The sequence below is a fragment of the Pinus tabuliformis genome, chromosome 7 (genome assembly GCF_031772625.1).
Source record: "Pinus tabuliformis cultivar Carrire ecotype Pingquan chromosome 7, CPIR1, whole genome shotgun sequence".
NCBI lineage: Eukaryota > Viridiplantae > Streptophyta > Pinopsida > Pinales > Pinaceae > Pinus > Pinus tabuliformis.
Genome location: NC_142293.1, coordinates 952,545,500 through 952,833,857, shown reverse-complemented (window position 1 = coordinate 952,833,857; position 288,358 = coordinate 952,545,500).

Below are 288,358 nucleotides of genomic sequence, written 5' to 3'. Positions count from 1 at the left end.
TTAAAGCTAATCCACTTTCTGACTGTTTGTTTCTGCTTCTCGACCTTCTGGTTTCCCTGCCTCTGTCCGTCTGAATCCCTCTATTCTACATAATCATCACTGTATAACGTCTCACAGGGAGGTGGCCACCTATTTCGTAATGAACTGAGTGTTAGTTCTCTTGGATGTTTTCAAAACGACCATTTATTCCATTAACTCCAAGAATGCCCGCGAAACACAACCTTTTGCCAACGCATCGTCCACCTCGAACTTCAAATATTATACAACTCTTCCTATTTACCTCGTCAAATCTGGGCACCCATCAGAACGCATCTCTACCGTTGATTTGGAGCCTTCGGATCTAATGGTCATCGTCCATATCGAGCAGATAAGTAACATGACGTTTACCCATCTGATGTGAGCGGTTTTCTCTCTCTTCTGCCGGACGCGTGGCACGCATTGTGTGGCATCGGGTGGGACACATTTGAAACCGCTTACTTCTTGAAGCCCTTCCAATATTCTGCTGATTTTTGTGGGACCCTGCGTCTTACAGAATCGGCGCGATATTCGTTGCATTTTATAACTTTTCGGGTCCGTGTGCTTGGGGCTTTTCCTTCTTTGAGGGGGTCGCTAATCACATATCATAAAACACCCCCATTTCTCGGAAAGGCCTCCCGTTTTGCTAATTCGTGATAGCACGTGTTACCATGGACCGACGGTCTACGCGCTTGACCAAGGGTCCTCTTTGCTCCGTGCTGATCACAAATTGCAACTGTTATGAGGATATCTATGATAAGCTTGATCTTCATAAGACTTTGAAACTTTGGAATAATTTTAAGAGTTCATGAAAACTTAGAGAGTGTTCTAGTATCTAATTTGGATCACAGCCTTCCCACTAAAAAAATATTTTGGACCACCAAAAGTTGGTTTTTAAACATCGATCAAGTGAGGGTATAAATTCCTCGCTTGCCCAATTTCTATCCATCTTGCATTGCTTCGTTTTGAACCTTTGAGCCCAATACTGAGGTACTCAACATCTCCTTTGTGCGTAGTTCTCATCTTTCTATCTAGAACTGTATCTTCCTGCAATTCATTGAAATATTCAGGAAACAGATCATCAATAGAAGGAAATTGACTCTGCTCTTCGGGATCTTCAATCAATGAAGGTCCAAATGGTCTCAAGGTTTCTGCATTAATAACTGAATAGATGTGCATGTAAGCTGGCAAATCAAGGTGAAAATCATTCTCACTAATTTTCTCAAGTATCTTGAAAGGTCCATACCTTATTGGCTTCAGCTTCTTACCTTCACCTTGCATTCAGTATTTGTTGATATACATCCAGACGTGATCACCAACTTGGAAACTATGCTCAATCTGATGCTTATCATGCCTTGCCTTGTACTTGGCTTGGCACTTTTCCAGTTGTTCCGGTACTACCTGGTGAATCTCTTGGATTTGTTCAATGAACTTGGTTGCCTTGTCCACATCACTATGTCCATCAACTGCTATGTCGTTACCAAAGACAAAATCCAAAATAGGTCTCAAAAGGAGATCTCTGTGTAGAAGAATGTTTAGTTCGGTTGTAAGCATGCTTCACATAACATAGATGTTCATCCCAAAGTTTGGGATGCTTGCTACAATAGCCTCTGAGCAACTGGATCACTGTCCTGTTGACCACTTCTGTTTGGCCATCTGTTTGTGGATGAAAAGTTGTGCTCTTCTTTAGTCTGGTGTTCATCAATTCCCATAGACACGACCAAAATTTCCCAACAAATTGGGAGTCTCGATCAGATATAATGGAAGTGGGTAGTCAAAAATGAATCCATACATGCTAAAAGAATAATTTTGTAGTTTGTTCAGCTGTAATATGTTTGTTACAAGGTATTAAAATACACATTTTGTTGAACCTATCCACAATAACATATAAATAGTCATGACCTTTTCTAGATTTAGGCAGTCCCCCAACAAAATCCATGGAAACACTTTCCCAAGGGTGAGAAGGAACTGGTAATGGAGTCTACAAGCCTAGTTTTCTATTGCTGGGCTTGCTTTTCGCACACATGGTACACCCTCTTACATATATACAAACTGTTTCATGCTTTTTTGGCCAATAACAAAGTCTTTGCAGTTGTGCAACTATTTTACCTACACCAAAGTGACCTGATATTAGAGAAGTGTGTGATTCTTGAATTATCTTTACTCTTTCAATTTGTGGAATGCATAACTTTCCAAAATGATACAAGTGTTGGTCCTTAACATGATAATCTAATTCTTCTACTTGTTTGCCATGGCTTAAAGTTGCATATACATCTTTAAAATATATATCTTGAGCATATTGTTCAATGTAGCTTTCATGTAATACTGAATTATGCTTAAGCATAGTAGATGCATTTAGGATTGGTCTGGACAACATATCTGCACCTTTATTGTGTATGCCCGTTTTATATCCGATGAAAAGATGAAATTGTTGTAGAAAACCCATCCACCTATAGTGTCTTAATTGCTGCAACTTAGTTTGTGAGTGAAAATATTGAAGTGGTTGATGATCAGTACGTATAATTGTCTCTTTGCCCAGTAGGTAATGTTTCCACTTCTTCACACTCTGTACTAATGCATACAATTCTTTATCATATGTGGGATAATTAACTACTACAGAATTAAATGTCTCAGAATGATAACATATGGGTTTACCATGCTGCATAAACACTGCTCCCATAGCATAGTCAATGGCATCCATTTCAATCTCAAACGGTCTTTGAAGATCGGGCAGTGCTAGTATTGGTGTTGTACTAATATTTTCTTTCAAGGTGTCGAAGGCTTTCTGATGTTTTCCTCCCCACTGAAAAAACTTGTTCAATCCTATTAAAGCATGTAAGGGAGCTGCAATCAAGGAAAAGTTAGAAATAAACTTTCTCCAATACCGTGTTGTTCCTAGGAAGCTTCTAACTTCAGTAGCAGTTTTTGGTTTAGGCTAGTTTACAGTGACTGCAACCTTAGAGGGATCTATCTTCAATTCACCACCCCCTACAATATGACCCAAATAATTCAAAAATGTCTTGCCAAATTCACATTTTGAGAGCTTAACATAAAGATTTTCTCTTTTCAAAACATCTAGAATCTACTTTACATGCTTCAAGTGTTCTTCCCATGTTTTACTAAATATAAAAATTTCATCTAAGTATACAATGACGAAATCATCAATAAAAGGTCTGAGTACATCATTCATTACTCATGAAAGTAGCAGGAGCATTAGTTAAGACAAAAGGCATAACCAACCACTCATACAATCCTTCCTTTGTTTTGAAAGAAGTCTTCCATGCATCTTGCTCTACAACTCTGACCTGATGGTAGCCACTATGCAAGTCCAGCTTGGAAAAATAAACAACTTCTTTCAATTGATCTAGTAGATCATCTATGTGAGGAAGGGGATAATGATTTTTTATTGTTATCTTATTCAGTGCTTGGTAATCAATGCACATTCTCCATGAGCCATCTTTCTTTCTCACCAATACAATTGGAGACCCACATGGCGATGTGCTAGGTCTTATGAACCCTTTCTCAAGCAACTCCTGTACCTGCTTCTTGATTTTTGCATTCTCTAAAGCGGACAACCTGTACATTCTGATGTTAGGCAATGGAGCATCTTGCTGCAAATTAATATCATGTACTATTTCCTTCCTGGGTGGAAGACCTTTAGGTTCTTGAAATAGTATATCATATTCAGAAACAAATTTTTCTAAAACAGCTTGCTGTTTATCATTACAGCCCTCAAATACATTGTTTTTATCAGGTTTCTTTTCCTTTACAACCATTAGTAAAAATTGTTTGCGTGAATTTACAATTCTTTTCATCTGCCCTAAGTTTATGAGAGTATAATTATCCTTGAGCTGATAAGCTCTTACATTATATTCAGTTCCATCTTTAATGAGTTGATACTTGTTTTTTGCCCTATAGAAAATAGCTTTTCTATCATACAAGTAAGGACTTCCTAAAACATTTCCACATATATCCAAAGGAACAATATCTAACTCAACCTGATCTACAAATGCTGACTCAAAAGAAAACCTAAGTTGACATTTTCTAGTCACATGTATCTTTGCTTTATCACATAACCAACCTAATCGATATGGCTTCTTGTGAGGTGTGGTTAGTAATCCCAAATTCTTTACAATTGCTTCAGAAATTAAATTTACTTGTGAGCCACTATCAAACAAAGTATCAATCTTTTGATGCTTGGAAATAACTCTAATATGAAAAAGCTCATGTCTTTTCCTCTCATTTTCTTCATTATTAGTAGATTGTGTGGAATTAATAGTAGATGCTTAAATTTTTTTACCTTTTATACCTATGGCTACGATTGTTGTTTCATCCCTCGAGTCTGACCCCAAATCTTTTTGAATAGCTGCAACAATTTTCTTCTTTTTGCCATCGTACTTCTTGGGCCTTAGCTCTGGATGTAGAATCCAACAGTGTTCATCGTCATGCCCATCCTTCTTGCAGTGAGTGCATGAAGATTTGGTCTTTTGTACAATATTTGTCTTCCTCTCTTTCCATTTCTGTCTTCTCTTTTCCTTATTCTTGCTTGCAGTGGGTTTTGATGATCCCCAAACTTCTGGCTTCACATTCTTGCCTCTAGCCTCTAGATGTGTAGCCTGAAAAAATACCTCATCTATGCTAGTGGGATTAAACATGAGAATGGTGTGCTTTAAATAGCTATGTAGACTACCTATATACTTCAGTAGAGTTTCAGGTGAGTCTAAAGAAATTCTATAATCAAAGATCTTTTCCTAAATTCTTGGGTGTAGCCTTGTACACTTTTCCCCTTTAATTGTCGAAGAGCTTGCCAACTCATCATGGCTTGTTGCATATAAGCTAGTGGATAGAACTTTTTTTTAATTGCAGAAACAAATACACTCCAGATAGAAAGAATTTTACCATGCTTCTTCATGTCAGCTTGTGTCCTGCCTTCACACCATACCACGGAAGTGCCTCCAACGCGTAGGCTGGCCAGCTGAATCTTAATCTTGTCTGATTCAATGCTCTGCACCCTACAATATACATCAATCTGTCTAATACAATTATCTAGCTTCTTTGCATTCAACTCTCCATCATATATCGACAAATCAAATTTAACATCTAATTTAATCAAAGATGCTTTCTTCTTATTTTCAGGGCTCTTAGGAGGTGTGGGAAGTTTTTCTTCTTATGGTCATGGAGGAGAGATTCTTCTACTCCTTTATCTTGTTTGGAGTTTGATGAATCTTCATCTCTATCTTTCTTAAATTCTCTATACATTTCCTCTACCATGGCTCTCATGGTCGTGAAACTATCCATGAACTGGGAGTCTTATTCCAAGGGAATTTCTTCTGACATTTTCCTCTTAGGGTAGACTCTTCCAATTTCTGGGTTAGCTTCAACCAACTCTCCTTCTCCTAATTTAAGCTTTGATCTAGTTATCATTCAAAAAAAAAAATTCCAGCACGAGCTTGTCTAACTTTAGTAACCTAGAGCTCTAATACCACTTGATCTGATATTGATCTAAGACAAACAATTAAGGTATTACAGACTCATGTGCATGGATGTGCCTATGTTACTTTATGCAACAGATAGATAAGATTGCCAAATACATAGACACTGAAGCAATTAGGGAAAAAATAATAGGCAAACATGTCAGCACAACAAGTTTAATAAGGAGTTTGCCCAATAATCCTCGGCTACATCTCCCGATCTAGCCTTCAGTGGTGGCCTGTCTATTATGTTTTCAAAAGTAGATTTTTTTTTTTTTACAACAGTGAGCTCAATTTGAGTCTCACACGGTAGATATAAATTAACAAGACTATACTTGGATGCCCCAAGTCTCTGGAGTACACAGACTCTACCTACTGAAACTCGACCTCTATTGGTCATAGTAGTATGAGCCCAATCTAAGACTCATACATGACAGGCATATACAGTGGAGTTCGCTTGAACCTCTCAAGCATTTTCTAGAGTACACAGACTCTCTGACCCTCTCTGGCTCTATCTTTAACTCTGGCTCGACGCTGCCTTTACTTCTGTAGGTCAGCTCAACTTCTTCCCTCTGCTTTTAGCTTTCTGCGTCTAACTTACTTGCTTCTCTCTCTGTCAGTTCGTGGCTTTAAAGCCAATATGCTTTCTGATTGTTCATTTCCGCTTCCCGTCTTTCTGGTTTCCCTGCCTCTGTCCATCTGAATCCCTCTGTTCTGCGTAATCATCACTGTATAATGCCTCACAGGGAGGTGGCCACCCATTTCGTATTGAATTGAGTGTCAGTTCTCTTGGACGTTTTCAAAACGATTGTTTATTCCTTTAACTCCAGGAATGCCTGCGAGAGACGACCTTCTGCCAATGCATCGTCCACCTCAGACTTCAAATCTTATACAACTCTCCTGTTTACCTCGTCAAATTCGGTAACCATCAGAACACATCTTTTCCATTGATATGGAGCCTCCAGATCCAATGGTCATCGTCCATATCGGGCGGATAAGTAACATGACATTTACCAATCCGATGTGAGTGGTTTTCTCTCTCTTCCGTCAGACATGTGACACCCATTGTTTGGCATCGGGCGGGACTCAGTTGAAACTGCTTACCGCTTGAAGCCCTTCTAATATTCTGCTGGTTTTTGTGGAACCCCGCTTCTGACGGAATTGGCGCAATATCCATTGCATTTTATGACTTTTCGGGTCTGGGCACTCGAGGCTTTTCCTTCTTTGAGGGGTTTTCCTGGCGATATGTGATTAGCGACTTGTAACTAATCGCATATCAGAAACCACCCTCATTTCTCAAAAAGGCCTCCCGTTATTCACGACAACGCGCGTTACCATGGACCAATGGTGTGCGTGATTGATCGAGGGTCCTCGTTGCTCCACACTAATCACAAATTGCAACTTTTACGAGGATATCTCTGATAAGCTTGATATTCATAAGACTTTGAAACTTTGGCATAATTTTAAGAGTTCATGAAAACTTAGAGAGTGTTCTAGGATCTAATTCGGATCATATACATACATATAAATGCAATATATTGTATCTTTGTTTATGACAATTTGTACTATCTCAGAATAGAAAATCAAAAGAAAGTTTACAAATGTAAATAAAAAGAAAGTATTATTCGGGACAACAAGTTTGAGCCAGGAATTAGAGAGAAATTAGCAATTAGAACCTTCTCTGTAACTATCCATATGAAGGATACTTGGCCACCATGATGCAGTAAGTAGAATCAACACAGTAGATAGGGAAGTAGTGTAGAAGCAATTGGGTTGAATATTATAGCATAGTTACAATTACTGTGAAATTGCGAAGAAATTATTTATTGTTGGACTTTTGGATTGGACATATTCACTGTTTTTTCGGCAGTGAGCCCTAATATATTGTGTATTGGTTGAAAAATTCACATTTCTGTGGGAATTTCTATACTCATGCATTCATTACCTACTGTTGTATAAATGTGCATTGTTGTTATAAATTGTCTTTTTTCATGATTGTTTCAAAAAAACCTAGAAAAAGGAAAAACCCTAAGGGAAAAATTACCGTGGGACATTACACACCACTAATGTACATTAAGTCTATCAATATGCCTCAATGGAGTTTTGTGCCTATTGAATGGATCCTCCATCATAGGCATGCATAGCATTTCAGCACATAGGGTTACACTCTATAAATTGGCATAATGATTTGAGGATAGTTTGTTTTTGAAAAGTGGAACTGCATTATTTTTCCTGATGATGTTATATTGCCTTATAACAATTTCAGTGCTCTAAAACTAGTTGTAGAAATTTTTACATCAGCCTTGTAACCATAGTTTCTAATCAGTTGCACAATTGGTATTCTGAATTTTGCAGTTCTTTCTGTGGTATCAAGGGTTATTGTTAAAATTTGGAATCTACATGAGAGTAAGTAAAAAATTGCTTTAATCCACTCATACATCGAGCATCATTAGAATTCTTCCGATTATGTATTTGGCATTAACCTTGTATATTCACTGCTTTTGTTGATTTGCTATTTTTTCCAATATATAATTTCCATTATATTGTCAAGGTATTCCTTACTGTTCTGGATTGTTTCTGACTTGTTATACCAGAACCTTAGAAATATCATTTTATTATTATTATTGAAAGAAGAAGAGGACGATGTGGGATCCGAAAGTGTTCCAAGAAATTTCTCTTACTATATATATATAATTTCCTCAAGAAGATAGGATGTAGAGGGTTGGATGTTCCTTGGAGGCATAGTCCTTTGCATCATATGTGCGTATCCATATCTCGCTTGACCTTCAAAGTGTGCTTGTGGTCTTTTGACTCTTGTGTGATTTTGAATGTTGAGGTCAAGCGGGATGAAAATAGATCGAAATTTAGCTGATTTATATTGGTTTTCCAATGTGCTTTTTGTAGGTTCCAACTTTTGATGCTATGTTTGCTGATTTGGGACATTTCTCCCATTGTAAATTAATGTAAGTAAATATTCTTGTCTCAATAACTTCATATATCAACATTTAATATTCTAATACATTTATTTTTTAGTATGTTACCGCAGATAGCTTTCACAGCACTGGTATATCCTACTTGATTCTTGCATATATAGGTGAGGCTGCTTTTCTCTCCAAACATATGGGACCTTAAAAGAAATTTCGATAAGGTCATCCCAGGTAAGTCTTAAATGTTGATTTCTGTAATCTTTGTATGGGAGTAGAAATCCATGTTTTAACAACTTCAATATGTATTTTGAGTGGATAATTCAACAAATGCAAAAAAATATCAAATAAACTAAATAAAGAACCATGAATTAAACCATATTTGCAATGTTGAAAAACCTAGAGCTAAATACACTCAAAATTTGAGACCAGTGTTGTGAACATCTTGATAACATCCCAATTTTATCTCGAATTCACGATTTTTTATTCGATCTTTGCCAATTTTTAAAGATATGTTTATGGTATCTTAATTTTGCTGACGTTTGCCGATTTGTTACCGATATTTTCCTGATTGTTACGATTATTTTCTCTTCCAGACCCTTGCTGATTTTATCCTGATGCCGAAGTTTGCAACATTGTTCGAGACAAACTTCTAGCATAATCTCTTGTTTCAAAAATGCATATACAAAATAAAAAATAGATCGATCCCATTAAATATGATTTTCCAGAAAATACCTCCCTATAAAATTATCTTGTAAATACAACTAGATATTACTATCCCTGAATGGCATTCTCATTGTTTCACTCGATTTGCAAAGTAAAAACATTTTCCAAACAAATTGTTGATTTTCCATAGGATCTTTTAAAACTGATAATTACTTCTTATGATTTCTTTATTTAGTCTTTTCTTGCATTCATATTCATCATAAACCAATTACACAGAAGATCTCAACAGTAGAAACTAAATGCTAGTAGGATCATAAAGAGACAGCTAAACAAGAACACAAACATTTACCTTTGGAAAACCCTCATGGGGAAGACCCAACAACCTTAGAGAAATTCTTCAATTTAACAAGAGACACACCTAGATCTTTTAGTCAATCACAAGGTAAAATTAACCAGCAAAGTATACTTGGTCAAACCTGGTCCAATTACCTCCTAGTCAAATTAAACAGCTTCCCAAGAACCTCTGCCTGATCTAGTCTTCTAGGGAAGCAATTTGGCTCACTTCTGCACCTAAGAATCTAGGTCACGTTGCCCTAGTATACAAAGAGATAAACCCTTTTCCACAAGGATGGTGCACTACTTGAGGTGGATACACACACTTTATTTGAAACTCAACCTTATCTATTCGATTGTGGTTCCAGTTTAACTCAAGATTTACTTAGAGTTCACATGCATGGCTATTCTTGGCTGATGAAGTCACAACCACTTAGAATAATAACTATATATTTATTTAGTTTTTAGAGAAGGATAAAGTGGTTGAATCATGGGGCTTCACTCCCCCATGTTTTGTAATTTGTTCTTGGGCTTTTATGTCAATAAAATGAGTAGTTTTGCCCTATTTTTTGTTTCTCCTGACATGTTGATTTATCTTGTTGCTGGAATAATTTTCCTGTTTGGTTAAGTTTCTCTTTTTTATATGCTATGTGGAAATGATAATGGCCTCTGGAAGAGATTCAATTTTAATGCACATCCCAAAGCTCCTGCAAAGAATCTCTCCACCTCCACCCCAACCAATAGCCCTGCAGAGTATCCTCAGAGAGCACCATCTCCATTCAAGGATTCATATTATAGGAAATTAGAGGAGATCAAAGAGAACAATGGCATTCATAACATCCAACCTCATAAATCTGCAATCTTGACATTGCCCACACCCGAAGGCATGAAAAGCTTCATGGCCCCAACGTTTTCAACTTCTTCCAAGGTTTCTGAACCCACAAAGGGGATTTTGATGGAGAAAAATGAGACTATTGGAGATACTTCTTCTTCAATGCAATCAATGGCCAAACTCCTGGTGAAATCGCCCTCTGTGCCGAAGCCCCAAAACTCGGCCCTGTATGAGCCTATGGTGGAATATAGCCCCCATGTTAAAGAAGAGTGTGAAGAAGTGTCACTGGATTGTATGGAGGTGGACGAGGTTCAATCCACTCTGCAGCCTAAAAGAAAAGCATGTATGGTTCTTTCTGAAGCTGGGGTTGTTTCCAGTACTAATGAGGAAGAGGAACGTAACCTTGAATTAAGTGAGGAAGGTGAGCCATTAGCCTTTTTGGCTCAGTTTCTTGATCCTGGCGACAAGCCCACAATCCTTCCACTCTATAATCATAAGACTAATTATCTGTCTCCCTGACCTCAATTTCTTTGTTATCGTACAGAACGATACCTAGAGTTGAAAGTTAGGGGACTAGCTTGTGGGGAGCATGGAGTTTTGAAATCTGAACAGGAAAGTGGACTTATCGAATTCACAGAGTTTAAGGAAATACAGTAACTAGGAGACCAAATGGCTTCTGTAGGTTTATCCACTGATTGTAGAGAAATCCATGAGGTTGAAGAAAAATAAATAGCATCAATTGATAATTATGAAGAAAAGCCCTGCAACACGAGTGGTTCCGCCTTTAGACCCAGGTTGAACATTTTTGAAAAAGAGCAAGCAATATATGGTGACGAAGATGAAGAGGAGGAGGAGAAGCCCTCTGGATGGTTGAAAATGTCATGGTTATTTGTGTTTTTTTTGTTGTCTGCTTCAGTTTCATTCTTGGGATCGAGAAGCCCCTGTCTTCTACTACCATCTCTGCAGAACAATGCATTGGCTACTGATGAGGTTTATGCCTCGATAGTGAATGTTGTTAAAGATGTAGAAGTGTTTTGGAGACAGGATTCTGTCAAAGATATGAATCATTCTATTTTACAGTATTCAAGGACAAAATTTGATGTTATTGTAGAGAATGTTAAGTTTTGGGTTGATTCATCCTTGACCAAGGTAAATGCGCTAACAAATTCTGTGATGGAAAGAATCATGGAGAACTCCTTTGAGAAAACCCATAGCAGTGGCATTGAAGGAATGAGAAATCATCTTGGATTGTAAACTATTGTAGAAAGGGACATCAAGGACCATAGCCTTTCTTCTGATGAGACCTTACTGAAGAGGCGAGGTAGCATAGAGGCCAATCTGAAGGAATTTGATTCGTTTGTTGCCTCTTCAGGTCATAATGCACTATCCACCAAAATAGCTAGTGAAAGGGAGGGAGAACATGTTCCAGAGGGGAATAATAAGCTTGAAGTTTATCTTCACAGTGCGTCTAAGAACCCATCATCCTCTGTAATGCAAGTAAAAGAGAATAAAGTTGGAGCACATGAACATGGAGACTTCATACCGTTATATTTTATCCTCCTACTCTAACATAGATGATGAAAACAATAGAAATGGTAGAGAAAAGGGTTTTGAGGAATCTATGTTCTCATTTTCTTCATATAGAATAGACATATATGTTGCTTCTAAGGAATCTCTTCCTATGGTTCATTCTTAAGAAGTAGATAATATCAATGAACATGCTTCTGAAGTAGTAGACATTGATGAGATTCCTTAAACTACCGTCCTTCCTAACCATGACTAGAAGTTTGTATTAGTTGTCAGTGAAGATTCATAAGTCAGTGAACCTTGTGTTCCTTTGGTTTGACAGAGAAACTCAGAAGTAAAGCAATAATCTGAGGCATTAGACATGGACAACAAAACACTTGAGAATGTGACTATTGAAGATGAAGGTTTTCATGCTTCTCCTTCAAATGTAGATGGTGAGTACCTTGTGAATGAATTTCAATTCATAGAGAGGACTAAAAAGAGGTGAAGTTCTACAAAGAGATTCGATGTGTTACAATAGGTGAATTTTTTTGGGCCGTTGGAGGAAGAGGCAATTCGGAAAGCTTATCACATGTGTAGATTTGGCCATTCCCACATGGGGTTGATTCCAATATTATTATTATAAGTCACTATAATTTCTAGGTAAACCACACTACCCCAAAATGGAGCTGAAGTAAAATATAAGAATTTGAATCTGCAGTCATAATACTTCATTATAGTAGTAGCCAATTTAGCTCCTCAAAGGCTCTAGGTCAATGGAACCATTTAGTTTCTCAAAGGCCCTTTGTAGAACAAATATGTTGCATTATCTACATACTTCATATCTACTGCAACCCAAATCCTCATGAGTTGTGCTCATTGTCATCATATAATATTGCCAGGCTCTACACAGTGTCTTTATGAATAAATATCTAGACCTTTTGTTAGGAATAACCAGAGGAATACACTGTTCAAATGCAGTAAAAGAAATAGGTGACCAAGACAATATTTTGTTTTGAAGATTTTGTATCATTTTTTTCATAAAATAAAAAACTTGAAGAACACAGTGTACTTCAAGTGAAGAAGAATGTAGTTATTGTTAGATTTCCTCTAAAAATACATACATGAATACTTCCTATTAGCAAAAAGGAATCCAATAGTTGTCTGTGTCTGTATCTTCTCCCCAAGAAATGAAAGAAATATCATCCCAGGAAGGTGCGCTCCTTCAATGATTCTCCCTAAAAGGTTCAAGATAGATTCCCATTTGTGTTAAGGGTTAAATACAAGCTCAATGATAAAATAATTTTAACCAAATTACTACTGAGATTGAAAGTCCTTAAAATTATGCATGATGTCTCATTGAATGTTCTCCTTTATTTCATCAATCCTCTCAATTCTCCCATTGTTAAAAACTCTCAAAATCCCTGGTTCACTCTTACGGTTAAAAAATTTCAAAATCCCTAGTTCAGATTCATTTTGTATGATCTGGGTTGGGTCAATGGATTTAGCCTCACAATATCCCCATTGAATTTTGTGTTATTTAGAAAAGTAGTTGTTTTTCCATTGCTTCTCTCAATTCTCCCAATGAAACACAATGAATCCTTTTGTATAAATTCACCTACTGTAATACATCAAATCTTTTTGTAGAAATTCACCTTGTGAAGATTCTTTTGCCATTTTTATAGCTACTTGTAGCCTACTCTCAGCAGTTCTAGTACTAGCTTCTGATTGTGTAGCTTCTTCATTTGCTTTGTGCATATCCTCTCTAGCTGCTTCAGCTTCAATCTTAGCATTATTTGCCTCAATAGTTTCTTGCTATAAAGCTCTTGAAAGCTCTGTCATAGCTTACTTGGATTTCCTCTCTCCATATTACCGTGATTTAATTTCCTATCTTGTTTGATTCAATTCAAACTCCAGAGAAGAAACTACTGCATAATACTTTTCTACCCTTTCCCGTGTTTCTTGTAGCATTGTACTTTCCCTCACCAACTCTTCTCTGAGTGGCTCAATGGAACTTGCTAAATAAGTTACGTCATGTGTGGCTTTGTTTAGATTTTCTCTCATCTTATCTATTTCTACTAGAGTTATATATTCGACTTTAGTTTTTTAACCTCTTGACTCTTTGCAAGATCCAAGTCATCCACTTCTTTAGAGAGGGTATTTTCAACTGCATGCATCTCTGCTCCTAGTTTAAGTTCTGACTCTTTAACAACTACTAATTCTAGTTTCAAGCTTTGCAATAAAGAGGATGAGGCATCGATATTTAACATCGGATCCTTAACAATAACTACTTCATGATTCAGCCTAATCAGTTCTTGGTTGACATGCTCTATTTATTTCCCCTTCTCCTCAAACTCTTAGTCTTTGGCCATAGCTACAACATGTTTCTTTTATTTTATTTCCATATATAAGCTCTAAACTATATCCAAGAAATTCTTTGTGGTCATAAATTCTATGGTTAGTGCATCTTCCTGTTACTGCACCTCTTCAGAAGTTGCCAATGCATCGATTGCATTTTAAAGAGAAATGTCCCTCAATTTAACTGAACATAGGTATTCTGAAATATCATGCTCAAGCTCCTGTTTGACAACTTATAGTTCTAAGATTACTGATGCATTTATTTCCTTTTCAACCTCTAGCTATGTCTTCATAATGATATTTTCTTCATCCAAATCAGCATTCTCCTTCTCCACAACTCCTGGCCTTGCAAATTTAGAGTCAACTGTTACTTGCCTTTCTAAAGTGTTAGCACTCTCCAAATTTAATGTTAATTCCTTTATGAGACACATCATTTTTTCCATCTCCAATATAGCCTGTGATTTTTCATATTCTGTTGCAATCAGAAGTCTTTTCAATTTTTTAAGCTCTTCCTTTGTCTTTTTAAGCTCGACTATAACATACTGGCGTCTCTATACAGATAATTTTTGTGTTATTTTGTACCACCTAATATAAAGACTAGAATCCCATCTTGTAAGTCATAATTAGAATAGTTGCAAGAAATAATGTTGAATAAAACAAATCTTTCTTGAAGTTCTTCTTTAGAGTCATAAATGTATTCACTCATAACTACCGTATTACAGGTTACATGAATAGTATGAAGTGATTCCTTATCTATAAGATACAAGCTCTATTCCAGTCAAAGTATTAGTAGCAGTGATACAAACCATGATAAATAGTGTCACCTTATATCGGCTTAATAGAAAGGCTTATACTAATAGATAGTGTCATTGCCTAATATAGCTTATCCATATTGTCAAGGTTACAGCTATGTTAACTATGTACAAACTTGTGAATACGGGTTGTGGGTTGTGAAGATCATTGATTATGGAAACTAGTGTACTCAATGCTTATAGTGGTAAAGCAATAGGGCATGATTGAGCTAAGTGTATTGAGCTTGAACTATACTATCATTCATAAGGGTACTAATCCCATGACTATGACTACTCTAATATGCTACCATAATTGTGTCACAACCTTACTATGATTGACCGATGATAGATACCCATATAGAATAAGGGAAAGCATAGGATGGCTTGTACACAATGTAATAAGTATTAGTACTATTCAACAAGGTCATGATTATTCCATAAGATTAAGTGCATAGATTGGTATCATTACAACTGTTAACACATAGTCTAATATGCATAAGCCACCAGCTTGATCATATACAAGATATCCTATAGGTATTGATGATCAAAGTGTATTCTATTCTGCTTATATTTTCATATGCCTTCTTGTCACATGCATTCTTATATTCATGGCAGGGCAGTGGAGAAATTGGTATCAGAGTAGTATAGAAAAATGAAAAAAATGTAAAATTCAGAAGTACCCCCTATCCTCAATGGTTGATAGAGGGTGTTGGGTATGTTATAGATGCAATTTTAAGAAGCAACAATGAAGCATACATTTCTCTTGATTGTTAGCCCCTTGCCAACAACAGGTTTGAAAGAAATAAAATGATTTTCATTCAAGAATGGGATGTCCCCTGCTTCACACATACGTGGGGATCCTTGACACCATCAAAAGATCCCCATGCCATATACAAATCTATTTCTGGAATTTTTAGAGTTCTAGGAAGCTTTATGTTAATGGGTTTCTAGATTCCTCCATAGGAAAATCTAACTTGATGACACACTTGGATTGGAAGAATTTCATTGCTTTGAAAGGCCATTTCATTAGACTTCTCCCTAGGTTGATGGTATCAATGGGAATATATATTTTTCAATCTATGTATGTCTTATTTGTTCTTTACTACTAGTTATTTTCACTAGTGGTAGCTGTTGATAATTCTTTTGGTTAACATAATCTTTTATTGGTATGCCAAGCATGGAATTTAAAGTAGCAATTCATTCCATATAAGATGGTTGTATGCGTGATCAACATGGGGAAGGTAACTGTTTTTGAATTTTTAAATATGGGTTGCTAGGATAGAACTCAAGACTACTTGCAATGAGACAATCCACAAGATGAAATCTTTGGAGAAAATGAGTCTGGGTTCCGGAAATATTATTATAGACATGTAGTGTGAAGGAGAAAAACTACAAGAGAACAAGAGGATGTGGTTGTTTACTACCTATTCTTTTGTTTGTCTATGTTCTGAATGCTTCACGAACATGGTAGGAAGGGTAGATAATCAATATGTTTTGGCAATTCCTTTGTTATTAATTTAGATTTTAATAATATCGTTTCAACATATCAATTGAAATACATCTCAACCTATAGTTATTTGTCTTGCAGGTGATTCCTCCTATAATCAGAAGTGCTGTCAGGTGTGACAAGTGGGTGTATGTATTATGTAAGAAGCTTAAGGATTGCTGGTACCAAGTAGTTTATAACAATAGGAAATGATCATTTTAGTTCAACGACATAGTTATAGAATCTGTTATTCCATGTTGAATGCAATCAAATTTTTAAATATGTTGTGTCAACCAAAAGAGTATAATGTACCTATTTCTCCTAAAACTTCTGTAGGTATTTTCCTGAGCCACACAATCTTTTTGAAACTTGCACTTCCTGCTTACCTCCTTGCTCTCAGAAGATTTTTTAATAATGCACTTCTCACTTCCACTCCCTGCTCCTAAAAACCTTGAGCTAGATCGTCTAAGGTATAGAGTTGAAACATGAGCAAGATCATGGAAAGTAAAACTACCAATGGGTGTGAAAATACACTCAAGGAATGGTAAGAACTACATGGGAGAGCTAGGGAACTCCATTCAAACAAGATAAGGGAGTTGAGCAATTCAACATATTCAGAGACAAAAATGTGTTTCCTTGGGGATCTAGTTGTTATCTCATGTGAAACCTTGAGGATGAACTTATGAGGTGCCTTGAGTTGAACTGTTGTGCTCGTCGCTATTAGATAGAGGAATTTTAGTTTCTAGCTCCTCCAAAAGATGGATTAAAAGGTCTGAAATCAGGCCTAGAATTCATCATTAAGGGAACCTTAGGCCTTATGATAGTGTTGGCAGGCTAGTCAGGGCTAGCTCAGGGCAGTGAGTGTCGTGGGACATAAAGGACGAGGGAGATGGCTTGAATAAATGCATTCACTAATAAACTCAACCCAAGCAGAGATCTGTTATCTTTGTTGTTAGAACTATTCATTATCAAGTGTCTTAAAAATAGTTGTAACAAAGCATTAACATCTCAGGTTACATATGGCATGCCAAAAATGGCTTCAACCACAAGGTTGAGAAATCCCAGGTAAATCTTTCAAGAGATTGTGGACGTGAGTCTTGGTGCCATTTTAGCCAAATCACATGCATACAATTGTCTTCTATTCAAAAGTACACCTTCGGGAAGAAACACTAGCTTTTGGCTTATGTCTGTGTGATGTGGATTTTAATCCACAAATTTCACCCATAGAAGAAGCAGTCCAATGAATGAAAAAAACTTTGCAAAACCTTTAACTATAAGAAGAGAAGTCTGTTGCTTTAGTTGACGCTTCTATTTATTTACAAAAAGAGCCATGAATGACCTTGTTGAAGCATCCATTCAAAATTCCTAACAATGTGACATACTGCAAGCCTTCTTTTACATTAACATTTCTTCTTGGAAATATTTCAATTCGAAATTAGTTCCATTATATGATACAAGGTACATGCAATCTCTTTACTTCACACTATGGTTTTAATTCTGCATAAATATAAATTAGTTCCATTATATGATTCAATGTGCATGAAATCTCTTTGCTTCTCATTGTGGTTTTAATTCTGCATAAATATTCTACGATGTTCTAGTATGGCTAGTCCAAGAATTTGTCTTTTTCCACTAGAAAGAGCTCCTAAAAGTTGACCACTTTTACTATGTACTAAACATACATTTATATATAGACCATTTAGTGGCTAGAATGAGTGATGAATGCGAGTTTAAATGTAACTTGCAATCTCCACCTTATTATTTGAGTATTAGATATTCTTTGGAAAAAATATCAAAGTATTTTACCTCTAATACAGGTGTTGGAGAATTGACATTCAACCATGGAAACTTCACTTGTAAAATATTTTCATTATTTCTCTTATATAAGTTATTCATATGATATCAAATTTCAGGATATGTATTGTAATATACCCAAATTTCCACTTTGCAGATGCCTTGGATTTAACACATTCGTTGATTCAATAGTTTATTGAGGGTACTAATTTTTTCTCTGACACTTTTGCAAAAGGAGCAAGAGTAGTTGTTAGAGAGGAAAAACAAGGTTTCGTTTTGGCCAAGATGAATCCCCTACTTGGCTAAATCATAAATGAAAGCTTATGAATCTCATGGAGACTATTTCTTATTTGGGTAGGTCCTTTGATAAATAGTTTTTCAGCTGTTGATTATTGGAGATGGATAATAGCAAAGTTTTAAAAAAGAAAAATTCAAGCTTGGAGTAATATTGACCTACTGCCTTCCAAGAAGATTGCAATTGCTTCCAAGAAGATTGCAATTGTTGATAAATTTCTAGCAGTGGGTCACATTGGTTTCTGTCTTTTTTTCTTCTCAAGTAGCCTATAAAATGTTGGAACAGGTACTCCAAAAAATTTATTGGGCAAGCAAGGTGGGGTAAAAAAGATTGATACAATGTCTCTGAGTTTTTTTTCATTGCACATTACCAAGTGATCAAGGGGGATTGGACATCCCCAACATTAGTAAACACATGATTTCCATTGTCCTTTTGATTTGTGTAACATCTCTACAAAATTTCCATTATTTTGGGATTCTATCAGACGTTGATATACTTTGTGCCTATAAATATTTCCAATGTTCTGGGACATTTATGTTAGTGTAACTTTCTTCTTAAATTTAACCTCCTTGCTACATGCTTTAGAAGATATATAGAAACTCAAATTTCAATTGTATTTCACTTTCCATATTTTTCACTTTCTCATTGGCTTCCACACTCCCACTTCTATCGGCATTCCTTTGCACCTCTCAGTGCAATTGCTAGTTTTAAAATCAATGCCTATATATGCAATTTCAAGGACTACCATAACTCTCACATAATTCTTTAAAGGGTGCTAGCTCAATGGAAGGGAGCCTTCTTTGTAAGTAGGAGGTTGGTGGTTTGATTCCACTGTGTCCTAATATGAATTAATCAATGATATTGTAGTTTATTTTTAATTAAATACTTTTAATATTGGTTTATTTCAATGGTGAGATATTTTCTAGATTCATTATTTTATTGTCTCTAATGAGACAAAAGTGATGTTGTATTATCTTTGAATGTAATTTTTTATTGTTTCTAGAGAGACAATAGTTAGGATCAAAGATATTGTCTCTTTAAATACAATATGTCTTTAATCCCAACTATTGTCTCTAGAGAGACAAAAATGAAATTGTCTCTGGAGAGACAAAAATGCTTGTGTTATATATTATATTTATAAAAAGAATATTTTAAGACAATTTAATTTGAGACACCCGCTTAAATACAATATTTAAAACAATACACAAGTTTTCTTTTGTCTCAAGTTAAGACAATTTACCCAAAAATTGTCTTAAATATTGTCTTAAAACCTCCCCTTCTGTTGCAATGTATGGAACAAGATTAACAATATTTAAGACAATGCACAAGTTTTCTTTTGTCTCAAGTTAAGACAAATTACTCAAAAAGTGTCTTAAATATTGTCTTAAAAACCTCCCTTGAGTTGTAGTGTATGGAACAAGATTAGCAATATTTAAATTTAAATGGATAATATTATTAGAGTGAATTGTAATCTTTGTTATTACTTCCTAAATAAATAGACTTAATCCACTTGCATTTAAAATATAGATTAAATATTTGTGATTATTAAGAAATGTAAGATTTTTTTTTAGATTCATCAAAAATAATAATAATCCAAAATATTCTAATAAATCTAGCTTTCATCAAGGCACTTTGGTTATTACAAGATCCACTTTATATGCTTATACAAATATTTACAATTACTACTTAGCTCTTCAATATAGAATTCTATTTTTTATTCTCATCATTTACCCGATTTATCTTTGGCGCAACTACTACCCTCTACCATAAGTACAATCTAGATTTTCTTAATTTCAAGTCAATACAAATAAATCACACCAGTGTTACAATTTAAGATATGCAATAAGAACCATCACAATACCATAGTTTGTAATCAATACCAATCAACCACCACACTTTAGAGGGAAAACCCAACCACCTGAGGTATTAAACCAAATCCCAAGTCAAGGCCAATAATCTGATAGAATAAAAATTTACAAATAAATAGTAATTATAGGAAAAATGCTGATTATAATTGAGATTAAAATGACAAGAAATTTTAAGTAATAGAAAAAATCACATTTTCCATAACATTTAATATTTCATCAAAATATAATACATAACTATTACAAGCATATAAGACAACCTCAATCTATACCTTTTAATTAAATCAAATTAAAACATAATAATAATAAAATTCATGTTCTTCATTTCTTTATTTGGTAAATACAATTTCTATTTCACCTATTTTACTCCACTCCTGCTTATTTCGTTCTTATAAATATTTCCTTAATAGTATGTACAACTACTTCTTTTACTGCGCTTCTTTGATATTGCACTTGTGTCTTCTTTCTTGATTTATTATTTTGGAGATTTTTTTGACTTATTATTTTGGAGAATAACTAGTTAAGAAAGAAAATTACGTTTATAAACAATTTGCAATTTCTTTAGTGAGATTGGAAATTAAGTAAATAAAATAAATACATGGATTTTAAATATGTGCACATCCGCTTGACAACCAAATCCATCCATCACATAAATTCATATTTATCCCATTGTTTCTTTTAATACTTTAATCTTAACATGAGTTTAAATTTTATAAATAATCCCAAATTTTATAAATAGTTCCCAAATCCATCCATCAAATAAATTCATATTTATCCCATTGTTTCTTTTAATACTTCAATCTTAACATGAGTTTAAATTTTATAAATAGTCCCAAATTTTATAAATAGTTCCCAGTAATACTGTCATTGGGCTAGACTCAAAACTTATTTCGATCAAGGTCGAACAAAATCTGGAATCACAAAGAAGATATTGTGAACGTAATTGTCACCTTATTCATTAAATATGATGACTGGAGTCTTCGGAATCCATAGATGAAAAACCTATATTTGGAATGCCCCTTGGTGGACTGCAATTATGAGCAATTTCTTCCCTTTCACACGAAAGGGGATGAAAGGCTCAACCAATTTCTTAGCTTTCTTGTAAAAAGGGATGAAAGGGCCAACCAACCCTCTGTGTAGCATTTAGTGGCGGTTTGTGGTTGCCACACAATATTATCTTTCATAAATAAAATATAAATATTAAGAATTTTTTAAATCAATATTTGAATTTATTATTTTGAGAGAAATATTTTACATTTAACACGAGGGTCATGTGTGATTTTCCATCTTGCTGACTGTGGATTTGATATATGCGTTTGATAAAAGAGTTATAATGAGAAAACAATTTTCTAGACCAAGTAATAAATGAATATACAAGTATGCAAATATAATTAATCTTCACGCAAATAATCATTGTACTCACTCACATTATTAGAACTAGGTTCACTGAATTTGTTTAAAAAATTAGCTGTTTTTGAAAATTGGAAATTAGTTAGATTCATTTAATTATTTATAATGTGGAATTTTTTTTTACCAAAATAAAATTAATTATTATTTTTATTGAATGGATCAAAGTATCAAGTTTAATCAAAATTAATTTATTAGTCTTTATTCTCAATACATTTACAACCAATCAATTATAATTATTATAAAAATTTTCTTTTTATTTTGAGATATGAATCCTATAGAACTATTTTATTCAATTTATAAAACTAAACATAACAAAAACTATAACATAATGAAGTTTTTGTGAGATCTATATCTTTTGTATATTTCCATAATTATTGACAATAAGATTGTAACCAATTTGTAATATTGATTATTTTTAGGTATAGAATTGCATGTGCTAATCTTAAGGGGATGTATAATGTTCGTTTCGAAGACGAGATTTTCATTTTAATGGAAAGAAACTTGAATTGACATTATTTATTTCCATAGATTTGATATTCTTTTTTATTTTTCCTTCACGTCATTATCTACAACACATATGTATAACCTTGTTGGGAAATTACACAATAGTAACCATTATTGGTATACTATAGAAAAATACACATTTTTCAATTAGAATACTTTATATTTAGAAAGTACAATTGTTTGCAACTCTCCATTTGGGGAGTTTGAATTCATATGAAACAATGGAGGAAGCACTGTGGAATGAGGGTGAAATGTCCAATATTGAAGAAGGACATTTCACACTCATTCTACATTTCTTCAAAAAAACAACAACACTCAATAATAAATGCAATTATTTTTTCTATCAAATATTTAAGATTTAATGTTATTGGGATAGGTCTTTCTCATTAATCACATAACCACTTTAATGAACCACGTTAGATGTTTCAAAAATTAGACAGAAAAAATGTTGATGTGACTAATCCTAAAGAACGATCTCAGTACAATATGAATCACAAAAGCTTGAACTTACACATTTAATGTTATTACTAAATGAAAAAATGTGACATGTAAATTTAAATTTGGTAATCTCTAAATTGTATGGAACAAGATTAACCATATTTAAATTTAGATGGATGATATTATTAGAGTGAATTCCACTCTTTCTTATTACTCATCCAAGAAATAGAATTAATCGACTTGCATTTAAAATCTAGATTAAATATCTATGATTATTAAGAAATGTAAGATTTTTTATACATTCATCAAGATTAATAATAATCCTAAATATTCTAATAAACCTAGCTTTCATCAATGCACTTTGGTTATTGCAGGAGCGACTTTATATGCTTATACAATTATTTATAATTACTAATTAGCTATTCAATATAGAATTCTAATCTTTATTCTTATCATTACCCAATTTATCTTTGCCACAAGTATTGTCCTCTTGGATAAGAACAAGATAGATTTCCCTAATTTCAAGTCAACACAAATAAGTCACACCATTGCTATAATTTAAGATAAGAAATAAGAACAAAACACATTGCCCTAGTTTTTAATCAACACTAATAAATTATGTCATTGTTATAACCCACCGCCACACTTTTGAGGGAAAACCCAACCACTTAGGCATTAAACCAAATCTCAAGTAAAGACTAATAATCTTATGGATAAAAATCAAAAAATGAATTGTAAGTATATGTAAAATGCTGATTATAGTTGAAGTTGAAATGACAAGAAAATTTAAATAATAAAAGAAATTACTTTTTCCATAACACTTACCATCTCATATAAATAGTCTATTGTAAATAGACAATTTCATGTGTTAATTAAATTAATGTATTTAAAAATACAATTTAAACAATCAAGAATATCAACATACACAACCATATCATTGTTATTGATACAGTCATATAAGCATCAATCAATGCCTTTTAATTAAATCAAATTTAAAATAATAATAATATTTATAAAGTGTTTATTATTTCTTCTAATTAAAATCAAATTTAAAATAATGTTCGTCTAATTAAATCAAATGTCAAATAATGACAATAATATTTATAAAGTGTTTATTATTTTTGTATGTTATTCACCACTTCTTAGTTTACTGCTTTTCATTCTTATTACAGTTCCTTTTTTGACTTATTATTTTGAATAATGATTGGTTAAAGATCCAAGTCGCCTTTATAAACAATTTGCAATTTATTTATGGAAGGTTTACCTTATTAGAAATTGAGTAAATAAAAGAGATACATAAATTCTAAATATGTGCACACCCGCACTGGCAACCAAATCTAGCCATCAAATAAATTCATGTTTATCCCATTGTTCCTTTTAATATTTCAATCTTAACATGACTGAGTTTTATAAATAGGTCAAGTGATAGTGTGAGTGGGCTAGATTCAAAACTGATTTCGATCAAGGTCGAACAAAGTCTAGAATCACAACGAAGATACTATGAGCTTCATTGTCGCTTTCTTCATTAAATATATTATTATTATTTATGACACCATGATAACTAGAGTCCTCTGTCTCACGAGATGAAAAACCTAAATTTGGAAGGCTTTTTCATGGACTGCGACTATGAGCAACGTTTCACCTTTTATGTTTAATTGATTTTTTTTTATAGTATTTAGTTACATGTTGTGGTATTGGAAGTAGTTTTTTATGTCGTGGGTAGTTGTTATTGTGATTTCCTAATACTTAGTTTAGAATACGAGGATTTATTGAGTTAACCTCTGACATATCACGTGAATTCGTGGTATATTAAACAATACCATTAATTTCACTGCATATTGGAAAATACCTCTAAAAATCAAATTATTTAACCCCCTACCAATAGGAACCCCATACAATTTCTAAGGTGTCAATTGTAAGGACAACGCAATTTTGATGGAGTGGCAAGCAATGTCGCAGAGAAATCTTTGCCATAACCAGGCGGAAGAGGACAAATAAGTGTATAAGAGTAAAACGAAAGAAGCCAATTCGTAATGAGAAGATTTGAGCAGGTATCAAAATTTTGGTCAGAGAGGTCTACGATGGTAGGTTGGCCAGGGTCAGCCTTAGTAGCCTTGGTTACGACTATCCAGAATATCCCCAAAGTAGGGCGAAAGGTTTTCTCAGTCCAGAGAGATGTTGAAGGTAATAAGAGAAGGCATCAGTTCAGGCAACAACATCACCCATTCTTCTAGTGGTTGGAGTTAAAACCGCTACCTGAGTGGTTTTAGTGCGATCGCACCGCTTTCATGCCAAAGGTGGTTTCAAAAAATTTGCAGCGATGCTATACAACTCATGACACGTGGATGAGGGCTGGGTCTAAAAACCACCCTCATCGCACACTAAAGTTTGATGGCTTCCGTGTCGTGATAATTGGCTCAGCCATCCGATGGTGCAAGGCATATCAACGTTTAGAATCGAGCGAGCAGTTTGGTGGGGTCTGGGGGTTAGCCTTCATGCATCTTCATGGAGCGATTTATACCTCCGATGTCAAATTAAAAAAGAAGAATGAACGGCAGTGATTGAAAAGCAGGAATGAGTTTGTCAGCACGGTTACATGTGGGGAGGGCTCATATGACCTGAAATTCCCAATGCTTTTTCGTGTTTGTATTCAAAAAGGGTTGGGCGGGTACTTTTTGGGAAACTGAGGGCTTGGCTTCAGAAGGGAATTTTCCTTTATTACCTAAGACCACACAGTTTGATGGAAAAATGTATATATTGTAAATTTTGTTTGAATTAATGATAAGAAGGCACAACTCTTGCTTTAGCAAAAAAAATTATTCACATCTATTTAAAAATATATTAGTAATAAAAAAAAATATTTTAATTTGCGTGATAAAATGTCTGGATGTACATGTGATTAAAATTTGTTAATGTCAATTACATATGATTTTAAAAACATATATGTATATATCATGAAAAAAATAACTTTTTATGGTCAAAACATTTATTTGGTCATATATATATTCTATTTAGCATTCACAAATGCAATTTAAAAAATGAAAAATAGCATATTGTATTTTCCACTCTAAAGAAGTCTTCACTTGAATTTTTTTTATCTCTCAACTCATGTTAAATACTTAGTTAAAATAGATCTATGTTGTTCAAATACATCATCTAAGATAATCCACTGCTCTTAATTCCTCTTGCTAATGGGTTGCATAAGACTAGTCTTTTGGGTATTTGTTGTTCATATATGGTGTAGCACTGGAAAGGATTGTCAAACCTTTTGTTGAATTGAACATGTTTTTGGTCCATGTTCCTTTCAAAGCTGTCATGTTTTTGCATAATATGCTCTTAACTTCACCCTCTCTTAACTTCTTCCTCACTTATTGGTATGTTTGGTATGTTATTGTTTTAGCTATCTAAATGTTATCGAATCCCTAGATAAAACCTTCCCCTTCCTTGAGTTATCCCATTATTGCTGCCATTTTTAAAGTGTTTTCACATTGAAGTTGGTCATAAGGTTTAAATAATGAATTTGACTATTAAGTTTAAACTATGTCACTCTAAGAGTTGAGTTGTCGAATTAAGTGATAGTTTAGAGGACTCAAAATGGAAATTGTTTGAATGGGTTTGTGTTTAGTTAAAGTTGTGAATCATGCGAGATTAGAAGATGGCATATGAGTCCCTAGGTATATGAAAGCTGGAAGAAGATGGCCACTTTTGGTATGTTGCTTCTCATATAACTTTTCATGTTTTGGTTTTGGTTCAATGCATTACAATGGGTGGCTTTAGGAGTTGTAGCTACCAAACTCCCCAAATATTATATTATTGAAGAGCGTAGGGGCTCCCCGCCACCTATATTGGACAACAAAAAGCTTATATTTATGGTAGGTGGATTCCCATGTCCATATTAGATCTTCAAATCATATAATTTAATGTTTAGATAATCAGAGTCCGAAACATTAGAATGTCATATTTTGTGATTCTAATTCTAAAGTCCATACGGTTCTATAAATTACGAGATTACATGTTATGAAACCAGCTCAAGAAAAGATAGAAATGATAGATCAACGCCTTAGAATTCAGCCTCTTCAAGGGGGCAACCTCCTTTACATTACATAAATGAACAATTCTTGGATGATACAAATGACAAAACCTCCTTTCTATATATAGGAGTATAAGGAGTCACAATATAATCTAGCTGACCTAACAATAATAATATAAAGCCACAAAAATAACAATAGAGGGATTCTATGGGGCACAGAAGTAACAATATGGGGGTAATAGGGGCACAACAATATAAATAAGGGGTATAACTACAATAGTAATGGGGTAATCACTAGTATTATAGGGACCCAACATGCCCCTCTCCTTCAAAAAAGTGTTGTCCTCAATGCTTGAGTAGTTTTGGATACTTCTGCATAAAATTCTCATCCTCCCACAGCGGATAAGTTCTTCCACTTGATAAGATACTCTGAAATTGATCAATTTCGTAGCTGTCGAGTTCTTGTTTCTGTGACTGCTTCCGGTTCCAATATAATTTTTCCTTCCTCGTCAAGTTCTGGCAATATTGTTTGAATTGGGAGCTTGTTGCCTATAACCTTCTTTAAACATGAAACATGGAAAACTGGGTGTAATCGAGAAGCTGCAGGAAGCTCCAATTTGTATGCCATAGTACCAATCTTTTGCAACACCTTGTACGGACCATAATACTTTAGTGATAATTTATTATCCTTCTTAGCTTGCTTTAGGGACATTTGCTTATATGGTTGTAGCCGTAGGAATACCCAATCACCTACATCAAAACTTCTTTCACTGTGATGTTGATCTGCCTGTTGTTTCATTCTATTTTGTGTCAACACGAGGTTATCTTTTAAGAGTTGGAGGACTTGTTGTTGATGTTCGATGTGATGTTCCACTGCTTGAACCTTAGAATTTTCTCTTAAATATGATGTGATGGATGGTGGTTGATACCCATAAAGTGCCATAAATGGGGTCATTTTTGTTGCTATATGGAAGGAAGTGTTATACCACCATTCAGCCAGAGGCAACCATTTGACCCATTGTGTTTGTTTATCAGATACAAAGCAACGAAGATATCCTTCCAAACATTTGTTTACTATCTCAGTTTGCCCATCAGATTGAGGATGATAAGATGAGCTATGAGCTAATTGAGTACCAAGACAAGAAAATAATTCTGTCCAAAAATTTCCAGTGAAAATGGAATCTCTGTCACTTACAATAATCTTTGGGTTTCCATGTAGCTTTTGAACTGTTTCCATAAATGCAGTAGAAACTGTACTGGCTTTAAATGGATGTGATAATGCACAAAAGTGTGCATACTTGGTAAGTCTGTCAACTACCACCATGATGACACTCTTTCCCTCAGACTTGGGTAAACCTGTGATAAAATCCATTGAAACCTCCTCCCAACGTTGGCTTGGAATGGATAAAGGTTGTAATAGACCCGGTGTCTTAATTGTTTCAACTTTATTTTGTTGGCAAACCAAACATTCCGCCACAAACTTTTGAATATCTGATTTAAGGCCATCCCAAAAAAATTCCTTCTTAACCCTATGGTAAGTTTTTAAAAATCCTGAGTGCCCTCCTAAGGGGGAAGTGTGCAATTCCATAAGAATCTTTTGTTTTAGCTGGGAATTCTTACAGAGGTATAAGCGATCTTTGTACCATAACAAATCATTTTTCCAGCTAAATGTATCAAACGTACTGGAATCTTGTTGTAGCTTTCGAATAAGTGCCCACACTTCTTCGTCATTCTTCCATTCCTCCCTTGCTTCGTTTATCCAATCTGGTTGGATAATAGAAATGGCACACAACAATGCTTCCACATCCTCATCCTTTCTTGAGAGTGCATCTGCCACCACATTTTGCTTCCCTTTTTTGTAGATGATTTCAAAGTCATAACCCAACATCTTTGTGACCCACTTTTGTTGCTCTTCAGAGGATAATCTTTGTTCTAAAAAGTATTTAAGGCTATCATGATCCGTTTTTACCTTGAAGTGTCTTCCCATTAGGTAGGGTCGCCATTTCTTAAGTGCATGGAGTATTGCCAACATTTCCTTCTCATAAATAGCTTTGCTTAAAAACTTTCCCTTGATTGGACGACTTTCAAAAGAAATGGGTCTTTCATCTTGCATTAGAACAGCACCAATTCCATTTCCTGAAGCATCACATTCCACAATAAAGGTTTTTGTGAAGTTCGGTGTAGCTAAGACTGGTGCTTGGCACATTGCCTCTTTAAGATGTTCAAAGGCCTTTGTTGCTTCCGGAGTCCATGAAAATGCATCTTTCTTCAATAATGTTGTTAGAGGTGTGCCTATTCTCCCATAATTCTTAACAAACTTGCGATAATACCCTGTCAACCCAAGAAATCCTCGCAAATGCTTTATGGATGTGGGGATTTTCCATTCCTTAATGGCTTTATTTTTGCTAGGGTCTACCTTAACTCCTTCATGAGATACAATATGACCCAAATATTCCACCTCCTGGACTCCAAAGAAACATTTGGATCTTTTTGCATATAATTGTTTCTCCTCCAATAGTTGTAGCACCCTGTCAACATGTTCAACATGATCCTTCCAAGACTTGCTGTAGATTAGTATATCATCAAAAAATACTAACACAAATTTTCTAAGGAATGGTTTGAAAATTGAATTCATCAAACCTTGAAATGTTGAAGGTGCATTGGTAAGGCCAAAAGGCATGACCAAAAATTCATAATGACCCTCATGAGTTCTAAATGCTGTTTTCGGAATGTCTTCAATCTTCATTTTGATTTGATGATATCCCGAACGAAGATCCAACTTGGTGAAGTAAATTGATCCATGCAATTCATCCAATAATTCATCAATGACAGGAATGGGGAACTTATCTTTAATAGTGAGCTTGTTGAGCTCCCTATAATCTGGACACATGCGCCATGATCCATCCTTCTTGTGCACCAATACTACTGGAGCAGAGAAAGAACTTTGACTCGGTTGAATTATACCAGCCTCTAGCATTTCTGCAACCATACGTTCAATTTCACTTTTTTGGACATAGGGATATCTGTACGGCCTGATGTTTGGAGGAACACTTCCTGGAATCAGATGAATAGCATGATCATGATCACGCATAGGTGGGAGACCTTTGGGAGTCTCAAATACCTTGGAATGATTGTCCAGGACTTTTTGGAGATCTGGAGAAATAGATGATTCCGATGTGGAAACATCTAGCGAACATAATTGTGCAATTACACCTCTTTTCTCCTTTTTTAGAAGCTTTGTCATACCATTAGAGCTGATTATCTTTCCTGGTTTCCCTGCAATACCCCTTAATTCAACTTCCTTTCCTTCCGTAGAAAATTTGATGAAAAGTTCTTGAAAATTAAAAGCTATTGTACCCAAGGATTGTAGCCATTGGACTCCTAGTACAACATCAACACCTCCCATTGGAATGGAAAGCATTGGGCTAGTCAATACATATTCTCCCATGGATAGCTTGATATTATGGCACTTTCCAGAGCAATTTATTGTTCCTCCATTTGCAATCATCACTTGACACTCTGGTGCTGGATATAGGAAGCAATTCAATTCTTTTGCTACCCTACAATGAATAAAATTGTGGGTGCTTCCTGAATCAATCAACACTATTACCTTTTTCTTCTTGATTTGTCCTTCTATCTTGATGGTTTGAGGAGTGGTAATTCCTGCCAATGCATTACAAGATATGGTCGGATTTATTTGTTCTTCATCTAGGCTTTGTTCCTGGAGTATATCCTCTTCTTTTGACCTTTCTTGCTCCTTTCCTTCTTCCTCTTCACAATCTATGTAGAATAATTTCTTCTCAGCACACTTATGACCTTTAGTGTATTTGCTATCACAACTGTAACAAAGCCCTTTTGCTCTTTTTTCTTCCAATTGTTGTGGTGTCAACCTTATAGGTTGTGGAAGACTAGGGGCAACAACACTTCCGTCTTTATAGTTGTGAGTGGTATGCTTCCTAGTTGCCATAATTTTGCTTTCCATTTTTCTTGCTAACCTGAATGCCTTCTCTAATGAATTAGGTTCCCAAAGGCGAACATCATGTTGGATATTATCCTTTAAAGACCCTATGAACACATCAATCCTATGCTCCTCTAGAATATCTTTTACCCTTATGTTCAATTTTTGGAACTCCTCAATGTGCTCCATTATTGAACCCTTTTGTTTGAGACTTATCAATTGGCTAAAAAAAGTGTTGCTTTTTGTATCCTCATAATGTGCTATCAATTCTTTCATAAAAATTGCCCAAGTGATAAATTGTTTACGAGAGCAAAGCCATTGATACCATACAAACTGATTTGGTTCCAAATATACAGTTGCCATACGTACCTTTTGTGCATTTTGCACATTATTGAGATCAAAGAATTGCTCCATCTGTAATATCCATGTGGCGGGATCCTTGCCATCAAACTTCCTCATATCGATTTTTGGAATATGGTGAGTCTTTGATCCAACATTAGCATCTATGGAATCATGATTAACATTTCTTTTGTTCTCATCATGAGTTTCCTTTACTAGCTTTTCACCATTAGTAAGTATTTCTTGTAGAAAATTTGTCAAATCTGTCTTCAAATCTGCCATGTCTGTCTTCAAATTTGTGTTCAAATCTATCTTCAAATTGTCCATCTTAGCTTCCATGCCATTCATCTTAGCTTCCACACCATTTATCTTAGCTTCTGTTAACTTTTGTAAGCGTGACATTTGTTGCACCTGTTCTTGTAATTTTGATATATCAATGAGCATTTCTTCCTCTTCTTCATGAGTCATGCTAGAGCTTTCAGGTTCCTTTTTTCACTTTGTAGGAGCTTGATATTGCCTCTAATGTATCTCCGTACTTTCCAATCATCTAGTTCTGAAATTGCTACCTGTAGTAGCCCTCTGTGTCCTCTTTCCAATACCACAGGTCTGATGCAAATTGGATTCTCCAAGGAAGAGTTATGCAAAATCTCCCACAGTGACTTTATTATAGACTAGTTCAGTAGAGCGAAATTGTATGACGTGCAACGAGTCCCTGTTTAACCTTTGGATCTAAAAAACACTTATAAGACACTGCAGTCTGTCCTCTTTCTGTACCTTATTACGAAATTTCAATCCGATCCCTAGAGAGAAAGTTATGACGATTTTCCCCAGGTCACCTGTTTGGAATGTAATTCAGGAGTCTGCAAAAAGACCAACTTCCTCAGATCATAACTCTGCAAATATAGCGCAAAACGCTCTGAAATTCAGACCCAAGGTTTAGTGTGATTTCTTCTCAAATGGGTTTTTTTTGTGACTTCTGAAACGTCACAGAAAAAAAGTTATAGTGAAAATTCCACGATGACCTGTTTGGAGCAGCAAAACCCTAGAACCCAAAGCTCTGATACCAAATGTTATGAAACCAGCTCAAGAAAAGATAGAAATGATAGATCAACGCCTTAGAATTCAGACTCTTCGAGGGGGAAACCTCCTTTACATTACATAAATGAACAATTCTTGGACGATACAAATGACAAAACCTCCTTTCTATATATAGGAGTCTAAGGAGTCACAATATAATCTAGCTGACCTAGCAATAATAATATAAAGCCACAAAAATAACAATAGAGGGATTCTATGGGGCACAGAAGTAAAAATATCGGGGTAATAGGGGCACAACAATATAAATAAGGGGTATAACTACAATAGTAATGGGGTAATCACTAGTATTATAGGGACCCAACATTACATGGAGGCAACCGCCATTTTCATTGGTTGGCCTTAGAAAAATGGCTAGAATCTAGATGAAGTGACAAGGTGAGATTTTCTTTTATATGTTTATTTACAGATATTTGTGTAAGAACTTTTACATATGTCTATATAGTTTTGACATATATATTTATTTGGTTTTTACTGCTAACAAAAATTGAAGGGAATAAAACATGGAGCAGAGGGTTGCTCTTCTCAGTATTATGAATGAGTTAAATAAGATTACATTGGAAACATCAGTACTTAAAGAATCGAGTGAAACTCGACTAAAATGAACTAAATGAAACTGAACTATGACACTTGGAGGGACGGTTTTGACACTTAGCAGGTGGTTGGAATTAGATTCTCCAACACCCCTCCTTAATTATAACCACATGAAAAATCAATTAAGACACTTGCTAGTCTATGTTTAAGCTAGACTTACAATTCAAAAAATTGACTTCGACTTCATTTATTTTTCTTCTTCTCTTCTTCCAGAACCTGTAGCCTCTTAATTGTTTTATCTTTTTCTCTTTGTTGTATTCTTCAAACCTCAGTTTCTTCATTTGCTGGTGCAAGTCTTCAATTTTTCCAGGTTGTCCATGTATTTCATCTTCTTATATAAAAGTGGGCTTTTATGTTGATTGTTGCCACATGTCATGTTTTGTTCTATTCTTTTCATCACCAATCTGCTGCAACATAATACCATAATGCAATTTCATCTCTTTAGGACTCCAATACATGAACATTTCATTAATTTGTTCACCATCCAAGTTGTCTTTGATGTTCATTTCTATAGCTTCTATGGAGACTTTATCAAGTCATGGTGTTGCAAGCCATGCTTCAAGGAAAAATAACTCTTCTTCATAATTGTTTTGTGTACTTGCACACTAGAAATAAATGTTAGAATTAAAAATATTTATAGAACCACATTGGTTTTGTTCCTTTTTCTCTACGATGAGAGATTTCTCCTATTGCATTCCCTTTCTGCCTCTTCCTCTGTCTTTGTTTTCTCTTTGAGGGCTTCCTTATTTGTCTCTCCCTCTATCTATGAATCTTTAACTCTTGTACTAACCTGTGTTGCTGCAAACAAGTTGTCTTCCACTTGGTTTTCAGATTCAAGTGGGATTATCTCACCAAATATCATCATGACAATATGATGTTTTTGTAGCATCACGGGCAAGAATTCATCATTAGCCAACAATTTCTACTCAAAACTTACATCAGAAATATTAATTGTTGGATTCACTATAGCATTGATTGCTCTGGATTCACCAAAATTTCATTAGCAAGATCTCTTACTCGATTTACTAAATCTTCATTCACTTGCAGCTCTGCATTGTGGGATTCAACAAATGTTTCATCGCGATGTATATTTACTACTATAGATCCACCTCCATCTTCCACTTCAATGCTCCCCCTTACACAAAAACTCACCTCAAGCATATCTGAGGCCTTCTTGGTTGTCTTAGCATCTAAAATCAGGGGAAGAATGTTGTCATCCACAAATTCTTTTATGCAAGTCAATGAGAAGGCATCTTTTTGCCTCTTCGCTTCCAAATCTAAAAATATGTCAGACATATCTTGTTGTCTCTTTCACCTTCTTAGCCTCTTGGATTTTCCCATTTATTGAGTGTTGGCTCACTACAACTCAACAAGTAAAACAAATTGTAGACGTTGCATCTAACTGCAATAAAAACCACATCTACTTCTTGGCTTCCACAGAAAAATGAGTCTACATATTTTCACAAAAGCAACACTTTCACAAAATTTTTTAGATAATATCAAAATACCCCTTTCTTTTTGATCTCCTTTTAAAAAACCTATATTTTTTTAAAGACTCAAAATAATATATTTTTTTAATAAAATATATATTTTTTATTAAAGTATTTTTCATAACTCCTTAAAATCCATTTAAAAATCTTGAAAAAAATACTTCTTAAAAAAAACATTTTCTTAACATAAAACAAAATTTCCTTTTAAGAAAATACGAATGAGCCTTTGTAAAAGGACTTTGAGATTTTCTTAAAATAAACTTGTCTTTTGAATATCCAAGGAAGGGCTTCAATACGAACTTGACTTTTTGACTTTTCGAGAAAGCTCGACTTTTCCTTCCTCGTGCTCTTTGATTTTGCTAACGCGGAGTGAAGTTTCAAGCCCACGAGTTGCGAATGTGATGTGCAATGGGATGGGTGAGTGCTCACGGTTATGTGTGACGATTTGATGGGTGTGATGAGTTGGTGAGCGGGCATGTTCGTTGCGACGTTTCGTTGCAATGATGGGACGAGTTGGAGGAGAGCGACGAGCTAGGGCAGTCAGTTAAAGGCGCCCGGGGCACGAGCGCGATGAGCCAACGGAGGTGTCAGAAAACCAAGAATTGGAAATTTGGCTAAGTATGGCGAACTTCGCGAAGGCCACCTTATACCATGCGAGTTTGGCATGCGGACTTGACAGGGCGACGGTGTGGGCGAGCCAATGTATTGTTGTGGCGAGTTGGCCGAATGGGCAGGTCAGCCTGGACAGACCGACCCACGAGTCATCCATGGTTGGGCGTATATATTGGCGGTCGAAGTTGGTGGTGAAGTCAAAAATAAATTCAAGAAAGTCTTACAAGTCTAAAAAGCGAGCCAAGGTTGAAGGGCGCGCTGAACAGGTTGGGCACATAAGGCGAAGGGAAAGGTGCAGGAAGGTACCTTGACCAAAGCACTGAGGAGGGTCAAACGAGCCGGAGAAGTGTTGAACATACGAGTCACAGGCAGGTTGGGCGGGTGGACGAGCCGTAGGAAGGTTGGGCGGGTGGACGAGCTGCAGGAAGGTCGGGAGGGTAGACAAGCGTAGGCAAGCAGGGAGGCTGACGAGCCACAGACGGATGGGCCGTGGACGAGCCGTAGGCGGATGGGAAGGTGGGAGGGTGAGTCATAGGTGGATGGTCAGCATGACAGATGAACGAGTTGGTAGCGTGGGTGCCACGACGAATCAGGAAGGGAGACCTATGGGTGGGCAGTGCGCCCGCGGCGAGTGTGAGTCGGGTAGTCGACCTGGGTAGGCAGTGAGCCCATGACAGATTTGAACGGGAGTTTGGGTGAGCGATGGAACAAAGCGACGCCGAGTTGGTGGGTGCCGTCGGTAGGTCTGAACGAGCTGACGGTCTCGGGTGAATGAAGATGACAAAGGGAACCGGTTGGCATGACAGTCGATGAGGAGGGTGGCCTAGGTGTGGGCACCTCTACCCAGTGAGTTGGGCGATCTAACCCGATGAAGGGTGGGCGCTCATGAATAACAATTTGGGTAAGGTTTCACGGTGGCAGGCCGAGTTGTGGTTTTTAACTGTTTTTGTGGGAAGGAAGTTGGGGTTCCTCTCCAAGAGCTAATTTTGTATATTTGAATTATTATCATTATTATTATGGGAAGATTCATCTTCAGGGAATTTTCCCTCTCATTATATTTCCGCTGTGCATATGTGTAAAATAATAATGATGATGAAAGATGTGTAAAGGAATGTTCATTGTGTTATAAATGTATATACTTAGGAAGTGAAAAATAAACTAAGTATGGAATGTTAGGCGTAGTCCAGACTTGAAAGTATTGGTGAAAAGAAATTGGGTGGTAATGTCGCAACCCCCTTTGTACAGTTGAAAGACTACCGCCAGGGTAGGGGCATGATAGGTGGTATCAAAGCTCCGTATTCTGCAGGCTTTGGTGATTCAGATTTGCAGGTGATATCAGTTTATGGTCTATACCTGACTACAAAGAAAGCAGATGGCGGAGATGGCAGAAGAACCTCAGGTAGTGACGGGTGAATCTAGTAGGGATGTTGGAGATCTTTTCTTGGATATGGTATTGGATTGAATGAAGGAACTAGCTTCTGACATGGCTTCAATGAAGGTTGAGAGCATTGAGGTTCAGGAAGGTTATGCGAAGGTGAAAGGGGAGCTTGAAGACTTCAAGGTCCGATATGATTATACTGAATGGCAGTTTATACAAACACAAAAGGAAGTAAAAATGATCGGTGAAGAAAGAGATCAAGGTTTGGCAGAAATCTTGAAATTGAAAAAAGATCTTGATGATGCTAGGAATAAGATTGCGGTTTTGAAAAAGGCTGTTGGGAACAACTCAGGTGGAGGGGTGGCTCATGTCAAAGTCAAGGAACCGAATTCTTATGAAGCGATGAGGAGTGCGAAGACTCTTGATAACTTTCTATGGTACATGGAATAGTACTTGGAGCGTTTGGGGATGTCCGATGAGGAAGCCAAAGTCAAGGTAGCTGCTTAGTTCTTGATGAAGGATGCTAAGCTGTGGTGGAAAAGAAGGATGGACCAGATTGTCAATAACAATGTTGCAGAAATCAAACTCATTTTAGTCCACAAGACAAAACATGGAATGAAAGGATGAAGATAAAATACATAAAGAAAACACTGATGCGACAACCTTATCAGCGAGAGTTCTCAAGTGGAGTTTTGGAATTTCTATACATGGTGGAAAGGGACAAGGTGTTCAATTTTATCATATGGTTGAAACCTTAGGCACACAATGAAGCGAAGAGGCAAAAGATAAAAACACTTGAAAAAGCATTTGTTGTTGTGGATCACTTAGTAGAACACTATGATGAAGGAACCAAAGAGAAGAAGAAAAACACTGACAAGCCGAAAGAAATGTCTACAAAGGAGGAATCTTTGAAATCGCATGATAAGACGAAGGTGAAGAAACCGTTGAATGTTGGATATGTGAGGAACCACATATGGTGAAGAATTGTCCTTCAAGACCAAAAATGGCTACCATAGCACAGTCCAATGCGAAAGAGAAAGAAGAGACTTTTGTGGGGTTCATGCAGATTCTAGGAGTTGCAGTGGCTATGGAAGTGGTCTCACGAAGAGATCCAGAAAGAAACAAGTTAGAGTATGTCAAGATGAAAGTTGGGGGTGGTGTTGTACTCACTATGGTGGATAGTGGGGAAACTCACAAATTTATGAGCGAGGATACTGTGATAAGGATTGGACAGAAGTTTGTACCGATGCAATCACAAATGAAGGCAGTAAATTCTCCTCCAAATTATGTGATCGGTGTAGCTGAGAAAGTAGATGTGACACTTGGTGAATGGACAAGGAAGGTCAATTTCACTGTACTGCGGATAAACGACTATGAGGCTATACTAGGCATGGAGTTTATGAAGAAATTTGAAGCTATGGTTGTTCCCCATATCAAGAAACTGTACATTTACAATGGATGAGAGGATGTACCTATCGATGTTCCGATTGTGGGAGTTAGAAAGGCCGAATGTAAACTAACATCGATGAATATGGAGAATGAGAAGCGAGATGAAGAGGTCTATAAGTGATTGTCTATTGTAGAAGAAAATCTTATGGTGCAGTCATAGATTGTTAGGACATTGTCTAATAGTATCTTGGATCTATCAAGAAGGCTAGAGGCAGTGGATGATGATGATGACAATGAGGATGTTAGACTGAATGTTCACATGAAGGATCGGGAAACATAATTGTAGAGATTAGAAGTGGAGGATCCTGATAAGTGGATTGAGTTGATTAGTGAAGGAGAGCCTTCAGGCTTACTCCCTCCTTATATTCTTAAACTATCATGCAGATGAGGCTCATTGTTAACTGCTCATGGCAGTGAGTCTCCAACATTTTGAACAGGCATCTAGGGGTGAGATGACACAGATTGATAGGAAGTATGAAATGGAAAGTCATGATGATGTAGGGGCATGAGTTCTTATGGAGGCGATGCATGTTTGGATTAACTATCCAACTAGTCACCAACATGAGGGGTACCAACACATGATTCCTTGTAGAGTTTGGCATATCTATGGCGTGAAGCAAGTCGAGAGGTGGACACATCTGGATTACCCATACACATGGTTTGTGTCGCTTGTTGGTCTTGGCGACAGGTGGTTGCTAGGATGGAGAGGTGCCAAGGATGACAACCATTTAGAGTGGGGGAGTATGGCAAGCCCATGAGTTGCAGATGCAATGTGCGATGAGTTGGGTTAGTGCTCTCGGTTATGTACGACGAGCCAGGTGAGCCACAAGTTGATGGGTGCGACGAGTCGGTGAGCGGGCACATTGGTTGCGACGATAAGATGAGTTGGAGGAGAGCGACAAGTTGGGGGTCGGTTAAAGGTGCTCGATGCACGAGCCTGATGAGCCAACGAAGGTGTCGAAAAACTGAGAATTGGAAATTCGGCTAAGTATGGCAAACATCGTGAAGGTCACCTTATACCATAAGAGTTTGGCATGTGGACCCGATGGGGTGACGGTGTGGGCGAGTCAACATGTGAAGTGAGTGAACCGACATGTTCGCTGAATGGGCAAGTCAACCCACGAGTCATCTATGGCTGGGCATATATATTAGCAGTCAAAGTGTGGAAAAGTAAACAATCAATTCAAGAAAGTCTTAAAAGGCTAACAAGCGAGCCAAGGTTGATGGGCGAGCTGAACAGGTTGGGTCCATAAGGCGAAGGGCAAGGTGCAAGCGGGTACCCTGACCGAAGCACTGAGCTAGGTCAAACGAGCCGGAGAAGTGCTGAATGGATGAGTCGTAGGCAGGTTGGGCGGGAGGATGAGCCACAGGCAGACAGGCGGGCAGATGAGCCGCAGAAGTGCTGAATAGACGAGTCACAGGCACGTCGGGCGGGCGGACAAGCCACAGGCAGGCGAGCGGGCGGACGAGCTGCAGGCAGGCAAGCGAGCGGATGAGTCATAGGTAGGCAGGCAGGTGGACGAGTTAGCATCGAATAGGCAGGCGGGTGGGCGAGCCATAGGTGGAAAGGCAGGTGGGCCGTCAACACGACATATAGACGAGTTGGTAACGTGGGCATTGCGATGAGTTGGGCAGGGCAACCTTTGGGTGGGTGGTGTGCCTGCGGCGAGTGCGAGTCGGGTAGGTGACCCGAGTGGGCGGTGAACTCGCCATAGATTTGAACGGGAGTCGGGTGAACAATAGAACGAGGCGAGGCCGAGTCAGTGGGCATTGTGGGTGGTCTGCATGAACTGATGAGCTCAGGTGAACGAACATGACAAGGGGAACCGGTTGGCATGATGGTTGGTGTGGAGGGCAGCTCGGGTGTGGGAAACTTTGCTCGGTGAGTTGGGCGACCCGACTCGGTGAAGGGTGGGCGCTCCTGAACAACAGTTCAGGTAAGGCTGCATGATATGAGGCCGAGTTGTGGTTTTTTTCTGTTTTTGTGAAAAGGAACTTGGGGTTCCTCTCCAAGAGCTGATTTTGTATATTTGAATTATTATCATTATTATTGTGGGCAAACTCATCTTCAGGGAGTTGCCCCTCCCGTTATATTTTCGCTGTGCATATGTGTAAAATAATAATGATGATGAAAGATGTGTAAATGAATATTTCCACTGTGTTATGAATGTTTATACTTAGAAAGTGAAAAATAAACTATGGGATGTTAGGCATAGTCCACACTTGAAAGTATTGGTGAAAAGAAATCGAGTGGTGGTGTTGCACCCCCTTCGTACGGTTGAAAGACTACCACCAAGGTAAAGGCGTGACATGAAAAATAGTGAGGCCGCATGCTAACGCTTTTCTCGATAGTGAAGACCACGTTCGAACACTAATGCAGAGTTACTTTCAAAACTGTGTAACTTTGCGACCTGTAACACAACTATTTGTTGAGCCTTCTTGCTTTATAACACCCTCATAACAATTTGCAAAATACATTATAGGTTTAACCTAGAGAGAAAAAAAGAACTTTGCGTTTTTTTTAAAACTAACTTTCTCTATTACTTCTTTGCAAGGGACTTCTTGAAACTTCCGCTGCTCTCTAAAAGAGCCTTATCCTGGTTCGCCTTTCCTCACGGTCATTATCACAATGCCTAATTGTAACGTCACAATATGGAAAAATAAAGCCAAAGTATTTCCTTCGTGAACAATAACAACAGAAAATGGTATTATTTAATGTTATCCTTAAAGTTAGTATTAATAGTGTTCGCTGTAACCTGAAAAATAACAACATAAAATAGTATGACTTAATGTTATCCTGAGAGTTGGTATTAATAGACATCGCTGTAAGCCGGGTTAATTGTCTAGTCAATTCCCTAGTTTAGTTTAAGCAATGATCCCTTGCCTAGCTAAGAGGCCAAATAAAAACTCTCGAGTGTGTGATTGGTACGATGAAAAACACTATCTAATCGATAGGTTAAAAAAATGGTGTTTTATAAAATGTCAACCATTTATTTATTTATTTATTTTATTTTTTTTATATTAAACCACCAAAATTAACGCTATTACGCATCCCATGTCATCTTCGGTGTAACTAAATGATGAATGCACAAGAGACAGCGAAATTGCCGTGCGCGTGCAACTTTCCAACGGCCTGATGTCGTCTTCGGTGTAATTAAATGATGAATCCACACGAGACAGTGAAATTACCGTGCGCGTTCAACTTTCCAATGGCCTGTACAGGGAGGGAAGGACCACTCAAGCAACACATTTAGTATATCAAGAAAATTCTCACTTCTCATGGCCTCCTCTCTCTTGTATATGCAATCCTCATTTTTAGTTAGTGTGAACAAATATGCAATCCCCATTTTTAGTTAGTGTGAACATTTGATTTTGAATTAAATTTATGAAATTTATTTTGAGTTTAGAATATGTTTTAAAATTATTTTTGTTTTATTAACCATTTGTAATATTTTTTTTGATATAACCCTCTATGAATCAAAACATATAAGTAATTTCAAATGAAATAGTTTTTCTTGAATAATGAGTGTAATTCTAAAAAAGATAACGTATCATTTTATATTCAGTAATAACAATCAATTATAATAAAATTTCTCACTATATTAAAAAACAAATATATAAAATGTTTTCTACATAAATTTCATTTCCCCTTTTAAAAAATTTAAGATTAATTTGTGGCCACATTTAAATAAATATCGATTCAACTAATGAAAGAAGCTTCTAACGCTTTCTATGGGAATCATGATTTTGTTTTTATATATATGAATGATGATTTTGTTTATCAAGAAAAAAATAAACATATTTGATTATACTATTTTATAAGAAAATCATATTATCATTTATTAATGAGTTTTATTTAAATTATTTTTTTGTGGTAAGCTAAACTATTGTTATTATTTTTTCAATGGTCAATAATTTTTTTTTTTTAAATAAGTAAAATAATAGCTCTCAACAAAATATTTTAGTTTTAATTCTTAGTGCTGTGAGTTTAGTATATTTTCTTATTGTCTTTGAATTTTCAAATCAAAAATTTGGAAAGTTTCATCTCATAACAAACCAAAAATATATATCACATAAATCAAAGATTTAATTTCACATATCAATTTTTTTTTTAAGTTCAAAGTTATTTCTCTTTTTCTTATTATTTTATACTACATTTTACACACATATATTTTATATTTTTTATTTCATAACAAACCAAACATATATCACATAAATTTAATGTTTAATTTCACATTTTACTTTTTTATTTTTATTTGACTTTTCATAAACTTCAATTTTTTTCCTGTTTTACTTTTACATTTACACTTTTGGGCCAAATGTGGGATGAAATTTCAAAATTTTACTCTTTTATTGAATTAAAGCTATCAAAATTCATACAAGATTTGTGAATTTGATTTGGAATAAAGAAATTGTTTTTGGAAAATGATGTTGTTGTCCTAATAATCTCTCAATTCTGCATTAAATTAAGTACTTGTCCTTGTAATTTTTTTAAGAGATATGCCTCTGTTTGTGCGCAATAACTTAGTCTAAAATGTATAATTTAATATATTGAATAAAAAATAAAGTTTCAATATGCATACTTTAGTGCTATACACACACACACAAATACAAATTGCAATAAAGTATGCATATTGAAACTTTATTTTTTTATTCAAAAGTATATTTTTTATTATTTCTCATTTTCTCAAACACATGTATTCATGCACTATTTTTTCTACTATTTAAATACATTAAAAAAATCATGAGTACTCTTTTGAAAATGATACAAAAATGTTGCTATTTTTTTTTCGATATATATATGAGCATGATATGCACAAATTGCATTAAAATATGTATATTGAAAATTTGTTTTTTATTCAAAATTATATTTATTTATTGTTTATTATTTTATATTTTTCAAACACATGTACTCATGCATGTAGTTCTTTTTTCTACTATTTAAATAAATTCATAAAATCAAAAGTATCTTTTTGAAGAAGATACAAAAATGATGCAATTTTCTAAATATTTTAGGTTATTGATTTTTCATTCAGTCCTATTGAAAGCATCCAAAAAAGAATTCAAGCATAAGATTTGAAAGAAATTAGATGAAAAGTATCAAATGAATTTGAAAATGTCAAACTCATGTGCCATTGGATAGATGATTCCTTTACGAATCCAATGTAATCAACTTCACCACCTAAAGAAAAATATTGCCTTAAGTTTGTCATGCTACAAGATGGTTTGTAGAGAAAATTGTAGAAGAGGAGCTAAATATCTTTTTTTAGGCGCTTAACAACTCAATTGAGCGCTTAAAAAATTCGATCAAACATTTTAGGTGAGATTTGAAACATTGTGATCGATGGTTTAACAAACCCTCACTCAAGCTTTTGATAAAGTTAAAGAAAATCGCTCAATTCATAAAACTCCTTATTTTCACTAGGAGCGAAGATCTAAATCAAGCTATAGCTAGATTGAGTTATGATAGCTAGATAGAGCTAAAATTCATTTAAACTTTTTTAATTGTTAACCCACACAAACAACCAAATACTAATCTATAATTTAACAATTTAAAATAGATCGATTGAGTCCCTTTTTTTCATAATTTTAATAATTGAAAAGAGCTCGATCAAACCTATAGCTCGATCAAGCTATGTTTTCAAATATATGGCCAAAAAAAACAGGCCGCCCGATCAAGTGCCTAAGTAACCACGAGTTATATAGGAGCTCGATCGAGGCTTTTTTTTTATATATTGATAGAGAAATTTTTAAGCCCTCAAATAGCTCAATTGAGAGCTAAAATATTACTTGATAAAACACTTAGAAGACGCTCAACCGATTTTTTTTCTTTTTCTTTTTCTTTTTTTATTATAGTGCTTTCTAAAATGTGTAAACCAACTTCGTGGGTTCACTCATGTGCATTATAAAATTTTGTTTCTTTCAATTTCATTATTTCCTAATTTTTAAATTACCATGGTCTTATGTTAGTTGACAGATTTTGGATAATATAAAATAATATGATCATAAATTCAATTTGAGTTTAGAACAATTGATTAAATAACATCATGTGCATCCATTAGTTGACATGACAAATAGATCTTGTGAATTTGTGTTTTAATGTGAGGCTATTAAAAGAGCTAAATGATCCAAATAGTCATTTTCTAGCTTAAAATTTGGTCGTTCTAATTTTTTTTAATTTTTAATTTTGTTTTTTATTTGAATGGAACATAAATATCTGGATTCCAAAATAATTGAAATTTTTAATTCTCAATTCTCTCAGCTATCTAAATTCCATACTTGTTCACCTTTCTTAATCCTCCTGGATGCTTAATTTTATTATTTTCCCAAACTCCAAATTTCTTCCGTGTTTTATATTTCACTCGTTGATTTATTTTATTTTATGTTGTTTAGTTTTAATTTACATTTATTATTTATCTGTTATTTTGTTTTATAAAAATCTGAATCTAGATGTTTCATTTTTAGTGACTTTTCAAACTTTCTATATTGATTTAATGACTTTTCAAAATTTCTATATTTCACTATAAGGATATTTCATATTCCACACTGGTTTATCTAAATTGTATCAATTTATTACAAGAAATTATGCCATTTAAATACTAGGATGATGTGTTAAGAACAACGAATCCATTATATTTGGGAGGAAATGTAACAAATCAGGGATAGAAGAACGTGATTTTTGATATATTTCATAAGTAAAAGTTACATCTTCTAGAAGCTACTTTGATTTCATGCATTTTATCTTTTGATGTCATATTCTAATAAGTTTTTAACCATTATCTATAATAATTTTTTTAAGTAAAAATACTATTTTTTTTCTATATGTTCATTACATTTTTTAGAGGGTAGAATCAATTTGCACAAACCCAACTAACTTGTATGTCTATCATGTGTTTTTTGTAATCTATTATTTTATGTTTTATGGGCATAACATTGAAGCAATTACATTTTTTTAGACAGTAGAATCAATTTGCACCAACCCAGCTATCTTGTATGTCTATCATGTGTTTTGTGTAATCTCTTATTTTATGTTTTATCGGCATAACTTTGAAGTAACGACATCAGAGATATGAAATGCATAAAGCATAACAAATTTATTAATTTTTTTCCTTTTTACAATTTCTTGTGTTAACAAAACTTTGGAATATGTTACACAATCATGGACATTCAAAGAGATAATTTTGTGGATGAGAAATATTATTGTTTTTTTATTTTCCTTTCTGTTTTTCTGGTAACATAATCGAATAATGTAAAAGCTAAACTAGAAATGTTTCTTCTACCATTTTTTCATTTTGTAATGATTTCTAAAACAAAGGTCATTTTTTCTATACAACCAAACCAAAATTAATCTATTTTCATTACGCTAATACATGTGAAAAGTGGCTAGCATATTAGTTTTTAATTCATATTAATAATTTAAACTAATATTTTTTTCCTTAATATGTAGGCATTTTTTTTTAATAATAATCGTTTTATTTTTTTTTAATAATAATCGTTTTATTAAGTATTCAAAAAAATATTACCAATTTTATTTATATTTTGTAAAATATATAAAATATATGTTTTCTATTCTATGTTCTTTCCATTTATGCTTTACTTGTTTTCATTTTTTAATTTTTTTCTTTATTTTTATTTTTGATTTTATTTTTATAATTATGTTCTAATTTATAATTATCAAGTTGTAAGTTTGAAAATTTATAAAACTTATTGGAACTTGTGATTTTTTTATTTACCTTCCATTTTCATATATTTTTCACATATTGCCTATTTTCGTACTATAAAAGAGCTTAATGAGTATGTGATTATCAATTTGATGATTTCTCATGTTTCGATGCCTACATAAAGTGGATTTTGCAAATTCCTATTCATTTGAATGACTAAGAACATTTTGTGTCAACTTGTAGAAATCCAGTGCCACTACCTTCTTAGAAATGAAGTAGTGCCTCTACATAAAAATTTTGTAGGATTTTTGGCGCATAGGATTCTGACGAACCCGAGATTTACGGCATAGTGGCCAACAAAGACCCACTTAGCATCAACCCTTTTATAAACACCCACAAAGTGAGTGAAGTCTCACCCAAAATGCCAAATGGGTGACTGTCGAAATCATGTTTTGATAATCTGATAAGACTGTCTTATGGCTTATGATTTACTACTCCATACTGACACATGCTATAATGCTTAATTGTTATTGCATGTTGTGAAAAGTAATAAACTTACCTATACATCCACCATCGCAATTCCAAAAAACTATGCGCGACATATGACCTCAAGCACAAACTCAATTTATTAATGGTAGAGTCAATGGCAGACTCTGACAAGTCCACTATGGACACTTAACATTATTTAACACTTTCACCCATTGTCATTTGTTTGGCCCTTCACGCTCATTCAAGAAGATTAATCACATACAATATTATGGGTCCAAACCAGACTATTTCATCATCATACAAAACAAATCCATAACATATTATTAACATATACATTCTCATTATCAACCAAAGTTATAAACCATCATCTTATCGTAAGAGATGCCATAAACTAACAAAACAAAATTCCTATAAATCTGCAACAAGAGGTTAAAATAACGCCCAATCACTTATTTGCAATCATATTAGCAAAAGAGACATGGTATTCAAGATTACATTTGTTAAGCAATTAGGCTCATAGGCCTTCCACGAAAGAATTACATAGTACCAATGACCCAACTATGAGGAGCAACATCAGACTCGTATACTCGGAGATAAAGTCATTACAAAACATGCTACAAAGTAGTGACAAACTTAATGATATACCTGCATATTACATTTAATAGACACAAACACCATACATATACTTTCTGACTTGGTCTCAAAGGTGCTCGGTCATCGATTAACAATAATTCAACCTTCCCCCATCACTAAGTGTTGTTAATGCTTCTGCCTAACCCTTGCTTTGTCTTCGAAAGGTTGTTTTAAAGCTACTTAGAACCCTTTAAAATCCTCTGAGCTTCCCACTTAAACAATCCAATTGTCTTCAGAAACTATTAAGATATCTCATTTTCCCCCCTAAGCTATCGAATACAAGCTAACGGTTGTCCAAAAGATCTCTTCCACCTTTCAGGTGCACTATGCCCTATATCTTCCTTATTCAAAATATCTCCAACTATCTTCTCGCCTTTATCTCCCTAGTTGGCTCCATCCTTTACAAAATCGTAACCATCAATATTAATTTTCATTCTTCCTCCTTCCTTAGGTTCCATAATCACCCTATTGTGCGACATCAACCTTCATTGCACCCTACCTACTACGCCATCCCTGTGTCATGCTCTACCTACTATGCTAGCCCTATGTTGTGTTCCATATTGTCCTTTCCATGCTCCTCCTCCTTCTATGTGATCCTATGATGTCAAAAATTAAAAAAAAAACAAAAGGGGTTCCAACACTCCCCAAACACAAAAATGTGGTTTCTCCTCAAGCCACTCAATCCTTCTTCTATCCCCATGGATCCATAACCTCCAGTGTCACTGAGGTTTTCTTCTTTCCTTTAGTATGACTACCACAATAAGAAACATATAACTTGGTCACCTTTGATCTCTTAAATAAATTGAAGAGGCATCAACTACATCCCCCTTCCCCATAGTGGTGCTATCAAAAAGAGAAACTTGGTCACGATTATTTCTCGAGGTCTGCATTCTATGTTTGTTCCTGAAATTTATCTCCTTCCTATAGTCACACCCCTGCCTTCCCTCAACGTGAGGGTACAAGACCTTGATTTGATTGTTTTCTTCATGAGACAAGCCTCGGCCTTGTCCTTGTGCTAAGGCATGGGAACTGTCCCTTGTATCCTCATTCTTTGCCATCATGCACTGGGACAAAACTTCATCTTGGTGCTATATTCCTTTTGGTGCGGACAACAACGACACCATCCTGCCATATTGGGTTGCAAGGCATCTTTTCAAATTGTGTCAATATGAACTAATTGGTGCATCTGTATGCTTATGTTGGAACCATCCTTTTGAGAGGTAGGGATACTCCTTCGTTTCGACATCTCGATGAAATTCTTCTACCTCTATGGACCTATACCTCCCATTTTCATTTCTCTTACTCATGCCTCTTTGTCATAATATCCTTTTCCATAGTCACATCCTCTTGTTGGCATTCATATTCAGTGTGGTTCCTTCCACCATTCCCTTAACTCTCTTTTCTCCCCTCTTTCATGATCTCTAGGCGTATCTAAAACCTCTTTTCGTCATGCTACCTTTGCATGATCTCCACCTCTCTACATCCTCACTCCCATTATGTGTCTATCAACCTCAACTCATTCTTGAACACTTGCTTGTTCTCCTTAAGGCCCTTGGGTGGTAACTTATAACATTTCTCTCATGCTCTCCTTTACCATTCCTGTTGGTAGTCTCAACCTAGTCATAATGGATTTTTTATTCATATCACCTCCATGGGCATCAAAAAGTTCCATAGTCATCTCTCATATTAACCCAACATGATGATTCACATGAATGACGTGACTCGCTCTAGTTAGTCCCAATTGTTTCATATCTCCTCACCTTAGTATTAACTCCGCTTCACCATCCTATATCTTTAATGCATGAGTGGATTAACGACTTTTGAGCCTTCTTCGGCTACCAAAAGACATTCAGTTATATGTTCAACCTCCTTCTTCCCTTTCCCTGAGGATTTCCCTAAGTGGATTGGCCCTTTTAGTGTATTTTTTATCACATGACTTCTCCCTTTATTGATGTTTCTGAACTTTCACATGCTGAGATACACTGTCATTAATGCCTAGTCTGCAAACCCATCTTTCTTCACGACCTTTGCACATAATTCTCTATTGACATTGTTGCCCCCAACACAACATTTTGCCTATCTTTGACCAGACTTATGTAACTTCTGGCTTAACCTCTTCCCTTCTATAAAATTGGATGAGTTCACACTTCTTCTACCTAAAATATTTAAGCATCACTATAACCATTAGTCCTACCCATTCTAAATTTATTTACATAAAGTTTACATAGGTACATAGGGGACGACACACCCCTCCCCCCTTCCTAATTTCACTTAATCATTTAACCTGGTTCTTCGAAGGTGGTGTAGCCATGGATCAGACCAATATTTTCATAACACGTAAACATCCTTCTTGCCTCCATATATTTGACCTTAGCTTCATCAGTGTGCCCCATTTCCCAAATATCGCCAAGAGTCTGGTCCAAGTTCAATATGATCACAACCTTCCTGACAATATCCTTATCCTAATAATCTCAAATTGTTTCCATCTTGGGACTCTCCTTAATTATAATATTTACCTTCCTTTTCTTGATTTGCTTCACATACTCCTTGAATTGCGATGGTGGTCCCTCCACTGCGTGCTCACCTTCAACTTTTGGATTTTGAATATTCCTGGGATCCTCATTATCCTATCCCTTTTCTACTATGGTGTAGCATTCCATAAACTTTTATACTCACTACAAGTGTTGGTGTGTAACACACAATATTCCATCCTTAGTCATGTTTGGATCATTAAAAAATATATATATTTTGTGCAACACCTATAGGGCTTCCTCTAGCATTGGCTCTTCTGCTTCAAAGCTAAATGTTGCCCTGAAATTTTGCACCACCTCGTCCCAATCATGTGTTCCTCTGTGCACTTCTAATTCAATATACCAGTTTGCTAGAATGACATCCAAGATGTGTATAAATTGAGGTACACATTCTTGTTGTGGTACCCTTCTTCTTGTCCATGTCGTGATGCACTGTTTTAGGTGGGGATTGGGACATCACATCCCTGAATATTTCTCTCTAAGGACCCCAGACCTGATCCCAAACATGAATTTGAATAGTTCTTTACATTTTCACCACCCAACGACTTTCTCCTTATGCACGACCCACCACTTGGCTAGTGTAGTGTGCAACTCAACATCCAACGCGAGAATCTTCTTACGTTTTAATATCTGCTCTTCATACTCCTGAAAAAAAAATATCTACGTTATCACCAACAAATGATCACCAAGCCATTTCTAATTAGACGGATCGAATTACACCATTTAGGATTAGTTTTACCATAGTAAAACCGCTTTCACTGTGGAAAATAATTTAGTAAACCACTTTAATTAAATTGTTTTCTGATTTAAATAAAAAAGCCCATGCGAATAATTAGATAAATAATTGTTTATTTAATTTTCTATAGGAATAATTATTAAATCATTGTTTAAATAATTATTCCACTACAACAAGAAAGGTCATTGGTGAGGGTCATGCCTATGATAGAGCTTTAACATATGATGACCGTACTTAAAAGGGCATTGTTGTAAGTGCATATAATGATGTTCCTCTAAGGCTTGTCACCAAATCCATTTTCAATGACACTTTTGGTGAGGGTTGTTAAAGGCCCGTCACTAATTCTCTCTTTGGTGACACTTCTAGTGACGATATTTTATTAACCCTCACCAATGCTCTTTTTGGTTACTTTTGATGACGGTGAAAAAATGTTTGTCATCATTGATCATTCCAATGAGTTTTTGATGACGCAATGTGCATGTTACTATATTTTTTGTCAAAAGATAATGATTTAATACCATTGTTTTGGAGTCATTTTCCTTATGTGTCCAATTCCATAGTGGTTAGAGTTATTCAATTTGTTAAGAAGTAATTAGGGTGTATCATTGCCCTTAAGTAATGAGAATATAGTTTTCCTATGAGTCAATACATGATTCATCTTTATTAGGTTTATTATCTAACAAATTCCTTTTAGATAAAGTTCAACTAGTGTGTGTAGGAACTATATTATTTAATACATAATCAAGCTCTGTCAATTTTATTAGTGAGATATACCTAGAACTCCTCAACACTCTTGGCCCACTTTAACATGTTGTGGCACACACTAACATTCCTTGGCACCTCGCGTGTGTTGGAAAATATTTAAACATACAACATATTGCCATGACTAGGACACCCAAGCACATGTTGGAAGGCCCTAGCATAGCACTCTCCTAGTAGGTGTTGGCATGCCCTGTAGTCCCTACCATGCCTTGGAACACTTTGGCATGCATCAACATACATTAGCACTTGGCAACACATTGGCACTTGGCATGTATTGGAACCTATTATTAGTGTTCCTAGCATGCTCCTTTTGAAAAAGATAAATTCACGACTTATTAACCCTCTTATGTGTTCATTTATTTGCATTTTACCTTGGTTCGTCCATTTGTTTCCTTAAAACGCCTTGACACATATTGGCATACCCTGATACCATGCACAGTCTAACATGTCTTGGCATGCCTTGACACTATTTGGCACATGTTAACACACAATGGAACTCCCTAGAACACTCCTGTAGTTCTTGACATGCTCTGATATTCCATAGCATGCCTTACTAGTGCTTAACATAACTTGTCACTCCCTCCTTGGAATGTTAGCTAGCACTTGTTGATACTCCATGACACACCCTCATATTCATTCACTTCCATGAATTTTGACCTAGTGCTCCCTTATGTTTCCCTAGTACTCCCTAATACTCCTCACCATGGATGAGCACTCTCTGGCACACCTTACCACTCTCAGACATGCCCTGCCACTTCATGACATGTGTATCACTCCCTAACACACATTGGTACTTGGCACGTATTGGCGCTTGGCAAGTATTAGCATGTCTGGCATTCATTAAGATGCCTTGGTATACTTTGGCATGGTTTAATATTAAATTTATTTGAGATCAATTATTAGAAAGTAGATGGGAAGTAACAAAGGAAGATTTGGAACTTGGCACGTATTTGCACCTAGTGTTGGTGTGCCTAACATGGCCTTCTTAGAAAAGGTACATTGATGACTTATTAACCCTCTTATGTGTTCATTTCCTTGTAGTTTAATTTGTTTACCATTTTCATTGCCTTGATAGTCCCTCTAATGTATTGTCACACCCTTGCACATCTTGGCATGCCTTAGCACTTGACACATCTTAACATATTTGATATGCCTTTGAACTATTTGACACATGTTAGCATTCCCTCGTACGCCTTGGCAATCATGCCCTCACAACTAGGCTTACATTTTTTCACGACTTGGGAAACCAACCAAATCCTTAGCTACTCCAATACATGTGACATTGGCCCACTTCAGCCACAACAACTTGACCACTAATACCTACTACAAGTAGGTTGTGCCTTGTTCACCTAAGAACTGCCTATAACTCATTTAGGCCACTTATGTCCAAGCTCAACTTGTCCCACTTAAGAAATTACCAAGACGAGGATAACATCTAGCCATGTCCATAAAATAATTAAGCAACATAGCTTATAGAGTCAATATTTCACATGTATGTATAGTTCATATAAACAATAGAGCATTAACTAAGTGTTTGCAAGAACCATAAGATGCGAAAGACACACAAGATATAAGTTAGCACAAGTCGAGTGCCCCAAAACTTATACACAACAATTTGCAATATGAAATTGTCTAAAATAGCTTAAAACATGAGAATTTGGCCAAAGTGTGCCACATTTCATATAAAAATAATAGTAAAGGCAAAACAGTGTTGTGCTGAGCACAAAGTCTCCGTTTTTCTAAAAATTCTTTGTCGAGCCCCTTATCATAACCCTAGGCTTGCCTCTTGCAATCCTATTATGAACTTCTTCTAACACACTTCATCCTTGGAACACTTGAATTCATTGACACTCTCAGGAACACACTCTTATGTGTTCCTTTCCATGCATTTTTACCTAGTTCTCCTTGTGATGCCTCAACACTCCCTAACACTCCTCATCATGAATTGGCATTGTCTAGTGTGTGTTAGCATGCCTTTTCATTCCTTGGCATGCCCTGACCCTCCCTGTCTATCATGCCCTCACAATATCCCTTACTTAGTTTGCAACTTGGGAACCCAACAAAGTCCTCGCTTGACTACAAGAGCTAGACCAAGTTACGGTTACTACAACTAGAATATGTTGTTGAATTGTGTAGCTTGGGAGGTACTACACAAGCCTAGTGAGATGGGTTTGTGATTTTGGTCACAAAAGGATTTGGGGTAAAATAACCCAAGCGGAGCAATTTTGGACCTGTTACACAAAAATATCGTCACCATGATTATTTGCAGTCAGTATGGGTCTATCATCACTTGTACTGTCCTCCTAAGCAAGTCTCAGACTTCAGCTCTTCAAGTCAAGCTTTGAAAATGAGAGAAAGATATTGAAAATCAATAAAACTCTGGTTCCGCACTTTCTCTCACTATTGCTTGCGGTCCCGCACCTTCTGTTTACAAAAACTGCGGACCTGCCCGCTTTGTCCCTAAAGGTGTGGGTGCGGACCCCTGTGAAAGTCAAAAAGGCGCAAGTTTATTCTAAAATACTCACTTTGGGTTAATTCTAGATGAGTCTAGAAGGAATTTTGATGTGGATTGGCTGCTCTTAGGTGGTTCATGCATCCCAAAAGAGAAGGAGCTAATCCCTTGATGAGAGGAGCTATCCCTTTGAAGGAGGGCTTTATCCCTTTGAAGGAGGACCTAGTAAATTCCCTCCATTGCACTATAAATTCAGGCATTGGGCTGGTTGCTAGGGAGGTTAGAAGCTGAACATTTTTGAGGGTAAATGCTGATGAAATTAAGACTTCCTAGTTGAGCTTAAGAGGAGAGATCACATACCTTTTTGGCTTCATTGGGAAGAGAGTGAAACTTGTCAAAGTAGAGGAGACTTCTTGCTGGACCCTAGGAAGAGCTTGTACAGCGTCAAGGCACAGGTTGTAAAGTTCTTCTTGATTTGAATTAATACAATCAAACTCATTTTTCTCAACAAATTGTCTCATGTCATTTGTTTCATGAATTCCTTGACTTTCATGTTAAATATGTTTTATGATATTGGCTTTTCAGGTGCTATTTAATTTGTTTGCTTGTTTGTGTTTGCAGATTCGCAACAAGGGAGCTCATTTGGATCGAAGGAGCGAAGGCTTCCACAAACTTGGGTTGGACCTAAGGCAGGCCTAAAACACTTGTTTGCCTTTGTTTATAAAAGCATATTTAGAGAAAGATAGTGTGTGATTGGTTTGCTTGTCATTAGGTCTTCTTTAGATTTTAGGAAGGTCTATCTTTTCCGCAAGATCGACTTATTCCGTGTGACAAAATGGCGACTCCAGTGGGGAGCTTTATTTTTTCCTTGTTTTTACTTTGACCTGAGAAACTGTGTTTTTGTTTCTGTTTTTGGCTTGTTGTGTGTGAAATTGGGTAGAGTTTATAGATCCAGGGTTATTTTTCATTTTTCATAGCTTTGGGAGAGGACCGCACCCTAGCCTTTTGACACAGTGCATACTTATCCGCACTTTTGCTTTTAGCATAGAGCGGTACCGCACTTGTGTTAACTGTGGGCCTGCGGACCCTGTCAAAATTTTGAAAAACCTAAGATTTCCTCTGTTAGTCAGCTTACTTTTTGTTTAGAAGTTATTATCCACTGCCCAGACCTGCATATAACCTATCAGAAGCTTTCCTTAGGTTGATTTCATTGGTGTCAGGGTTTTAGGTGAAATTCCTAGGAGTTTTGCTTGTTGGGTTTGTTTTTCGTTTTGGTCTTGTAGTAGCTCTGAGCTTAGAAGTTGTAGGGACCTCAGATCACCTTGGTGTCTACCAACCTTCTTATGAGTCTGACCATTAATGAAATCTACCCTTGTTGAGGAATCCGCTTTGTGTTTTCTCTTTACAAAACTCCGAAAAGCTTGTGTTTAAAAGTTTGGATTTTCATTTTTAAAAAGAAAACAAAATTGGTTTTTTTTTACTGATTTGTGATTCTGCATAAATTGGTCCTTAGCTTACATCTAGCTAAGTAAAACATCCTTAAAAATACATCTTGTAGGCTTTGACTTCAAATAGGTTTTTATAGTTTATAGATCTCAAAGTTAGTTGTTTGCATAGTTTTGAGTGTTTTATAAAAAATAAAAAATCTCTTTTGGAAAAAAGTTTGTTTTTTGTAGTGGTTGAGTGCTTTGAAAAGAAAAAGGGAAATTTTTGTGAAATAACTAGTTGTCTCGTTTTGAGTGCATTGGAAAGGACAAAAGATCTTCTTTTAATTTGTTTGTTAAGAAAGATTTGTGTTTACAAAATATTTTGCATTCTCAAACTCTTTCCTAGCTAGAAGTTCATCGAAGAGAAAAGATTGTTTAAATCATCTTAGGTGCATTTTTAGTGATTTTGAGTCGAGTCTTTGTTTAGTCAATTTAGTGTTCCTAAATTGATGTCATTAATTGTCAACCCGGGGCTCGTAAGCTGATGAAGTGAAGGTGTACTATATGTACTTAAGCAACCTCTTAGAGCTTTTTGTCGTTTGGGGTGTTGTTTGTGGTTAATTTATCTTCCTAAGATGGAATGGAGTTTTTGTAAACAGATGAGTGAGTGTGTGTGTAAGGTGATTTCTAACTACTTGCTTGAAAAGGAAAAGCTTGGAAAAATAAATAACTTGAAATGAACTGAAAGCAAAGAACCACTTTCTAATGGCACTAGACACCATTCATGCTGCTGCAAATAAAAGGTAAGAAAATCACTTTAAAAACCAATGATAATGTTTATCTCTTCCTAACTCTCTGCTTCCAACACATAGTACTGTGTAAAACACGATTAGGAAGTAGCTAAAGATGAGTTTAAAAAGTGATCAAAAATGAGAAAAATCTACTTTAAAGACTAGTTATAATGTTCAGCTCTTCCTAACTCTCTGCTTCTAACATATGGTACTATGTAAAGCACGATTAGAAAGTAGTTAAAGATTAGTCTAAAAAGTACTCAAAGCCAGCTGAAATTTATTAGTATTCTGATCTCTAAAAGATGAACAATTTGTGATAAAGAGACCATCAATATGTTAGCAGACAACTTTGAGAAACTAAACTAGAAATCAGCTATGAAAATAAAGTAAAGGCAGCAACTTTGAATCTGTCAACTGAAAATGCCATCAGATATAAAGCAAATACATAAAGACAAAAACAATCCCGGGTAAAAAAACCTGCAGAAAAACAAATCTGATTAGTCAAAATGAATGCTGCAAATGAAATGACAATGAAAGTAAATCAAGCTGTACATGTTTCAAAGAAAAGGAAATGCTGAATGGAAAATAAGGAAATAGCAAGAATATGAACATAAAATACTATACAAGGGCAGTCATGAACAGGGGCCCTCCATTCATACAACCCAAAGAAGACTCAAGGATTTGAAAACGTCAGAACAGCACTGCCTTCTATTACTCCATATGCAGAAAATTACAGTCAAGAGTGCTAGAACAACACTATCAAAACAGAGTCTTGAAATGCACTAAAATTATAACGAGTTCATAAAACACAGCAACTAAAAAGTAACATTAAGCATACACAGACGCAAGTTTTTACAGGCATCTAAACGATTGCCTAATGCGTAAAGCTAGAAACTGAAAATTAACTAATCTGTCATGCGTAATAAAGGTTCAGCAACACATCATAAGCCTCGTGGATGAGCTGGAGGTTCTGGTCGTTGTGGGAATTGAATCCAGAGTTGGATTATGTTTCCCACAACCTGCGTAACACGGACAAATCCCCAGTTGCATTGACGTGACCCAACAGCTTACGCAACACCGTTAAGCTGCCTTTGTTGACCGTGGCTTGACCCTCGTTGACCGGAGGTGTAGATGATGTGGCTGATCGAACCAATAGCACAGCAACCTTGAGCACCTTTATTCTCACGTGCCCATGTGGCTCGTTTTGCAAAATGACACGTGGAACCTTGAGATTAACAAAAAGGCTGCGGAATCACCAGATGGCTGCGGAATCGCTGAATGGCTGCGGAATTGCCAGACAGCTGCGGAATCTCTGTAAATATGTCAAAATCTAAACAAAACAGTCACACATTAACAAAGTTCACTAAATCATGCTTAAAGACATCAAATGTAATGATCTGGGTAGGAAAATAAGGCAAAAGAGAGAGATGAGTGAGGGAAAACTGTAGGTAATGATGGATAATCAAGTGCAAGTTAGAGGCTCTACATACCCCCACTACGAGGGTGTTGCATGTCCTCATGCAACGAAAACATTGTTCAATCCACCCGCTGAGATGCCTCTGCTAAGACATCTAGCCTTTTCTTCTTCCTCTCTGAGGCCAGATTGACTCTTGGTCTTTTCATCAAACATCTAAATTTTAAATTGATCAAGGCTCTGTTTAACTTCCTGCATCTCTTCTTGAGCTTTTTGTTTTCCTTTTGCCAAAGGCCCATATGAAGCATGGTATTATCTTGGACCATCTTGTCCACATTGCTCTGTTCCTTCAGTCTTTCATTTTCTTGTTTGATGTGGCGATTTAGTACCTCCAGCTCAAATACTTCTTGCTTCAGTGATTGAACTTGCTGCTCCAAAGGTTGAACAGTGCTTGGACTAGCAGCTGCTTGTTCTAACGTCTCTAGGTAATTATAAACTTTCTGCTGATCTGGGTCAACCTCTGGTGACCTCTTTGGGCTAGGCTCATGCTCAAATTCAGGTTCATGTTCAAATTCAGGCTCATGCTCAAAAGGACTTTCCTCACGTGGAGGACTGGTCTCAACATACTCAGCGTGTGGAGGGCTTTTCTCAAAGTCAGGTCTTGTAGCAACCTTTTCAGGTGTGCTCAAGTCAATGATGAGTGACTTTTTACCCTTTGTGGCCCCCACTTTGTCTTGTATCCTTCTGCTCCTTCTCACGGTGGTGATGTTCTGCTTTTCTTTTTGTGCTTTTTGCTTTTGTTTTTCCACCTTCTTGGAAAGGGCAATTTCATGGAGTTGGGCCAACCTTTGTGCTAAGGGCTGAGTATCTTCTTCACTAGAATTCTCAGGAGTAAGGTAAGTTTCTTGGGCTGCAGCTTTGCCTTTATCTTTCTTTTGTTTCTTCCTATTCTCTTTTCTCTTTTGAGCAACTTCTTGGGCAAGTTCTGAAGGGGTTTCTGTGATGATTCTTTGGGCTGTTTGATCAATGTCCACAACAGGCTCAGGGTCAATTTCATGTTCAGAATGATGTACATCCGTTTCTTCTTCAATCTGTTCTTGGACAGTTTCCTCTTGGACAACAGTTTCAGGGGTAGCCTCTTCTCTTTTTCTTCTACTCTTTCTAGGCACAGAGGTTTCTCCTGCTTCTTCAAAGTGGTTTCTCACAAGAAATCTCTCCCAGGTATCTCTTTTTGCTTTCAATTGTTCCTCAACTAGCATCTTAACAAGACCATGATGATACAGATGTGGTTCAATGTTTCTTGGGTTCCTTTGGACAATTGAACACATTTTTCTAAGACTTGAGAGTAGAAAATATGGAAGGTTAATATCATCTCCTAAGAAATGCATCATGACTTTGGCATGGTAAACATATAAAACTCCAAACCTTCCCTCACAAGTAAAGAATTTTTGCACTAATAAAAGTAAAGTTGTCCATTCTTCCTTGACATAAGTAACAGGAATCCCTTTTGTAAAAATGCTGGTATCCATACCTAGATTCTTTAAGATTTGCTTCCACTGTTGGTCTTGTACTGATCTGTTTTTAAACCATATTTCTCCAGTTTGTGGGAGTGAAGTGGCCTGTGCTATACTGCTCTCAGTGACTGTAAACTTTAGGTCCCCTATCTCCACTTGATTGTCTTTGTCTCTAAAGGAACGTGCAAAGGCCTTTGTAACCTCTTTGTGGTAACCTCTGAATTTCTGGATGCATTGGAGCCAGTTTGCTTTCTGCAAAGCCTCTTTAACTTGAGGATATCCCTCCAGAAATTTTGAACCCTCTGGTTCTGCTCTTAAGAGTTTACCCATTGGCTCTACGGCTCTGTTCTAAATCTTTTGGAAAAAAGGTTACACGGCTTCAACAGTGGCCTTAACACAGTAAATTTACGGCTCTAATGTAACAGCCGTAACATACTTTCACTGATAATCAGAATTAGCAGAGAGGAAGAAGTAAAATAGAGTATGGCTAAGGTAGCAGCGTAGTGAGCACAGCGGAATAAGGGAACTGTGGAAATGAAACAGCGTGAATGGAATGATACGAGAGTAGGAGGGTTATGAAATGATGGGTAGAAACGGTTAGGTCCTTAGGCTTCGGTCATAGGTTTACACTTGGCTGCGGGATTATGACGTAGAGAGACGTAGTACAGTAGTCTACGTCACTTAGGTACGAAAACCTTAATGGAGGAGCAGCCGCAGTTGAGTTTCAAAATCGTGATGAACAAGACCGATAAGTGTGGGGGATACGTGGATTTTTGGTCGCATGATGGGAAAGACTGGTAATCATTACATTAAATGGAAAGAAACATAACCCGGAAACTTTGCAAAATGAGATAACCATAAGTTTAGGATTCAGATCATACCTCATATCTGCGCTTGGTTTGCCTTTGATCATTTGCCACTAACCCTTCATTGTTTTATTGCTGTTGCATGACTCTTTTCCACTTATTGTTGATGAATTCTGAACTGTAATTTTTTTTTCAAACAGACTGTGTTTCTTTTATGCAGGTGCAGAGAGCTGCGGAATGGTTGAATGGCTGCAGAATTGCCAGACAGCTGCGGAAACTGCAGTGGTACTCTCCGGCTGCACAAAACAACTTTAGCTACCTAAAAAAAAATGACTTTATTGATGGAATGAAATGTAATGAATGGATGGATGGATGGAAAGAAATGAGGTGGAGTGAGTGATTAAATGAATGAGATGGTGAATGAAGTGAATGGAATGGCGAAATGAGATGGAAGAGAGAGAGATTTTTTTTTGGAAAACATGAGGTGTCAGGTGACCCTGATTTTTACCTCAGGTTTTCTGCATAAGACTGCCAATCAGAGATTGGTTTTCAGGCTTATACATTTATTTATTTTTTCTTCTTTTTTTTTCTTTTTCTTCTCTTTTTTTTTCAAAAACCAAAGATTAGGCTGATGGAGGAGAAGAATCCTTCTCCACCAACCTGAATGCAGAATCTTCTTTAAACAACTTTACAAACTCTTCTTTTGAGAATGGCTTTTGGTAGATTTTCAAGCGATGGCCATTCACAATAAGAGGAGTATGAAATTCATCAATAGTTTCACTCGAACTGCTCCATTGCTAAAGACTTCATCAATCTCATATGGCCCAAGCCAATGAGTTTGAAACTTTCCTTTGAAGTCTTTGAACTTTGAATCAAACAATAGAGCCCAATCTCCTTTCTGAAACTTTCTTTCTTTGATATGACGATCATGCCATTTAGATCTTTGGTGCTGAACTAGATCGGTCCTTAGAATTGCATCTTGTCTTATTTCATCTAGCTCATTTAGCTGGTCCATTCTGTGTTTTTGGGCTTCTGAGAGGCTCATTCCCAATTGGACTGCCATCTTGAAGGTCTTGATTTGGAACTCAATGGGAAGCAGGACTTCCTTCCCATAAACAAGTTCATAGGGAGAATGTCCTGTTGTGTTCTTCCATGTAGTTCTATAGGCCCATAAGGCTTCAAGAAGCCTTTCCGCCCAATCTCTTCTATGAAGATGAACAGTCTTGGTGATAATGCCTTCAAGAACTTTATTGGTAGATTCCACTTGGCCATTTGATTGCGGATGGTATGGAGTAGATGTTCTGTGCTTGATCTTATATTCCTCCATCAGCTTCTCCATCAATTTAGATGTAAATTGGCTGCCCTGATCTGTTACAATTTCCCTTGGGACACCAAAACGAGTGAAAATATCCTCAAAAAGAAATTGAACAACTGAATTTTCAGTGGCAGAAGGCAATGCTTTCGCTTCTACCCACTTAGTAACATAATCAGTACAAACCAGTATATACTTCTTTTGCTTTGATGGAGGATTAATTGGTCCAACGAAATCTAGAGCCCATTTCTCAAAGGGTTCGATGCATACCTGAGGCTGTAGTGGCATTTCATTTGAAGGAGTTGGTTTCCCAACTCTTTGGCAGCTGTCACACCTTCTAACATACTGCTTTGCATCTTTAAAGATAGAAGGCCAATAATATCCTAGAGAAAGGATTTTATAGGTTGTCCTCTTGTCAGCAAAGTGCCCGCCGCATGGTTCATCATGACATGCCTTAAGAATGTCAGGCATTTCATCTTCCCGAACACACCTTCTGATTATACAATCTGGCCCTGTTTTGAACAATTCATTAGAAATCCAAGAATAATGTGAACTCTCCTGAATGATTTTCCTTTTCTCATTGGGAAATAAGTGTAGAGGAAGCTTCCCTGTAACTAGATAATTAGCCATATCTGCATACCAAGGAGTCTTGGTAGTCACTGCAAACAAGTATTCATCTGGAAACTTATCTTCTACTGGAGAATCTTCATTAGTGTTTTGGATTCTAGACAAGAAATCAGCTACTGTGTTTTGTTTTCCAGGTCTATCTAACACAGTAATGTTGAATTCTTGTAAGAGTAAAAGCCATCTTGTAACTCTACCATTGGTAACAGGTTTGTTCATTAAATATCTTATGGCAGAGTGATCAGTATGGACAAAGGTTTCATAGCCGGTTATGTAGTGTCTAAACTTATTAATCGCATGTACCACAGCTAAGAACTCTTTTTCTGTAACAGTATAATTTAACTCAGTGGGAGTCAAATTCTTACTTGTGTAATAAATGGCATAAGGGATCAAATCCTTTTGTCCCAAAACAGCTCCTAGAGCTGTATCTGAAGCATCAGTGGAAATATGGAAAGGGAGTTTCCAATTTGGCCCCCTTAAGATGGGTGCTTCAGATATTCTAGTCTTTAAAGCTTCAAAGGCAGATTGACACTCAGGATCCCATTTGAACTCACAGTCCTTGGTAAGCAATTTGAAAAGAGGGGATGCTATCTTAGTGAAGTTTTCAATAAATCTTCTGTAATACCCAGTAAACCCAAGAAAACTTCTAACATCCTTCTGGCAATTTGGAATAGGTAACTTAGAGATGACTTCAACTTTGGATCTATCAACCTTAATCCCATCTCCTGAAATATGATGTCCTAAAACAATCCCTTCAGTAAACATCATAAAACACTTTTCATGACTTAAAGAAAGATTTGTTTCCTTACATCTTACCAGTACTTTTTCCAAATTTTCCAAAGCTTCTTCAAATGTATTACCATAAACTGTGAAATCGTCCATGTATACCTCTACACAATCATGAATCAGATCTGAAAAGATTCCTAGTACAGCCCTTTGAAATGTAGCGGGTGCATTGCACAATCCAAAAGGAAGTACTCGGTAGGCAAAAGTTCCCCAAGGACAAGTGAATGTGGTTTTGTCTTGATCTTCAGGTGCTACCTGAATTTGATTATACCCACTAAAACCATCCAAGAATGAGAAATACTTTTTACCTGCTAAAGTGTCTAGTACCTGATCAATAAAAGGTAGAGGGAAATGATCCTTTAAGGTTGCCTTGTTCAATTCTCGATAATCAATGCAAACTCTCCATTTACCATTCTTTTTGGGCACTATAACCAAGGGAGAAACCCATTGGCTATCTGAAATGGGGTAAATGAAGTTTACCTTGAGCAATTTCTGGAGTTCTTCTTTCACGATTTCCCTAAGGTTTGGATTCATCCTTCTTTGTGGTTGCCTAATAGGTCTGCTATTTTCTTCAATATAAATGTGATGAATACAAGTCTTAGGATCGATTCCTTTCATGTCAGTGTATTCCCATGCAAAGGCAGTGGAATGTTTTTGCAACAGTTTAGTTAATTCTTCTTGTTGTGGTCTTTCCAAGTTTTTGTTAATGTTCAATGTTTTTCCTGGAAGGATTTCAACTGTAGAACTACCAAACTCTTCCATTGAGAAGAGAGACATCTGTCTAGAGGAGAGATATTCAATGTCTGCATCTAACTGAAACTGTGTAGGTCATATTCTAAAGGTATTTCAAAATTTTCTAATGTATTTAGAATTTGACTATCCTCACTGATTTCAGAGATGGTTAGAACAGGTTGAATAGTATCCTCATCATCAACCCACTCATCTTCTCCTATTTCTGTTATTGCCTTTGCTGGAGGATACAAGTTGAATTTCTTGGTGGAATTACCATCTGATATATACATGTCCCCAGACCTACAACTTATGAAAGCATCAGCTGTCGCCAGCCAAGGTCTTCCTAAAATAAGAGGATGTCCTCCTAGATTGTTCTTGGGAGTTAAAATCATAAAATCAACTGGATATTCCCAAGAATCTAGAGAGACTGGAATGTCTTCCAATACACCATCAGGTTTAATGATTGATCTATCTGCAAGCTGCAGTAAAGTAGGTGTAAAGAGAAGGTTAGGAAGCTTTAACTGATCCATGGTCTGTCTACTCATGATGTTGATCGCGGCTCCTAAGTCAATCAAAGTATTTGGGATTTCAACCCCATTAATATGAGTTTTGACAATAGGGCTACCGGGATCCACATATTTTTGCATGGTAATCTTACCCATCATAATGTCTGCAATTTTTCCAACTAGATGTATCCTTTTAGTATCTCTGGTTCTCTTTCCTGTTTTCTTCAAACTCAACTCCTTTATTGTCTTCGCTAGAATGGGAATTTCTTTAATGGCTTGTAACAAGGGGATCTTGATACAGACATTCTTCAATTCATCTAGAAAACTATAGTCAGGCACCCATATTTGCTTTTCCACTCCTTTGTCAATTTGTAATCTTTCAGGAAAAGGAGGTGTAGCTAAAGGTGTAGGTTGCTCAACTATGGGAGTTGTGGAGGTTGATTCTTTTTCTTTTTCTTTTTGGATATTTTGGTTTTGAAGTGATACTTCAGAACCTTTATTGACTTTGAGAGATTCTTCCTCAGAAATGCTTGGTTGTTGAACACTTGTAGAAGGTTGATCTAAGATTCTACCTGATCTGAGTTGTACTTCATTGAGAGGAACAACCATATAGGTAGGGAATGGTTGACCTTCCATCATGTAAGCATTTTGAGGGTTCCTATTATTTGGATTTGGTAATGGCTGAGAGGGAAGTTGATTTGATTTCTGCTGGGATTGAAGCGATAATTGAGAATTTTGATTTTGTGGAGGAGGTTGTTGTTGTTGAGGATATGGCAATGATAGTTGTTGACCTTGATTTGGAAGTTGTGGAGCCTGTTGATTCTGAAATGATGGAGGATATTGATAGAATTGAGCAAATCTCCCATAAGGATTTTGCATGCTTTGCATCCATGCTTGAAAAGCATTTTGAGGTTGAGGCCAAGGTTGTTGCCAAGGATTCCAATTTGGTTGGGATTGAGAATTCATAGAGTTGTTAAACCCTTGATTCTGTTGTCCTTGCCAAGGTCTCCTTGCAATAAAACAGAGAGATTCAAGTGTATCTGGATCCTCTTGAAAGACTGCTTTGAGGCCAGGAATTGAAGGACAATCCTTGGTCTCATGAGTTTCTGAGCAAATTACACATGTTTCTACAACGTGTGCATCTAAGGGACATTCCCTTAAAGCATGTTTCTTTTTACATTTCGGGCAAAAGATAGCCAAAGCCTCAGCTTCTGCTTTTTGTTTATTGTGAATCTTAAGGGTATCAAGTTGTTCACTAAGACTCCCTAAGATGTCAGTTTTAAATTCATCAAGCATATTGCCGATTTCAGCCCTACTTACTGATCCTGTTGCAGATTTATTTGCCCTAAGGAGAGAAGGATCTCTAGGCCCTTTTTGAGTTTTTGATTTGCCCCTTGAGAGATGGATACAGAGTTCTGCTATATCATTGAGTGAAAGTTGAGAAATATCCCCTTTCCCCATCATGTTTAAGATATCTATCCATTCATCCCTAATGGCTTTTAATAAGAGGGCTTTTAAGGTCTCTTCATCCAAGGTACTCATTTTTGCTCTTTTCAAGTTATATTGAAATCTTTCAAGTAAATCTTCTAAGCTCTCATCTTCTCTTTGTATCATTTTAAAAACCTCGTCCTTGTGATTAGTAGGCATACAATAGTCCAAATACCTATCCAAAAATGTCTGTTTCATTTCATCCCAAGACCTAATGGATTGAGTGAGTAACCCCATGAACCATTTCAAGGCTTGATCCTTCAGTGTTGAAGGGAACAATTTGAGTTTCTGAGAGTCATCCAGGTAGTCATAAGTTCGACACACCACTTCAAACTCAAATAAGAATGTTTCAGGGTCCTCAGTCCTTAACCCATGGAAATTTGGGAGGACAGATGGTGATATGTTTTTCATAGTGGCTCGGGAATCCTCATTAACAATGGGAAACCCAAATGAATTATCCCCATCTCTATTTCCTCCTCCAAGGGGACCTCTACCTCCATTATTGTTGTTGTTGTTTCCTCCTCCTCCTCTACCTCTACCTCTACCCCTACCACCTCCTTCTTCTTCTGCCATGATGATTCTCCTAGGGATTTCAAAATCTTCTGGTTCCTCTACAAAAGGTGAATGAGAAGAGATTTCTCCTTCTTCTTTAGATGATTCCACTTCCTCAATTACAATTGGTCTTTCTGTAGGAGAAAGAGAAGAGTCTCTTCCTGGTTCAAATTCAATAGAAGGTGTAGGAGAGTCAACTCTTGGCTCTTGAATTCCAGGAATTCTAGGACTAGGAGTGTTGGTTGGAGATAAGGGGGGTGTCTCTTGTCTATCCCTTGAAGCAGATGGACTTGTAAAAATTGAACTTCGAGCTCTAGCTAAAAACCTTCCCCTAGAATCTCTAGCTCTATGCATGTCATTTTTTATTATTTTCTTCAAGTCAAGTTAATAGTTCTTTTTCTGATCTTCCAGTTCACTCTAGGTGCAAGAAGAGAGCATACTCAAGAAACTACCAAATCAATAACTTTCTCTTTTCTGATCCTCCAGATCACCTTGAAGTGCAAGAGGAGAGCATACTTTGATAGGTTATCAACTTCTTTCCTTGAAATTTTTATGTTTTTTTTTTTCTAAGAATATGGCTACTTAATTTCACTTCCCCGGCAACGGCGCCAAAATGTTTAGTCAATTTAGTGTTCCTAAATTGATGTCATTAATTGTCAACCCGGGGCTCGTAAGCTGATGAAGTGAAGGTGTACTATATGTACTTAAGCAACCTCTTAGAGCTTTTTGTCGTTTGGGGTGTTGTTTGTGGTTAATTTATCTTCCTAAGATGGAATGGAGTTTTTATAAACAGATGAGTGAGTGTGTGTGTAAGGTGATTTCTAACTACTTGCTGAAAAGGAAAAGCTTGAAAAAAATAAATAACTTGAAATGAACTGAAAGCAAAGAACCACTTTCTAATGGCACTAGACACCATTCATGCTGCTGCAAATAAAAGGTAAGAAAATCACTTTAAAAACCAATGATAATGTTTATCTCTTCCTAACTCTCTGCTTCCAACACATAGTACTGTGTAAAACACGATTAGGAAGTAGCTAAAGATGAGTTTAAAAAGTGATCAAAAATGAGAAAAATCTACTTTAAAGACTAGTTATAATGTTCAGCTCTTCCTAACTCTCTGCTTCTAACATATGGTACTATGTAAAGCACGATTAGAAAGTAGTTAAAGATTAGTCTAAAAAATACTCAAAGCCAGCTGAAATTTATTAGTATTCTGATCTCTAAAAGATGAACAATTTGTGATAAAGAGACCATCAATATGTTAGCAGACAACTTTGAGAAACTAAACTAGAAATCAGCTATGAAAATAAAGTAAAGGCAGCAACTTTGAATCTGTCAACTGAAAATGCCATCAGATATAAAGCAAATACATAAAGACAAAAACAATCCCGGGTAAAAAAACCTGCAGAAAAACAAATCTGATCAGTCAAAATGAATGCTGCAAATGAAATGACAATGAAAGTAAATCAAGCTGTACATGTTTCAAAGAAAAGGAAATGCTGAATGGAAAATAAGGAAATAGCAAGAATATGAAAATAAAATACTATACAAGGGCAGTCATGAACAGGGGCCCTCCATTCATACAACCCAAAGAAGACTCAAGGATTTGAAAACGTCAGAACAACACTGCCTTCTATTACTCCATATGCAGAAAATTACAGTCAAGAGTGCTAGAACAGCACTATCAAAACAGAGTCTTGAAATGCACTAAAATTATAACGAGTTCATAAAACACAGCAACTAAAAAGTAACATTAAGCGTACACAGACGCAAGTTTTTATAGGCATCTAAACGATTGCCTAATGCGTAAAGCTAGAAACTGAAAATTAACTAATCTGTCATGCGTAATAAAGGTTCAGCAACACGTCATAAGCCTCGTGGATGAGCCGGAGGTTCTGGTCGTTATGGGAATTGAATCTAGAGTTGGATTATATTTCCCACAACCTGCATAACATGGACAAATCACCAGTTGCATTGACGTGACCCAACAGCTTACGCAACACCGTTAAGCTGCCTTTGTTGACCGTGGCTTGACCCTCGTTGACCGGAGGTGTAGATGATGTGGCTGATCGAACCAATAGCACAGGAACCTTGAGCACCTTTATTCTCACGTGCCCATGTGGCTCGTTTTGCAAAATGACACGTGGAACCTTGAGATTAACAAAAAGGCTGCGGAATCACCAGATGGCTGCGGAATCGCTGAATGGCTGCGGAATTGCCAGACAGCTGCGGAATCTCTGTAAATATGTCAAAATCTAAACAAAACAGTCACACATTAGCAAAGTTCACTAAATCATGCTTAAAGACATCAAATGTAATGATCTGGGTAGGAAAATAAGGCAAAAGAGAGAGATGAGTGAGGGAAAACTGTAGGTAATGATGGATAATCAAGTGCAAGTTAGAGGCTCTACATACCCCCACTACGAGGGTGTTGCATGTCCTCATGCAACGAAAACATTGTTCAATCCACCCACTGAGATGCCTCTGCTAAGACATCTAGCCTTTTCTTCTTCCTCTGTGTGGCCACATTGACTCTTGGTCTTTTCATCAAACATCTGAATTTTAAATTGATCAAGGCTCTGTTTAACTTCCTGCATCTCTTCTTGAGCTTTTTGTTTTCCTTTTGCCAAAGGCCCATATGAAGCATGGTATTATCTTGGACCATCTTGTCCACATTGCTCTGTTCCTTCAGTCTTTCATTTTCTTGTTTGATGTGGCGATTTAGTACCTCCAGCTCAAATACTTCTTGCTTCAGTGATTGAACTTGCTGCTCCAAAGGTTGAACAGTGCTTGGACTAGCAGCCGCTTGTTCTAACGTCTCTAGGTAATTATAAACTTTCTGCTGATCTGGGTCAACCTCTGGTGACCTCTTTGGGCTAGGCTCATGCTCAAATTCAGGTTCATGTTCAAATTCAGGCTCATGCTCAAAAGGACTTTCCTCACGTGGAGGACTGGTCTCAACATACTCAACGTGTGGAGGGCTTTTCTCAAAGTCAGGTCTTGTAGCAACCTTTTCAGGTGTGCTCAAGTCAATGATGAGTGACTTTTTACCCTTTGTGGCCCCCACTTTGTCTTGTATCCTTCTGCTCCTTCTCACGGTGGTGATGTTCTGCTTTTCTTTTTGTGCTTTTTGCTTTTGTTTTTCCACCTTCTTGGAAAGGGCAGTTTCATGGAGTTGGGCCAACCTTTGTGCTAAGGGCTGAGTATCTTCTTCACTAGAATTCTCAGGAGTAAGGTAAGTTTCTTGGGCTGCAGCTTTGCCTTTATCTTTCTTTTGTTTCTTCCTATTCTCTTTTCTCTTTTGAGCAACTTCTTGGGCAAGTTCTGAAAGGGTTTCTGTGATGATTCTTTGGGCTGTTTGATCAATGTCCACAACAGGCTCAGGGTCAATTTCATGTTCAGAATGATGTACATCCGTTTCTTCTTCAATCTGTTCTTGGACAGTTTCCTCTTGGACAAGAGTTTCAGGGGTAGCCTCTTCTCTTTTTCTTCTACTCTTTCTAGGCACAGAGGTTTCTCCTGCTTCTTCAAAGTGGTTTCTCACAAGAAATCTCTCTCAGGTATCTCTTTTTGCTTTCAATTGTTCCTCAACTAGCATCTTAACAAGACCATGATGATACAGATGTGGTTCAATGTTTCTTGGGTTCCTTTGGACAATTGAACACATTTTTCTAAGACTTGAGAGTAGAAAATATGGAAGGTTAATATCATCTCCTAAGAAATGCATCATGACTTTGGCATGGTAAACATATAAAACTCCAAACCTTCCCTCACAAGTAAAGAATTTTTGCACTAATAAAAGTAAAGTTGTCCTTTCTTCCTTGACATACGTAACAGGAATCCCTTTTGTAAAAATGCTGGTATCCATACCTGGATTCTTTAAGATTTGCTTCCACTATTGGTCTTGTACTGATCTGTTTTTAAACCATATTTCTCCAGTTTGTGGGAGTGAAGTGGCCTGTGCTATACTGCTCTCAGTGACTGTAAACTTTAGGTCCCCTATCTCCACTTGATTGTCTTTGTCTCTAAAGGAACGTGCAAAGGCCTTCGTAACCTCTTTGTGGTAACCTCTGAATTTCTGGATGCATTGGAGCCAGTTTGCTTTCTGCAAAGCCTCTTTAACTTGAGGATATCCCTCCAGAAATTTTGAACCCTCTGGTTCTGCTCTTAAGAGTTTACCCATTGGCTCTACGGCTCTTTTCTAAAACTTTTGGAAAAAAGGTTACACAGCTTCAACAGTGGCCTTAACACAGTAAATTTACGGCTCTAATGTAACAGCCGTAACATACTTTCACTGATAATCAGAATTAGCAGAGAGGAAGAAGTAAAATAGAGTATGGCTAAGGTAGCAGCGTAGTGAGCACAGCGGAATAAGGGAACTGTGGAAATGAAACAGCATGAATGGAATGATACGAGAGTAGGAGGGTTATGAAATGATGGGTAGAAACGGTTAGGTCCTTAGGCTTCGGTCATAGGTTTACACTTGGCTGCGGGATTATGACGTAGAGAGACGTAGTACAGTAGTCTACGTCACTTAGGTACGAAAACCTTAATGGAGGAGCAGCCGCAGTTGAGTTTCAAAATCGTGATGAACAAGACCGATAAGTGTGGGGGATACGTGGATTTTTGGTCGCATGATGGGAAAGACTGGTAATCATTACATTAAATGGCAAGAAACATAACCCGGAAACTTTGCAAAATGAGATAACCGTAAGTTTAGGATTCAGATCATACCTCATATCCGCGCTTGGTTTGCCTTTGATCATTTGCCACTAACCCTTCATTGTTTTATTGCTGTTGCATGACTCTTTTCCACTTATTGTTGATGACTTCTGAACTGTAAAATTTTTTTCAAACAGACTGTGTTTCTTTTATGCAGGTGCAGAGAGCTGCGGAATGGCTGAATGGCTGCAGAATTGCCAGACAGCTGCGGAAACTGCAGTGGTACTCTCCGGCTGCACAAAACAACTTTGCTACCTAAAAAAAAATGACTTTACTGATGGAATGAAATGTAATGAATGGATGGATGGATGGAAAGAAATGAGGTGGAGTGAGTGATTAAATGAATGAGATGGTGAATGAAGTGAATGGAATGGCGAAATGAGATGGAAGAGAGAGAGATTTTTTTTTGGAAAACATGAGGTGTCAGGTGACCCTGATTTTCACCTCAGGTTTTCTGCATAAGACTGCCAATCAGAGATTGGTTTTCAGGCTTATACATTTATTTCTTTTTTCTTTTTTTCTTTTTTCTTCTTTTTTTTTCTTTTTTTTCTCTTTTTTTTTCAAAAACCAAAGATTAGGCTGATGGAGGAGAAGAATCCTTCTCCACCAACCTGAATGCAGAATCTTCTTTAAACAACTTTACAAACTCTTCTTTTGAGAATGGCTTTTGGTAGATTTTCAAGCGATGGCCATTCACAATAAGAGGAGTATGAAATTCATCAATAGTTTTCACTCGAACTGCTCCATTGCTAAAGACTTCATCAATCTCATATGGCCCAAGCCAATGAGTTTGAAACTTTCCTTTGAAGTCTTTGAACTTTGAATCAAACAATAGAGCCCAATCTCCTTTCTGAAACTTTCTTTCTTTGATATGACGATCATGCCATTTAGATCTTTGGTGCTGAACTAGATCGGTCCTTAGAATTGCATCTTGTCTTATTTCATCTAGCTCATTTAGCTGGTCCATTCTGTGTTTTTGGGCTTCTGAGAGGCTCATTCCCAATTGGACTGCCATCTTGAAGGTCTTGATTTGGAACTCAATGGGAAGCAGGACTTCCTTCCCATAAACAAGTTCATAGGGAGAATGTCCTGTTGTGTTCTTCCATGTAGTTCTATAGGCCCATAAGGCTTCAAGAAGCCTTTCCGCCCAATCTCTTCTATGAAGATGAACAGTCTTGGTGATAATGCCTTCAAGAACTTTATTGGTAGATTCCACTTGGCCATTTGATTGCGGATGGTATGGAGTAGATGTTCTGTGCTTGATCTTATATTCCTCCATCAGCTTCTCCATCAATTTAGATGTAAATTGGCTGCCCTGATCTGTTACAATTTCCCTTGGGACACCAAAACGAGTGAAAATATCCTCAAAAAGAAATTGAACAACTGAATTTTCAGTGGCAGAAGGCAATGCTTTCGCTTCTACCCACTTAGTAACATAATCAGTACAAACCAGTATATACTTCTTTTGCTTTGATGGAGGATTAATTGGTCCAACGAAATCTAGAGCCCATTTCTCAAAGGGTTCGATGCATACCTGAGGCTGTAGTGGCATTTCATTTGAAGGAGTTGGTTTCCCAACTCTTTGGCAGCTGTCACACCTTCTAACATACTGCTTTGCATCTTTAAAGAGAGAAGGCCAATAATATCCTAGAGAAAGGATTTTATAGGTTGTCCTCTTGTCAGCAAAGTGCCCGCCGCATGGTTCATCATGACATGCCTTAAGGATGTCAGGCATTTCATCTTCCCGAACACACCTTCTGATTATACAATCTGGCCCTGTTTTGAACAATTCATTAGAAATCCAAGAATAATGTGAACTCTCCTGAATGATTTTCCTTTTCTCATTAGGAAATAAGTGTAGAGGAAGCTTCCCTGTAACTAGATAATTAGCCATATCTGCATACCAAGGAGTCTTGGTAGTCACTGCAAACAAGTATTCATCTGGAAACTTATCTTCTACTGGAGAATCTTCATTAGTGTTTTGGATTCTAGACAAGAAATCAGCTACTGTGTTTTGTTTTCCAGGTCTATCTAACACAGTAATGTTGAATTCTTGTAAGAGTAAAAGCCATCTTGTAACTCTACCATTGGTAACAGGTTTGTTCATTAAATATCTTATGGCAGAGTGATCAGTATGGACAAAGGTTTCATAGCCGGTTATGTAGTGTCTAAACTTATTAATCGCATGTACCACAGCTAAGAACTCTTTTTCTGTAACAGTATAATTTAACTCAGTGGGAGTCAAATTCTTACTTGTGTAATAAATGGCATAAGGGATCAAATCCTTTTGTCCCAAAACAGCTCCTAGAGCTGTATCTGAAGCATCAGTGGAAATATGGAAAGGGAGTTTCCAATTTGGCCCCCTTAAGATGGGTGCTTCAGATATTCTAGTCTTTAAAGCTTCAAAGGCAGATTGACACTCAGGATCCCATTTGAACTCACAGTCCTTGGTAAGCAATTTGAGAAGAGGGGATGCTATCTTAGTGAAGTTTTCAATAAATCTTCTGTAATACCCAGTAAACCCAAGAAAACTTCTAACATCCTTCTGGCAATTTGGAATAGGTAACTTAGAGATGACTTCAACTTTGGATCTATCAACCTTAATCCCATCTCTTGAAATATGATGTCCTAAAACAATCCCTTCAGTAAACATCATAAAACACTTTTCATGACTTAAAGAAAGATTTGTTTCCTTACATCTTACCAGTACTTTTTCCAAATTTTCCAAAGCTTCTTCAAATGTATTACCATAAACTGTGAAATCGTCCATGTATACCTCTACACAATCATGAATCAGATCTGAAAAGATTCCTAGTACAGCCCTTTGAAATGTAGCGGGTGCATTGCACAATCCAAAAGGAAGTACTCGGTAGGCAAAATTTCCCCAAGGACAAGTGAATGTGGTTTTGTCTTGATCTTCAGGTGCTACCTGAATTTGATTATACCCACTAAAACCATCCAAGAATGAGAAATACTTTTTACCTGCTAAAGTGTCTAGTACCTGATCAATAAAAGGTAGAGGGAAATGATCCTTTAAAGTTGCCTTGTTCAATTCTCGATAATCAATGCAAACTCTCCATTTACCATTCTTTTTGGGCACTATAACCAAGGGAGAAACCCATTGGCTATCTGAAATGGGGTAAATGAAGTTTACCTTGAGCAATTTCTGGAGTTCTTCTTTCACGATTTCCCTAAGGTTTGGATTCATCCTTCTTTGTGGTTGCCTAATAGGTCTGCTATTTTCTTCAATATAAATGTGATGAATACAAGTCTTAGGATCGATTCCTTTCATGTCAGTGTATTCCCATGCAAAGGCAGTGGAATGTTTTTGCAACAGTTTAGTTAATTCTTCTTGTTGTGGTCTTTCCAAGTTTTTGTTAATGTTCAATGTTTTTCCTGGAAGGATTTCAACTGTAGAACTACCAAACTCTTCCATTGAGAAGAGAGACATCTGTCTAGAGGAGAGATATTCAATGTCTGCATCTAACTGAAACTGTGTAGGGTCATATTCTAAAGGTATTTCAAAATTTTCTAATGTATTTAGAATTTGACTATCCTCACTGATTTCAGAGATGGTTAGAACAGGTTGAATAGTATCCTCATCATCAACCCACTCATCTTCTCCTATTTCTGTTATTGCCTTTGCTGGAGGATACAAGTTGAATTTCTTGGTGGAATTACCATCTGATATATACATGTCCCCAGATCTACAACTTATGAAAGCATCAGCTGTGGCCAGCCAAGGTCTTCCTAAAATAAGAGGATGTCCTCCTAGATTGTTCTTGGGAGTTAAAATCATAAAATCAACTGGATATTCCCAAGAATCTAGAGAGACTGGAATGTCTTCCAATACACCATCAGGTTTAATGATTGATCTATCTGCAAGCTGCAGTAAAGTAGGTGTAAAGAGAAGGTTAGGAAGCTTTAACTGATCCATGGTCTGTCTACTCATGATGTTGATCGCGGCTCCTAAGTCAATCAAATTATTTGGGATTTCAACCCCATTAATATGAGTTTTGACAATAGGGCTACCGGGGTCCACATATTTTTGCATGGTAATCTTACCCATCATAATGTCTGCAATTTTTCCAACTAGATGTATCCTTTTAGTATCTCTGGTTCTCTTTCCTGTTTTCTTCAAACTCAACTCCTTTATTGTCTTCGCTAGAATGGGAATTTCTTTAATGGCTTGTAACAAGGGGATCTTGATACAGACATTCTTCAATTCATCTAGAAAACTATAGTCAGGCACCCATATTTGCTTTTCCACTCCTTTGTCAATTTGTAATCTTTCAGGAAAAGGAGGTGTAGCTAAAGGTGTAGGTTGCTCAACTATGGGAGTTGTGGAGGTTGATTCTTTTTCTTTTTCTTTTTGGATATTTTGGTTTTGAAGTGATACTTCAGAACCTTTATTGACTTTTAGAGATTCTTCCTCAGAAATGCTTGGTTGTTGAACACTTGTAGAAGGTTGATCTAAGATTCTACCTGATCTGAGTTGTACTTCATTGAGAGGAACAACCATATAGGTAGGGAATGGTTGACCTTCCATCATGTAAGCATTTTGAGGGTTCCTATTATTTGGATTTGGTAATGGCTGAGAGGGAAGTTGATTTGATTTCTGCTGGGATTGAAGCGATAATTGAGAATTTTGATTTTGTGGAGGAGGTTGTTGTTGTTGAGGATATGGCAATGATAGTTGTTGACCTTGATTTGGAAGTTGTGGAGCCTGCTGATTCTGAAATGATGGAGGATATTGATAGAATTGAGCAAATCTCCCATAAGGATTTTGCATGCTTGAAAAGCATTTTGAGGTTGAGGCCAAGGTTGTTGCCAAGGATTCCAATTTGGTTGGGATTGAGAATTCATAGAGTTGTTAAACCCTTGATTCTGTTGTCCTTGCCAAGGTCTCCTTGCAATAAAACAGAGAGATTCAAGTGTATCTGGATCCTCTTGAAAGACTGCTTTGAGGCCAGGAATTGAAGGACAATCCTTGGTCTCATGAGTTTCTGAGCAAATTACACATGTTTCTACAACGTGTGCATCTAAGGGACATTCCCTTAAAGCATGTTTCTTTCTACATTTCGGGCAAAAGATAGCCAAAGCCTCAGCTTCTGCTTTTTGTTTATTGTGAATCTTAAGGGTATCAAGTTGTTCACTAAGACTCCCTAAGATGTCAGTTTTAAATTCATCAAGCATATTGCTGATTTCAGCCCTACTTACTGATCCTGTTGCAGATTTATTTGCCCTAAGGAGAGAAGGATCTCTAGGCCCTTTTTGAGTTTTTGATTTGCCCCTTGAGAGATGGATACAGAGTTCTGCTATATCATTGAGTGAAAGTTGAGAAATATCCCCTTTCCCCATCATGTTTAAGATATCTATCCATTCATCCCTAATGGCTTTTAATAAGAGGGCTTTTAAGGTCTCTTCATCCAAGGTACTCATTTTTGCTCTTTTCAAGTTATATTGAAATCTTTCAAGTAAATCTTCTAAGCTCTCATCTTCTCTTTGCATCATTTTAAAAACCTCGTCCTTGTGATTAGTAGGCATACAATAGTCCAAATACCTATCCAAAAATGTCTGTTTCATTTCATCCCAAGACCTAATGGATTGAGTGAGTAACCCCATGAACCATTTCAAGGCTTGATCCTTCAGTGTTGAAGGGAACAATTTGAGTCTCTGAGAGTCATCCAGGTAGTCATAAGTTCGACACACCACTTCAAACTCAAATAAGAATGTTTTAGGGTCCTCAGTCCTTAACCCATGGAAATTTGGGAGGACAGATGGTGATATGTTTTTCATAGTGGCTCGGGAATCCTCATTAACAATGGGAAACCCAAATGAATTATCCCCATCTCTATTTCCTCATCCAAGGGGACCTCTACCTCCATTATTGTTGTTGTTGTTTCCTCTTCCTCCTCTACCTCTACCTCTACCCCTACCACCTCCTTCTTCTTCTGCCATGATGATTCTCCTAGGGATTTCAAAATCTTCTGGTTCCTCTACAAAAGGTGAACGAGAAGAGATTTCTCCTTCTTCTTCAGATGATTCCACTTCCTCAATTACAATTGGTCTTTCTGTAGGAGAAAGAGAAGAGTCTCTTCCTGGTTCAAATTCAATAGAAGGTGTAGGAGAGTCAACTCTTGGCTCTTGAATTCCAGGAATTCTAGGACTAGGAGTGTCGGTTGGAGATAAGGGGGGTGTCTCTTGTCTATCCCTTGAAGCAAATGGACTTGTAAAAATTGAACTTCGAGCTCTAGCTAAAAACCTTCCCCTAGAATCTCTAGCTCTATGCATATCATTTTTTATTATTTTCTTCAAGTCAAGTTAATAGTTCTTTTTCTGATCTTCCAGTTCACTCTAGGTGCAAGAAGAGAGCATACTCAAGAAACTACCAAATCAATAACTTTCTCTTTTCTGATCCTCCAGATCACCTTGAAGTGCAAGAGGAGAGCATACTTTGATAGGTTATCGACTTCTTTCCTTGAAATTTTTATGTTTTTTTTTTCTAAGAATATGGCTACTTAATTTCACTTCCCCGGCAACGGCGCCAAAATGTTTAGTCAATTTAGTGTTCCTAAATTGATGTCATTAATTGTCAACCCGGGGCTCGTAAGCTGATGAAGTGAAGGTGTACTATATGTACTTAAGCAACCTCTTAGAGCTTTTTGTCGTTTGGGGTGTTGTTTGTGGTTAATTTATCTTCCTAAGATGGAATGGAGTTTTTGTAAACAGATGAGTGAGTGTGTGTGTAAGGTGATTTCTAACTACTTGCTTGAAAAGGAAAAGCTTGGAAAAAATAAATAACTTGAAATGAACTGAAAGCAAAGAACCACTTTCTAATGGCACTAGACACCATTCATGCTGCTGCAAATAAAAGGTAAGAAAATCACTTTAAAAACCAATGATAATGTTTATCTCTTCCTAACTCTCTGCTTCCAACACATAGTACTGTGTAAAACACGATTAGGAAGTAGCTAAAGATGAGTTTAAAAAGTGATCAAAAATGAGAAAAATCTACTTTAAAGACTAGTTATAATGTTCAGCTCTTCCTAACTCTCTGCTTCTAACATATGGTACTATGTAAAGCACGATTAGAAAGTAGTTAAAGATTAGTCTAAAAAGTACTCAAAGCCAGCTGAAATTTATTAGTATTCTGATCTCTAAAAGATGAACAATTTGTGATAAAGAGACCATCAATATGTTAGCAGACAACTTTGAGAAACTAAACTAGAAATCAGCTATGAAAATAAAGTAAAGGCAGCAACTTTGAATCTGTCAACTGAAAATGCCATCAGATATAAAGAAAATACATAAAGACAAAAACAATCTCGGGTAAAAAAACCTGCAGAAAAACAAATCTGATCAGTCAAAATGAATGCTGCAAATGAAATGACAATGAAAGTAAATCAAGCTGTACATGTTTCAAAGAAAAGGAAATGCTGAATGGAAAATAAGGAAATAGCAAGAATATGAACATAAAATACTATACAAGGGCAGTCATGAACAGGGGCCCTCCATTCATACAACCCAAAGAAGACTCAAGGATTTGAAAACGTCAGAACAGCACTGCCTTCTATTACTCCATATGCAGAAAATTACAGTCAAGAGTGCTAGAATAGCACTATCAAAACAGAGTCTTGAAATGCACTAAAATTATAACGAGTTCATAAAACACAGCAACTAAAAAGTAACATTAAGCATACACAGACGCAAGTTTTTATAGGCATCTAAACGATTGCCTAATGCGTAAAGCTAGAAACTGAAAATTAACTAATCTGTCATGCGTAATAAAGGTTCAGCAACACGTCATAAGCCTCGTGGATGAGCTGGAGGTTCTGGTCGTTATGGGAATTGAATCTAGAGTTGGATTATGTTTCCCACAACCTGCGTAACACGGACAAATCACCAGTTGCATTGACGTGACCCAACAGCTTACGCAACACTGTTAAGCTGCCTTTGTTGACCGTGGCTTGACCCTCGTTGACCGGAGGTGTAGATGATGTGGCTGATCGAACCAATAGCACAGGAACCTTGAGCACCTTTATTCTCACGTGCCCATGTGGCTCGTTTTGCAAAATGACACGTGGAACCTTGAGATTAACAAAAAGGCTGCGGAATCACCAGATGGCTGCGGAATCGCTGAATGGTTGCGGAATTGCCAGACAGCTGCGGAATCTCTGTAAATATGTCAAAATCTAAACAAAACAGTCACACATTAGCAAAGTTCACTAAATCATGCTTAAAGACATCAAATGTAATGATCTGGGTAGGAAAATAAGGCAAAAGAGAGAGATGAGTGAGGGAAAACTGTAGGTAATGATGGATAATCAAGTGCAAGTTAGAGGCTCTACATACCCCCACTACGAGGGTGTTGCATGTCCTCATGCAACGAAAACATTGTTCAATCCACCCGCTGAGATGCCTCTGCTAAGACATCTAGCCTTTTCTTCTTCCTCTGTGTGGCCACATTGACTCTTGGTCTTTTCATCAAACATCTGAATTTTAAATTGATCAAGGCTCCGTTTAACTTCCTGCATCTCTTCTTGAGCTTTTTGTTTTCCTTTTGCCAAAGGCCCATATGAAGCATGGTATTATCTTGGACCATCTTGTCCACATTGCTCTGTTCCTTCAGTCTTTCATTTTCTTGTTTGATGTGGCGATTTAGTACCTCCAGCTCAAATACTTCTTACTTCAGTGATTGAACTTGCTGCTCCAAAGGTTGAACAGTGCTTGGACCAGCAGCTGCTTGTTCTAACGTCTCTAGGTAATTATAAACTTTCTGCTGATCTGGGTCAACCTCTGGTGACCTCTTTGGGCTAGGCTCATGCTCAAATTCAGGTTCATGTTCAAATTCAGGCTCATGCTCAAAAGGACTTTCCTCACGTGGAGGACTGGTCTCAACATACTCAGCGTGTGGAGGGCTTTTCTCAAAGTCAGGTCTTGTAGCAACCTTTTCAGGTGTGCTCAAGTCAATGATGAGTGACTTTTTACCCTTTGTGGCCCCCACTTTGTCTTGTATCCTTCTGCTCCTTCTCACGGTGGTGATGTTCTGCTTTTCTTTTTGTGCTTTTTGCTTTTGTTTTTCCACCTTCTTGGAAAGGGCAGTTTCATGGAGTTGGGCCAACCTTTGTGCTAAGGGTTGAGTATCTTCTTCACTAGAATTCTCAGGAGTAAGGTAATTTTCTTGGGCTGCAGCTTTGCCTTTATCTTTCTTTTGTTTCTTCCTATTCTCTTTTCTCTTTTGAGCAACTTCTTGGGCAAGTTCTGAAAGGGTTTCTGTGATGATTCTTTGGGCTGTTTGATCAATGTCCACAGCAGGCTCAGGGTCAATTTCATGTTCAGAATGATGTACATCCGTTTCTTCTTCAATCTGTTCTTGGACAGTTTCCTCTTGGACAACAGTTTCAGGGGTAGCCTCTTCTCTTTTTCTTCTACTCTTTCTAGGCACAGAGGTTTCTCCTGCTTCTTCAAAGTGGTTTCTCACAAGAAATCTCTCCCAGGTATCTCCTTTTGCTTTCAATTGTTCCTCAACTAGCATCTTAACAAGACCATGATGATACAGATGTGGTTCAATGTTTCTTGGGTTCCTTTGGACAATTGAACACATTTTTCTAAGACTTGAGAGTAGAAAATATGGAAGGTTAATATCATCTCCTAAGAAATGCATCATGACTTTGGCATGGTAAACATATAAAACTCCAAACCTTCCCTCACAAGTAAAGAATTTTTGCACTAATAAAAGTAAAGTTGTCCATTCTTCCTTGACATAAGTAACAAGAATCCCTTTTGTAAAAATGCTGGTATCTATACCTGGATTCTTTAAGATTTGATTCCACTGTTGGTCTTGTACTGATCTGTTTTTAAACCATCTTTCTCCAGTTTGTGGGAGTGAAGTGGCCTGTGCTATACTGCTCTCAGTGACTGTAAACTTTAGGTCCCCTATCTCCACTTGATTGTCTTTGTCTCTAAAGGAACGTGCAAAGGCCTTCGTAACCTCTTTGTGGTAACCTCTGAATTTCTGGATGCATTGGAGCCAGTTTGCTTTCTGCAAAGCCTCTTTAACTTGAGGATATCCCTCCAGAAATTTTGAACCCTCTGGTTCTGCTCTTAAGAGTTTACCCATTGGCTCTACGGCTCTGTTCTAAAACTTTTGGAAAAAAGGTTACACGGCTTCAACAGTGGCCAGTAAATTTACGGCTCTAATGTAACAGCCGTAACATACTTTCACTGATAATCAGAATTAGCAGAGAGGAAGAAGTAAAACAGAGTATGGCTAAGGTAGCAGCGTAGTGAGCACAGCGGAATAAGGGAACTGTGGAAATGAAACAGCGTGAATGGAATGATACGAGAGTAGGAGGGTTATGAAATGATGGGTAGAAACGGTTAGGTCCTTAGGCTTCGGTCATAGGTTTACACTTGGCTGCGGGATTATGACGTAGAGAGACATAGTACAGTAGTCTACGTCACTTAGGTACGAAAACCTTAATGGAGGAGCAGCCGCAGTTGAGTTTCAAAATCGTGATGAACAAGACCGATAAGTGTGGGGGATACGTGGATTTTTGGTCGCATGATGGGAAAGACTGGTAATCATTACATTAAATGGCAAGAAACATAACCCGGAAACTTTGCAAAATGAGATAACCGTAAGTTTAGGATTCAGATCATACCTCATATCCGCGCTTGGATTGCCTTTGATCATTTGCCACTAACCCTTCATTGTTTTATTGCTGTTGCATGACTCTTTTCCACTTATTGTTGATGACTTCTGAACTGTAAATTTTTTTTCAAACAGACTGTGTTTCTTTTATGCAGGTGCAGAGAGCTGCGGAATGGCTGAATGGCTGCAGAATTGCCAGATAGCTGCGGAAACTGCAGTGGTACTCTCCGGCTGCACAAAACAACTTTAGCTACCTAAAAAAAATGACTTTATTGATGGAATGAAATGTAATGAATGGATGGATGGATGGAAAGAAATGAGGTGGAGTGAGAGTGATTAAATGAATGAGATGGTGAATGAAGTGAATAGAATGGCGAAATGAGATGGAAGAGAGACAGATTTTTTTTTGGAAAACATGAGGTGTCAGGTGACCCTGATTTTCACCTCAGGTTTTCTGCATAAGACTGCCAATCAGAGATTGGTTTTCAGGCTTATACATTTATTTTTTTTTCTTTTTTTTTTTTCTTCTTTTTTTTTTTTTTCTTCTCTTTTTTTTTCAAAAACCAAAGATTAGGCTGATGGAGGAGAAGAATCCTTCTCCACCAACCTGAATGCAGAATCTTCTTTAAACAACTTTACAAACTCTTCTTTTGAGAATGGCTTTTGGTAGATTTTCAAGCGATGGCCATTCACAATAAGAGGAGTATGAAATTCATCAATAGTTTTCAATCGAACTGCTCCATTGCTAAAGACTTCATCAATCTCATATGGCCCAAGCCAATGAGTTTGAAACTTTCCTTTGAAGTCTATGAACTTTGAATCAAACAATAGAGCCCAATCTCCTTTCTGAAACTTTCTTTCTTTGATATGACGATCATGCCATTTAGATCTTTGGTGCTGAACTAGATCGGTCCTTAGAATTGCATCTTGTCTTATTTCATCTAGCTCATTTAGCTGGTCCATTCTGTGTTTTTGGGCTTCTGAGAGGCTCATTCCCAATTGGACTGCCATCTTGAAGGTCTTGATTTGGAACTCAATGGGAAGCAGGACTTCCTTCCCATAAACAAGTTCATAGGGAGAATGTCCTGTTGTGTTCTTCCATGTAGTGAGGGAAAACTGTAGGTAATGATGGATAATCAAGTGCAAGTTAGAGGCTCTACAATCTTCATACCACGAGTTTCATATCCGCACCATTTGACTTAAACAAAAACCAATAAAAATAACGCTTAAAGTAAAATTCATCTAGTAACACTTTATTTCTAGGGCTCTGATACACCAACATAGCTTAGGCTAGTGTCTTGGAGTAGGAGAGTAATTAACTCTCCAAGACAATAAAAACAAACAAGAAGCTGTATCTTGTGGTAGGGAAGAAATCTAATTGTTTCATTTATGCTCTGGGAAAGCTCCTCTTAAAGGAGAAGCATGAGATCGTGTCCGAACCAGTGTGGGAATCAATCCTTCCTCATTGGGAATGATGCCAGATATTCACGTATTAAAAACGGTAAACCTTGGATTAATCATTGTCGAGGAACCTGGGGTCACTTGTTGGTAAACCTTGGATTATGTCAAGGAGCCTTCAAGGGGATTGAGCTTGCTACTCTGCCCTTGTGTGCGTATCGGATCGTAGACTGTTCCCCTAGGTATATTTGTTTCAGTTGGTAACCTTAGTGGCCATATTCTTTAGGATTCTTCCTAAGGTGACAGTGGTGGGAAGATCCCACTGTACCTGGAGCAGACGTCGGCTAGACTCACTTGGATTTTCTGGGGGGTTCTCTTCACTCGAGATGGTTAAGTGGAGGAACTTGTGCCAGTCTATTCATTAAGCAGGTTGCCGGGGTAACTGTTCCAACCGCCATTTCTGTATTGAACTCTGCGACGTTGGATTTTATCACCAACTAGTGTTTTCAGTATGGAAAGTTACTGTTTGTGTGTGTTAGATCTCCTAGATTCTTTAGGCGTGTGATTCAAATTTCTTTGGTTCTGTAGAGGCTTTAAGTGGTTTTCATTGAGATTTTACTTTATTTTCGTGTGAAGTAGTTAAAAGTTTTTAACCATGGCTGAATTACCGAGGAAGTCCCGTAGACTTCGGTGCCAACCTCCTGAGTTTTCACCGAGCCAGCTTGAAGGTTTGAAAGTCCTCGTAACTCCTAGAGACAGTAGAGTTGGGTCACCTGAAGAAGGAGAGTCTTCTTTGGTGGTACATCCTGATTTTCAAGCTTTAGTAGCAGATTATAATCCACAGTCAGTGTCTGTTTCTGAAGTTACTGGTAGCTTTTCATCTACTAGTGATATAGGTGAGGAACCTAAAATATCTAAACCTGAAAGTGAATTTGCTGCTACTCCGACATCGGGGTTTGCTTCTCTAGCTTCTAGTGGTCTTGGTTCGCCTAGGGTAGAAAAAATAATCACCCAAGATCTTCCTTCTGGACTCATAGCTATTGAAGAACTTGCTACTCTGGAAGAAGAAGTAGGCATCCCTATCCCTGAAAATCAACCTGTTATTGAGCTAAGGGAGCATGAATCAATTTTTTACAGTCCACCAAGGAGCAGTACTTGGTATCTTTCTTTGACTAATTTCTTAGAAAACCCAGGGTTAAGTTTTTCACCACCTCGTGTTCCTTATCACCCAACACCTAGAGGTTACTATCCTCCATTAAATATGTCAAGACAGTCGTCCATGTTTACTCAATCACCTGAATCCTTTTTGTACGGCGGTCCTTCTGTTCCCTCTGGGTATCAGTCACTTTCTGGTACTTTTTTGGGAGCAACTCCTCAACCCATTGAACAAGGGTTATTAACTGGAAGCAATGGTACTAAGCCATTGAGCATAGACGATATTCTCATGATGTCAGGTTCTATTCCCAATCCTCAACCTCAAGGTGGCCAGTTACTGCCTGGGGGGCAGCCTCAATTATTGCCTAGGGGGCAACCTCAAGGTACCCAATTTGCGTCTGGGGGGCAACCTCAAGGACAATACATACTTGCAGGGCAGTACGTTCCTCAAGGTCAACCCCAGACTCAATATGTACCCCAAGGTCAACCCCAGTATCAATTTATACCTCAAGGTCAACCCCAGTATCAGTACGTGCCTCAAGGGTATCAACCCCAAGGTCAGTACTTGAACCAAGGTTTCCAACCACCCTCCAGTCAATCATATGTTTAGGGAATGGGAAATGTACCTTTGAATTGTCAATCCTACCCTCAACCCGGTTATGGTCCTCAATATTCTCAACCTGTTATGGGTCAGTACCCCAGAATGAATTTAGTGTGGAATCCATCGCAAACTCAATAGGTGTTGCAGCCAAATGTACAGTTGTCATCTCAAAATGGACAACCCTTAGTTTCTGGTACACCCCAGCAACCTGTCTAGTCTAATATTCAAACTTCTGTACCTTCGGTAGTTTCTCAGCCTGGGCCGAGTATGCCTCATACTCCACCTCAAACAATTGCTGCAACTGCCGCAACATCTGTTCAATCTACCCCACCTACTTCCAGAGTATCGACAACTCCGGTTTCTACTGTTCTTGTATCTACTCCTCAGACCTCTTTACCACCGTCTGGATCCACGATTCAAACTTCAGTTTAGATGCTTGTAGGACAACCTGGTTCAAGTATGGTTGTCACAAGTCAACCACAATTTACTTATCAACCGTACCAGGGACAGTACCAATTCGGTCCTGCTGTGCAGCAGCTAGTCTATCAGTATCAACCATACCCTGGGTACACATATCAACAACCTCAGCAACCCCAGTACGGTCAGGTTAATCCTGGTTTTCCGGGAGGATACAATATCCCAAATGCAATTCCTATTTCTAGTTATCCCGGATATCCTCCTCCTGGGGCTGGTCTCATGACCCAGAGTTTTAGGGACCCTAATCATCAATTACCGTTTATTGCAACTTTGGACTTGCCTGACTTGTCGTGCCTAACGAACGATCCCATTAATTATCTTCCGTTTTGGCCGCCAATGCTGAATAAGTTGCCTAGTGATATTCCTAAGTTCGAAGGCAAATCAGGAGAGGACCTGTCGAACCATGTGATGACTTATCACCTCTGGTGTGCGTCTAACTCCATTTCAGATGATTCAATCTGTTTAAGACTTTTCCAGCGTACTCTAATTGGTCTCGCGTCCAAGTGGTACATTGAGCTACCGCGAGGCACTTTTTATAATTTTAGTCAGTTAGATACCTTGTTTTTAACTCATTTTCAGTTGCCAGTCTGATATGGCAATGGCACAGAATTGTTAACTTTGTTAAAGCAATCGACGTCCACTTACATTTCAGATTATATTCATGAATGGAGACGTCGATGGCGTTTAGTGAAGGTTTTTATTTTGGATCAGATCTTGGCTGAATTGTTTGTAAAGTCTTTGTTGCCAAATATCACTGAAGATGTAGCTAAAGCTGGAGTTTTTACTGAGGAGCAAGTAATTGCTCAAGCACAGTACCTTGACTTCGTCTACACTCAGTCAGGTACATTACACGAGAAAATCCCCCATCTTCCCATGAAAAATCAAATTGCTGCAGCTCCTTCGGGATCTCATGCCACCAATGGTATGATTGGTATGGTTAACACTAAAAGTAAGAAGAAGTCTTCCAAGAATTCTTCTCCTATCATAACCTTGCCTGATTCCCCGACAGGAGATTCTTCTGTGGAGATTTCCACCGATATTCACGTTGTAGAGTCATCTATCGCCAAATCAAAATCCGGTGGGAAGAATAAAGGAAAGAAGAAGAATAAAACAGACAAAAATTCAAAGGAGAAACCTGAAAAATCGGAATCTAATGATGAAAAACGCAAACCGCGTTATCCTTGTCTCATTTGTGACGATGAACATTTTACAAGAGACTGCTCTCATCGTGCAAAGGTTGCAAAGATTGTCAAAGGTTCCCAAACGCCTACTGTTTTGAAGGATCCTTTTCCAGCTCAAGACAGTAAGATGATAGGTTCTTCCTCGAGTGCCAATGAAGAACCCATACTAATGATGTCCCATGTTAGGATTGTGACCTGATCGCATGATTATGGTAGTAAAAGTCCTGTTGATGGTAAAGAAGCAAAATCTTCTCATTCTAATCCATCAACCTCAGCTCCTGGTTCCGATCCACTACAGATCAAGAAACCTAATCTAGACTTGGTAATCAAACCGCCCGCCAAGGGTATACTTCGAAAGTCAGCTTTCAATCCACATGCGAGAGCAGCTCAGAACTATAACATTGTTGAGGATTTAGCTGTTTCACCCTCAGCAATGTCGGCTTTGGAAGTGCTGCAATCATGTCCAACACAGCGTAAATTACTTTTGTCGGCTATAGGAGCTGTTGACGTTCAGGACTCGAACCTAATAATTTTCGATCTAGAAAATAGTACACCGCGCTTACCTCATCAAATGGCTTTCCAGATTCCAGTGATAGTAAAAAACAAGCCTATTCATCGAACTGTGATTGATGAGGGAGCCTCAACGTGTATTATGTCGATACAGTGTTGGAGATCGCTTGGTTCTCCTTCGCTAAATCAATCCCCGACGATTCTAAAGGCCTTTGATGGCTGTGGGTTTCATCCTTTTGGCATTCTACAGGATTTGCCTATAGGGGTTGAAGGAAAAACCGTTAATCTAGATGTGGAGGTGGTTGATGCCCCTTTAGATTACAACCTTCTCTTGGGTCGAAGCTGGTCCTATGCTATGATAGCTGTCGTTTCATTGGTCTTTCGGGTTATAAAGTTTCCTCATAATGGAAAGATCATAACAATAGACTAGCTGGCTTACTTTTCATCCGACCCAGCCTCTTCTGAAAGTATTCAGCATGTCGGTAAAACGACTATCCCGTATAAGGATGTTGGAGTAGGACTAGTTAAAGATGTTGGTTTACTGGGAACTTTTCCTTTTCCTCCGATCAACGCATCGTCTTCATTTGCAACCATTCATATGATTACGTCAGACACCATTGTTTATGATGATCCTTGGATCATTCCTTCTGAATCTGAGATAGACTCATTTGGTGATGTCATGCCTTTGAGTCCATATGAAATTGCGTATGAGGTTGTGCAATCGTTTACCGACCCATCTTCAATCGAAATTGACTTCATGAATGTGGTCCGTGAGGAATCACTTTTCACATCAAGCTCGGATTTAATCACGTTTTCTGAACTTTTTCACTTTGATGAGAAAATTCGTGAAATCCTATGTGTAGATGATTTACCATGGGAAGATCTCCATCACAGATCTTCGTTTTTACCCAAGAATGATCGTTTTGAAAATGATTTTTCATCAATTTTTACGACTGAATATGTCAAGGAACCTCAGAATCCAATGAAACATCCCAATTCATAGTTAAATTTGGGAAACATCTCTCGAACTATCCCTATTGACATTTCGATTAAGCCTGGAATTGTTGAGAAAATTCATATAGGTGCCTCGTGCACAGATGACGAAATTCAAATATATAAGGCCTTATTTCAAGAATTCCACGACGTGTTTGCCTGGTCCTATGAGGAAATGCCAGGAATTGATTCCGCGATTGTTGTTCATGAGATCAAGACTTACCCGGACGCTAAACCCGTCCGACAACGTTTGCGTCAGATTCACCCAAGAAAAGCTGCTACAATTAAAGTAGAAGTTGAAAAATTACTCAAAGCAGGTTTCATTTATCCGATCCCGTTAACGGATTGGGTATCGAATATTGTTCTGGTTAACAAAAAGCAAGGAACAATAAGAATATGCATCGATTATAGGGACATTAATCAAGCCTGTCCAAAGGACAATTACCCAACTCCCTATATCGATCAAATTATTGATGATTGTTTCGGCAGCGAAATATTCTCCTTCATGGATGGCTTTTCCGGATACAATCAAATCAATATTCTACCTGCCGATCAACCAAAAACGGCTTTCATTTGTCCATGGGGGACATTTGCTTATTGCAAGTTACCTTTTGGGCTCAAGAATGCCGGAGCAACTTTTCAAAGGGCCATGTCTTATGCGTTTCATGACATCAAGCACATCGTGCAACCCTATCTTGATGATTTTCCCGCTCATTCATTACATTGAGCTGATCACCTCATCCATTTACGAGCAATCTTTATGAGGTGTAGGCATTATCGGATTTGGTTGAACCCACACAAATGTGTCTTCTGTATAGAGACGGGTCGATTGTTGGGGTTTGTAGTTTCGAAAGCCGGCATTCGCGTCGATCCCTCGAAGGTCGAAGCTATTGCCAAATTGCCTCCTCCTTCGAGTCTTCGCCAACTCCAAAGTTTTCAAGGGAAAGCAAACTTTTTACGAAGATTCATTCCTAAGTACGCTGAGGTTACAAAGGGTTTTACCCGGTTGTTGAAACAGAATACTCTATTCTATTGGGATGAGATAGCTTAGAAATCTTTTGATGCACTCAAACACGCGTTGACCCATGCACCGTTATTGCATCCTCCCAACTACAACCAGGATTACTTCTTGTATCTCGCCGCCTCTCATTCCACCATTGGAATGGTCTTAGTTCAGGAAGATGAATTCGGAACTGAACATGTGATATATTACCTTAGTCGAACTTTAAATCCAACTGAGATAAAATACTCACATGTGGAGAAATTGGCATTGGCAGTTGTTCAACCTGTCCAACGTTTTTGTCACTACATTTTACTACGTAAAACTACAGTAATTTCGAATTGCAACCCTATGATCTACATTTTGACCAAGCAATTTCTAGGGGGCAAGTACTCTAAATGGATTGTTATCTTGTAGGAGTTTGACTTGGAATTTGAGAAATCTAAGTCTAAGAAATATTTAGTTTTTGCAGAGTTAATGTGTGATTTCCCGCGTGCTGACACGGAAACTGTTGCGGAGGAGCCCATTGCAGACAAATCCTTGTTTCTAATCAGTACTTTAGATCCATGGTATGGAGATATCATCGTTTATCTCCAGACCTAATCCTTTCGGCCAGAAATTCCAAGGTCAAAACGTCGGAAAATACGATTCTAGTCCCAACAATTCAGGATTATTGGAGATACTCTTTATCGTTGTGGGGTGGACACTATTTTTCGACGTTGCTTAACTCACAAGCAAGCCGAAATGGTTCTAAATGACTGTCACTCTAGAGCATGTGGCGGTCATATGTCTGGGTATGCCACAGCCCAAAAGATATTGCGCGCTAGCTACTTTTGGCCGTCTTTCTTTAACGATTGTATTACTGCAGTCTGAAAATGCCACAACTGCCAAATTTTTGATCGAAAGATGCGCGCTCCACCTGCACCTCTCCACCCTATAATTGTTGTTGGTCCTTTTTCCAAATGGGGTATTGATTTTATTACATGTAACCCTCACTCGGCTGGGAGGCATGCGTATATCATCTTTGCGGCAGATTATTTTACCAAGTGGGCCGAGGTGATGCCTACATTTGAGGCAGACGGCAAGATAGCTGCAATTTTCGTGTTCAATCATATAATTGCTAGGTTTGGTGTCCCACAAGCGATAATCAATGACCATGGGCGTCATTTTCGAAACGTTATGATGACCGAACTTACAGGCCAGCTTGGTTTGCGTCACGATAGTTCAACCCCTTATTATCCACAAGCTAATGGTCTGGTTGAATCCATCAACAAAGTCTTAGTCATCATGATCCGACAAATCATTGGGATTCATCGGTCGAATTGGCATAACATGCTATTTTCAGCAGTTTGGGCGTACCGAACTTCAGTAAAAACATCAACAGGGTTCACTCCTTTCCAACTAGTTTATGGTCTGGAAGCTGTGTTACCCATTGAATGCGAAATCCCGTCACTGCAAATGGCCATCGAGTTACTTCTAGCCACTTCCAAAGAGGAAAATCATTTGTTATACTTGGCTCAATTATATGAGAATTGACGTTATGCTGCATTGGCAATCGAGACTCACGCAAAACGTGTGAAAGCTCAGTATGATCGAAATGTGACCCCTCAAATTTTTTTGGAAGGAGATCTAGTCTTAGTTTATGATCAAGCTAATGATAAATTAGGCGCTGGAAAATTTGTTCCTATGTGGCATAGTCCCTATGTTGTTAAGAAAAATCTAGCAAAAGGGGCCTATGAATTGGTAGACTTTGACGGGGACTCTTTGGGTAAACCTAGAAATGGTCTTTACCTGAAGAGGTATTATGCTTAAAGAATGGGTATGGAGATTTTTAGTTATGATAGTTTTTCTTTCTAGCTGGTGTGTTTTAGTTTAAACAGTGTGCTTAGATTAGAGAGTGTTTTTTCGTCATTATTCCTGCTTATCTTGGTTTTACTCTTGATATTGCAGATGTCGATGCCTTTCCAAACATACATTGGTTTTGCTGATGGTGCTTGTCATAATACATGGAAGCTTTCTTTCGTAGCTTGGGTTATCTATTCGCCCTCTGACGAGTTAGTATCTATGCATGGGGTAAGCCTCGGTCAAACAACGAACAACATTGCCGAGTATAGTGCAGTGATTGAGTTATTATTTGAATCTATTTCATTTGGGATTCGGAGCTTGATAGTGAGGTTAGATTCTGAACTCATTGTATTACAGCTTAATAGAGTGTATGCCATTAGAAATCTAGTGTTATTAAGATTATTTTTGAGAGTGCATCTCTTGGAATGTGAATTTTATTATATTGAATATCAGCATATTCCAAGATCTTTAAATACATTAGCAGATGCAATTGCTTCTCGAATGTTAAGTAGACATTTTCAATAATCATACATGTAAATTTAAAACCATTCCATAACATGATTTACAAGATAAGCCGGTAATAGTGATATATATATATATATATATATATATATATATATATATATATATATAGGAGTGTGTCAAAAAATACATCGTCCTCGATCATAGGTTGAAAAACACCTTATGATCGGTAAAAATGATAAGTACAAAAAAAAAATGTCATATGTGCCCATAATAGGCGATCATCCTATCACTGGTGATGATCTCGATAAGAAACCACTGCATGGGCCACCTTGCAAAGGAACCTCCTAAAAGGTCCCGGGACCCCAATCACATAGCGCTGAAGTCGACGAGGAATGTAATCTATGGTGGTCTCCAGAATATCTCCTGTCAAGCGCTCGAGATGACCCTCCAACTCAGCCAAAACCTCTGCTGATTCGTCCTGTGGGGTTGGCGCGGCTGCAACTGGTTGTTTCCTCTCGTAAGGCCGAAGAGCGGCTGGTCGCTGTGGACCCACATCTGCATTTGAAACTTTTACTATCAGTTTTTGGCTGATAGAAAAATAATAAAAAAAAATAAAATAGCAAAAATGTTGAAAATGATTTTACCTGAGTCATCCCACTGCTCTCCTGGTGGAAGAGCTATGTCTGGGTCACCACGAAAATCTACCCCAGCGTAAGGGAAGTCTTGAATAGAAAAAACCTGGTTTTCTAACCGTTGGAAATACTTAGGTTTGAATCAAACAACCTTTGTCCCCTCGTCCGGATGGCGGGCCATAACTGCGACCCATCACATCAGTTTGGGCTCTCGAGGAAGCCCAGCTCCAACAGTAAGGTGCTGCGGGATCAACATGGGAACCCTCTCCAGACCAAAGCTCACAACCAAAGCCCCATAACCAAAGGTCTTTAGTTTTCCATTCTTGGCTCTGGTCAGTTGGCCTTTCACATTGGCCAACACAGCATCACACCAGTTGAAGATGGTGCCTCGAAAGCAATCAACTACCATACGCATCTGGGATCTGGTGGCAACATGTAAGGCGGCACTCCCGCAAAGTCTGGTGACAGTAAACACAATCACCATGAGTTCAGGAAGGGATATGGTTTTTATGTCTATCCCTTTGTCTCTAGCCTGGTTGTTGCAGAACTCTAGCCGGAGGCTATCGACAGACTGGCCACTTGGTCTAGCCTCGAACAGAGTCAAGTCTTCGCCTATCTTAGGCAAACCAGTCAAGAAATATATATCTGCCGGCTCGATTTCGAGCTGGTGGCCACCAATGAAGAAGCACTGGTCCTGTATACTCCATTTGTCAACCAGCGACTGTAAGAAATCCACCTGGGCCCTCATGCCAGGAATGGCCCAGAATTTGTACAAGTCGTAGGCCTTCAATGCATCGATTGAAGGTTGGTGATTCAATGCGGAAGCATCCACGTCCTCATGCTCTCGTTCACGCCAATCTAGCATGATGTACTCTCCGCATCAAGTAAAAAGATAAATTAGATTGCTAGAAATTAATTTGTTTGGGTCAATTTTGAGAATTTTTGGGTTAAAAACCCTTGCGGCGGGGAATGCACCCTCTTGGTTAGACACAGTGCATGGGTCCGCACCTTGCCTACATGGAAGGTGCGGACCCCTGACTTTTTCCCCATTGAGAAAAATTCAGGGTCCCCGGGCTGGCAGTGTTATGCCTGTGGGCCCCCGCGCGCGGGTTTCAAGCCTAAAAACCATCCAAAAAATGAAATGAAAGCCTAAAACAAGAAATTAAACGGTTAAAAATGAAGAGTAGGATGATGTGGATTACCTGGAGAAGATGGCGCTCGATTCCGACGGTTGGATTTTCCGCAATCTTCACGGGAAGTTTTCTGAACAAAAGCACTATTTTCTCACCCAAAACTCAAACGGTAAAAGTGAATTGACGAAGGCCCTTTTTATAAGTTTTTTGAGTAAATAAATTGCAAATTTGTTTATGTTTCACTTTGGAAAGGTATTTTTGCGACATTTTTATCCATTTCAAACAAGTATGAGTAATGTTTGCGTTTTTGTTCATGATAATGGATTATTCAGGAGAAATCTATCATTTTCGACGGAAAAACATTTAGAGTCACCTTTAAGCTCTTTTCTGACTCCTGAAACATGAAAATATTGCTGAGTTTTTCTTTTAAACTCGTTAAAACATAACTAAAAGACGGTCCACTTACAGCTCTTTTCTGACCGTAAAAACATGAAAAGATTGCCAAATTTTTGTCGTTTCAAATTCGATACTATAAAATGACGTGTTGTTGATCGTTTTTTTTACTTTTTCGGATCAGGGGCACTAATTACAAAAAGTACTCCTCGGTCGTAAAGATCAAGCGGTTCTCTCAAGTATTATTTTATACTTTTTCGGACTTGGGAGACACAAATTTACGAAAAAGGTCAACCCTGGAGTCTTCTTAATTTTTTTCAGACTCTCTAAAATTGAAAAATGCCGAGTTTCTCCTATACTTGACTCGTTAAAATTTCACAGTAAAGGACCTGTTCAATTACAAACAAGAACGAACCACTCCTTCTTAGGGTTCGAATTTAAACTAAGTTGGACTCATCCGAAGGATGAGCTTATAATCAAGCAAATGTTATCCTCCTCAAGCTTGTCAAAAATAAAGAGGTACTTGCCAGAAATGGTGGGGGAAAAGAGAGAAAAATGAGCCTGTTTGTCATACTTTGTAACCACTCTTGAACATGACACTTTTATTCACCTGGGTTGGGAAATCCTTTGCCTAACAGTTGATCAAACCACATTGAAAGTCTTCAGCCGGTTTCTCGGTATTAACTTTGGGTCAATTGTCACCAAGCCATCTGTCCTGTCATTATGTGTTTAAGAGGTCACTGCCAATAAGCCATTCATTTGCAAAATATCTGTCATCCATCTTGACCATCCCTGAGTCAGTCCTTGCAACTAAATTTCTTCAACTTGATCTATGATTTCGTGTTGTGGGCTTGCCTATGACGGATCGCTTTCTATCGACTTCAGCTCATTATCTAGAAAGATGATCTAGAAATTGTTAGTACCTTGGGATCTACATGCCTCAATGGCAGGTTTCTCGCCTTTGACGACAGGTTGCATCATTGACCTTCGATCAAAGGATTCTGTGACATGTTCGACATCAACACATTTATTCACATCTCATGGATTGTACTGGGTACTTTGAGAGCCATTGACATCACTGGTGGTTTCTCTCACACTTGTTAACAATTTACATCATTGATTGGTAATCAAGTGGTTTCTACCATGTTCAACTCCAACACATTCATTCGCATGGATAGAATCGTACTGTTTCGGGAAGTAGAAATGAAGACCCTGGATCTAGTTTCCACAATCTAGGCTGCGAGGAATTTTGTATTCATTATATAATGGACTATTCATAAACAGATGGTTGCGTCCATATTGTGTCCACATGAGTCTATACTTGTGATGTATTACAAGATAATTCCTGTATCAGAGCAGTGGTTAGTTTTCTAGGTCAGTTTTGATCTGAGTATGGGAATTCCTACCTCAGCAATGATATGATCTCATATATATATCTCGCATTGAATGTTTTTATAGGTTCCAACCGGGCTCTCCACAAGATGATCCTCGAAATGATAAAGTACTTCACTCTTCCTAAATGATAAATGAAATCCTCATCTACTACAGACTTCGCAGTTTAGGGGGCAATCTGTTACACAAAAATATCGTCAGCATGATTATTTGCAGTCAGTATGGGTCTATCATCACTTGTACTGTCCTCCTAAGGAAGTCTCAGACTTCAGCTCTTCAAGTCAAGCTTTGAAAATGAGAGAAAGACATTGAAAATCAATAAAACTCTGGTTCCGCACTTTCTCTCACTATTACCTGCAGTCCCACACCTTCTGTTTACAAAAAATACGGACCTGCCCACTCTGTCCCTAAAGGTGTGTGTGCGGGCCCCTGTGAAAGTCAAAAAGGCGCAAGTTTATTCTAAAAAACTCACTGTGGGTTAATTCTAGATGATTCTAGAAGGAATTTTGACGTGGATTGGCCTCTCTTAGGTGGTTCATGCATCCCAAAAGAGAAGGAGCTAATCCCTTGATGAGAGGAGCTATCCCTTTGAAGGAGGGCTTTATCATTTGAAGGAGGACCTAGTAACTTCCCTCCATTGCACTATAAATTCAGGCATTGGGCTGGTTGCTAGGGAGGTTAGAAGCTGAAAATTTTTGAGAGTAAATGCTGATGAAATTAAAACTTCCTAGTTGAGCTTAAGAGGAGAGATCACATACCTTTTTGGCTTCATTGGGAAGAGAGTGAAACTTGTCAAAGTAGAGGAGACTTCTTGCTGGACCCTGGGAGGAGCTTGTACAGTGTCAAGGCACAGGTTGTAAAGTTCTTCTTGATTTGAATTAATACAATCAAACTCATTTTTCTCAACAAATTGTCTCATGTCATTTGTTTCATGAATTCCTTGACTTTCATGTTAAATATGTTTTATGATATTGGCTTTTCAGGTGCTATTTAATTTGTTTGCTTGTTTGTGTTTGCAGATTCGCGACAAGGGAGATCATTTGGATCGAAGGAGCGAAGGCTTCCACAAACTTGCGTTGGACCTAAGGTAGGCCTAAAACACTTGTTTTCCTTTGTTTATAAAAGCATATTTAGAGAAAGATAGTATGTGATTGGTTTGCTTGTCATTAGGTCTTCTTTAGATTCTAGGAAAGTCTATCTTGTCCACAAGATCGACTTATTCCTTGTGACAGGACCCAAGATGGGGTTTAAAATGTAAAAGAAAATTAAAAAGGAAAATTAATATTTCCTAAGGACTAAGTGGCTAAAACCCGTAAGTTTTAGAGGGTTCCTAAGAGGTCTAGCTAGGAAAAGACATTTAAGGAGGCCTTAGTATGAAGGAAAAAAAATCAAGTGAGAAGGACCTCATTTGATCAAGGAGGCGACGATAGATGTAGTCCTCAAGTAGGTTGAGTTAGAGGGTTTAGTAAGGGTTGCTAAAGGGAGGCCATGATCATCCACCAATAGCAAGATCATCATGTGAGGGTTCACAAGAATGTCATGTACCTTAATGGGTTCAAGCTAGGAAGTAGGATGTCATACTCTTTGTTCTCTTTTGGCAGATCAAGCTCAAGAGAGGTGACTCATGATAATTTGGGCATGTGATTGCAGTGGTGTTTCTGTGTGAAGGCGTCATCAAATTATCAAATAGCATAGAGGGTTGAGACCCTGTCTTGTGGTGGTTAGTAGGCAGCAAGTTTTGTGATAAAATACCAACAGAAGTGGAGGAGGTCCTGCATTAGAATTTAGGGCCATAACATAAGTAGCCACCGATGTAATATTGAATAAGGTAATCGTAGTTGAAGGGCCATAGAGATCTAAATTTCTGGTCAAGGTTCATTCAAAGAAATGCCTAGAATCTATGGATCCATATGAGCTAGGTCGAGTCTCTTATGGAGGCAAGAGTTGTTTTTTTTCTATGGGTGGATAGGGTTTGTTCTAAAGAAATTCGAACAAAAGTATAATGCCTTAGTTATGGTGGCTTCCTAGCATGTTCAATCCACAAGGTATGCCCTTAAGATTGTGATAAATCTGTGTAGAAGAATAGGGGTCATGATCCTTAGAGCGAGGTTTATCTTTGCAATATAGACCATAGATCTGGAAGGTAGTATGCAGAAGTATGTGTGTAGATAACAGACCCAAAGGAGGGTGGAACCTAAGTAGAAGATTAAGTAGAAGAAATGTGCCATATGAGGAATGGATTAACATGAAGAGGAGTTCATTTTTGTGGACTGTCCATATAGTTTTGGACAGAGATCTGGAGCAACCTATAAATATTTAGTCAATGGGCTATTAGTGGATGATTTGTGACCCTAGTTTAATCATCAATGAATTCGACAAAAAAGCAATTTATACACAAGAATAGTGGTTTTGAGAGGACTCAAATCACTATTAGGTGGAATATTTGAAGAGCCCTAGATGAGGGTAGCTTTGGGGCCCTAGACCAGTAAAATAATTGATTGTGGATGGGAAATTGATGGCAGTCCAAGTAAAATTGAAGGTTTTTTAAGTGACTGTCAAAGAGGAGCCCTAAGTCTTGTACTTGTGAAGGATAAAAAGACTGGTGGAAGGGTAGGTGTATTGGGCCTAAGGATGTGTAGACTTTGAAGGACTAAAGTAGGAGTCAAGTTGGCTAGAAAACTAGCCCTAGTTCAGTGTATTGTAGAAGATTGAGATAGTGAGAAGAAGGGCAACCTCCATAGCCCTATACTTGTCATTTTGGAGTAGTAGTATGGAAAAAGTGGGCATACCAAAGACTTATTCACAAATGGAGTTGTGAATAGTTATTCAAATACCCTAAGTGTTTCATACCTTTAAGGAAAAACGAGGTAACTAGAGGGAAAAGTTTGTTGAGCTGAGTTGAGTAACCTAAAGGATTTTAGTTCATTGATAGAGGCATACTGAGGAGTTGCACAATGGGAGGCAAGAGGACCTATCAAATGTGTTCAAGACATGTGGACTGAAAGGGTTGTGTGTGGCTACCATCAACAAGTAGGTCAAGTGTTGTCTTTTTCAAGGTAGATTGGTTGTCAAAGGACTAACACCAAGTCCTAGTTCTATTCCTTGTATGAGTGTGATTGTAAAGAGCCATTATCCCTGGTATGGGAGTTGAAGTTTTCAATTCTAAATGGATAGTAGGATAACCATTTTTGATATTGAATATTGCATTTATAAGAACTAAAATCATCATAAATTTCACCGGGAGTTCCATTATTGTCCATGGTAATCTGCTGAAGCTTCTCATCAATCATGAATGTTATATAACGATGGGCTCTCTTGCTCTTTAACTCAAAAAATGTGCTATTTTTCAATGTTTATAGTTAGGTTGATGTCAGACCCTATAGTACAATAAGTTCCTGATTATTTTGTGTGGTCCCAATGTTTGGCCAAAATATTTGATTGTTCTCCAATCCATATGTTTTTTTAGATGACAATCGTATAAGTAAGTCATAATGGAGGAGCGTATATGAAAAATTTGTTGTAGAGATGCTAGAATTTTTCTACAATGAATAACTAGTGGTTGGTTGTTATAGTGGTGAAAGATGAATTGAAGCAATATTATTTTACGCACAGTGTTAATGGTAGATATTTCTTAGTTGGAATTATGAGTTTTCAACATGGAGGAGATAATGATTTTGTAGACATAATAGATAGTTTTTGGAATTTCATCCAAAAGCATGGTAATGATATTCCTTGAGGTAGCAATGGAGATTGGTTGCAGAAGGTTCATCTTTTATTATATTGAATCAAAACCAAGACCATGTAGAAATATGAATCACATATTATATTTGGAGGAAGTCTAATATGTTTTGTGTAGATTATGTATATTGTTCATTGATGTTTTTAAGCTTGATCTTAGTTATAGTTGTTACCTGGGAGGAGTACTGTAATAACATGCGACATTATAAAAGCTTGTACTTATTTCCTTCATGATATGGAGCATGTAGATAGTATGTAACCATATCTATCTATGTATTATGTAAAGGTTTTATCATTGTATGACTCTTGTAATAAGGCATACCCATTATCCATGTGTCCCTAATGATCGAGATAACTTGTTTAATATAGCACAAAATCTTTGATAAAATATGGGCCATGTGTCAGTTGAATTCTTTATGAGTGCATTATGTTGGTTATAAACACTATGGAGCATGATATGTCTAAAAGCTTGAAGTTTCCTATACATTTAGGCGGATTTAATTGAGATAATGAAAGAACCATGCACTCGAAGGAGTTCTTATAGGGTTAGTAGTTGCAATAGTTAGGTACCCATGTATTTTGGTGAATTTCCACTCTGTTATGTGGATGCACCATTATAGGCACAAATCTCTCATTACAGAATACAAAAACATAGCACACACCTAGCCTCAATGAACTCTCCAAAGCCCTCATTAAGAGTGACAACTAGTCTAACTAACCCTTCTGCATGAGCATTTAATTCCCATTTATAACCTTGATAGGTGGTTAAAAAATATTTTTGAAGAGTCTAGAATGAACAACTACATAATGTGAATGTCATATTTGATTCCATTGGCGTGACCTGGATCCAGGATAGGAATTTGATGTCCCATAGGACATATTTTGTGTTGCGGAACATATTTGATGGTGGGAGAAATCTTTTACATGTTAGTTTTGATGGTCTTTTGCATCTACAACCCGTTATTTTGACATCTGATTTCAATGCTAAACTGTCAAAATCTATTATACCTCTATTTCATAGGAGGCTAGATAGGGGACCGATACATAACACAGTTTGAACTTAAGTTGATTTAAATTTTCATGTTGATTGCCTGCTAGGCTAATACCTATCAGGCTCCAACACCCTCCCTTCCATGTTGCATTGACTGTAATTCTTGAAGAGAGATTACATAAATGTCTCAATATCATATTATATTTTACTACAAATGTAATGAATGTTATAGCTAATATGGTTTAGAAGCCATTGGTTTTGTAATTGTGAGGTCTTGCAAACTGTCTGGGAAGCATTCTATTTTAATTCTGAAGCATTGTATTTATTTACTCCCCAAGAGTATGATTGTACCACACAAGCTTGCATTAATGTGGGATGTAAATAAGATAATAATGAGAATAGGTAGAGGTTGTAAGATATAATGTCTTTTAAATTTATTTTAAAACTATATAAATGGAGAATATATCGAGTTGTTGTTGTATTAGTACAATTCAAGTGCCTGAGAAATATATAAGTTGGTAACGATGAGGTAATAAGGACATTTTGAATCTCTTAAATACTTTTGCTTGAAGGAGAAAAGGTACTCACTCCCTCATATCTCCAAACACACACCTCTAAACTATTTCTATTCATTTATTGTATGATTTATCTGATCAGTAAAGTTAGAAAGAACCTCCTAAGCAGAACGCCTACTTCATATACCAATCCGATATATTTTCATTTTATTCTTCAATTGTTGCCATGGTAGTGAATCTAGTAGAAAAGAAGTTTTGGGGCAATTAAACTTTGTCTGTTTGCAATGTCATGACAACTGACACATCTCCATGGGTTATTTTATAGATTGGAATGAGAAGAAAGTCATAAGCACGATTGTTGGGAGTTAGCTTCTGAGAAACCACAATAAGTAACCAACGCATATTCATAAATAATCATGATATGAGCTTCAAAGTGATCATTGTGATGTCATCACAAGATGAACGTGTATGCACCTTTCCACACGACCCTGCGAGGAACAATGCTTGGCTTCATCTATAGGCTTCATTATGTTTTCAAGAAGTGTTGGGTTCTCTCGTTTCCCATTATCTAGGTTGGTTTCTACTTTCTTGGATGAAATTTAAAATTAATTTTTTTTCATTGCTTCCACTTTTAGAAAATGCGAGGGCTGAGTGAAGTTGAAAATTTGCTAAACCCATTATCCCCACCTAACTATGTCTCACAGCTGATTGCATCTTCAAACTAGTGGCAATCTAGCCTAAAGCTTATTGACGTCCTTCTCTGCACTTTAGTAACAAACAATTTGCAATAATATTCATTTTACAAGTTATACATTGTTGTATATGATAAGAGGTTAAGTATATTTAGAAGTGCAATGTTAATGTAAGTCTTCAATGTTGTCAACAATGGATCTTGTAAGATAAGTGGTAGGGTTAGTGATATTTTCCACCGAGGTTGGACTCCCCTCACACATATTTTACCTTCATAGATTGCATCATTGTGGTAGTGGGTCCTCTTAAGAGTTTGTAGACATAGGTGTAAATCCTTGGTAACTTTGGAAGAAGTGATACCCTCATTCAAGTTTGACTGTTTAGCAGTCACCAATGTTGGTCATGATTTAGTTGTAGAAATAAGAGGCAAAACAATGTTTAATTTGTTAGGTGATGTTGTGTCTACAGTTATGTGTGTTGCACTATCTCCATATGTGCTGTTAGTTTTCTCCATATTTATTTACCACCAATTTCTATTTCAAGCTATTATATTAGAATTTATAAACATATAAACACATAATATGAATTTACAAGGACATTTCGATGGCCAAAGAAAATTCCAGGCTTCTGCAGTATGTTTTCAGCGTGATATTCTTCTCTCTCCCATGGTTCAAATCCCCTAAGGACATATTTCACCCCTTGTGGGATGCCTCGTTGTCTCGTTTGTGGTAGAGGCCATGTCAAGACATTGGGGACACGTGCAAGCCTTGGGTTACTTTGGTAGCGTACATAGCTCCATACATCCCTAAAATTTGGTGGGTACCCTTGATTTACTTAGTCAAAGACATGAATGATTTGTCCACAATTGTTTTAAATGGTGTTCTTATCATGCCACTTATTTGATTCTGTCACATTTCCTTCTTTTCCCCAAGCCATTTTTAAGGATAGAATAATTTCTATGGTATTTAATATTGACTTAATGCTACATTAATGTCATTTATAGGTGATTATTTAGTTTAATATGTTGGTGGTTATTTTTAGTGTTATGAAAATTTCAAGGCCTAGGTGATTAATGTCATTATGATCTCAAGAAAGCGCATATGTTAAATTAGGAAAAAATAAGGCACTCTCACGAAGATATTAATAAAAGTTGAGATGAAAGAGTAATTGAAAGAAAGTTTCCACATTAGAGGAGGCTAAGGAAGGTTGATACCTTCAAATTTAGATAGAACGTATAACGAAGGGCATGAAAAATAAAAAACGTCATCAAATTTTCATTTTTGATGGGCAAAGGGAATTCAACATTCTAGGCATGGTCGAAAGCTCTACACAGATTTTCCCATTGGGTTTGCGACATTCAATTCAATTTTCCCATTCATACAGCTACCAGTTTTTCTCAAGTCATACTAATTGTTGCGTCCTTTGATTTCAAACTCTGGTATCACATTACCCAGGTTTGAATCTTACCATTTTATTTCTATAATGTAATGAATTCCTATATCTCATCTAAGTTACTAGTAAAGGGAGGAAATATTTCCATTGCCATTGTATTCTATAATGCTATGAATACCTATAACGCATCTCACTTAAGCAAGTTCATATGCTTTGTGGTTGTGCAGGCAATTGGTATTGAAGCTAGAGATAGATAATGCAGGGTAGGAGTTAGGGCTTACGTTCTGCACGCCCAATATCAATATATTTAGAGATCGTCGATGGGGTGGAGGTCAAGAAACTCCAGGAGAAGATCCCTTGCTATCTATCAGGTACTATGTTGCCTACGTTAGGGGATTACAGGGCGATCCTCTTTCTTCCTCTTCTAAAACAAATGTCTGCTCTTCTACTCAGTTGAGAGCTTCTACTTGCTACGAGCATTTCACAGCTTACGACATGGATAACTGGGAAGGCCATACTCGCTTCTCCTTCAGTTATCTGGTAAAACTCTATTACCAACTCTTCATTTCCATATTTTCTCTATTTTTTCATGTAAGGAGGTATTGGCATTTTGGGTGAGGATAGATATAGTCTCCGATGGCCTCCAAGCTACAGGGTTTTATGACGATCAGTACAACTAGTGTGCACCGTTGCCCACTTAGGCCAGTCACACTGTGATCAAGCATTATAGTCCTCCACAAGGAGGCATATATCTCTCGCATTGTGGACTACACCTCCATTATTTACATGTCTGCATGTTCAGTTGTATGGAGGACTATATTTATCCTCCTTAAAGTTTTACCAACATAATGGTCTATTTATTATAGTTCTCAAATTTAGTGCATTCACTGGGAAACACCAGCATCGTTCCCTCTAAATTTCACATCTATTAACAACCTAATGAACTTTTTTTTCTGTCCTTGGACCTATAACAATGAAAACCCTTTGTATTATCCTTACCATATGATTAAAATACAAATTTAAAACTATATTTTTTAGCTTTACCTAGTGTTCAAAATCTCCCCAAATACTTGCTTCTCTATATGAAACCAGGTTTAATGGTAAAGTTCCACTATGCATATCTTGGTTTAGACAAATTGCTAAGGTTAGCAACTGAAAGTTGGATTTTAATGAGTTTGTGCTAATTCAAGAGTGCTTTTTAATTTAATGTTTTTGAGTAGGTGAGCAAAGAAGACTTGTTGGATACATATCAACCATCATTCAAGAGATGTGTGGAGAAAGAGTGTGCCAATGGTATCATGTGCTCTTTCAACATCCTTAATGGAGTCCCAACGTGTGGCAATTCCGACCTTCTCACTAGCACTACGAGACCGTGACTGCAATCTATCTCTAGTTGCAATCATCCATCAATTTTTTTTTAGAAAGCCTTATCTTTAGTCGTTTTGCTTTCTCTATACTAGGAGTACCATGCAGTTATTGATAGGAAAACCACTTCTGCTTCTGATAGTAGTACTGCAACATGTTTTTTGTCAAGAATATATGTCAACTGTGGAAGTTATTTGCAAAAATACAGAATGTCAGCAATAGCAAAACGAAAAGTGAATGAATCAGATATCGATAGAGCCCTTCTCAATTTGTTCTCTATGCACATATGTCTTGGGATTCTATATGGTGATCTGAACCATCAACTGGAGGGAAAACATAAAATTCAGGTTGTGTGCTCTGCTGAACATCAAAGATTGGCATTGCAAGCTGCAAGGCAAGGTATTGTACTTCTCAAGAACAACATAAAACATATGCCCTTATCGAAAATATGGACCAAGTAATTGGCTATCATTGGACCTATGCCAATAATGCAACTATTGGACACCTAAGCCTCTATGGGTTGGTTTGGAATGTGAACAAACACTGGAGTCCAAGGGTCACACCATGTACTATAAATGTATATCATGTCAATAATATATGTAATATCATGCTTATCCTTCATATTCTACCTTCGCCATGTATTTTTTTAACATGTTATCAGAGTTGTAGGCGATCTCCTGCCCAAAGTGTGAGCCATTATTTTTTGTGGCCTCAATCTAGGCACCCTCATTTTTCCTATCAGAATTGCACCAGAGGGTTGTCCTTGTAGACCTAACACTATCATTCTCTCTACTCTTATAGAATCACACTTCTTCTGCTCCGAGTTATATTATCTGTAGACCTGCACCAAAACGCTTTGCTTTCCCTGCTCTTAAAATAGACCTGCCTCCTTACCATTAGGGTTGGTTAGATTTGTGTTCACACTTATAGAACATTACACTCATTTTACAGTGTGTATGTGAGAGTGAACCTTGGAACTCTTAATCTTATTGGCATGAGTTCGACAGTGGATTTATTTGGGTTTTGAATCATTTGCAGCTTTTCTAGCAACATTATTTATACCTAAATACTGGTCACGGATGCGATGGAGGAACTATGAATTATTTCTTTAAGAATTCCCTTTTCCGAGACATATCTACAAAAATAACAATCACAAAGGAGGAATTTGGAGTCCTCTCTGTCCAAACGGTTGTTTCTGATTGATGAATTTGAGGCAAATAAATCAAGTTATCTCGATTGAATTCGACGTCGCATTACTCTGCCTATCCATTATGTCATTGTTGTAGCTCTATCCCCTAACTATTGCATTATTTCCATACCAGTCCAACCTTATCATTACTGCCATGTCCTAGAACTCTATTGCTCAAGCCTAGCATTCTGCTAACATTTATCTGAGATATCAAAACACTATTTTGTGTTACTCCTCATAGAGATAATAATGACAAACCTAACACAAAGACCATTATCTATCCATCTCTTCAGTGTTTTTGCATTACCTGAGCCATTTTCCACGCATATAATTGTATGGAGTCTCATATTTCTTTTTGTAATTCCTGGTCTCCGTTCTGTTCATCTTATCAGTTACCTTGGCTATGAGAAACTAGGTTCATTGTAGGATTGTGTTGCGAATATTTCTGGTAACATTATCATAGAATGATGATGAGTATGACACAAGAAGAATTTAGAATTCATTTTAGGAGTTACCTCCTGGCCTGACACTGAAAGAATTCAAAATTCAAACGACTATCTGTAGACTAAGGTTGGGGATTTTCCAAAGATTAAACTCTTAATACTTGTGTTACTATTTTACTTGTGCTATTCATTGGGAAGTATCAGAATTACAAGTTTGTGCCTAATCCCATGCTAGAACCATTTGTGTAAAATAACACTCTACCATCCATTAAAGTCATTTGCGTTGAAGCTTTAGAGGGCCTTTATGATAAGCTTTTGATAATACGGTAGCTACCATTATAGTTATATTCCAACATCACTCCATTTCATGTGTGTTTCAACCTATTGAAACCTATTCATTAGCTCATTTAATCACATTGATTTTGGCTCGTCTTCTCCCACCTTTGTTAACTAGCAACACCATTGCAGAAGACATACTTGAATTCTTGTGTTACAAAGGCTTTCTCTTGGCTGACTGTAAGGGATTCCTTGATGTAGAAGCTCTCGTTTGGAGCCTAAGAGGTAGATGTAGAAGAACTAACTGGAACTTGGGCACTCTTTCCACATTTCCAATAATATTTTTGTTTATCTCCCTAGTAGGACTAAAGGAACTGATTTCAAATTCTTCTCGATCAAATCAAGCTACTGATATTTATGTTAGTTTGGTAACCCAAAAAAAACATCGAAATTCGTTATTGTGCATTTTTGCACTAGTGGAAGTGCCTGTTTGTGAATTTTTTGATTGTCTAACAAGTGTATCAGTCTCTTGGAATATCGGCATATTGAAGTAATGTCAAATCTAGAGCTGGAGATCAAGAACACGATTTGATTTTTGGATGAGTTACAAAAACATAAGCATCATGACACTCATGAGAAACCAACAAGTGGTAAAATAAATAACATTGAGATAGAATCCCATTAGCGATAAGAAATGACAGATGTAGTACCCATTTCATGAGAAGACGTGCAGAAAGATGTAGAGGTTCAGTCTGCACTTCCCAAGCCAACCATCAAACCTTGGGAAGATCTTGTCCATAACAAGCACAAAAATGGTCTTGGATATGAAAAGGATGTGTCTTTTCATATTCCAGATTACTCAAAGCTCATCAAATTTCAGAGTATTGGGTTTATTCATGGTAGTTCACCTTCAATTGTTCTAGATTCTGCTCCTCTTCCACAATAACAACAACAACAGAATGTTATATGCCAACATCGCGACCACGTTGGCCATATGAATGATTATTTTTTTGATATTCATCTATGCAATAATTGTGGTCAATGTACTCATTCTTCACACAGATTCTTCAAAAACAAGCCTCCTGCAAGAACAAAGATTCATCTTTGAAGGATCGCTTCTTGGCAATAGGCCTCAATAGCCAAGAAGATATTTCAGTCATATGTTAGAATTTCATATAGAATATTGAAATGTCTTGCAATTGAGATTTCACCATCTTCTCACCTTGTATATAACAAGGGGCAAAATGATGGTCATCTACAAACTTCAAAGCCACATCAAGCGAGCTTCAGCCACAACTTGCCATATCAGATTTAGAGTTGTAGCTAGAGACAAAGATGCCCCTAGGCATGCCTTCAGTTTATGATCAGCCTTAAACCATCTATTTGGGTTTGAGACATCTCTTCAAAGAATTGGGGACACCTCCTCTAGAAGAAGACTTCAGCTTCTTGCTAGTTCTGGAAGAGTTCAAGGAATTGCATTAAGCATTCCAAAGGTTGTGGTCATCCTTAAACCATCACATATTGAGACCTCCCTTTTCAAGTTTAGGTTCTCCCTTTTTATGTTGGGTGAGACCTCCCTTTAAAGGTTGAAGGTTTCCCTCTTCAAAACATGAGGAGAAGTTCCTCTAGCAAAAGACGTAGCTTGATGCCAAATTTGGAAGCATTCTGGGAACTACACTAAGCGTTCTAGTATTGGTGGCCATCCTTAAACCACCCCCCTTATACCAACATTTTAGAGAGAACATTTAGCCTAGTGTTTCCATGAGTTTTTGCACATTTTGTATTACAGCTCTCTTCTTGGACTCATACATACCCCTTCGGATTAAGGGAGGGAATGTTGGACACCTAATCCTCTATGGGTTGGTGTGGAATGTGAAAAACAATCGGAGTCCAAGAGACCACTTGGAATATGAATCCAAGGGTCACACTATCTACTATAAATGTATATCATGTCAATAATATATGTAATCTCATGCTTATCGTTCATATTTTTCCTTCACCATGTATGTGTTTAATACTCTCTTAGGAAACTACGATGGCTGGTCTTCCTAGACAAACAATTCTTCATAAATACCTATTTCATTTTACAACCTAAACATGAATCATTCACAAATAGCTATTTCATTTTTCAATCTACACATGTGACCGTAAGCGTAGGTAGTGAAAAATACTTATCCTCTCTCCTACTTCTTGTGAATGTCTAGGTCTTCCATGTCACAACATAACACCGCTTCAAGGCTTGCAAAGATATGTTAGGGACACTCTGTATTACTCTAAGTGTGAGGACCTGGCATTAATTTCTAAAAGTTTGTTTAGTGAAGCTGTAGAGACTGCGAAGAAAGTGGATGACGTGGTTGTAGTTGTTGGCTTAGACCAAACCCAAGAAAAAGAGGAACGAGACTGAATAAAATTCACTATACCAGGCCAACAAGAGAATTTAGTGTATCAAGTTTCTCATGCTACCAAAATACTTGTGGTGATTGTCATCCTCCGTGACGGACTAGTGGATGTGTCATTTGCAGTAAATGAGCCTCAAATATATAACATTATTTGGGTAAGCTATCCTGGTCAGGTTAGTGGTGAGGCACTTGCTTAGATTATTTTTGGTGACTACAATCCAGTTATTTTATCATCCCATCCATTTATTTTTGTTTCAAAGCATACTATTGGGATTTTATACTTCAAAACTATTCCTCTTCCCATCATTCACATGGTTCAACTATTATTTTATGTTATATCTTTGGTTTGATAAGTGAAATTTGTTATGAGAGACATCATCATACATAAACAAAGAAGGCCATGAAAGAAATGAAAGAATTTGGTTTTCATTTCTATCAGAAAGTTGTCTCTCCAAAGGGTCTCGAAGTTCTTAAACTTAGTCCTCCCCATTTGTTACGGTTTTAATTAGAGTGGTGCGCTGATCTGTGTGCTAGGCGATGCTATTTTTACAAAACAATGTTACACGTACTCACGGGATCCTCCAGTGGAAATTAGGGTTCTCTTTAAAATAGGGGCAACATATTATTTTTAGAAACCCATCTATTCGCAAACGGTATTCCAATTTTCTAAATAGTATGCATCCCCTATACCATGAGCAATCCAGGTTTTCCATAAAATTTGATGAGACTATAACCTTCTATTAAATTGTCTAAGTTTCTTAGCAAGAAGTGTCGATAAACTTTAAAAACATAGATTTAGGTCCTCATAGGCTTCTTTACAGTAGCCATTATACTATTTTTTCATATGGTCTTACTCGTCAAACCTTGTTCTTTTCCTGAAATTTAAATAAAAGAGAACCAAAATTCTAGTGACATCCTACAATGCTTAACAATGCCAACGAAAAATTCTGATCTAATATCCTACAATTGGTATCAAAGAAGATTAAAGTAACAAAAAATTATGACCCAATATCCTACAATTGGTATTTTGATTTTCTTGATCATGGAATGCTTCTTCTTGTGTTTGGTGCTCTTCTTCAATAGGACCAAGGCCTAACCAGATCTCCCAACAAAAATACTGAGTTGTTAGTTCAATTTTCCCTCCACATTAGTGATGGATGCACTGTTTCTGAAGATACTATTTAGAGTGATTATGAGTTTTTCCTTAATTTTTTAAAACATCATTCTAGAATCCATGAGATCTTCTAGGAGTTAACGAGTGATTATGTCTTGGACTTTTGGCCATCTAGAGATTGATGATAGAATTGGAAGGTTCTTGAAGGCTAGAATTGTATCCCTTCTCTCCTTGTCCTTGACCAGTTTCTGACACCACCTTTCTCCTTGTGTAGTTTCCCCTTTGAATTTCTCCAGTTATAACCTGCCTTGGAATTTCTCTAAGGTAGGTCATTTCATGTAGGATTTTCATTCTTAACAGTATGTTTTCTGCTATTTAGTAGTGCTTATCCAATTTTGTTTTAAAATTTGAATGTGATTTATTTTACTTAGTTTAAGGGAATGGAAATGATTATACATCATTTACAGGAAATTGTAGTGACTGTTTTTCTTAGTTTATAGGCAATGTTAGTGATTTTTTAATGATTTTAAGAATTGTTTAGTTCATGTAAGTAGCAATTGTCGACTATATTAGAATATTTTTGGTTTCCTTGTGAATGAAATATGTGGAGAAGGTGGACTAATCAAACATTTAAAGCGATTAATTCGATATTAATTCTAAAGTCAGAGTCAAATGCATTTTTTACAACAAAATTATGAGTTGTTGAAGCAATTGAAAGAAGTTTATACTAGGATCTTTTACTATTATTGCAATAATCTGTAAGAAAATATCTAGAAAAATGGTTTGAATAATAACTATTTTCTATATCTCTAATGTCCTTGAAATCCAAGGACACCTCATGACTAGACATCTACTTGTTGGCATGTTGATTTTTTTTATCAATTTATTTTGTTGCTTATTTTTTAGTTCTAAAGCTGAGTAAAGAAAAAACTAGTGTAAAATGAATTACAATACCAATGGCAATATGGAATAAAGCATCAGAATTCTCTTGTCCCTTTGGCACTGGCCTGTATTTTTGTTGGTATCTTTTTGTGAATTTTGGATTTGCATAATGTCGCTTTCTTTTGATGAAAGCTAAAACATACTGCAGAAAAATTGGAGTACTTAGATGAGATGTGTATGTTTGTACAGTTTAGGTGGGAGATTTCCCGTGACATGGTACCCTCAAGACTTCGTCAAGATACCAATGATGAACATGAACATGCTTACAAATAATCGTAGAGGCTGTTCAGGCCATACATACGTATTTTACACAGGGAAGAAGTTGTTTGACTTTGGTCAAGGATTGAGTTACTTAGCATACTATTATGAGTTCTCTTCCAGAACCATCAAGAAGATTGATTTGAATGTGACAATGGAACATGTTGAAGCCATTGGTGACACAAGAAAATCTCATGTCAGAGTGTAGACCACCCATTGCAGTGAGTTAAAATTTATATCCTCCATACTTGTGTGGAACCATGATAACATGGATGGGAGGTATGCAGTGTTGTTGTACTCCAAGTCCCCTGTAACCCACAAAGGAGCCCCACAAAAGAAGCTAATTGGATTTCACAGTGTTGATGTCCCCGGTAAACAGACAACTAAAATTACGTTTGTGATTAAACCTTGTGATCACTTTAGGACTCTAGAAGGGAATGGAAAAATACTTTTGGCCATTGGCTCCCATTCCCTAATTGTTGGTGATACCCAGTGTACATTTTCACTTGTTACCAAACACATGAACATAAATCCATAGTACTACCACCTATAATGATAATCTGGTTGGCTTTAGGACAATACCCGCACTATCTTACATCTCTGGGAAGTAAAATGGCTTCATGACAATATTCGCATTATCCTCTAGGAAGTAAAATAACAGTGGCATTTATGGTTTGGTGTAAGCTGGATCCTTCTGTAATATTGAGACATCTGCAGGTTGTGTAACTGCTACTTTTGTGCAATTTACTACACACTTGGGACTTGCACACCCTTTCCATAAATTTTATAAGTAGGACGCTGACAATCCTTGACCATGCCAACTGACATGCCCTCCTGTCAGTACGTGCCTAATCTTCAAAGAAAGGCATTGAATCTGGTAGTATTTCCATGATCTCATTCTTCAACATAGAAAATTGGTAAACAACTGATACCCAATGCTTGTTTGTTTCATAAAACATATTGATGAAGTGTCATATCTTATCATCATCACTATTCTCCTCAGCGAGTATTTGTTCCATAAGTATATCTTAGTTACTTTTTTTACATGAAATTTTTTTTTATGAAAAGGTTGGAAGGATCCAGGTTGAACCACACCCAAAATCTATATGGGAAATGAGTAGAGTATACTAGAGAGAGTACTTATTTCAAGAGGAAATAAAAATAGACATTGTCATAGCCTTTTGGCCAAAATAGGTGTTGAACCTATCTACAGATTGCCCTAGAAGATACCTTTTACAGTCTTCCATAAGGATTTATCTGGGAATTTCATTCAGATCATCAAAAACGTATCTTGGACTCTTGGACATACAGGTCCCTAAGTATCATGGTTGTCCTATTCAAGAACTAAACATGAATTTTATCATATTTTTGAAAAATTAAAAAAGGATTTTTCTGATTCTGAGACAAGAGTTCCTTCTCTAAACTGTTTCTCTATCAAGACTCCCTCCTGCAAAAACAAAGCATATTTTGAGAGTTGGTCTGCCTTTGTATCAAACTCCCTGTAAATGTTGGTAAACAAATTACTTGAAAAATTATTTTTATCTATAAAAACCTAATCATGACTGTATTCAGTACCATATTTGTTATCATCTGATGTTCATTGGCCCAATCAATCAACAATTTTGGATCCCCCAGAATTTGCACAATTCCTTCACCTATTTATACAACTAATCTCAGTAATAGACACAAAACATACAACCTAGTTCTATGTTAAGTTCCTTACCCAACTCTAAATTTTATAGGAAATAATGAGTTACTTTAAAAACAAAAGACATCCAGAGCCACATTTATCTGGGGGTTTCTTGACATGAACCATCAAAGTAACCCCAGGCTGTAGAATGATCTATGCTGGATCTTTCAGAACTTTCTAGGATTTTGGAGATTTTGGCTTCTAGCATCCCCCATAGCCAATTCTTACTTAATGAGCCACCAATATTGGATGAGGTTCTTTACCTTGAAATAATGCATTGTTTCTAGCTAACAACAATCCCCATACTCATACTCATGTAAAGACCATAGAAACACCCACTCTGCCTTCTCTACCTTCTTGACAACCCGTCTTTCTTTGTCTCTATAGAGTTTTTCAGTGGCATGTTTCGGTCCTATTCCCCATTACTGAGAAAAAGTAAGCCACCCAGCAAAAAAGCCCTGTAACTTTAGGAGAAGGCATGCCTCCTCAAGAGGTCGTAGTGACCACAAACAGATACCATAACATTAGGCGAAGCATCATATTAACACATTATAAAAATAAACACACTAGAGTAATGCATGATTACAGGAACAAAGCTCTCATGGCAGAATACAAAACCATAGCATGCACCTAGTCTCAATGAACTCTCTAAAGCCCTCATTAAGAGTGAAAACTAGTCTAAGTGACCCTTTTGCATGAGAATTTAATGGCCATTTATAGCCCTAATAGATGGTTAAAAAATATTTTAGAAGACTCTAGAACAAGCAACTATGTACTGTGAATGTCATATTTGATTCCACTAGCGTGACCTAGATCCTTGTGTAATATTGAGACATGTGTAGGTTGTGTCACTGTTATTTCTGTGAAATTTTCTCCACACTTGGGACTTGCCCACCCTTCCCATAAATGTTATAAATAGGAAGCCAACAATCATTGACCACACCAACTGACATGCCCTCTAGTCAGTACGTGCCTAATCTTCAAAGAAAGGCATTGCATCTAGTAGTATTTCCATGCTCTCATTCTTAAACATAGAAAATTGGTAAACAATTGATACCCAACGCTTGTTTGTTTCATAAAACTTATCAATGAAGTTCCCTATCATATCATCATCATTATTTTCATCAGCGAGTATTTCTTCCATAAGTATATCTCAGTTACTTTTTGTTTCGATGATTTTTTTATGAAAAGGTTGGAAGGATCCAGGCTAAACCACACCCAAAATCAATATGGGAAACAAGTAGAGTATACTAGAGAGAGTTCTTATTTCAAGAGGAAATCAAAATAGACATTGTCATAGCATTTTGGCCAAAATAGCTACTGAACCTATCTATAGACTTCCCTAGAAGATAAATTTTACAGTCTTCCATAAGGATTTATCTAGGAATTTCATTCATATCATCAAAAACACATCTTGGAATCTTGGACATACAGGCCCCTAGGTATAATCGATGTCCTATTCAAGAACTAAATAGAAATTTTATCATATTTTTGAAAAATTTAAAAAGGATTTTTTTGATTCCGAGACAAGAGTTTCTTCTCTAAATTGTTGCTCTATCAGGACTCCTTGCTGCAAAAGAAACATATTTTAAGAGTTGTTCTGCCTGTGTATCACTCCCTGTAAATGTTGGTAAACAAAATTACTTAAAATATTATATTTATCTATAAAACTCTGATCATGACTGTATTTAGTACCAGATTTGTTATCATATTATGCCCATTGGCCCAATCAATCAGTACTTTTGGATCCCCCAGAATTTGCATTGTTCAATCCCCTCTTTATATACATGCTTTTAGTAATATCGACAATGCATACAACTCAGTTTTTGTGTTCAGTTCCTTTCCCAATTCCAATTTTTATAGAAAAACAATGAGTTATTTAGAAACAAAAGACTTCTAGAGTCACACTTACCTGTGGGTTTCCTGACATGCACCATCAAAGTAACCCCAAGTTGTAGAATGATCTATGCTAGATCTTTCAGAACTCTCTTAGATTTTGGAAATTTTGGCTTCCATTATCCCGCATAGCTAGTGCTTATTTAATGAGCCACCAATCTTGGATGAGGTTCTTTACCTTGGAATAATGCATTGTTTCTAGCTAACCACAATCCCCCATAAAGTGAAGCATGGCAAAGATATATGTATGGAAATATGTTTATCAAGATGCCAATGCTCAAAACAAATCACTAAAGAGTATTTGTCCCACTTGTTCCTTCCATTTGTTATTTGCAAAATTTATTTCCACACCAATTTTGAGAAAGGACAAATGAGGGATTCACTGATTCACATTCTATATCATATAAAACATACCATCTGGTTCATTCCAATTTTGTTTTTCCCTATTGTCCCATGTAGCAATTTTTCTTGCCAATGCTAAGTAAATAATTTTTCTTGTTTTAAGTGGATTTTCAAGTCTCCAAACTGCCTTCCACCACTTCGGTCTTCAAGCATTCTTTCTTCATTTCCAAATTTTAATGTGTAAAACAAATGCTTTATTTTCTGACCACTTAAGCCCATCTTCTTGATCTAACAGAGTTATGGTGCTATGATTTAGACTGTTGACAAACTGATTCCATTCAATAAACTTTTCCCCTCTATGTGCAGCTCCTCTTCTGTCTTCCACCTTTGAAACCATCCTTCTGCCGAATTTGAAGCTATATCCCTAATCTTAAATACCCTTAAGTCATGAAGATCTGATAGAAAAGGGTTTGACAACCTGAAATCACCACTGCACCCTTTCCATGGATCCTTCCCAACTCTTACTTTATTTCCTTTACCTATTTTTCATGCAATCCATCTTTCATCTTAAGGGAAAGATTTAACTAATGTTTTTCAAACAATTAATGCTCTATAACATATTTTTTGTGTACCCTTATTCATTCTTCAGTGGACCCTTCCTTCGTGTATATCCACTTCATGACTTTGCCTCCCAGTCCTTCATTAGAGAACAACCTCCAAAGGCTCTTTGCTACCAAGGCTTGGCTAAAAACATAGATTTCTTGAGACCCCATCCCCATTTGTTCTTTTAAGTTAGATATCTTTGAACACTTCATCAAGGGAGTTCCTTCATTTTCCTTCTTTCCAGACCATTAAAAAGTTAAAACATCTTTTCTTGATCTTGTCAAGATAAGAATACTAGATTGGTTTGGTAGAAAGAATGGTGTAATTTTAGAGATAACTTAGCAATATTCATAGGTCAGAGAAGTTGGGGTCAGATAGATCTTGAGAATTGAAGTTGTTGATGATGTTGCTTCTAAAGCAAATCCAAATCAACAAAGAAGAAAAGACAAACAATGGGTATATTATGAATTATTTGTTGTAATTGATGAGAAGAAGATAACATGGAGGGTGAAGATAACATTGTTACATAAGATGGTGCTTCCTTAGAGAAGGAAGCATAAAATTGTGCTAATTGTCATAAATAATTAAATTGCTAATCAGTTAGAAGAATAAATTCTAGTTGCTGCAAATTCAAGGAAATTTCACATGGTATCAGAGTATTGTTGATAATATCATAGGCTCAAAGGTGAAATATCAACATATCATGTAGTTTTAGAAGGATATATAAAGTATAGGGTTCATATCTACACAAGCCAAGCTAGTGGTGCAAATTGTAGAGGCAGAGGGTTCAATTTTTAGATATAGTTAAGAGGAAAACTTGATTAGCATCAAAAGGAGATTTTGTAGGAAATGTGGCTACCAAGAAGTAGTTGTGATGAACATATGAGTTGACTTACAAAGCATATCTGGGTGTACAATTTTTTCAACAAGGGTTACAACTATAGATCTACATAGGGTGGGAAGATAAAATCACATGAAACTATACCCAAGACTTCTCTAGTAAAATTCCTATATTTCTCCAATATAGCTATAAAGAGATTCAAAATTTAGGAGGATACAAATTTTTCTTCCAGATTAGAGGATCAATTCACTCAAATAGATTTCCTCACTATCTCAACTTCACATGGTGTCTGGTACATAGATAGTGAAGCATCAACCTATATGACAGGAATTAGAGAATACTTCTCTAGCTATAAGGAGGAGAAAATGGACTTCCAGATTCAAATGAGAATCAAATGTAAATGCACTCTAGTTGGAGTATGTACCATTAATATTCACAGTCAATCATGAGTAAGCACCAATATTATAGATGTGTTGCATCTTCCCGGCATGAGTATGAACCTAATTTTAGTGTCCCAACTACAGGATAAAGAATACGATGTCCACTTTTTAGGGAAGGTTTTCATAAAACATCACAACCAGGAGAAGATGAGGCATATTGGAGACCATAGCACCATGTTCTACAATTTGTAGATTGACTGTCCAAAGGCACTAGTTAGAAACAACAACAATGATGGTAGTAGAAGTTAGAGAGACCTAAATGAACTATGACATAAGAGAATGGGGCATTTCTTCTATGGGGCACTTAGGATACTGAGGGAGATAGTGATAGGTGCTCCAAAAGTAAGCACAAAACATGATGATGTAGGTAGGGGGTGTGTACTTGGAAAATATGCTAAGGAAACATTCCTAAGAAGTGGGAGTTGATTAGATGGTGTGTTGTATCTTGTACACTCAGATATTTGTGGCCCTATGTCCACTAGATCTCTCATTGGGTGCAAGTAATTTTTCACCTTCATTGATGTTTTCTCTAGGAAACCCTAGATCTATTTCTTGAAGACAAAGGATGGGGTATTTAGTCTCTTCCAGGAGTTCAAGGCTCTAGTGAACAATGTAACAGGAAATAACATGAAGGTGCTTCACTTGGATCCATGCAAAGAAGGGAATCAAGCGGGAGTGGATATCTCCATACAATCCACAATAGAGTGAACTAGTGGAGCAAAATAATAGGTCTATAGTTTGGGTGGAAAAGGCTATGTTGTATGATGAGGAAATGCCCAAGTTTCTATGGGTGAAGGTGTGGAACACAACATTGTGTATACAAAACATGATTCCTCAGAGGGAATTTTGGAAGATAACCCTAGAAGAAGTCTTCTCAGGGAAGAAGCCAAAAGTTAGTCACTTCAGGATCTTTGGAAATGTATCCTACTATTGTATACCAGATGAAGAAAACATTAAGTTATATTAGACTACAGGATGTACGTTTCTAGTGGTAGGAAGATTATCACTAGACAAGACGTGATGTTCATGGAGGACACAACCTTCAAGATGTCTCATGAGACACCATCAGGTGATAAGAGTGAGCTAGTATAACCTCCATTGGTGCATAAGTAGGGTATGTTATAAGGGTGGTCATAGGGATAGAAACAAGGATAGCAATAGGGATCTAGTACAATTACTAGTATGACTGCAACCTCACGTGTAGGATATTTTATGAGTTCATAGCATATGGAGTAGCATAGGTAGGATGAGTAGCTTGTCAATCCTCCCACCACTAGTGGTCGAATTAGCAGGGAAGTTTGTCAAATGCGAAGGGATGTGGAGTTCATTGGATCTCCTAGGACAAACAAGAGAGAAAACTGACAACCAGACATATACCTGGCATTGGTGGCATACGTTGTTGAGCCTCCTAGCTATCAGGAGGGCTAGGAGGCTGCACAACATTAGGTGTTGGTATATTCCATGGTATACGAGTATATTTCTATCATGAATAACGATGTGTAGGAGGTAGTTCTGAGACCTTTGTATAGGTCAGTTGTGGGCTCTTAGTAGATCTATAATACCGAGTATGTTGTAGATGGATTTGAAAAAGTAGATGGATTTGAGAAAGTAGATGGATTGAAAAAGTAGATGGATTTGAGAAACATGAGAGGGACACACATTGTGCATTCTAAAGAGAGCTCTATAAGGACTCGAAGAGGATCCCAGTGTGTGGTATGGTTGAATTGATAGCCACTTGTAAAAAATGGGATTTTTCAACAGTGACACAAACCCAACTTTTACTATTTGATGGTAGAGGATGAGAGAATCATCCTAGTGTTATATGTGGATGACCTCTTTCTAACTGGGTAATTAGGGCTCACAGAGGACTACAAGAAGAACTTGGTAGCAAATTTTGACATGAAGGATCTAGGATATATGCATTACCTCCTAGGCCTGTTGGTAGGTACAGGGATGAGGAGATCTTCCTTGGCAAAGGGAGATACACTACAGATATTTTGAATAGATTTAGGATGCAGGATTGTAGGCCTATGTCCACATCTATGATTATGAAATGGAGGAGGGTAGAAGCGTTAGAGGATGAGGATGCTGGCTGAACCTTTTATAGACAAATCATCAATTCCATCATGTATCTAGTCAAAACTAGGGTATATATCTACTTCATGGTCAACACTCTCAACCAATTTATTTTGGGACCTAAGAGAGTGCATTAGACAACAATGCGGCATATACTGAGTTATTTGTTTGACCCACTCAAGTATGGGTTGCGGTATAATCGAGATGATGGTGTTAGATTATGTAGATATATAGATGAGGATTGTGTAGGTATCTTAGTGGATCAGAAGAGCACATTAGGATGTTGCTTTAGCATTGGATCGGGGGTTATATGTTTGTGCAATAGGAAGTATAAGTATGTGGCACAGAGTTCTGTAGAAGCAGAGTAACAAGAAGCCATCATGGCCACATGAGAAGCTATTTTTCTTCAGAAGATGCTAGTGAGTCTGTTAAGATAGAAGATGGAGGAGTGTTATGCAACCATATCACAAAACAGAAGAAAATATAGATCATCAACCTGAAAATTAGCCTTTTCGAGGGGGAAACCTCCTTTACATCACATAAATGAATAATTCTTGGATGATTCAAATGAAAATACCTCCTTGGTATGTATAATAGTCTAAAGGGTCATAATATAATCAGAGCCTGCATAAAAATAATAATATAAGGACACAACTATAACAATAATGGGCTTCTGTGGGGCACAACAATAACAATATGGGGGCTACATGGGCACAACAATAGCAATAAGGGGGCTACACTAACAATAACAGTAGGGGGGCTACACTAACAATAACAATAAGGGGGCTACATTATTATTATAGGGACGTAACAGGACCCTCTCCTTCAAAAAAATAGTTGTCCTCAATGCTTGAATAGTTGTGGATGATTTTGTATAAAATTCTCATCCTCCCATGTGGAATATTCAGTGGGTAAGTTCTTCCACTTAATGAGAAAATCTAAAATTGATTGATTCTGTAGTTGTCAGTTCTTGTTTCCATGACTGCTTCAGTCTCCAATAAGATTTTTCCTTCCTCATCAAGTTTTGGCAATATTTTTTAACTGGGAGCTTGTCTCCAATAACCCTATTTAAGTATGAAACCTGGAAGACTGGGTGTACTCAGGAAGATGCAACCAACTCCAATTTTTATACCATAGTATCAATCTTTTGTAACATCTTGTAAGGACCATAGAACTTGGGCTATAATTTATTATTCTTCTTAGATTTCTTTAGGGACATTTTTTTGCATTGTTGTAGTCATAAAAACACCCAGTCACCTATGTCAAAACTTATTTCACTTCAATGTCGATATGCTTGTTATTTAATTTGATTCTATGCTAGTGTGAGGCTATCCTTTAAGAGCTAGAGAACTTGTTTTTGATGCTCGATGTGATCTTCCACTACTTGAACCTTAAAATTCTCTCTTAGAGATGATGTGATGGATGGTGGATGATATCCATAAAGTGCCATAAATGGGGTCATTTTTGTTGTAGTATGGAAGGAAGTGTTATACCACCATTTAGCCATAGGTAACCAATTGATCCATTGTGTTTGTTTATCAGATACAGAGAATCAAAGATATCATTCCAAACATTTTTTCACTGTCTTATTTTTCCCATCTTATTGAGCATGATAAGATGAGTTATGAGCTAATTGAGTACCCATACAAGAAAATAATTGTCTCCAAACATTTCTAGTGAAAATGGGATCTCTGTCACTTACAATAATATTTGGGTTGCCATGCAACTTTTAAATTGTTTCCATAAATTCATTAGCAATTGTATTGGCTTTAAATGAATGAGATAATGAACAAACGTGTGCATACTTGGTAAGTATATCAACTACCACCATGATGATATCATTTCCTTTGAACTTGGGTATACCTATGGTAAAATCCATTGAGACCTCCTCCCAATGATAACTTGGAATGGATAAAGGTTGTAATAGACTTGTGGTCTTAATTGTCTCAACATTATTGTGTTGAAAAACCAAAAATTCTACCACAAAATTCTAAATATTAGATTTCAGGCCATCCCAAAAAAATTCCTTCTTGACCCTATGGTAAGTTTTTAAAAATCCCGACTTCCCTCCTAAAGGAGAGATGAGCATTTGCAAAGTAACCTTTTGTTTGAGTTGGGAATTCTTAAATAAATATAAGATATTTTTGTACCATAATGAGTCATCTTTCCAGATAAATGTATCATATGTACTAGGATCTTGCTAGAAATTTTGAATGAATGCCCACACCTTTGTCATTCTTTCATTCCTCCTTTTCTTCCATTATCCAATCAAGTTGGATAATAGAAATGACATAGAGAAATGCTTCGACATCATCATCCCTTCTTGAGAGTGCATCTGCAACGACATTTTTCTTCCATTTTTTGTAGATGATTTCAAAGTCATAACCCAACATCTTCGTAACCCATTTTTTCTACGCTTTCGAAGATAATATTTATTCCAAGATTTATTTAAGACTATCACGATGTCTTTTTATCTTGAAGTGTCTTCCCATTAGGTAAGGGCTCCATTACTTAAGGGCATGTAGTATTTCCAATATTTCCTTCTCATAAATAGGTTTTTGTAAATACTTTCCCTTTATTGGACAACTTTGAAAAGCAACGAGTCTTCCTTTTTCCATTAAAACATCACCAATTCCATTTCTTGGGGCATCACATTCCACCATAAATGTTTTTGTGAAGTCTGGTGTAGCTAAAACCAGATCTTGGAACATTGTCTCTTTAAGCTTTTAAAAGGACATTGTTGATTATGGAGATCAAAAAATGCACCTTTCTTTAATAATGTTTTTAGAATTGCTACTATTTTTGTATTATTACTAATAAACTTGCAATAGTACCTTATCAACCAGATAAATCCTTATATATGCTTTAGGGTTGTGGGCATTTTCCATTCCTTGATGGTTTTAATTTTGTTAGGATCTACCTTAACAGAGATACAATATGACCCAGATATTCCACCTCTTGTGCCCCAAAGGAACATTTGGAAGCTTTTGCATACAATTGTTTGAGCACCCTGTCAACATGTTGAACATGATCCTTCCAATACTTGTTTTAGATTAAAATATCATCGAAAAATACTAACACAAACTTTCTAAGGAAGGGTTCAAAAATGGTATTCATCAAACCTTGAAATCTAGAAGGTACAATTGTAAGGAAAAGGAAATGACCAAAAATTTATAATGACATTCATGATTTTTGAATGCTTTTTTTAAGAATGGCTTTAGTCTTGATTCTAATTTGATGATATCCTCAATGAAGATCCAACTTGTTGAAGTAAATTGCTCCATGTAATTCATCCAACAAATCATCAATGATAGGAATGGTAAATTTATCTTTAATAGTGACCTTGTTGATCTCCCTATAATCCAGATACATACGCCATGATACATCCTTCTTATGTACCAATAATACTGGCGTAGAAAAATAACTTTGGCTAGGCTGAATTATACTAACATTTTTGCAACCATACATTCAATTTCACTTTTTTGGGCATAAGAATATTTGAAAGGTCTAACGTTTAGATGAACGCTTCCTAGAATCAAGTAAATAACATGATCATGATCATGAATGGATGGGAAGTACTTGAGAGTCTCAAATACCTTGGAATTATTTTCCAAGATTCTTTGGTGATATAGATAAATAGATGATTTCAATGTTTGAACATCTAGTGAGCATAATTGTTCAGTTATTCCTCATTGTTATTTATTCAAAATCTTTGTCATGGAATTATAGTTGATTATCTTTCCCAGTTTCCCAACGATGCCCCTTAATTAAATTCCCCTTCCTTCCCTTAAAAACTTCAAGAAAATTTCTTGAAAATTAAAAGTTATCATCCCCAAAAATTGTAACCATTGGACTCCTCATATAACATTACCACCCATTAGAATGGAAGGAATTTGACTATTCAATACATATTCCCCATTATTATATTGATATTATGGTACTTCCCTGATAAATTTATAGTTCCTCTATTTCCAACCATCACTTGACAATCTGGTGCTGGATATAGAAAGCAATTCAATTCCTTGGCTATCTTGCAATGAATAAAATTATGGGTACTACAAGAATAAATCAACATTGTTACTTTTTTTTTCTTGATATACCCATATATCTTGAGAATTTTAGGAGTATTAATTCCTACAAATGCTTTACAATATATGGTCAGATTTATTTCTTCTCTCTATGGGGTTGGGTCTTTGTGCATATCCTCTTCCTTTGATGTTTCTTGTTCCTTTTCTTCCTCCTCTTTACAATATATGTAAAATAATTTCTTCTGAGCACACTTATGACCATGAGTGTATTTTTTATCATAACTGTAAAAAATCCCTTTTTCTCTTTTTCCCTTTAGTCGTTGTGGTGTAAACCTTATGGGTTGTGGGAGGGTAGAAGTAGTAACACTTCCACCTTTATAGTTTTGAGTGGTATACTTTCTTGTCATAATTTTTCTATGAACTTTTCTTTCCAGTTTGCATGCCTTCTCCAATGAATTAGGTTTCCAAAGGCGTACCTCATGTTGGATGTTATCATTTAAAGTCCATATGAAGACATCAATCTTATGCTCCTATGGAATATCATTTACCTTGATATTCAATCTTTGGAGGTCTTCATTGTGGTCCTCCATTGAACCATTTTTTTTATACTTATCAATTATATGAAGAGGTATTGCTCTTTTCATCCTCATAGTGTGCTACAAATTCTTCTATAAAAATTATCCAAGTGAAAATTTATTTATGAGAACAAAGTCATTCATACCACACAAACTGGTTTTATTCTAAATATAACGATGCATTGTGTACCTTTTGTGTGTGCGGGACATCATGTAGATCAAATAATTTCTCCATCTGCAGCATCCATGTTACCAGATCCTTGTCATTGATCTTTTGCATATCAATATTTGGAATATGGCTAGTCTTCATCCCAAAGTTGGAGTCTCTAAAATCATGATTAGCATTTCATTTTTTCTCTTCATGAGCTTCATGAAATACCTTATCACCACTAGGAAGCCTTTTTCCTAGCAACTTTAACAAACTTTCCTTTAAACCTTCCATGTCTGCCTTTAAACCATTCATGTCACTTTTTATACCATTCACGTCTAGTTTTATTTCTTCTTTTAAACCATCCATGTCCCCTTTTAGTTCATATTTGGTTGCTCTTTGTGATATCTAAATTTGTTGCACTTACTCCCATAATTTTGATATATCATGTTGCAATTTTTCCTCTTCATGCGTCGTAGTAGAGCTTTTTCTGGGCTTAATGGGTGTAAAATTCTTTGTTTGGAAGGAATTTTAGAACCAAATACTGACATCTATACTTCAATATCCACTTTATTTCATGTCCCCAATTTTTATTTTCGACATTAGAGACAATTTTGGAAAGAGCAGACATTTCCAACATTCGGAATTTAGAAGGAAGAAAGAAAATTACAATTGTAATATCCCCAATTTTCTGAGCATGGGAATTTTGTCCAATTTTTTTAATATTAATAAAAGAGGCAAATATTACTTTAGAGAAGAGTGGAATGTATTATTGAAGATTGGTGGAAAATTATTATTTTTTAAATGGAAGAAAAAGTAACTTGGTGGAAAATAACCTCCAAGAATAAAATAATAATTAAAAAGAGAGTCTAGAAGCATGGTGAGAAATTATAGAAGGAGGATAGAATAATTTTTTGGGTATATTTTGCTCATTATTTTCGGAAGCTCAAACACTCTCTTGGAGGCTTCTCAGAACAAGGAAAGCAAAGTTTTTTTATCTAAAGATTTTCAAGTGAAACTCTACCTCATTTTGGAAAAATTCGAGTGTCTCCCTAGTGACGCTTTGGGGGAGTCTATTTCAGGACTCCCATTGGAGTTTATTGTATAGTACTCACTCATACATTTTCTATTTCTGGACATAGAAGAAAAACATTAGAGCTTATTTGGAGCACCATTGTTCTATCGCAGGTTCCAGGTATTTGCGGCAGATTTTTTATTAGTTAGAGGAGGCGTTTGGCACCATTTTTCAGAGATGTCCCTATATCTGTTAGCTGGGCCAAAGTTTTCATATAGAACCTATGCATGGGGTGGAGTAAAATGTTTTTGTGGGTGTTTGGTGTTGATATTTGTTGGGCTTTTTAAGCTGGGAGTTAGCTATTTTTTGCAAAATATTTATGCATAATTTGTTAGCCAATTTTAGGAGAGTTTTATCATTTCTCAGTAGTTTCTTTTTGGTTCGGCGCAAAACTATGTAGTTGGGAGATTCATTCTATTCTATGCATTTCACGTTAGCTAGAATTAGCCCAAATGATTTATGGGTTTTTTTGGTTGGGGTGTGAGGAGCCAATAGTTAATTTTTATAGAATTTATGGGCAGTATTTAGGCCATAATCGTACATTCTTATAGTAAAGCATATTGTTGGTTAACTGGGAAGTTTGCAACACATTGTGGGTTCAATTTTGGCTTGGATTTAGGACAAAATTTTTCATGGTATTACAGGGTTATGGGAGAGGATCCTATGGCTGGAATTTTAGGTCAATCTAGGCATTATTGAGGCCAACATTTTAGTTTCTTCTCTAGTAGTTGTAGGAGCAACAACAATATTTTCTGGGTAATTTGCACATTTCGGGGATTTTCGAGTCACCAGGAATTAGCCCAATATTTTTCTAGGTTTGGTAGATTTGGGTGAGAGAAGCCTCCAGTCAATTTTCTAGAGTTTTTGGAGAAAATTTGACGACATAAATCACATTTCACCTCTAGCAGCAAAAACAAAATTTTATGGGCAGTGTGTTGGGATAGATTGAGCCATTTCAGTTTTCATTTTTCTTATATATTCACCTTACTATTGCATGCTTGCATTAGCAATCCTAGGTTTTATTATTCCACTCCATTTTACTCAGTTCTAGCTAAAACTTTAATAAAATGACTTAGATTTATGGTTCTTATTCAATGATTCACTCATCTATAATTTTCATGTGTTAATTTTGTGTTTGCATGCGTAATTTTTTTTTTTTTTTTTTTTTATAGCTTCATGCATGTATTTAATATTTATTGTTTTTCCTAGTTTGGGACATTACTCTCTAGATCACTTCAAACTATTTTTTCAAAGAAAATTTATGAAATTTGAAAAAAATACACACCATTTTCTTTCTTTTAGGCGGTTAATATTGATCAAAGGTATGAAATTTCATCTTATAGTATCCCTACAATTCTTCTTTCCAATGCGATAAGTTAAACTGAGATTGGATTCCTCAAGATAAAGTTATGCCCAATATCCCATGATGACCTAGTTATGGATTGGTTGAGTAGAGTGAACTTGTATGGAATGCCACATGTCATCATTTCGACCTTTGGCCTTGTTTGAGGTTGAATTATAGAGCATGTAAAACCATAACTTCTTCGGACCATATCTTAGAAAATATAGTGAACCAAGGTCTTAATTTTTTACATGAAGTTCACCAATATTTTGGCTGCATCTGATCGAAATGTCAGCTCTTGAAGCCTCGTAGTGAAAACGGTATAGTCAAAATTACAAGATGATATGTTTGAAGTAGAAAAACCCTATAATCCAAAGCTTGTATTCCAAACGTAATGAAACCAAATAAAAAAATAGAAGAGTATATAGATTAAAGACTTGAAATTAGCCTCTTCGTGGGGGAAACTGCCTTTACATTACATAAATGAACAATTATTAGATGTTTCAAATGATAAGAGATCCTTGTTATATATAGGAGTAAAGGGTCACAATATAATCAGAGACGACATATAAATAATAATGTAAGGGAATAACAATAACAATATTAGGCTTCTATGGCGCACAGCAATAACAATAAGGGGGATACACTAGTATTATAGGGACCTAATAAGGGGACCAATATCTATTGTGATGATAAGAGTTGCATCAATCTCTCTGAGAATACAGTGTTCCATGATGGGTTGAAACACACATACATACACACATATATAAGATACCTTTTCATCAAATATTGTGTTCAGTCTGGAGTAGTGCTGCTACAACAAGTTCCCATAGAGCAGAAGGAGGCAGATAAACTCACAAAATCTCTAGGGAGAGCTATGTTCATCTATTTTAGATATTATGTGTTATTTAGGTTGCATTGAATTTTAATAAATTTAAAAATCTTGATTCGTGTGCCTCCTCGCCCACCAATTTCCCAGGGATTTGATATTATTCCACTTCTAATAAGTTCCCCCATGATAAGAATTGAAATTAATGGAGAAAGTTTGTTTTATGTTGGATTTGATGAATATTGCAATAGAGAGAGAAATACTGCTATGGCAGTATCCAGGTGTAGTTCATCTCCCCTGTGAGTTGCAACTTTCATTTCTAATTTGTCTTCCCATTTTTATCCTGCTATCAGAGCACAAAGAAGGAACCCTATGTGAGTTGGGTCTTGTGTTAGTTAAACCTTTGTGGCTGCGAGCCCTAGTGGTTGAGATTGGAGAGCGAGTAATCCTCCTTTTGCTAGAGAATGCAGGTGTGTAGATCTTGTTCGCAAAGTTATACAATAGTGAATTTTGGTGTGGATCGGAGGAGGATCCATCAGAGATCAGTGGAGCTGCGGATCAGGAGGACAAGTAAAGTTTAGGATCTATGTTTTTTAGGTGAAAAGTGAAGGGTTTACTTTAGAGGATAGAGAAGGAGATTGCACAGAAGGAAAATTGTGAAGAACTACAGAGGTAGTAAGAAGAAAAACTACACAAATCAATGAGACTTAGAGAAAAATTCCTCATGCATGCCATGCTTGAGGTAAGACTACGCAGATGACTGTTTCTGTGAAATTTATTTTTTCTTTTTTGAAAATCTTCCCTATACTTATTGAATGACTCTGTATATTAGTTGTTGGATCATTGGATGAATGGATATGGTTCTGGATCTATAAATCGGTTGTTGGAGGATTTGGTGTTGGATCTGTAGATTAGTTATTGGAGGATCTGGTGTTGGATCCATAGATCAGTTGTTGGAGGATCCGGTGTTGGATCCATAGATCTATTGTTGGATCACTACATCTGTTGATTAGATCAGTGGATCTGTTGTTGGAGTTGTGGATATATTGATCAAACAAGTTACTGGTGCTGGTTGTGAGTTAAAAAGTACGGCGTTGTCGAAATTGTTTTAACACAATGAATAATCACATTGTAGAGACATACCTTAATGAGAGAAATAAGCTCGATGGTTCAAATTATACCAACTGGAATTTCAAGTTGCAGGCATTGCTCAAGGGTTCTAGTGTGTGGGAAATTGCAAAAAAAGATGAAGCAAAGCCGATTGCCGCTAGTGGTGCCACAATAATATCATTTCAAGATTTGGAAAAGAGGAAAAATAAAGCGAAGGTGTAGTTGAAGATGTTGGTAAAATACATCATAATCCCTCATATCCAAGCCTACAAAACCTCCAATGAGAATTGGGTGACACTCAAGGATTCGTATGAAACAAAAAATACAAATCGTGTGTTGCTTCTAAAGAGCAAGATTCTCTCGTTAGGATGGAAGAGAATGAATTAGTTACTTCATTCATCTCACGAATTAAAGAATTGAAGAAACGTTAGGTGGCATAGGGGAGAAAGTATCTAACATTGATATTGTTATAATTACCCTAAATGACATGACAAAATATTATCAAATTTTCATTACTAGGGTTGCAGCAAAGGATAAATATCACTCCTTTGAAGAGTTGACAGGGATTTTGATGCAGGAAGAAGAGAAACGTAAGAATATAATGCCTGGGAATGCATATCTGGCATTGGTGGCAAAGAAGAACTTCTTAAAAGCGAAACGAGGAGGACATAGAAGTAGTGGTCCATCCAAGAAAAATCCATTTCAAGGTATTTCATCTGCCAAAAATGATATAGGAATTAAATGTTTTTATTGTGGTAGAGTTGGTCATATTGCTAGAGACTTCTATAAGAAAAATAAGGATGAAAACAGACGTAGACACAAGAGGCATATAGGGCATTTTGCTGGTGAAGATATGAATCATGATCTTAAATTATCTATGTCTAATGCTACACTTTCTACTGAGATTGATGACGCTGGAACTTGGTTTGTGGATTTTGGATCATCCACTCATATGACATGTAATAAACATTGGTATGAAAATTTTAAGGAGACCAACAATGTTACCAACATCGACCTGGGAGATGACAAAGCATATCAGATTAAAGGGTATGGAAATATTCTAGTGAGGCTAACTAATGATAATATCAGGCACATTAACAATGTTATGTATGTACCTAGGATTAAAAATAATTTGATGGACTCTGTATCCATGATTATGGATCATAATTTAAAGATAGAATTTTTTAAACATTACTGTGTTGTAAAGGATTTGTTGGATCATTCGAAGCTAGTTGCATCAGGAGTAAGAGTTGGAGGGCTATATAAGTTGAAGGTTACAAGCATGTCACATCAAGATTTAACTTCAAATACTATGACAGCAAAGAATATTTAGCATCAAAGTTTTGGTCACATCAACCTTCATGAGTTATTGTTGGTGCAAAAACAAGGCATGGTTGATGGACTTCCTGTTTTAAGAAATGAACATATTGATTGTGAAGGTTGGGCACTTGGAAAAATCCATAGGGATGAATTTCCCTCTAACTTAAATAGGATAAAGAAATATATGCTTGAACTTGTGCATACTGATATTTGTGGACCTATACAGATAAGGTACTTAGGTGGAGAAGCCCCAAGGGTTAGCTCAGTTGGTCAAAATCAGTATCTCGCCATCGGGAGGTCACAGGGTCCATTCTCCCTAATGCCCTTGGGGTTAGGCCTAGCTAGTGGGCTGCGGGGCTAGATTCTCATTGGGGTCGATCAGCCTAGATTTTTCCGTGGATGTAGCGCCACCCGTTGACCAAGGTGTCTGTGAACCACAACCAAAAAAAAAGGTACTTAGGTGGAGCTTACTATTTTTTGCTATTTGTTGATGAATGCACAAGGTATACCTAGTTATGCTTTCTTAGAAGGAAAAGTGATGCTTTAGAGTACTTTAAATAATTTAGAAATATGGTTGAAAAGAATACAGAAAAGTTCATTAAAATCCTCTGCTCAGATCAAGGGGGAGAATACAAGCTTGGAAACTTCATCAAATATTGCAGATTTCATGGAATAATACAACAATTTATAGTATGGAACACTCCATAATAGAATGGCATTACAGAATGAAAGAACATAACTCTCGTGGAGTGTGCACATAGCATGATGAAAGGTGAGAACCTATCCAATGGTTTTTGGGCAGAAGCTATTAGTACTATAGTTTATTTGAGGAATAGAAGTCAAACTAGGTGTCTTGATCTCAAGACTCCATTTCAGGCTTTGTACGGTTTAAACTTGAACTCCATCACTTAAGATTATTGGGTTCTAGAGATTTTGCACACTTTCCTAAGGAAAATAGGAAGAAATTGGATGCTAAAGCTATAAATTGCATATTTGTAGGGTACTGTTCTAATTTCAAAGCATATATGATGTTTAATCCATCTACTCATAAGGTATTTGCGAGTAGAGATACTATCTTCCATGAACAGGTTGATGAAAGGAATAAGCATGGAAGTTATGAAGAGTGGCACTTGCCTTTAATGATTGATGAATAATGATGAAGTCAACGACAATCATTTATAGCAAGAGCAACATAAATAGGAATCTAGTGATGTAGACACATTCAATAGTTGAAGTTCACTCGAAGGTGAGCAAGAAATCATACAGAACAGAATTGAGGTAAGTCTTCTAGCAAAAAGATAAAGACGATAGACTCACTTACCCGAAAGGTACAAAGATTATTCTTTTATGACTAGTATTTAAAATTTTATTGAGCCCATGAATTATAATGAAGCAAATCAGTATAAATAATGGAGGTCAACTATGCAAGAAGAGTATTTAGGAAAATGGTCCATTACTATTAATAGATTAAAAAAATTATATTTGTGCCACATGGCTTCTCACCCAACAATTTCCTAGGGATTTGAGATTATTTCAATTCTAATAAGTTCCTCCATGATAAGATTCTCATTATTATTTATAACATTCATTTATATATAAGAAATTTTTGTTTCGAAAAATGGTCCATTTCACAATAAGATGTGTGCTTCTTTTGTTTTCTTAAGTTAAATTTGACCCATGTCAAAACAACAGATAGACAAATGTCAAATGAAAATGAAAAAGATAGACAATGCCTAACAAATTATAAATAACAACAATTTTAAAAATTAAAATAGTATTTTAATATACATATATTTCTTCTATATATTTAACTTTTATATTTCATTGTAATATTGCACTTTCATATATATAAATTTTTATTGTCTTTATATTTTAACTTTGATATATTATTGCAATAATATACTTACTATTATATATAGATACATCTTAAAACAAGGTGGGCTTGAGGCAACAAGTCCCTGCCTAGGCATTCAATTACCCAATTTGAAATCGAATGCAGTAACAGTTCGAGCATAGCACATCCCACCAGCGTAGAAGGAACCATCACTGCACCTAGCTCTCCTTCAACTGAATATGTTCAAATTCTTACCTCGTATGCTACCTATGTTTCCAATGCCTTTTCCTTTGTTGTTAATGTTGCTCTCTCCATCAATTATGTTTATTGTACTTATAAGAACACTAATGAAATTTGTGGGAACCTTCATTATTGGAGCATAAGGGAATGTAGTAACATCACTTTAGGAACACCCTTTAATGTCAAAACAAAGGTTATTTTTTTGGTAACTGGAAAGAATGAGAGTCCCAGTGGGCTATGGCAATCGAGAGTGGTTGAAATGGACCACCAATAAGGGAAGGAAGCCCCACTATAATCGAGAAGGCTATACTTTGGTTGGGGCAATAAATAAACAATCAGAATTACATGTACGTACCGAACACGTAAATGGATCCCTCTCATATTATCTCTTCCTTAGCTGGATAGACCACTGCTACCTTGACTTTTAATTCTTATTTAGGATAAAATTAATTAGGATAAACTTCTTCAATGGGAACTAAATCAACAAAAATTGGATCAACATAGTCTTGAACGATTATTAATGAATTAAAGAAGTGAGCCACCAAACTAACTATAGTAGGGAGCCCATAATATCTTGTTAAAGGCCAATAAGTTTTGCCAAGAAAATGAACACTGCCAGCCATTAGTATTACCCAATATCGCAGTATTAGAACCACGTCATGTAAAGAGGCTTAAAGGTATATTTATTAGGGAGGGATAACCAGAGTGTTGTAATTTCTAAGTCTGTCCGTTAGAAATTTAATTTATATTCTTATGGTTTATTTATTCTACTTGTTAAATTTGAACAAGTTATTTAAAACATTTAAATACAGAAATAAACACATTACAATCACAACATCTACAGATCAACAACTAAAAGAAAAAAAAAACACAAGTGACACTGTTATTTTTGGACAAATGTCCCTCGAAAAAACCAATGTGGGAAAATCGATGCAGCTATTCTGAGGGTATATTATTATGCAGTATTTACTTGAGTACAACTCAGTGCATTACTATCTCACCCAACAGAGAAAAATACATGGTAGAAATACCTCTCTCAGAAACATGTATTCATAAAACATGTCTGACGAAACCCTCTCAAGCAACTCTGAAGCTCAGCCCTGGCCGTTCTGACCATTGCATCATCCTCCTGCTACTCTGTGTCAGCCTCACACCCCTCTGCGTTAGCTCTCAGAGGCATTTCAGAGCCTCTAGGAGTCTCTGCATCACTCCTACATCCCTTTGCATTGATAAATTAATCCCTATAGCATCTGCGTTGTCTCTATTAGGCTCTACGTGGCCAGCTCTGGCTGCTGCCTCCCGCTTCTTGCCTGTGCACTGGCCTCTCAGCATTGTCTCTATCTCCTTGCATCGTATTCACTGCCCCTTGTTGTTGATCATTGCTTCGACTTTGCATAATAAACCTGCTCTAGAAAAATGAATGACTGATCACTATCGTGTGTTCTCCAACTGACCCTCAAGCCTCCTCTTATACTTTTCCCATTGGTCCCTCAATAGCTGAGATTAAATCTCTAATAAATGGCTGAGATTAGATTTGGCTTTATCCTTATCCTTTGGAACATTCTAAACCAATTTTATATTAATACCTATTAATATTTTATTTTTCCTAAGTTTAGACTTAGCAACTCCATTAAAAATATTAATTATTTTAATATCCCCCAAACTAGTTGGAATCTTTCCAAACCCTTTTTGAGTCTTGGTGATGTCATGTGTTTTAGCCTCTCCACCAATTTTCATGGCTAGAGAACATCTGATGCTACCGAAAATTAACACTCCCTCTTAGTGAGGACTCTGCTCTAGTAATGCTCCTCACTGAGTATCACACTGATTATCCGACACTGGTACCTATGATGATGCTAGGCCTCCCCACCCAACATCCTATGTATTGTTGCATGTTGTACTGCTACCCATGGCTCTGCCACTGCCACTATTGCATCCATCCAACAACTCCCTTTGCATCCGTACTGCTACTGGTCCATCCTCCCAACACCGCATCTGCACTGTAACCCCTCTCATCATTCTGTATCATGCTACTGCATACTGCTACTGTACTGCAACTTAGTTACTGAGAAGTGAGTAACTAATCTGCCCAACTTCTGGCATCCTTGTCACGCTAGAAACACTCCCAATGTTGAAGCTCCCTCTATCGCTAACAAGTGCTCCCTCTACTAACCTCTATGTTGTTGCAACAACTCCCTGCATCTCATACCATTGCACACCTCTCTGTGCTATCTTGCACTAGTGAAACACTCCCATGCCTCTCACACTATTGCAGCCTACTAGCCTCGTGTTGTCGACGGACTCCTGCACTGTAGCACTGTCCACTATTTCATCTGCATCTGCCTCTACCTACATCCGCCAGTCCTGCTACTCTCTCTTCAGGGCTCTCGTAGCAAGGTATAATCCAAAAGGTTGGGTACGTCCAGGATCCTCCCCCTCATTGCCTGTAGTCTTCATGAATATAGCTCGATGTCTCCCTACTTCTTTTGAAGTGGCACACGACCACTCATGGAATAATCGTCATCCACCTCAACTTCTTTCTCCGCCTTTGCTGGCATTGCCTTCGATTCAGAAGCCTCTCCCTTACTTTTCTTCCTCGGACACTGGTTCGCATAGTGACCCAGTTCTCGATAATGGAAGCACTTGAGCTTGGAGTGGTCCTTCTTCTTCCTCTTCTCCTACTTTCCAGCAGATGTTAAAGCCACATCCTCTTCCTCTTCCTCCTTATTCCAGACTCCTTTGCTGCTACCTCATGTCTTGGTTAGTTGTCTGATCTCCTCTTGGCGAAGAGCCGCCCATAATTCTTCCCAATCTGGAAGAGTCGCCCTGCCTAGTAGGATTTGGACAAATATCTCCCACTCCTCAGAGACAACGTTAGGTGTGGTCTTTATGATCAACTCCTGATTTAACATCGCCCCTATGGAAGTTAGTTGGTCTTGAATCTCCTACAACCTACTGAGGAAGTGATCTATCCGCTCCCCCTTCTACATCTGGTATGACCTTAGCTGATTCTCAAGGATAATCTTCCTTTGCATGAAAGTATGCAAGTACAACATATTCAAAGTGTCCCACATCTCCTTTGTCGTTTCCTTCTTGGCAATATGTTGGACCACATGATCCTTGACCCCATCAAGGATGATGCATTTTTCCTTGGCCATTTCCTCCTCGTACCTCTCATTAGCTACCAAATCAATCGGGATAGCCACTACTCTCAAGGTGAAGCCCTTGATGTAATGTCTGTCTAGAATGGACAAGATCTTAGACTTCCAAATCACAAATTTGGATGCTCCGTCCAGCCTATCATGATCCCTTAACCCATTCACAACCATCTCTCTGCTCATCTTTATCGACTCCTTCGAGTCTCTCTACTTCTCGCCTGGAAGTTCTTGGTTCTACTCCTGCTGAGTCTCTCTACTTCGCGTCTAGAAGTTCTCAGTTGGACTCCTCTGAGTCTCTCTACTTCCCATATGGAAGTTCTCTTTTGGACTCCCTTTGAGTCTCGATTTACCTCCTGGAAATCCTTCTGCCAACCATCAAGTTTCCCCTCTTCGATCGTCTCTACAACTGCAACAGTGATCCAAATTCCTTGGCTAGAAATCTGCCTCGGTACCAACTCCCTCTACCTTGGTCTTGCCCTGTTAGGTACTGTTCGGACCACAATACCCCATCATCTTCTCTCCTGCAAACTGCCCATAGCTTCCTTCAGCCCAGCAACTAAACGACTGAGCCCCTAGGCTCTGCACAACATCTTGGTCTCTACATGGCTCCGTGTGAGCCTCTCTCTGCGCTCCTCAGCCTCTGCACTGACCTGTCTCTAGCCCGGACTGATGACGTAGTCCCTCTGCGTTAACCTTTCCTCTGTCTCTTCTACAAGGATCAACCACTGTCACTCGAGACAACTGATTCTGTTGCAAATGATCTTCTTAGCTCATGCCTTCATCTCTCATGTGATCGGCAACCACAATCTGATACCATGTTGAAATTTCTAAATCTGTCCATTAGAAATTTAATATGCATTCTTCTGGTTTATTTCTTCTACTTGTTAAATTTGAACAAGTTATTAAAAAATTTAAATACCGAAATAAACACAATAAAGTCACAATATCTACAGATCAACAGCTAAAATAAAATAAACATACAAGTGACACCATTATTTTTGGACAAATGTCCTTGGAAAAACCCAATTTAGGAAAACTGATGCAGCTATTCTGAGGGTATATTGTTATGTAGTATTTCCTTGAGTACAACTGGGTGCCTAGCCGGCTCACCCGATAGAGAAAAATACATGGCAACAATACCTCTCTATTCAGAAACAAGTATTTAGAAAACCTGTCCCACAAAACCCTCTCCAACGACTCTGAAGCTGAGTGTTGGCACTTCTGGCCACTGCGTCAGCCTCTTGCTGCTTTGTGCCAACCTCAAACCCCTTTGTGTCAGCCCTATGAGGCATTGTGTAGCCTCTAGGAGTCTCTCTGTCACTCCTGCATCCCTCTGCGTGGATGGCACAGTCCCTCTGGCCTCTGCATTGTCTCTGATGGGCTCTGTGTGGCCTACTCTAGCTGCTGCCTCCCGCTTCCTACCTCTGCACCAGTCTCTCGGCACTATTTTCACTTCTCTGCCCCTCGCTATTGATCACTGATTTTACTTTTCTTACCAACCCTTCTCTAGAAAAATGAATAACTGATCACTCTAGTTTGTTCTCCAAATAATCCTCAAGCCTCATCTTATACCTTTCTCATTGGTCCTTTAACAGGTAAGATTAAATCTCTAATCAACGACTAAGATTAGATTTAGCTTGATCCTTATCCTTTGGAGCATTCCAACCCAATTTTATATTAATACCCATTAATATTTTATTTTTCCTAAGTTTTGGCTTAGGAACTCCATTAAAAATATTAAATATCTTAATATCTCCCAAACTGCTTAGAATCTCTCCAAACCCTTTCTAGGTCTTGGAGATCTCATGTGCCCTCTCCACAAATTTTCATGGCTAGAGCACATTTGATGCTACCCCAAATAAACACAGAGAACCTAACGTGGGTGACTATCGAAACCTTGTGGCCGATGACTGTGGTTAATAATGCATATTATGTCTTGTGTATAATCTTCAAATATAAATAAATACATATGAAGTAGTAAATTCATTCACTTGGAAGGAAAAGGATTTTACCAACAAGTATTTTTGGTATTGGGAATAGGCACAGATTGGGTTTGGGACACTCCTTCTTAACTCAATTACATTTACAAGAAAATTCATTTTGGGAAGAATAAATAGGCATAGGAAGATCATAGGCATTCTTTCTTTCTTGTCCTTCCTTCTTTCGAGGTTGTTTAGTCAATTGACTATTCGTCAGGTATTTGTAGGAAGAAGCTGCCATAATGAAGTGTGAACCAGTCGGATAGCTTTCTTCTGGTTCATAAACAGGCACCAACCAAGGAGGACATTACTCAATGAATAATACCCAACAAGCAAGGAACTAGAAGCTATGTTGATGCTTAAGCATTCATTACTAGAGAAGAGACTATGGAGGAAGTAGAAACATTTTATATTGAATATTTTCTTGATCCATATGTTTCCGCTTCCCTATCCTCGTTCACAGTGAACAATATCAATGATTCACACTAGCACACTGGATGGAACAACAACTTCCCAATTAGTTAGTTACTTGGACGATTAATAATAGATTTGATTCACAGTGTCAATCATTTCGTACCGTGCTTGTTCCAATGTGGCATGGTTTGATGGTGACCTCTAAGAACGAGATTTTTATCAAGTCTAGCTTCAACCTAAACAAATTGGTTAGCAGAAGAAGGAATCAACTAGAACCCTTTTAATGAAAGTGAGGTGGGTCACTTGCTTATTCAACTAGTGCAACTTGGTCAACTACAGGTGCCGCTTGAACTTGCTAGGATGCTTCTGGTACTGGTGCCTGCTTAGATGTGGGTTCACCTGGATCGTAAACTTGTGAAGATTCTATATTTTGATACAAATCTTCTAGTTCCACTCGGTCAACTAGATCAACAACTCCTGGATTCATTGGAATTGGATAAATATCAATCGATTCAAGGATTCTCCGCAAGCTAGTTTGAAAACATGATGAAGAGTGTGTTCTCGAGATAATGCATCACATAGTATTTAATACCTTAAACTAATGGTAGCATTAATTTACCTCTTTCAAAATACAAATGAAAGAAATCAACATACTATATAGTTATAACCTCCTAGCTTTGGGAAAAGGCCAAATAAGATGGTGAAATAGACTGCCATATGGAAAATACAATGCAAGGTTATAGTTAGGCACAACTAACCTAAAAATGTTAGCTTAAGTGTGACATTACAAACGAAAGCGAGTGAACGGCCTGCTATGTGTTCGAAAAATAAAATCATCTAGTTTTTGTCGCCTAGAGCGTGAAATCTATGGAGGACGTGTTTTCCATGAAGGGTGGAAATGGGGATTCAAGCTACGTCAACAATTCATCGGTCCAGGTAATCCCACTATTCTGGATTTCAATACCTTATAATGTCAAGTTGCACTTACCGATGTCAATATAACGATGCTTGTCCACTTAAATATACATATATATTGAAAAATAATAAATAACAAACAATTTTAAATACTAAAACGTTTTTTTAATATAGAAATGTTTCATGTATATATTTAATTTTTATATTATAATTCCAACCATATATATATTTATATAATTATGCCGATAGGCGTCACCCTTATCAGAATCGGCAAGTTAATCATTTTCTTAATTAATCATTTTGATTGGATGGCCTGAATTGAAAGATGCCAGTATATTCTTGTAGTTGTCACTAAATCAATGAATGAAATTTGCAATAGTAACTTTCTTGCATGTCTAGAACACATGTTTAGACCATACTTAAATTAGTTTTTTACAAAGCATTATTAAAAATTTATTGTGCCTCTTGTTGATAACCATGTATGTAGGATTAAGAAAAAATGAAATAAAAAAATTAGCGTCTCAACAACTTCCATGGCTATTTTCAGTGTGTCTATCATCATGGTGGATTCATGGTCCTTTACTATGTTTTCAGTTAACACAGTCTCAACAGAATGGAAAATTGTGTGTGGTAAATTATGTATTTATGTTACTTTTAATTTTATTCAACATTAAATTGTTTTGTTGATATCAAATGCCTTTTTTTCTTACTGTTAGGTGATTTCACTGTTTCATCATGAATCTAGTGATTTGGAGTTCTCTTCCATTCGAAGTTCTTGAACTTTTCTTGTTGTGGCTCCCTTTACCGGTTGTGATAAAGTTTGGCACTGTATGTAAAAAATGGAAGAATGATTTGTAGAACCCTTCTTTATTTTTACGTTGCAAGAATGTCGCCACGAACCAATTTGGATTTCTCGTTCGTTTTCTTAATAGTGAAGACCATTGTTTTGCTGCCCAATACCTTAATCAGAATGGCCACTTATATCAATTTTATTTGGGATTCATAGATTCAAGATACAGAGTAGAGTGTGTTGTTGGACCAATGGTGGTTTTATCCTTACCAACTGAATGCTCCCAAACACACAACTATTTTGTAGTGAATCCATTTACAAAGGCATTTAAAAACATAGGGCCTATACAAATTGGAGACTCGGGGTTCTTTTCATTATTGAAAAATGTAAGCAGTAGAAAATATGACTAGGTTGTTCTAAAAAATATCTATGGTGTAATGCAGTCTGAATTTTATGTTTGTAGTCGTCTTGATAGGGTGTGGCAAAGGGCTGATGTTACATTTGGTGGTACTTCACCCCCCAAGAATGTAGTGTTTTATAAAAGTAAATTGTTTTGGTTGTATCTTGACAAGGAGTATGAACATTATCCTCGGTATGGGTATAAAATCTACTGGTTTGACGTAATAAAAAAGGAGTGGGGTTTTACATTTGTTCCAATCAGTGACATGCATTGTATGTCGTTAGCAATATACATGAATCAATTGATATGCCTTGTCGATGATGGGTCCACTTCTGTATGATCAATTGAAGAATTAGATCATTTCCAATTTGGTCAACCATGTTCTGAACGAAGAATTGACTACTTTGAAGATGATTGGGGTTTCATATGGAAGTCGTTGGGAAACATTTCTACAGATATAAATAACAAATGTCCTGGCTATCTTCTGTTCCGAACAGTCCATGGTCTGGTTCTTACGTGCAACTGCAGTGAAGTTCCTTTCCTATTATATGACATGGTAATTCACATTTGTTTTCCAATAGATATTCATAATTCAACTAATGAGTAGATGTCTTGGTTTTGGTACCTAGCACAAGAGGACTGCAATGATCTGATTGAGTATGGAGATGTTTTTGCAATTGCTGCACGTATGGATTTTGTTGATGAGATTCCACCATTGGATATGGTGATGGATTCTTAGGATATTAGTATTCTTAGGAGTTCTTATAAATATTTCCATTTTATATACTCTCTGTGGTTGTGGAAAATATTTCCATTTTTGCCTCTATACATACTATGTGTCTTTATGGTAATACTTTAAAATTATGTTTGTATCAATCTTTGTGATGTAAAATATTTAATATTGTTTCCGCTAAAGTTTTCTTATTTACATGTAGATGTTTCTTGATGTTATGCTTTTTTCTTTGTTTGTATAGTTATAATGCCTATGATTTATGTTATACATTATATTTGTAATGGATTTTGTCATTGATTTCGAAACAATTTTATATGTTTATGTTCATTTTAATATTTATATTTATATTTTGATAGTATATATAGTTCCAAATTTTTAGATTCTTGTGTCGCAATAGTATGGGTTCCATTTCGATTATAATATGATACATGGAAATTTAGACTTCTTTTTTGGTTTGAGCCATTTGGAAGAGTTCCTTTGTTTTTGTTTGCCGTTTTGAAATTTTTTGTTTTTGTTTTTAGGCATGGTGAAAAAGCCTTATACACTTTCATAAGTTTATATGGTTGGAAAAAAAAAGATATACACTTTTTATATTCCATGTTTATGATTGCACAACGAATAATTATTATTCATTGTAGACATGTCATCTGAAGGCACAAGCATGCGTGCAAGAAAAAGAACTTTGTCATCACAATCACGTGAGAGGTCTAATGAAAGTCGTCGTTTGCGGTATCAACAAAATAAGGATGCGATAAATGAGTGTAGGATAGTTTCATATAAGATAAAAATGAGTGAAGCTGATCTTCAAAATGATTCTATAGTTCTTTGTAAGTATCGTAGTATGGACGATATAATGGAAATGTTCATTATCAGGATATGCTCCTCCTCAGCATAGTCTTGTTGTTCGATGCTCTTCTGAAAATGTTCATAACATTGGGGAAACATCTTGCAATCAAGAAGAACGCCATATCGATATTGTGCATGCAAATGTCCACCCTAACCCTTTCGTGTTATCAATTGCATGTTATGATGGCCAAGGGTTGAAAATAAGCCATGGTTGAGGTAATGATGACATTTTGTGTGATGATTTGAATGATAGTTTACTTGGCCATTTGTTTGATAATTTGGATTCAACTGCTTGAAACAAAAGACCTTCAAATCCCACTTCTGAAAGTAATGTGGTCCCACCAAGAGAATCAATCATCCTTGATATCATTTCGCTTGGCACAATGGAGGTAAGACAATTATATTTTGATTTTGGCTACAGTAATGGTTGTTTAGCTACATTCCAAACTAATGTAAATTTTCAGTGTTTTTGATTTGCTTTTCATTTTTTAAATTTCTAATTGCTTAGAAAATGAATTTTATGGCATCTTTTATTTTCTTTGAATATGATAGAAGTCATTGCAATAGAGGCATAGAAATTAACTTCCTAGATGTTACATCTACTGATGTTAGAAGTGAAGGGGAAATATCTCATAGCCTTCATCCACATTGCCAAACAAATGTAAATGTTGAGTGGATTTGATGTTTTTCTCATTTTCTCATTTACAGTTGCCTTGAAATTGTGTTTTGTAACCTTTCATGGAGAAACCATGATGTCATCTCATTAGGTTGGCCAATTAGAATCCAAAAGATCAAATTGTAAAACTATTGTAGATGTATTTAATTTATTTTCAATTTTTTAATCTTTCTTTTTTGGACATTTAGTTTTATAATGTATTTTACTTTTTTGAAACATAAAACAACTCATTTGAATAGAGGTAAAGAAAATACAGGAAAAAATGTTTCGTCCACTATTCTTAGAATCCAAGAGCAACCATCTCATAACACTCATCCACGTGAAGACAAAAATGTAAATTTTGAATGCATTTGATTCTTGTTCATTTTCTTCCTTTATAATTAGTTGCAAATTAAATTTTAAAGTCTTTTATGACAAAGAGACCTTTACATCCTCTCAGATTTGTGAAATGCACACCATAAATTTGTAAACACATTCTCATAGATGCATTCCACATGCTTCAAATTTGCGAAGGGAATCTCATGTTCTTGAAGATGAAATAAATGTTAGAAGAGATTTTACTCATCGAAATGGTTTTCAACATGGTTTGGTGAGTAGAGATCATATTCATTTTGATGAAAACATGATTGCAGTGCATAAAAGGTTTCGAGCAAAGATAGATAGCTTGTCAGTTGTCTAGATGTGCCACATTTGCCAAGAATCATATCCTGGAATCCTTGTTGTGAGACAGTCTGAAGGACCTATTTGTAGATGATGTAAGAGTGAAAGAGGAGCCCATCATTTTTGTCGGTATAATAACATGGATCCGCGTGAGTAACCTCATATTTTAATAGTTCTTACTGAAGTTGAAGAAATGCTAATAGCATGTGTGAATCCCAATTTGCAAGTGACACTTGCTCGAGGTAGGAAATATAAGTATAGTGGTCATACAATTAGCTTTCCTTAAGATATTTCTACAATTTTAAGAAGCCTTCCCTGACGTGTTGAAGATATTGACTTTCTAATTGTGAGGAGACATGGTGCTAAGTCTAAATATTATGAATGTTATTTCAAAAGATATTGAGTGATGGATGCATTGGTTTTCAAAATCCAGTGTGATCAATACTATCGAGATATTGTAATTGATTATGATTCAGTGAATGCTCTACCTAAAATCTCAACAAATATCTCCTCTAGGCTTAAATTTGTTGATTGTCATATTGAAGAATCTGAGACCAATGAAACTAATAATGAAGAGTTTCATGTTGAGCATTTTCCCTCTCATCCTTCTTCCTTTGTTGCTCGCCTACCAAATGAACACAGAGAAGTGGAAGAAATTAGAGCATTTCTTGATAATGTTCATTCTTCACATGTTCAAGACATGGATTGGCCCACTATTGGAACCTCTCCGGTGAATGAATATAATACAGAGGGGCTGTTCGATATGGCATTCCTAACATTGTTCCCCACTGGTGATGCTGATTGGGTGCAACCACATATTTGTGGTGTTGAAGTTCATGAGTATGCATTGCATCTTTTTAGGTACTATGATTAGAGATTTGGAAGCCATCCTCAGTTTCAATATTACCTATTAAACATGATAATGCAGCATCGAAGCCAAGCAACTATTGTAGTTTTTGCAAAGAAACATTTACATGATAACTCACCTACAACAGTTGAGGAGTTGCGTCACCAACTATCTAATTTACTAGATAATAAGTTGGTTGAGCATATTATGCGGTTTTGTTCTTCTCTGAGAGGTACAAGGGCATACTGGACTAAGTCTCGATCTGAACTGACAGACATGATTACTAAGTTAGGATGTCCATCTTTACTTTTTACTTTGAGTGCAGCTGACAAAAAGTGGCCAGATTTGCATAACCTCATCCCCATACATTCACATTCTTGTTCTTCAAATGAGCATCGTATGAAAATTGAGAATGGTATCCAGTACCCTCATATTATTGCGGCATTTATGCACCACAGATTCAATACTTTTCAAGAGGAAGCTATCCAAAAATATCTTAAAGCTAAAGACTTTTGGTACAGGTTTGTGTTGAATTTTTTTCTATACTTTTTCAACTTTTATTGTGATTATGTTTATATTGTTTGTAGTAACTATATGTTCATTTATTTCAGATATGAGTAGCAACATAGAGGTTCAACGCATATCCATGGTTTCCTATGGTTAGAAGGTGCTCTTGACATGGAAATACTTGATTGGTCAAATAGTTATGATGTACAACTTGCAAAGATGTTCTTCGACAAAATGTAACCGCATGGAATCTGCGTGACATACATCGTCGCAACATAATGGTTCCACGAAGCCTCAATGATGACCCTTGCTTGTTGAATACTGGTCAGATTTTCTCTTGTAATCCTGATAATGATTACGAATAATTGTTAAACGGTGTCCAAATGCACACAAAGTGTACTATGGATTCTTGTTTGCGCAAAAGGGGCACTATTATAACATGTCGGTACAATGCTCCATGGGATCTTTGTTGTGAATCAAGATTGTTCATAGATGATCAAGGAAGAAAAAAGTATGAGCCAGCAAGAAATGATGACAGGCTTAATGTACATAACATTGACCTTCTAACAATGTGGCATGTGAATGTTGATTTCTAGCCAGTGCTTTCTCGCTATGCTGCGTTGAAATACATTGCTAAGTATGCATTGAAAGCAAAAAAAATGTCTGAAAGTTATCATCACATGTTAATTAGAATTTCAAATTCTATTGGCTCTAAGGATCGTGCTTTATGTGCATATAGAAAGTTTCTTGCAGAAACGATTGTTGACCGTGACATTGGAGCATAAGAAACATGCCATATGTTGCTTAAGCTGCCTCTTGTTGTTTGTAGTTGGAAATTTGTTTCCTTAAATGTTGGAAGAAAGGTTTTTAGGAAAATATCAAGGGATGGCTTGCAATGTTCATCTGAGAATACTTTCATTCAACATTATCAGAAGAGACCTTTTCTCCTTGAACATCTATCCTTGATAGAAACAACAAGATCTTGGACATTTGATAGCAAGCGTAAACAAGATCCATGGAAGCCTAGAGATGTTCATGCTATTGTTCAGGTTTGCCCATGGTTTTATTCTATTCTCGGTGAGCCTTCAGAGAAATTTGCCTTTCAGCTGAAGTTATTATTGAAAGTTGGAGGAATTTTCGATATCGAGCATGGCATGTTGATCGACACCCATCAATTATAGAAAATATTGAAGATGAAGAACATGGTGATTTTTCTAACCACGAAATGAATGTTGAAGATGATTTTTAAGAATGGCAGATTTTCTCTTGTTTGGTTCCACCAAACGATGTGAATGTTTCTAATCTTCACACCCTTGGTCAAAGGTACTTTGATAAATCCTTTGACTGGGAAAGTATAACTATTTCTGATGATGTTGCAGAGGAAGCTACTAATTTTATAAGGAATTCAAAATCAATGGGTGATATTGCTGACCTTCCAAACAGAACATTTGCATCTCCAGATTCTTTGTCGGAAATAAAACGACTTTCTTTTGAGATTGTGTTAGGGCACTTTGCTGAATATGAAATTTGGGAAGCTCTTCTTGTGATTATTCAGGGCACTGCGGGTACTGGGAAGTCTTTCCTTATCCATTGTATTTTTGAGGCTCTTTCTAATTCGTCAAGTGATGTAAGAAGCCCTTTTCTTCTTCTTGCGCCAACAAGAATAGCTGCTTTTAATATACATGCAAAAACAATACACTCGACTCTAAAAATCCCAATTAAAGATATGCAACCACTACAGGTTTAGTCACTTGTAGTATTCCAAGAAGAAATGTGACATGTTAGATATATATTGATTGATGAAATGAGCTTTCTGGGATCAAGGTTGTTTATGCAAATAGATGCTCGGTTATGAGAAGAATTTCCAGAGAAAAAGAATTGTCCTTTTGGTGGGAGATCCATCATCCTTGTGGGTGACCTTGGCCAACTGCCTCCTGTCAGAGATAAGCCTTTGTATGCAGGTAATACAACAGGGAAAGTCTTGTGGAACAAATTCAACATTATTGTCACTCTTGACACAATCTTTCGCCAACAAGGGAATAATGAGAAACAATCTTGTTTTCGTAGAGTCCTCAATAACATAAGAAACATAGAACCTGTTCTTGAAGATTGGGACTTTCTTATGTCTCGGGCTGATATGAGGTTGCATCCTATAGAAAGAGATTTATTTAATGCAGCAATTCACATGTTTCCAACAAATAATTTGGTGTCCTTGCATAATAGGCATATGTTAAAATCATTAAATTCTCCAATTGCACGATGTGTTGCTGAATATTCAAGGCATTCAGAAATCAGTGGTGTTGATGATGATCAATTGGACCGTGAAGTTTTGTTGTGTCATGGTCAGCGTGTTATGTTGACATGTAATTTATGGGTTGAAGCTGGCTTGGTGAACGGTGCACTTGGTTTCGTTAAGGATATATTCTATCAACCTACCTCTAAGGCACCTCGACTTCCAATGTTCACAACTGTTGTTTTTGATAAGTATGTTGGTGTTCCATTTGATGCAAGCAATCCAAACATTGTCCCTATCACCCTAGTGATAAGAGGAAATCGAAAACAAATTCATTTGAAGATGGCATGGGCTCTTATAGTCCATAAGTCATAGGGATTGACTTTAGAATGAGCGTCAGTTGACATTGGGAATAAAGAGCAACAAGGCCTTACCTTCACAGCCATATCAAGAGTGAAATCAATAGATGGTTTACATATTGCACCGCCTTTTTCTTTCCAATGTTATGCCAAGATGAAAGATAGCACATATGTTACAATTAGAAAGAAGGAAGAGGAGCGATTGAAGTCCATATCACTATGAAATAAAACTAATAACATTGTTGCCTTCTTTATAGTTTTGAACTTCAATTTTGTAGTGGATTATTTGATGTAGACAAAGCAAAAAATATATGTGAAGACTCAATGTTCCTTCCGTGGTTGCAATGTTGGTTAAATTGTGATTATTTTAAACACTAATGTTGTTTTTATGTACAAAATTGTATATTTTTGATCTTAAAGTTTCCTATTACGCTGTTCTTCTTCAAATCCAATGTGTGCAATTTAGATGTGTTTTTTTCATTTATGTTGCTTTGCTCCAATGGGAATGTTACTATTTTATATCTTTCTCTTGCATTTTTTATTGTTGTGGTCTTTTGTGTGGATCCCTTCGCTTTGTTCACCAGGATCCATAAAAGAAAATATTGTTTACATTTATAATATTATTGTTGGGATTTCATGTTCTATGTGTTTATATCAATATTCTTGAGATTTATACTATTAATACATTCATGTATTGATATAAATGTATTTATGGCCTAAATTATATTTACTGTTTACAATGTAGTGCTATAAATGCGTTATTATTAATGTAGTCATGATTTATCATGTTTTAGTGTTTTATGGTTTCCAATGTGGTTCTTATATTGATTTTGGTTTAGATCACAATCGAACTAATCTATTTTGACTCTTCAATAAGAAATATTAATATTGCCACAAGCATCTTAAACAACAAAGTAACATTTACTTCATCTTCAAGAACATGAGATTCGCTTCGAAAATTTGAAGCATGTGGAATGGATCTATGAGAATGTCTTTATCCTACAACTCAGAAATATATAAATATTCTTATCTAAGCCAGGTAATTTATAAACAATGTGATCTTTGATTATTCCTAAAAGAAAAATAATCATATAGATGGCTTACTTATCAAATAGAAAGATGCATTCATATAATGATTGCTTTGTTTAAGAAATTAAACAAAGTAATTATAAAAACATTATCGCATTCATAAAAATATGTATATCGCTGACATATATCCTTTGAAATATAACAATTCTGAATCTTCAGAAATGATATGATAAAGAATTATTTGAGAAAAAATACATATATCAGCAATAGCAATTTTTAAAGAAGTGTTTATTCACGTAAGGAAATAAGACAAAAATAGTGATAGAAGTACCATATGCATTTGAATCCTTCCGATGTGAACAAGACTTCGATTCCACTTTCCTATTTGAGAAAACCTCTAGAAGATTCAAAAGTCCAAGTCTTGAAAAAGATTCTTGATTTGCAATGTGGTTATTATATTGGTTTTGGTTTAGATCAAAATCGGACTAATCTATTCTGACTCTTCTATAGGAAATATTAATATTGCCACAAGCATCTTAAACAACAGAGTAACATTTACTTCATTTTCAAGAACATGAGATTCGTTTCACAAATTTCAAGCATGTAGAATGGATCTATGACAATGTCTTTATCCTACAACTCAAAAACTATATAAATATTCTTATCTAAGTCGGGTAATTTATAAACAATGCGATCTTTGATTATTCTTAAAAGAAAAATAATCATTTAGATGGCTTACTTATCAAATATAAATATGCATTCATATAATGGTTACTTTGTTTAAGAAATTAAACAAAGTAATCATAAAATCGTTGTCACATTCATCAAAATATATATATTGTTGACATATATCCTTTGAAATATAACAATTCTCAATATTCATAAATGATATGATAAAGAATTATTTGAGAAAAAATACATATATCAACAATAGAAATTTTTAAAGAAGTGTTCATTCACATAAGGAAATAAGACAAAAACAGTGATAGAAGTACCACATGCATTTGAATCCTTCCGATGTAAACAAGACTGTGATTCCACTTTGCTATTTGAGAAAACCTCTAGAAGATGCAAAAATTCAAGTCTTGAAAAAGCTTCTTGATAAAAATGTGAAACCTTGATGCAGTTTTTGATTAAAAAAATATTTAGAAGTACAGTAGTGCAACTTCCCAAGTCAAAATTTTATACAAATTGAGGACCCTTTCTAAATACATGAAAGGGTCTTAAATAATAAAAATAAAAACTACTATCAACAAAAATCGCTATAAGTTGTTCAAACTGTGACATGAAAATCTAGGATTTGGTATAAAAATAGCAGTGCGATGGCAGTTGAACTAATTCATTGAATCAGCTTCTTCTCTTGTGCTTGCAGCTCATAGATTGCTAGCATTGGCTGGATTTCCGGAGGTTGACTCATCCTAGAATGTAGTTGGGCTATATAGGTGGCATCAGAGAGTTCGGGAACCATACAGTTGACCGCGTCAAATAGGAATTTCAAGGCCATCTGCTGGCTATGAGGCTTGACTAGAAGAAACAAAAATTTATCCCATGTCAAGTTTTGAACTTTTCTGATCTATTTTTCTCTACTTTTCAGCTCCTGTCTCCAATGATGTTCTAGTGCCTTTACTTTCAAGATTTTACCTAGAGAGCAATCAAAAATCAAATTAGACATTTGTAAACTATTATTTACTAATTCGATTACACCATTCATTGTAGCTCTGGCTCTAGAAGCTTCTCTTTCAACTTTTATTAGCTGAGATTCCGATTCCGAAAATAGGATTTCCTTGTGTGATTCTTGTATTTTTGGAAGATTTGCAGCCATTCCTTCCTTTGGATTTTGCCAAGAGAGAAAGTTTTTTATTTTTCATTTTCTTTCTCCAATTCCAATATTCTGTCAATTTCCTTCTCAATCAATGATGCAGGGATGTCGCACAATGGGTCGGACAATGATATATTATGGGAAAGGATGTTCAATTTCTAGGACAAGGCTTTGGTTATCTCCAAGGCTTATTTTTTGAATTCACTCACCTGTGGATAACCTTTGTATTTTTCTATCTGTAATTTTACTTGTGCAATTTGATCATCCTTGGCCTTGTTTTCTTACTCAATTGCTATCTGAAGGCTTCTTAGTTCTTGCGACAACTTCTGTTGTTTCTGGAGAGCCTGCTTATCAATTTTCTGTTTCTCTAGATTCAATTTTTCTTTAAGTTTCTCATTTTGTTGCCTTTGTTCTGCTAGCTGTTGTTCTAGTTGATTAATATTTTGCTATTCTTCTGCTGATTGCATCTCAAGCTGATTGATCCTTTGATCTTTATCCCTGATTAGTTGACTGACCTCTAAGGCTTTTTCCATTGTTGTTTTATAAACCCCTGCATACTGAGATAATTTAGTTAAATCCTCTGAAGGATTGACTTCTGACTTCCATACCACATTCATCATTTCGTCCTGAGAAGTTAAAAGACGTCCTTGATCGGTTTTCCTCTTTTTCCTCTATCTTTTAACTACATCCCTGTGCTTTGGACTGTAGAATACATCAAGGGGTGGTATTTCTTCTATTTTTAGTACAATCCCTTCTATGGTATTTTCGGGAATGATTTCTATATCCTGCTACATTTTGGGCAGGTTGCTTGTCCCTTCAATCGGAACACTAATAATCTCAGGGCTCTTCTACTTTTCAGGAATCTTCTGGGTAGTTTTTCCTTCACTTTGGCCTTCATGTTGCAGCATAGGGGTGGTATTTAATAAGTCCATCAGTAGAGTTTGCAACCTCCTTGTTCTGAACTTTACAAATGCTTCTACTCCCTTTGCTCCCAATTTGATTTTTGCAAGTTGTTTTACTTGAGAAAATAAATCAGTTGAGGTGAACAAATCATCATAATCATCTTTCTCATGTTCAAACATGGCAATTTTTACATGAGAGGTGAAGTAATAGGCTATTTCTTTTGGATCATATTGCCTCTTTGGAATGATTGTTAACTTGAGCACTTTTATTTTCTCTGCTTCTTTCTCTGCATGTTTGAAGTCATGTAGTGTGAAAGTACCACATGGGAGGGGGAATGAAGGCCACATTTGCTTTTTGGACTCCTTTAGGTTTCTGGACATCCCTTCTTCTGTGATTTGATAAGCTATTTCCCTAGCAAATAGTTTATCGGGAATGTATAAGGGGAGAACATGTGGAGCAGTAGTGCTTCCAAAAAGTCTAATGTAGGTGAAATTTTCTTCACCAAACCAATTACCAATTGATGTTAAGTCGACACTGGCTTCATCGGATAACCAAGGAGCGGATTTATTGAATATAGCATAATGAATAGGTAAGACAAAACCATGACAGATTCTATAAAGATGGTTTTTATAATGGGTTTTCCACAATTCCTTATGATAGATGTGAATGGGGGTTGGGTCTTGTGGAGTCCATTTCCAACCTAGAATGGGGTAATCAGAATTGAAACAGATAGTGTCCATAATGTAGGCACTCATATAAAACAGGGGTATTATCGGGGTAGTCACGAACCTATTTCTTCTATAAATGATGATATGGTTGGCCATTTTATCAGACAAAATGGTTGCCCAATCCATGATATACGATTTAACCGGTACCTCCATTAAAGGAGCCATTTGAATTGAAAACCTAGCGAAATAGGAGACTCTAAAGAGTCTACATATCATAGCACCAACATAGTCATAAGGAGATGCTAAGGAGTCAATGGAATACATACCCGTTGATTCATGCTTATGTTTTTTTGGTAATGCCTACACTGCCTGATAGGATCTGATTCCACATCATTTTCTTTGGCAAAGGCTTCGACAAATGCCTTGTTGTAATGCTTATGTGGTTCTGCCAAATGGTACATCTTTTTGATATCTTCTACTCTGAACGACCCGAACATCCTTCCATCAACAGTAAAAAAATTCTTTGTCTATTATGTTGATACTCTCGATTACCCATCTAACTAAGTCATTGTAGGGTAATATTCTGGCACGGGCAGCTATTCTGTGGAGAAAAGAGCTGGCCAAATCCTTGAGAGTATTCTCTGATTTGTCAGTGGAATCAATTGTTCCCTTTTCTTCTTCAATTTCTTCTGGATCTTTACCTTCCAATAAATTGTATATGCTTTCCCATGAAGCTTTGCCCAGGCCGATGCAGGTAGTATCACCTATCAAGACCTTCTTTACTGGTTCCTCTTTGGTTAAGACTGGAATATTTACTTTCTTTGATTTCTTTGACATTTCTGTTGAATTGATGAATTCAGACTTACTCTGCAAAAGAAAAATATGACCATAATAGAGGAGAAAATCAATTCCAAGGTAATGCACAATACATAAGATTAATAGTAATTAAGTGCAATAAGTGATATGAATTTGATATATTATGTTATCACAGATGAAATCCTTGAAGGATTCAACCATAAATACTTTATTAATGATTTCCACAACTACCAATCGTGATCATTAAATTCCATAATGATATGTCACGTCGCACATATTAATAACGGTTCTTTAAAGTGAATATCGTGACTTTCTCGATCAGTGATTAACAATAATCACATATCGCAGATTGATAGGCCCAACTTTATGCTTTAGCCATTTCCTTCATATAGCTCCGATTGCAATAAAGAGTGAGTTGTCATAGGGAGGCGGCATAATATTTAAGAAATCAATAAATCATTTATTTCTCATTTAGTAATGATTTATGCTCTTAAAACCTACAAGCATTCATTTAATTGTACTATTTCCACTTTATTGAAAAGCGCGCCTTTATTTATGATGATGAAATTACAACGGTGGATCTCAAATGGGCATTTGTTATGTGTTTCGGGACCTTACCGATGCACGATTGTGATCGACTTATTGCATCGGTGGAGTTGTATGACCCCATGGAATGTTTCCTTAAGAAATTTTTGATATGCGCTTTCTGATTGTGTTATCACATCTGGGAATGCAAAAGGAAACATTAAGTCCATCTTTTAGCCAAAGGATGTGTGCGATGCGATATGTTTCATTTATAGTTTATCTTATGACAAGGTTTTGTTTCGCGTTTACATTGGATCGGACCTCATCATAAGGATTTTCATGTATCATATGTACTTTTTACAAAATGCAATTTTTATTGAAGTTATCCTAAAAGAAAAAAGACTTATTATCTAGAACTATTGATTTTAGCTAAGTTTATTAAAAATGGGACCCATTTCTTATTAGAATTTTTATATAAAAATTTTGAAATAGGGAGGCTTGTTGTATAGCACAACAAGTTTCTAATATTTTTCCCTTGGGTTTATTAATTCCCAATGGTCTACAATATCAAATTATTGGTTTTCTTCATTCTTCAACTTTTTAATATTAATAATTCCTTGGATTTATAATCCCTTGATGTTTTATTGTTAATCCCTTGGGTTCATTATTCTTTTGGGTTTATTATATCAATCCCTTGGGTTCATTATTCCCTTGGGTTTATATTATTAGTCCCTTTTGTTTAATTATATTGGCTTAGGTTCATAATAGTTTGGGGTTTTAGTATTAATCCCTTGGGTTTATAATATCAATCACTTGGGTTTATTATTCCTGAGTCAAACATGGTTTATTATAATGTTGACCATGGCCCAAAATGGAATTGTGATAGGAATTGTCTCAATATGTAAATCAATGATGGTCGATCATGTTTATTTTAATGTTTATAATATTAGTCCCTTGGATTTAATATTATTCTCTTGGGTTCATAATCCCTTGGGGCCTTAGTATTAATCACTTTGTTTTATTATTCCTTTGGGTTTCTCATATTAATCCCAAGGGTTTATTATTCCCTTATGTTTATAATATTGATCATGGTAAACCATTGTTGATTCTCACATTCTGACAATGATTGTCTCACCATCAAACTAAATCATGTTTATTTTGATTTTTTAGTATTTACATTTGGCTTTACCATTGTTGTGTTTATAGTATTAGGCCCTTCGATTTAATATTATTCCATTGGGTTCATAATCCCTTGGGCTTTTAGTATTAATCCCTTGGGTTTATTGTTCATTTGGGTTTATAATATCAATCCCTTGGGTTCATTATTCCATTTGGTTTATAATATCAATCATTGTAAACCATTGCCAATCATAGCCAAACATGGTCAATCATGGTTGAATGTCGCATTGTGACAAGAATTGTCTCACCATCAAAAGAAACCATGTTTATTTTAGTGTTTGTAGTTTTTATATTTGAGTTTACCAATGTTGGGTTTATAATATTATTCCCATGTTTCAATGTTGTTGGGTCTATAGTATTAGGCCCTTCGATTTAATATTATTCCATTGGGTTAATAATCCCTTGGGCTTTTCGTATTAATCCCTTGGGTTTATTGTTCATTGGGGTTTTAGTATTACTCCCTTAGGTTTATTGTTCATTTGGGTTTATAATATCGATCCCTTGGGTTCATTATTATGTTTGGTTTATAATATCAATCATTGTAAACCATTGTCAATCATAGCCAAACATGGTCAATCATGGTTGAATGTCGCATCGTGACAAGAATTGTCTCACCTTCAAAATAAACCAAGTTTATTTAGTTTTTGTAGTATTTATATTTGGGTTTACCAATGTTGGTTTTATAATATTAGTCCCTTGGTTGAATATCACAGTTTGACAATGATTGACTCATCATAAAAATAAAGCATGTTTATTTTAGTGTTTGTAGTGTTTATATTTGGGTTTAACAATGTTGGGTTTAAGTATGGGGGATTTACGCAGTGCATTATATTAGATATCATTTTTGGGATTCAACTGCGTTTATAATATTAGTCCCATGGGTTTAATATTATTTCCTTGGGTTCATAAACCCTTAGGGTTTTAGTATTAACCCATTTGTTTATTATTCCTTTAGGTTTATAATACCAATCCCTAGGGTTTATTATGCCCTTAGGTTTATAATATCGATCATGGTAAACCATTGTCAACCATAGCCAACCATGGTTCAATGTCACATTGTGACAATGATTGTCTCACCATGAAAATAAATAATAATCCCTTGGGTTTGTTATTCCTTTGGGTTTATTATATCAATCCCTTGGGTTTATTATTCCCTTGGGTTTATAATCCCTTGGGATTTTAGTATTAATCCTTTGGGTTTTTTGTTCATTAGGGTTTTATTATTAATCCCTTGGGTTTATTGTTCATTTGGGTTTATAATATCAATCCCTTGAGTTCATTATTTTGTTTGGTTTATAATATCAATGATTGCAAACCATTGCCAATCATATCCAAACATGGTCAATAAATGTTGAATGTCGCATTGTGACAAGAATTGTCTCACCATCAAAATAAACCATGTTTATTTTAATGTTTGTAGTATTTATATTTGGGTTTACCAATGTTGGGTTTATAATATTAGTCCCATGCTTCAATATTTTTGGGTCTATAGTCTTAGTCCCTTTAGTTTAATATTATTCCATTGGGTTCATAATCCCTTGGGCTTTTAGTATTAATCCCTTGGGTTTATTATTCATTGGGGTTTTACTATTACTCCCTTGTGTTTATTGTTTATTTGGGTTTATAATATCAATCCCATGGGTTCATTATTGCGTTTGGTTTATAATATCAATCATTGTAAACCATTGTCAATCATAGCCAAACATGGTCAATCATGGTTGAATGTCGCATCGTGACAAGAATTGTCTCACCTTCAAAATAAACCAAGTTTATTTAGTTTTTGTAGTATTTATATTTGGGTTTACCAATGTTGGTTTTATAATATTAGTCCCTTGGTTGAATATCACATTTTGACAATGATTGACTCATCATAAAAATAAAGCATGTTTATTTTAGTGTTTGTAGTGTTTATATTTGGGTTTAACAATGTTGGGTTTATAATATTAGTCCCATGGGTTTAATATTATTTCCTTGGGTTCATAAACCCTTAGGGTTTTAGTATTAACCCATTTGTTTATTATTCCTTTAGGTTTATAATATCAATCCCTGGGGTTTATTATACCCTTAGGTTTATAATATCGATCATGGTAAACCATTGTCAATCATAGCCAACCATGGTTCAATGTCACATTGTGACAATGATTGTCTCACCATGAAAATAAATAATAATCCCTTGGGTTTATTATTCCTTTGGGTTTATTATATCAATCCCTTGGGTTTATTATTCCCTTGGGTTTATAATCCCTTGGGATTTTAGTATTAATCCCTTGGGTTTATTGTTCATTAGGGTTTTAGTATTAATCCCTTGGGTTTATTGTTCATTTGGGTTTATAATATCAATCCCTTGAGTTCATTATTTTGTTTGGTTTATAATATCAATCATTAATAATGGTGGGATTAACCATGGCTTGACTCAACTAATTAGCTGCATAACATATGTCAGGCCTTGTGTTCACCAGATACATCAAGGATCCCACAAGTTGTTTGTAGATGGTAGCATCTACTGCCTCTCCTAAAGAAGCACTCTCCTTCCTCCAGTTTGTAGCTAGAGGCGTGTCCATAGGCTTGCAGTTCTCCATGTAAAATCTCTAAAGTATTCGGAGGCATACTTACCTTGACTCACAAACATCTCACCATCACCCTGCCATACTTCCAGCCCAAGGAAGTAATGTATCAATCCCATGTCCTTCATCTATGAATCACTACTCATCTCCTCTAAGTATCAAGTCATCAACATACAATACCAAGATAAGAAACTTGACATATACAACAATGTGATAGAGGTTGTCATCTACTTCACTTTTGGTGAATCCCAATCAACTGATATATGTATAAATTTGAGTGTACCATGCTCATGGTGCTTGTTTGGCACCATACAAGGCTATTTTGAATCTACACAAGTCTCCCATTCATCTCAAATCCCTTTGGCGTCTCTATGCAAATTTCTTCCTCCACAACGCCATCGAGAAATATGGTATTCACATCCATCTGGTGGATTGTCCACCCCATCTATGTAGCTAATGCTAGAATGGGTATGATCGAGGAATGTATTTCCACTGGTGAAAATGTTTCCTCATAGTCCACTCCCTCTACCTCAAAGAAGCTTTTGGCCACAAATCTAGCCTTGTACTTCTCGATGCTCCCATGAGTTGCATGCTTTAGTTTGTAGATCCATATGCAACCAACTACTAACTTGTTCTCTAGCCTCAGCACCACCTCCCATACATTTATCTTCATGATGGATTCATAATAATTAATACATCATAAATAATCAAACATTATTAGTTATTTAATCAAAGTCAAAGAGTCATGAGAGGACCAAAATTAATTTATAGCCCTATACTTAAAAGCATAATCAAGCTTAATCAAACTTAACTCTAACCACAAACTTAATCATTAATCAATCATTTAGCATAATATACCATATAATACTATCGCATCCAATTTATCAAATAGCTTAACAATCACAATATCAATTAGTTAATAAGGGAAAATTTTATCAATGGCATGAGGACAAATATTATTGAAGTAGCTTAGTTCTATGGTGTGCATGGAAATTGTTTTATACCTCAATGCATTTTGTTTTTCCATGTAGTCCAATAGGTTCCTTTCTTGAGAAACATATCAAGCACTAACATTTATTAATGACCTCTAAATATATAAATCTCCATAGTGGAATGATATTTGTTCATATTGGAATTGTAGTCCACTAGTTCTACCTATTAGGAACAATGAAGACACTTCAATAAATTTAATATATCAATTCAAATTACACAAGTGACACCATATAAAGAAAAATAAATAAATTGAGGTTGGTTATTATCATATTTTCAATGAAATTATACATTTATTTTTTCGTTAAGTTGGGCTAGTTTAGAGAAAGAAATCTACTTTCACTATGGAAAATGGGAAAACAAGAAGTTAATTTTTTTTTGCAAGGAAATTCCAAATACATTATCACATTATTTTAGTGGTTGTCATTTATTAATATGATCATGGTGGGTCATACTTTCAAAGCTAAATGCTATGACTCTTCATAGGATATTAGTAGAGATACTTGAGGAGAGACCTCTTTGGCTGAAGGGTTAAGGAAGGATTTTGACTTCAATATCAAACCATCAACCATATCCTCAACATTTGTGCCATCATGGAGGAGGGGAGACATTTCTCTTCAAAAGGATTCTTCTACTTTGTAGGTTTTTCAAAGTTGTTTGATGTTATATTGAGGGAGGCATTGTTCCATGAATGACATTGGCATTTCAAATATTTTGTTTACTAATATTATATGTCTATTACTTTGTTCTTGGTTGCCTCCAAATAATGAATGTATTGTCTAGTTTTATCAAGAAGACCATTGGGGTGAATCACATGCATCCTCTCTCGTCCGCGTTGTTTAGGATATATATCAATGAGCATGAATTTTTTTTGTAGGATCATATTGAACCCTTGATTATTTCAACATGTCTTGTTCTCCATTATCCTCTTATTGACGATGTGGTCCTCTTGGCATCTACCTTGGAGGGTCTTCGAAGGATCGACCTTTGGAAAATTAGGGTTTATGATCTTTAATGGCTTGAAGAATGTAGTGGGTCAAGATATTTAAGGGGTTTTTCTTGCATTTATAGAGTGTGGTAAAGTTGGTGAAAACATTAAGGAATGTTTTTCTACAATTTTTGTGTAATCTTGTGCTCTTTGTTCAACATTTAACATCATCCATGTACCTTAAGGTTCCCACCGAATGTTACTCTACACTACTGATAATTTTGGGTTTGATAATTGTGGCTTACACTGTGATGTCTCTCATTCATTTCTAAGCGTCCCCTATTTGTTTGGTTGGGAACTAGTGATACTATCATGCCTTGCCACAAGTCTAAACAAATCTCACCTCCACAATTAAGGAGTTTTTAAGACATCTATTGAAATAAAATGAAATGATGTTTTAAAGTCTATAATACTAAAGATAAACTATAAGACCAAGAGAGAAGGAAAATAAAGTCTACGGAACCAAATTATAAAACGAAATTATAATTTTAGCTTGAAATTACATTTTGCATTGAAAACGTATTTTATATTAAATTATTATTTTGATGACTGAGTTATTATCGAGGAAAGAGCATAGGTAGCTGGCTACCTGTTATGTCTTTGGGGAAGAAGAGCGCAAGCAGCTGGATACCTGTTATGTTTGGAGAAGAAGAGTGCAAACAATTCGCTACCTATTATGTCTGGATGTCTAACAATATCACATGCCTTTTGAAAATGGATTCGTGGCCCCTGGGAATGGAATCAATTTGGTCAATTTGACCTGTAGCCTATCCTCCAAGGAAATAAAATACCAAGGTAAATAGGAAAATCCATGGATGTATCTGTGTTGAACAGGGATGAAGGGGCAAAGGAGAATTTAGCTATCTTGGTGGAGGAGCATGCTAAGACTATGGCTAACCTGGACTTCTTGTTTCACGATATGGGATCTATGAATCCGTGGATGCACTAATTTGTAGCGGGGACAAAGGGGATAAGGAAAACACTCTAGCTATCTTGGTGGAGGGTTTTGCAAAGATTGTGGCGAAGCTGGAATTCCTATTTTAGGATATGGGATGACCAAGTTACAGGATGTGAATCCATGGATATGATGGTGTTGAAGGCGACAAAGGGGTGTGGTGCACGTAAATTCTCGGTGCGGACATAAGAAATTGCTATAGCCTAAGAGAGCGGGTATAGCTACAAACAAACAATCTATGGAAAATCACCTTAAGCTAGAATCAATTAAGAGGGCCCACCTCTTAGAATGTTATTCTTCTTGGTGATGATCCTACTTCCTCAGTCCAACTATCCTTCATTTCCTTCCTTCAAATACCTGAAACAAGAAAATAAACAACAACAACAAACGTGCAAGCATACAATATTGTATTTAGCCTACTTAATAGGTCAAGGAACATTAAGCCATAAAGATGTAAAATAACACTTCATGTAGAAAATCAATCAATAGGTGTATTCATGTAAATCAGAAAGAGATTACAACCAATGCCTTGACGTTGTTGGTCTCCTCCAACGTATCTGGCTTCCCACACTTCTATTGATATCTCATGGATAGCCCCAACAATGGAAGTTTCAAGGCCTCTTCTCCTTATTCTCAAACCAAAACAAAACACACTATTCTCCCTCAAACATACACTAGAAAGCTACAGGCTATAGATGACTTGCTGATCATTCAAACTCAGTCCAAAACTAGTTTAGCTTGGGGAAAGAGAGGTTTATATAGTTTGGATGGATGGGAGATGGTTCCTCTCATCATAAGAGAAGGTCTTATATCTTGAGTTTGTTCCATCCTAATAGGGGAAAGGAGGCCAAAGTGACTTCCTCAGCTCCATCCAGCCCAACCATCTACCAATTCCGTTACAAAGCTTCTACAGCTAGAAGCTTCAACTCCATATTTAAAAAACTTGCCAAAAGTGGATCAACACGACTGGAAAAGGGCTCAATTGCTCCGTACGACACTAGGGATAGTTTTAATCTCTGCAAATTTGCATGAGGAGGAAACTGGTCACTAGCACCCATCTTGTAAACTAGGATAAAAGGAAGATTCTTGGGAAATGATGCAAAGGGGAATTATTCCGCTAATTAAGAGGGACATACTGGGATTTTCTTCATAATGGGAAAGCATGTCAGGTTCACTGTAAAGGTCCTCCAGGATCGTGGACGGGGAGTACAGGGACAGTGACAAAATATTGTGTAACAGATTGCCCGTAAAGCGTGAAGGTCGAACTAAAGTGAGGTGTGAAATGATTTACAAGTGGACATAGGGAATTGGAGTCTGTCACCGAAAAACCTACAAGCAAGAATAGATACATATACATCGTCAAAAAATCTAACAAATGATACATGAATTGTGGTATTGACATAGCATTCCAGAGAATGATCACGTAAATGGATCTGTTATGTTCCTACACCAATAGGTGTCATAATTTTTGAATGGATGAGGTCAAAACTGTAATATGTACATACCTTTTCTTTCGGAAAATATTTTCCATATTTGTAAAAAATAAAAAAATAAAAATAAAAAATGTAAAGAGGGTATGTCCTAAAAGAGAAATCAAAGGACAAAATAATTAAAAAGGTAAAAAAAGAAAAGATGAAAAATGAGCCCCAAGGAAAAGGAAAAAGACCATGGAAGTGTGCAAGTCCAAATGCCACTACTATTTTATTTTTTGTAAAAAAATGATTGTGTGAAACTTGTTATTTATGCCACAATCCATGGTAACCAAATAGTTTAATCTTGGTTATTCCATGTTTTCAATTTCATGCTTAGAGATAGAGAATAAAATCTAACCAAACTGTTTAATCTTGGCAGATAAGTAAATAGGTAGAGAAAATAAAAGGAGCTCAACAGTTTAATATGAGCCCTTGGATGTAATAAGGATAGATTTAGATAGATTTCTATTGTAAAAGAAAAAGAAAAGTTTTGATAAGGGTTTTCCAGTTCAAGTGCACCCTAATAAAGAGTAGAAAAAATGGTAGGATGAGTATGTGGGCAAGTAGTTGGATGGTTGCAGAAATATGGTGATTGATTGGATAATGTCATGTCATTTACTTTCATCATCAAATTTCTTAAATTATGGATGACAATGGGGCAGTTACAAAGTCAAGTGATTAATTCCCCCATTCATTTTACCTTTTCACTAATTTCCCACAAGCAAAAATCAAAAGTACCTAAAACGTTAAGTTAAAGGGGCTGAGAGAATTTCTTTGACTTCTGGAGGGACCGGACCCTCGGCCCAATAACTTATAAGGTTTAAGTACTACAACATCCTTACAAACATTCACTCCCTCAATAAACATTCATCTCACCTAAAAATCCCTTTTCCTAAGATGAAATTACCATTTACCTAGGGAAAGCAATAAACCTTACCTAAAACCCCCTTTGTTTACAAAAAACCCACAAAAAGAATTAAGCCTAAGTTATGATGTGTAAATATGGATGTATAAATGTCAATACATCATAGTTAGCGCAATTTGTTTTTCCACTTCCATTTCATATTAACTTTAACTTTTATTATATTTAACTCCCGAAAAATAAACCCCTTTCCTGTATAGTTAATTAAAATCCCAAATGTTAAATATCTTGCCCCATGGTTTGAAACATAAACCATAATAGTAAATAATTAAATGCATTAATTAGTCGACCCACAACTAATTAAGAGCCATAACCCCCTGCCAAACCGAAAAGGATTAATTAATCAAACAGTGATTAATTAGTAACTTTCCTCCAATCATATCACCCCCGACGTCATTAAGCCGCCTAACCCGCAATTAAAATCCTGTCGAGTCCCTCCATTAACTCCATGATAAAATCACACTCCCGATCACCGTACGATCTGACCCCTTGAGATCTAATGGTTGTCGCTCATATCGGGCGGCCTCCGATGCTGACCTTTACCCGCCTGATGTGAGCGGTTTTACTATTCACCCTTCTGCTACGTGTCACCTAATGAATGGCATTGGGCAGACCTCTCCCAATACCTCCAAGTCCCCAAAAGTGGTGTGATGGATTCCTCTGACCGCCTTCGCTTACCACCTTCACTACACGACAAGATGTCACATCCATCAGTTGGTGCCAAATGTTTCTTTCCCATCATACCCGCCAAAATAATTAACTTTACAGATAAAACCGAAAAAACTCATTATTTTTGTTTTTGACCAAGAAAAGAACTTTCTGTTCTCCATGCAAGCACAAAGTATGTTCAAGTTGTCAACCTGCTACCAACCATCAACCTTCCACATCCGCGGGACTCTAGACCACTGTGCAGGCCTATGTGCTGCCTGCAAATAGTGCACTAGCACCATTTCTCCTTTCAAACAGCCAATACCAGGTATTTACCCCATTCCGACTGAAGAACCCTAATTTCTGGCCGAACCTGAGCTAAATTTCTTTAAATACTAAGTAATTTAGTTAATTAAGCCACCTGGTAGTCCTGAAACACTCTGAAATAGACCAATTATTCCCAATTCTTCTGAAACCCTTTGCCCCATCCTTGAATCCACAAGAACCAAGGATGGAAGCCCCAATTGCACTAAATGTTATGCCCATTACTACTCCTCACCAGGATTTAGACCACCTTCCCCTCACAGACAAAGATTTCCAAATAGAGGACACCTCAGTATAAAAACCCCCCCTGAAATGTTTCTGCAAGTATAGAGACCAGTACGTGAACCAAGCCGACTCCATTGGACTTTGCGAATCAGGTTTGCCTAAGTACCAGTTCCCTAAAGTGTATGTATTCCTAGAAATTGTACATTACTGCCACATGAACTATGATCCTATCCAAAGGGAAATAGGAACTCCTGACCAGTCTATTCTGTTTACTATCACTATTGAATCCATCAACCAGATGCTTCAATTGCAGCGAAGCCAAAACCTAACCCTTCTTTCCATTCGGGACATGCTGAACAGATACCCTACACTCACTTCAGCCAGACTAGCCTAGTCGTTCTAGATTTTTATCAGAGAAGAAAAGTGTATCCCAAAGGACCCTCCTCCTTATATATGGACTATATTCTCCAACCTTGGTCAAGATATTACAGATATGATATCCAGTATACTAGGCTGCACCACTAGTGAATTCGTCAATGAGATCATATTATCCATCATGTCAATCTATTCTCTTGGCCAACCACTAGCCATCATATTCGACTATGCAAAGTTTATTACTGATAGAATTCATGATCAATTTATGAGGTTGGAAAATTAAAAGGCGTTCAAATATTCCTCAGTTCTGTATCATTTATTCTTGTACTATCAAGCTGATAGGTTTCCAATTGCCCTCCAAAAACTTGATACTAAAGGAAACCCCAGATCAATGATCTTTGGGACTTCTCTAATTGATCAGTTTGATTCTCAATATTTCTACACAGATTTCATAGACCTCTTTATTTATCTGGTGGCAACCATGCTGTTAGGAAGCCCTCCACATAGAATCAATGCAGACATCAGAAGGGTCCTGCAGTTGTCAAAGCAATACAAAAATGGGATTCGTACTTGTACCTAAACCATACAGAAATCAGAATCTATGGATGTGAGTTACCACCTTACAAAATGCCAAAGTACCTCCCCATGAGATTATTTGCTATGGAGTACTACAGGCAAATAATCAATTCAGATGAGGTGCAGTTTGTTAGAACCAAGAAAAATACCGAACTAAGAATAAAAGATCATCTTGGCCCTTTCATTTGTAACAGTAGAGAAGAAGGAAAGGAGACAGATGAAATCCTCCAAAGGTTGAAGTTAAAACAAAGTTTCATGTGGACCTATGATCCCCACAGCTTTATTTGTAATAGGAGACAGAAAAATAAGCTATCTCCTTACATCCACCATAGGATCCCAGAAATTGAACAGTATGCCAATCAATCTGAATGGGTGGAAAACACATTAGTAGATCAAGATAGCTCAAAGGTTGTCGTTGACAATGTATTGATGGATTTCGAAAGGAGGCTTGATGAAGATTTATTTGTACAGGTGCCTAGAGAAATTCCATATCAAAGGCAGTCACAGGAACATAGTGGACAGACTTCAGAGCAAGCAGGGCCATCAAGCCAACTAGGATCATCAGAGCAGGCAGAAGATTCAAAGCTACCTGAGATTTCAAAGGAGCTCAATCAAACAGAACAAAATATGAGCAATCCCCCCATTTTGCAGACTCCTCTAAATGAGGATAAAAATCCAAAAAGAGAGAGAGGAGGCCACTCCTTCCACCATACCTGGTAATCAAACCTATGCTAAGAGGCAAAGGTTAAACCCATTTTCTGAACAGGATTACACCGAGGAAACAGTAGGCAACAAAATGGCAGAAAGAACTGATAGTGTACGTACTATCCCTTCAGGAGGTACACCATCTACCTCAAAGTTCCAGGTATTAGAAAGGCAATAGAGCATAGAGGTATCTTCCTTCAGGGCTCCTTCTGGTCAAAGCTAGGGTATCAAAGAAAAGTACAAATAAATCAAGGCAAGGAACGAAAAATTAAAAGCTCAAACCTATGCTCATTATCTCAGACTGGCTCCAACGAACCAAACAAGGCTGATGTTAACCTTTGAGATAAAGGAAGGCAAGATGCAGATGAGCTTTCTTAAGCCAACTATGGAATAACCAAGATCAATGGCTGACTATTTGAAAATTGATTTTGAAGTTTTGGCAAAGGATATTCACCCAATTGATCAAATAAAGCTACATAAGAAAACAAGTGAAATGGTTTACTCCACGTTGACCAACAAATCAATCATAGCTCATCAACTACAGAACTCACTGAATAACACATCAGCACAACTCTAATTGAAAAAAGCCTCTTCTCAAGCCAAAGACACAAGAAAAAAGACTTTGGAAGACTTGATCATAGAGCTGGGACATGATCCCAAGGATGTCAAAGCAGCAGAGCAATTAATAAAGAAGAAAAATGATGACATAGCTGCACTAAAGAAGCAGCTCAAGATTCCTCCTCTTCACCATCCTCAAACTGCTGAAGTTTTAGAAAAACAGAAGGAGGAAGAACTTATGGACCTAGTCCTTAAGTTGAATGATCAATTAAAGGAAACTGAGAAAGAATTGGAGAATTTGATATAGTCCAAGCAGAGTGAGCTAGCCACCGCTCCTTAGACTATAATACCTACAGTTTCCACAACAGTACCCTCCACCCTGGCAGCTTCCTTGGCACCAACAATTCCAACAGTAACAACATTGCCAGTAGCAGGTACTACTTCAGCCATAGGTACATCGACCAGTATAGGGATAACAACAGAAAAGGCAAATGAATTGGTTAAGGCTATGGAACAAATGAGCATCCAAGCCATAGAACTCAAGAAACTCAGAGAGCAAGTGACAAGCCTAGAAACTAGTTGTTCACTTGCACAAATACAACACAAAGAATAGAAACAGAAAAACCAAAGGATGGTAAAAAGAATAAGAATCCTTGAAAATGATTTGACCCTAGAAACGCTATTGCGAGACATCAAGGATATGCTATGGACCAATATCATTGATTCCATCAATGATATTTGGCCCTCCATTCAAGTTATTTTCGAGCAAACTGAGTTAGTCAAAATAGCCATGGAAGCCATACAAAAAACAAAGGAAGAACTGGGAGACAAGCCTGAGGTAGCAAATCAGTTGATAGAGTTTTTGAACACTAGAAACAGGTACCAGATGGATGAATTAGAGATTCAAGACAAAACAACAGCTATTATTGAGATAAAGAAGGTTCTTACTAAAAGAAACCTAATGCTTAATTTTGAGAAAATATGTCAGAGCATTCAAGCAGACGTCGACAACTTTATGTTAAAATATGGCATTTTGAGAGAAAAAGGACTTCCTAGTCCACTGGTTATAGATGACAAGTTAATGACACAGGAAGATTACATTCAGATATTGAATAAATAGGCTAGAAGCCAAGCCATTTCTTTAGGAGTAAAAGAATTGCCTACAGGAAAAGTACTTTATGATGGCCTGGAGAATCTATTTTATATAGAACATGAAGTCAAGCACTTGTTCACCAACAAACCAAATTTTGCAAAATATACAGAAGTTGATGAAGTCTACAAGATTATGATCAGAATAAAATTACCTGATAACAAGTGGTGGACTAGTTTGACAGATTTACTATAAAGTTACTATAGTAAATCTGTGAGGTAAAATATGTCTGTCAGGTAAAAACAAGTAATACAAGATTAATTAGCACAGGTAAAGAGTATCAGTAGGTCAAAGATAAGAGTGAAATCCAACACATAACTACTAAAGCAACTGTAAGAGCCAAATCCAAACTCCAACAACTAGCACATTCATAAATAAAGGGACAACAAGCAATCAATTTCCCTTCTGTCTCTATCTTCGTGTTGAAGATAATTTTTGTTTCCTAGAATAATTCTCATATGGTTATGAGATATTTTGTATTAAATTTTGTATAAATACTTCACAAGTTGAAGTAATTAGGGTGGATTAAAATACATTACTGTAAACATATCATTTTTAAGCCAAGGAGCTTTGTACTCAAGATTGGAATGGTTTTTCTGGAAATGAAATAAAGCTGAGGACATTTCATTGGATTCTTGTGCATAGTTGGAACAAATAAGTATCATTTTGTCATGTTTAAATCTCGTTTTCTCTTTATGTCATGAATTATTCGTATGTGTTTCTTATAAAATCTTAAAAGCAAACAAGGAACGGTATCATCAGAATTAGCTTAAGTGCTCTCTGTTCTAACTATTTGTTTTATTTATGTTTTCTTCTAAACTGACTTGGTCTGGGGATTCTTAATTGCCTCCTTACTTCTGTAGTTTATCCCCCTTTTTGGCCCATAGTATAGGATTCTTCATTGCCCTTTGCTACTGGCCATACTTCCTTTCCTCATCTTAATCCCTATTAAGGATTCTTCATTGCCCTTAGCCCTGGTTAGGACTCTCATCCATTTAAACCTACAAATTTTCTCTTGTTGTGTTAGCCTGCCCTGTGAACTCTTACCTTAGTGATAAATCAAATCCAGTTAAGCCTTTCTTGATTGATTCCATAGCCCAATGGCCTAAAAAATTTCTCTGCCATCTGTCTTCTTCATTCCACCACCCAATCAAAACAAACAACCCTAAACATTAAGAACTAGCCTGAAATCTTATTTAAACAAAGTTAAATGTTAAAGAGAGAGCCCTCTCTAGACTTAGGTTGGCTACAACCTGAGTCTAAAAGATTGGTTTGTGGTTACCTCGAGCCATTCCTTCTTTAATAACTTCTAAGGAAGAAACCTGAGTGATAACATAGTGGCGACCATACAGGGGATTTAAAATGCTCAGTTTTAATAAGCCTTTGATGAATTCAAATTTTTATTTCTAAGCATATTAAAGGGTTATTAAAAGTTATTTCTCAAAAGTTCATAAAAAGTGAAATATAATCATAAAAAGGTTGAAATATGGCTTCAGAGAGAACTCACTATACCAGGGCCAACCTTGATCCAAATCCTCCCCCTGTAAATCCCAACCTTATTCCGAGAATAATGATAAGACAAGAAAGTTTGGTAAGCCCTAGACCTATTTTTAGATCCAATTCATGCCCTGCTGAGTGGTTATTCATTGAACACATCCCTTTTGATGAGTATTTTGGTCCCTTTCTATTTAGAACCACGTCTAATAGTGAATTGCTGGACCTAGTCCTAGATCCAGAATTCATCAAAGAACTTGAAATCCAACGAGCCAACTTGTCAAGTAATCAAAATTTACTGAACTCCCCTCAGTCATCCCTTACCACTGGTAGACACCCTAAACTTTCTGAAACGACCTCAACATATTTTAGCCCACCATTATTTCCCCACATCTCTAAAGATCATCCCTCAACCTCAACTCCATTCATACCTTCAATCCCTCATCAGCCCATCACTACCCCTCAAAAACCCATTACCTCTGTTATACCAACTCCCCTTGTTGTCCCAAATCCTCCAGTTACCCCGACTCCTATTTTCAACCCTGTACAACTTAGAGCTATGGCCCTCAAATATGCCCCCTTATGATGCCTGCTCCTAAGGTGCCTTACCAGCGGATTATCAGAGTAAAATCACCTCATTTGATGGCACTGGAACTTTTACAGCACAACAACACACTAAGAAAATGATGGATTATTTTGAACTGCACGAGATTGACATAGGAGATGTCCAAATGAGAATCTTTGCCCAAAGTCTAGCTGGAGAAGTGAGAACATAGTTTAGATATTTCCCCCTCAAAGCATAGATAGTTTAGAAGTCCTTTACCAAAAATTCGTTAATAGATGGGAGAAGAAGAAGAACCCCCTTCAAATTCTATCTGAATATGAAAACCTTAAAAGGGGACCAAACGAAACTATTCAAGACTACTGTACCAGGTTTAACAACATGTACAATGCAATCCCTCTTGACCTTAGGCCTCCACCTAGTTTAGCCCTGATTAAGTTTCCAGACAGATTTGACATAGATATGGCTTTTCAACTTAGAGAAATAAATCCCCCTACACTTGAAGATATGAAAAGTGTAGCTGTTAGCGTAGAAGCTAATCTGCTATCCAAAAGGGCTAGAGTTAGAAATGAGAGAAGAACACCTTTGAAAGATGAATCTTCACCCTTTGATCATAAAATGGATGCTTTAGCTAAATGAAAGGAAAGGTTGATGGATAGAATAGAAGTTATTGAAAGGAAACCTCACTGGGATAATCAACAAGCTAATCTAGTAAGGAATCCAAACTTTAGGAAAAACCAGAACCAAAACAATGGTAAAAATGGACCTGATCAGAACATTAGGCCACCTTTCCAAGAAAATTATGCTGAGACTTCCCACCAAGAAGACCCTGAGATAGACACTCAGATCAACCTTATCGGTTTAGATAATGAAGAAACTATTTTTCTAACTCAGGATAATCAAGAATTATACATGCTTCAATAGTTACAAAATCAAATAGGAGAATCTTTCGACTGTAAGCAAGGGTATGACTCTGCTATTTTCAAATTTCATAAACAATACAACTGAAGAAGTAAGAAGAACACTGACGTTCCTGATCAGAATAAAAAAGAAATACCTAACCAGCCTAAGAAAGTAAAATCTACAAATCAGAATCCTCAAGTTACAAAAACCTTACAAATCCTTTCTAGACCACATCAAAATCCTCCTAGTCCCACCATTGAAGATGTAACAGATAACCAGCCTTCTAATGAGTAGCCTTCCACTTCAGTCCCCCTCAAAGGAACAGTGGAACAACCTCTAGAAATCATATTAGAAAATCCGGATAAAAACACTCCTAACAATGAAAAAGAAAAGCATACTACTCAGAACTTTGGCTCTAAAATTCCAAATATTCAAACAAATAAATCCCCTCTTCCTTTCAATTTGGGAGCAGAGGTCGCCAAACTCAAAATTTCAGTGCCTTTGACAGAATTGGTTAAACATGAAACTTACATATCTCAAATTAGTAAATCTCTGAACTTCGTTGAAAATGAAGACTTTGTGAATCTATTTAATGACCAACCCGAGTTAATTTTCGGACCAGATGTTAAAGGAAAGCCAGTTGAAGGAGAGATACCACCCTTCTACATCAGCCTTAATATCCATGATAAAATCCTACATAATTCCATGCTTTTTTCTGGGCCTCACGTAATCTTATGCCTAAGTCTGTAATGGAAAAGCTTAACTTGGATATCAGCAGGCCTTATAAGGATCTCTTTTCCTTTAATTCAAGCGCAGTTAAATGCTTAGGTCTCATAAAAGATTTGTGTGTCTCCCTAGTGCAATACCCTGCCAAGACCATACTTATGGAAATAGTTGTTGCTGACATACCACCCAAGTATGGTATTCTGCTGTCTAGATCTTGGGGCGCCAAACTCTAGGGATCTCTGCAACTAGACATGTCATATGCTACCATATCAGTCTTTGGACACCCCAAGAAGCTGTATAAAGAGTCTTTGATGAGGTATGTAGTGAGTTCCCACGAGATACCTCATAATTTCCCCATATATTCAGTACATTCTGATATTGATTCCTTCATACTTTATAATGATGAAAATAATGAAGAAGACAGTTCAAGTAGTATAACAGCATAACCAAAATAAATTGCAATATTAAAGGAAAATCAAAATGTCCACATTCATGAAACATCAGATAAAAAGGATGATCTAGATACCTCAGTCAAGAAGGATTCCACTACCCCAGATGAAAATTATGAGCATGAAATCCTATGGCATCTGGAGTTTAATTGGTCGGTCAACAAATTAGGTGCAAGAGTAGGTGTATGGATTTATAACTTAGAAAACACTTATTTAGAATTTCATGCCTACATGTTGAACTTTAAACGTACAAACAATATGGTCGAATATGAAGCACTTCTGTTAGGTCTGAAACTTGTTAAATGGTTAGGAGCCATCAGAGTCTCTATCATGGGAGATTCTGAGTTAGTGATTAAACAAATTAATGCTGTTTATATGACTAGAGATCCTAGACTAAGGTTTTATAGAGGAACAGTGATAGAGATACTTAATACTTTCTTAGAAACCAAACTTGTTGTTATCCCCAGAAAACACAACATACAGGCTCATAGCTTAGCCATGTTTGCTAGTACTTGTAAGTTGCCTTTCTAGCCCAACCATTAGTACACTGCTGAGGTTAGGCATAGATCCTCCATTCCTGACATTTTAAAGAACTGGAAAGTATTTGAAAATGATTAGCAAATTAACATTTTTTTAACTTTAGAGAATGAATTTGTAAATACCAACATAGACACATACATAGCAATAGATTTTGATTTCTCTGATGAAGTAGAAATTAACAAAGTAGAAGATGGCCAGATAGATAGATTTCACCGTAGAAATTTTACTAAAGAAGATATTCAAAACCTAAAATAGATGGAAATTGATGAAGTCATTGATGAAGAAATTGAAGTCATAAACCTTAAAGACAATTTTCTACCCAAAGGATTAACTCCTTTGGAGGACTTATTCAATTCAAACGATATTCCCAAATAGCCTAAAATGGAACCTTTGAAATCAGACATTGAGGAATGTAACAGAGGATCTCAAGAGAATCCCAAACTAAGAAAGCTGTCAAAATCATTACCTCCCAATGAAAAACTGAAATATATGGAACTATTGAAAGAATTTTAGGATGTGTTTGCCTAGAGTTATGAGGACCTGAAATCTTATGATACTAGCATAATACAACACATTATTCCATTAAAAGAATATCAGAAGCATTTTAGACAAAATCTTAGAAGAATCAACCCTATTCTACTACCCTCTATTGAAAAGGAGATTAAGAGAATGTATGAAGCAGGAATCATAGCACCTATTAGGTTCTCTAACTCGGTTTCCAATCTGGTACCCATTAGAAAGAAAATGGGTGAAATTAGGTTTTGTGTTGATCTTAGAAATCTGAATAAAGTTTCACTTGAGGATAACTATCCTCTTCCAAAAATGGATGACATATTACAGAGGCTAGTGGGTTCCTCCAGAATCTCACTGCTAGATGTGTTCTCCAGTTATAACCAAATCCTAGTCCACCCAGATGATCAAGCAAATACTGCATTCACAACTCCATGGGGAACTTTCATGTATATGAAAATGCCATTTGGGTTAGGAAATGTAGGGGCCACCTTTCAAAGAGCAATGGACATAGACTTTGCCGAAGAAATCCATGAATTCCTAGTAATTTACCTTGATGACCTCACAGTATTCTATAAATTAGATCAACAACATCTCGATCATCTTAGGCAAGTCTTTATTAAATGCAGGAAATACAGAATTTCTTTGAATCCTAAAAAATATTTATTTGGGTTGGAACAAGGGAAATTATTAGGCCACATTATCTCCAAAGATGGTATCAGGATTGATCCAACAAGAATTGAAGCTATTTTACAGATACCACATCCCAGGAATATCAAATAACTTCAAGCATTTCTAGGGAATATAAACTTTTTGAGGAGATTTATCTCTAATTTAGCTGAGTTAATTAGATTACTAAACAACATGTTAAAGAAATATTCGACTATTAAATGGACTCTAGAGGCTAAAAAGTCATTTGAAGATATAAAGTTAACCTTAACACAAACGCCAGTCCTCATCAGTCCAAAGTTTGATAGGGAATTTCTCATATTTTCTTTTGCTTCAGAACACACCATTGCTGCAGTCCTCCTACAGAAAAATGATCAGGGTTTTGAACAACCAATAGCCTTCTTCAGTAAAGCCTTGATATATGCACCTTTAAAGTATAAAATAATGAAGAAACAAGCTTTTTCTCTGGTTAAATCCATAAAAGATTTCAGAGTTTATATTTTGTACTCCCATATAGTATCTTATGTTCCCAATGCTATGGTTAAAGACATTTTAACACAGGATGGACCTGACAGAAAAAGGGGAAGGTGGATAGCTACAATATTAGAGTATGATTTAGAAATTAAACCTACCAAATTGATCAAAGGCCAAGGTTTGGCTAAGCTAATCACTGAATTAAACTATCAAGCCCTAGACATAAACTTCATCGCAGAACTAGATAACGAAGAGGAGATGGCAACTCCACAGGTTAGCCAAGCCTTTACAGATTCACCATGGTATGCTGACATAATATATGTTCTACAAAATCTTCAAGCTCCTCCAGAGCTATCCAGAAATAAAGGTAGGTTTTTAAAGATGAAATCTTTAAAGTTTTGCATAATTGATAATGCCTTATTTTGGAAAAACCATGAAGGCATATTGTTGAATTATTTATTAAAGGAGGAATACGATAAAATTTTGCAAGAATTTCATGCAGGTGACTATGCGGGGCATCTCTATTGGAAGACAACAGTTGATAAGATCTTGAAGGCTAGTTTTTACTAGCCCACTATGTTTGTTGATGTGAAATAAATTGTAACCTCATGCCACAAATGTCAAATTTTTTAAGGAAAAAAGAAAATTACTGCCATTACCTTTGAAACCTATATCAACTGAAACACCATTTCAGCAGTGGGGTCTTGACTTCATTGGTGAAATTCACCCCCCTTCCTCTGCCCAACATAGATGGATCTTAACTGCCACAGATTATTTCACAAAGTCGATAGAAGCCATACCCTCTATTGGTTTTAACCCCGTACATAAATTACCTGCATACGAATTCTAAATCACAGAAAAATAAACAATGCGAGAGCATAACACATAAAACACATATACACAGAGATTTTCCCCTGGATCCCAAAACCGAGACTACCAGCTTGATTTTTAATTATATTCCTTTCAATGTTACAATACATATTTATATATGTCGAAGCATCCAATACCATGGACCGAAAACCATCACGTCCAAAACCATGGACCGAAAAACCATAGGTAGGTTCGCCCAACCTAATGTAGGGTCCAAAAAAAATTCGGAGCCCCCCCTCTAACCCCCGGTTCACTACGTAGGTTAGTCGTGGAAAGAATATAACACAACCCAACAATCTCCCACTTGTTGTTTTCTTTCCACAGGGGCCACAGGAGAGCTTAGTCATTTTTCCAGCCCTGAAATGCCCATTGTTTCTCTACACCAAGAGAATTTCTCAGAGCTCACATATTTTGTTAATGCATCTGCAGTATTCTTCAAAGTGTCCACCTTTACCAGCAACACCTTTTTGTCTTCTATCATATCCCTCACAAAGTGATACTGAACATCAATGTGCTTTGTCTTTGAATGATAAGCAGGGTTCTTTGCCAAGAAAATTGCAGTTTGGCTGTCACAGTCTATTCTTATAGCTCCCTGTACTAACCCCATACTTGAACACAATCTCTGCAACCAAACTGCTTCCTTGATTGCATGAGTGGCTGCCATGTATTCTGCCTCTGTAGTTGATAGTGCCACTACAGATTGTTTCTTACTCATCCAACTGACTGCACCTCCAAATAGGTTAAACACATACCCACTTGTAGATCTTCTCTGATCCAGATCTCCAGCCCAGTCTGCATCAACAAAGCCACGAATATCCAACACTCTGTCCAATCCTAGTCTTCCTTCGTAGCACAAACCATAATTACTGGTGCCACGCAAATACCTCAAAACCCGCTTCACTGCTGTCTGGTGCTCCTTCCCTGGTTTTGACATAAACCTGCTCAATACTCCCACTGCATGTGCAATGTCTGGTCCAGTACAGACCATTGTATACATCAGGCTATCGACTGCACTCGCATATGGAACACGGGACATGTCCTCTTCCTCTTCTTGTGTCTTGGATCACTGTTCAAGAGATAACCTCACACCTACAGGAATAGGAACCTTCACCGGTTTACTATCCTGCATATTAAACCTCTGCAATATTGTCTCGACATACATCCTCTAGTTTAACCAGAGCTTCCTCTTTGCCCGATCTCTTTTAATTTCCATGCCCAAAATATAGTTTGTAGCACCAAGATCTTTCATGTCAAATTTGGAGGATAATTGGGTCTTCAAATCCTGGATAATTTCTTTGTCATTTCCAACCAGAAACATATCATCCAGATACAAGACCAGATAAATAACACGGTCACCAATTAATTTAAAATACACACAGTGATCTGCTTTGCTTCTAGTGAAGCCAAGTCCCTGTATAAATGTATCAAATTTCTGATACCACATCCTTGGTGATGGTTTTAACCCATACAGAGACTTCTTTAACTTTCATACCAGTTCTTTCTTACCCTTCACCACAAAGCCTTCAGGTTGCTTCATGTAGATTTCCTCTTCCAAATCCCCATGAAGAAATGTTGTCTTCACATCCATCTGTTCTACCTCAAAATCAAAAGCAGCAACAACAGATAAAAGTAACCTAATAGAAGTTACCTTGGCAACAAGAGAAAAAATATCACCAAAATCAATTCCCGGCACCTGGGAATAATCTTTTGCTACCAATCGAGCTTTGTATTTCTCCACCTTCCCTTCTGCATTTGTCTTATTTTTGAACACCCATTTGCTGCCAATGGGTTTCCTTCCAGCTGGCAAATCCACCAGATCCCAAGCCTCATTTTTGTGCAAAGATGCCATTTCATCAACCATGGCCTCTTTCCAGAGTTTTCCATCCTCTGAATCCACTGCTTCCTTCACAGTTCTGGGATCATCATCAGTAACAGACGAAGAAAAATTTGAACAGAAAGTAGATGGACTATACCTTTCTAGCTGCCTTCTTTCTCGAATTGATCTTCTTAGAGCCGGAGTTTGTGTCTCTTCATCTTCTAATTCCTCCTCTGTTGTAGAGTCTGATTCTTCCTCCTTTAGCTCAAACTCTATCTTCTCAGGTTCCTTTGGTTGGACTTCATGTTTAATAACATCTTTCACCTCTCTGAACACCACATCTCGGCTGTACACAACCTTCCTTGTTACTAGGTTCCAAAGCTTATAACCCTTTAAACCATCCTTATACCCAATAAAGATGCACTTTTCAGATTTACTATCCAACTTGGTTCGTTTCTCCTTTGGAACATGTACATATGCATCACATCCAAATACCGTCAGATGTGAAAGAGAGGGTTTCTTACCAGTCCATACTTCTTGTGGAGTCTTATCCTCCAACACTGATGAAGGTGACCTGTTGACCAAGTAACATGCAGTATCCACCGCCTCTGCCCAGAATTCCTGTCCTAACCCGACACCACTGAGCATGCTTCTTGCCCTTTCCATCAACGTCTTGTTCATTATTTCTGCAACTCCATTTTGCTGAGGTGTATATGGAGTAGTCTTCTGCCGTGCTATACCACACTTCTTACAGAATTCTTCAAATTCCTTGCTGCAAAACTCTCCACCATTATCTGTCCTCAACACCTTTATCTTCTTCTCTGTCTGATTTTCCACCAGAGCCTTAAATTCTTTAAACCTGTCAAAGACTTCAGATTTCTTCTTAAGGAAATATATCCATGTATTCCTTGAGAAGTCATCTATAAATGATACATAGTACACAGACTTACCCAGACTTATCCATGTATTCCTTGAGAAGTCATATATAAATGATACATAGTACACAGAATTACACAGTGATTGAACTTTCACAGGTCCAAACACGTCACTGTGCACAAGATCTAATATCTGTTTCGCCCTCTTAGCACCAGAGGGGAAACTCACCCGATTCTGCTTCCCATATACACAATTTTCACAGAAATCAAAATCTAGAGAGCTATTACTCATACCTTCTACCATACCTTTACCATGAAGTATTCGAAGGCCCTTCTCTCCAGTATGTCCAAGCCTTTGATGCCACAACATTGTCTTCTCTCCAGAGACCACTAGATTTTCAGCTCCACTTTCAGGAACCACAGAACTGTTGCACCCATCAACAACAGTGCTACCTTGTAGCTTGTACAGAGTTCCAGTCCGAACTCCCCGCATCAATACCAATGCTCCCCGAACCATCTTGCAGGTATCCTTCTCGAACACTGTTTTTACACCTGCATCATCCAACTTGCTTACAGAAATCAGATTTCTGGCCAGTGCAGGAATATGTAGAACACCCAGGAGTGTTCTAACCCTTCCACCTTGCAACTTCAACTTTACTTTTCTGTGACGAATGATTCTAGCCTTCCTATCATCTCCTAAGGAGACATCACCACCATCGTATTTCTCATACTCACAGAACCACTCTCTATGGGGAGTGAAATGAAAGGATGCACCTGAGTCAATCAGCCATGCCTCATGATCTACATGTGTACTTGAAGAAGCCAAGTACACATCCCCACCTTCATCTGAGGTGGTTTTCGCCTCTGCAGAAGGAGAATCATCAGATCCCTTTCCTTTATCAGGAGCTTTAGATTTACAGTCCCTTTTGAAGTGCCCTTCCTTTCCACATTTCCAGCACACCACCTTTACAGGTTTTCCTGGAGATTTAGATCTCCCTCTAGATTTAGATCTCCCACTCGATGACTTATTTTTGTTTCTATTCTGGGACCGTCCTCGTACAGACAAGGCATCACCATTCTGGCTCTCCATATTTTTCCATCTCATCTCCTCCATCAGCAAGGCTGAGACTATTTCATCAAACTGCAAAGTAGTTGCATTGCTACCTATTGCAATAACCAGACTATCCCACGAATCTGGTAGAGAACACAACAAACTGATGCACTTATCTTCATCTGAAATTTTAATATCAACAGACGCTAACTGACTTACCACAGTATTAAATGCGTTCAGATGCTCTATCACTGAGTCTCCATCTTTCATCCTCAGGTTATACAGAGTTTTTCGTAGGAATAGTTTATTCACTAGAGACTTAGATTGGTACAAAGTCCCTAACTTGTCCCACAAAGCCTTTGATGTAGCTTCCCCTGATACATTCAGCAATACTGAATCTAAGACACACAATCGTATTGTGCTCTTTGCCTTCCGATCCAACTTCTTCCATTCTTCATCGGTCACTCCCGTTGGTTTAGTACCTAGATCTACCGCGATCCACTGATCTTTATCCACCAACAGATCCTCGATCTTGAGTTTCCATAACTCGAAACTCTGACCATTGAACTTCTCGATCTCTATCTTTCCGCTGCTCGCCATCTTCTTTCACCACCAGAATCGATCTCACAGATCTCCCACTGAACAGGGTTTACCACAGGCCCGAGCGAAACCCTCAGCAACAAAGGCGTCCCCTTGAAGCCAAAACAACTCTGATACCAAATGTAGGTTTTAACCCCGTACAGAAATTACCTGCATACGAATTCTAAATCACAGAAAAATAAACAATGCGAGAGCATAACACATAAAACACATATACACAGAGATTTTCCCCTGGATCCCAAAACCGGGACTACCAGCTTGATTTTTCATTATATTCCTTTCAATGTTACAATACATATTTATACATGCCAAAGCATCCAATACCATGGACCGAAAACCATCGCGTCCAAAACCATGGACCGAAAAACCATAGGTAGGTTCTCCCAACCTAATATAGGGTCCAAAAAAATCAGCGCTCCGCCCCCCCTCTAACCCCCCGGTTCACTACGTAGGTTAGTCGTGGAAAGAATACAACACAACCCAACACCCTCAAGACAGGCCACTGATACAGTCATAATAGGTTTTCTTAAGGCCAACATTCTATCTAGATTCGGTTGTCCCACTAAATAATCATAGACAATGTTGTGGCCTTCAAATCAAAAAGGATGATTGATTTTTGCAACAAGTATCACGTAACCCCTAGCCATTCCACAGCCTACTATCCCCAGGGAAATGGACTTACAGAATCATCCAATAAAAGCCTAATGAATATTATCAAAAAATTATTGGAAGACAATAAGAAGACACAGAATAAGAAACTAGTGAATGCTTTATGGGCAGATAGACTGGCCACAAAGAAATCTATTGGCACTAGTCCCTATCAACTAGTCTATGGAATGGAGGTTGTCTTCCCATCTTCTTTAGGAGCTCCAGTGATGAAATTACTCCAAGCAGCACATGTCGAGCCCAATGAAATTCAAAGAAGGATCAACCAGACTATTAATTTGCAACAAACCAGAGAACAATTCTACATCAGATCCCAAGTCGTGCAGGAGAAAATTAAAAAAGCATTTGACAAAAGAACCAAGGCATAATATTTTTATCTAGGAAACAAAGTACTGAAATGGGACTCAAGAAGGGAATATAAAGGGAAACATGGGAAGTTTGACTTCCTATGGAAAGGTCCTTAGATTATTTATGCTTTCAGAGATAATAATGCCTATTTCCTTAAAGAATTGGATGGAGTAGAAGTAGAAGGAGGACCAGTAAATGGTCGAATGCTTAAACACTATATGGATCCCAGCTACTGATTCCACTAATCACTTGTACATACTATATCCTTAATAAATTTCAATGTGGATTGGATGGTAAACTTTGGAGTTGAAGCTCGAAGAGAATGCCCTAAGCTTTAAAGTTTTATTGTCAATAAATATCAATAAAGCAACAAAGTAAAAAGGAAAGTTGCAAAGTAAAGCCACAAACATTCAAAAGGTCACTAATCTACTAGTTCTCAACATTTCACCAGGAAATGCCATCCCAAAGTGGAGCCACTGTTATGTTCCTATACTAATAGGTGTCATAATTTTTGAATGGATGAGGTAAAAACTGTAATATGTACATACCTTTGCTTTCTGCAAATGTTTTCCATATTTGTAAAAAATCTAAAAAATTAAAAAATGTAAAGAGGGTATGTCCTAAAAGAAAAATCGAAGGAAAAAAAGAATGAAAAAAGGTCAAAAAAGAAAAGATGAAAAATTAACCCCAAGGAAAAGGAAAAATACCATGGAAGTGTGCAAGTCCAAATGCCACTACTATTTTATTTTTTGTACAAAAATGATTGTTTGAAACTTTTTATTTATGCCACAATCCATGGTAACTAAATAGTTTAATCTTGCTTATTCCATGTTTTCAATTTCATGCTTAGAGATAGAGAATAAAATCTAACCAAACTATTTAATCTTGGCAGATAAGTAAATAGGTAGAGAAAATAGAAGGAGCTCAACAGTTTAATCTGAGCCCTTAGATGTAATAAGGATAGATTTAGATAGATTTCTATTGTAGAAGAAAAAGAAAAGTTTTGATAAGGGATTTTCAATTCCAGTGCACCCTAATAAAGAGTAGAAAAAATGGTAGGATGAGTAGATGGATAAGTAGTTGGATGGTTGCAGAATTATGGTGATTGATTGGATAAAGTCATATCATTTACTTTCATCATAAAATTGCTTAAAGTATGGATGCCAATGGGATAGTTACAAAGTCAAGTGATTAATTTCCCCATTCATTTTACCTTTTCACTAATTTCCCACAAGAAAAATCAAAAGTACCTAAAACCTTAAGTTAAAGGGGCTCAGAGAATTTCCTTGACTTTTGGAGGGACCGGACCCTCGGCCCAATAACTTATAAGATTTAAGTACTACAAACCCCTTACAAACATTCACTCCCTCCATAAAAATTCATCTCACCTGAAAATCCATTTTCCTAAGATGAAATTACCATTTACCAAGGGAAAGTAATAAACCTTACCTAAAACCCTCTTTGTTTACATAAAAACCCACAAAAAGTATTAAGCCTAAGTTATGATGTGTAAATATGGATGTATAAATGTCAATACATCATACTTAGCGCAATTTGTTTTTCCTCTTCCGTTTCATATTAACTTTAACTTTTATTATATTTAACTCCCGAAAAATAAACCCCTTTCTCGTATAGTTAATTAAAATCCCAAATGTTAAATATCCCGCCCCATGGTTTGAAATATAAACCATAATAGTAAATAATTAAATGGATTAATTAGTCAATCCGCGACTAATTAAGAGCCATAACCCCCCACCAAACCAAAAAGGATTAATTAATCAAACAGTGATTAATTAATAACCTTCCTCCAATCATATCACCCCCGATGTCATTAAGCCACCCTAACCTGCAATTAAAATCCCATCGGGTCCCTCCATTAACTCCCCAATCAAATCACACTCCCGATCACCGTACGATCTAACCCCTTCAGATCTAACGGTCGTCGGTCATATCGGGTGGCCTCTGATGCTGACCTCTACCCGCCCAATGTGAGCGGTTTTACTATTCACCCTTTTGCTACTTGTCGCCCGATGAATGGCATTGGGCGAACCTCTCCCAATACCGCCAAGTCCCCAAAAGTGGTGCAATGGATTCTGCTTACTGCCTCCACTTATCACCTTCACTACACAACAAGATGTCACATTCGTCAATTGGCGCCAATTGTCAATTTCCCATCATACCCACCAAAATCATTGATTTTACATATAAAACCGAAAAAACTTAGTGTTTTTGTTTTTTACCAAGAAAAGAACCTTCTGTTCTCCATGCAAGCACATAGTACGTTCAAGTTGTCAACCTGCTACCAACCGTCAACCTTCCACAGCCACTAAACTCCAGACAATTGTGCAAACCTATGTGCCTCCTGCAAATAGTGCACCAGCACCATTGCTCCTTTCAAACAGCCGATACCAAGTATTTACACCATTCTGACTGAAGAACCCTGATTTCTGGCCGAACCTGAGCTAAATATCTTTAAATACTAATTAATTTAGTTAATTCAGCCACCTAGTAGTCCTAAACCACTCTGAAACAGACCAATTATTCCTAATTATTCTAAAACCCTTTGACTTTTCCTTGAATCCACAAGCACCAAGGATGGAAGCCCCAATTGCACTAAATGTTGTTACCATTACTACTTCTGACTCGGATTTAGACCACCTTCCCCTCACAGACAAAGATTTCCAAATAAAGGACACCTCAGTCTGAAAATCCCCCCGGCAAATTTCCTGCAAGTATAGAGACCAATAACTGAACCAAGCCGACTCCATTGGACTTTGTGAATCAAGTTTGCCTAAGTACTAGTTCCCAAGAGTGCATGTATTCCTAGAAATTGTACATTATTGCCACATGAACTATGATCCTATCCAAAGGGAAGTAAGAACTCCTAACCAGTCTATTCTATTTACTATCACTATTGAATCCATCAACCAGATGCTTCAATTGCAGCGAAGCCAAAACCTAACCGCTCTTTCCATTGGGGACATGCTGAACAGATACCCTACACTCACATCAGTTAGACTAGCCGAGTTGTTCCAAATTTTTATCAGAAAAGAACAATATATCCCAAAGGACCCTCCTCCTTATATATGGACTATATTCTCCAACCTTGGTTGAGATATTATAGATATGATATCCAGTATACTAGGTTGCACCACTAGTGAATTCGTCGATGAGATCATATTATCCATCATGTCAATCTATTCTCTTGGCCAACCACCAGCCATCATATTCGACTATGCAAAGTTTATTGCTGATATAATGCATGATCAATTTATGAGGTTGGAAAATGAAAGGGTGTTCAAATATTCCTCAGTTTTGTATCATTTATTCTTGTACTATCAAGGTGATAGGTTTCCAATTGCCCTCCAAAAACTCGATACTGAAGGAAATCCCAGATTAGTGATCATCTAAACATCTATAATTCATCAGTTTGATTCTAATAGTCCTACACAGACTTCATAGACCTCTTGGTTTATCTGGTGGCAACCATGCTACTAGGAAGCCATCCACCTAGAATCAATGCATACATCAGAAGGGTCCTACAGTTGTCAAAGCAATACAAAGTAGGGGATTGGTACTTGTACCAAAACCATATAGAAATTAGAATCTATGGATGTGAGTTACCACCTTACAAAATGCCAAATTACCTCGCCATGAGATTATTTTCTTTGGAGTACTACAGACAAATAATCAATTCAAATGAGGTGCATTTTGTTAGAACCAAGAAAAAGGCCCAACTAAGAATAAAATATCATCTTGGCCCTTTCATTTGTAACAATAGAGAAGAAGGAAAGGAGGTAGATGAAATCCTCCAAGTGTTGAAATTAAAATAGAGTTTCATGTGGACTTATGATCCCCACAACTTTATTTGTAATAGGAGACAGAAAAATAAGCTATCCCCTTACATCCACCATAGGATCCCAAAAATTGAACAGTATGCCAATCAATCTGAATGGGTGGAAAACACATTTGTAGATCAAGATAGCACATAGGTTGTTGTTAACAATGTATTGATGGATTTAGATAGGAGGCTTGATGAAGATTTATTTGTACAGGTGCCTAGAGAAACTCCATCTCAAACGCAATCACAAGAACACAGTGGACAGACTCCATATGAGGCAAGGCCATCAGGCCAACTAGGATCATCAGAGCAGGTAGAATATTCAGAGCTACTTGAGATTTCAAAGGAGCTCAATCAAACAGAACAAAATATGAGCAATCCCCCCATTTTGCAAACTCCTCTAAATGAGGAAAAAAATCCAAAAAGAGACAGAGAGGAGGCCACTCCTTCTACCATACCTGTTAATCAAACCTATGCTAAGAGGCAAAGGTTAAACTCATTTTCTGAACATCAATACACCGAGGAAACAGCAAGCAACACAGTGGCAGAAAGAACTGATAGTGTGCATACTACCCCTTCAGGAGATACACCATATACCTCACAATTCCAGGTATTAGAAAGGCAAGAGAACACAAAGGTATCTTCCTTCAGGGCTCCTTCTAGTTAGAGCCAAGATATCAAAGAAAAGTAAAAAGAAATCAAGGCAAGGAATGAAAAACTAAAGTCTCAAACCTATGCTCATTATCTCATACTGGGTCCAACGAACCAAACAAGGCTAATGTCAACCTTTGACATAAAGGAAGGAAAGATGCAAATGAGATTTCTTAGGCAAACTATGCAACAACCAAGATCAATGGCTGACTATTTAAAAACTGATTTTGAAGTTTTCGCAAAGGATACTCACCCAATAGATAAAATAGAGCTACATAAGCACACATGTGAAATGGTCTACTCCACATTGACCAACAAAGCAATCACATCTCATCAACTGCAAAACTCACTTAATAACACATCAACACAACTTCAATTGGAAAAAGCCTCTTCCCAACCCAAAGACACCAGAATAAATACTTTGGAAGACTTGATCACAGATCTGGGACATGATCCCAATAATGTCAAAGCAGCAGAGGAATTAATAAAGAAGAAAAATGATGACATAGATGCACTAAAGAAGCAGCTCAAGATTCCTCCTCTTCACCATCCTCGAACTGCTAAAATTTTAGAAAAACAGAAGGAGGAAGAACTTATGGACCTAGTCCTTAAGTTGAATGATCAATTAAAGGAAATTGAGAAAGAATTGGAGAATTTGATACAGTCCAAGAAGAGTGAGCTGGCCAACACTCCTCAGACTATAATACCTACAATTTCCACAACAGTAACCTCCACCATGGCAGCTTCCTTTGCACCAATGATTCCAATATTAACAACATTGCTGGTATTAGGTACTACTTCAACCACAGGTACATCGACCAATATAGGGATAACAACAGAAAATACAACTGAATTGGTTAAGGCTATGGAACAAATGAGCATCCAGGCCACAGAACTCAAGAAACTCGGAGAGCAAGTGACAAGCCTAGAAACTAGTTGTTCACTTGCACAAATACAGCACAAAGAAGAGACTCAAAAAAACCAAAGGATGGTAGAACGAATAAGAATCCTTGAAAATGATCTGACTCTAGAAAAGGCCATTGGGAGACATCAGGGATATACTGTGGACCAATATCATTGATTCCATCACTGATATTTGGCCCTCCATTCAAGTTATTTTCGAGCAAACTGAGTTAGTCAAAATAGCCATGGAAGCGATACAAAAGACAGAGGAAGAACTGAGAAACAAGCCTGAGGAAGCAAATCAGTTGATAGATTTTTTGAACAATAGAAACATGTACCAGCTAGATGAATTAGAGATTCAGGACAGAACAACAACTATTATTGATATAAAGAAGGTTCTTACTAAAAGAAACGTAATGCTTAATTTCGAGAAAAGATGTCAAAGCATTCAAGCAAACATCGACAACTTTATGTTAAAATATGGCATTTTGAGAGAAAAAGTACTTCCTAGTCCACCGATTATACATGACAAGTTAATGACATAGGAAGATTACATTCAGAGATTGAATAAGCAGGCCAGGAGCCAAGCCAGTTCTTCAGGAGTAAAAGCATTTCCTATAGGAAAAGTACTTTATGATGGCCTGAAGAATCTATTCTATATAGAACATGAAGTGAAGCACTTGTTCACCAGCAAACCAAATTTTTCCAAATATACAGAAGCTGATGAAGTCTACAGGAAGATGATCAGAATAAAATTACTTGATAACGAGTGGTGGACCAGTTTGATATATTTACTATAAAGTTACTATAGTAAATCTGTGAGGTAAAATATGTCTGTCAGGTAAAAATAGGTAATACAGGATTAATCAACATAGGTAAAGAGTATCAGTAGGTCAAAGATAAAAGTGAAATCCAGCACATAACTACCAAAGCAATTGCAAGATCCAGGTCTGAACTCTAGCAGCCAGCACATTCACAAATAAAGGGACCACAAGTAAACAGTTTTCCATCTGTCTCTATCTTCATGTTGAATATATTTTTTGTTTCGTAAAATAATTATCATATGGTTATGCAATATTTTTTATTAAATTTTGTATAAATACTTCACAAGTTGAAGTAATTAGGGTGGAGTAAAATACATTACTGTAGACATATTATTTTTGAGCCAAGGAGCTTTGTACTCAAGACTGGACTGGTTTTGCTGGAAATGAAAAAAAGTTGAGGACATTTCACCGGATTCTTGTGCACAATTGGAACAAATAAGTATCATTTTCTCATGTTTAAATCTCGTTTCCTCTTTATGTCATGAATTATTCATATGTGTTCCTTATAAAATCTTAAAAGCAAACAAGGAATGATATCATCAGAATTAGCTTAAGTGCTCTCTATTTTAACTATTTCTTTTATTTATGTTTTCTTCTAAATTGCCTTGGTCTAGGGATTCTTAATTGACTCCTTACTTTCGTAGTTTATCCCCCTTTTTGGCCCATAGTATAGGATTCTTCATTTCCCTTTGCTACTGGCCATACTTCCTTTCCTTATCTTAATCCCTGTTAAGGATTCTTGATTTCCTTTAGCCCTGGTTAGGACTCTCATCCATTTAAACCTGTAGATTTTCTCTTGTTGTGTTAGCCTGCCCTGTGAACTCTTACCTCAATGATAAATCAAATCTAGTTAAGCCTTTCCTGATTGAATCCATAGCCCAATGGCCTAAATATTTTCCCTGCCCATCTGTCTTCTTAATTCCACCACCCAATCAAAACAAACAACCCTAAACATTAAGAACTAGCCTAAAATCTTATTTAAACAAAGTTAAATGTTAAAGAGAGAGCCCTCTCTAGACTTAGATTGGCTATAAACTGAGCCTAAAAGATAGGTTGATGGTTACCTCAGGCCATTCTTTCTTTAATAACTTCTAAGGAAGAAACCTGAGTGATAACAAGATCCAAGTCATGGGCACATCCATCCAATAGAGAGGATCATATCGAACCTAAGGTATGGTCACAGCCACCCAATAATGAGAAGGATCGCATATAACAATTCATGGTATGGTTGCATCCATCCATATGAAAGAGACATGTATATCAATATGATCATGTCACATTGCCTCACAACCTAGACTTGTGTAATCTTAGCCCAGGGTATTGCGCTCCAAACAACTCGATCAAATACAAATCCTAACATGTGAATGAATGTGTTGAAGTTAAACATGCTTGAAAATCACTTAATTACTAGTGAATGATGTGAACCATTAACTTGTGTGAGAGAAACCATCAGTAATGACAATAGCTCTCAAGGTACTAGCAGCACAATGCATGGAATGTGAATAAAGGAACTGATGCCGAACACTCGTGAGATCACTCGACTGAAAGCTAATGTTGTGATCTTGTCATCGAGTGTGAAGAACTTGTCGTTGGGGCATGCAAGCTCTAAGGTACTGGAAGGGGGTCTCTTGGCTAGCTTCCTGCATAATAAGATGAAGTCGACAGGAAGCAACCATGTCGAAGGAGGCCCATGATGTATCCAACATCATTGACATGAGACAAAGGGATGCAAATGATTTCAGATGATACAAAGAATTAGGAGTAAGTGTAACTGCAAAAGTACTAACTCTTGAACATATCGATGACACAACTTCGGAGTTTGGCAGCTTTTGGATATGTAGGGTCGGTGGTCATGATGATGTGGTAGAGATCAAATGGAAAGAAAAAATGAGTGGCCCAACCCAAGAAGGTCAATGACGAAAAGGAGGATATCCCAACTCGACATGAAGCAGAAAGTGTCATGTTCAAGAGCGAGCTACCGACACGACTGATAGAATTTCCAACTTTCCCCCACCATTTCTGGCAGGGACCCCAATTATTTTTTATCGCAATCTTGAAGGGGATAGCATGTTCGTACACTATAAGTTCATCCTTGGGATGAATCTAACCTAGTAAGTTTAATGAGCCCTAGGAAGGAGAAGCTCATGTACATCATGGTGACAAATCCAACGTCGTTGAATGTTCTAACGAGTCTGACAAAGGGGTAACTCCGTATCTTTTTCATATTTAGAGAGTTTGAAAAAGACACGGAAAAAAAACTCCACATGGTCCCTTTTCGTACATTTCTGTCTCTTGAGCACGAAAATGTAGAAAATGATACTTGAGAGAACCGCTTGACTATTTCAGTCAAGGAGTACCTTTTTCGTAAATAGTTTATCCTAGCCTGAAAAAGCAGTAAACATATACTAGGTAAACGACGTTTTGCAACCTTTAACGAGTTCAAAACGACAAGAGCTCAACAATCTTTTCCTATTTAAAGAGTCGAAAAAGATCTTGAAAGCGAACCCCCTATTTTATTCTCCTTTATGAGTCAAAAGAGAAAAATATTCGGTGATTTTTTCAATTTTTACGAGTTAGAAAAGAGCGTAAAGGTGACTCACCCTCGAGGAATGAGTGGTATAAAGGGTAGCAACTAGTTATGGCAATGGAGGAACTGCTCAAAACATGTAATGGTCAAGAGGATGGCTAACAAAACCACTCATTGTTGTGGTTCCTCAGGAAAGGAAAAAACAACCAAGTGAAAGCATATGATTGGCCAAAGAGATGGTGGCGATGGAATGAAACAACCAATGCTCATATAATAGAAATTAGCTGATAAAAATGGGAATCACGAGATGTAAATTAAGCATGGGTTCATTTTTACACAAGCTTGAACCATGGAGAAGTCTGCTTGGATTGGGTTTCATGTTTACACAAGATTGAAATGAAAAATTATGCTTTCTATAAGTTTTCATGCCCCTAGCATAATGACTCAATTGAGGTACATGCCCCCCAAGCTTCATTTCAGTCAACTAGGTGGATGGAATGAAGGTTCACTTTTGAGATCTTGCAAAGACTCGACTGGGATTTTACGAGATCTTAATCAAAGACTCGATTTGGAAGATGGAGTTGTTTCATTTTTTAATGAGGTTGACATAGTAAAAGAGGTATGCTCGAGACCCTTCTTTCATTTTTTAACGAGCTTGACACAAGACAAAGAACTATGTTCACACTCCTTGATTCATTTTTTAACGAGGTTTTCACAAGACAAGGGACCATCCAAATGACTCCTTGTTTCATTTCTTAACGAGGTTGACACAAGACAGGGAACTATCCTCATGACATCTGTTCATGACCCATAAGAGAACATGGCTCCCAAGAGGTCTTCACTAGAAGAAAGAACCACGTTATGGGAGGCATACATGTCATTTGGTGCCAAGGACAGATCGGGTTTCAATGCTCCTAGTACATAATGTATAATACCATATGTGTGATCAATAACAGCTGCAGAGACGACATAGGTAGCCACATAATTGACCTGTGGCAAGGAAGGTACTTCTTGCAAAAAAGATTCGATAGGGGATGATGGTTGCAAAGGAGGTGCTTGGTGACCAATGAACGACAGTTGATCAATGGTCACAATTCTCCCTTCATGCGGAAAAAAAACCACATGGAAAAGTGAAGAAACAAGAGCTCCCATGACATAAACATAGTCGCATCCAAGGAGAAGATTGAAATCTAAGGGACCTTGGACTACCATCACATCTATATAGATGGCCTTTCCTCTAAGCGTAATAGGGAACTTCGGAAGGATCCCCAAGGGTTGATTGGTCCTCTTTTTAAATCCAATAGATTTTGAGTGACAGGCACAAGCTGTGGGGAACCCAATGCTTGCCAAGTAGTAGAAGACATGATGCTAACAGACACACCTTCATCTAATATAGTGCCATGTACTACCATATTATAGGCTTGTACTATGATCTAGAAAGGAACATAAGATGGGAGGCAGAAAGCAATCAATTGACTCCAATCAAAAGAGACGACAAAACTACTTGGTGGGGGTATCATATGATTTCCCCCATGCTCTGCAAGAATAGAGGAAATACTCCCCTGAACAACTAGGATGGGAGTGTCATTGTTTGATTCATGAGAATCTAAGGAGACGAGAAGAGCATGAGCAGTGTGATTAGCACTCTCTTTGAGAATAGAGTGATCAATTGAAGGCAAAGACAAGTTGACACTCTTTTCGACCAATGGTTGGCCGGGAACAGATAGAAGGGAGTCTTTCTTGGGAAGAGTAGTATGGGGAAGAGTTGAATCCAAGTCAATCTCTTTACCAACCGGAAGAGGGTCAAAAGAAAGCCTCCAATAACCAACAGGAAGTTGGGGTTGAGGGGCTATAAGGTTTTCCAAAACATTGGAAGCTTTATCCATAAGAGGACAAAGGCTAAGAAGATGCTCTCCTTCACACAACCTACAGGGGAATCTAATTTTCCCTTTCTTCTTACCATTTCTAGCCGAGGTTGTAGCATCGACATGATCTCCAGAGATTGATGGGGATGGTTGATCCATATTTTGAGACCATACCTCTAAGACTCTAGGAATGCCAAGATAGTCCCAAAGGAGATGGTCATCCTTACTCAACTTGCAAGGGAATCTGACCTTTTGTGGAGGATTGGAAGACTTTTCTATGGAAGGTGCATTTGGACTAACAACTGGATGGCTAGCCTTTCTCTTACCTGTCTTCTTCTTCTTCATATTCTTCTTCTTCTTATTAGCCTCCTTGTTACTGGATTTCAAACTTTCACCAGGCGAAGTAGAAGAGGAACATGAAGAAACAGGGGAAGAAGGTGAGAGGTCAACCTTAGAATCAACGTGATCTAGTTCAAATGAAGGAGATGTCTGGGCAGGGGTCGGGATACTCAGGACCATCGAGGTCGAAAATAACTAGATAAGTAAACCAATGCTTAACCTAGGGAGGGACAACGTTGCCATATAAGGAGCACCCATGTTTCCAAACGAAGGAAAAGGACCAAGATTCCAATCCAAGGGAAATCCTTCACTGGTAGAATTTGGAAATGTTTCCATTGGAATCGACCCTAAATAATTACAAAGGAAGATAACTTTAACTAGGAATATTTCATGGGAAGTTAATTTTAAGACACTGAAACAAAACTTTTCCTTTTCATATTTTAAGAGTCGAGAAAAGGATGAAAAGTGACTCTAGTAGCTTTCATATTTAAAAATAGCTCGAAAGGACAAGCACTTGATGATCTTTTGAATTTTAAAGAGTCAAAAATACAAAAATGACTACCCAAGATAATCTAGGTAAAAGGGATTACCAGGTAACAGTGAACTACAAAATACCTCCCAAAGAACCGAAAAGTATGAGCAAGCAATCTCCCTAAATGCTGTGTTTGGTGTATCATATTTACAAGGCGACAGACTCGGCTTCTAACAGATAAAGGATTGTAGACCTAGTGGGGTTGCCGTTTATATACTTGACAATATGGGGAGCACAAGTTTGTACAAGCACTATCTAGTGCCGAAGCGAACGATGGCTGCTAGGTTTAAAGACGTCGAAACACATCTCTATCCTAGACCTCTAAATATAAGTGTTAAGTTTGAATGCTTCCTTAGGTTAATTCAATAGATTTTAACAGTTGATCTTGAATTAGGTTTGAGTTACAAGGCCCTACCACTGTAAACTTTAAAAACATCCTACATGCAACTATGTGAGAAAGGAAATCTTTGTCTTCGATGAAAGTTAACACTAATTGAGAGATAGAGAGCACACAATCAATGCAACAATCAAAGAATAAAATATTTCACTAATAAATGTCCAAAAGGCACTGAATCTTCGTATCAAATGCACTTCAACTAGTCCTTTTAACAGTAAAGAGAATTCATTTCTTTTGCAATGAAAATGATGATGCAACTCTAGTATTCAATGATGCTAACTAATGTAACATATTGATTCAACAAACTAGAATTATGTATTTTTAAATGAAATGAGAAAACGAATATTTCACAAACACTTCAATGAAACATTTTCAAAACAATCAACATCAATCAAATGGAAGGCACGAAAAGAAAATTCCTTCCAAACCAATGATGCAATGATTCAATCAAGAACAAGACAAGCAATGTAATCTATGCTCGAAAAGAGACACTTGATCAAGAGAAGAACAAATGAAACTTTTCAAACTTGTTTAATTGAAATCAAAGCAATAAAAGGACTAAGAAATGAAAATGCAAGGAGTAGCTAACAACCAACTTGACTTGCTGAGCACACAAACAACTGAATGGATGATGACCTAGATGCCCTAGGGCCACAAACCATCCAAAGACTCAAAAAATAAAGTAAAAGAAGGCAAACCAAGCAAGTGTACAAACCAAGCCAATGAATCTTTCCAGTCAAGAAGAACCTAAGCAAAACAAGCTAAGAGGCAGAAATTAAGAGGGTAAGACACATTGGTTATGATCCAGGAGAAAGCCTGATCTTCACCTATAGGAATCAGCGCGACTGTTTTTGAAAAACTCGTGCTGATTTGCATGACTAGAGTGACTGCCTAACTGACAACAAGAGCTGATAGGCCTAATCAGTGTGACTATTTGGCCAAAAAGAGGGTTGATCGAAAGATTTAAGAAAAAAATAAAAAATTTCAAAGGCTAAAACCAAACTTGCCACTGTAAATTTTGGACTCAAAGCAGTAAACTAGGCAAAGTAGAGAACACTAAAGGGAAACGGTGATACTAGAAAATTTCACACAAAACCATAAAATGACAATCAATCAAACAGAAGGATTGGGTCCCCAACGGAGTCACCAATTTGTGGTGCAGGGTAAATTCTCAGTGCAGACACAAACAATTCCTCTAGCCTGAGAGGGTAGGTCTAGCCACAAACAAACCATTTATGGAAAATATCCTTAACCTAGAATCAGTTAAGATGGCATACCTCCTAGAACACTATTCTGCTTTGTGATGATCCTGCTTCCTCACTCCATTTATCTTTTGTTTCCTTCCTAAGGAACATTATGCCATAAATATGTAAAATAACACTTCATGTAGGAAATCAATCAATAGTTGTATTCATAAAAAACAGAAAGAGATTACAACCAATGCCTTGACATTGTTGGTCTCCTCCGACGTATGCGGGTTCCCACACTTCTGTTAACATCTCAGGGATAGCCCCAACAATCGATGTTTCAAGGCCTCTTCCCCTTAGTCTCAAACCAAACCAAAACACACTATTATCCCTCAAACATACACTAGAAATCTACAGGCTATAAATGACTTGTTGATCATTCAAACTCACTCGAAAACTAGTTTTGCTTGGGAAAAGAGAGGCTTATATAGCTTGGATAGATGACAGATGGTTCCTCTCATCATGGGAGAAGGTCTTATCTCTTGAGTCTATTCCATCCTAATAGGGGAAAGGAGCCCAAACTGACTTCCTTGGCTCCATCCAGCCCAACCATCTACCAGACTTCGACTCCATATTTAAAAAACTTGCCAAAAGATGATTGGCACGACTGGAAAAGGGCTGAGTCGCTCCATATGGTGCTAGGGCTAGTTTTAATATCTAAAAGCTGGCGCGAGGAGGAAACTGGTCAGTAGCGTCGGTCTTGTAAACTAGGATAAAAGGAAGATTCTTGGGAAATGATGCAAAGGGGAATTATTAAGCTCATGAAGAGGGATATACCAGGAGTTTCTTCACAATGGGAAAGCATGTCGGGTTCACTGTAGATGTCCTCCAGGATCGTGGATAGGGAGTACAGGGACAATGAAAAAATGTTGTGTAACAAGGGGCTAAGGACAACACTAGCTATCTTGGTGGGGAGTCATGCCAAGATTGTGGTGAAGCTGGACTCCTTGTTCAGGGCTATGGGATTATCGACTTATCTGGGGCATTTAGGCTCATGCCAGAGATTCGAAATAGCGAATCAAATTACATTTGCGGTGAACCTAGGAGGCCTGAGCAAGGGCCTTGTATTTACTGACAAATTTGGGTTGGATGTGTCAGAGTACTTGTCTCTTTCCTAGGGAGCAGCAGGGTCGAAGGTCATGGAACATCTGTTTTGAGAGAGGATTATCGGACGATATTTTTTGCATGGGGGTTTGCATCTTATATGCTTAATGATATGGGTACATGGGTATGGCATTACACGGTGCTAAAAATGAGGATTTCTCTACCCGGACTGCACTCCATCACCAACTTTATCTATCTATGAAGGCTAATGGAGATGGGCGGTTGGGTTTTCATGAATTTATTATTACCACTGAGAGGCTTGGAAACCATTCTTTACCAGACACACAACTCTCAATTTGACATTATGACTATCATTCCATTCACTGCAAAATGGAGGGTTCCCATAGCCCTTGCTCCATCCAACGTCTCCATGATTTCCAACAACCACGACAAGGGTAATATTTCCACAATATGGCCAGAACTAAAATTATGACTATTTGTTGCATGTTTAGGTATGGAACCTAAATTAAAATTAGGGGTTTATGTCTTAATTATACTTCTTTATCGAATCTGATTGAATTTTTGTTCTTTGCTAAAACCCTAGGAGATGACATTGACAAAATTTTCCCTTTGTGGCCCATCTCTCTATTTTTGGTTTATTTTCGGAATTCTGAACTAGCTTTCTTATATCATGATTAATATACATTGTATATAAATTAGAAGGATATAGAGCTCATTTAGTTGTGTATTTTCTGTGAATATTCACCTCTATTTTTCATGTCACGGGCAGAGTCACAAATTAGAGACCTCGGGATGCATGCTTGCTCTTAGAATTCTTTGTGGTGTTATATTTGTGTGAAATCAAAGAGGCCTCATTCCTTTTTGAAATTTCATTCTGGTTGAGCACACCATAGTGAGAATTGTGGAATTTGGGCCCCAGGAGCTCACTAGTTAACCAAGGTTTCCTTGGAATTTAAGGAATAAATGAGGTTGCCATTGAAACTGAGCATATTTTCCTATGTTTTCTTTCATCTGAGTGTAGAAATGTATCCCTAACAGACATTGTCAATTTTTAGGATTTGTAATCAACAACTGAATAGAGTGGCAGTATAGTGGTCTATGCCTACTACTTTTTGTCTCAGTAATTCTTTCTGAGAGTGATTTAAGAAATTTGCCCTAAAAGCTGCATTGCATAGAGAAAACTATGCAGAAACAAGTTGCTTGACTTCATCACTTGTCTTGGATAATAATACTTTCAACTATTGATAATGTCAGCAAAGGTGGCTCTCACGTCAACCAATCAATGAAATGAAATGTAATGCCTAGTTGCTTATATTCAAGACAGAACAAGAAACATCCAAATGGAAATAGGAATACAACAAACTGATGAAAGAAATTCCCTTAGAATGAGCTATTACTGATCAGAAGTAATTTTCAAAATTAGGAGGCATATGTAATACAATGGGATGGGGGATGTCTTTATATACACAATGGGTAGGATTGGAGATGTTTCTTGAATTGGTAATTTACGCAGTAAAAAGTGTCTATGTTTGTTCTGCACATGTTCATATTTCTATTGATGTAATAATCAAACAAATATTCTAGTAATATAGAATAGAGTTGACCAGTTCAAGGCCTCCAAAGAATCATTCCTAAATCCTCTATCTAAGAGAAAGTTACCCTAACACAAATATATTGTCATCTATGGGCACCGGTCGTATTTATTTTCTTCCCTCACCTCTATAAACCATAAACAATGTGTTACCTCGGGTTATCAGGGACAATTTATTACTGTTCTAGCATCGTAAATATATTGAAAGCTCAAGACTAACAGTGTATGATCTACCAACAAGTCTAGTAAAAAAGTTTTAAGTTAAAATAGTCTTGTTGTTCACCATGGGATGATATATTTGTTGAATCTAAGTAAGCTTGTTAAAGAGTGTTTTACTTCGGATTTTATTACATGTTCTATATGTTTGTGCAAAATTTTTTGTTATATGTTGATTTGTTTTGCATAATCACTTTTTAAATGAAAACAAAAAGAATTTGTTTTACCCCTGTCATGTGCTAAACAAAATACAACCAAATTTTAGTAATGCTAAATTTCATACCCAAAAGCATGTGAATTTTTCGAAGCAACATTTTATGATTCAGATATCATATATTTTTTGTAGGGTCTCCTGGGAATGTGAGGAGGTCATATGAAAGGAAACCATGTTTCTATATGAAGACTTCAGGTGAGTGGACTGTCATATGAAAGGCAACCATGTTTCTTCCATATACAAATTAGATGTTCTTTGCTAGAGTTTGAAATCCTTGTGACCTTATGATGGGTAAATGTAGTTTTCTTCCTTTATGATAAGGTATTTTTTATTCATTTGATAAAAAAAATTATCACTACCTTATTATTGTTAATAACATGTAAATTGGTCTCATTTTGTGTAGTAGAAATAAAGTTGTAATCAAGCAACTCTTTTTAGCCAAAATCCTTTGCGACATAGCTTACTTTGTTTCTATCAAGTATTTTGAATGCCTTTTAGATAACACCATATTTCTTTAATGGGTTTCTCTTCTAATGCTAACTTTATGAAGGTTTAACATTCAACTTTCATATATTACTTTCATTGTAGTCTTCCCTTGACTTCTCCATAACCCTCCATCCCATATTCTTATTGAAGGTTGGTTATAAAATCATACTTCATAATAAGATATGGCTTACCTATTTTTTCTCTCCCTTGTCTCTTATATAAATGGTCTCATCTAACTACCATAATAGGTATTTTGATATCATTTTGGCTTTTTCATGTCTTCTTCAATTAAAAATGGTCTACTTGATTTGGGATATTTCCCACCTCCTCTCTATTTATGCCCACATGTACTATTTTCTCTTTTTCCATCCATATTTAGCGGATGAAAATAAAGACATAATAGATCTGGATCTCCACCCCATTTCCTATATTCTCAGACTGTAATCACATGCCAAACTTATTATCCCCTTATACTATCTCCTAACATACATAATCAACACTAATTTTCCTCTCTAACAATCCATATATGAGGACTTCAAAACGATGAGTTGCACCCCAAATTATGTATTCTAGAACATATACATTCATATTCTTGATCTTTCCAGTCTCTCGTGTCTCATGAGCTCTCGCTAACGGTCCTCACGACTCCACAAAATTAATCCCTCCTTAATTATCTCTTGCAAACATCTTCTACAGAGGGCCTTCGCATTCAACCTCTTATCATCCCCTTTCCTCCTACCCAAGGAATTCCCTCGGGATGTGAAAACACATAGCAATTTCCCTCCCTTCATCTCTTTCCACTATTCATGTATTCAATCAAGGAGATCGATCATCCAATAAAAGATTGGTTCGACCATCAGAAGAAGATCTTAGATGGGTTCCGCCCTCCTGTTTGCATTATCAACAATTTCTTCCTTAGATGGACTCAGAAAATAGCTACCAAGCTCGACATACCTAGGATAGTATTCTACCCCATCACTGCTTTTTCTGCTTTTGTCATTCATGCTCTCTAGAAATACATGCCACATGAACAAGTATCAACAGATAATGATGCAGTCCATATTCTTGATCTACCTCACCCTATTAGTTTTCCCCGGTATCAAATCTCCCCCCTTTTTTGTAGGTACAAGAATTCAAATATTGTCATTAAATTCGTGAGATATAACATGGATTTGAATGTGGAAAGTTGGGGTACCCTTATCAATATTTTCTATGATGTAGAAGTCGTTTATATAGATCATCTGCATAGGGTTGTTTTTGGTAGGCATGTTTGGTCTGTAGGTCCTTTGCTTCCTCCTGATGTTTTCGGGTTGGAGTGGGGAACAAACATGATTGAGAGAGGGAAACCCACTTTAATCAAATAATCAATATGTTTGCAATGGTTGGATTCTCAGAAGGATAAGTATGTTATCTATATTTTCCTTGGCGACCAGACCTTTGTCTCAAATAAACAAATAGAGGAGATGGGATCAAGGCTGGAGGCAAGTGAATATTCCATCATTTGGGTCATCAGGAATCAACCTAGTAGTATGTCTTCTGATGAATATAGCATGCTTCCTCAAAGGTTTTCAAGAGAGAATGAAGGGAAGAGGTTTGATAATCAGAGTTTGGGCACTCCATCTCTTGGTCCTCTCACACCCCTCTGTTGGAGGTTTTCTTAACCATTGTGGGTGGAATTCTACCCTAGAGAGCATCACAATGGGAATCCCACTGATAACGTGGCCCATGACTGTAGATCAATACTATATTGATGCATTATTAGTTGATTATCTCAAGGTGGGAATTAGGTTTTGTTAAGGTGACACCATAGTGCCCAATAAAGATGACTTGATAACTGCAATGAAACAACTTATGCGAAGAGAAGGAGACAAGATGAAAAGGGAAGAGGAGTTGAGAAAGGAAGTGAAACTAGCAGTTTAAGAAGGGGGATCCATATATCATTACAAGTAGATAGAGCTTGTTTTAATCTTGTCCTGGGCTTATGCTAATTTCATCTTTTTGGATAGGGACTTTGCTGCCCATATTTGCAATAAAATCCATATTTATTCAATTGCTGCTTTATACAAAGGAATATTTCAAAATGTAGGAGGGCTAGCTTAGAAATCCATGAATAACTTAAGAACTGATTTAGTATTTTCTGATTTGAAACATGAATGATTACGACCAATCATTCTAGTTTAAAAAAATGGAGTCAAAAGCGGTTGTTCAAAAAACACCATTTTGTTTTTAGAAAAAGTAGAGGATTCATTTTTTGTTTTATGAAAAATAGTCAAAGGTTATTAAAATAATATGTTACATTTAAAAAACAAATGAAGGATTCTACAGTTTTGAATCTTCTTAGAAAAATTATTTTAATCACTTCAAAAGTTGAGGCTATACATAAATTTCTCATAGGCATGTAGAAGACATGTCGTGTTTCAACTAATTTACATGTTGAACTCATGGAAAAGTAGGATACATGGCCCTGTGTGATAGAACTTGATCATAGTCCTTGAAGAGGTGAAGTTTTAAAATTGTTGCCTTGCACTTTTTAGATTTTCTTGTGTAAAGCCCTTCTTGGGAAGCACCAATTGCTTCATAAAGTTGCCTATCTCCAAGAAATCCAAACTGCTCTTGAGAAATGGTATCTGTGATAATAATAAAAAAATATTTTGGAGGCTAGAATATTTGAAACAATTTTGTACATGCAGTTGCACAAAGAGATGAGTCTGAATTCTACAAAGGATTCTAGCCTATCTTTCTTTGGAATCAGGGCACAATGAACGTTGAATTTAGGGAGCTTGCCAAAATACTGGGATGACATTAATATTGATTTGACCAATGTCAATTGTTCTCCAAGTGACAGCTATTTGTTACTCCAATGTGGAATTTGAGCTTACAACTTTTCCAACAGCCATCCCCAATATTTTTTCTTGTAGTCATTGGGCTTCAAGTTTTAAACCCATGTGTTTGACCCCACATTGAAAATAAATAACATATATGGAAATAGAGAAGGCCCCTTTGTTCTTATTCTTCATTCAAACCATTAAAATGAGTGGTTGATTTGGAAGTTTATTTCCATCTCTGAACCCATATTGCAACTATCCAAAATCTCTCTCAGTTTACTTGCTTTCCAAACAGATCCATTTATAAACCACATGACAGTGTTCACAAACAAAACATGATTCACGATAAAAGAGATCCCTATTTTACCGTGAATATCTAAATTCTTGAGATATAACATGGATTTGAATGTGGAAAGTTGGGGTACCCTTATCAATACTTTCTATGATCTAGAAGTCGTTTATATAGATCATCTGCACATGGTTGCTTTTGGTAGGCATGTTTGGTCTATAGATCCTCTGCTTCCTCCTGATGTTTTTAGGTTGGAGTGGGGAACAAACATGATTGAGAGAGGGAAACCCACTTTAATCAAAGAATTGATATGTCTGCAATGGTTGGATTCTCAGAAAGATAAGTCTGTTATCTATATTTTCTTTGGCAGCCAGACCTTTGTCTCAAATAAACAAATAGAGGAGATGGCAGCAAGGCTGGAGGCAAGTTAATATTCCTTCATTTGGGTCATCAGGGATCCACCTAGTAGTATGTCTTCTGATGAATATGGCATACTTCCTCAAGGTTTTGAAGAGAGAATTAAGGGAAGAGGCTTGATAATCAGAGTTTGGGCACTCCATCTCTTCATCCTCTCACACCCCTCTGTTGGAGGTTTTCTTAACCATCATGGGTGGAATTCTACCCTAGAGAGCATCACAATGGGAGTCCCACTGATAACGTGGCCCATGCATGCAGATCAATACTTTATTGATGCATTATCAGTTGATTATCTCAAGGTGGGAATTAGGTTTTGTGAAGGTGACACCATAGTGCCCAACAAAGATGACTTGATAACTACAATGAAACAACTCATGCGAAGAGAAGGAGACGAGATGAAAAGGGCAGCGGAGTTGAGTAAGGAAGTGAAACTAGCAGTTTAAGAAGGGGGATCGATATCTCATTCCAAGTAGATAGAGCTTGTTTTAATCTTGTCCTGGGATTATGCTAATTTCATCTTTTTGGATAGGGACTTTTGCTACCCATATTTACAATAAAATCCACATTATTCAATTGTTGTTTTATAGAAAGGAAGATTTCAAAACGTAGGAGGGCTGGCTTAGAAATGCATTAATAACTTAAGAATAATTTAGTATTTTCTAATTTGAAATATGAATGATTACGACCAATCATTCTAGTTTAAAAAAATGGAGTCAAAAGAGGTTGTTCAAAAAACACCATTTTGTTTTTAGAAAAAGTAGAGGATTCATTTTTTGTTTTACGAAAAATAGTCAAAGGTTATAAAATAATATGTTATATTTAAAAAACAAATGAAGGATTCTACAGTTTTGAATCTTCTTAGAAAAATTATTTCAATCACTTCAAAAGTTGAGGCTATACAGAAATTTCTCATAGGCATGTAGAAGACATGTCGTGTTTCAACTAATTTACATGTTGAACTCATGGAAAAGTAGGATACATGGCCCTGTGTGATAGAACTTGATCATAGTCCTTGAAGAGGTGAAGTTTTAAAATTGTTGCCTTGCACTTTTTAGATTTTCTTGTGTGAAGCCCTTCTTGGGAAGCACCAATTGCTTCATAAAGTTGCCTATCTCCAAGAAAGCCAAACTGCTCTCGAGAAATGGCATTTCTGATAATAATAAAAAAATATTTTGGAGGCTAGAATATTTGAAACAATTTTTTACATGCAATTGCACAAAGAGACGAGTCTGAATTCTGCAAAGGATTCTAGCCTATCTTTCTTTGGAATCAGGGAACAATGAACGTTGAATTTAGGGAGCTTGCCAAAATACTGGGATGACATTAATATTGATTTGACCAATGTCAATTGCTCTCCAAGTGACAGCTATTTGTTACTCCAATGTGGAATTTGAGCTTACAACTTTTCCAACAGCCATCCCCAATCTTTTTTCTTGTAGTCATTGGGCTTCAAGTTTTAAACCCATGTATTTGACCCCACATTAAAAATAAATAACATATATGGAAATAGAGAAGGCCCCTTTGTTCTTATTCTTCATTCAAACCATTAAAACGAGTGGTTGATTTGGAAGTTTATTTCCATCTCTGAACCCATATTGCAACTGTCCAAAATCTCTCTTAGTTTACTTGCTTTCCAAACAGATCCATTTATAAACAACAAGACATTGTTCACAAATAAAACATGATTCACGGTAAAAGAGATCCCTATTTTAATTCCGTTTAAACCATTTGATCTCTTGGCTTCTCTTATAGATCTACTTAAGCCCTTAGCTACCAAGAGAAAGAGTAGAGACAAAAAATGACTAAAAAGGGAAGATGTTGAATGATTGATCGAAAGAGAAAAAAATGATACGCTAGATTTCAAAACGTAGGAGGGCTGGCTTAGATATGTTTGAAGAACTTATAACTGATTTAGTATTTTATAATTTGAAATATGAATGATTACACCATCATAGGCCTATCATTATAGTTTCAAAAAAAGTAGAGTCAAAAGCGGTTGTTCAAAAAATATCATTTTGTTTTTAGAAAAAGCAGAGGATTCATTTTGATTTTACGAAAGATGCAATATGGGTTCTTCTGATAGATCTTGCAGAGGATGGGTTCTTGCAGAGGATTCTGGTTTCCCATTAATTTGCTAAGGATGCAATATGGGTTCTTCTGATAGATCTTAAAAATATTTTCAGGTTGGACCAAGGCCTTGGAGAGACATACTCATGTCCAACATGTAGAAGGCCATTGTTCACAGGTACCTTCAGGACACCTGCAAATTCCACTGTTGGGCATCAAATGGTCGAAGGTGAAAAGCTGGTCAGGCATATAAATGCAGAAGCTAATGCATTGTCTCGAAATCAAAATGAACATATCTTATCCACAAGCCGATTTACTACTCAACAATGGAATTTCTATGGCATGGGCATGTTGAGGTTTGTGCTCTTTTATCTTTCAAATTTAACTCCTTTTATCTTGGTTTAATTTCGGTAGCTTGTTATGCTCGATAACAACATTTTTGACCATTAACATAGCTCATTCTAATTCATTTCATATTGCTTCAATGGTCATTTCTATTATGTTTTCTTCTATAAATGCCCCAATTGGCTGTGTTATTTAAAGTGATGGACACATACTAGAGAAGTGTTAACTTTACGTATGTTCTATGCTGAGAGAAAATTTACTTCAATTTTCCTTATTAGCTCAATATCAATTCCAGATTAGCAATCACATTTAGCATGATAGTAAAATGAAGATAGGACCTAAAGATAAATCGCAGAAAACAAGCCAAGACAAGAGGACACAATATGTTGTGAGAGAGAGATAGTACATATACATCAGAAGTCAACACTTTGACTTGACAAGATAAGAGTAGAGATCTTCACCATGAAGATAACATAATGAGGTAGTTGATCTGATCTTAGGTGAAGACATATTGCTTCAACTGAACTTTCAAGGTGCACCCATCACTGTGATGCACCTCATCATCATGTTGCACCTAACACTATGCTGCAACCAATAACTCAACTACTCTCATCACTATGATTCTCCCATCACTCAGCAATACCACATCATCATGTTGTACTCATCATCAACTAGTTGCTGCAATGCATCGAGTTGCTGCTATATCTACACGCCCATCATCACCATGTTTTACCATTATGTTGCACTGTACTTCATCCATGCTACCCACAACAGTCACTACATTTACCATGGAGCATACATCCAAGTATGCTCCACCCAAACATACTGTCAATACAACCATGCTGATGTTGAAAATACAACCATGCTACATCTTATTACATTATGTGATGCACCATACTGTTCATTGTGTTGCACTCTATTTTCATTGTGTTTAGTCCTCCATGCTGTTGGCTATGGCTTGCAAACTAGCCTAGCAACAAGTAAGGTTGAGTTATCTTTACCCTTGAACAACAGTGTCTTCCTCTTATTGTTGCACAGTCATGAGGGCTGAGACAGGCCTCTCCATGGACTGTGTTATGCCCCTTCTTTCTCTGTTGTTATGACACCACTAGGATAGTGTTTAGGCAGCGTCTGGTTACACTCTTTGATAGCTAGAGATCCTCTAGGACTGCGAAGAACTCTTCTCATTATCTGCGCTAGGTAAAGACTCTGGTCCTCCCAATAGGACTGCGACTAGGTAAAGACTATGGTCCTCCCATTAGGACTATGGCTAGGTATTGCACTCATAACAATTAGGACACATGAAAAACCCTTCTCAAACTGCGGCCTAAAACAACATATGAGGGATCTCTTTTAGGACCTAGATAAGGCAGCAAGTAGATCTTTTATGGAAAGCATTTAGGTCTTCACCCTAACTGAGTTTTAGAACAACTTTACCATGACTACATTTTAGGGTAGCTTCACCATGATTGCATTTTACAACAACTTCACCATGATTTCGTTTTAGGGCATCTTCACCATGACTGCATTTTAGGGCAGCTTCACCATGATAGCGCTTATATTTCCTCCATTAACTGCGTTTATTAGGGCAACGTTAGAAGCTAGGTCATCTTCTTTTAAGGTTGTGTAGATTCATCTTTCCTATGGCAGCCTTCAAATCTAGGGCATCTCTTCATTAGGGCAACATTGTCTCCTAGGATCTCTCCTCCCACCAAAACCCAAAGACAAGTGGAGAGGAAGAGATCACAAGAAGAGTGTGTGTTCAAATGACTAGCAAGCCACCTCTTTTTATACTAAAATCTTGAGCAAAAGTGGGGGCAATTTGGTTGTTGGCTGACCTTGACGAATTGTCCCATAACACAAATAAATTCATATCTCCATGAATACATGTCGGAATCGGATGATATTTAGATAAATCCTACACCTCTTGATGAGAGGAATCCAAGAAAAATGTCAATTGCCATGAATAAGCTGACCCACATGGAGTTTGGCCCTAGTTTCCAATTTTAACAAGAAGGTTCTAATTGGTACTTCAATGGTCTTTAATTGATTTCATATTATTTTTTGTGTCAGTTCTTGTCCAACATTCCATAGTTTTCAAAGATTAATAGTGTCATAGTTGATGGAGAACTATGGTATTTTTAATAATGTCTCATTTATGAATAAATACAAATGAATTTGGATAATCTTTTTATTAGGGTCTGACTTTACCCCTAGGCTTTTATTTTCCATAGGGTTGTCTAAATCTACCATTTATGGTACCTTATCATTTGAATAATCTCTTGGAGCTTTCCAAGTGTAACCGTTACTAATTCAATTACATATCTCCAATGCATATCTGTATGTTATGGTATCTAAATAATTGTATACATAAAGTGGTAGACAGTGATAAATCAAACACAGTGAGATGTTTTGTGACTTGTTTCACGAAGTTCACATCTTTTCACTTTGTTGATGACATCAAGAAAAGAAAATATTGATGCAATCAAGGTTAATAGCACTCATATTCTTGTATTTCATCTTTAGAAATGGTGACTTTTATTTTAGAAAGGATTTTGGAATGGAGAGAAAGGGTTAAATCTAATCTTTAGGTGTTTAGGGAAATTCATCCATGACATGGAAAAAAACATTTGAGGCTCATGCATTCATGCAAAGTAGTCAACTTTTAAAATTACTTCAATGTAGATGAGATAAAATGAAGCATACACATCTTGATATAATTTCTAAATATGATCAACATTGTTGGTTTATAGATGCAATTGTATGGATTTGGCTTGATTAACTATCTTACAAATTAAGTATGCTTTATGGAATCATTGTGCACCTCTTGTTTCTACGAGTGAGTATGTAGTAATACTATTGATGTGAATGATAAGCCAAATACTTTAGTGGACTAATTGACTATATTGATAAGAAATCCATAGACACATGGAGAACATGCTAGCTTGATCCTAGAGGCCACCAAGTAGATCAAGCTAAAAGATTTTATCATAAATTTAAAAATTAACTAGTGGTTCCTTCCCTTAGGAGTTTGTTTCATGGTGTTCACTACATATTTTTGTCACCCACAAGGTTCACATCGAGATTCTGCTATGAGATTAGTACGAAAGTTGGAAATATACAACTTCATTATCTAATGTACACATGGTGAAGGCCTAATTGGATAGTCTAGAAACCATTATGGAATTTGCCTTCTTGTAGATGTTATACTAAAGATTACATTTTTCCACAAAAGGATATAGGAAAGGTGTTTCTTATACACCACATGAAAGAAATCATTCCCATAGTTTAGAAGCATACATGAGTATTATCCAAACATGGATATGCTACACTACAATGATTGTGCTATTTATGTAAACCCCCCCATCCACTCCAATAAGGGAAAGTGGTTACTATATTGATGCAATTTCCAAGAATGGCTATGAGTATGTTATTCATAGGGAGAATGAACTGAAGTTGTGATTACAGTGTGAAATATAACTCTAGTATTGAAATTTTTGTTGGTGGACACTTACTATCATAGGAAATGCGAACTCATGCTGTGAGACAGGCTTTGATTCTCATTAATTTAAATTGGAGGATTTCCATAGTTCAAGTGAAGCAATAACAAAAATGAAAAAAAAACTATTTCATGCCTTTGGTTGGAAAATAGTGGACATAATCAGGTGTAGCACACATTTTCTTGGCCTTTAAGGATAATGGTTACCACTTGTTGTTCCTTAGTGCTCGTGGAATTGCTCAGGCATATCTTTCAAGGTATTTCCTTCTCAATGTTAAGCAGGATGGAAAGACTGTACGTGATGGTCGTCTTGTGATCCCTCCACATGGGCTAGTCCAATCCTTATATTGAGAAGTAATATGAAGGGCTTCTCATGAATTCAAGATTTCTTGCATTTATTTCTGGAAGCTTATTTGAATCTTGAATAAATTGAGGTGCAGTGTATAACATTAAGCATTTCTAGGTCTTGTTTCATTCCCCTCGATTCATTGTGTTAGGTCCCTATACTACTAGTGTAACCCCTTATTGTTATTAGTGCAACCCCCTTATTATATCGTTGTGCCCATGTAGTCCCCATATTGTTATTATTGTGCCCCATAGAAGCCCACTATTATTATTGTTATGCCCTTACATTATTATTGTTATGTCGGCTCTAATTATATTATGACCCCTTAGACTCCTATATATAGAAAGGAGGCCTTGTCATTTGTATCATCCAAGAATTATTCATTTGTGTAATGTGTAGGAGGTTTATCTCCCTTTTCTATATTTTTGTGAGCTGGTTTCATAACATTTGGTATCAGAGTTTGGATTGTAGGGTTTTGCTGCTCCAAACAGGTCATCGTGTAATTTTTGCTATAACTTTTCTTATGTGACATTTCAGAAGCTAAAAAAAACCCCATTTGAGATGAACTCTTGCTGAACCTTATGTCCGTATTTCAGATATTATGTCTCTATATTTTTGGAGATTTGATCTGAGGAAGTTAGGGTTTTTGCAAGCTCGAGAATTTCATCTCAAATAGGTCATCGTGGAATTTTCACTATAATTGTTTTTTTACGAAGTTTCAGACATTGAAATTAAAACCCATTTGAGCATAAATATTGGTGAAGCTCGGAATAGAATTTCATATTTTTCTTCACTATGTTTTCGAGAAACGGTCCAAGAAATTTAGGGTTTCAGCAGGCCCCCGAATTACATCCCAAACATGCGACCTTAGAAAAATCATCATAACTCTCTTTCAGAGCATCTGATTCAAATTGTATAAGACATGACAGAAAGAAGACGAATTGTAGTTTGTTGGGTATCAACTTCATAACCTAAGGTCGAAACAGTGACACATGGCATGTCTTATAAGGTCGCTCTGTTGAACCAGACTATAATTAGGTCATTAGGGGAGATTCAACATAACTCTTTCTTTAGGAATCTAATTGTGATCAAACTTGCGGGGTTAGAAAGAGAACTCAGAAGGATCTCCCAAGCCGATATCTCAAAACTTAAAGATCCGACATTACAGAGATATAGAAGATTCAATATTGAGCTCCTAAAATCAGGAAAAAGCGATATGAGGAAGTTTGATGGCATGGATCTGGTAAATTGGATACTACAGATGGAGAAATATTTTGATCTAGATGAGGTGCAAATATTACAAAAGTTACATATTTCATCTTTATATTTAGAACCGAATCAATTTTTGTGGTATGAAGGGCTTTTTTCTTGTAAACCACTTGTCACATTGTCAATTTCACGGAGGAAATGATAGCACATTATGAGGATACAAAGAGAAACACCTTCTTTAACCAATTGATAAATCTAAAAAAAAAGGGTTCAATGGAAGAGCATAGTCAGGACTTTCAAAAACTCAATATAAGGGTAAATGATATTCTAGAGAAGCAAAATATTGATGTCATCATAGGGACTTTAAAGGATAACATTCAACATGAGGTTCGCCTTTGGGAACCTCATTCATTGGAGAAAGCATACAGGTTGGAAAGAAAAGTGGAAAGAAAAATTATGGCAACAAGGAAGTCTACCCCTCACAACTATAAAGATGGAAGTGTTGTTTCTTCTAGCCTTCCGCAACCTACAAGGTTGAGACCACAACAATTGGAAGAAAAACGAGCAAAAGGGCTTTGTCACAATTGTGATAGAAAATACATTGAAGGTCATAAGTGTGCTAAGAATAAATTATTTTACATAGATTGTGAAGCGGAGGAAGGAAAGGATCAAGAAACGTCAAAAGAAGAGGATATACACTTGAAAACAACCCTAGAGAAAGAAAAAATGAATCTGACCATATTTTGTACTCTATTGGTAGGAATTACCACTCCTCAAACTCTCAAGATAGAAGGACATATCAAGAAGAAGAAAGTTCAAGCAATCAAATATCAGGAAGAAAAGGATCAAGAAACATTAAAAGAAAAGGATACTCACTAGGAACCAACCCCACAGAAAGAAGAAATGAATCCAACCATATCTTGTAATGCATTGGCCGAAATTACCTCTCATCAAACTATAAAGATAGAAGGACATATCAAGAAGAAAAATGTAATAATGTTGATTGATTCGGGTAGTACCCATAATTTTATTCATTTTAAGATATCCAAGGAATTGAATTGCTTCCTATATCCAACACCAGAGTGTCAAGTGACGGTTGCAAGTGGAGGAACCATAAATTTCTCTGGAAAGTGCCATAATATCAAGATATCCATGGGATAATATGTATTGAATAGCCTAATGCTTTCCATTCCAATGGCTGGTGTTGATGTTGTACTAGGAGTCCAATGGCTCCAATCCTTGGGTAAAATAACTTTTAATTTTCAAGAAATTTTCATGAAATTTACTTTAGAAGTAAAGGAAGTTGAATTAAGGGGTATCACAGGGAAATCGTGAAAGATAATTAGCTCTAACGGAATGAAAAAGCTTCTAAGGAAAGAAAAACAAGGCGTAATTTCATAATTATGTTCGTTAGAGGTTCCCATGTCGAAATTATCTATTTCTCTAGATCTTAAAAAAGTCTTGGACAATCATTCCAAAGTATTTGAGACTCCCAAAGGCCTCCCAACTATTTATGATCATGATCATGCTATTCATCTGATTCTAGGAGGTGTTCCTCCAAACATCAGGCCTCATAGATATCCATATGCCCAAAAGAGTGAAATTGAATGTATGGTTGCTGAAATACTAGAGGTTGGTATAATTATCCAACCAAATTTGATAAAAGAAGCAAGGGATGAATGGAAGAATGACGAAGTAGGGTGGGAACTCATTCAAAAATTGCAGAAGATTCCATTTCAAACAATATTGACAAAACTTAATAAGGAAGGAAAAATCATATTGGAACCTGAGCAGTCATAGAACCAAGAAACCGACAGCTACGAAATCGATCAATTTTAGAGTATCTCATCAAGTGGAAGAACTTACCCGCTAAATATTCCACGTGGAAGGATGATAATTTTATATAGAAGCATCCACGACTACTCAAGCATTGAGGACAACACTTTTTGAAGGAGAGGGGCATGTTAGGTCCCTATACTACTAGTGTAATCCCTTATTGTTATTAGTGGAAACCCGTTATTATATTGTTGTGCCCATGTAGTCCCCATATTGTTACTATTGTGCCCCATAGAAGCCCACTATTATTATTGTTGTGCCCTTACATTATTATTGTTATGTCGACTTTTATTATATTATGACCCCTTACACTCCTATATATACAAAGGAGGCCTTGTCATTTGTATCATCCAAGAATTATTCATTTGTGTAATGTAAATGGGTTTCCCCCTCAAGGGGGCTGAATTCTAAGGCGTTTATCTCTCTTTTCTATCTTTTTGTGAGCTAGTTTCATAACACATTGCTAACACCGACCAAAGATGTCTGAATGCTAGGTTTAAAGGCACCACTAAAATCCCTTCACATTTGAAGCCTATCTTCTAAAATGCCTTGCCTCTTCATTTCCACTGGCATGTCCACATAATAATTTATATGGTTGAATATAAGGGATAGAGGCTAGAGTGGAAATATCATCCCTTTGTTGGCAATCACTGGTTGAGATGTTAACTCTCATTCGGTCAAAGTGCCCACTTGAGGAGATATTGAATTGTGTCACTGCCAAGTTGGTGACTGAAATACATTGTGGATGACTTTTTTGCATATAGATATGCATGTTTCTCATCACATTCAGCCATGAATGTGTTGTTCCTTTTGTTTTGATGAATTTTTATATGATCTGTCCAACAAGAATATTGCAACTCATTGTTCTATTTTATTAGAAAACTTAAAAGTGAATTATTTATTTTCAAAATATATATACATATAAATGCAATTTATTGTATCTTTGTTTATGACAATTTGTACTATCTCAGAATAGAAAATCAAAAGAAATTTTACTAATGTAAATAAAAAGAAAGTATTATTCGGGACAAGAAGTTTGAGCCAGTTATTAGAAAGCAATTAGCAATTAGAACATTCTCTGTAACTATCCACATGAAGGATACTTGACCACCATGATGCAGTAAGTAAAATGAACATAGTAGATAGGGAACTAGTGTAGAAGCAATTGGGTTGAATATTATAGCATAGTTACAATTATTGTGAAATTGCGAAGAAATTATTTATTGTTGGACTTTTGGATTGGACATATTCACTGTTTTTTGGGCAGTGAGCCATAATATATTGCGTATTGGTTGAAAAATTCACATTTCTGTGGGAATTTATATACTCATGCATTCATAACCTACTGTCATATAAATGTGCATTGTTGTTATAAAGTATTTTTTTCATGATTGTTTCAAAAAAACCTAGAAAAAGGAAAAACCCTAACGGAAAAATTACCATGGGACATTACAAACCACTAATGTACATTAAGTCTATCAATATGCCTCAATAGAGTTTTGTGCCTATTGAACGGATCCTCCATCATAGGCCTACATAGCATTTCAACACATAGGGTTACACTCTATAAATTGGAATAATGATTTGAGGATAGTTTATTTTTGAAAAGTGGAACTACATTATTTTTCTTGATGAAGCTATCTTGGATTATAACAATTTTAGTGCTATAAAACTAGTTGTAGAAATTTTGAGATCAGCCTTGTAACTATAGTTTCTAATCAGTTCCACAATTGGTATTGTGAATTTTGCAGTTCTTTCTGTGGTATCAAGGGTTATAATTAAAATTTGGAATCAGCATGAGAGTAAGTAAAAAATTGCTTTAATCCAATCATACATCAAGCATCATTAGAATTCTTCTGATTATGTATTTGGCATTAGCTTTGTATATTCACTGCTTTTTTTGATTTGATATTTTTTCAAATATATCATTTCCATTATATTGTCAAGGTATTCCTTATTGTTCTGTATTGTTTCTGACTTGTTATACCAGAACCTTAGAAATATCATTTTATTACTTCTTATTGAATTGTAAGTGCTTTTATGTGTACTAATTCTTGTTTGCACAATTCAAATATTGTGTATAAACCATAAAATTATATATGCTAAAAATTGGGCTTAAAGAAACCTCTCCATAACATGCTTTAACATTTTCTACTCTTCCCTTTAGATGTGAATGTTGATTTCTATAATTGTTATCCTACTCATTTGTTTTTATAAGAGTCCTATGTTGTCTCCATTTCCTATGCCATCTTAGTGTCGTTTTTTGTGCTACAACATTATGGCACACAAGCTATCTTTTTTTTTTTTTTTTTTCATTTGTTGTAAGAGCTTGGCTCATCTGTATTAGTGGCACTCGTATTTACAATATTATACATTGGAATCCAAAAGTGTTCCAAGAAATTTCTCTTACTATATAAATAATTTCCTCAGGAAGACAGGATGCAGAGGGTTGGGTGTTCCTTGGAGGCATAGTCCTTTGCATCATATGTGCATACCCATATCTCACTTGACCTTCAAAAGTATGCTTGTGGTATTTTGACTCTTGTGTGATTTTGAATGTTGAGGTCAAGCGGGATGAAAATCCATTGAAATTTAGTTGATTTATATTGGTTTTCCAATGTGTTTTTTGTAGGTTCCAACTTTTGATGCTACATTTGCTAATTTGGGACATTTCTCCCATTGTAAATTAATGTAAGTAAATATTCTTGTCTCAATAACTTCATATATCAACATTTAATCTTCTAATACATTTATTTTTTAGTATGTTACAACAGATAGCTTTCACAGGACTGATATATCCTATTTGATTCTTGCATATATAGGTCAGGCTGATTTTCTCTCCAAACATATCTCGAACTTAAAAGAAATTTCAATAAGGTCATCCCAGGTAAGTCTTAAATGTTGATTTTTGTAATCTTTTTATGGGAGTAGAAATCCATGTTTTAACAACTTCAATATGTATTTTGGGTGGAAAATTCAACAAACACAAAAAAATATCAAATAAACTAAATAAAGAACCATGAATTAAAGCATATTCTCAATGTTGAAAAACATAGAGCTAAATACAGTCAAAATTTGTGACCAGTGTTGGAAACATCTCGATAACATCCCAATTTTATCTCGAAGTCACGATTTCTTAGTCGATCTTTGCCAATTTTTAAAGATATTTTTATGGTATCTTAATTTTGCTAACGTTTGCCGATTTGTTACCAATATTTTCCTAATTGTTACGATTATTTTCTCTTCCAGACCCTTGTTGATTTTATCTTGATGCTGAAGTTTGCAACATTGTTTGAGACAAACTTCTTGCATAATCTCTTCTTTAGAAAATGCATATACAAAATTAAAAATAGATCGATCCCATTAATTATGATTTTTCCAGAAAATACCGCCCTATAAAATTATCTTGTAAATACAACTAGATATTATTATCCCTGAATGGCATTCTCATGGTTTCACTCGATTTGCAAAGTAAAAACGTTTTCCAAACAAAATGTTGATTTTCCATAGGATCTTTTAAAAATGATAATTACTTTTTATGATTTCTTTATTTAGTCTTTTCTTTCATTCATATTACACATAAGATCTCAACAGTAGAAACTAAATGCTAGTAGGATCATAAGGAGACAACTAAACAAGAACACAAACATTTACCTCCAGAAAACCCTCATGTGGAAGACCCAACAACCTTAGATAAATTCTTCAATTTAACAAGAGACACACCTATATCTTTTAGTTAATCACAAGGTAAAATTAAATAGCAAAGTATACTTGGTCAAACCTGGTCTAATTACCTCCTAGTCAAATTAAACAGCTTCCAAACAACCTCTGCCTGATCTAGTCTTCTAGGGAAGCAATTTGGTTCGCTTCTACACCTAAGAATCTAGGTCACGTTGCCCTAGAATACAAAGAAATAAACCCTTTTCCACAAGGATGGTGCACTAATTGAGGTGGATACACACACTTTATGTGAAACTCAACCTTATCTATTCGATTGTGCTTCCAATTTAACTCAAGATTTAGTTAGAGTTCACATGCATGCTATTCTGGGCTGATGAAGTCATAACCACTTTGAATAATAACTATATATTTACTTAGTTTTTAGAAAAGGAGAAAGTGGTTGAATCATGGGTCTTCACTCCCCCATGTTTGTAATTTGTTGTTGGGCTTTGATGTCAATAAAATGAGTAGTTTTGCCCTATTTTTTGTTTCTCCTTACATGTTGATTTATCTTATTGCTGGAATGATTTTCCTGTTTGATTAAGTTTCTCTTTTTTGTATGCTATGTGGAAAAGATAATGGCCACTGGAAGAGCTTCAATGTTAATCAGCATCCCAAAGCTCCTGCGAAGAATCTCTGTGCTTCCACCCCAACCAATAGCCTTGCAGAGTATCTTTAAAGAGCACCATCTCCGTTCAAGGATTCATATTATAAAAAATCAGAGGAGATCAAAGATAACAGTGGGATTCAGAAGATCCGACCTCATAAATCTGCAAGCTCAAGGTCGCCCACACCCAAAGGCATGAAAAGCTTCATGGCCCCAACGTTTTCAGTTTCTTCCAAGGTTTTTGAACCCAGAAAGAGGATTTTGATGGAGAAAAATGAGACTGTTAGGGATCCTTCTTCTTCAAAGCAATCAATGGCCAAACTCCTGGTCAAATCACCCTCTGTGCCTAAGCCCCAAAATTTAGCCCTGTATGAGCCTATGGTGGAATATAGCCCCCATGTTAGAGAAGAGTGTGAAGAAGTGTCAGTGGATTGTATGGAGCTGGACGAGGTTCAACCAATGTGCAGCCTACAAGAAAAGTCTGCATGGTTTTTTTCAAGCTGGGGTTGTTTCCAGTACCAATGAGGAAGAGGAACCTAACCTTGAATTAAGTGAGGAAGGTGAGTCATTAGCCTTTCTGGCTCAGTTTCCTAATCCTAGCGACGAGCCCACAATCCTTCCACCCTCTAATCCTAAGACTTATTATCTATCCCCCCGACCTCAATTTCTATGTTATCGTCCAGAAAGATACCTAGAGTAGAAAGTTAGGGGACTATCTTGTGGGGAGCATGGGGTTTTGGAATCTGAACGGTAAAGTGGACTTATCAAATTCACAGAGATTAAGGAAATACAATAACTAGGAGACCAAATGGATTCTGTAGATTTATCCATTGATTGTATAGAAATCCATAAGGTTGAAGAAAAATAAATAGCATCTGCTGATAATTATGAAGAAAAGACTTGCAGCACGAGTGGTGCTTCCTTTATACCCAGGTTGAACATTTTTGAAAAATAGCAGGCAATATATGATGATGAAGATGAAGAGGAGGAGGAGAAGCCCTCTGGATGGTTGAAAATGTCATTGTTATTCGTGTTTGTTTTGTTGTACTCTTTAGTTTCTTTCTTGGGATCTAGAAGCCCCTCTCTTCTACCACCATCTCTACAGAACAATGCATTGGCTACTGGTGAGGTTTATGCCTCAACAGTGAATGTTGTTAAAGATCTAGAAGTGTTTTGGAGACACGATTTTGTCAAAGATATGAATCATTCTCTTTTACAGTATTCAAGGACAAAATTTGATGTTATTGTAGAGAATGTTAAGTTATGGGTTGATTCATCCTTGACCAAGGTAAATGCGCTAACAAATTCTGTGATGGAAAGAATCATGGAGAACTCCTTTGAGAAAACCCATAGTAGTGGTATTGAAGGAATGGGTAATCATCTTGGATTGGAAAGTATTGTAGAAAGGGACATCAAGGACCATAGCCTTTCCTCCTATGAGACCTTACTGGAGAAGCGAGGTAGCATAGAGACCACTCTTAAGGGATTTGATTAGTTTGTTGCCTCTTCAATTCATAATGAACTGTCAACCCAAATAGCTAGTGCAAGGGAGTGAGAGCATGTTCCAGAGGGGAATACTAAGCTTGAAGTTGATCTTCACAGTGCGTCTGAGAACCCATCATCCTCTAGAATGCAAGAAAAAGAGCATAAAGTTGGAGCACATGAACATGGAGACCTCATACCGTTATCTTCACCAGAAACCCTTCCTCGTTTAGACATACCTTTATCCCCCTACTCTGACATAGATGATGAAAACGATAGATATCGTAGAGAAAAGGGTTTTGAGGAATCTATTTTCTCAACTTCTTCATATAGAATAGACATATATGTTGCTTTTGAGGAATCTCTTCCTATGGTTCATTCTTAAGGAGTAGATAATATAAGTGAACATGCTTCTGAAGAAGTATACATTGATGGGATTCCTAAAACTACCATCCTTCCAAACCATGACCAGAAGTTTGTATTAGTTGTCAGTGAAGATTCATAAGTCAGTGAACCTTTCATTCCTTTGGTTTCACAGAGAAACTCAAAAGTAAAGAAATAATCTGAGGCACTAGACATGGATAGCCAAACACTTGAGAATATGACTGTTGAAGATGAAAGTTATCATGCTTCTCCTTCAAATGTAGATGGTCAGTACCTTGTGAATGAATTTAAATTCATAGAGAGGACTAATAAGAGGTGAATTTCTACAAAGAGATTTGATGTGTTACAATAGGTGAATTTTTTTGGGACATTGGAGGAAGAGGCAATTGGGCAAGCTTATCACATGTGTAGATTCGACCATTGCCACATGGGGTCGATTCCACCATTATTATTATAATTCACTATAATTTCTAGGTAAACCACACTACCCCAAAATGGAGCCAAAGTAAAATATAATAATTTGAACTTGCAATCATAAGACTTCATTATAGCAGTAGCCAATTTAGCTACTCAGAGGCTCTAGGTCAATGGAACCATTTAGCTTCTCAGAGGCCCTTTGTAGAAGAAATATGTTGCATGATCTACATACTTCATATCTACTGCAACCCAAATCCTCATGAGTTGTGCTCATTGTCGTCATATACCCTTGCCAAGCTGTACACAACGTCTTTATGAATAAATCTCTAGACCTTTTGTTAGGAATAACCAGAGGAATACACTGTTCAAATGCAGTAAAACAAATAGGTGACCAAGATAATATTTTATTTTGAAGATTTTGTATCATTTTTTTTCATAAAATAAAAAATTTGAAGTACACAGTGTACTTCAAGTGAAGAAGAATGTAGTTATTGTTAGATTTCCTCTAAAAATACATACATGAATACTTCCTATTAGCAAAAAGGAATCCAATAGTTGTCTGTGTTTGTATCTTCTCCCCGAGATATGAAAGAAATATCATCCCAAGTAGGTGCACTCCTTCAATGATTCTCCCTAAAAGGTTCAAGATAGATTCCCATTTGTGTTAAGGGTTAAATACAAGCTCAATGATAAAATAATTTTAACCAAATTACTATTTAGATTGAAATTTCTTAAAATTATGCATGATGTCTTGTTGAATGTTCTCCTTTATTTCATCAATCCTCTCAATTCTCCCATTGTTAAAAACTCTCAAACTCCTTGGTTCACTCTTATGGTTAAAAACTTTCGAACTCCCTAGTTTAGATTCATTTTGTATGATCTGTTTTGGGTCAATGAATTTAGTCTCGCAATCGGCCCATTGACTTTTGTGTTATTTAGAAAAGTATTTGTTTTATCATTGGTTCTCTCAATTCTTCTAATGAAACGCAATGAATCCTTTTGTAGAAATTCACCTATTGTAACACATCAAATCGTTTTGTAGAAGTTCACCTTGTGGAGATGCTTCTGCCATTTTTATAGCCACTTGTAGCCTACTCTCTGCAGTTCTAGTACCAGCCTCTGATTTGGCAGCTTCTTCCTTTGCTTTTGTGCATATCCTCTCTAGCTGCTTCAACTTCAATCCTGGCTTTATCTGCCTAGCAATTGCTTGCTGTAAAGCTCTTGAAAGCTTTGTCATAGCTTCCTTTTATTGCCTTTCTCCATCTTACCGTGATTTAATTTCCTATCTTGTTTGATTCAATTCAAACTCCAGAGAAGAAACTATTGCATAATACTTTTCTACCCTTTCCCATGTTTCTTGTAGCATTGCACTTTCCCTCTCCAACTCTTCTCTGAGTGGCTCAATGGCACCTACTAAATAAGTTACCTCATGTGTGGCTTTATTTAGATTTTCTCTCATCTTATGTAGTTCTACTATAGTTATATATTCGACTTTAGTTTTTTTAACCTCTTGACTCTTTGCAAGATCCAGGTCATCCACTTCTTTAGAGAGGGCATTTTCAACTGCATGCATCTCTGCTCCTAGTTTAAGTTTTGACTCTTTAACAGCTTATAATTCTAGTTTCAAGCTCTGTAATAAAGAGGATGAGACATCAATATTTAACATCAGATCCTTAACAAGAACTACTTCATGATTCAGCCTAATCAGTTCTTGGTTGACATGCTCTATTTATTGCCCCTTCTCCTCAAACTCTTGGTCTTTGGCCATAGCTACAACATGTTTCTTTTCTTTTGTTTCCATATATAAGCTCTGAGCTATATCCAAGAAATTCTTTGTGGTCATAAATTCTATGGTTAGTGCATCTGCCTATTTCTGCACCTCTTCAGAAGCTGCCAATGCATCGATTGCATTTTCAAGAGCAATGTCCCTCAATTTAACTGAACATAGGTATTCTGAAATATCATGCTCAAGCTCCTATTTGACAGCTTGTAGTTCTAAGATTACTGATGCATTTCTTTCCTTTTCAACCTCTAGCTATGTCTTCATAATGATATTTTCTTCATCAAAATCAACATTCTCCTTCTCTACAACTCCTGGCCTTGCAAATTCAGAGTCAACTATTACTTGCCTTTCTAAAGTGTTAGCACTCTCCAAATTTAATGTTAATTCCTTTATGAGACACATCATTTTGTCCATCTCCAATATAGCCTGTGATTTTTCATATTCTGTTGCAATCAGAAATATTTTCAATTTTGTAAGCTCTTCCTTTGTCTTTTGAAGCTCGACCACTACATACTGGCGTCTCTATACAGGCAATGTTTGTGTTATTTTGTACCACCTAATATAAAGACTAGAATCCCATCTTGTAAGTCATAATTAGAATAGTTGCAAGAAATAATGTTGAAGAAAACAAATATTTCTTGAAGTTCTTCTTTAGAGTCATAATTGTATTCACTCATAACTACCGTATTACAGGTTACATGAACAGTATGAAGTGATTTCTTATCTATAAGATACAAGCTCTATTCCAGTCAAAGTGTTAATAACAGTAATACCAACCATGATCAATAGTGTCACCTTATATGGGCTTAATAGAAAGGTTTATACTAATAGATAGTGTGATTGCCTAATATAGCTTATCCATATTGTCAAGGTTACAACTATGTTAACTATGTACAAACTTGTGAATACAGGTTGTGGGTTGTGAAGATCATTGATTATGGAAACTAGTGTACTCAATGCTTGTAGTGGTAAAGAAATAGGGCATGATTGAGCTAAGTGTATTGAGCTTGAACTATTACTATCATTCATAAGGGTACTAATCCCATGACTATGACTACTCTAATATGCTACCATAATTGTGCCACAACCTTACAATGATTGACCGATGATAGATACCCATATAGAACAAGGGAAAGCATAGGATGGCTTGTACACAATGTAATAAGTACTAGTACTATTCAACAAGGTCATGATTATTCCATAAGACTAAGTGCATAGATTGGTATCATTACAACTGTTAACACATAGTCTAATATGCATAAGCCACCAGCTTGATCATATACAAGATATCCTATAGGTATTTATGATCAAAGTGTATTTTGTTATGCTTATATTTTCATATGCCTTCTTGTCACATGCATTCTTATATTCATGGCAGGGCAGTGGAGAAATTGGTATCAGAGTAGTATAAAAAAATGAAAAAAATGTGAAATTCATAAGTACCCCCTATCCTTAATGGTTGACAGAGGGTGTTGGGTATGTGATGGGGCCAGCCCACGTGGTCTCGCCGTTCCAAAGCTGAGGTGTAACACACTTACGATCTGGACAGTAATGTAATTGATTTGGTAATAAATGTTGTTTGATTTTCAATCTCCTTGGGTTACGGCATGGGTACCTTGATGGTCTGTTGGGTGGACTACTGTCCCTTCTCGGGATTTTGGAAACCTGCCTCAGTTTGGGTTTTACTCCGTTCGCGCTCCTTGGGTGGTCATTGTTACGCTGGTCTTTAACTTTGCGAGCTCCAGGCGATTCTTTGTAACTACTGTAATTTCTATGGTGAAATGTATGAACTCTGCCTGCTCGGTCGACGATGTGGTGTGCGTTTGGTTTCGGTCGTGGTCTCTGTTGTTCCAAGTCTTGGCCTGCATGCTATCGATTGTTTGATGAAGCATTGGTAAGGTTTGAACTATGGTTCCCTTTTCATGTGTTTTCGCTATCGTTGTAGTGTATATCTGGCTTTGATATTCACCTCCATGTATTCTAGTCACTGTCTGCTCGTATCTCACAAGGGTTTATATCTATGCGAGAGCTGTAAGGTTAATGTGGACATCTACTTCAGCGTGGGTTCGTCGGCTTCCAATTTCGACAGGTCATGTGGCATGCTCTGCTCGACCCTCTGCCAACTTAACCGGTAAGCTTCTGTTCTTTGCTAGATTTTATTTCTGCTATTGGTTTTGAGACTAATGGCTCGGCTCCTCTGTGAGCAGGGCCTCGTCCGGGTACGGAATCTACAGTTACGGCTCGCCTCTCAGGTAATGGCCCTTATTAAACTTCCTCAATAGCTTCTTCCCGCTTCTCCGTTCTTGTTTTCGTTTGCTGTGGTTGGTGACTGACCCTTTCTTCGTTTGCCCTTATGCAGGTGGAGCTGTTCGTTGGTCCGAACACTTGGACTCCCGGCCACCCTGAACAGTATACGGGTAGTTTCGCCTTGTTGTTTTAACTGTGCTTGTTTGGGTTCTTATGTGGTCTGCTTGATTTTCGTTGGCTCTGTGCCGCTATCTGCTGTTGGTTTCTTAGATGCGAGGTTTTGTGGTAACCTCAGGAGATGGGTTCAAACTCTTTATTGAGGGCTTTTGTTTACAACCGTGTCAGTTCCCATGTCTGCGAACTCGGTTGGTTTTGTAGTTATTTTGAACAGAGAATGTGAATACTGATACAGACTTTTAATGAGTATGTTCTATCCTGTGAATTTTATATGGAAATAAATCTGGAACCGCTCGTATGGTTTTGTTTGCATACCTGTTAAATGTGTATACGCCTGAGCGCTATGTCCGCGCGACCTGTGCTGGTCGTTGTGGCTCTTTGTTTGGTTATTGGGCTTCTGTTCTGGTTCGGAGTCTGTAGTGAACCTGTTAACAATGTTTTTATACCATAAAGGAAAACAAAAGAATACACAGCATTGAATTTCTTTTCACAATATTTGAGGACACTCGTGGAATTGTATGTGCACTAAAAATGAATATATTTCTTTCTGTTAATTATCTTCTTCACTGGCCAACCCTTATTGGGCTTATTTTTCCTCCTTTTGTACCACTGTTCTCGAACAGTTGGATAACTGTTGTTAGTTGTTTTGTTGTCAGTTACAATAGTTATTTCGTATTTGAAACTTATTCTTAACTAGCATGTTTTCCTTTGCTTGTATTTACAACAGTAATATAACTGTTTGGAAACGAATGACTCTGACTAATTACTATTGTTCCTAATTAGAGCTCGTTACATTATTCTTAGCATTTTTAACAGAAAAGTAAAATAAAAAAACAATAAATAAAAATAAAGACAGACACGCTGTCCGTCCAGTGAGTTGTGTTCTCTGTCCTTTTTAGAATCCATATCATCCTTCTTTCTGTCTTCGCCCTGTTAACTAGATGCTCCTGCATCAAGCTCCCAGGGTAAAAGAAATTCATGGCTCCGTTCCATGAGTTCCTCCACCGAATAACCAGCCTTCTGTATCTGCGCCGCGTCGAGCCATGAGCTGTCCTCCACTTGATGAGGTAACGCAGATATTCCTTCCTGTGTGTCTTCTTGGCTACCTGGGTGCTGAGGATCCCTTCAATCTCATGGGACTTTACCGAAGGCAATTGTTTCTTCCAAGAACTGTCTCCAAATTGGGTGTCCCGTGTTGGCTGTACCACACTATCATCCTCTGTTTGGGCATTATATGGGAACAGATCCGCCACATTGAAAATAGGTGATATGCCTATGTCAGGTGGCAGCTGAATCTCGTAAGCATTGGCTGAAAATTTACGTAGGATTTTGCAGGGACCAATTTTCTTATATTTCAGCTTATTATATGTGCCCTTAGGAAACTGTTCCCAGCGCAGATGCGCAAGGACTTCATCCCCAACATTAAAATGCACCTCTCGTCGCTTTGAGTCTGCTTGCTGTTTGTATTTCTGTACGCTGTCCTGCAACCTTAGTTTGACTTTTTCATGTAGTTCGCTCATTACTTCTACAAAGTCTTCCCCATCCGCGCTTCGTCGTTCCAGCTTTCCCAAATCTCGTAGTTCATGTATTCCCCGAGGATGCATGCCATACAAAATCTGAAATGGGCTAAGTCTAGTGCTATGGTTGGGCGAATCGTTATAAGCGAATTCTGCCTGGGCGAGAGCTCAGTCCCATAATCGTGAATTTTCTCCAGTCAAACTCCGTAATAAATTTCCCAAGCTCCTGTTCGCCACTTCTGTTTGTCCATCAGTCTGCGGATGATATGCAGAGATGAAGTTCAGTTGCGTGCCCAACGTTTTCCACAGGGTGTGCCAAAAGTGCCCTGTGAACTTTACATCCCTGTTTGAAATGATAGTTCTGGGTAGGCCATGTAATCTAACAACCTCCGTGAAAAACAGGTGTGCCACGTATGTGGCATCACTAGTTTTCCGGCAAGGAATAAAATGAGCCATTTTTGAAAATCTATCTACCACCACCATTACTGAATCATACCCCCGTTGTGTTCTAGGCAGTCCAAGAACAAAGTCAATGCTGACCGAGTCCCATGGCCTGCTTGGAACAGGTAGTGGTGTGTAAAGTCCGGTATTCTGACTGTGTCCTTTTGACAGTTGGCAGACTTTACACCTATTTACATATCTCTGCACATCCCTGCTCATTTTAGGCCAATAATAGAAATGTCCGAGTTGCTCCAAAGTTTTGTTGATGCCAAAATGTCCCGCCAATCCGCCGCTATGTGTTTCCCGTACAATATTCTCCCTCATTGAACAGTCTGGGATACATAATTTCCCACCTCTGAATAGTAATCCTTCCTGTAAATTATAGTCTAATCATGGGCTTGCATTCCTTAATACGGGATTTTGGCAGGCTTCAAAAGCTTCCTTAAAATCCATGTTGGTTTGGTACAAGTCTTTCAAATGTTCGAATCCCAATACATGTATGCTACTCTCCTGTAAGAGCAAGGCTCTTCTGCTCAAAGCATCTGCCACTTTGTTGGCTTGCCCACTTATGTGTTTTAACACGAAAGTGAAACTCTGCAAGTATTCTACCCACTTGGCGTGCTTATGGTTTAACTTGTGTTGCTGCATTACGTATTGCAATGCCGAATTATCAGAAAACAGAACGAATTCATTGCCCAGTAGGTAGTGCCTCCAATGCTTTAAGGCTTGGACCACTGCGTAAAATTCCTTGTCGTATGAGGAATATTTTTGCCGGCTTTCATTCAGTTTTTCACTGAAAAATGCCACTGGTCTATCGTCCTGACTAAGCACAGCACCAATCGCTGTTCCACTTGCGTCACACCGAACTTGAAAAAGTTTATTGAAATCAGGCAGCCTCAAGATTGGCCTCTCCGTGATCTTCCGCTTCAAAAGCTGAAAACTGTCTTCTGCCTTCTTGGTCCAACAAAAAGGCTAGCTGGCCTTTTTGATGGTCTCTAACATTGGTGCGCAGATTTCACTGAAATTTCTAATAAACTTTCGATAAAAACTTGCCAATCCGTGGAAACTACGTACCTCAGATAAGATCTTCGGTGACGGCCAATTTATAATTGCTGCAATCTTCTCGGGGTCCATTTTCAATTCATTTTTTGCAACTACAAACCCCAAATAGACCATCTCCTTCTACAGGAAAGTGCATTTCTTCAAGTTTATCAGCAGTTTGTTCTGTTGTAATTTCTCCAACACTTTTCAAACATGTTGAAGTTGCTCTCTTTTTGTTTTACTGAAAATTAAAATGTCATCAAGATAAACTATCACGAACTTGCCAATAAATTCCTTTAACATCTCATTCATCAGTCTCATAAAGGTACTAGGAGCATTGCTCAATCCAAATGGCATGACCAGCCATTCGTACAGCCCTTCATTAGTTTTGAAAGCTGTTTTCCACTCATCTCCTTCCCTAATTCTGATCTGATGATAACCACTCTTCAGATCAATCTTTGTAAAATAAGCTGCTCCACTAAGACAGTCCATCATGTCGTCCATCCTGGGTAAGGGAAATCTATATCGAATCGTAATTTTATTAATGGCCCGTGAATCTGTACACATTCGCCATTCTCCACCCTTCTTAGGTGCAAGTACTGTTGGTACTGCACACGGGCTCAAACTTTCTCTGATCAGTCCCTTATCCAACAACTCCTGCACTTGTTTACGAATTTCTTCATTGTCTTTCGGACTCATCCTATACGCTGCCTTGTTTGGCAAGCTTGCTCCCGGTATAAAGTCAATGTGATGGCTAATACTCCTCTTGGGAGGCAACTTATCAGGTAAATCATCAACCACAATGTCTTGGAATTCTTTCAACAACTCCTGAATTTCTACCGGCAGTTCTGCTTTTTCTGTGTTCAGCAACATCGGTCTTGTCCTCCTTACAATTGCATAATTGACCTCATTTTCCTCAATCTGCTTCACAAACTGTTTCCCTCCAATTAACAATGTTTTTGTGCCACTTGGTTCTGCTGCATCCTCTTCCTTGATGGGTACAAGCGTATGTTTGATCCCATCTTTCACAAATTTATAACAATTTGTCTTTCCATCATGTGTCACCCTCCGGTCATACTGCCACGGTATCCCAAGCAGTATATGGCACACGTCCATTCGCATAATATCACAGACCACCGTGTCGTGATATTTGCCAATGTGAAATTCTACCTCGCACTGTTCATCCACTAATAACTGGTGGCCTTTCTGTAGCCACGACACCTTCTAAGGCGTGGGGTGCTTAAACCGCTTCAAGCCCAGCTTCTCCACCATTTCGGTGGAAACCAAATTGTCTGTACTTCTGCTGTCTATAATCAATTTACAACACTTCCCCTGTGATTTGCAAACTGTTCGAAACAACGCTTTTCGCTAGGTCTGTTCAGCCATCTCTTTGGCTGGTTTCAACAGCACCTTGTTCAAAATTAGAGCTTCCCCCGTTTCCGCCACATTCTCTATCTCCCGGGGTTGTGCTTCAGCTTCCTCAGGCTGCGCAAAAAATGCTCCCCTCTGGCCAACGTGTTCAACTTCCGGACATTCGAAGGATCTGTGCCCCCACTTATGGCACCTGTAGCACTGGACATTAGTCCCTCTTCCGCGACCATCTCTTCTTCCCCTCTGATATGGCTGACCTCCTCTAGTGCTTTCTCCCTTCTCTGCTGTCCCTGAAGCTCTGGAACTGCTACCTTCCTCACTGTTTGTGGCAATTATCCCTCTGCCGTAGGGCTGTCCTCATCCTCTGCCATTCCCTCTCCCTCTCTTGTTATTCTACTTCCTCTTGATTTTCTCCTTAGCCTTTACAGCACTCTGAAAGGCTTCCTCAATATTTCGGGGAGAGAGAATACTAATCTCGTCCAATATTTCCAATCTCAAGCCATTTACATACCTTGCTGTTTTTTCTGGATCGTCCGTATAACCAGCACGTAAATTTACATGGTAAAATTCTTCCATATATTCCTTTACAGTCATACCCTTTTTCCTTAAATTTTGTACTCGTCGGAAAAGCTCAACCTGGTAGTCTTTCGGCAAAAATCTGCCCTTCAGTTTTGGCACCATCCGTGGCCACCTTTTTATTGGCAACTTGTTCATTCGTCTCCTGTCCGCTTGGACACTATCCCACCATAAGGCGGCGTGCCCTTTTAATTTAGTTGTAGCAAATCTAACTCTTTTATCCTCGCTGATTTCCTCATTTTCAAAATACTTGTCTAATTCACTTATCCAATCCAGCAAGACAACTGCGGACAGACTGCCATCATAGTTGGGGATCTCCGGTTCGGGTTTGCTGCTGGCTAACAGAACTAATCGCAACAGCCTCAACTCTGGGGCTTCTTCTTCTGACCCATCTGTAACAGTTGCTGCCTCATCTTCACTGTCATCCCCAAGTTCTGGGTCTCTTCGCCTACCTGCCTCTACTGCTTCCAAGCGAGCTGTAAGGATTCTCAACTGTTCTCTCAATCCTTCGTCTGCTACTCTGCGTGCACCTCTCCCACGTCCTCGTCTTTGTACTTCCATCTTCCTCTACTTTCTCAAAATGCTGCTCTGATACCACTTGATGGGGCCAGCCCACGTGGTCCCGCCGTTCCAAAGCTGAGGTGTAACACACTTATGATCTGGACAGTAATGTAATTGATTTGGTAATAAATGTTGTTTGATTTTCAATCTCCTTGGGTTACGGCATGGGTACCTTGATGGTCTGCTGGGTGGACAATTGTCCCTTCTCGGGATTTTGGAAACCCGCCTCGGTTTGGGTTTTACTCCGTTCACACTCCTTGGGTGGTCATTGTTACGCTGGTCTTTAGTTCTGCGAGCTCCAGGCGATTCTTTGTAACTACTGTAATTTCTATGGTGAAATGTATGAACTCTGCCTGCTCGGTCAACGATGTGGTGTGTGTTTGGTTGCGGTCGTGGTCTCTGTTGTTCCAAGTCTTGGCCTGTATGCTATCGATTGTTTGATGAAGCACTGGTAAGGTTTGAACTATGGTTCCGTTTGCATGTGCTTTCGCTGTCATTGTAGTGTATATTCGGCTTTGATATTCACCTCTGTGTATTCTGGTCACTGTCTGCTCGTATCTCACAAGGGTTTATATCTATGCGAGAGCTGTAAGGTTAATGTAGACGTCTACTTCAGCGTGGGTTCATCGGCTTCCAATTTCGACAGGTCATGTGGCATGCTCTGCTCGACCCTCTGCCAACTTAACCGGTAAGCTTCCGTTCTTTGCTAGATTTTATTTTTGCTATTGGTTTTGAGACTAATGGCTCGACTCCTGTGTGAGCAGGGCCTCGTCCGGGTACGGAATCTACAGTTACGGCTCGCCTCTCAGGTAATGGACCTTATTAAACTTCCTCAATAGCTTCTTCCCGCTTCTCCATTCTTGTTTTCGTTTGTTGTGGTTGGTGACTGACCCTTTCCTCATTTGCCCTTATGTAGGTGGAGCTGTTCATTGGTCCGAACACTTGGACTCCCGGCCACCCTCAACAGTATACGGGTAGTTTCGCCTTGTTGTTTTAACTATGCTTGTTTGGGTTCTTATGTGGTCTGCTTGATTTTCGTTGGCTCTGTGCCGCTATCTGCTATTGGTTCTTTAAATGCGAGGTTTTGTGGTAACCTCAGGAGATGGGTTCAAACTCTTTATTGAGGGCTTTTGTTTACAACCGTGTCAGTTCCCATGTCTGCGAACTCAGTTGGTTTTGCAGTTATTTTGAACAGAGAATGTGAATACTGATATAGACTTTTAATGAGTATGTTCTATCCTGTGAATTTTATATGGAAATAAATCTGGAACCGCTCGTATGGTTTTGTTTGCATACCTATTAAATGTGTATACGCCTGAGCGCTGTGTCCGCACGACCTGTGCTGGTCATTGTGGCTCTTTGCTTGGTTATTGGGCTTCTGTTCTGGTTCGGAGTCTGTAGTGAACCTGTTAACAATGTTTTTATACCATAAAGGAAAACAATAGAATACACAGCATTGAATTTCTTTTCACAATATTTGAGGACACTCGTGGAATTGTATGTGCACTAAAAATTAATATATTTCTTTCTGTTAATTATCTTCTTCACTGGCCAACCCTTATTGGGCTTATTTTTCCTCCTTTTGTACCACTGTTCTCGAACAGTTGGATAACTGTTGTTAGTTGTTTTGTTGTCAGTTACAATAGTTATTTCGTATTTGAAACTTATTCTTAACTAGCATGTTTTCATTTGCTTGTATTTACAACAGTAATATAACTGTTCGGAAACGAATGACTCTGACTAATTACTACTGTTCCTAATTAGAGCTCGTTACATTATTCTTGGCATTTTTAACAGAAAAGTAAAATAAAAAAACAATAAATAAAAATAAAGACAGACACGCTGTCCGTCTAGTGAGTTGTGTTCTCTGTCGTTCTCAGAATCCATATCATTCTCTTTCTGTCTTCGCCCTGTTAACCAGATGCTCCTGCATCAGTATGTTATAGAGGCAATTTTAAGAAGCAACATTGAAGCATACATTTCTCTTTATTGTTAGCCCCTTGCCCAAGAACATGTTTGAAAGAAATAAAATGGTTTTCATGCAAGAATGGGATGTCCCCTGCTTCACACATACGTGGGGATCCTTGACACCATCAAAAGATCCCATGCCATATACAAATCTATTTCTGGAACTTTTAGAGTTATAGGAATCTCTATGTTAATTGGTTTCCAGATTCCTCCATAGGAAATTCAAACTTGATGACATACTTGGATTGGAAGAATTTCGTTGCTTTGAAAGGACATTAGCTCTTGATAGTTATTTTGGTTGACATAATCTTTTATTGGTATGCCAAGCATGGAATTTAAAGTAGCAATTCAGTCCATATAAGATGGGTGTATGTGTGATCAACATGGGGAAGGGAACTGTTTGTGAATTTTTAAATATGGGTTGCTAGGCTAGAACTCAAGACTACTTGCAATGAGACAATCCACAAGATGGAATATTTGGAGAAAATGAGTCTGGATTCTGGAAAGATTATTATAGACATGTAGTGTGAAGGAGAAAAGCTACAGGAGAACAAGAGGATGTGGTTGTTTATTACCTATTCTTTTGTTTGGCTATGTTTTGAATGCTTCAGGAACATGGTTGGAAGGGTAGAGAATCAATATGTTTTCGCAATTCCTTTGTTATTAATGTAGATTTTAATAATATCGTTTCAACATATCAATTGGAATACATCTCAAACTATAGTTATTTGTCTTGCAGGTGATTCCTCCTATAATTAGAAGTGCTTTTAGGTGTGAAAAGTGGGTGTATGTATTATGTAAGAAGCTTAAGGATCGTTGGTACCAAGTAGTTTATAACAATAGGACATGATCATGTTAGTTCAACGACATATTTCTAGAATCTTTTATTCCACGTTGAATGCAATCAAATTTTTAAATGTGTTGTGTCTGAAGTAGATAATTTACTTTTATATATAGGTAGCTGAAGGGGAATTTCCAATTATTGTAGCCCATGGGTGAGTGTTTAAGCCTCAAATAATTTTTTTGCGTATATGGATTTTATTTGTCTATGATCAGAGGCTTCCCTTCTTGTGTAGAGAGGAGAACATAGCATACAAGGAACTTGATCTTGGTTCTTGGGTGTTGATTTTGAAAGCACTATGTGAGATTCAAGTTGAGGTATAAAACATATTTTCATTTCTATTTTGGTGGTATCATCAAAATGAAATTATTCCATTCGTCATATGTTGTGACCAAGTTTAAAGAAAGGCATGAATTTTTTGGTATTTTACCTTTAGTGTACTTTTGGTGATAATATATATTTTTAAATAAAATTGCATTTTTCCTAAGTAAAATTGTTCTTGGTTGCCTCATGATCAACATCACAGTTCTGTTGTAGTGCTTCCAAAATAGTTCATAGATAACAAGATCTCTATTTTTGCAGTCAAAAAAATCATTGGGTGCCTGTTTGGTGGTGCCAATACTTGCAAACCATTACATCTATATCCGTGTTTTTTCAGATTCTCTTTAGTTGCATATTTTTCTTACATTTAATCTTTTTGAGAACAACTAATTAATGTGACCATTATCTTTTTTCCTTTCATACATGACAGCAAGAGGACATTCAACCCCATATCTATAGTTCTCTTAAGCATGGAGTTTATATCTCAACATTTCGTAATGAGTGGATCGAGGGGGATTCACATGGAACTTCCTACTGGTAAAGTTGTAGATATTATGGAGTCTTTGATGTTGCATTCTTGTTTATAGACTGTTGCAATTCTCATGATTTGAAGGCCATATTAGCCTTATTATGAGTTCATTTGTTACAATTTTAGAACTTATACCCTAAGCCTTAATTGTTATAAGGTGGAGATTCTGGAAATAGATTGCACAAAAGAAACAAAAATTTAAGTATGTGGGTGCCTGCTTTGTTGAGTGGGACCATAGGTAGGATCATGACAAGTGGTATTAAAGAGCCACAGCTCTAGGGCTTGTTGTGCCAAACTTGTCTTTTTTCTTCTTTTTGGTTCATTCCAGGTCTTTTTATTCGAGTATTTACTATTGTTATAATTGATGTTTTCATCATGTTGTATTCTTTATTTGATTTGTTTAGGAAGTTGTGATAAATTGATTCTAATACTTATATTTTGGATTGATTTTAAGGTATGAGGATGATTCCATTATTGGTCACCGTTTATATAGGGAGATTCAGAAGATTGAGGTAAAAACTAAGACTAGGGTAAATGTTGTTTGTCCTTTCTAGTGGGAAACCATAACAACCAATTTTGATGAATTTCAACCTATAGCGGTAAGTAATTTAGTATACAAACATCTTATCCTCTTTACAATTTTTATGATATCCATTATAATAAGAAGTTTAAAGGTTTAGATTGTGAATAATTGTTGTGTTATATAATATATTTCATTGCATGAATAATAACAAAAATAAAATGATAAATAAATAATTCGCTTCATAATATTGGCGTTACAAATATTGCATGCAATTTTTGCAGCAGAGGTGCATCTCCAGCTGAGCATGTTTAGTGGAGATTCATGTCCACCAAGACTTTTTGAGTATGATTTCAGGCCCAATCAAATTGTCTTCTCAGTCTTGCTTCATTGGAAAGACCCTCTCCTTAGGGAAACTTAGAAAATTACAGACAACAACAATGTTTTATGGCACACAATTTAGTTGGGGGATAATGGCTTTGTAGAAATCCAGGTGTATGACTTCTTTTCATGATGAACCTTCCTCCCGTAGCTGTTAGGGGAATTGAGGCTTTTTGAGCAGGAATTGGCCTTGCTTGTAAATGCCAAATTCAAAGTTTTTCATAAATATGTTGAACACCTTCCTTACATATCAGTGATCTAATTTAAAAAAAGGTTAAAAGGACATATATTAGAGCTTTCAAAGTAGGCTCTGAAAGTTGTCTGCTTATCACAAAACCTGTGAACTGTATCAACAAACAAAGAATGTTCATGGCTTTATAAAACAAAAATACATCATTGGAGAAGTCTGTAGAGAATTTTGTAGCTAAGGTTCATGAAAGAAATCATTTGTATGCCATGCTGAGAAATGGAAATGGTCCAAATACCCTGCCCCATCCCCAATGCCTCTTTTGAAAGGTCGCCAGCTACATTGTTATTATCCCTGTATTGTGAGACAATAGGGTCTCTCTCTCTCTCTCTCTCTCTCTCTCTCTCTCTCTCTCTCTCGATACACACAAACACACACAGACACACACCTTGTGGAAATCCTTTCAAGTACTTTTCCATGATCCATGGATGGTAAATTGGTTAATGTAGTGGCCCTAATTAGAGAGCTTAACTGCTATGGGATCACGAGAGTTGAATCTGTAACCTCCCCAACTTTTGGTGAGATATCTCACATTTGTCTCATGACAACTTTTCATACATGCCTTACATATCAATGAACTAATTTAAAAAAAAAAAGTTAAATGGACATATATTAGAGCTTTCAAAGCAGGCTCTAAAAGTTGTGTGCTTATCACAAAACCTATGAACTGTATCAACAAACAAAGATTGTTCATGGCTTTATAAAACAAAAATACATCATTGGAGAAGTCTGTAGAGAATTGTTTTGCTAAGGTTCATGAAAGAAATCATTTGTATGCCATGCTGAGAAATGGAAATGGTCCAAATACCCCGCCCCATCCCCAATGCCTCTTTTGAAAGGTCATTAGCTACATTGTTACTATCCCTATATTGTGAGACAATAGGGTCTCTCTCTCTCTCTCCCTATCTATATCTATATATATATATATATATATATATATATATATATATATATATATATATAAATTCCTTTTTTTCCAAGGAAAACTTCATGAGGAAACCCAAAGGATACTTCTCCACATTGTCATTGAAATCTTCAAAGAAATCTATCTGGAGGTCATGTGGCTTAACCTTTTTCCAGATCTGATGCTTTATCTTTGTCTTCTTCCATGGGATTATGCATGTCTTTGCCTATGCCATTTTTTTCCATAGAAAACACAACGAAGAACATGATTGTGCTTATCCTCCCTACCTCTAAAATTATTTCATGTTTTCTCTCACTACCTCCACACTCTCCATGAAAGGAAATTTGTCTAAGTCTCGGGCTGCCAGATGATGGAGTTGTTGACTAATTTCTAAAAGCCAAACTATGACCAAAGGAATATGGATTGCTTCCAAATGATGTGCTTTTCCCAAATAATTTATCTTCAATTTTGTACAAATACTATAAAATCTGTAGATATATTAGAAATGACAAGACGTTGTATTATAAAAAAATATTACATTTCTTCTCTAGTGTTTTTTGCAAAACTCTATTACACAATATATATTTTGGAGTTTAAGAGCAATATATGTTCTAGGGTTTAGACACTCTATGCTTTGCAGCCATAGTAGTGACAACGATACTAGAATATTTCCCATCAGAATATCTTCCCATGGAATGCACAAGAATTGACCTAGTAAACCTTTTAGATCCAATGAATAATGACATAAATTCCATTGAACATTTTCATTCTTATTTTCTATTCAACTATAACTCAAAAATACATTGGATTATGTAAAAACAAAATCATTGAGACAATGACCCTTTCAGTTCCTTCCTATTTGCAGTGAACGCAGAAATCATGGAATGTTTTGAGGGCAGTGTGTATGAAATCCATGTCATCTGAATCATTTGGAGACAAACCTGCTAACTTTTTCCTACCCAACAACTGTTTATATACATGCCCGAATTGTTTTGACTTTCCTTCTAAGAATATAGTACAGTAATACTCGGAATTGAGTTCACAACCTTCTGTTCTCTTAGGGAGCAATTGCATGCATAGGAGTTGTGAAAATGTAATGAGCAAGGTCATGGGAGGAAGAAGAAATGCCAGATATGTCTTTCAAAAACTGGAACGAATAGTGGGTAGGAGATGCCTCAGATTTGACATTGAACGAGGGGTGTTTTTGCATGCGTAAGAGAATCATCAAGTTAAAATAGTCAGCTTTGATACCACTACCAGCTAGGATGAATAACTCCACACTTGAATGAATTTCTTCAACTCATAGCATGCATATATACAAGAGGAATTGACCTTTGGTTTCATCTTCTAAGAGCTCCAAATGACTCTTCTTATTCAGCTATGACCCTTCATATTTCTCTTAGATTAATACTTACAAAGTTATTTACAATGTACCTAAATCCCTAAGGATTAGGTATCTAACGTTTCCCCCTTTATTCGAAGGGATTTTTTGAGAGTCCAAGCATCATTCTCAACATTTAAAATTTTTCTCTTCCAATTTATTTGGTGAAGATGTTTGCAATTTGCTCATTTGAGGATCAATGTCTCAAACGAATAGTTTTGGCTTCTACATGATATTGAATCAGATGGTACTTGGTGTTGATGTGCTTGGTTCAATCATGGAATCTAGGATTCTTGGCCAACTTTACTGCAAAAGTATTGTCAACCAAAAGAGTATAATGTACCTATTTCTCCTAAAAATTTTATAGGTATTTTCCTGAGCCACACAATCTTTTTGAAACTTGCACTTCTTGCTTCCCTCCTTGCTCTCAGAAGCTTTTTGAATATTGCACTTCTCACTTCCACTCCCCGCTCCCAACAACCTTGAGCTAGATCCTCTAAGGTCTAGGGTTAAAACGTGAGCAAGATCATGGAAAATAAAACTACCAATGGGTGTGAAAATACACTCAAGGAATGGTAAGAACTGCATGGGCGAGCCAGGGAACTCCATGCAAACAAGATAAGAGAGTTGAGCAATTCAACATATTCAGAGACAAAAATGTTTTTCCTTGGGGATCTAGTTGTTATCTCATGTGAAACCTTGAGGATGAACTTATGAGGTGCCTTGAGTTGAACTGTTGTGCTCGTCACTATTAGATAGAGGAATTTTAGTTTCTAGCTCTTGCAAAAGATGGATTAAAAGGTTTGGAATGATGCCTAGACTTCATCATTAATGACACCTTAGGCCTTATGATAGTGTTGGCAGGCTAGTCAGGGACAACTCAGGGTAGTGAGTGTCGTGGGACATAAAGGACAAGGGAGATGGCTTGAATAAATGCACTCACTAATAAACTCAACCCAAGCAGAGATCCACTATCTTAGTTGTTAGAAGTATTCATTACCAAGTATCTTAGAAATAATTGTAACAAAGCATTAACATCTCAGGTTACATATGGCATGCCAAAAATGGCTTCAACCACAAGGTTGAGAAATCCCAGGTAAATCTTTCAAGAGATTGTGGATGTGAGTCTTGGTGCCATTTTAGCCAAATCACATGCATACAATTTTCTTCTATTCAAAAGTACACCTTCGGGAAGAAACTCTAGCTTTTGGCTTATGTCTGTGTGATGTGGATTCTAATCCACAAATTTCACCCCTAGAAGAACCAGTCCAAGGAATGAAAAAAACTTTGCAAAACCTTAAACTGTGAGTAGAGAAGCCTGTTGCTTTAGTTGATGCTTCTATTTATTTACAGAAAAATCCATGAATGACCTTGCTAAAGCATCCATGCAAAATTCCTGACAATGTCACATACTGCAAGCCTTTTTTTACATTAATATTTTTTCTTGGAAAGATTTCAATTAGAAATTAGTTCCATTATATGATTCAAGGTACATGCAATCTCTTTTCTTCTCACTGTGGTTTTAATTCTGCATAAATATAAATTAGTTCCATTATATGATTCAAGGTACATGAAATCTCTTTGCTTCTCATTGTGGTTTTAATTCTACATAAATATTCCAAGATGTTTTAGTATGGCTAGTCCAAGAATTTGTCTTTTTCCACCAGAAAGAGCTCCTAAAAGCTGACCACTTTTACTATGTACAAAACATGCATTGATATATAGACCATTTCATTGGCTAGAATGAGTGATGAACACGAGTTTAAATGTAACTTGCAATCTCCACCTCATTATTTGAGTATTAGATATTCTTTGGAAAAAATATCGAAGTATTTTTACCTCTAATACAGGTGTTGGAGAATTGACATTCAACCATGGAAACTTCACTTGTAAAATATTTTCATTATTTCTCTTATATAAGTTATTCATATGATATCAAATTTTAGGATATGTATTGTAAGATACCCAAATTTCCACTTTGCAGATGCCTCAGATTTAACACATTCGTTGATTCAATAGTTTATTGAGGGTACTAATTTTTGCTTTGACATTTTTGCAAAAGGAGCAAGAGTAGTTGTTAGAGAGGAAAAACAAGGTATGACCAAGATGAATCCCCTACTTGGCTGAATCATAAATGAAAGCTTATGAATCTCGGGGAGACTATTTCTTATTTGGGTAGGTCCTTCGGTAAATAGTTTTTCAGCTGTTGATTATTGGAGATGGATAATAGCAAAGTTTTAAAAAAGAAAAATTCAAGGTTGGAGTAATATTGACCTACTTCCTTCCAAGAAGATTGCAATTGTTGATAAATTTCTAGCAGTGGGTCACATTGGTTTCTATCTTTTTTTCTTCTCAAGTAGCCTATAAAATGCTAGAACAAGTACTCCAAAAAATTTATTGGGCAAGCAAGGTGGGGTAAAAAAGATTGATACGATGTCTTTGAGTTTTTTTTCATTGCACATTACCAAGTGATCAAGGGGGATTGGACATCCCCAACATTAGTAAACACATGATTTCCATTGTCCTTTCGATTTGTGTAACATCTCTACAAAATTTCCATTATTTTGGGATTCTATCAGATGTTGATATACTTTGTGCCTGTAAATATTTCCAATGTTCTGGGACATTTATGTTAGTGTAACTTTCTTCTTAAATTTAACCTCCTTGCTACATGCTTTAGAAGATATATAGAAACTCAAATTTCAATTGTATTTCACTTTCCATATTTTTCACTTTCTCATTGGCTTCCACACTCCCACTTCTATCGACATTCCTTTGCACCTCTCAGTGCAATTGCTAGTTTTAAAATCAATGCCTATATATGCAATTTCAAGGACTACCATAACTCTCACATAATTCTTTAAAGGGTGCTAGCTCAATGGAAGAGAGCCTTCTTTATAAGTAGGAGGTTGGTGGTTTGATTCCACTGTGTCCTAATATGAATTAATCAATGATATTGTAGTTTATTTTTAATTAAATACTTTTAATATTGGTTTATTTCAATGATGAGATATTTTCTAAATTCATTATTTTATTGTCTCTAATGAGACAAAAGTGATTTTGTATTATCTTTGAATGTAATTTTTTATTGTTTCTAGAGAGACAATAGCTTGGATTAAAGATATTGTCCCTTTAAATACAATATGTCCTTAATCCCAACTATTGTATCTAGAGAAACAAAAATGAAATTGTCTCTAGAAAGACAAAAATTCTTGTGTTATATATTATCCTTATAAAGACAATATTTTAAGACAATTTAATGTGAGACATTTAAGACAATTTAATTTGAGACACCCGCTTAAAGACAATACACAAGTTTTCTTTTGTCTCAAGTTAAGACAATTTACCCAAAAATTGTCTTAAATATTGTCTTAAAACCACCTGTGTTGTAGTGAATCTACCTGCAACTAAAAAATATATAAATTATGTGTTATTTCGTCTGCCAGATCTGCCCACTCGACATTCACCATTTATCATATTTTGATCTTTTGCAGGTTGAATATTTGACAAAAACGGATGTCCCCATCCGGAGACACCAATCTACACAACTCATAGTGCTCTGAAGTGATTCACAACATCCAAGCTCTTCCATGCCATTTTTAATGAGCCTGCAACAAGAAAAACAAGATTTGATACAGAGATCTCGTCCCCATAAAAAGCGAAAAATTAAGATTCACCTTCCCACGGCCACAAACAACAAATAATGTTGCCGAAACTACTGATCTCGATATCACATGGTTGTCGGATCTCATGATATTTAGCCGACCATTTGACCAAATATCTGTCTAAAGCCTTGAGGAAATGAGTATTTGCAATGGTGGTTCATTTCAGACTTTTTCAGTTCGACGAATATGCATTATGATTATACCACCAGCTAATGCGTGAAATATGGCCATCACATTTGCTTGTGCATGCAAGATTCAAATCTTCTGAAACATAACTGGATGACCCCCTTATGATGATGATGATATACAACATAATATAGACTAGGGATCAAACTTTAAAGGATATTTATCTGTTGTTGCTATCCCTAGCACTGGGATTCAGACAACATAGCCATTTTCTCTGCTTTGTTGAAATTCCCTTTGTCCATGCTCGTCTTTCACTGTCTAAATTTCAGGGTTAGCGCCTGATTCTGCACCAGTCTTCTTTTCGTCTCTTGCTTTGTTAAATATTACGGTGAACCCTTCTCCGGTCACTGGGTCGTTGACATCCCAGTCACCGAACGTGGGTAGTGATCGACCCGACATATAACGCCGGCCTGATCGCCTCGCCAAATCAAATTCGAACAAATCAACTGTTATCTGCTGCAATTTTGATACGGTGAAAAAATCTACAAACAAAAAATAAAAAAATTTACTAACACAATACAATCTCTTACTCTATTTATTTACGGGAATACAATTCAGGGTTTTCTTACATTTACCTAGCTTGTATGAGAGAGGGTCAAGTCAGAATAGGCTTTGATACCATGTTAAGAAATGGAGAGATGAGTAAATAAAGATTTTACACAACATAAATCACACACTATGATATGTTTATTGATTACAATAGTTACACATATATAGTATATAAAATAGTTTAGACACATTTTAATCATGACTCCATCTCATTACATAGGAATTCCCAGGGCTTCATTGGGGGAGCAATATTATACCAGGTGGGTTCATATTAAGGAATATATATTGAAGAAAAAACGACATAATATATTGGGGATATATAAGGGATAAAGAGTTTTTATATTCGAAAATATAAAAAATGTAGCTCCAAGTTAATGAAAAAATATAAAAGGATATAAAATGTTAATGAATAAATACAATATCTAGTGAAATTAGGGGTTTTTTAAATTAGGAAATTGTATGGAGTTCCTATTGATAGGAGATTAAATAATCTTATTTTTAGAGATATTTTCCAATATATAGTCAAATTAATGATATTATTTAATATACCACGAACTCATATCATATATCAAAAATTAACTCAGTAAATCGCCGTGTTCTAAACTAACTATTAAGAAATCACAATAACAACTACCCATGACATAAAAAATTACTTCCAATACCACAACATGTAACTAAATTCTATACCAAAAAACAATTAACATAAAAGTTAAAAAATTAAAAGTTGCTCATAGTCGCAGTCCACGAAAAAGCCTTCCAAATTTAGGTTTTTCATCTCGTGAGACAGAAGACTAGTTATCATGGTGTCATAAATAATAATAATATATTTAATGAAGAAAGCGACAATGAAGCTCATAGTATCTTCGTTGTGATTCTAGACTTTGTTTGACCTTGATCGAAATCAGTTTTGAATCTAGCCCACTCACACTATCACTTGACCTATTTATAAAATTCAGTTATGTTAATATTAAAAAGAAACAATGGTATAAACATGAATTTATTTGAGGGTTAGATTTGGTTGTCAAGTGGGGGTGTGCACATATTTAGAATTTATGTATCTCTTTTATTTACTCAATTTCTAATAAGGTAAAGCTTCCATAAATAAATTTGAAATTGTTTATAAAAGCGACTTGGGTCTTTTAGCCAATCATTATTAAAATAATAAGCCCAAAGAAAAGGCGCACGTGTAATATGAATGAAAAGCAGTAAACTAACAAGGGGTGAATAACATGCAAAAATAATAAACACTTTATAAATATTATTGTTATTATTTTAAATATGATTTAATTAGACGAAATAATGAACACTTTATAAATATTATTATTAGTATTAATATTAATATTATTTTAAATTTGATTTAATTAAAAGGCATTGATTCATGCTTATATCACTGTATCAATAACAATTGATGATATGGTTGTGTATGTTGATATTCTTGATTGTTTAAATTGTATTTTTAAATACATTAATTTAATTAACACGTGGAATTGTCTATTTATAATAGACTATTTATATGAGATGGTAAGTGTTTTTTTTTTCTGGATAAAGGCTGATCTATTGTATTAAGAAAAAGAGAAAATATTTACAAAGAGGCCGAGGCCTCTGAAGATGCAAAGGAGCATCCTCTATCAGAGAAGACTACAGGTGCTCAAGGCAACCTGGATTACATATATGGAGAAAGTAGCAGAGAGCATATCCGACCATACATAAACGACCATACAAAAGGGCAGCATTTGATTTGAGAAGTTTGCCTTTCCAGTGTGGCTTGCTGCAGAGACCAACGTACTAAACTGTGGTGTGAAGTCCATATTCTTCAAAAGACTGGGAGTGCTGAGATTTCTTGAGAGCTCCCTACTATTAAACCGACGACTGGACCCTTCTATACCAGAATGAGTCCCCTCAAAATTCCAAAACATTTTCATTAAACAACAGAGAAAGCATGAACTAAGCCTTTGATGGCTCACCTTGATCAATTCCTGATTTGTATATTTCCTCATTCGGCTCCAGATTGCCGGAATAAGCAGGAAGCTGAGGTGAACCAAGAGCCGGAAACTGAGACAAACCTTGAGTTGGTTGCTGAGGCGCTCTCAGTCCCGGAGGAGGCTCCATCACAGTGATATCAACAGCAAATTCATTTTCAGTATTGTCCTTCATTGCCTGTGCCCGAGCAGGGTTCAATTGTTCCAGCTCCCCATGACTGGACGAGTCGTCCTCTTCCTCAGTTGCAAGTACAGTGATAAGCAGTGAGAGACGGGTCTGATTTCTCCGGCAGCGAAAGGTGCAGCGAGAAGTGTGGACTTGATTGTCCAACTGGTCGGACTCTTCAGAGGGAGAGGATTGAGGCTCCAACATGGCCACTGGCTGAATTGCCTGGGCCTCTTGCCTTCCACGAATACCCCAAACCCCTCCACGTCTTGGGATTCCCCTTTGTCGTGGCACCATTGTCCCTGGAGAGCACACTTTGCAAGCAAAAAACAGTGAAAAAGCAGGACTGTAATTATCTAGCCGGTTCTCCTTAATAGCACTTACCCAATTCTGGTGCCTCACTGAGCGTTCCTCCAGCGGAAGCGTAGAACACACAGTTGAAACAGAGTACCCAGAACACGCGAATGGAACAGAGGTTAGGCTATGGCCTTTCCCCCTTCCGCCGGTATTCGTCTTACTCTTACATCCAAACCACTGAACATAACTATGTCTCGAATCACTGGACTGATTCATATACCTCATTTTATAGGACCTGGAACTGAACTGTATGGCGGCAATGGAGCCAAGACTCCATAGAACTGCGTACAAGGCAATCAATTCGCCTCGCTTGAGGCCACCCCCCTTCTGCATGGCCATCTTTTCCACCGCTATCTGCGTTAATGTTTGGCAGGGGCTAGTTAATGTAGCGTCCGGCCAGACGGTCTTATAACTACAGCTGCCCTTCATTGCATGTACTCATGCGTATACAAGTGTCACCCGCATCCGGGTATATGAGATGGTAAGTGTTATGGAAAATGTAATTTCTTCTATTATTTAAATTTTCTTGTCATTTCAACTTCAACTATAATCATTATTTTACATATACTTACAATTCATTTTTTTATTTTTATCCATAAGATTATTGGTCTTGACTTGAGATTTGGTTTAATGCCCAGGGTGGTTGGGTTTTCCCTCAAAAGTGTGGTGGTGAGTTATAGCAATGACATAATTTATTCCTGTTGATTAAAAACTAGGGAAATGTGTTTTGTTCTTATTTATGATCTTAAATTATAGCAATGGTGTGACTTATTTGTGTTGACTTGAAATTAGGGAAATCTAGCTTGTTCTTATCCGAGAGGAAAATACTTGTGGCAAAGATAAATTGGGTAAATGATAAGAATAAAGATTATAATTCTATATTGAATAGCTAATTAGTAATTATAAATACTTGTATAAGCATATAAAGTCGCTCCTACAATAACCAAAGTGCATTGATGAAAGCTAGATTTATTAGAATATTTAGGATTATTATTAATCTTGATGAATCTATAAAAAAATCTTACATTTCTTAATAATCATAGATATTTAAATTAGATTTTAAATGCAAGTGGATTAATTCTATTTCTTGGATGAGTAATAAGAAAGAATGCAATTCACTCTAATAATATCATCCATCTAAATTTAAATATGGTTAATCTTGTTCCATACAATTTAGAGATTACCAAATTTAAATTTAAATGTGACATTTTTTCATTTAGTAATAGCATTAAATGTGTAAGTTAAAACTTTTGTGATTCATATTGTACTGAGATCGTTCTTTAGGATTAATCACACCAAAAAAAAAATTGTCTAATTTTTGAAACATCTAATGTGGTTCATTAAAGTGGTTATGTGATTAATGAGAAAGACCTATCCCAATAACATTAAATCTTAAATATTTGATAGAAAAAATAATTGCATTTATTATTGAGTGTTGTTGTTTTTTTGATGAAATGTAGAATGAGTGTGAAATGTCCTTCTTCAATATTGAACATTTCAAGCTCATTCCACAGTGCTTCCTCCATTGTTTCATATGAATTCAAACTCCGCAAATGGAGAGTTGCAAACAATTGTACTTTCTAAATATAAAATATTCTAATTGAAAAAAATGTGTATTTTTTCTATAGTATACCAATAATGGTTACTATTGTGTAATTTCCCAACAAGATTAGACGTATGTGTTGTAGCTAATGACGTGAAGGAAAAATAAAAAAGAATATCAAATTTATAGAAATAAATAATGTCAATTCAAGTTTCTTTCCGTTAAATGTAAATCCCATCTTTGAAATGAACATTATACGTCTCCTTAAGATTAGCACATACATTGTATACCTAAAAATAATCAATATTACAAATTGGTTACAATCTTATGTCAATAATTATGCAAATATACAAAAGATATAGATCTCGCAAAAACTTCATTATGTTATAGTATGTTACAATTTTTGTTATGTTTAGTTTTATAAATTGAATAAAACAGTTCTGTAGGTAGGATTCGTATCCTAAAATAAAAATAATTTTTTTATAATAATTATAATTGGTTGGTTGTAAGCCCCACGGGGTAGGCGAGTTGGTAATTGCATGGCGGTGTAGTTCATTTGTAAGGCGGACTCCGTATTTGAGGTCACGAGTTCAAATCCCGCAGACTTACCTTGGTGATGCGTTATAAATCCCGCAGACTTACCTTGGTGATGCGTTATAGTGGGCAGGCGCGAAGCCCAGAGGTTATAGTGGTGGCGGCAGAATCGACCCCGTGTCATGTGGCGGCCAAAATCGACCCATGTCATGTGGCGGCCAGAATCGACCCCGTGTCAGGCGAGTTGCGAGGCTGTCCCAGTTGCTGATTCCTTTGACAAAAAAATAAAAAATAATTAGTTAGTTGTAGATTTATTGAGGGTAAAAACTAATAAATTAATTTTAATTAAACTTAATACTTTGATCCATTCAATAAAAGTAATAATAAATTTTACTTTAATTAAAAAACTTCCACATTATGAATGATTAAATAAATCTAACTAATCCCCAATTTTCAAAAGCAACTAATTTTTTAAACAAATTCAGTGAACCTAGTTCTAATAATGTGAGTGAGTACCATGATTGTTTGCGTTAAGATTAATTATATTTTGCATACTTGTATATTCATTTATTACTTAGTCTAGAAAATTGTTTTCTCATTATCAATTTTTTATCAAACGCTTATATCAAATCCACAGTCAGCAAGATGGAAAATCACACATGACCCTGGTATTAAATGTAAAATATTTCTCTCAAAATAATAAATTCAAATATTGATTTGTTAAAAAAAAATTCCTAATATTTATATTTTCTTTATGAAAGATAATATTGTGTGGCAACCACAAACCGCCACTAAATGCTACACAGAGGGTTGGTTGGGCCTTTCATCCCTTTTTACAGGAAAGGGAAGAAATTGGTTGAGCCTTTCATCCCCTTTCATGTGAAAGGAAAGAAATTGCTCATAATTGCAGTCCACCAAGGGCATTCCAAACATAGGTTTTTCATCTGTGGATGCCGAAGGCTCCAATCATCATGGTGGCCCGGGAAACAATAAAATATTTAATGAATAAGGTGACAATTACGTTCACAGTATCTTCTTTGATTCCAGATTTTGTTCGACCTTGATCGAAATAAGTTTTGAGTCTAGCCCAATGACACTATCACCGGGAACTATTCATAAAATTTGGGACTATTTATAGAATTTAAACTCATGTTATGATTAAATTATTAAAAGAAACAATGGGATAAATATGAATTTATTTGATAGATGGTTTTGGTTGTCAAGCGGATGTGCACATGTTTAAAATCTATGTATTTATTTTATTCACTTAATTTCCAATTTCAATAAAGAAATTGCAAATTGTTTATAAACGTAATTTTCTTTCTTAACTAGTTATTCTCCAAAATAATAAGTCAAAAAAATCTCCAAAAGTCTTTCTTAACTAGTTATTCTCCAAAATAATAAGTCAAAAAAATCTCCAAAATAATAAATCAAGAAAGAAGACACAAGTGCAATATCAAAGAAGTAGTAGTTGTACATACTATAGGGAAATATTTAATATTTATAAGAACGAAATAAGCAGGAGTGGAGTAAAATAGGTGAAATAGAAATTGTATTTACGAAATAAAGAAATGAAGAATATGAATTTTATTATTATTATTTTTTAATCTGATTTAATTAAAAGGTATAGATTGAGGTTGTCTTATATGTATTATATTTTGATAAAATATTAAGTGTTATGGAAAATGTAATTTTTTTTATTATTTCAATTTTCTTGTCATTTTAATCTCAATTATAATCATCATTTTGCCTATAATTACTATTTATTTGTAAATTTTTATTCTATCAGATTATTGGCTTTGACTTGGGATTTGGTTTAATACCTCGGGTGGTTGGATTTTCCCTCTAAAGTGTGGTGGTTAATTGGTATTGATTAGAAGCTAGGGTATTGTGGTGGTTTTTATTGCATATCTTAAATTATAATAGTGGTGTGATTTATTTGTATTGACTTGAAATTAAGAAAATCTAGATTGTTCTTATGGTAGAGGGTAGTAGTTGTGCCAGAGATAAATTGGGTAAATGATGAGAATAAAAAATAGAATTATATATTGAAGAGCTAAGTAGTAATTGTAAATATTTGGATAACCATATAAAGTGGCTCTTGCAATAACCAAAGTGCCTTGATAAAAGCTAGATTTATTAAAATATTTTGGATTATTATTATTTTTGATGAATATAAAAAAAAATCTTACATTTTTTAATAATCATAAATATATAATGTAGATTTTAAATGCAAGTGGATTGAGTCTATTTATTTAGAAAGTAATAACAAAGATTCTAATTCACTCTAATAATATTATCAATTTAAATTTAAATATTGTTAATCTTGTTCCATATACTACAACTCAAGGGAGGTATCCATTTAAATTTAAATATTGTTAATCTTGTTCCATATACTACAACTCAAGGGAGGTTTTAAGACAATATTTAAGAACTTCAGACAAAAGAAAACTTTTGTATTGTCTTAAGACAATATTTAAGAACTTCAGACAAAAGAAAACTTTTGTATTGTCTTAAATATTGTTAATCTGGTTCTAGATTAATAGGAAGCAATGGTGCACGAACATCGTGATAGGTACTTTGATTCAATGGGCCGTTCACAGTTGGAGTGTATAACATGCTCACGAGGACTCAGCTTTTTTAGACCCCACTGAGTGGAAATGCCCTTGGAATTTGAGCCAAATAGGTTGTAAACTCTTCCATCCCAGACGTGACTGAGCATGCTCAAGGAGAGGGCTCACAACTGCAATAATTTCAAACCATACGGCTTGTGTTTATGTTTTTACTGATCGATGCAGTTGTACATCTGCATATAAAAAAGGGCATATGGCAATGGTATGGCAATATCTTGGGACAGTCGACCGAAAATGATGCAAAAATCCAACGTGGTTAATGAAGACCTCCAAGCCCTGAATTAAAATGACTATGGTGGAAAAGGAGGTCTTTTATCTGCCCATAGTGAGTCAATGTTTTAGTGTTTATTTTGGGTTTCTGTTTTTAAAGTTTGATATGTAAATTATCATGATTCTATTTGGATTTCTGTTTTTAAAGTTTGATAGGTAAATTATCACGATTTTATTATAATTATATGAAAGACACATATTTCAAGTTAATGGTTCTCAATATTCTTCAATGCCTATAGAATATATCATAGACTTGTTTATGTGATTATGTTATATGCTGATGGGTCTTGTTGTGCTTTGGGCTTCAATAGCATCAATTATAAGATATTTTTCTGAGTATGTAAATGTGTATGTAAAAAATCTCAGTTGCAACTTATCTATATAACTAAAAGTAAGTATTTTAATGCATACAACTAAGATGAAAGCATGTCAGTAGAGATATTCAGTATCTAGGTTATTTTTCAGGGTAGTCAAGAACTGACATATATAACTAGAATTAAGTATTTTAATGCATACTACTAGGATGAAAGCATGTCGATAGAGATATTCAATATCTAGGTTATTCTTCGTGGTAGTCAAGAAGTGCCAATTATACAAAGTTCATCAATGTTGGTCAGAGGCAATTATGTTTTAAATGGACGTCAAGTGAATGCTCAAAGATGTGGTGGTGGAGAAAGATCAATGTTTGTGAGATTCGAGAGTGGATGTGAGTGTCGATGAAGACCAGTTAGACATATATCATATGATTTTTGTAATATGTGTTTTCCATGTAAGCATTAAGGGAGGGTATTGGAAGTAATTCTTCCATGTTATGGGTAGTTGTTATTGTGAGTTTCCAAGCATTAGTCTAGAAGTTGTTGATTCCTATATAATGAAATGGAGTCACGGTATAGATGTGTCAGTGTGTTATGTCATATATATGTTTAATTGTTGTGATCAATAAACATATCATAGTGTGTGATTTGTGTTGTGCACAATGTCTCTTTGCTCATCTCTCAATTTCTAACATGTGGTTTTAAATTTATTGCTTTAAGAGAGTTATTTCACAACTTAATATGATGGCCTTGTGTGATTTCCCTCAATGTTCACTATGGATTTGACATATGTTTTTAAACAATAATAATAAGAAGAAGAAAACAAAGTTCTATACAAGATAATGAATAAATTACAAGTATATAATAATTAATCTTAACGCAATCAATCAATGTAGTCACTCACACTCTGAGCACTAGATTGGTTGAATTCACTCGAGAATTTGTAAGGAGAAAATTAGTTGGATTACTCAACCGTTCATAATGAGGAACTTTGTTTTACCAAAGTAAAATTTATTTCCATTTTTATTGAATAGATCAAAGTATCAAATTTAATGAAAATTAGTTTATTGTTCCTTAACCGGAAATTACTTGCATTAGTTCAACCATTCATAATGTGGAGTTTGTTTTACCAAAGTAAAATTTATTACAATTTTTATTGGATGCGTCAAAGTATAAAGTTTAGTCAAAAACAATTTATTTTTTTTAACCTAAATAAGTTTGCAGCCAATCACTTATAACTCGTATAAAACTTATAACTAGTATAAAACTTCTCTTTTTATTTTGGATGTGAATCCTACTAAACTGTATTATTCAATTTATAAAACCAAATATAACAAAAACTATAACATACTATAATATAATAAAAATTTTGTGAGATCTATATCTTTTGTTTGCGTAATTATTGGCATAAGATTGTAACTGTTTGCAAGATTGAAATCTTTAGCAATAAAATTTTATGTTCTAATCTTAAGGCGAACTATTATGATCATTTCAAAAATAGGGTTTGCGTTTTAACCAAAAGAAACATGAATTAACATTATTTGATATTCTTCTTGATTTTTCCTTCAACTCATTAACTACAAAGACAACCAAGACAGATAACCATGGCAACCTTGGAAATTAGTAATTACACAATTGTGGCCATCATTGAAATAGTATAGGAAAAATACACATTTTTTTAATTTAAATGAATTGTATTTAGAAAGTACAATTGTTTGAAAGTGTCCCCTTTGAGAGTTTTAATTCATATGAAACATTGGGAGAAGAATGGTGGAAGGAGTGAAATTTATAATATTGAAGAAGAACATTTCACACTCATTCCACATTTCTTCCAAAAACAACAACACTCAATAATAAATTCAATTATTTTTTCTATCAAATATTTAAGATTTAATGCTATTGAAATTATTCTTTATGATTAATCACATTATCAATTAATGAACCATATTAGTTGGTCCAAAAAGTGGACCAAAAAACTATTGATGTAATGATGTGATTAATCCTAGATAATGATGTCAATACAATGTGAATCACAAACGCCACATTTAGATTTAAACTTGGTAATCTTACAATGGTATGGAACAAGATTAACCAGATTTAAATTTAAATGGATGATATTATTAGATTGAATTCCAATATTTCTTATTACTGAGCCAAGAAATAGACTTAATCCACTTGCATTTAAAATATAGATTGAATATCTCTCATTATCAAGAAATGTAATATTTTTCTAGATTCATCAAGATTAATAATAATCCCATATATTCTAATAAACCTAGCTTTCATCAATGCACTTTGGTTATTGCAGACTTTATATGCTTCTACAAGTATTTATAATTGCTACTTGGCTCTTCAAATAGAATTCTATTTTTTATTCTCATTATTTACCCAATTTATCTCCTTCACAACTATTTTCCTTTACCATAAGAACATCCCTAATTTCAAGTCAACACAAATCATACCATTGCTATAATTTAAGATACTCAATAAGGACCACCACATTGCCCTAGTTTCTAATCAATATAAATACATTGCTATAGCTAACCACCACACTTGCTATAGCTAACCACTAAGGAATTGAAACTAATGTGTTCTCTTCCAATGTCGTTGAGTGTTAGTAACGCTAACGTGACTCTGGTACTTTTGTTTGGGCGTTAATATGCTATATTCAATAGTATAGGGTGTTGTCTCTCACACAAAAGTTTTGGAAAAAGAAAAAATTTGACTTTTAGCTTAAATTTTTTAATAGTTTTCCATGGCTTAGCCATAGATGGCTTCTTCATTCTCTTTCTGCTTCTTCGTAGGCTTCTTCAAAATTCTTCTTCTCTCAAAGAGTCTTATGGTCTCTCCTTATGCTTCCTCGTAATAGGCTTCTTCAAACTTTCATTGCTCTATCAAAAAGTCTTATGCAGGCTCACCTATTCTCTCTACTTCTTTCTCTTCACTCAGGTTGCTGCTCTCTCAAGGAGTCTCATGCAAACTATTTTATCTTCGCTTATGTTTCTTGATAAAAATAGAAGAGACAGAATATACAAACTATCTATTAACTTGGATCTCCAGGTGAGATACCTGGAGAGTGTACAAACACTCATACACGCCCTATATCCTATTGAGTCAGATGAGCCTCAAATATATAGGCTTTCACAATATCAGGTGGTTTGAACCACTCCCTATCAAATAGGATCTCAATCTTATTCTAAAGCAACAAACACTTAAACATAGAAAAGCTAACTTTCTCCATTAATGCTAACACTCCCCCTTAATGGAGAAAGGGTTCACTAAAAGAACTCAAATGACATACGACACCTACTGGTCTCAGTCTCAGCTAGGCCCATATTTGTTCATTTGTGGATGAAGCTTCATATTCACTTTATTTTCCATAAGAAAATGATGGAGCTTCCCCTCCTTTTTACGTTTTCTCCCCCTTCAAAGGAACACATGAACTCTTATCCTCCTCTTCGAGTATATACTAACATTCTTTGCATTTGATGTTGCAGTTTCTTGGGATTCTTTAATTTCTTCTTCTTTTCTCCCAATATCTGCACAAAAAACAATGTTAGATTTATAAAAAGGAACACATTTGCTTTTGTCTTCCTACTCCTTCAGGAGAGCTTTCATTTCTCCATCCCTTTCTGCTGTCATAGTTATGCCTTCAGCCTCTTCACTCAGCTCCGTTGCTATAGGCATGTTCTACATTTGATTTGTATGTGAGGATAGGCCTTCCTTCTCACCAAACAGTATGTTAGTTTGACAACGAATTAGTAACTCTAAGTAAATGTAAATAGACAGTTGTATACCGAATAAATCAGTTATGTAATGATAGTCGGGGATATAAAAACATTCAAATGCCCATGAAATGAAAAACACGGAGAATCATTGTTGAATAAAATTTCCAATCCATTCAGTTTCTTGTCTTGGTTATTCGGTTAAGCTTTCTTGTATTTCTTTCTTGTTTATTTTTCCCCTTCATTATTTCAGTCAGTGTTTCAATAAGTGGTATCAGAGCGCAAGGTTTGGTAGAGCGCAGCCAAGGAGGTGATAAGTGATCCATTGTTCTCAAGGAGAGCATGCCTGGTTCGAACTCCATTAACGTTGTAGAAGAATTCTGTTATGGATGTGTGTGATTGAACCCCCTGGAGCCTGACGAAGCTGCTGTGGACGTGTGTGATCAAACCCACATAAAATTGTGTGCCGAGAGTGCCTGACATTGTTGCTGTGGAAACAGTGTACCACCGGAGGCTGTGGTTGCAGTGAAGGCTCGACCCCATTGCAGTATCATGTGAACAGAGCCGCTGTGGTCGCATCAGAGGCTCGACCTCATTACACTGTCATGTGAAACTTATAAAGATTGTGCCCAAACGTTGAAGAAAAGGCGAATTGGGAGGCTGTAAGGCGAATTGGGAGGCTGTACCAGCGAGGCGTGAGAGACGTGCTGTCAGCGTAAGTCCAAGATCTGCGTGAGGGCCTGCATAAAGTTGCAGAGGATTTGTGACAGAGCCTGCGTGAAATCCGGGTATTGATCGGAGTTTCCAGACTTGTTTATTTTCAGCAGAATTTTTTTTTTAAACAAAGACTGAAGATTGAAATCAAGTCAAGTTGTGGTTTTTTATAAAAATATTGTAAAAAAAAAAAGAAGGAAGGGTTTGCAGAATTTTTTTTTTAAGACAACAGATTGAAAAGGTTGTTGTTTTTTTTTTACAAATATTGTAGAAAAAAAAAAGGTTTGCAAGGGATTTGCAAGAAAGGGTCTGAAAATAAAGGAAAATTATTATTTTTTTTTGAAAGAGAAATATAAACTCTAGTTCAAAGACAGATTTTTTTTTTGAAAAGAGAAACCCTAGTTTAAGGACTGAAGATTGAAATCCTAGAAAAATGGCCAAGATGTCGAATGCAAAATTCGAGGTGGAGAAATTCACCGGAAAGAGCAATTTTGCTCTTTGGAAACTGAAGGTTAGGGATCTACTTGTGCAACAAGGGTTGCACAAGGCATTGGATGGGGCAACTAAGAAACCTGCAACCATGACTACTTCAGACTGGGAGGACTTGGATGCCCGAGCTCTCAGTACCATTCGGTTATGCCTAGCGGATGAAGTTCTCTTCAACATTGTTGAAGAGACTATAGCGTTAGGATTGTGGGAAAAACTTGAAAACCTCTATATGACAAAATCATTAACCAACAGAATTTATCTAAAACGACAGTTATACAGTCTTCGAATGAAAGAAGGTTCAAACGTTGCAAAACATTTGAATGTTTTTAATACACTAATTTGTCAATTAACAGATATGGAAGTCAAAATATAGGAAGAAGATAAAGCCATAACCTTGCTGTGTTCTCTGCCTGAATCGTGGGATCACTTCGTAACTTCAATCAGCTTTAGCTCTGCTGATTCTTTGAAGTTTGAATAAGTCGTGGGAGCTCTTCTGTCTGAAGAAGTACAAATGAAATCCAGCACTGAAACAGCTGCATCAGAAGCCATGGTCGCTAGAGGACGCTCAAAGGAAAGAGGAGAAAAACCAAGGGGGTCTTCCAGGTCGAAATCGAAGGGCAAGAAGTGTAAGGCAAAATGTTGGAACTGCGGTAAAGTTGGACACTTGAAGGACTGTTGGAAACGGAAGGAGTCTGAAAACCCAAAGAATGAAGCAAATCAGGTCAATTCAGGTATGATAGACGAAGTTTTATCTGCTGAAGAATTATGTATGATAGATGAAACTTCACCTGAATGTAATGTCTCTCAGAGTTTTGATAGCTGGTTGTTAGACTCTGGTGCTTTGCATCACATGTGCCCACAGAGAAATTGGTTTATTTCGTATGAAAATGTAAACGGTAGTTCTGTGTTTATGGGTAACAATATGTCATGTCAGATTGTTGGGATGGGAGATATCAAGATTAAGATGTATGATAACACAGTTAGGACATTAACTAGTGTTAGACATGTAACTGATTTGAAGAAAAATTTAATCTCTTTGGGAGTGTTGGATTCAGATGGTTATAAGTTTACAGGTCAGGATGGCATCTTGAAAGTCTTCAAAGGAGCCCTTATGGTTATGAAGGCAGAAAAGGTCGAAAATCTTTATAGGTTAAAAGGAAGTACTCAGGTCGGTGAAGCAGCGGTTGCGTCAGAAAAGGAAGAAGTAGGTACTCGTTTGTGGCATCAGCATTTGGGTCATATGAGCGAGAAAGGTCTTCATACACTGATGAAACGTAAATCTCTTCCCGGTCTGAAATCCTTGAATTTAGATTTCTGTAAACATTGTGTGTATGGAAAACAGTGTAAACAGAGATTTAAAGTTGGCAATCATAATAGTAAAGATGTTTTAGACTACATTCATTCTGGTCTATGGGGGCCTTCCCCTGTTGTGTCATATGGAGGTGCATTGTATTTTTTAACATTCATTGGTGATTGCTCTCGTAGAGTTTGGGTCTATATGCTAAAAAGGAAAGCTGATGTATTAAATGTCTTTAAACAATTTAAAGTAATGGTAGAGAAAAGAACAGGCAAATCTATTAAATGTCTAAGAACGGACAATGGTGGTGAGTTCACTTCTGTTGAATTTGAACAATACTGTAAGGATGAGGGCATTGTTAGACACAAAACTGCTGTTTATACTCCTCAGCAAAATGGTGTTGCTGAGCGTATGAATCAGACTCTTATGGAGAGATCCAGAAGCATGATCAACAATGCTAACTTGCAAAAGGAGTTGTGGGCAGAAGCAGTATCTACTGCTTGTTATTTAGTTAACAGATCACCTTCAGTAGCAATTGATTGTAAAATTCCTGAAGAATTTTGGACAGGTCAGTCTTGTGACTATTCTCATTTGAGGATATTTGGCTGTGATGCTTATTCTCTTATTCCGAAAAATCAGTGTTCAAAATTAGATCCAAAGTTGAAATGTTATGTCTTTGTTGGGTATGACTATGCAGTGAAAGGATATAGGTTGTGGGATCCTACATTGCGGAAGATAGTCATTAGTAGAGATGTAACATTTGATGAATCCTCTTTGTTAAAATCAAATGTTGAAATAATTGAACAGGAACAGGTATCGTCGAGTCAATGAGTTCAGTTGGAGGCTAGACCTTTCAGTGATAGTTGAAAGGAAGGAGAGACTTCTGGAGACAAAGGTGTTGAAGACACAAAGGAAGCCGCTGAAGCTTCTGAGCCAGTGCAAGTCTCTGAACCAGTTCAGCAACCAGTCGCTCTGAGAAGGTCTACAAGGGAAAGGAAAACTCCCAAAAGGTATGAAGATTCTGCTTCATATGTTTCTTTGGTTACTGAAGATGGGGAACCTTCTTGTTATTAGGAAGCAGTAGATGATACAGATAGCGAGAAATGGAAAATGGCTATGGAAGAAGAAATGGACTCTTTAGCCAAAAACAATACCTGGGATCTTGTAGAGCTTCCTGAAGGGAGAAGTGTTGTTGGATGTAAATGGGTCTTCAAGCTGAAACGGAAAGTTGATGGTAGTATTGAAAGGTATAAGGTGCGACTGGTAGCAAAAGGGTATTCTCAGGTTGAAGGTATAGACTTTCATGAGATTTTTTCTCCAGTTGTAAAACTTGTTTCTATACATACTGTGTTGGCACTAACTGCGTTGCTTAATCTTGAGTTAGAACAGTTAGATGTTAAAACAGCTTTTCTACATGATGATTTGAACGAAGAGATATATATGGAACAACCAGAAGGTTTTGTACGTGGTCGCAGCAGAAGATTAGTTTGCAAGCTCAGGAAATCATTGTAGTGTCTAAGGCAGTCTCCCAGACAATGGTACAAGAAGTTTGATTCCTTCATGGTGAGCCAGAACTTTATAAGAAGTGAGTATGATCATTGTGTGTACTTCAAAAGTTTCAATGGCATATTCATTATCTTAGCTTTGTATGTTGACGATATGCTTATTGCAAGCAAAAGCATGGAAGAAATCAACAGGTTAAAGGCTCAACTCTCTAGGACATTTGATATGAAGGATCTTGGAGCAGCAAAACATATCTTGGGCATGGAGATACACAGAGACAGAAAAAATGGTAAGCTTTGGTTATCACAGCAGAAGTATGTGTAGAAGGTACTTGAAAAGTTCTCTATGAATAATGTGAAACCTGTTAATGTTCCTTTAGCTTCCCATTTTAAGCTTTCTTCGGTTTTGAGTCCTAGAGCTGATGAAGAAAAGCAGTATATGTCTCATGTACCATATGCAAACGCTGTAGGCAACTTAATGTATCCGATGGTATCTACAAGACCTGACATTTCACATGCAGTTGGAGTTGTCAGTAGGTTCATGGCAAATCCAGGTAAAGAACATTGGCAAGCAGTGAAATGGGTGCTTCGATATCTAAGAGGCACAAGTGACCATTGCATCGTCTTTCGTGGTAGTGAAGGATCAGTCTGCGGATATGTAGATGCTGACTATGTAGGTGATTTGGACAAAAGAAGATATACTACAGGTTATGTCTTTACTCTTGCAGGTGGAGCAATTAGTTGGATGTCAAAGCTTCAAGAAACAGTTGCATTGTCCACTACCGAAGCTGAATATATAGCTGCTTCAGATGCCAGTAAAGAAGCAATCTGGTTAAAGGGTCTGCTCGATGAGATTGGAAGGACGCAAGAGAAAGTGAATGTACTTTGTGACAGTCAAAGCGCTATTCACTTGGCTACAAACCCTGCCTATCACACCAGAACCAAGCACATTGATGTAAGGTATCATTTTCTGAGACATGTGATTGATGGTGGAAAAGTAGCTCTTAAAAAGGTCCATACACGAGAAAATTGTGCAGACATATTCACAAAGCCAGTTACAGTAGAGAAGCTGCGGTGGTGTTTAGCTTCTCTTGGCTTGCTGGAAAGATGATGAATGGGAAAATTGTTGTCAAGGTGGAGTTTGTTAGTTTGACAACGAATTAGTAACTCTAGGTAAATGTAAATAGACAGTTGTATACCAAATAAATCAGTTATGTAACGATAGTCGGGGATATAAAAACATTCAAATGCCCATGAAATGAAAAACACAGAGAATCATTGTTGAATAAAAATTCCAATCCATTCAGTTTCTTGTCTTGGTAATTCGGTTAAGCTTTCTTGTATTTCTTTCTTTTTTACTTTTCCCCTTCATTATTTCAGTCAGCGTTTCAATAAATTGAACATGGACATACGATGCAGTGTTTCACAGCTTCGTGCCACACAACAACACATAAAAAGACGTCTCCTTTAGCAATTCACTCATTGTGGCATTCAACAGTGCTTTCCGTCGAATAATGAAGCATTAGCTCTTCGCAACAACACTATAAACCACCACGCACAACTTCACAGGGAGTTCCTCAACAATGTCCATAGCTGCCTCCTCAACAGTAGATCCTCACACAGATATTTGTGCAAATCTTTATGATCTGATTCATGATCTGCTTGTCACTAATAATCCACGCAACGACCTCCACTATGTTGCCTCCTCCATAGGCCACCAACACTGGCTGATCCCCACTCAATCTGCGCGCACCTTCCTCACGACTTCGGGGTAGTTCTGCAAGCCTCTAGCAAGCAAGAATGCTAATTACAATTCTCTATGGCAATTAGTAACCACACCAAGTCACCTCCTCTGCTATTTCGCCTCAGCACACCTCGAGTAGCAACAACCACCACAACAGGACTCTGATCGCCACACCACACTTCGGCTGTGCTCCCAACTGAGTTATCCACAGTCAAACTGAGCAGCGCAATCTTAAAATTTTATCTAGATCCGCTGCTCCTTCACGATGGGGAGACTCACCACACCTTCGTTGTGTCTACCGAGCACCACGGGTTCACCTGTAGCTTGGATTGAGACCCCTCTTGCCTTCACTATGCTGCAACCGAACTGCCCACTTGGGCCCCTTCTAATTACAGTCCCACCACATGGCACCACCGGTTACATGGGTCACTCCAGTTGAACACGCAAAACCCTATTTGCAAGCAGTAACTTACCCATCTCAGCACCCAACTTCTTCAAGCCACAGTCACCTTCACCGCTTGTTCTCAACACACAGCTCCTCCACACCCTAGTCACCTTCGTTGCTCATTCTCAACACATAGCACACCGAGCCACTTCGACAACCTCAAATCTGGTCAGACTCCACGGCTGTCCCAACCTCCTGCGTTCTTCACGCACCAGCAGCTTACCACAGGGCAGCGGTCCTCTCTTTCTTCTCACAGCTTCCTCCACAGCTACCAATGCCACCGCCGACTACACAAGCGATGATCTGGTGCCCAGATCACGCTCCCCCTTGACAGATTTTCCTCCTTGGGCTGTCTGCAACCAACGTTACACCGATCAACAGCTGCCTTGAGTGATATGGCCTCCTCTGCTATTCTTCTGTTGTTTTGCTTGGCGATCCGGCCTCCGCACCTCCTTGTGTCACCTCGGCATCCAACAGCGAAGGCTTTCCAATCTTCCAGCTACGATTCTCCTCGCAGCCTCCGGGCAAGTCTAGCCTCCTCGACCTCCTCCTTGTGGCCTCCTCTCAGACGGAAAACTCACCGTCAGTAGCAACTCTTCCTCAAACACGCAGGTTTGTTCTTGACAGGGTCGACGCTTGTTAGCAACACGGACTCGCAAAGGTCTTCGTGACTGGACACCAAATATCTACAACGCCCGATCAAATGAAAATGTGCGGATGTGTAATAGTGGAATCGGCCCATTTAGCCCTCCAATCCAAGTGACGATCTCACCTCAATCGCACTTTCACTCAGCTTACAGGATCAACAACCCTGAAGCTCTGATACCATGATAAAAATAGAAGAGACAGAATATATAAACTATATATTAACTTGGCTCTCCAGGTGAGATACCTGGAGAGTGTACAAACACTCATACACGCCCTATATCCCATTGAGTCAGATGAACCACAAATATATAGGCTTTCACAATATCAAGTGGTTTGAACCACTCCCTATCAAACTGGAACTCAATCCTATTCTAAAGCAAAAAACACTTAAACATAGAAAAGCTAACTTTCTCCATTAATGTTAACATTGCTCTCAAGGAGTCTCACTCAGGCCAAGTTCTGATACCATGACAAGAATTGAAGAGACCAAAGCATGGAGGAGAGGACTTACTCTTCTTAGTGTTACGAATCAGTTAAATAAGATTACATTGGAAACATGATTAATAAATGACAAACTTAAACTGGACTCAGTGAAACTGAACTAGGACATTTGAAGGGACGATTTTTACATCGAACAGGTGGTTGGAATTAGATTCTCGAACACCTTTCACAACACCAATCTGGCAGGAAGTCAATTTTCTGCTTAAAATCAATGTACAGATGTGCCTCCATAATTCCGTGCTTCCAATTTTGTTCTTCTTAAATGAATGCATACATAATTCTCCGACTGTGAGAACCCCTAGATATTTTGGCCACTAATATCAAGATTGTTGCATTCATCGATGAGATAGGCCCTTGGGTTCCCAAACCTTCACGAGGATCTGATTCTTTCGAGGACTTGGGAGATCCTTTCCCGATTGGATTGTTCGATGGGCCTTGGCTGGGGTCGATGTGGCTGTGGAGCTTTTATCAAGCTCTGCGTTTCGATTCTTCTGACGCGGAGGCATTGGATCTAAGTACAAGGCAAAAATTTAGCTCTTTGGGAGTTTTCCCATGTACAATATGGCTTTCCATAGATGAAATCAGAATTGTTGGAGATTCAAAGACAATAAAAGGGAAATATTCTCTTGAGGCTCCCTCCCTCCATCATTAGATTGCTAATATCACGGTTGTGCTACCTACCTACATTTGCTTTCTTCAGGTGTTCCACGAACAAACCCTGGAGTCCGATTCCTTTTCATAGAAGTCTCCGCTGATCTCCTTTTGCCCATTTTTCTCTGCGAGTTGTTTTGTTGGATGCTAGCATTCAAGTTAATTTTTGTCTTGCTCTGATGATTAGGAAATTCTCCTTGCTCTTTTTGTACCATCTCGGTCTACGCTAACTCTTAGGGAATTCTCCTCCGCTCTTTTTGTACTATCTCGTTCTATGCTAACTTTCAATGGACAGTTTTGATGCTTTCTATCTTGGCAGGTCCAAGAACTATGTTGTCAATATCCCACTTCAAAGAATTATGTCACTTCCTTTTCAATGAAAATAGTTTGCTTTATTCCGTTTGTAATATTCGATTGAAAAACAAAAAAAATGACGAAGAGGGATATTGTTACAAGAGGAAAGTAAAATCAATGGTTTATTATTTATTGATTAGGTTATGTGTTAATATTAAACAAAGACATTATTATATACAAAAAAATATTCTAAGGTAAAATTGATATAGATATTACTACTGATCATTAGTATAATAATATTAGTTGAATATTAAGTTTAACAACATTGACTTCAAAGTTACATTTATTTAGAGAATTAAATTGTTTTGATTTAAATATCTTTAATGATTTCATAAAAGTAATTTCAAAAACTTTCAAATATCAAAGTACGTGGTTTAAAAACTTTTTTATTTGTAATTTGTGTAATGCTGGTAACTGACTTCTTATTTTTAAAGTTTTCATACAGTTAAACAGAAATATAAATCTTAATGTTATTATTGGTAATAATATTAAATATGAATATTAATGTAAATATTAAATATAAAAATTATTATTAATATAAATATATATCAAAATAAAAACATTAATATTAAATATTAATATTAATATAGATATTATCTTTAAACATTAATATAAATGTTTTCATTAAAGATTAAATATTTCATAATATTAGTTTTAATAACTAAAGGTCGAACATTAGCTTGAACATTTGGTTTAGTTATAGGTTGAATAGGTTAAGTGTAAAAATACGATGTTCTTGCTTCTCAAATCAATGTGTGGAATATGGAAATCTTTCCAACTTTCGGATGCACCATCCATCATCAAAAACACATTAAAGGTAAAAGTATCCACAACCTATTCCATAAACAATAATTATTTCCCAAATATGGATTCTGTATGGTTGAAACGAAATGCCAACTACACAATGCACGTGCCCACAAACATTTCTCTGCCATGAACACAACAATAACTTTAAGGGAATAGAAGCGTTTCCGGAATTCAAGTCAATGGAGTATTTTGATACCCTAGGAAAGGAAATGGGGACAATGGTTTTTCGTGATAAAATATATATATATATATATGTATATGGGGTTTTTATTGATGGAGTCTAAAGGAGATTTTATATTAGTATGAAAAGATGTGTAAGTTTGTCATTTTTTTTTAACAATAAAAATAAAAAATAAAAATTATGTTTTAAATAGAAAATAATATTGACTATAAATAATTAAAAATGAACATATTGTAGAGTAATTAGAAATAAAAAAAATGTGTGAGTAAGATGGTTAAATCTTATACTTTTCAAAAAATTTGGTGATATATTTAACTAATTTAACTAATTTATGTCCATATCAACTTCATATATATCCACGTCACCACCTCACCTCATCACCTTTGATAATTAAAAGGTAAATCGTTAACAGAACTCACATTATAATTTGAGAACGTAGGTCTTTAATTGATGATGATGATGATGGTCAATGTCCATTGAGACCAAACTTTGGTCTATTAGACCTAAAGAAACAAATAATTTAGTTTGATTTAAGATTTTATTCTTATGCTCAAAAAGCTTGGAGAGAAGCCTCCCGAGCTCACTATAATTTTGACATTGTAAAAGCCTAGGAAGGTCAATATTGCAACAAAGATTATGAAACTGAGATCTAATGTGATTGTACACAGGGCACTCTAAGAGGAAGTGATTTTCATCCTCTATGTTCATATTCTCACAGAGATGGCAGATCCTTTCCATCCATGGTGTTTTAGGAACTACCGAACGACCCATTTCATTATGGAGCTCATGAGAGTTCGTTCTAATCTTGGCTATATTAATTTTCTTCTTTGAGCTAGTTAAAACAGAGAGATACTTTTGATCTTCTAGGGTGGGGTTGATGACCTCCTTATTGTATCTTAATTTTATTTTAGCTGCTAAATCTTTCTCCCACCACATTTTTCCTCTGAACTTAGAAGTAGCAATATTTTTAATGTTATTAATGTTTTGCAATGTAACATTCTCGTCGATCTCCCAATGGTTTAACCAGGCCCTCGTGTCTTTATACAAACCTCGTTTGAGCCTTAGGTGGCTTTGGCTGGAATTTAAAGCTACCATAGGAAGTCCATGGTCTCCTATGTTATTGAGTTTGTGCTTGTACAATAGAAGCCTAGTCATAGCTAGGCTCTCGATAGGGGAAAGACCCACTTCTATAAGGAGAATAGGATAGCGTATATTGCTATTAATTTTGAGGTTATACGTTATAAAACACTTATGTATTTGCTCAATCTTTCTCCAGGATTCTCTAGAGATGTTGCAACCCCAAAACTCACATTGTTAAAAGATAACAAGAGTGACTAAAGTTCCAAAGAGGAACTTCTTTATATCCCATATTACAAGGTTTTCCATCTTACAATTATTTTCAAGGCCAAAATAAGCTTTCCACCCCCCATTAATCATTTTCTCAATGCTATAGTTCTGGTTGAGCTTGTGATGAATATCGAAGTTTCAAAGAGGAACTTCTTTCTATCCCACATTACAAGGTTTGCCATGTTACAATTATTTTCAAGGCCAAAATAAGCTTTCCACCCCCCATTAATCCTTTTCTCAATGCTATAGTTCCAGTTGAGCTTGTGATGAATATCAATTCCTAGGTACTTGTAAGAAGACACTTCCTCCAAGTTACTATTGTCATACATAAAATTAGCGTAAGTGCCTTTATTGGATTTGATAATCGTAACTTTTGTTTTGTTAGTGTTAAAAGTCATACCCATGGTACAACAATACATATAAAATTGTTTAAAAAAATATTTTAATGTTGTATATAAAAAAAATATTTAATTTTGGTTATCAATAAAATATTTTAATACGAATTAATATTCACATATATTTAAAAATTTATTAATAATAAAAAAATATTTTAATGAATATATTGTAAATTAATTAGAAGTAAAAAAAATTGAGTAAGATTCTTAAATCTTATACTTTTCAAAAAATAATTTCAACAAGAAATTTAAATAAACTATTTGAATATCTATTTTAATTAATTTATGTCCATATCAACTATATATATATATATATATCTATATATATATATATATATATATATATATATATATATATATATATATAATTGTTAAAATAAAATATTTTAATACAAATTAATATTCACATATATTTAAAAATATATTAATAATAAAAAAAATATTTTAATTTGTGTGATAAAATGTTTGAATGTACATGTGACTAAAATGTTTTAATGTCAATTACATATGATTTTAAAAATATATATGTATATATCATGAAAAAAATAAGTTTTTATGGTCAAAACATTTATTTGGTCATATATATACTCTATTTAGCATTCACAAATGCAATTTAAAAAATGGAAAATAACATATTGTATTTTCCACTATAAAGAAGTTTTCACTTGAATTTTTTTTATCTCTCAACTCATGTTAAATACTTAGTTAAAATAGATCTATGTTGTTCAAATACATCATTTGAGATAATCCGCTGCTCGTAATCCCTCTTGCTAATGGGTTGCATAAGACTAATCTTTTGGGTATTTGTTGCTCTTAGTCCACCTCCTCCTCATGGATATCATAAAATTAGTCTTTTGGGTATTTGTTGCTCATGGGTTGCATAAGACTAGTCTTTTGGGTATTTGTTGTTCATATGAGGTGTAGCAATGGAAAAGATTGTCTAACCTTTTCTTGAATTGAACATGTTTTTGTCCATGTTCCTTCCAAAGCTATCATGTTTTTTCATAATATGCTCTTAACTTCTCCCTCACTTATTGGTATGTTATTGTTTTAGCTATCTAAATGTTATCGAATCGCTAGATAAAGCCTTCCCCTTCCTTGAGTTATCCCATTATTGCTGCCATTTTTAAAGTGTTTGCACATTGAAGTTGGTTATAAGGTTTAAATAATGAAGTTGATTATTAAGTTTAAACTACGTCACTCTAAGAGTTGAGTTGTCGAATTGTTATCGAATCCCTAGATAAAACCTTCCCCTTCCTTGAGTTATCCCATTATTGCTGCCATTTTTAAAGTGTTTGCACATTGAAGTTGGTTATGAGGTTTAAATAATGAAGTTGATTATTAAGTTTAAACTACGTCACTCTAAGAGTTGAGTTGTCGAATTAAGTGACAGTTTAGGGTACTCAAAATGGAAATTGTTTGAATGGGTTTGTGTTTAGTTAAAGTTGTGAATCCTGCTAGATTAGAAGCCAACATACGTGTTCCTGGGTATTTGAAAACTTGAAGAAGATGGCCACTTTTGGTATTTTGCTTCTCATATAATTTTTCAAGTTTTGGTTTTGGTTCAATGCATTACCATGGGTGGCTTTAGGAGTTGTAGCTACCAAACTCCCCAAATATTATATTATTGAAGAGCTCTCCGCCACTTATATTGGACAACGACAAGCTTATATATATGGCAGGTGGATTCCCATGTCCATATTAGATCTTCGAATCATATAATTTAATGTTTAGATAATCAGAGTCGGAAACATTAGTATGTCTAGTTCGTCATTCTAATTCTAAAGTCCATACGGTTCTATAAATTACGAGACTACATGGAGGCAACCACGATTTTCATTTGTTGGCCTTAGAAAAATGGCTAGAATCTAGATAAGTGACAAGGTTAGAGTTGCTTTTATATGTTTATTTATGGATATTTGTGTAAGAACTTTTATATATGTCTATATAGTGTTGACATATATATTATTTTGTTTTTACTGCTAACAAAAAATTGAAGGGAATAAAACTTGGAGCAGAGGATTGTTATAATCAGTATTACGAATGAGTTAAATAAGATTACATTGGAAACATTAGTAATTAAAGACTCGAGTGAAATTCGATTAAAATGGACTAAATGAAACTGAACTATGACACTTGGAGGGACAGTTTTGACACCTAGCAAGTGGTTGGAATTAGATTCTCCAACACCCCTCCTTAATTACAACCACATAAAACATCAATTAAAACACTTGCTAGTCTATGTTTCAGCTAGGCTTACAATTCAAAAAATTGACTTCAACTCCATTTATTTTTCTTCTCTTCTTCCAGAACCTGTAGCCTCTTAATTGTTTCATCTTTTTCTCTTTGTTGTATTCTTCAAACCTCAGTTTCTTCATTTGCTGGTGCAAGTCTTCCATTTTTCCAAGTTGTCCATGTATTTCATCTTCTTGTATAAAAGTAGACTTTTATGTGGACTACTGCCACATGTCATGTTTTGCTGTGTTCTTTTCATCATCAATCTGCTGCAACATAATACCATAATACAATTTCATCTCTTTAGGACTCCAATACATGAACATTTCATTAATTTGTTCACCATCCAAGTTGTCTTCAATGTTCATTTCTATAGCTTCTATGGAGACTTTATCAAGTCATGGTGTTGCAAGCCATGATTCAAGGAAAAATAACTCTTCTTCATAATCGTTCTGTGTACCTGCACACCAGAAATCAATGTTAGAATTCAAAATATTTACAAAACCACATTGGTTTTTTTCCTTCTTCTCTGTAATGAGAAATTTCTCCTATTGCGCTTCCTTTTCTGCCTCTTCCTCTATCTTTGTTTTCTCTTTGTGGGCTTCCTTATTTATCTCTCCCTCTATCTATATCTCTTTAACTTTTGTACTAACCCGTGTTGCTGCAAACAAGTTGTCTTCTACTTGGTTTTCAGATTCAAGTGGGATTATCTCACCAAATATCATCATGACAATGTGATGTTTTTGTAGCATCACCTGCAAAAATTCATCAATAGCCAACAATTGTTAATCAAAACTTACATCAGAAATATTAATTGTTGGATTCACCATAGCATTGATTGCTTTGGATTCACCAAAATTTCATCAGCAAGGTCTGTTGCTCGATTTACCAAGTCTTCATTCACTTGCAGTTGTGCATAGTGGGATTCAACAAACTTTTCATCCCGATGTATATCTACTGCTATAGATCCACCTCCATCTTCCATTTCAATGCTCCCCCCTTACACCAAAACTCACCTCAAGGGTATCCGAGGCCTTCTTGGTTGTCTTGGCATCTGAAATCAAGGGAAGAATGTTGTCATCCACAAATTCTTTTATGCATGTCAATGCAAAGGCATATTTTTTCCTCTTTGCGTCCAAATCTAAAAAGATCTCAAACATCTCTTGTTGTCTCTTTCACCTTCTTAGCCTCTTGGCTTTTCCCATTTATTGAGTGTTGGCTCACTATAACTCAACAAGTAAAACAAATTGTAAACGTCGCATCTAACTGCAATAAAAACCACATCTACTTCTTGGCTTCCACGGACAAATGAGTCTACATATTTTCACAAAAACAACACTTTCACAAAAACTTTTAGATAATATCAAAATACCCCTTTCTTTTTAATCTCCTTTTAAAAAGCCTATTTTTTTAAAGATTAAAAATAATCTTTTTTTTAAATAAAATATATATTTATTTATTAAAGTATTTTTCATAACTCCTTAAAATCCCTTTTTAAAATCTTGAAAAAAATACTTCTTAAAAAAAAACATTTTCCTAACATAAAACAAAATTTCCTTTTAATGCAAATACGAATGAGCCTTTGTAAAAGGACTTTGTGCTTTTTTAAATAAACTATACTTTTGAATATCCAAGGAAGGGCTTCAATACGAACTTGACTTTTCGACTTTTCGAGAAAGCTCGACTTTTCCTTCCTCGCGCTCTTTGATTTTGCTAACGCGGTGTGCAACGAGATAGGTGAGTGCTCACGGTTATGTGTGACGAGTCAATGGGTGCGACAAGTCGGTGAGCGGGCATGTTGGTTGCGACGTTTCGTTGCAATGATGGGATGAGTTGGAGGAGAGCGACGAGTTGGGGCAGTCGGTTAAAGGTGCACGGGGCACAAGTGCGATCAGCCAACGGAGGTGTCGGAAAATCGAGAATTGGAAATTCGGCTAAGTATGGCGAATTTTCCAAAGGCCACCTTATACCGTGCGAGTTTGGCATGTGGACCCGATGGGGTGATGGTGTGGTCGAGCCGACGTATTGTTGTGGGTGAGTTGGCAAAATGGGTAGGTCAACCTGGGTGGACCGACCCACGAGTCATCCATGGCTGGGCGTATATATTGGTAGTCGAAGTGGGTGGAGAAGTCAACAATAATTCAAGAAAGTCTTACAAGTCTAAAAAGTGAGCCAAGGTTGAAGGGCGAGCTGAACAGGTTGGGCGCATAAGGTGAAGGGAAAGGTGCAGGAAGGTACCCTGACCGAAGCACCGAGCCAGGTCAAACGAGCCGGAGAAGTGTTGAATGGCCGAGTCCCAGGTAGGTCAAGTGGGCGGATGAGCCGTAGGCAGGTTGGGTAGGCGAACGAGCTGCAGGAGGGTCGGGCGGGCAGACAAGCCGTAGGTAGGCGGGTATGAAGACAAGTCATAGGTGGACGGGGCGGTGGATGAGCCGCAGGCGGATGGGCAGGCGGGAGGGCGAGTCATAGGTAGACAGTTAGAACAACAGGTGAATGAGTTGGTAGCGTGGGCGCCATGATGAATTAAGTAGGGAGACCTCTGTGTGGGCGGTGTGCCCACAACAAGTGCGAGTCAAGTAGGCGACCCATGTGGGTGGTGAGCTTGTGATAGATTTAAACGGGAGTTCGTGCGAGCGACAGAACAAGGTGAGGCCGAGTCGGTGGGTGCCGTGGGTAGGTCTGCACAAGCTGACGGTCTCGGGTGAATGAACATGACAAGGGGAATCGGTTGGCATGACAGTCGATGCAGAGGGTGGCCCAGGTGTGGGCACCTCTGCGCGGTGAGTTGGGCGACCTAACCTGATGAAGGGTGGGTGCTCGTGAATAAATCAAAGATTTAATTTCACATTTCACTTCTTCTTTTTTAAGTTCAAAGTTATTTCTCTTTTACTTATTATTTTATACTACATTTTACACATATTGATTTTATATTTTTTATTTGATAACAAACCAAATATATATCAAATTTATTTAATGTTTAATTTCACATTTCACTTTTTTACTTTTAGCTTTATTTGACTTTTCATTAACTTCAAATTTATTTCTGTTTTACTTTTATATTTACATTTTTGGGCCAAATGTGGGGATGAAATTTCAAAATTTTACTCTTTTATTGAATTAAAACTATCAAAATTCATATAAGCTTTGTGAATTTTGATTTGGAATAAAGAAATTGCTGTTGGAAAATGATGTTGTTGTCCTAATAATCTCTCAATTCTACATTAAATTAAATACTTGTCCTTGTAATTTTTTAAGAGATATGCCTCTATTTGTGCGCAATAACTTAGTCTAAAATGTATAATTTAATATATTGAATAAAAAATAAAGTTTCAGTATGCATACTTTAGTGCTATATATATATATATATATATATATATATATATATATATATATATACACGCACACACAAATACAAATTGCAATAAAGTATGCATATTGAAACCTTATTTTTTATTCAAAAGTATATTTTTAATTATTTCTCATTTCTCATTGAATACATGTGTTTGAGAAATGAGAAATGAGAAATGAGAAATGAGAAATGAGAAATATTCATGCACTATTTTTTCTACTATTTAAATAAATTCAAAAAATCATGAGTACTCTTTTGAAAATAATACAAAAATGTTGCTATTTTTTTTCTATTTTTTTTCGCTATATATATGAGCATGATATACACAAATTACATTAAAATATGCATATTGAAAATTTGTTTTTTATTCAAAATTACATTTATTTACTATTTATTATTTTATATTTTTCAAACACATGTATTCATGCATGGAGTCTTTTTTTCTGCTATTTAAATAAAGTCATAAAACCAAAAGTACCTTTTTGAAGAAGATACAAAAATGATGCAATTTTCTAAATATTTTAGGTTATTGATTTTTCATTCAGTCCTATTGAAAGCGTCCAAAAAAGAATTCAAGCATAAGATTTGAAATAAATTGGATGAAAAGTATCAAATGAATTTTAAAATATCAAACTCATGTGCCATTGGATAGAGGATTCCTTTACGAATCCAATGTAATCAACTCCACCACCTAAAGAAAAATATTGCCTTAAGTTTGTCATGCTACAAGATGGTTTTGTAGAGAAAATTGTAGAAGGGGAGCTAAATGTCTTTTTTTAGGCACTTAACAACTCAATTGAGCGCTTAAAAAGCTCGATCGAGCGTCTTAGGTAAGATTTGAAACATTGTGATCGATGGTTTAACAAACCCTCACTCGAGCTTTTGACAAGGTTAAATAAAATCGCTCAATTCATAAAACTCCTTGTTTTCACTAGGAGTGAAGATCTAAATAGACCTATAGCTAGATTGAGTTATGATAGCTAGATAGAGTTATAAATCGTTCAAAAATTTTTAATCGTTAACCCACACAAACAACAAAATACTAATTTATAATTTAAAAATTTAAAATAGATCTATGGAGTCCTTTTTTTATAATTTTAATAATTGAAAAGAGCTCGATCAAACCTATAGCTCGATCAAGCTATGTTTTCAAATATATGGCCAAAACCAACAGGGCGCCAGATCAAGTGCCTAGGTAACCAAAAGTTATATAGGAGCTCGATTCAGGCTTTTTTTATAGATTGATAGAGAAATTTTTATGTCCTCAAATAGCTCAATCGAGGGCTAAAATATTACATGATAAAACACTTAAAAGAAATTGAACCGATTTTTTTTTCTTTTTCTTTTTTTTTTCTATTCTGAATTACACCCCACGAGCTTCCAAAACGTGTAAACCAGCTCTGTGGGTTCACTCATGTGCATTATAAAAAAAAATTTCCTTCACTTTCATTATTTCTTAATTTTTGAATTACCATTGTCTTATGCTAGTTGACAGATTTTGGATAATATAAAATAATATGATTATAAGTTCAATTTGAGTTTAGAACACAAAGTTGTAATAATTGATTAAATAATGTAATGTGCACCCATTAGTTGACATTACCAATAGTAGGTCTTGTGGATTTGTGTTTTAATATGAAGCTATTCGAAGAGCTAAATGGTCCAAATAGTCATTTTCTAGCTTAAAATTTGGTTGTTATGATTTTTTTATTTTTATTTTTATATTTGAATGAATTCCAAAATAATTGAGCTTTTAGTTCTCAATTCTCTCAGCTATCTAAATTCCATACTTGTTCACCTTTCTTAATCCTCATAGATGCTTAATTTTATTATTTCACAAATTCTAAATTTCCTATATTTCACTCATTAATTTATTTTATTCGATGTTATTTTATTTTAATTTACTTTTATTATTTATTTATTATTTTGTTTTATAAAAAATTGAATCTAGATGTTTCATTTTTAATGACTTTTCAAACTTTCTATATTTCAATAGAAGGATGTTTCATATTCCACACTAGTTTATCTAAATTGTATCAATTTATTACAGGAAATTATGCCATTTAAATACTAGGATGATGTGTTAACAACAACGAATCCGTTATGTTTGGGAGGAAATGTAACAAATCATCGATAGAAGAACGTGATTTTTGATATATTTCATAAGTAAAAGTTACATCTTCAAGAAGCTACTTTGATTTCATGCATTTTATCTTTTGATGTCATATTCTAATAAATTTTTAACCATTATCTATAATATAATATAATATAATATAATAATATAATATAATATATATATATATATATATATATATATATATTTTTAGGCAAAAATACTATTGTTTTTCTATATATTCATTACATTTTTAGAGGGTAGAATCAATTTGCACCAACCCAACTATCTTGTATGTCTATCATGTGTTCTGTGTAATCCCTTATTTTATGTTTGATGGGCATAACTTTGAAGTAACGACATCAGAGATATGAAATGCATAAAGCATAACGAATTTATTAATTTTTTCCCTTTTTACAATATCTTGTGTTAACAAAACTTTGGAACATGTTACACATGCTTGTAAATCATGGACATTCATAGAGATAATTTTGTGGATGAGAAATATATATATATATATATATATTTATTAAATTTCCTTTCTATTTTTCTGGTAATATAATCGAAAAATGCAAAAGCTGAACTGGAAATGTTTCTTCTACCACTTTTTCATTTTGTAATAATTTCTAAAACAAATGTCATTTTTTCTACACAACCAGACAAAAATTAATCCATTTTCATTAAGCTAATACATGTGAAAGGTGGCTAGCATATTCGTTTTTAATTCATATTAATAATTTAAAATAATATTTTTTCCCTTATGTAGATATTTTTTTTAATAATAATCTTTTTATTTAAATATTCAAAAAATATTACCATTTTTCTTTATATTTTGTAAAATATATAAAATATATATTTTTCTATGTTCTTTCCATTTATGCTTTACTCGTTTTCCTCTTCTTAATCTTTTTCTTTATCTTTATTTTTAATTTTATTATTAATAATTATGTTCTAATTTATAATTATCGAGTTGTAAGTTTGAAAATTTATAAACTTATTGGAACTTGTGACTTTTTTATTTACCATTCATTTTCATATATCTTTCACATATTGTCTATTTTCGTACTATAAAAGAGCTTAATGAGTATGTGATTATCAATTTGATGATTTCTCATGTTTTGACGACTACTTAAAGTGGATTTTGCAAATTCCTATTCATTTGAATGACTAACAACATTTTGTGTCAACTTGCAGAAATCCAGTGCCACTACCTTCTTAGAAATAAAGTAGTGCCTCTACATAAAATTTTTGTAGTTTTTTTGGCACACGGGATTCTGACGAACCCGAGATTTATGGCATAGCGGCCAACAAAGACCCACTTAGCATCAACCCTTTTGTAAACACCCACAAAGTGAGTGAAGTCTCGCCCGAAATGCCAAATGGGTGACTGTCGAAATCATGTTTTGATAATCTGACAGGACTTTCTTATGGCTTATTATTTACTACTCCATACTGACACATGCTATAATGCTTAATTGTTACTGCATGCTATGAAAAGTAATAAACTTAACTATACATCCACCATGGCAAGTCCACAAAAACCATGTGCGAGATATGACATCAAGCACAAACTCCATTTATTAATGGTAGAGTCAATGGTATTCTTTGACAACTCCGCTATGGACACTTGACATTATTTAACACTTTGACCCATTGTCATTTGTTTGGCCCTTCACGCTCATTAAAGAAGATTCATCACATACAATATTATGGGTCCAAACAAGAATATTTCATCATCATACAAACAAATCCATAACATATTATTAACATACACATTCTCATTATAAACCAAAGTTATAAACCATCATCTTATCGTAAGAGACGCCATAAAATAACAAAACAAAATTCCTACAAATCTGCAACAAGAGGTTAAGATAACTCCCAATCACTTATCTGCAATCATATTAGCAAAAGAGACATGGTATCCAGGCTTACATATGTTAAGCAATCAGGCTCATAGGCCTTCCATGGAATAATTACATAGTACCAATGACCCAACTATGAGGAGCAACATCAGACTCGTATACCTAGAGATAAAGTCATTACAAAAAACGCTACAAAGTAGTGACAAACTTAATGATATACCTACATATTACATTTAATAGACACAAACACCATACATATACTTTCTGACCTGGTCCCAAAGGTGCTCGGTCATCGATTAACAATAACTGAACATTCCTCCATCACTAAGTATTGTTAATGCTTTTGTCCAACCCTTGCTTTGTCTTCAAAAGGTTGTTTTAAAGCTACTTGGAACCCTCTGAAATCCTCTCAGCCGCCCACTTAACAATCCAGTTGTCTTCAGAAACTATTAAGATATCTCCTTTTCCCCACTGAGCTATCGAATACGAGCTAATGATTGTCCAAAATATCTCTTACACCTTTCAGGTGCACTCTGCCCTATATCTTATTCAAAATATCTCCAACTGTCTTCTCGCCCTTATATCCCTAGTTGGCTCCATCCTCTACATAATCATAACCATCAATATTAATTTACATGGTTCCTCCGTCCTTATGTTCAACAATCACCCTATTGTGCGACATCGACCTTCATTGCACCCTACCTACTACGCCAACCCTATGCCATGCTCTACCTACTATGCTAGCCTTATGTTGTGCTCCATATTGTCCATTCCATGCTCCTCATCCCTTCTATAAGATACCATGATTTCGAAAATTAAAAAAAAAAGAAAAGAAAAAGGTTCCAACACACCCCAAACAGAAAAATGTGGTTTCTCCTTGACCCACTAAGTCCTTCTTCTATCCCCATGGTTCCATAACCTCCAGTATCACTAAGGTTTTCTTCTTTCCTTTAGTATGATTGCCACAGTAAGAAACATATAACTTGGTCACCTTTGATCTCTTAAATAAATTGAAGAGGCATCAACTACATCCCCCTTCCCCATAGCGGTGCTATCAAAAAGAGAATCTTGGTCACGATTATTTCTCAAGGTCTACATTCTATGTTTGTTCCTAAAATTTATCTCGGCGTGAGGGTACAAGACCTTGAGTTGGTTGTTTTCTTCATGAGACAAGTCTCGCCCTTGTCCCTGTGCTAAGGCATGGGAATGGTCCCTTGTATCCTCATTCTTTGCCATCATGCACTGGGACAAAACCTCATCTTGGTGCTATATTCCTTTTGGTGTGGACAACAGCGACACCATCTTTGCATATGGGGTTTCAAGGCATCTTTTAAAATTGTGTCAATATGAACTAATTGGTGCATCTATATGCTTATGTTGGAACCATCCTTTTGAGCGGTAGGGATACTCCTTCGTTTCGACATCTCGATGAAATTCTTCCACCTCTATGGAACTATACCTCCCATTTTCATTTCTCTTACTCATGCCTCTTTGTCATAATATCCTTTTCCATAGTCACATCCTCTTGTTGGCATTCATATTTGGTGTGGTTCCTTCCACCATTCCCTTGACTTTCTTTTCTTCCCTCTTTCATGTTCTCTACGCGTATCTAAAACTACCCTCTTTTTGTCGCGCTACCTTTACAAGATCTCCTCCTCTCTACATCCTCACTCCCATTATTTGTCTATCAACCTCAACTCATTCTTGAACACTTGCGTGTTCTCCTTAAGGCCCTCAGGTGGTAACTTATAGTGTTTCTCATGTGCTCTCCTTTATCATTCCTGTTGGTAGTTTCAACCTAGTCATAATGGATTTTTTATTCATATCACCTCCATGGGCATCAAATCATTCCATAGTCATCTCTAATATTACACCAACATGATGGTTCACATAAATGATGTGAATTGCTCTAGTTAGTCCCAATTGTTTCATATCTCCTCACCTTAGTATTAACTCCCCTTCAAAGTCTTATATCTTTAATCCATGAGTGGATTAACAACTTTTGAGCCTTCTCCTCCTACCAAAAGACATTCATTTATATGTTCAACCTCCTTCTTCCCTTTCCCTGAGGATTTCCCTAAGTGGATTGGACCTTTTAGTGTATTTTCTATAACACGAGATTTCCTTTTATTGATGTCTCTAAACTTTCACATGTTGAGATACATTCTCATTAATGCCTAGTCTGCAAACCCATCTTTCGTCATGACCTTTGCACATAATTCTCTATTGACATTGTTGCCACCAACACAACATTTTTCCTATCTTTGACCAGACTTATGTAACTTCTGGCTTAACCTCTTCCCTTCTATAACATTGGATGAGTTCACACTTCTTCTACCTAAAATATTTAAGCATCACCATAACCATTAGTCCTACCCATTCTGAATTTATTTACATAAAATTTACATAGGTACATAGGGGATGACACGCCCCTCCCCCTTCCTAATTTCACTTAATCATTTAACTTGTTTCTTTGAAGGTGGTGTAGCCATGGATAAAATCAATATTTTCATAACACGTAAACATCCTTCTTGCCTCCACATCTTTGACCTTAGCTTCATCAGTGTGCCCCATTTCCCAAATATCGCCAAGAGTTTGGTCCATGTTCAATATGTTCACAACCTTCCCGACAATATCCTTATCCTAATAATCTCCAATAGTTTCCATCTTGGGACTCTCCTTAGTTCTAATATTTACCTTCCTTGTCTGATTGGCTTCATATACTCCTTGAATTGCAATGGTGGTCCCTCCACTGCGTGCTCACCTTCAACTTTTGGATTTTGAATATTCCTGGGATCCTTATTATCCTATCCCTTTTCTACTATGGTGTAGCATTCCATAAACTTTTATACTCATTGCAAGTGTTGGTTTGTAACACACAATATTCCATCCCTAGTCATGTTTGGATAATCAAAAATAAATATCTTTTGCACAACACCTTTAGGGATTCCTCTAGCACTAGCTCTTCTTCTTCAAAGCTAAACGTTGCCCTGAAATTTTGTGCCACCTCATCCCAATCATGTGTTCCTATATGCACTTCTAATTCAATATACCAGTTTGCTAGAATGACATCCAATATGTGTATAAATTGATGCACCCATTCTTGTTGTGGTACCCGTCCTCTTGTCCATGTTGTGATGCACTGTTTTAGGTGGGTCTTGGGACATCACATCGCTGAATATTTCTCTCTAGGGACCCTAGAGTTGGCCCCAAACATGAATTTGAATAGTTCTTTACATTGTCACCACCCGACGACTTGCTCCTTATGCACAACCCACCACTTGGCTGGTGTAGTGTGCAACTCAACATCCAATGAGAGAATATTATTACGTTTTAGTATCTTCTCTTCATACTCCTGGAAAAAAATATCTATGTTATCACCAACAAATGATCACCAAGCCATTTCTAACTAGACAGATCGAATTACACCATTCAGATTAGTTTCACCATAGTAAAACCATTTTCACTGTGGAAAATAATTTAGTAAACAACTTTTATTAAATTATTTTATGATTTAAATAAAAAATCCCATGAGAATAATTAGATAAATAATTGTTTATTTAATTTTTTATAGGAATAATTATTAAATCATTGTTTAAATAATTATTCCACTACAACAAAAAAGGTCATTGGTGAGGGTCATGCCTATGATAGAGCTTTAACATATGGTGACCTTCCTTAAAAAATCATTGTTGTAAGTGTGTATAGTGATGTTCCTTTAAGGCTTGTCATCAAATCCATTTTCAATGACACTTTTGGTGAGGGTTGTTAAAGGCTCGTCACTAATTCTCTCTTTGGTGACACTTCTAGTGACGATATTTTATTAACCCTCACCAATGCTCTTTTTGATTACTTTTGATGACGGTGAAAAAATGTTCGTCATCATTGATCATTCAAATGAGTTTTTGATGACGCAATGTGCATGTTACTATATTTTTTGTCAAAAGATAACAATTTAATACCATTGTTTTGGAGTCATTTTCCTTATGTGTCCAATTCCATAGTGGTTAGAGTTATTCAATTTGTTAAGAAGTAATTAGTGTGTATCATTTCCCTCAAGTAATGAGAATATAGTTTTCCTATGAGTCAATACATGATTCATCTTTATTAGGTTTATTATCTAACAAATTCCCTTTAGATAAAGTTCCAGTAGTGTGTGTAGGAACTATATTATTTAATACATAATCAAGCTCTGTCAATTCTATTAATGAGATAGACCTAGAACTCCTCAACACTCTTAGCCCACTTTAACATGTTTTGGCACACACTAACATTCCTTGGCACCTCACATGTCTTGGAAAATATTTATACATAGAACATACTGCCATGACTAGGACACCCAAGCAAATGTTGGAAGGCCCTAGCATATCACTCTCCTAGTAGGTGTTGGCATTCCCTATAGTCCCTACCATGTTGTGGAACACTTTAGCATGCGTCAACATACATTAGCACTTGGCACACATTGGCACTTGGCATGTATTGGAACCTATTATTAGTTTCCCTAGCATGCTCCTTTTGAAAAAGATAAATTCATGACTTATTAACCCTCTTATGTTCATTTACTTGCATTTTAGCTTGGTTCTTCCATTTGTTTCCTTGAAACTCCTTGACACATATTGGCATACCCTGATACCCTGCACAGACTAACATGCCTTGACACTATTTGGCACATGTTAACACACACTGGAACTCCCTAGAACACTCTTGTACTTCTTGACATGCCCTATATTCCCTAGCATGCCTTACTAGTGCTTAACATAACTTGTCACTGCCTCCTTGGAATGTTAGCTAGAAATCGTTGACACTCCATGACACACGCTCATATTCATTCACTTCCATGAATTTTGACCTAGTGCTCCCTTATGTTTCCCTAGTACTCCCTAACACTCCTCATCATGGATTAGCACTCTCTGGCACACCTTACCACTCTTAGACATGCCCTGCCACTTCATAACATGTGTATCACTCCCCAACACACATTAGCACTTGGCATGTATTGGCGCTTGGCAAGTCTTAGCATGTCCAGCATTCATTAAGATGCCTTGATATACTTTGGCATGGTTTAACATTAAATTTATTTGAGATCAATTATTGGAATGTAGATGGGAAGTAACAAAGGAAGATTTGGAACTTGGCACCTATTTGCACGTAGTGTTGGTGTGCCTAGCATGCCCCTCTTAGAAAAGGTACATTGATGACTTATTAACCCTCTTATGTGTTCATTTCCTTGTAGTTTAATTTGTTTATCATTTTCATTGCTTTGATAGTCCCTAGAACGTATTGTCACACCCTTGCACATCTTGGCATGCCTTAGCACTTGACACATCTTAACATATTTGATATGCCTTCGAACTATTTGACATATGTTAGCATTCCCTAGTATGCCTTGGCACTTATGCCCTCACAACTAGCCTTACATTTTTTCATGACTTGGGAACCCAACCAAATCCTTAGATACTCCAATTCATGTGACATTGGCACGCTTCAGCGACAACAACTTGACCAATAGTACCTACTACAAGTAGATTGTGCCTTGTTCACCTAAGAACTGCCTATAACTCATCTTAGGCCACTTATGTCCAAGCTCAACTTGTCCGACTTAAGAAATTACCAAGACAAGGGTAACATCTAGCCATGTCCATAAAACAATTAAGTAGCATAGCTTACATATTCAATATTTCACATGTATGTCTAGCTCGTATAAAAAATAGAGCATTAACTAAGTATTTGCAAGAACCATAAGATGCAAAAGACACACAAGATATAAGTCAGCACAAGTAGAGTGCCCCAAAACTTATACACAACAATTTATAATATGAAATTGTCTAAAATAACTTAAAACATGATAACTCGGCCAAAGTGTGCCACATTTCATATAAAAATAATAGATAAAGGCAAAACAGTGTTGTGCTGAGCACAAATTTTCCCTTTGTCTAAAAATTCTTTGTCAAGCCCTTTATCATAACCCTAGGCTTGCCTCTTGCAATCCTATTATGAACTTCTTCTAACACACTTCATCCTTGGAACACTTGAATTCATTGAAACTCCCAGGAACACACTCTTATGTGTTCCTTTCCATGCATTCTTACTTAGTTCTCCCTTGTGATGCCTCAACACTCCCTAACACTCCTCATCATGCATTGGCATTGTTTGGCATGTGTTAGCACGCCTTTTCATTCCTTGGCATGCCCTGACCCTCACAATATCCCTTACTTAGTTTGCAACTTGGGAACCCAACAAAGTCCTCGCTTGACTACAAGAGCTGGACCAAGTTACGGTTACTACAACTAGACTATGTTGTTGAATTATGTAGCTTGGGAGGTACTCCACAAGCCTAGTGAGATGGGTTTGTGATTTTGGTCACAAAAGGATTTGGGGTAAAAGAACCCAAGCAGAGGGGTTTTGGACCCAAGATCGGGATTAAAATATAAAAGAAAATTAAAAAGGAAAATTAATATTTCCTAAGGACTAAGTGGATAAAACCCGTAAGTTCTAGAGGGTTCCTAAGAGGCCTAGCTAGGAATAGATATTTAAGGAGGCCTTAGTATGAAGGAAAGAAAATCAAGTGAGAAGGACCTCATTTGATCAAGGAGGTGAGAATAGATGTGGTCCTCAAGTAGGTCGAGTTAGAGGGTTTAGTAAGGGTTGCTAAAGGGAGGCCATGATCATCCACCAATAGCAAGATCATCATGTGAGGGTTCACAAGAATTTCATTGTTAGCGCTGCTACATAGCTTTGGTTTTTGAAGGTCAGAAATGAGCTTGGTCTGCTTGGTTACACTTAAAAAGAAGCTCACAATAGTCATTTTCTCCTTCCCTTGCACCGCTCATTCTCCCTTCAGCAATCCTAAAAACGATTAATTCCTTTATCAGGTTCGGGTTTAATCTCTATCACAAGTCGCATCCATGTGTGTATAAAGGTCATGCCCCTTGGCTTCCACCGATGCGATATTGTGATGCAATCTGATCACAAATCGCATCTGTATGTGTATAAAAGCTGCACCCCTCTACTTCCGCCGATGCGATATTGCGATGCGATCTGATCACAATCGCACGTCACCATACGTAAAAGCCTAAGATCCAAAAGCCCGATTTGACGACTCTCATCGTGCCCGATAAAGTGACTCACCTGATCATCCCTCCACCGTCAAATCATCTCCACCAAGATCCAATGGCCCACACTCATTCCGCTCTCGCTTCTTCCCATATCCCTCGCCAAGCCATCTCCACCGTCTATCCTCCTGATCCAACGACCGACCCTTCTCCTTCCTCCTACTCATCCACTTGCTATGTAGTCCACGTCTCTTAACTGTTCTGTGCTCCCGAAGGACGAAGGTGACTAGTCTACGAGTACCAGGTGCATTTCCTCCTCAACTACTACATTCAATTGGAAGTATGGCCAAGAAGGAAAAGGACAGAGCACGAATAGGTAAATGCATTTAATAGTTATGGGACTTCATCCCATATGATAGTCTAGCCACCTGAGAGGACAGCAGAGCACCCGAGAAGATCAAATTCATCCTCTACAACAAGCAATCCAACTCAGACTCCATCAGGCAGTTAAAGCGGTTGGTAGTTAATTATGACCCCTCCATACTTATAATGGTTGAGTGCCTTTGTAATGAAACTCTATATATACCCAGAAACAAGATGTAATCAGGGTTGAAGGTTGTTGTTTTGATGCAAGGTTCAACTTCTAGAAACTGTAACTACTTTGATACTTGCAGCGTCTCGTCTTAATTTTCAGCTAATACAAGCTTATTTTGTTGTTATTAACTCACTTTCCATTTCTATTCTGTTCTAGGCTATGCCTGATATGCAATTTTCTTGAACTCTTGATGTTTGGCATTAGAGGAGTTGTCATCCTACCTCTGTGTTAAAATCTTGCACGTATCAGTGAATGTGTTGTTCAGGTTTCTTTTCACCTAGTGACAGAGAGCTGTCATCCTATCTGTACATTCGGGAATTATATTTACAGACCTCTTTACTGGTTGCAGCCAGCCATCACAAGGTCTTGTGCATTTGCTAGTGTGGTCAGTATTCTCCATATTCACCCAATCTTTGAACTGTGAGTAATTGGTGGTCTAAAGCCTTGTAGTCTGGGGGTGTTCACGCATGTCTGGAGTTAAGCATAGTAGAAGTGGTTATCTGGCTTGAACAAGCATCATCTATTCCATTCATCCATTTACAACAATAAGTTGAATTTGTAATGTTCCCAAGCATCTCCGAGCTACAACCTAGGAGAGTTTCTTGGGGTGATAACAGTCACATAACTTAATGGATTCAAGCTAGGAAGTAGGATGTCATACTCTTTGTTCTCTTTTGGCAGATCAAGCTCAAGAGAGGTGACTCATGAGAATTTGGGCATGTGTTTGTAGTGTTTTTTCTGTGTGAAGGCCTCATAAAATTATGAAATAGCATAGAGTGTTGAGACCCTGTCTTGTCGTGGTTAGTAGGCTGCAAGTTCTGTGATAAAATATCAATACAAATGGAGGAGGTCCTACACTATAATTTAGGGCCATAACTTAAGTATCCACCAATGTAATATTGTCTAAGGTAATTGTAGTTGAAGGGCCATAGAGATCTAAAGCTCTGGTCAAGGTTCACTCAAAGAAATGCCTAGAATCTATGGATCCATATGAGCTAGGCCGAGTCTCTTATGGAGGCAAGAATTGTTTTTTTTTTCTATGGGTGGATAGGGTTTGTTTTGAAGAAATTAGAACAAAAGTAGAATGCCTTAGTTAGGGTGGTTTCCTAGCATGTTCAATCTATAAGGTATGCCCTTAAGATTGTGACAAATCTGTGTAGAAGAATAGGGGTCTGACCCTTAGAGCAAGGTTTATCTTTGCAATATAGACCATAGATCTCGAAGGTGGTTTGCAGAAGTATGTGTGTAGATAACAGACCCAAAGGAGGGTGGAACCTAAGTAGAAGATTGAGCAGAAGAAATGTACCATATGAGGAATGGATTAACATGAAGAGGTGTTCATTTTGGTGTACTTTCTATATTTTTTGGACAGAGATCTGGACAAGCCTATAAATATTTAGTCAATGGGCTATTATTCGATGATTTGTGACCCTAGTTTAATCATCTATAAATTTTTAGAAGGGTGATAAGAGGATTAATTCATATTTTTTCATAGATTCGACAACAAAGCATTTTATACACAAGAATAGTGGTTTTGAGAGGACTCAAATCAATATTAGGTGGAATACTTGAAGAGCCCTAGATGAGGGCAGTGTTGTGGGCCCTAGATTAGTAAAATAATTGACTGTGGATGGGAATATTGATCGTAGTCCAAGTACAGTTGAAGGTTTTTTAAGTGATTGTCAAAGAAGAGCCATAAGTCTTCTACTTATGAAGGACAACAAGACTGGTAGAAGGGTAGGTGTATTGGGCCTAAGGATGTGTAGACTTTGAAGGACTAAAGTAGGAGTCAAGTGGGCTAGAAAACTAGCCCTAGTTAAATGTATTGTAGAAGATTGAGACAGTGAGAAGAAGGGCCACCTCCATAGCCCTATACTTGTCATCTTGGAGTAGTAGTATGGAAAAAGTGGGCATACCGAAGACTTGTTCACAAATGGAGTTGTGAATAGTTATTCAAAGACTGTAAGTGTTGCATACCTTTAAGGAAAAAGGAGGTAGCTAGAGGGAAACGTTTGTTCAGCCGAGTTGAGTAACCTAAAGGATTTGAGTTCATTGATAGATGCATATTGAGGAGTTGCATAATTGGAGGCAAGAGGACTTGTAAAATGTGTTCAAGACATGTGGACTGAAAGGGTTGTGTGTGGCTACCATCAATAAGTAGGTCAAGTGTTGTCTTGTTCAAGGTAGATTGGTTGTCAAAGGACTAACACCAAGTCCTAGTTCTATTCCTTGTATGAGTGTGATTGTAAAGAGGCATTATCCTTGGTATGGGAGCTGAAATTTTAAATTCTAAATGGATTGTAGGATAACCATTTTTGAGATTGAATATTGCATTTATAAGCACCGAAATCATCATAAATTTCCAAGGAGTTCCAATCTTGTCCATGGTAATCTATTGAAACTTCTCATCAATCATGAATGTTATATAACGATGGGCTCTCTTGCTCTTTAACTCCAAAAATGTGCTATTGTTCAATGTTTATAGTTAGGTTGATGTTAGACCCTATAGTACAATAAGTTCCTGATTATTTTGTGTGGTCCCAATGTTTGGCCAAAATATTTGATTGGTCTCCAATCCGCATGTTTTTTGAGATGACAATCCTATAAGTAAATCATAATGGAGGAGCATATATGAAGAATTTGTTGTAGAGATGCTAGAACTTTTCTACAATGAATAACTAGTGGTTGGTTATTATAGTGGTGAAAGATGAATTGAAGCTATATTATTTTATACACAGTGTTAATGGTAGATATTTATTCGTTGGAATTATGAGTTTTCAACATGGAGGACATAATGATTTTGTAGACATAATAGAGAGTTTTTGGAATTTCATCCAAAATAATGGTAATGATATTCCTTGTGGTAGCAATGGAGATTGGTTGTAGATCGATAAACAAGGTGCACCTTTTATTATATTGAATCCAAACCAAGACCATGTAGAAATATGAATCACATCTTATATTTGGAGGAAGTCTAACATGTTGTGTGTAGATTATGTATATTGTTCATTGATGTTTTTGAGCTTGATCTTAGTTATAGTTGTTTCTTGGGAGGATTACTGTAATAACATGCGACATTATAAAATCTTGTACTTATTTCCTTCATGTTATGGAGCATGTAAATAGTATCTAACCATATCTATCTATGTACTATGTAAAGGGTGTATCATTGTATGACTCTTGCAATAAGTCATACCCATTATCCATGTGTCCCTAATGATCGAGATAACTTGTTTAATATAGCGCAAAATATCTGATAGAGTATGGGCCATGTGTCAGTTGAATTCTTTATGAGTGCATTATGTTGGTTATAAACTCTATGGAGCATGATACGACTAAAAACCTGAAGTTTCCTATACATTTAGGTGGATTTAATTGAGATTATGAAAGAACCATGCACTCGAAGGAGTTCTTATTGGGTTAGTAGTTGCAATAGTTAGTTACCCATGTATTTTGGTGAATTTCCACTCCGTTATGTGGATGCACCATCATAGGAAAAAAGCTCTCATTATAGAATACAAAACCATAGCACACACCTAGGCTCAATGAACTCTCGAAAGCCCTCGTTAAGATTGACAACTAGTCTAACTAACCCTTTTGCATGAGCATTTAATACCCATTTATAACCTTGATAGGTGGTTAAAAAATATTTTAGAAGAGTCCAGAATGAACAACTACATACTGTGAATGTCGTAATTGATTCCATTGGCTTGACCTGGATCTAGGACTGGAATTTGATGTCCCACGGGATGTATTTTTCATAGCAGAATGTATTTGATGGTGGGAGAAATCTTTTACATGTCAGTTTTGATTGGTCTTTTGCATCTACAACTCATTATTTTGACGTCTAATTTCAAAGCTAAACTGTCAAAATCTATTATACCTCTATTTCATAGGAGGCTGGATAGGGGATCGACACATAACATAGTTTGAACTTAAGTTGATTTAAATGCTCATGTTGATTGCCTACTACGCTAGTACCTATCAGGCTCCAACACCATCCCTTCCATGTTGCATTGACTATAATTCTTGAAGAGAGAGTACATAAATGTTTGAATATCATATTATATTTTACTACGAATGTAATGAATGCTATAGCTAATATGGTCTAGAAGGCATTGGTTTTGTAATTATGAGGTCTTGTAAACTGTCTGGAAAGCATTATATTTTAATTTTGAAGCATTGTATTTATTTACTCCTCAAGACTATGATTGTACCACACAAGCTTGCATTAACGTGGGATGTAAATAAGATAATAATGAGAATAGATAGAGGTTGTATGATATAATGTCTTTTAAATTTAGTTTAAAACTATATAAATGGAGAATATATTGAGTTGTTGTTGTATTGATACAATTCAAGTGCCTGAGAAATATATTAGTTAGCAACGACGAGGTAATAAGGAAATTTTAAATCTCTTAAATCCTTTTTCTTGAAGGAGAAAAGGTACCCACTCCCTCATATCCCAAAACACATACCTCTAAACTATTTCTATTCATTTCTTGTATGATTTATCTAATGAGTAAAGCTAGAAAGAACCTCCTGAACAGAACGCCTACTTCATATACCAATCCGATATATTTTCATTTTATTCTTCAACTATTGTCATGGCAGTGAATCTAGTAGCAAATAAGTTTTGGGGAAATAAAACTCTGTCTGTTTGCAATGTCATGACAACTGACACATCTCCATGGGTTATTTTATAGACTGGAATGAGAAGAAAGTCATAAGCACGATTGTTAGGAGTTAGCTTCTAAGAAACCACAATAAGTAACCAAGGTGTATTAATAAATAATCATGACATGAGCTTCAAAGTGATCATTATGATGTCATCACAAGATGAATGTGTATGCACATTTCCACACGACCCTGCGAGGAGCAACTCTTGGCTTCATCTATAGGTTTCATTATGTTTTCAAGAAGTGTTGGGTTCTCTTATTTCCCATTATTCAGGTTGGTTTATGCTTCCTTGGATGAAATTTAAAATTAATTTGCTTTCATCGCATCCACTTTTAGAAAATGCGAGGGTTGAGTGAAGTTCAAAATTTTCTAAACCCATTATCCCCACCTAACTATGTCTCACTGTTGATTGTGTCTTCAAACTAGTGGCAGCCTAGCCTAAAACTTATTGACATCCTGCTTTGCACCATAGTAACAAACAATTTTCAATAATATTCATTTTACAAGTTATCCATTGTTGTATATGATTAGAGGTTAAGTATATTTAGAAGTGCAATGTTAATGTAAGCCTTCAATGTTGTCAAGAATGGATATTGTAAGATAAGTGGCGGGATTAGTGATATTTTCCCACTGAGGTTGGACTCCCCTCACACATATTTTAGCTTCATAGATTGCATCATTGTGGTCGTGGTTCCTCTAAGGAGTTTGTAGACATAGGCATAAATCCTTGGTAACATTGGAAGAAGTGATACCATCATTCAAGTTTGATTGTTTAGCAGTCACCGATGTTGGTCATGATTTAGTTGTAGAAATAAGAGGGGAAACAATGTTTAATTTGATAGGTGACGTTGTGTCTACAGTTATGTGGGTTGCACTATTCTCCATATGTGTTGTTGGTTTTCTCCATACTTATTTACCACCAATTTCTATTTCATGCTATTATATTAGAATTTATAAACATATAAACACATAATATGAATTTACAAGGACATTTTGATGGTCAAAGGAAATTACAAGCTTCTACAGTATGTTTTTAGCGTGATATTTTCCTCTCTCCCATGGTTCAAATCCCATAAGAACTTATTTCACCCCTTGTGGGATGCCTCGTTGTCTCGTTTGTGGTAGAGGCGATATCAAGACATTGGGGACACAGGCAAGCCTTGGGTTACTTTGGTAGCGTACATAGCTCCACACATCCCTGAAATTTGGTGGGTACCATAGCTTTACTCAGTCAAATACATGAGTGATTTGTCCAAAGTTGTTTTAAATGGTGTTCTTATCATGTCACTTATTTTATTGTGTCACATTTCCTTCTTTTCCCCAAGCCATTTTTAAGGATAGGTTAATTTGTATGGTAGTTAATATTGACTTAATGCTACATTAATGTCATTTATAGGTGATTATTTAGTTTAATATGTTTTTGGTTATTTTTAGTGTTATGAAAATTTCAGGGCCTAGGTGATTAATGTGATTATGATCTCAAGAAAACACATATGTTAAATTAGGAAAAAATAAGGCACTCTCACAAATATATTAATAAAAGTAGAGATGAAAGAGTAACTAAAAGAGATTTTCCACATTAGAGGAGGTTAAAGAAGGTTGATACCTTCAAATTTAGATAAAAATTATAATGAAGGGCATGAAAATTAAAAAACGTCATCAAATTTTCATTTGTGATGGGCAGAGGGAATTTAAAATTCTAGGCTTGGTCAAAAGCTCTACACAGAGTTTCCCATTGGGTTTGCGACATTCAATTCAATGGTCCCATTCATACAACGACCATTTTTTCTCAGCTCATACTAACTATTGCATCCTTTGATGTCAAACTCTCGTATCACATTGCCCAGGTCTGAATCTTACAATTTTATTTCTATAATGTAATGAATTCCTATATCTCATCTCATTTACCAGTAAAGGAAGGAAATATTGCCATTTCCATTGTATTCTATAATGCTATGAATACCTATAATGCAACTCACTTAAATAAGTTCATACGCTTTGTGGTTGTGCAGGTGATTAGTATTGAAGCTAGAGATAGATAATGCAGGGTAGGAGTCAGGGCTTATGTTCTGCGCGCCCAATATCAGTATATTTAGAGATCGTCGATGGGGTCGGGGTCATGAAACATTGGGAGAAGATCCTTTGCTATCTATCAGGTTCTATGTTTCCTACATTAGGGGATTACATGATGATCCCCTTTCTTCCTCTTCTAAAACAAATGTTCGCTCTTCTACTCACTTGAGAACTTTTCCTTGCTACGAGCATTTCACAGCTTACGACATGGATAACTGGGAAGGCCATACTCACTTCTCCTTCAGTTATCTGGTAAAACTCTATTACCAACTCTTCATTTCCATCTTTTCTCTATTTTTTCATGTAAGGAGGTATTGGCCTTTTGGGTGAGGATAGATATAGTCTCCGATGGCCTCCAAGCTACAGGGTTTTATGACGATCAATACAACTAGTGTGCACCATTGCCCACTTAGGCCAGTCACACTGTGATCAAGCATTATAGTCCTCCACAAGGAGGCATACATCTCTCTCACTGTGGACTACACCTCCATTGTTTACATGTGTGTATGTCTAGTGGTATGGAGGACTATATTTATCCTCCTTAAAGTTTTACGAACATAATGGTCTATTTATTATAGTTTTCAAATATAGTGCATTCACTGGGAAACACTAGCATCGTTCCCTCTAAATTTTGCATCTATTAACAACCTAACAAACTTGTTTTCTATCCTTAGGCCTACAACAATGAAAACCATTTATAGTATCCTCACCATATGATTTTAAATAGTCCACTGGAATTTTTTTTACACTGTAAAATCCTCATATTAATTGATGGTGGGGATTAAAATACAAATTGAAAACTATATTTTTTAGCTTTACCTAGTGTTGAAAATCTCCCCAAATACTTGCTTCTCTATATGAAACTAGGTTTAATGGTAAAGTTCCACTATGCATATCTTAGTTTAGACAAATTGCTAAGGTTAGCAACTAGAAGTTGGATTTTAATGGGTTTGTGCTAATTCAAGAGCGCTTTTTAATTTAATGTTTTTGAGTAGGTGAGAAAACAAGACTTGTTGGATACATATCAACCATCATTCAAGAGCTATGTAGAGAAAGGGCATGCCAATGGTATCATGTTCTCTTTCAACATCCTTAATGGAGTCCCAACGCGTGGTGATTCCAACCTTCTCGCTAGCACTGCGAGACCGTGACTGCAATCTATCTCTAGTTGCAATCATCCATCAATTTCTTTTAGAAGCCTTATCTTTAGTCAATTTGTTTTCTCTATACTATGAGTACCATGCAATTATTGATAAGACGACCACTTATGCTTCTAATAGTAGTATTACCACATGTTTTTTTGTCAGGAATGTATGTCGACTGTGCAAGTTATTTGCAAAAATACACAATTTTAGCAATAAAAAAAGGAAAAGTGAATGAATTAGATATCGATAGAGCCCTTCTCAATTTTTTCTCTATGCGCATATGTCTTGGGATTTTTTATGGTGATATAAACCATCAACTGGAGGGAAAACATAAAATGAAGGTTGTGTGATCTGCTGAACATCAAAGACTAGCATTGCAAGCTACAAGGCAAGGTATTGTACTTCTCAAGAACAACATAAAACATCTACCCTTATCTAAAACATGGACCAAGAAATTGGCTATCATTGGACCTATGCTAATAATACAACTGTTGGACACCTAAGCCTCTACGGGTTGGTGTGGAATTTGAACAGCCACTGGAATCCAAGGGTAACACCATGTACTATAAATGTATATCATGTCAATAATATATGTAACCTCATGCTTATCCTTCAGATTCTACCTTCGCCATGTATGTGTTTAACATGTTATCAGAGTTGTAGGCGATCTCCTGCCCAAAGTGTGAGCCATTATTTTTTGTGACCTCAATCTGGGCACCCTCATTTTTCCTATCGGAACTGCACCAGAGGGTTGTCCTTGCAGACCTAACACTATCATTCTCTCTACTATTGTATAATCACATTTCTTTTGCTCTGAGTTATATTATTTGCATACCTGCACCAAAACGCTTTGCTTTCCTTGCTCTTGAAATGGACCTGCCTCCTTACCATTATGGTTGATCAGATTTGTGTTGACACATATAGAACGTTACACTCATTTTACAGTGTATATGTGAGAGTGAACCTTGGAACTCTTAATGTTATTGGCATGAGTTCGACAATGGATTTATTTGGGTTTTGAATCATTTGCAGCTTTTCTAGCAACATTATTTCTACCTAAATACTGGTCACGGACGTGATGGAGGAATTGTGAATTGTTTCTTTAATAATTCCCTTTTCCAAGACATCTCTATATAAATAACAATCACAAAGGAGGAAGTTGGAGTCCTCTCTATCCAAACGGTTGTTTCTGATTGGTGAATTTGAGGCAAATAAATTAAGGTATATTGATTGAATTCAACATGCCATTACTCTGCTTATCCATTATGTCATTGTTGCATCTCTATCCCCTAACTATTGCGTTATTTCCATACCAGTCCAACCTTCTCATTACTGTCATGTCGTAGAACTCTATTTCTCAAGCCTAGAATTTCGCTACCATTTATCTGAGATGTCAAAACTCTATTTTGAGTAACTCATAGAGATAATAACAACAAACCTAATGCGAAGACCATTATCTATCCATCTCTTCGGTGTTTTTGCATTACCTAAGCCATTTTCCATGCATATAATTGTATGGAGTCTCATATTTCTTTTTGTAATGCCTGGTCTCCTTTCTGTTGATCTTATCAGTTACCTTGGATATGAGAAACTAGGTTCATTGTAGGATTGTGTTGCGAATATTTCTGGTAACATTATCATACAATCATCATGAGTATGACACAAGAAGAATTTAGAATTCATTTTAGGAGTTACCTCCTGGCCTGACACTAGAAGAATTCAAAATTTAAATGACTTTCTGTAGACTAAGGCTGGGGATTTTCCAAAGATTAAACTCTTAATACTTGTGTTATTGTTTTACTTTTGTTATTCATTGGGAAGTATCAGAATTACATGCTTGTGCCTAATCCCATGCTAGAACTATTTGTGTAAACTAACACTCTACCATCCATTAAAGTCAATTGCATTGAAGCTTTAGAGGGCCTTTATGATAAGCTTTTGATAATCTCGTAGCTACCATTATAGTTATATTCCAACATCACGCCATTGCATGTGTGTTTAAACTTGTTGAAGCCTCTTCATTAGCTCGTTTAATCACATTGATTGTGGCTCGTCTTCTCCCACCTTTGTTAACTAGAAACACCATTGCAAAAGACATACTTGAATTCTTGTGTTACAAAGGCTTTCGCTTGGCTAACTGTAAGGGATTCCTTGATGAAGAAGCTCTCTTTTGGAGCCTAAGAGGTAGATGTAGAAGAACTAACTGAAACTTGTGCACTCTTTCCACATTTCCAATAATATTTTTGTTTGTTTCTCTAGTAGGATTAAAGGAACCAATTTCAAATTATTCTCTATCGAATCAAGCTACTAATATTTATGTTCATTTGGTAACCAAGAAAAACATCGAAATTGATTATTGTGCATTTTTGCACTAGTGGAAGTGCTTGTTTGCGAATCTTCTACTTGTCTAACAAGTGCATTAGTCTCTTGGAATATTGACATATTGAAGGAACGTCAGAGCTAGAGCTGGAAGTCAATAACACGATTTGCTTTTTGGCCTAGTCATAGTTTTGCTTTGACAACTGTCCTCTCTCTCTAAAAAGGCAAGTCATGTCAAATGTTAGATCCGAGTGCATTGAATTTGAAACAAACACGTGGACTGTAAATGGTGTCTTGATTTTATATGCCATTGTTTTCTGAAAGTTGAAATAACAAGGAAGGGAATCCACCCGACTGTTCAAATCCTTTGAGGAATTTATTTTTACTAAGACAATGTCCAAAATTACTGAGGCATTAAGAGTTCCTAATAACTCTGTTACATTCCCTTGATCATGATACAGTAAAAATAAACAAGGACACATTTTTTAATATTCAAATATGTTTACAAGATGCACAAGAAATGATTGAGTTTCTGCAACTAGAATCTCAATTCTAGCGACATGAGTTACAACAACATAAGCATCATGACACTCATGAGCAACCAACAAGTGGTAAAATCAATAACATTGAGATAGAATCCCATCAGTGATAAGAAATGATAGATGTAGTGCCCATTTCAGGAGTAGACGTGTATAAATATGTAGAGGTTCAGTGTACACTTCCCAAGCCAATCATCAGACCTTAGGAAGAGCTTATCCATAACAAGCACAAAAATGGTCTTGGATATGAAAAGGATGTGTCTTTTCATATTCTAGATTACTCAAAGCTCCTCAAATTTCATAGTATTGGGTTTATTCATGGTAGTTCACCTTCAGTTGTTCTAGATTCTGCTCCTCTTCCACAACAACAACAACAATAGAATGATATATGCCAACATTGTGACCGTGTTGGCCATATGAAAGATCATTTTTTGATATTCATCAGTGCAAGCGTTGTGGTCAATGTACTCATTCTTCATACAGATTCTTCAAAAGCAAGCCTCCTGCAAGAACAAAGATTCATCTTTGATGGATCACTTCTTGGCAATAGGCCTCAACAGCCAAGAAGATATTTCAGTCATATGTTAGAATTTCGTATAGAATATTAAAATGTCTTGCAATTGAGATTTTTCCATCTTCTCACCTTGTATATGACAAGGAAGGAAATGATGGTAATCTACAAGCTTCAAAGCCACATCAAGCGAGCCTGAGTCACAACTTGGCATACTAGATTCAGAGTTGTAGCTAGAGACAAAGATGCCCCTAGGCATGCCTTCAGTTTATGATCAGCCTTAAACCATCTATTTGGGTTTGAGACATCTCTTCAAAGAATTGGGGACACTTCCTCTAGAAGAAGACTTCATCTTCTTTCCAGTTTTTGAAAAGTTCAAGGAATTGCATTAAGAATTCCAAAGGTTGTGGTCATCCTTAAACCATCACAGGTTGAGACCTCTCTTTTTAGGTTTAGGTTCTCCCTTTTTATGTGGGGTGAGACCTCTTTTTAAAGGTTCAAAGTTTAACTCTTCAAAACATGAGGAGAGGTTCCTCTAGCAGAAGACGTAGCTTGATGCTAGATTTGGAAGCGTTTGGGGAACTGCAATAAGCGTTCCAGTGTTGGTGGTCATCCTTAAAACACCCCCTTATACCAACATTTTAGAGAGCACATTTAGCCTAGTGTTGCCATGAGTTTTTTCACATTTTGTATTACATCTCTCTTCTTGGACTCATACATACCCCTTTGGATTAAGGGGGTGAATGTTGGACACCTAGTCCTCTATGGGTTGGTGTCAAATGTGAACAAGGATCAGAGTCCAAGAGACCACTTGGAATATGAATCCAAGGGTCACACTATCTACTATAAATGTATATCATGTCAATAATATATGTAATCTCATTCTTATCGTTCATATTTTGCCTTCATCATGTATGTGTTTAATACTCTCTTAGGAAACTATGATGGTCAGTTTTCCTAGACAAACAGTCATTCATAAATACTTGGTTCATTTTACAATCTAAACACGTGAATCATTCATAAATAGCTATTTCATTTTGCAATCTACACATGTGTAACCGTATGCTTAGGTAGTGAAAAATGCTTATCCTCTCCTACTTCTTGTGAGTGTCTAGGTCTTCCATGTCACAACATAACGCCACTTCAAGGCTTGCAAAGATATTTTAGGGAGACTCTATATTACTCCGAGTGTGAGGACCTGGCATGAATTTATAACAATTTTTTCAGTGAAGCTATAGAGACTGCAAAGGAAGTGGATGACGTGGTTGTAGTTGTTGGCTTAGACCAAACCCAAGAAAAGGAGGAACAAGATTGAATAAAATTGACTCTACCAGGCCAACAAGAGAAATTAGTGTATCAAGTTTCTCATGCTACCAAAATACCCATGGTGATTTTCATCCTCCCTGGCAGACTAGTGGATGTGTCATTTGCAGTAAATGATCCTCAAATCTCTAACATTATTTGCGTAAGATATCCTGATCAGGCTGGTGGTGAGGCAGTTGCTGAGATTCTTTTTGGTGACTACAATCCAGTTATTCTATCATCCCATCCATTTATTTTTGTTTCAAAGTATACTATTGGGATTTTATACTTCAACATTATTCCTCTTCCCATCCTTCACATGGTTCAACTATTATTTTATGTTATATCTTTGGTTTGATAAGTGAAATTTGTTATGAGAGACATCATCATACATAAACAAAGAAGGCCATGATAGAAATGAAAGAATTTGGTTTTCATTTCTATTAGAAAGGTATCTCTCCAAAGGGTCTCAAATTTCCTAAATTTAGTCCTCCGCATTTGTTACGGTTTTAATTAGAGTGGTTTGCTAATCTATGTGCTAGGGGATGCTATTTTTACAAAACAATGTTACATGTACTCACAGGATCCTCCAGTGGAAATTAGGGTTCTCTTTAAAATAGGGGCAACATATTATTTTTAGAAACCCATCTATTTGCAAACAGTATTCCAATTTTCTAAATAGTATGCATCCCCTATACCATGAGCAATCCAGGTTTTCCATAAAATTTGATGACACTATAACCTTATGTTAAATTGTCTAAATTTATTAGTAAGGAGAGTCAATAAACTTTAAAAACATAGATTTAGGTCCTCATAGGCTTTTTTACAGTAGCCATTATAATATTTTTTCATATGGTCTTACTCGCCAAACCTTGTTCTTTTCCTAAAATTTAAATAAAAAGAGAACCAAAATTCTAGTGACATCCCACAATGCTTAACAATTCCAACAAAAAATTCTGATCTAATATCCTACATTTGGTATCAAAGAAGATTAAAGTAACAAGAATTTATGACCCAATATCCTACAATTGGTATTTTGATTTTCTTGATCATGGACTGCTTCTTCTTGTGTTTGGTACTCTTCTTCAATAGTGCCAAGGCTTGACTGGAACTCCCAACAAAAAGACTGAGTTGTTAGTTCTGCTTTCCCTCCACATTAGCGATGGATGCAATGTTTCTGAAGATACTATTCAGAGTGATTATGAGTTGTTCCTTAATTTTGGAAAACATCATTCTGGAATCCATGAGATCTTCTAGGAATTAACGAGCGATTATGTCTTGGACTTTTGGTCATCTAGAGATTGATGTTAGAATTGGAAGGCTCTTGAAGGCTAGAATTTTATCCCTTCTCTCCTTGTCCTTGACCAGTTTCCGACACCACCTTTCTCCTTGTGGAGTTTCCCCTTTGAATTTCTTTAGTTATAACATGGCTTGGAATTTCTCTAAGGTAGGTCGTTTCATGTAGGATTTTTTTTCTTAACATTATGTTTTCTGCTATTTAGTAGTGCTTATCCAATTTTGTTTTAAAATTTGAGTGTGATTTATTTTACTTAGTTTAAGGGAATGGAAATGATTATACTTCATTTACAGGCAATTGTAGTGAATTTTTTGCTTAGTTTATAGGCAATGTTAGTGATTTTTCAATGATTTTAAGAATTGTTTAGTTCATGTAGGTAGCAATTGTTGACTATATTAGAATATTTTTGGTTTCCTTGTGAATAAAATATATGGAGAAGGTGGAATAATCAAACATTTAAAGTGACTAATTCGATATTAATTCTAAAGTCAGAGTCAAATGCATCTTTTACAACAAAATTATGAGTTGTTGAAGCAACTGAAAGAAGTTTATACTACGATCTTTTAGTGTTATTGCAATAATCTGTAAGAAAATATCTAGAAAAATTGTTTGAATAATAACTATTTTCTATATCTCTAATGTCCTTGAAATCCAAGGACACCTCATGACTCGACATCTACTTGTTGGCATGTTGATTTTTTCTATCAATTTATTTTGTTGCTTATATTTTAGTTCTAAAGCCGAGTAAAGAAAAAACTTGTGTAAAATGAATTATAGTACCAATGGCAATATGGAACAAAGCATCAGAATTCTCTTGTCCCTTTAGCACTGGCCTGTATTTTTTTTGGTATCCTTTTGTGAATTTTTTATTTGTATAATGTCGCTTTCTTTTGATGAAAGGTAAAACATACTGCAGAAAAATTGGAGTACTTAGATGAGATGTGTATGTTTATACAGTTTAGGTGGGAGATTTCCCATGACATGGTACCCTCAAGACTTCGTGAAGATACCAATGATGAACATGAACATACTTACACATCATCATAGAGGATATCCAGGTCGTATGTACATATTTTACACAGGGAAGAAGGTGTTTGAATTTGGTCAAGGATTGAGTTACTCGGCATACTAATACAAGTTCTCTTCCACAACCATCAATAATATTGATTTGAATGTGACAATGGAGCATGTTGAAGCCATTGGTGACACAGGAAAATATCATGTTAGAGTGGAGAACACCCATTATATTAAGTTAAAATTTATATTCTCGATACTTGTGTGGAACCATGATAACATGGATGGGAGGTATGCAGTGTTGTTGTACTCCAAGTCCCCTGCAACCCGCAAAGGAGCCCCACAAAAGAAGCTAATTGGATTTCATAGTGTTGTTGTCTCGGGTAAACAAACAACTAAAATTACATTTGTGGTTAAACCATGTGATCACTTTATTACTCTTGAAGAGAATGGAAAAATACTTTTGGCCATTGGTTCCCATTCCCTAATTGTTGGTGATACCCAATGTACAGTTTCACTTGTTACCAAGCACTTGAACATAAATCCATAGTACTACCACCTACAATGATAATCAGGTTGGCTTTAGGACAATACCCGCACTATCTTACATCTCTGGGAAGTAAAATGGCTTCATGAAAATATTCGCTTTATTCTTTAGGAAGTAAAATAATTGTGGTTCTTATGGTTTGGTGTAGGTTGGACCCTTGTGTAATATTGAGACATCTGCAGGCTGTGTAACTGCTATTTTTGTGTAATTTACT